Source organism: Gasterosteus aculeatus, chromosome 14 (assembly GCF_964276395.1).
Source record: "Gasterosteus aculeatus chromosome 14, fGasAcu3.hap1.1, whole genome shotgun sequence".
NCBI lineage: Eukaryota > Metazoa > Chordata > Actinopteri > Perciformes > Gasterosteidae > Gasterosteus > Gasterosteus aculeatus.
This window is the reverse complement of record NC_135702.1, coordinates 9,077,349-9,357,939: the sequence shown is the minus strand read 5'-3', so window position 1 is coordinate 9,357,939 and position 280,591 is coordinate 9,077,349. Positions and strand designations below refer to the sequence as shown.

Here is a 280,591-nt window from a genome sequence, read left to right as displayed (position 1 = left end):
AGTTTCTTTGGTGTTGTAACAACAAAGAAAGCAGCACATAGTCTCCAGTCACAGCAGCAACAACAAACACATGTCTGCACTGCAAAAATAGACAATGGTACTGAAGCCTGTCAAGAACTGAACAATGAGAACCGTAAGGTGTTGTAAACAAAAAATGTAGAAACAGTCTGAGTTGTAAGCTCTGCTCATCCCAGCGTGTTGCACGATGGAATCAGAAGAAAACCATTAGGGAGGTGCAGACGAAACGTCACCATCGGAGAGCTCACCCGATAATGTCCCATGCAAAAAACTTCTTATGACGACTCCGGCGTCAAAACAAACGGTAAACCGCTGATCCATTTCAAGTCAAGTCATCATAGATATTCCCAATTTGCTCAAAGTCTCCCAAGACAACTGGATGATGGAGGAAAAAATACAATGAATTGAGCCATATTGACAGTGGAATTTGACTTAATGCTCCAAAGACTGTGGAACCATGGGGAGGGTAGAGCAGAAGAAAAAAGGGTACGCTGTTAAAACCACGCTGGTCATTGAAGGCAAATTCAACATAGTCGATAGATTTCAGTGGCGAATTTGGACGTTCTACTGAAACAAGTCAGTGGGTTTAATGGAGAAGACAGCCTGTCAGGTTCCATGAGATGAGACTGTCATAAAAAGAGTAAATTGAAGAGAAAATTGACAATCCAGGACTGGAATTGACAACGGCAATTAAAGATGACAGAATTTTAAATACAGAGCTTAAAATGGCTCTAATAAAATCGGCGTCTGGAAATAGTTTTTACCTCAGTTCGGCATTCAACTCATCATAAAGTCGACTGATATTAATCAGAGCAAACCTATTGGCACCAAATCCTGTACACAAAACCTTGCGTGGAATGACAGCTGGGGCATTCCCAAAGCGTGATGATAAGCAGCCCCCAGTTCCTTCTTACACAGTCTTGGGTATATTGAATCAGTCTACAATGAAGATCTGTAGTAGAAATAAAAAAACTCTGACTGACTCTGACTGCAGTTGTGCTCATTAACAGAGCCCGGTCCCCCACTGACTGACTCTGACATTCCACCGGTCACTTTCTTCACACTGCACACGTCACTTTCACTTGTCACTTTCTGTTCGCTGGTGCACTTTATTTTTAATTTTTAAATACTTTTTAACTTTAGTTTTTAAACTAACCCATAGCATTATATTTCATTCCTCTTGCACTATATTGTCTTGTCGTCTATTGTCGTATTGTCTGCTGTTACGCGCCAACCGCCAAGTCAAATTCCTTGTATGTCTGACATATTATAGCAATAAATGTTTCCTGATTTCTGAAAAAATACAAGAATAAATGATTCAAAGTGAAACCAGAACTTTCAAACATTTTCAATGTCCATAAGGAGCGGCAGCAAACTATTTGGTCTCATAACATGATGTGATGTGAAGACAGTGGCTGATGTCTCAGATCCACCCAGTTGTCCCTTCCGTCCCCCACAGTCTCCGGCCTGAGACGGGGATCCTCCCCTCTCTGTCTCTCTGTCTCTCTGCCGGTGGGAGTGGCTTCTCCGCTCCCTCTAACGACTCCTGGCTTCCTGTTTGCTGCCAAGCTGTTTCCCCTGCCCCACATCAGCAATGCAGCGTCAACATCCATCAGCTTCAGCATTAGTCTCACGTTTCAAACGGCTCCTTTTTTCACTCGTGCCGAAAGTATCACCTGCCTTCGTGCTTGCCGGGCCTACTTGCCCACTTCCCTGTGCAACCTCAGCCGCATCTGACCTGCTGGGCCAGACCCGGATTCCTCTTTTCATTTGTGCTCTTCAATAAATCTGTTCAACTTCCCCTGTCTCCTTTGTGTTCCGTGCTTGAGTCCAGGGTGCGAAAGAAGGAGTGGGTCGAGTCCTACGGGCACCCTGGGCTGCTGATCATTAACAAACTGGACAGGACACGTCACACTGACGCCCTCTACAGGAAAGGATACAGCCAGCTGTTCCTCCTCAGGAGGAGGAGGGAGTGAAGCGTGTGCAAGAAACTGGTCAAGGCGTTCAACCCGTCTGGTGTAATAGCAGGGCCTTCGTTTTTTGCAACAGGACTCGAGGTGCCAACAAACTCAAGGGGGTTGTGGGGAAAGGCCGCTCTGTCTGGGGCGTTAGTGGGTGAGGAGAGGGTGAGGGTCAAACTCTTCGAGCTTCAGTCACTGGCTGATTTGTGAACACTGACATCAGACCAAAGTCTGTCATCAATGCCAACATTGTCTTAATCTGTTTCTCTGTTGCACAATTTCACACATCCACGTGCATACTGGTACGTGTGGTCAATAAATGCCACATACCACATGCGTTTTATTCTCCACAACTTAGCTGCATGGATGACTCACTAGTGTGCATGCTCACCCTTGTGTAACCCTCCGTTTCTTTTCATGCTTCCTCTTTTACAGGCGCACACTTGGGCACATTTCTCCGACTTTCTGATGTGATCTGTTGGCAGAGTTGCCAACAAGACGGCGTTTTTAGTCTGTCAGCATCCCCATTATGTTTCCACCAGCGGCAACCAAAACGGCCATCAATGCTGACTGAGCAGAGCGGAGTGTCTGCTCATCTGTTCTGATCAGGTGAGTGGAGGAATCTTGGGCTTCACTTTCACCCCAATCAATTTAGTCTGACATTCTAAAACTTGTTGTTTTCATTTATTCTTGTGTGTTCTCTCAATGGCAAGAAGTGCAAATTGTCAAAGCTGACAGCATACTAGTCGGCTATGGGTGGATACGTTCGGGGTAAATTAGTGTGCCCATAGCAGCTGAGCAACTGCCAGTGAGGCAAACAGTGCCACCACTACGATAAATTGTTCACCACATCCTGTTTGCATATAGTTTTGGAGGCTCACTTAAAAAGGGATGATGTAAAAGTAACCCATCATATCTGGAGGCTGCCAGTCTTAATCTCTCCTCTCCGCTTGCAGGTATTATTATGCTGTTCATGGGAACTTTAACAGGGTGTATGTTGTTTTTTTGTATTGAATGCAAATGTCTACTTTTACGTTCCCAAATTTGTTTTCTTCTTTTTTTCTGTCTTGAGCGCAAAATGTTTCTGAAGATTTCACAGGGAAAATGGGTTGTGCAGCTTTTTGCAGTATCTGTAGCAACTACAAAAAGAGCGATGGAATTTTTATTCCATACGTTTTTTAGCATTATTGCCAAACAATGTTTCTGATTACATTATTTCCATAGACATTACAGAAAATGTTTCCGATGTAACAGCATGAAGTGTTTGCACAGGAGTGCTAGCTGATTGAATGGATTTTGGCTGGAGAACTTTAACTTTTTCCCAATGCACTTTCCCTTCCTTATAGAAAAAGAGAACTGACACACATGTTGGTCTTCAGTCATGCTTATTCAGAGGAATACTACCATGATCTCTTATTTGAAACATCTAACGGTGAGTGCTCATTACAATCATTATTTATGTCAGTCAATTCCAGTCGGAGAGACTGGAAGGAAACGTGTGGCTTGTGCAAAAAAGTTTTTTCTCTCTTTATTGACTGCCACACCCTGCCAATCTCCCGTTTAGATGGTAGCTTATTTTTCCTGGGTACATGTCACAGCCAGGTCATGCAAGTGTGCAAGTGTTCAGTTACTGGCTGTGCGCTGAAGTAACCGTTAGTAGATTTTGATTGAAAACCTAATGTAGTACTTAATTAAATGCAATGTTTTCCTGACACTGGAGTTACTTTTCATGTATTCATTGACTCTACTACGTCCATCTATTTCAGTAATGAACTTAAAGATCATATTCAGTATGCACAGGAGAGCCGCATTCACATCATACAGCAGGTTCACACATTTACTGGTCATTTTTAAGATTCAGATAAATTAATGAATATGTTTAAAATAATTTTTACTCATCGAAAAATACTCAATTCAAAGTCTTTCTTGAATATGCTGTGTTTGTTAGCACAAACACAGTAGATTATGTTTGATTGGGGCTTGGACAAAAAATAATCTTCAATTTTGTAAAGATGTGTTAAGTTGAGAATTGGTCATTGGTTTCTATATCCATCCATCCATCCATTGTCAAACCGCTTATCCTGCACTCAGGGTCGCGGGGGGGCTGGAGTCCATCCAAGCCAACTTCGGGCGATAGACGGGGTACATCCTGGATTGGTCGCCAGCCAATCGCAGGGCAACACAGAGACACACAACCATTCACACTCACATTCACACATCTACGGGCAATTTAGAGTCACCAATTGACCTGATCCCCAGAGCATGTCTTTAGACTGTGGGAGGAAGCCGGAGAACCCGGAGAGAACCCACGCAGACACGGGGAGAACTTGCAGACTCCACACAGAAAGGCCACTGGGCGGAATCGAACCCAGGACCTTCTTGCTGTGAGGCAACGGTGCTAACCACCACGCCACCGTGCCGCCTTTGGTTTCTATATATGCTAAATAAAAAATTTTTGGGTGCAATTTATATTCGTTATTACTGTAGAAATGGGTGAATAAATGCATGTATAGGTTGTCGGTACTTTAACCCCAACACGACCTGGGCATTTTTAAAAAGTGAGCGTTGCATTGAGGTTTTTTGTTTTTGGAATAAAAATGGACTAATTTGTTTTAAGACGCAATTGATACTGGAGTCATTTTGGGTGAATCGAAATTTCAAAAACATGGCAACAAATAATTGATATGTGATGGTATGTGATGTGTAATGAACAAACTTAAACCTGAAGAAACATCTGGTTTAACAAAAATGTTAAGCATAAACCCCATTGCTCATTTATGATCATATTTCCTGATTCCTTTTGTGACAGGAGTGTGTAAGAGGAGTGTGCAGAAGGATCGTACTCCGCTCAATGAAGATGCGCCTCCTCCTCTCCTTCCTCTGTGTTTTATCGCTGTGTCTTTTCAATGGATGGCCGATGGGATTCCGGGCACCGAAAGCCATAACTCCAACCACCTTCCATGACCGGCGAAACATCACCATCCTGCTGTGGTACTGGCCCTTCAGAAGGCCATTCAGCCTGAGGGGTGACGTGTGCTGGGACCTCTACGGCATCTTTGGCTGTAGACTGGTGGACCAGCGCTCCTTCTTCCCCTCAGCCGATGTGGTTGTGTTCCACACCAAAGAGCTGGTAATGGGACACCAGAAGCTGCCCCTTAACCTCACACGGCCACAGGGCCAGAGGTGGGCCTGGATGTCCCTGGAAGCCCCTGTCCACAACGGAAACTTGTGCCGGTATGACAACGTCTTTAACATGACCATCACCTACAGGAGAGACGCTGATGTCACAATACCCTATGGCGAGCTGCTGCCGAAGGACGCGGGAGGACATCTGGTTGAAGAAGTCCCTCTGAATAAGAGCTTCCTGGTCTGTTGGGTGGTCAGCAACTATAAGAGCCATCACAGGAGAAGCAAAGTGTACAAAGAGCTCAAGGCCACAGTTCCCGTAAAGGTTTACGGCCGCTGGGCAAAGAGACCCCTCCCCTCTAACGCCCTCTTACCTGCAATATCTCGCTGCTACTTTTATTTGGCGATGGAAAACTCTGTCGCCAAAGATTATGTCACAGAGAAGCTGTGGAGGAACGGGCTCCAAGGCGGGGCTGTGCCTGTCGTCCTGGGACCGCCAGTAGACAGCTACAAAGCTGTGGCTCCACCTAATTCTTTCATCCATGTTGATGACTTTGCATCAGTAAAAGACTTGGGGAAGTATCTACAAGGGCTTGCAGAGGACAAGAAGCGCTACAATGAATTTTTTACCTGGAAACAACACTGGAAAGTGAAGCTTTACACAGACTGGAGGGAGAGACTGTGCAAGATCTGCTCACAGGACAACAGTTTACCTCAGCAGAAGGTTTACTCTAACCTAGAGGCCTGGGTCAATGCTAATAACAATCAAGCGTGCACAAATGTGACGACCTCCTAGACCAAAAAGCGTCCTTGAGAATTAGAAAACCTCAAAAGACACTGGAAACACGTAATGTATGCACACATGCTTTATCCGTTCATCAAAGAGCATTGATTAAAAAAATCGCACCATAGTAGGGCCTACTGATATACCCAGAACTATTTAACAAGCCACAGACCTCGCTAAGAAAAGTTTGGGAAGTTAAAGTACTGTTTTCCCAGACTTTCAATTCAACCCAACAGAGCAGACACTTTATGGTCATCGATATGAACAGACCCATACTGCTCCAGGAAGGCACCATGTTACAGGATATCAAAAACGTTTTGATGTTTGTCATTTCACATTTACACTGTAATAAATTATTTGACAATGTCCCATTGTCCCATATCTTTAGCCAAGAAAGTGAAAAATTACCGGAAACGCCACATACTAAAGTGATTCTCAATTGCTGTGGGTAATTATTTCTGACTCTTCCGTATCTGGTTAAGTTGGACTTGAGGTTAATTAAACTGCAAGGGCACAATAAAAAAAATAAAAAGAGTTGGATATGAAAAACTTTACTAACATGAAAAGAAAAAAAAGCATATGACCTTTATACATATCAAGACAGACGATCATGGTTTTTGACTAGTTGCATAGATTTATGGTTAGTGTTTTGAAGACATTGTAGCTATCAACTATAATAAATCCACTTAATCGGTTTGAAAAAAAAAAAATGTTGAGTATTTAGGATATTCACAAATGGAAAAAATGAAGCACTTTAGGTTACTGTTAATTTTTGCAAATAAAATCAGTTCATAGGAGTGAATAAATGACATTTAATGTCTTGACTAAAAATATCTGAAGAGAAATACTCCATTAAGCAAAACTTGTCACAAGTATTGAGTGTTATTCAACATTTTGTAAACATAAAAACCCTTTAAAACATATTGAAATACAATTTGAAAAAATTGATCCAGGTCACATTAGTCAATAATTTGCGATAATTCACCTGAGACATTGGGAAAATATTGATTGTGTGCAAATGGCAGATAGCAGCTCAGACACGTGAGTAACAAGTCATTATTTGGCGTCACATCACTCACCCGTCCCCCACACACACATAAAAAAATGTTTGCTAAAAGACAATAATAATCAACAACCGTAGCACAAAAATCTGTGTTCAGCATACAAGGCATATTAGTTTATAAAAAAAAAGAAAGAAAAAAGATTCAACAATACAAAAGAAACGTTGTGCAAAACCACAATGAGGCAGATCAGACAAATACTGCAGCTGGTCTATTCATATGAAATAGATGAAAGTATTGCACAAACATTGACAAACTGTCAAGATTTTGATTTAAAATTCCAAACTTGTAATGATTTCATTATCGGCACCACAGAAAATCCTGGGCAGGTTTTGGCAAAAGTGGAGGGATTACCATGGCTCTTTAACCCAACAACTGGACCACTTATTTAAACAAGTTAACATCGGCACCAAATCTCCCTTTGACATTGTTCTAACCTTGTAATGATTAAAGCCTATTTAGAATAACTTACTACGTATTAGCCAATTAAAAGCAAAAAGGGCATGTTCGGTTTTAACTCTCGGTTTGAAGGGAAATCCAGCCATTTGAAGAGGATGTTGCCACACGGCGGGATCAAGGAACCACTCCCATCTCCCCGCTGCAGTCGGTAGACGAGCCTCCCCACTTGGAATGTTTCTATCTCACCATCAACCGATGTAATCTGCAACTGGGTTTAGAGACGCTTCTTCGGCTCAAATGGAGGTCGGACAGAGAGGCATGGGAAGGCTATCTGTGGCTCCGGTCTACCTGCGCACCCGTTTATCCAGTCAGGTGACCAACTAGTCCGGGGTGCAGGGCTTGTTTCAGCAGGTCGGGCCGATGGAGCTGCGGCATGTACAGTGTAGGAGGAGGGGCACCGTGGTAGCTGGACGCCGGGTAGCCCTGATTGGGAATCGGGGAGTTGACCATGTTCAGTGGGGAAGAACTCTGCTCGTAGTACTGCCCGTCGCACTCCTCGTCTAGTGGCAAGGCCAGGCGCTTTCCTTTCTGTCGTCGGTTACAAAACCACACGCGTACAACCTGGAAGGAATGACATTTGTCTTTTAAAAACGTGACCAATTGGACGTGTTCTTTTTAAGAAGATGAAAAGAGGGAAATGGGATGTAGTTTAGGGTTTGTACTTACATCTCTCTCTAGACCCAGGTCATCTGAGATGTGCGTGATCTCTTGGGTGTTGGGCTTGGGGCACTTGATGAAGTAAGACTCCAGGGCAGAGCGCACGGCTCCCTCCAGACTGGTCCTTCTCTTCCGCTTTCTGGTATCAACAAATACCCTCTCAATCTTGTACATCTGAGGATTAGAAAGCACTTGGCTCATGTCACACATTAAAAAAAGGTTATAGAAAGTTGTGCGCTCACAAAACTGATTGGCCACTGGGTGGCGTATTACACTTCAGAAGAGTGAAAGGGTCTTAATCCTGGTCAACTTTCTGCTGGCCAGGCCTGAAAAGACCCATGATCCAATGGGCCTTGGCGATCTTCTGTTGTCTTGCAAACGAGTCAGCAGATGTTAGAGAAGCAGACTTACATCCTGGGGATTGTCCGAGGTCTCGGCCTCGTTGAGCCATCTCTGAAGAAGGGGCTTCAGCTTGCACATGTTCTTAAAGCTCAGCTGCAGGGCCTCGAAGCGGCAAATGGTCGTCTGGCTGAACATCTTACCTACGTGAACATACACCACATGATAATTAATCAAGAGTCATTGACTTCGGTTTCCCACACATGCAGATTAGTTGCTCCTTTCGTTAATGCTGTTGGATCTAGGAACTACACCTTTAACAAGAAATTCAGCAGGTTTAAAAATGGACTCCCATGCAGCATTATTATTTGAGTAGCTCCGAGATGACCCTTGAAGACATGCCATGACAAATTCTCAACGTCGGGGTGTCCGATACTGGTTATTTAATTCTTGCAGCAATTTGAACAATTCTTACTTTAAAACTAGAGGGGAAAAATAGCATGATACAGACATCTCTGTATATCTCCCTATGGTAAACAAACCTACCATAGAGGTTTCCCAGGGCAAGGCCAACATCAGCTTGGGTGAAACCCAAGGTAATGCGTTTGTGTTTCAGCTCTTTGGCAAACTGCTCCAGCTCTTCTGTGGAAAGATTCTCCTGAACGGGAAAAATTAAAAGACAAACAGCAATATGGTATAAGTCGGCACTGTGGGGACGTTAGTAGTTTGGTAATCAGAGGACCGATCAAACGGCTGTTCTTACCTCCTCCGAGTCGCTGCACCCGCCGCTGGAGGAACCGCTGCTCCGCGTGGAAGAGGCCGGGTTCTGCGCCTGCGGCCCGGCGGCAGCCTGGGTGGTGTTCACGCTGAAAAACGCGTTCCCTGGAAGCCCGTTGCTAGGGGGAGATGGGGACATCGACGGCGACGATGCAGAGGATGTTGAGGGGTTTTGATTACTGCTACTGGGTGGTGTCATGTGGCTGATCCCGGGCCAGAAGGACGAGTTCCAGGCCGGAGAGTAGAAGACCCCATGGGCCATGGCGGCGGACGCTGGCGCAGTTGGATACTGTTGAACCTTTATCTCCGTTGAGTAGTCATTGCTGGTGTCCTTTTCGGTCTTAATTTCGTGCAGTTTGATTTGCTCCCGCGTCTCGGCCTGCGGGGGGCTCAGGTTTGTAGGCTGGCTGGCTCCCGTTGCGCCGGGTACCTGGCCGGTGTACTCGGGCGCAGCGAATGGATACCAATGCTTGGGTTGCCCAAACTCTCCCGTTTGAAGATCGGATCCCCGGTAGTCACTGGTGACCGGCGGGAACGCGAAAAGGGTCTGCCCGGACCCCGGTGTGATGCCACCATAAGCGGCTTTGTTGTAGAAAAGGCCCGGGTCCGGCAGGACGCCGTGGGGCAGCTGGAATGACGCGGGGCTGCCCGAACACTCGTGACCCAGAACCTGGTTGCAAGGGTTGGTGCGGCTGAAGTCATACGGCCTGACTTGGCACTCCGGACTCTGCGATCTTTCAGACATCTCCCAAAATGCGTGAGAACCGGTCATAAAGCGAGCGTCCCAAATTGGATCTTTGGGGGAAAAGGAAAAAAAGTTTGCGCCGACTAAACTCTGTCCATTCGTTCGTTTTTGTTTTTCCCCACGCGCACACGCACCAAAAGACGGAGGATAAAAGAAGGAGCTCTCCGACAAAATCTCGTCCACAACACCTCACCGAGAAAAGTCCGTTTTGGGGGGCGGTGGGGCGATTATGCAAAAATGTAGACCTGCGCTGTTGCCGTTTTGGTGCAACATAACCACCTAACACGCCTACGACCTACACCATGAAGTTCTGCCTTCTACGCCGTCACCAGTCACCCCACCTTTCAGGCTCCAGCGCTCCTCTGCGGCCTCGACCCCACACGTTCGGCTAATCGCAGCTGCCGGTGTTGGAAATCGCCGTAACTCTTCGCCCATTGGCCGAGCGAGACAATCGCGCACAGCTGATGGTGAATTTGTGAATGACCTTGATTCGTCCTGGAGTAGTGGGCGTGGTTTCACGGACGTTTGACTCAATTTGGCTGCAGAACAACCGCCCGTTCCGCTTTTAAAGCGGTTTTTAAACATATCTTAGCATGATACAAACCATATCAACGATTCAATCGTGTTAAGTCAACTTTTTAAAAAAATGCATATTTACATTGCTAAATAGGCACGAGCCACTGCTCCTGTAAATACATATTGTAACACTATAACGTCCTCAGCTCATGCATGAATTATATTGCTGGGTTTGTTTAAGGTATTCTCCATTAAGGACACGGCTTTGATATTACAATCCTGGGCATTTAGGCCAGGGTTTATTTTAATCAGTATCCTTTCAACTAAGTTAGATAACTCATTTCAATATGGGATAAATACAAGTGTATACAGTTGATGGGGCCAAGTGTACCTGGTAAAGATATGAGACAAACTAATGAATGTTTGGGGCAACTTCTAACGATGGAAAAACAATTAGAGCTACGGGGAATCTAAGTGTTTGGAAAGCATGAGATAAGCGAGGAGGATTGCATGATGGGCCACATTACGCCTTTGTGCCATTTATTTTAAAATAGGTTAGACTGGTATGTCGCTGTACTGCTTTGTCCTGAATAATAATTTGTCTGCAGTATGCATCTAAATAAATTGTTCACGGAGAAATCAGGGGCCACTTTTAAAACGGCATTCCTCGCCGAGCTCCGAATGAAAGAAACCAGAGAACTACATCGTAAAACCTCCAGTCTCATTCAGGTGAACTTCTCCCATTCAGCCTTGATCGATGGTCGTTCAAAAGCCTGGATGGCCGCATCACGGGTACAGATGCGCTCCCCCAGCGCGAGTCGTTGGCTGCAGATTGCGGCAGGAAGACACGCTGCGGGGAGGGAGGGGTGGGGGTGCCATTGTACGACCTGGCCCCGGGGCACCCCGTGGATTTCAGATCCCGAGTTGCGATGGTCGACCATTAGCTCCTTTTCAAATTGGAACAATAAGTCTCAACCCTTTGATTCAACAAGATTCCGCCCCACACCCACCTCCTCCTCCCGTCTCCCCCCCACCCACCCCCACCCACCCCCGTGCTGTGAAACAAACACCAGGCTGGGGTTTCACCCCGGTCTGCGGGTCCGAGCGTCATTGGGGCCACACACTATCCACTGGCTCCCCGTCCGATGCCCCCCAAAGGTCCAAAACTGGTCCGAGGTCCAGGGTTCTGTGTGCGGATGCAGTGATCAAGCGGTGTCATTCCACCTTCAGACAAATGAGTTCATCCAGGATGTTTTTTGTATTTATTGAAATTGGCCCCCCGAAATTGAAACCTCACTGGTGAGACATGTGAAGTACAATTACTGTATTTGTACTGTTTTTTTTTTATTAAAGATGGATTATTTCACAACAAATGGTGGAATGGAGTAACACCACAAAAATACAACAGAAATTTTGTTACACCTCCCATGCGTCGCCACGGTTTGCAACCAGAATTTATTGGATATTGAATAAATAATATATCTTCTTCTGAGTTTCATAAATTAACTCACGCCATAATGCGGTTACATCACCCTCCCTGCCCCCCCAGATACAAAAAAAAAAGTTACGTAGGCCCGGGACCAGGCATCCTGAGGGGGAATAGCTTAAAAGACATCAAACCCTAACTACACAAGCATTGTTCTGGGCCATGGACTTGGGTGAATAATTGTCATGCAAAAGACAGACAGCAAGAGAGAGAGATAGCAGACTTTAGCAGGGCTTCAGAGAGAAAGGCACAGCAGAGCACAGAGCTCTCAGGGTGTCCAAAGGAGGGAGGGGAGGGGAGCTAGTGTTGAATAGCTCGGTACAGTGAGGAGGAGATGTGTGAGGGGAGTCTCTGGGTATTTAGTTGACCCCCCCTGCCCCCAATGTCTCAGATCTTGTCTTTAGTTCTTTTTTAAGTGGCCTCTTCAAGACACCTACAGGAGATCTGCTCGCAGGGCAAGTCCGGTCAAACAGAGAAAGGAGAGCCGGTTTCAGATAAAAGAAAGGCTGCCGATGCAGCGGCAGTGTGAATGTGTTGCTCACCTCAGCTAGTCACACCGTTGGAGACCAACGTAACCAAGCCAACCCCAAAGAATCAGATCGTCTACTACTCTTTAGTTTATTTATCTTCAATTGGTCTCCTTGCCACCTTCACTGTAGGCCACATTAAAGGAAAAAGAAGGTGTGTGTGATATCCAACTCAGAAGTGCCGCTGTGTATGATTGACTGACAGGTTTTATATTAGATTGTTTTGCTGCGTTGCAGCTTTTTGTTTTACTTTTATTGGCATGTAGTCTTTCATTTTAGGATGTATGTTTGTCTTATATCAACACATCCTCACATGTCATCTTAAGAGATGATTGTTTTATTTGGAGACTGATGGTGTTACTAGATAAGCACTTCTGAGAAGCTGTTAATAATACTGTTGTCTTCTTTGAAAGTCTTACAAACTAAAAAAGGGTCTAAATACATTTTGCAATCCAGAGAACGAAAAGGCATTTTAAAGCTTATCATGATAATGATGTATTTTAACAAAATTAATATGGACATAGAAGCCGGTCTCATTAAGTTACTGATTTATAAAACTAATTTGACTGGAATTGAAATATTGCTCATACCTCAAACAACAATGATGGCTTTTTAATTTTCCTCGGCCCTGCCGTTGATACCCACCTTTACAGACCCTCCATCCCACCCACGGTTTTCATCCGAGGGCCAATGGCTGCCGCCCTTCCACTGTCTCCTCCACAAAGGGCTTTTAACGGCCCTTAGCATGCGGCTCAATGGAACCTGAGCAATCCCCGCCCCTCCCCACCACAGACATACGACCCCATACACAAAACCCACACGGAGGTACATGCATGATTTCTCTCTGAACCAACCCCGTAACACACACACACACTGGGTGTAGTTGTTAGGGTGCGGACAGTAACTCAACAGAAATGTGTCACACTGCGAGGTGAGATGTGTCGTGTGGTAGGAAAGTTCATCTGAACAGGAAACGCAGAGCTCACTGCAGTTTGACTTGCTGACTCAGACGGGCTGAATGTAAATGTTGTGCCAGCTGAAACCCCACTTCGGTATGAAGAACTGCACACTAATACGGGGTAGAGGGTTTGTCATATTAAAAAAAAAAAAAAGAGAGTAATTTGTTTTCTGTGGTGGTCAAAGGAGTGCTTATAGTTTGCATGGTCCACATTTTGTAGTATTTGCTGCAGTGGGGGACTCAGCATGCTCTGGTTCATCACTCGACCTCAAAGGCCTCAATGTTTCGGCCTTGTCTCAACCTCAACATCCCTCCCTCGCGTTCTTGACTACAACACTGCTTCCACCATCACACACTGATACGGATAAGCTTGTTTACGCTCCTCGTTGAAATTATATGTTCATATTGTGTACTGAGGGCTTACAGTTTTTTATGGCAGCACCATTGATTCAAGTAAAACATTAAAAAAAATGTCTTGTGCATCATTTTATACCCCCAAATTCAATCGGAAATATTTGGCATCTTTGAAAGGTTTGGGATCCTAACAAGTTTAAGATGATTTAATTGCGGGTTTGAACAATGTCTAACATGATTCTTTTTTTATTGAATGCTCTTGAAAACGATAACATAGATCATTTCAACATAATTTCTAACATCACATCTTTGTATTTCTGTCAACCTCGGAAAATGACGGTTGAGAACCAGCATCTCCTTCCCTCTGTGCATGTGGTTCTTGTTACTATCACAAATAAAGCAATTAGTTGTGATTGCTTTTTATTTATATATATTTTATTTTTTGGGGGGTGTATACCAAGCAAAGGAAACAAAGTAATTTCCACATGTGGTAAAAATTTTAATTCCAATCCTTGGTCTGCATGTACAAATATCTATAAAAGTGAACACATTCACTCTTTGTATGTACATTTTGCAGCAAGAAGTTAACCTGGGCCCGACGAGAAGATAGCGAGGAAAGAGCGACAATACAACAGAGTGATATTTACCACCTACGCATCCATCAGTATAGTCCGTCACCAAAACTTCATTCAAGTGCTCCGAAGTCGCTTTTACTGTACGTTCCTCCTTCAGCAACAAGATGCATACATACAGGAGGCCGAATAGTTCAGCAAAGCATTAATCAAACACAGTAAGTCAAACCATGCAAACAGACGTCATCAAGTACTTCATTTTCATATATATATATATATATTTATATTCTATAATCTTAAAATCTTTATGTGCAGCCTTTATGACAATGAATAAAATCGGCAACACCAACAGTAACAACCTTGTGTTGTGTTAGGGAGTTTTTACAGAGGTATCGCAGAGATTTGATCTGTCAGGAATGTGGTTTAGACGGTAGCTATGCATGACAAAACAAGGAGAGGGCACCTGTTTTTCTGCTTATGTATGTGTGTGTGTGTGTGTGTGTGTGTGTCTGTCTCGGTGTGTTGTAGACGTCTGCTGTTGGATCACATTCTTTGGAAATAGCTGCAGAAATGAAGGAAAGTAACAAACGGTGGAGGGAAAAATCTCAACTCAGAGACGAAATCCGGGACGACTCTGATAACATTGGGTCAGAAATAAATTAACAAGGAGCCCAACATACATCTGTAGTGATAAATGCCATTATGGGGGCAGATATAGTAGAGGGGCAACAAGAAAACAATCTTCTTTATTTTATTTTTTTTATCACCTCTGCCAGTATCCTCCATTTCTATTTGCATGCAATGTGAGATCAAGTGGTTTCCTCCAGAGAAGTGGCTTGTATACCTGTGTGTAAATATGTGTGTGAGAGGTGTTCAAGAATTCCCCTGATAATGCAAAGTGGAGTCGTCAAACAGCGGGTTCTTCACTTCCATCTCTCCGGTCTGTAAAAGGGAGGAGAGAAAATCCACTTTGAGTCACATACAATCATGGGAGCTGATTATTCTGAGCTTAAGTGCATCTGCGTGTTCCCCACCGGCGCGAGTCCGGGACACTCGTACACCGTGAAGTCTCCGCCCACTTCCTCCTCGTCGGACGTGACCTCGGAGTCGAGGACCTTCTGCTCGGGTTTGTTACTGAAGGAGGGAAAGAAGAGACGCTGGCGTTGAGGCAAGCGAGGTCGGAGGAAGTGGTTGAACATTTTCACTCTGCATTTAGGACATGAGAGGCGGGGAAAAGTGGAAAGGGAGGGTCTGTCGGCGAAAAAAAAAACAACTTACTTTCCCATCGAGAGCATCTGCTGTTTTTGATGTTGGTAGTGATACATTTGAGCGCTTTGAGCCAAAGTGTTGTCCCCCACCTGAGGAGACGACAGAAGGAGGAAACGTGGATGACACTTCTGTGCACGGTCACATGTTGTGGTTACTACATAAGAAGAAGCGAGAGTTGTAACCAAAGCAAGCTCGAACAATTGGGTGAGGGAAAGGCGGCGCGCTTACAGATGGCGCGTTGGCTGCGGTAGCGGGTACGCCGGCCCCTTTGAAAGCAGGGTAGTCCACCTTCTGAGCCAAACGGGAGTTTCTCTGCAACCTGTGCGTGGGGGGCGAGGTGGGATCATGAATCAAAATCGTGAGTCGAAATAACCGACATCAAGTGGATTTGACTGAGAAATTCATTCAACCTGAGATTACTCGACAGCAGAGAGATCAACTCCAGCTTTCCGTTACGTTACTTTCGAATTCAGGTCTTCTGTACTTACTTGACGTAACAGACAGTTGCCAGGATCACGGCCGCAGTGCCGACCACCACGCACAGCGAAATCACAACTGCAGGTTTTCACGGAACACAGAGGGAAACAAAAAGGGAGCAGTGATGGAGGGGCCTCCTTTTTCTTGTATGTGATAAATATAATCATTTCTTAGCCCATTTGCTCATTACAGTTGGACGTAAAAGCAATAAACACACTGGGATGAATAGAAGTTAAAGTGGAACATCGGGCTTTCAGACTCACCGACGATGATGTTGTCACTTTTGGATGTCGGCACAGCTATGGGTCCAATTCGGCCCAGAACGCCAGGGGCCCCGGGCCGGGGGGCTGGCGTGTTGGGAGGGCCGGAGACGGCGGGGGCTGAAGTGGTGGTGTTGAGGGTCTCAGTCAAGAGACGTGCCTGGTTTGTCTGTTTGGGTTCGGAGGCACCCGTCTCGCTTTTATCTGCAGCTGCCGCGGCCACTGGAGACGGTAGAGAAAACACAAGCGAGAATTAAGGGGCAACCTGAGGGGAAATGTCAATATCTGATGCAGGTGAACGTCAAGTAAAGGACACGTGGGGATGATGTTACATCCTCTTTATTTTAAAGAAAACGTACTAGAAGAACCTAAAAGTATATCCTACACATCTGAAAGCAAAACCGTCTTACCAGGGTGTTTGGTTCGCTTTGGTGGTTTGATCTCTGTCACTTCCTGTTTTTCAATGACGGAGTGAATGTAATCGATCTCTTCATCCACGTCCGGGTAGAACGCCACTTTACCTGCAGACAGGATTTAAAGTTAAGTATTTAACTTCAACGTGAATCAACTCAGTGAATCAACAAAATGAATTAAATGAGAATGATTTGTCTCAGCGGTGTATCTCAAAATATGTGCTTTTTCCATCGCAGCCAATCACACGACTAACTATTAGGCATGAGAAAGGGGAGGCCGAGGGCCCGTGCGCATGCTCAGGCCACACATCCATGCGGTTTCCAGGACCTCGCCTCTGAAGTGACGAACAGGGAGTGTGCCCATGTGGGTTGTTTGTTTGTGGACTGATAAAAAAAGAAAAAAGGAGACAATACTAAACTGTTGTTAACAGCCCTTGAGGCCAGACAGTGAGCCGCATTCCTGCAGTACGGCCGAGGTGTCCAGGGCGACCGGGGCCGACGGGGTGTGTGTGTGTGTGTGTGTGTGTGTGTGTGTGTGGCCGGGGGGAGGAAGCACCGCAGGGGGGCCACGAGCACTCAGCCAAACTTTGTCCTCACCGGCTCTCAGTTGCTACATTCACAATAGATCCCGTCGCTCACTGCTAATGGTGGCGATCAAAGTGCCATTTCCCTTCGTAAAAAAAAAAAAAAGGGGGTTACTCTGCAATATATCAAATACCAAAAATCAGAGGCATTTGCCAGCAAAGCTGCAGAGTCAGAAATCCACGTGAAAAGGAGGGAAACGGAAATAATGGCGCGAAAAAAAAAAGGAGAAGTTGCTTGCATCACTTGCTGAAGAGGATGAGCCGGCCGGCATCGTTTGCCTCTAACAGTTGTTTTGATTTACGTTGAAACCAGTACAGACAAATAAATGATCAACTCAAGATAAATATACCTAAAAACAAAACTGCCGTGGTCCATTTAAACGCCACCTTTACTACATTAATGATTACGTAGCCACTTGGGCTCCAGAAGGCCGGCCATCTGGCTCCGCTAGTATGTATGATATGACATGCCAGCACTTTCACTGTCTGCTTTGTTATTTTCTTACCCCCCTCCACTAATGGCCATTTAGTGCACTCCATGGCAGGTGTCAGTGGAGGAGGGACGCACCATCTGCACTTTGCAGGTGGTTGAGAGCTCCAACTGTGCAGGATAACATTTTAGAGATAAAAAAACGTGTGGTGTGGATTTCTTTTACATGTGCAGCGAGATGGTTACAAACGGATGAGTAGTATTTAGTATTTTGAAAATACTCGTTCAAAGTTGATAATTTGTCTGCATGTGTGTGGTTTGTCACACACTGACTAAGCACGCACCGACCTCTTTGTGTAAGAGTTTTGTCGCCGGCTTGATAATGACCCATAACCTCTGGAGAGGCACCCGGGGGGCTGTCGGGTACAACAAACAAACAATAAACAGCTCAACAGGGATTGAGGATCGCACACATCTGTCCTGTTCTATTTTCCCTTTTAAAAAGCAGTCACCTTTCCTCCACCCCCAAACCACACACACATGAACACACACACACACACACACACACTTCCTGCCGCCTTGTCCTCGTTCAAAATCTCGAAATCAGACGGATTTCTCAGATCCTGACACTTTTGGTCGGTATTTGTGTGTTTGATCTACACAAGCTTCACAAAGACTTCAACAAAAGTACATTTTAAAATCTGGATTGCAAGTTGTGAGTGTCCCAGTCACAATGAGCAGGTCCCTCTGTCCAAAGATAATTGATTTATAATCAGTGTCCTGCTGCCTTCTAGTGGTGCATTTAATGTATGACATGCACACGAGGAAGAGACGCAGCCAGAGACTTCAGGTCTGATTTAAAGCTCCTGAATACAGTTCAAACAGAAACTCGTACTAAAGAGTTAGTGCTTTGGATGAGGGAGCGGCGCACAGTTAAAAAGTAATTTTGCCCATGAAATCTGAAGCAGTCGCCTCCTTCCACCTGCTATAAAAATGTCTCAGATCACTGCAGAGCTATTTTGGTGAGAAGAGGAACTCTGCTACATGTTCTTCAGTATACAGTCCTGCCTGTCTCTCATGAATCGGTGGAAAAAACATTTCTCTCTTTTTTGTTTACTTTTTCTGTTCTGTCAGAACTCTAGTTGGCCAATATCAGCTCGTAAACATGCCGTGACCTCTTACTCTCAACAATACGTTAAAAAAAACCAAGGGACAATGTTGAAAATATGAAATACATTTATTCATTCATATAGAATATTTTTCAAGTAATCGGAAAAAATGAGGAAAGAAGCGTTTCCCGCATGTTTTTTTGGAGACTATGGTGGGTGGACCTGCGATCCTGTAGGGGGGGCACCCTGAAAAAAAAAGTTCAATGCATCTATCTAGTGCACTTTGACAGGAAGATTAAGACCTATGAAGAAGTTACTGCACTACATCTGCAAAGAGAGAGTCCGCCAGTACATCACATGAGAAGTGTAATATAATATATATATATATATATATATATAAATATATATAATATTGGGTTTATTATGAAACCAGCCTGATTCAAAGTATACTACGGCGAGCCGCCAGTCTAGTTAATTCATGGAAAATTGAGAAGTGTTAGCAAGAACATACTACATTTCAACATGTTAGTATGACGTCAAAACGTGTGACTGGTTACAATCCCCAAAAATGTCACGTTGAAGTGATACTGTACTATATAAAACAATCATTTCACAGGTTAGAAGCAGTGTGGGTTGCTACCAATTCCCTCGATCACTCAAGTGTAAATGTTTATTCCATTTTTAACATCGGTTACAACTGCAGTTTGGCTCTCCATCAGTTTAGTGATCTAACTTCTCGTTACTAAAGTGATGCAGGATATTCATGCTCTTTGTAACTCAGCCCCTAAAGTAGTTGTTTGAATGCCTTTATTTTTACAGGTTTGTGAATTGCTCTATTGTATATTATATAAAGTAAATAAATAGAAATATGCATGCACAAAAAGAGACAGCCCTGCCTTTGGTACATACACAATTTAATTGCACGTGAAGAAAAGAAAACAATCTGCACACTTTGTGCGGCTGCTGAACAAAGGACACGGCTTCCACGCTGCATGTTTACCAATGGCAGCTCACGCCTTCATGTCAAATACACACAGGTCCTACTTTCAATAAAAAGTGCTACCGGCGCCTCAACCATCTCAATCCCCTGTGCTCATTCAACCTCCGAGTTCTTTTATAACATGTTGACCTTTTAGACCGCATACAAACCAAACTGACAAAAGGGTACAAGGCGACAGACATTAAACCAGAAGCACTGAAATAGACATTTTTAATATAAGATATAAGACATGTAATTGGAGAGGAAGCCTTAGTTTACTTTATTCTGAAAGATGTGTTGTTACTGCAATGACTGCAAAGGGCTTAAAGGGAGAAAAGCACCACAACGTTATTATTATCCTACCATTTCTTTAACAATCAATCAATTGGTTGATTTAATTCAAATATCAAAGAAAGATAAATGCCGAGAAAAGGCCAATGCATATTTGTGAAGATCATGACGTCAAAGGGCATATATGTAATGTCTGGTGACTTGACCACGTAAAAATGTCTAATGGACAAAAAATGTCCATCGAGACCCCGTACGACCGATCCAGCCGCGGCCTCCAGCTTCTACAGCCAGAAAGAGGACAAGCAGGAGGAAAGTGACCAGGTCCTAATAAGAGAGACACCACTGTGGTTCCCGCCCTCTTGTCCGTACGTCAGATGATGTATTCCTGCGTGGCTCTCGAGACACGTTGCTTTAAGAAAAAAAGTGCTCTGTGATATTACTGAGATTATTCTGTCGAACAGTAGAAACGCTGAAAAGGTTGCAAGGCCAGTGAGTCAGCTTGATGACACAATGTGTTTTTCTACATCAAAGCTGTAAATCGAATTAGAACAAATGGGCCCATTTTCTGACGCAACTCCTGAGGTGTGATTTGCAGTGTGTGACGCCGGCAAACAAACCTGCACATTCTGTCGGGTTTTATAGTGAAATGAGTGATTTCTCACTACGTACACAGTAGTGTGGAGTGGGCCTCCCGTGCGCCTCGCTGTGTTCTGTGGTCTTTCAGGGGTTTTATGTAACCACCAGGGAGCTTAGCCGAGGCTTATGATGTGCTGGATTCACCACGCAAACAAAAGCATCACACATGAGTCACAATTCAAAGTCAAAGTAACGGATCAGGTTTTATCATCGTAAAAAACAACAACTAGTGACTTCTGCATGACGGGACATTTCTCCCCGATGCTCATCTCCCTCTCGTGTTTGCTTCCCGCTCTGATGCCGCCGCCAATAATTTGAGCCAAGTCTGTATCCTCTCCTGACGCAGACCCATCTAAATTATTAATCCTGCAGAGAACACACACACACACACTCACATGCCCTCCAACAGACAGAAATGAGCAGTCACACACACACACACACTTCTGCTGGGGCACACAAGATGTTTCAATTTCCCTCTAATTTCTGCTGCGCCATTGTGAGCCAGCAGGGCGACGTCGGGCCACGGAGAAAACGGAAAATGAGATTTACTTCACTTCGCAGCTCGGGCGCTTTCGGTGAATGAAATTTCATTCAGTGATGGAGATGAAGGGCAGGAGAGAGCGAGAGAGACAGCGAGGGGGGAATGTCGTCTAAGTGATTAAAGCCGGCGCGGGGGCGATGCTGACGTGTGTGTGTGTGTGTTGCAGATGCAGCAGGGACCGGGGCAGATTAAAAACCACAGAGGATTAGACCGCACCATAGCTGCCAGAGATACAGATGGAGGGAGAGCGAGGACCTGGATACGAGGGAATTAGACCAGAGAGGAGCAAATTAGAGAAGATGCATGAGCTGTGTGAAAGGAGTAGACGTGGGGGAGGGTGTCCTCTCTGACTGTCAGTTTGACATATTTAACCCGAGCAAACCTGTGTGTGTGTGTGTGTGTGTGTGTGAGTGAAATGTTGAGAGTATATTTCCTACCATGCTGATGGTGCCTCTTCCTCACCACACAGCGACCTTCCTTGTTCTCCTCCAATGGCGAGAGGCAGGGGCCACATCGGGAGGAGCCAGGCCTGCAGAAGTGGCGTCCCTCTTTAGCACAATCTATATGGAGAGGGCACTTACTGCCAGCTGGTGGGTGGGGGGAGAGAACAGAACACTTTCATCAGTATCACAACAACCAAAATGTGATACAGGAAATTGTGCTTTTAATGAGGCAGTTAAGTAGAATTCTTTGTGTGCTACAAAAAGACTCAATAAGAGCAGCATCAAACAGACGCTCTCGTTAGTGAATGTGTCTTCTGCTCCATTGCGAGATGAAACATCTGCCCTCAAATAGAGCCTCTACTTATGTCAGATTTGTATTACAGCATTAACCAGAGTTTTTGGAAATCTTTCAGCAAGGGAAAGGTTTGCCAGATTGGACAACAGCGTTTTCACAGTAAGAAATGTACATTTATAATTTCCTGCATTACGTAACGCGCAGACTCCACCCGATTGATTGACGAGCGGAGTCAGGTTAAACCAAAGCAAAGAGCGCCAGAGAGCTGCACTCCCAAGGATCACAATCCGATTAGACAAACAGACAACGCACAAACACACACACACACACACACACACAAACAGCTCGGGATGCACACTCAGGGAGAAGTGGGTCGCTGATCCACGGCTGGGGGGGGATCGGTAGCAGAGGGCAGGAGGAGCACCGGGGTGCAGAGCGGATAATGAGCCCCGGCAGAGCGGCCGAGAGGCCCGACGGCGCGTTGTGCGTTTGTACTGACGCGACAGACGGGAGGCCGCGTGTGGAGGAAAGACGCTATTCTGGGAGTGGGGGGATAATGGGTCTCATAAGGTCAGGGCTGTTGGAGTCTGAAGAGGTGACGGAACAGTTTAAAAAAAAAAAAAAAAATTAAAAAAAGGAGGAGTTTGGCCTGTTCGTTCACCTCTTCGTAAACGGGATCATCACCACCTGTGCAATGAGGCTTTGGTGAATCAGTTCAGTGTACATATTGGTTTCGTCTTTCTGCACCAGATTTGTTTCCCCCCCACTTGCTACATAAGAGAATGACAACACATGCCAGGAAATGGCCGATGGGAATATCTCAATGACCTCCATGGCAACACGGCCCGCGACATCAGGGAAGGCGCGATTCGGATGCAGACGGGGATGGCAGCAGAGAAGAAGAGCAGATAGACTTGCTTTTTGCATTTTTCTACACATAAATATACTTAGACATGCATTCATCCATCCATCAATACATTCATCTAACGAATGTCTTTGTCTGAATTAAAACAGATCCTTGGTATTCCCAGGTTTAACCGTTACTGCGATTTGCAAACGTTCCTTGCAGCAGCTTGACGGCGCACTGAAAAGGGAAAGCGTACGAACTAAAAAAATAAATAACATCTCGAATGAGCCAATCCGTTTAAAATAACCTCCCGAGAACGACCTCACATCACAGACCGAGAGCGACACAAACCCGAGGACACACACACATTGAACGCTCGGCCTGCACACCGCAACAACACCAAGGGGGGTGGGGGGGTGGGGGGGGGGTTGAGGCACGCGCGCACACGCGTCCGCGTCTCCTCGTGGTTTGACCTCGGGGAGTGACGCACGTGGAATAGGAGACGCTTTGTCTTTGCCTTCGTGTCAAAAGACACGGGAAGGAGCAGGAGGACGAGGACGCTTGTGTAACATCTGGAGCCGACGGCTTCTCTCGCTGCCACGGAGGCATCAGGCCCCCCGGGGGGACACTTCCAGCTCGGCCACTTCTGTGCGTATTCAAGGCCCCACCCGCACGTCCCCGGGGGGGGGGCCAACGTACGCCGCGTCCTAGTGAGTGTGACGATGTCACGTGCCGAGCCGCCTCATCGCTCCCTCCACTAATTGTCCCCCCCGGCTTCTCTTTTTACATGTCACGTGGCTTCCTTTTAATTTCCCTCCAGGTATCCGTTTCATGTGTTCTTAGTGATTTTTGTTACAAACCCTCATGTCCTAGAAGACATTAATGTCACCGGAAAATAGATCTTCGTCGCGGGCCGATGGGAGGCTTGGTCTTAATCTGTCAAAATATCAATAAATCCGGTTTTTCTTCCACTTTCTGTAAGCTACCGTTGACACAAACTCAAGCAAACTCTGATTTGTTCTAAAGATGCCACCCAACAACCTTTTCATTCACTGAATCACTCCGGCGACGGAGCGCCATGCTGTTGTTTCCTGAAACATGTTGCCCACCCATCACGTCTCCCTCCCTCTCATCCTCCTCCGCACAGCCTCGCCCCAAATTATTCCACCGGCTATCATTCTTTAATATGATTTTACGACCCTTTGATCCGACCGTCTTGAGGATCAAGGGCCGCCCCCCCGGATCAGGTGCGGATGGAGGGACTCGCGTCAGAGATCAAGCAGCTCATCCCCGTGTAAAGCTGCGTGACCTCGCCGCAATGTGAGGAAGAAACAGCGCGGAACACATGTGTCACACACAGGTGGCCTGGAAAGTGTCTGCAGTGAAGCCACAGACACACAAACACCTCGGTATCACAGGCGAGCTGCGGCGTTGTGGCGACAACGTCAAGAGACAAGGATCGCACTTCACGTACGGCCAAACCATTCGCTGCGTATCATCGTGCACAAAAAAAAGACTATTTATAAATCAGAGGAAGAGGAAACGGGCATTAAATCCCTGTGTTGTGAAAGCGAGAAGGAAACGTCGTTATTACAATGAAGCATCTCGGCACCCGTCGACAGAACTTCATCCGTTATTCATCACGGCGGATGTTAAGGTGGCGGAACCCACAGCAGTCACATGAGTGCAGATAATTATTCCGCACACACACACACACACGCACGCACGCAGCCGCCATGCGTACACAAAGCACACACAAAAACAGACTCTCTGCGTGTTTCATTAGGAATGTGTGAGGCTTGGTAACAGTGAGGAAAGAGGGGGAGAAAAAAAACAAGCCAGTGGGAAGAGAAGGAGACAGCCGTCCCTCGGCAACAGTTGCATGAAAACATTTTGTTCTAACTTCAGTCCGTTATATGAAATGTCCCCTCAAGCAAAGAACCAAATAGACGTTAGTGGAGTTACATCAATGCAATTGATGGTGCTGTTAGTAGTTCTATAAGTACGCCTGCCTCCTTTTGTGTGCATCTAGGTAAAGATGTTGTTTTGAGGACTAAATGTCAACAAATATGGATCGAAGCAGAAAATATGTTAGATACATGTTGTGAATTTGGGAAATTATACTTCCATTTTCGTTACAATACAAAATCAAGCCTACGCTGCCTAATATTTCTATTAATTATTGATTATAATTAAAATAGTGCAGCCAAATTTAATCTGAAACTGCAGAAATGTTCATAGAAATAATAAATAATAAATATTAGATGCAAAAAGGCCTCTGGCAAAATTGTAAATGATTATTCAGTTTCAAACTAGAACTCGCACAAGTGGATGCAATTATTATTATTACCAAAGCATGAATGCATCATGGCTCTGTATTTGAAACACAACTGGATCTGTAAAGAGGCTCGTCATGGTAATCATATGACAAAGCAGCTCATGCATCTGCATGCAGCAGCATAACAAAAGGAAACACGCAAGTGAATGTCAAGCCGAGCCTCCCGCTCGGCGCTGTCGCTCATTAGAAAGCTCATCAGGGAGGCCGATAAATACAAAACAGGAGACGGACGGCGAGCTGGAGATGGAAAAGATGCGTTAGCTCGTTCGGCATCGGTAAAGACAGGGGAGGTAACTCGGGGACGCAGGAAGTTTCATTTGGAGCAAATGAAAAGTGACTTTCTTCACCATCTGCTGCTGCAGGCTGAGAGGCAAACAGAGGCCTGCCAACACACACACACACACACACACACACACACACACAAAGATACACACTCACGACACCATCAACGTGTGCTCCTTCAAGCTGTCCTACAGCCACAATACAACAACATATCACACAACCATGTGTATGCGTGTGTGACTGTGAGGGCGCTTTAGAGAGGGAAAAGGGGAAATGGGTCGGCAGGGAGGGTCATAAACTCCCATTGTGTGCTTATCCTGACCTGATAGCAGACAGGATGCAAGACAAACACTCCAAATCAAGTGGAAACATTTAGGAGCTCCTGCGTGGAGCTCCTCACCGGATGTATTACCACGCCGTTTATTTCCACATGGATAAAAGGTGTGTGCGCGTGCTCAAGTGTGGCTTTTTGTTTTGTGTAAATATGCTGCTGTGCTCACTCCAAAAAAATGACGGAAGCCAACATTTGCCCAGCAGATTGTTTTCGAGCGTTTTGTTTTAATAGGCGTCAGTCGGGACAAGGGCTGTTTGTCAGGATTAGGCAATATGACAATATGCTCTGTAAAATGGGAAACAATACAAAATTGTCGTACTGTGATATTCTGCCATACTGATTATACAGCGTTAGATCTTTCTTGGCGCTTTGCTGAACGCCATCTACCGCCTTCATAGGGTGGAAATATGCCATTTGTTGGTTATTGCTCGGTCAGCTGCATAAAAACGCTGCGACATCTTCACTTCTCAGAAAACTGCGTCAGAAAGCCGAGAGCCAACTCCGAATGACTTGATGCGTGGAAACTGTTTGCCTTATCAGTTTCGGTGCGAGCGTAGGTGTTGTGTTCCCACAGTAATCGGGTTCAGTGGCTCCTGCATGTCACATTTCTTCGTCACGCTCCGTGTAAAATGGGGCATGACTAAGCACCTGTCCAACACGCAGACGCGTCGCAGTGCCGGGGGAAGAGGTCAGGAGGTGAAAAGGAAATGAATGAAAACTGAAGAATTCCAGATTGTAGAAGGCGGAAAAAGATCATTTCTCTCTTGCCTTATCTGCTCGCCCTCCTCCTCCCGTTTGTCATTTTTCTTTTGTGTTGCAGCGACTAATGTCACGCCGCACAATGACGTGTCCAAATCATGACACACCAGACAACTACTGTGTCATTAACGTTAGCGTGGGGAAGAGAAGGCCCCCCTCTCCACCCCCACCGAGCAGAACAAACGCTTAATGGAATTAGACAACAGCAGCATGTTGGTCAAAGCGTCCTACATGACTCGTTTGTTGTTTTCCCCTCGCGGTCATCGTGTTTGTTTGGCTGTGGGTGGTCCAGTCGTTTCAACAATAATCAGATTGACTAACGCAAAAGAAAAAAGCCCAAATCAATCAGGACCAAATGGCTCGCAATTGACTTAAGTTTAGTTCTTCGGTGGCAAACCTGTTGCCTTCTTTTAACGGGAGGGTTTCTGGGTATCAGAAAGAGATCGAGGCTGCATTTCGTGGTGAGGATGTGGGTGCACCCGCACAGGAAAAAGCAGCTGACATAGTAAATGATCTCATTTTCTGACTAAATCGGAAAAATCTAATCAAGGTTGATCGCAGGCGTGGGTCGAAGGAAAGACACATCGGCCCCAGCGACAATTAAGGCTGCGGGAGGTCGTGAGGCTAAATGAGAACGGAGCGTTTTGTTCCAGGCGACTCGCGCCGGCTGCGGCGGTATCACATGTCCTGGAGCGCTCTGTAAGTTGATTAATCGTGACCCTCTCATTTCCCGGGAGGGGCCTGGTCAGCCGGCCGAGTGAAGGTCGGTTGGAGATAGAAGGAAAGTCGGGGACCAGAGGAGGAGAGCGGGGGGGGTTGAAGCAGGGAAGCCTCGGTCGACCGCTTGCACTTTACAGACAGTCGAGATAACAAAAGACCACAATTGGGAAGATCGATCGTGTCGTTTTTTGACAATTGCACTACGATGGTTACCAGCGTACAATCGCAGGGCCGCTCATCCGTCCTCTCGCTGAAGGTTGCTGCTAATGTCACATCCCCTCACAGGCCACAAACCACAGCCATTAGAAAGCACCTTCTGACTTTAAACGGCTTCTGAAATCTTCCCGAAATGACTTCCACGAGGCTTCAAGCATAGATGCCGTCTGACAAATACAAATTGTGGCGTAGAAGTTTCCTGGTGTTTGTGGCGCTCTGTGATCGCTTGTCACTTCCCTTGACTTTTCAACGCTCTCAATCCCTTTCCTACAGAGTCAGCAGATGACTAATTATGCTGCAGGGAAACAAAAAGGTGATTGAAAAACCCTGCGGCTACCGGCTCGGTGTGTGAGACACGGAAGATATTAATCGTTAAAGATTAATCCGGGTGGAAGGAAAGGCCAGAGGCAGCGGGTCTCTGAATAATCATCACGCCAGCTCGATGCGCCCTCGGTGAATGACAACCCCGGCATTTAGACGTGGCAGCGCAACAATGATCGGGATGAATTGGAATATTGAGAGCCGACGGAACGCTAACATGAGAGCAGCAGGAACATTCACGAGTGAAAAGGGGAATACTCTGCTGTTATAATGGCAGACAGTGAGCCTGGATTACACAACAGATTCTGTACGTTAGGGAAAAGGATTGTGTATCCTGACAAGCAGACTGGACACAATTTATGTAATCAACTGGGTTTATGGAGATTTTGGACAACTTCAATCCCAAGAACCCAATGTTCCGCGTGAAAAGCTTTGCTTTAAACATGACGATGTGTCGATGTTTGCTGAATCAACCTGATTAATATGCATTTCATGCTGTTGTCACACCATCCAGCAAAATCACCCTGAAACCCGAGTGCCCGTTCAAACCGAATGGCTCCGCAGAACCCTTCAATATATTCAACCATATGTAAAGCACCGCTTACTTAAAAAATGCCTGCAGAGTACATAAGACTTTAATAGAAAAAAAGCACGTGCAGCTGCATTGTGCAACGTGCCGGAGTGAAAAAATGTGTTTTCTCAACTCAACAAAGTCAAGCAATAGGCCAAAATACTGACACCAACGCCTAATATACTGGTTTGTTCTTTGTTAAACAAGAGATTGGGGAGAACATTGTCTGTCTCCATCTCACAAAACAGTATTTTATTTTTACACTGGAAAACTTCTCAATGTCACCAAACTATCTCCCCCTCCAAAGATTTGTTTTTCAGCACTGGCGAGGAGAAATTATGATATTTGAAATGGTTCGATTTCAATGAAATGCATAGTTGTTGTTTTTTTTAAATCGACAGGCTTCAATTATTTACTCAGCAGAAGAAAAACAACACTGACACTGCAACACCTCCTCTGTGTCGTGCACGAAAACTACACTCCCCTGTGGCATCACGCACTGCCTTCTGTTGGCTGGAGTGGACCCCCGCGGCTCCATGGATTCATGTGTTTGGTGGGAAATAAAGTGCATGAATTCACACAAGTCTGTGACCAGATCAAGTGTGTGTGTCCTCTGATAAAGGATAAAGATTACATGTGAAAACCCAGCTGTCGGTTCTCCCAAATGGTTTCTGTGTTAACAGCTCAGAGGCGGATTATCCCCCCCAGCAGTCGTCACTGTGTGGGAGACCCATTACACACAGACACACAACTCCCTCAAATAAGTCTCCAATATCTAAATTGGTGTTCAAACCAGTTTCTGGATTAACCAGTTACTCAAAGTATTAACAGGTTGTCGTGCATGTTGCACACATTTGCTCCCCGTTTTTTCTGATGTTAAGCAAATTGTTGTTGTTTTTTTGTGGCTGTTGCTCGGATTAAATAAAACAGCAGGCTTTTGGTTTTTAAAGTGCATTTAGGTAGATGTGTTATACATTAATGAGCTAATCAAAGCAATACAATACAATAAAGAATGAAAACAGCAGCTCCACGTCACAGAAAAACAATATTCTATTTCCCACACGTTGTATTCAATGTATTATTGAATGGAAGCTACTTATTTACGTCCTGGCTGGATTCATTTAATATCAACAAAATATGTGAGCACACAAGGAAACGCATTGAGTAACATAACAAGGAAGGGAATTGTGTGTTTTTTCTCACCCATGTCCTTTCTTTGTGCTCATACAGGTGACGTTTGGTGTACATCTAAGATGTGCTGTCTAACGTCCATCTAAACGGAACCACTTCAACGGTTAAAGATGGAAAAACAGGTAAAGAACCACGTGTTTTCTCTCAAATAAATAAATAATTATTTTTTTTAAAGGACCTTCGTTTGACAGGTTGATTGTGTGTCGCGGGCCTCGCGTGGGAGCCGCGTGTCCGTGCGTATTTACCGGGAGGGCTGCCGCGGACGGCGACGCCACTGAGGAGGACCGCGGCGAGCAGCAGCAGCAGCGAGGCCCGGCGCAGGCGCCCGTTCTGCGGGCTGGAGAGCAGCGGAGGCGGCGGCATCCTTGGGGTCTTCTAGGTGACGGCGAACCGCTGACGGCGACGGCGTTTCTTGTCATTCCCCCATCGCTCCTGTCTTCTGTTTGTATGTTCTTTGCGGGGTTTTTTTGCCTTGGTCTTGCTTGCTTTTTTTTTGTGTGCAAAGTAGACCACACACCGCGACTGGCAACGGGAGAATGAACGCGACGCAGTCTGTGACACACTGCGCACTGTAATCCGCGGCAGTGCTAAAGATAGCGGAGCTTCAAGCAGCAGGAGGAGGAGGAGGGGAGCTCGTATCTGCGTGCGTGTGTTTGACGTGTTGCCTTCAAGGTCTCCTAGTAAACTCCAACATAAAAACACATGTTTGGCCTAACGGAGGAAGACTTGTGTTTTACAGGTTATTATTAACATTGTATTGTTATTCTGACAATCCTCTAACAACCCGGTCAATTCCATTACCTTCTTTCTACTCACAACATGACATTTCCGTGAAAACGGAATAGCAATCAATGTAATCATGGACAATATTATATTGATTATTGATTTTGAACTTCAGCCTTTGACATATTTACCTTATTATTTGTTTCTGATAGCGTGAAGACATATACAAATAATAGACAAAATGCTACTGCAAATGCTCACGATCAAAATACTACTGTTTCCCACAGCACCTGAAGGCAGCAAGTTACTGAGCAAATACGTGTAGGAAGGTACGTTAGACCGGTTATTATATATTTGGTTACATAGTTTACACACCGATAGATTTTGCTGATAAAAAGGGATAATCTTATTTACATGCTGTTGACTATACACGTTATCAACCAATTTTTTATTTAATTCTATTAAACAATGTATTATTTAACAACAAATATTTGCTAATAATAACCTGATGAAGATATTGGCTTCCGGAAGTGGTTTGTTGATTTATGACTATATATTTGTTTATCTCAAACAGTTAACTGCCAGCTAGTGATAGTTTGTTTGCATCGTGCTGAAATATCTCAACAATGGTTGAAAATCAGTGACTAGGGCATAAAAGGAATATATCAATGTATCAACACTGAATATTAATATTAATAATAAATGAATAGTGTAAACTCAGAACTGTTTGTATAGTTCCTTGATCCAAAATGTGCAAATCATTGGTCCCTGTCAGCTCACCATTGTCATTGTCAATGACGTCAATTTAAACGTCATAGCGTCTCGTGATTGAGCTGTTCCGAGGTTCTGTTCTGTTTGTCACAAGAGCTTTCAAAATCTCATCTTCTCCTGACAAAACAAAAGGGAAAGAAGATACACATCCCAAGTATTTACCTATACAGAACCTGCTAGCTCAAGCACAGGGGCATTTGGTTTTTTGGAATGTAATGTAAAAAAGCTGAACTGAATGACATATTTCCTAAGAAAATGGCATTCAGTTATATAGTAGGACCTTTTTCTCGATATATTCAAGATAGATTTTTTGGATAGAGGAAATCTACAATGCAGGAAAACATAAGTAAAAACCTGGATAGATGTGATATCAGATGTATTGACAGGTCTGCACTGGCTCAGTTGGAAAATAGAGAAGATGTGAAACGGAAACTGGAGCCACCTCATGCATTATTTTTGGCACTTTCCTCCAGCCACTGACTTACAGAAAAACCTACAGCTGAAAATTAAATAGCATGGCAAACTAGATATTGTTTAAAAAAAAAAAAGAAACCCATAATTATTTTCTCTGCAGCAACTGGAACAGTCCTGAGGCATGATGGCTTAACAGAACAAGAAGAGAAAATGCTGGATTAAGACATAGAATGAACTCAGCAGCATCAAAAACATAAAAGAACATACACTGGCATAAAAAGGTGTTTTCCCCACATAAACATAAGCTTCACATATACTTTCCACAGAAAATAATTAGTGACAAAGTGAGAATGAAGGGAATATGAGCTGATAAGAGCTCTGCATATTATGCAATGGATATATGAAGTAATTCCTAATAATATATGGTTCAGTTTGTGTCGAGTGAGACAACTGATGCCATCATGCTCTGAAAACAATGCACAGGATTAAAAAAAGGCCTTTCCAGTTTGACTGTTGCCATTTCAGTTAATGAAAAAAAAAAACATTGTTAGCACTCCAGTAATCTCAACGGATGACTCACTAAATACTAGAATGTCGTTTTTTGGTTTTCAAACGATCCTTGCAGAGTCCATATAGGTGGCTACAAACATTGCGTCAGTGCACAATGTAAAACAGTTGATGAATCACTTATTGCATAAACACACAAACTGACAGACGATCATCGTACCCGTGACTCAAAGTGCAAAGCAGTCTGGGACTGCAGACCAACCAGTGACGCTGCATCCGTAACTAAAGCCTTGCATGACGACTTCACGTGCAATTTCTTTACAATGGTTTAAGATGGCGTGATATATTACATTTGAGGAATGAATAAAAAGTGTTTTACCGTCTGAAAAATGCAGACTTGATTTCCTAAAATCCACGATTGGTTGATGACTTTTGGGGGAAAAAAATAGAGAAAAGGAAAGGTTTTATCAGCAATGTGTACACACACACACTGCAGAACAACCCCTAACATTTCATCAAAGGGGTCATTCTAGCAGACTGCATTCACTCTTGAATTTCCCTGAACATGTTTACTCCTACAGAAGAAAAGAAACGTTCCAAATTGGCCCCCAGCTAATCTCCATCTTCTAACATTATATTATCGAGAGGCTACAATGGCCAACGCAACCTACTGGCCAGGCAACATTCTAAAAACATACTGCCTTGCATAAAAACCTAGCAGACTACATGTTTGCCTCTTTTTATGTCCTCCTCTAATGTGAGCTCTTATTTTTTTATTCTAGTCTGTGATCTGTTCTCGTCATCACAAACACTCGTTTGTGCCGAGCGATACTTCAGGCTGGGTGGGGGCGCCACCAGCCAAGCCATCTCACCCTACAGCTTTTGGCCTTTAACTACCTAGTTTAGTCTCTTGACGTGCCTTGTTGCCGTAATGTCAGTAAAAGCATCATCATCACGGTACGGCATTCACGGTCCAGTAAATGCAGTTTCATCTTTAGCTCAAGTCAAGAAGTGAATGTGGCCATCACGCTGCTCTCCTCTCCTCTGTCGGGTGTAAACATGCAGGCGGGGTCAGGTAGGGCTCCACGTAGGCAGTGATGGGCTCTGAGGTGCACGCCGTTAGGAAAACTGATGACAAATCAGTGTCAGGGAATCGTGAGCGCGTCGGGGTGAGCGGTGGTCAAGGGCTCGCGTCTGGTCCACGGTCAGAGTTTGCCGATTGAGAGGAATCTGCTGAACACTGTTTAGATTGGTCCGACGCCTTTGAGCCGAACTGGCCCTGCTGTGGTTTTTGGGGACCTCCCGGCTCTTCTTCTTCCTCCTCCTCCTCCTTCAGAAACAGCTCCTGGTTTTCCAAGACAAACTCCAAGGTGGGCCCTCTGGCCGGTCCGTCCTCCAGCTCTCCCTCCTCTGCCAGACGGAGTTTGATATTCATGCCGACGGGTTTTTCTGTCTTATCTGGACAAAACAGAGAGGAATTACAATATATTAAAACATTGCCTTATCCTTCGGCCCTCCTCCTCCTGCTGCTGATGCCGCCACTCACCGTGCCCCAGCTGCCTCTCCTTGGGCAGCAACAGCACGTCCACGTTGTGATGTTCCTCCAGAGCCGCCGTGAGCACGGCGCCCTCGCGGCTGAACAGGAAGACTAAAGGCAGGGTGATGTCTTCAGTGGAGTCGCCATCTCCGACCATCTGGAAGAGGGGAGTATCCTGGCTGTTACTTCCCTCGCGGTGATCTGAGAAAGAGAATGATTTAGTTTCCGGCCTTCATTCTCTCATATAAATATTGAGCTTTAAGGTGGATTTAAAAGGGGAAAAAGTGGGTTTTCAGTCCCTCTTCCCATCTTCACCTATGAAGATGACTCCTATGGCCCCTGCTTGCTGCAGCCAACGGGCCTTTACAACAAACATGCATTCACCGCGCAGCGCCAGAGCGATATGCCCCTTGAGGTCCACTGCACCGTCTATTGGCTCACACGCAGTGTAGGGAGACGCCTTCACAATGCTGCCCTTCACCTGCGGAACAAGTGAGAGTCAATCATAACATTCTTATATTTAGTCATTTTATTTTCTATAAAAGCTACAGGACTTGTTGGGAGCTCGGATGTTATGGTCACATTGGAGGCTCACCCCGTGCTCCTGCTTGGTGAGGTCCAACCCAAACTTGGCAGGTCCCGCTGTGAGGACGGTCCTCCCCAGGAACGGGGGGGATATGAGCTGAACAACATGAGGCATCACTTCATCCTCCTCCGCGGTGTGGCTCACCTCCGCCACGAGCTTTACCCGGTACACTCCTTTATGCTCCTTCAAGTCATGTTTAAAAAAACAACTTAAAATTCAATCTCTTCCCATGAAGTGAAGTGACATGTTTGAGTTAAGAAAAGGAAGTTCTGTGACAATGTAATGGTGTAGCTAGTGCAATATTTATAATGGAAAACCTGCAGAAATTAGGAAAACGGTATAGTATGAATGTGTGATTGAATATCCCCCCACTGTGGACACATTAGATACTTAGGTAAACACGAGGCGTAGCAGAGGATTTCTAATAAGATGATGAACTAATGTATTAAACAAGTTGATTAAAGCAGTTTACAACCTTTGTACATCCATGATGCTTAACGTTGTCTTATTTGCATATAATAAAAAAGAAGACTTCAAAAGCTGTTTGTTTTAAAGTGTCAAAAAAGGGACAACATGTTCTGTTTTCGGAGGTAGTTGGGTCAATGTTGTGCCCGAGTACCAAACCAGTAACTTGCCTCAAGTTTTGGAGGCCTGGACAGGCAGAACATAATGTCATGAGGTGGGTACAAAGGAAGTAAAATACCTTCAGACTTCCGCTGTGTCCTGCAAAAACCTCATTCAGCGGGGTGAGGGAGATACCCATGCTTTTCAAGAACTCCACAGGCTCCATCCCGTTATCGTGGAGCGGCAGTTCAATTTCCCTGTAAAGCACAAACACGCTAAAGTTAAAGCTCAAAAGTAATCAAGGCTGGAGATCCCCTAGAGACCACTCCCACCCTTAACTTGACCTTCTCTTTGGTCTCAACCCCACTTGTAAAGTTTAATGACTACTGTACATGTTGACGAGTGATGTGATGTAATTGCATTGCCTAAATCTATCCACAGACAGACGGAAGTAGAAGCACCCAGGAAGTCCCCTAAGTGGTTTCTGCCACCGTGGGTGTCTAGTACCACATTTTACAACGATGACACAAGTGGAGAAAAATAGAGTTTGTACTTATTTTTAGCCAATAATTAGTAACCGCCTGTTTCAAGAAATGTAAAAGTGTAAAAATGTAAGTTATTTATGTATACATCATTTTCTTTGTTTTTAGAGAAAACATTTAAAGTGTGTTGCAACCACAGACCTTACCTCGGGCTTCAAACCCGAAACCCATTCACAGGAAACCAAAAACAGAAGTGCAACCGTGCTCACTCGTTTCGGGGCGTTAAAAGTCTTCCGTGCAGCACTCTGTAGCGGCTGTTTATCAACACACCTGACAGGTAAGGGGTGGAAGGCTCGTCCCACCCCGGTGAGGTACTTGTAGCTGTCCCGTATGGTTTTGGCGAACGAGGGGTTGTTGGGAAACAACGTCTCCATGCTTGGGCAGGTGTGTGTGAACAGATCTTCTTCTTTAGAAACAGGAACAGTCTCCTGAAGCACATAAAAAAAAAATTCAAAACAGTTATACATACAACGCTTTCAGCTCACATAGTGAAATGTAAATGCACATTACTAAAAAAAGGGGAAAGGACAATATGCCATGTGATGCAACAACAAACAGTACAAACGACAGCGGTAGATGCTGAAATATTCATACTGATGAACTTGTGTCGTCAACTACGCAGTCATTTTGTAAACAGTTTAAAAAATGCAGATTAAAAATGACAAAGTAATGTTCACCAACATGTTGGTGATAAAGTGAGAACTCTCACCGTATTGTTGCCCCAACAGGGCGGCTGGGTGGTGGAGAGCGACACGGGGAGGAGGTGAGCCTCCGTTGTGAAGATGTAGTCGTCGATGTCGATGGGCAGCTGACTCTTATCCGTAAACAGCAGGTACAGGTATTTGAACATCTCAGCCAGAAAGAAGGAGTCCATCCTACACACACACACACACACACACACGCACACACACACACACACACATACACGTTGATAAGAGATATTTGGAGTCTCCTCCACAGTTATTTCATCACCAGAAAGGTTTTGCCATCCCACACGTTCTGAGGCGTCTTATCCAGATGAAACATGACAGTGTAGAAACGCGTGTAACAGCATTTGTGTACCTGTCTTCATGCGTCCCGGTGCGGACATCTTGCACAGCGGCAAACCCGCAAGGCACCCTGGCGTAAGCGTTGAGCTTTTCCACAATGGACTGTCCCACTCTGAGGTAGTAAGGGTCGCCGGTGGCCTGCAGAAGTCAAAATAGAATCTCGGCCACACGCCTAACAAAAATGCTTGTGTGTATTTAGTACAAGAGTGGAGTAGTTTCATCATTAGCCTACTTACTAAAGACTAACTCTTCTAATTATGAGTAATAGCATGCTGGAATAGTACTACAGGTTAAACAGTATATGCGTTTGTCTATCTGCACTGTTCCGTCACCTTGTAGAGGTAGTAGGTGCTTTCTGCAAACTCTGGTCTCAGCAGGTGTTGGCCCCAGTGAACTCTGAACTCTGTGGTGAAAGCCTGTGAGCAGATTAAGCAAAGACAGCAATAGACATTAGGGCCACCGGCTTCTTCGGGTCTACTGGGTGATTCGACGATGGAAATTCAGTGATAGAAACTAATCGTTAAACTAAACTATTTGAAGTGGTTATATATATGCTTGTATTACGAGTGTTGCAGACAGTGTTGTGATAAGAAAGAAATCTTCAAGACGCTTTCATCATCCCAATGAGCTATTTTTATTTGTCCTATTTAACTTGATGGATCTGGTAGACAGGCGGTAGCAGACATTTTCACTCGATTACTATTTGGAGCTTTCATTTGAATTTCCAGAAAACCAACAGTAATGTAATGAGTACTTTTATTGTAATACGCTGTGATGTAAACAGAGACATATGACTGTATGAAACCTCACCCACCTCAAAGGAGTGTTGGACTTGGTATATCTGGCCTTCACATGCCTACTGTGCGTCATTAAATAAACAGAAATGGCAATGATTTCTTTTTTTACCTCTGGAAGGAACTTGTGCTGTTTGGTGACTTGATAAAGCATTTCATGAGTCTCAATCGCTGGCTTTAGGTCTCCCCTCAAAACCTGCACGAACAATAAAGATCACTCGACTCCTTTCTGCAGTGTGTGATGGGAGCAAACGTGATTAATCGAGGATCCCTGACCTGTAAGCCAGGGAAGAATGCCAGGAGAGAGTCCATCCAGCTGCGCACGCTCACAGTGGGGTTGTGCATGTGTACATTGAGCAGCAGGGGAGGCTGACTGATGTACTTCATAATGGCACTGTAGTGCTGTTGAAGACAAAGGTATGGCATCATGTTGTATATTAGCAAACAATTCATAATCACAATATGAACAAACGGGCCAATTATGTTGCAGCAGCGGGACAAAAAAGCAGGTGCCAGACCCTTGGATATGGATTTCTATGCAGGGTGATGGAGGACTTACAATGTTGAACCTGTCCAGAAAAACATCATCTCCTAGAAGAATGTAGGCTTTCATCAGATATTCATAATATGAGTCGATACCAGCACCAACGCCACTCTCTGCAAACACAGAAGTGTGAAGGTTAGTAGAACACAGTAACCCAGTACTGTAGATGTCATTATGAATGATAAGCGTTCTTTATGTGGTGCATCGTGTTTTAAGCTCATCATTATCCCAAAGTGTTTCTTCACCTCTCCGGACCCATTCTTCATTATGGATATTGATGACGGTCCCCACCAAGTCACTTCCCTTCTGTCTCCTCTGCCAAAGGACATCCAGAGCCTTCCTCGCATGCTCCTATAACACAATAACGGTTATTATATTCTTCAGCTGTTCCTGGTAAAGCAATTCTTACAGGAATCCGTTATGACCAAATATCATTTCTAATAAAACGACTGCACTCATAGCGCAGTCATTTCCCAATAAGGCCTTATTGCAAAGAAATAAAGAAGAAAACGAACAAAGCCTTATCTCTAGAGAGGCGTAAGAATAGAATACCTCAAAAATAGAATCTCCCGAAAGTCGGCTGAGAGCAGCAAACTCCAGGATCATTGTTCCAGCGCACGCTGTGCAGGTGTCCGATTCTGTGCCTGTGCGTGAAAGTGGGTTTAGGACTCCGTACCGCAGATTCACCTGGAAGACCAAAAAAAAAAGAAACATTCATCTCGGCTACTTCAGGTTCTTAAAACAAACTCAGCTCAAATGATTTATTTTCATTTAGTGAAATATTATTCATCATTTCCTTTGTGGTGCACTGACTGAGAGGAACTGTTCTCTAACAATGCAGTGAGTTCAAACCCAAGGCCATCCCTGATAAGATTTGTCAGTAGACTCTCTGGTACTTTTCCACATTACACATCTAAAATAAGCCATGTGGTACTTAGCAATCGCATGAGAAATACCTTAGGGTAGGGAAGGCCACTTGTGGTGTTAAAGGCAGGCAGTAATCGATGGCCCAGCTCTTTGGCCATGTGCAGGAGCTCATCACGATACCACTGCATCCTCCCCCCGCGCTGCCGTAGCAGGTCGGCCATCACATGGGCTCCCAAAAGCCCTCTGGGAAGAATGAGAGACGGGAGAAAGGGAATATTTTCTTAAATAGAAAGGTCAAGATGGAAAAATTGTAATACCGATCACCATTAACAATACGTTGTGGTCATATGGAATAATTCTGCATTTAGTAGTTATTTATTCAGAGGTTTAGAGATGAATCTGAAAAACAGCATAAAGGTTTAAATACACGGTGCAAAAGTAAATAAATCACAGATATATTTCATACCCTAAAACTCGGATGTTGGTCTCAAACACGGACACCACAACATCGTTGTCAAGGCGTACATCTGTCATGGCCTTCCTCACTGCGTCCTCAAACTCATCAAGCTTGTTTAACACCTGCTCACACACACACACACACACACACAGATACGGACAAATAAATTTACAGTCAAAAGAAGGGAGAAAACAAACAAACACAAGTGTGACAAAATAGACCCATTAAGGAAACCTCAACAATATGCTTTTATTCCTGTAAGGAGAGGAAGAACTCACCACCAGGGTATCAAGGGTGTCAATCAGCGTGAGGGAAAACCTACAGAAAAAATGTCCGACACGTTACGAGGAGAGCCTCTGGCCCCGAACGGTGGAGCCGATCACCCACTTCTCCACTGGCCCAGTTTCATATGAATGACCCACATACTATTACAGGTCTGTTACGTATGCAGTAAACTGATATTATGTGACATTGCATGGTGCATAAATGGATTTATTCTACTGCAAGTCTGTGATTTAGTGGCTTCTTGGTGAATTAAGCAACTGTGGCGCGGCTCTAAGACCAAGACTCAAAGCACTCTCATTCGATTTTTGAAAGTATGCGTTTAACTTTCTTTCATTGGCTTGTTTGTTGTGTTGTGTGAGGAATTTAGCTGAACTTACTTCCCCAAGGAGTCATCTATGTCTCCTCTATTGGGCTCCTGGCCACGGACTCTCCCCCTGCAGCTCAGAGGCATGAGCTCATCTGCTGGATAGGCATATTTCTGCGACGCAAACAGAAAAGGTGTAATTAAAGGAGGCGTGACATTGTTTTTAAAGCTATGAGTCATTTTACAATTACTATTTTTTTAAATGTAGATCCAAGTGAACACCCTACCATGTAACTGCCGTAAGCGTGGTCAAACATTTCAATAATCTGGTCCCTGCAAAACAAGAAAAGGAAAAATATAGATCAATCAAAAGTGAAAATGGCAAATATACTTTACTTTTACGACATTGTAAATACATCCAGTAATTCACAAACACAGTTAAACAGCGTTATACTTCTCTGTCTGTAGATATTTGTTACCTGATAACAGTCTTCTCCTCTGGCGTCATGCTCTGGCTCTCTTGACATCTCGCCCAGCCAAGAAGACTGGTGATCAGTAAGGTACTCAGCAACATCCCATGGATGTGTGGATCAGATCCCAACACAGTTTATTCCCCTTCTTAACCTAAGCTTTAAATACGGACAACCAAACTCCTGTCCTTTGTCCAACGCCTGCACAAAGTCAAACAGTCCAGCAGTCACAGCTGTCCTCCTTCAATGCCCCGATCATCCTGATCCAGATATGAGTCGGCTGCAGAGTAGTGGTGGACAGACGTTACCCTGCTCCCAGCCCCATTTCCAGAGGTCCACTTTAGTTGTCCTGTGGCTGATCCAGTATTGTTACTCGCACCACATGCCCATAGTTCACTTACATCCACCGTATCCGTGTAAACAATAGAAGCAGCGAGCTGCAGCTGAACCTCGATGAACAATAGCGGTTGAGGCTACCCTGATTAGAAGAACAAACCCCGACCACGAAACGCTGGCTAATAAGAGAAATATTAGAAAATATATTTACGTAGCTTGAAATCTGAAGAAAGTGTAGCTAAAGACAGCTAGCTATAATGGTGCTAGGAGGATCCATGTTGCTAACGCTAGCCAGCTAACGTCATAACAAGTTGCTAGTTCGCCGTTAGCAATAGTCAGATAGCAAAACAGCTCAAATGCTAAATACAGAAATTTAGTAAAAAATAATTTTGTCTGAAAATATATAGTTGACTTGAACTTTAAATTGAGTTACTTGGTAGATGACACGTCGTCAACTTTCACTACCGTCGTACATAAACCAGACGTAGAAACCGGAGCGAGCTGTCAAATAACTGTCAAGCTGTTTAGCTAACCGGCTGAGCTGTGGATGAGGGTTTACTTTCCCCTGAGCTCAACGTTAAAGGAAGGCTTGATTCGCACGTAACGTTAACTGAAGTAAACGTGACTCCCCCCACAAGCAAGTGATTCAGGTCGTTGACCATATTACTTCATCTTATGCTTAGGGTTTCAGTTGTACAGGTAATGCGCATCGGGCTATCGTCCATGCAGGAAGGACGATCCCCTGTCAGGCATCGCTTAGGGCACAATAACAAAATAGCCACGTGACAGACTCACTCGTAAAGTGGGTGGAGTCAAGGGGCGTATTTCGTCTAAATCATAAATTAACTTATAGTTAGTGTAGCAGGATGACTGCTTTTCCAGTGGCTCCGCCCACTCGCAGTATTGTCCCCCTTTAATTTATTATATAAGGAGAGACCTGTAGATCTGCTCGCAGACGCTCGGCACTCTCTGCAGGGTTGTGCAAATTGTTCCACCGTGCAGGTACGTTGCAGTCTATTGCGCGTCGGCGATCTAGTCGGCACCGTAATAAACTTGCGTTTATGTGCAGGCGCTGGCAGGTCGGACTGCGTGTTTGCTCGTTCTGTCCCGGAGCTATGCCACGCTGAGGTCCCGACTGTCCTGACCCGTTTTGGACTGCTGCTGCTTTGTGTGGGGATAAAACCCACACTTTTTACGGACATTGCCTGCTGCTGCGTTCGGGTGTGGAAATCCCGTTGTCCGCATTTTTATGCCTATTGTATTATGTTTTCATGTTTTAGCTGCCTGAAATAGGAGGTGGATGGCAAGGGAGATTTTTCTTTATTATTTTTGTAGCTATTTTTGATTATTTGATGGTTTAGTTCTTTGAGTTCAAACTGTAACCTGTTTTGATATTTTCCTTTCTTTTTGATTTGTATTGGATCTCTATTGTTGTTGAATTTATTTTCAGTCTCCCATTAACTGTCCATCTTTGTGATTCCAGGTGCTGAGGGCCTCACTGGTGATCCTGTTTGGTGATGGTGTCCCTTCGTGTGTAGTGTCTTATTCACTCCCCTCCTTTGTTTTGCTTTGCCCTTGTGTGTTTGGAGTGTTAATTTTGGATTGTGGTGCTCCCATTTTAAGTTTATACTCCCACCCCTCACTCACCTTGAGCACAAATGCCCCAGCCCTGGAATACATGATAATTTATACAAATAGGATAACTTTTTTTTAGATTTGAATTGTGCCCAATAAACTGTTGTATATGCTTTTGGAAACACGTCTCTCGCCTGCTCAGTGTAACGAACTTGTGTTGTCCTTTTGTTTAGATTTAGTAATTTACCTTATTCATAGATTTCTTTCTTTTCCCTGGGTGATTTCTCCCAGGGTGGCGTTGCTGGTTTCCTTTAGTTTCTTTCTTCTTCCCCTAGTTAAAAACATAGATTATTGGGGTAGTTCCTACCCCACCTCACGCTTGCCACAAACTTGGCGTTGCTGGCAGGACTTATACTGAAAAAAAAAAAAAAGGCAGAGACGTGTGTTCCTTTGTTTTTTGTTGTTTGTTTTTTTGTTTTTCTGAATAAGACAAAGCAGCAGCAGTCCCCTGGCAACCATGGAGGAAGAAATGCAAGAGTTGCGAGCTCTGGTTGCGCAGTTAAAGGCTGACAATGAGAGGTTGCGTCAAGCTTCGTTGGTGCCGCCCTCTAGTGCTACACCTTCAACCTCCTCAGTACTGCCGACTGCCCTTACTTCTGCCAGTGCCCCTGCAGCCGAGAGGTTAGTGTTCGTGCCCCGAGACAGAAAGTGCCCTATGTTTAGAGGAAGGTCAGGGATAGCTCTGAGCGAGTGGCTTGAAGAGCTACAGTCGTGTATGCGGGCTCGTCATTTAGCCCCAGCTGATCAGGCCTACTTTCTGTATGACCATTTAGAGGGAGAAGCACGGGAGGAAATTAAATACCGCCCCAGCACAGAGCGCGGGGATCCAGCTAGACTAATCACTATATTACAAGAACTCTATGGCTGTTCTGAGTCGTATGTGGCCTTGCAGGAAGCATTCTTCTCTCGTAAGCAACATGAAGGGGAAACGCTACTCGAATTTTCGCTCGCTCTCATGAGCCTTATGGAAAGGGTGAAGCAGCGTGCACCGCCTGGAATGCTTAATACAGATAGTCTGTTGCGGGATCAGTTTGTTGAGCAGGTCTTAGACAGCACCCTGAGGCGAGAGCTTAAACAGTTTGTTCGTCATCAACCTGCAGCTACCTTGCTCGACGTCAGAGGGGAAGCCATTAGGTGGGAGCGTGAAGGTCTGCCCAGCACCTTCAGAGGCCGCAGTAACTCCGTCCCTTCCATCAGTGGCATTCAGTATGGAGTTCAGGGTGCTCATTCTGTTGTATGTGTCCCTCCGTCCTCAGAAATGGTAGAGTTGAAGGAAATGTTGGGGCTGCAACAAGAGCAGCTCAACCATTTAACCCAGACCCTCGCTCATATGCAGCGCCCTCATGCTGGTAGTCATACAGCGCATCGTGGGCCCAGAGTGTGTCATCGCTGTCAGAGACCAGGCCATTTTGCGAGAGACTGTGACGGTGTGCGCAATTCCCGCCCCCAGTTTTCTTCACCAGATTCCAGGCCGTCTGCTAGGCAGGCAGAACCCAGCACGGCTCCGGAAAACTAGCACCCACCAAACTGCAGAGCCACAGTTTAGGTGGGGCCCCTCATGGCTCACGCCCTGTGTCTGGTGGGCTAGCTCAAGGCCCCAGACTGGTGTCGTCCTGTCCCTATTTAGAGGTTCTCATGGGAGGAGTCAAGGTGCCATGTTTGATTGACACCGGCTCTATGGTTTCTACTGTTACAGAAAGCTTCTTTCAAAAACATTTTGAACCTTGGGGTCAGGAGCGGCTCAAAGCCTGTAGCTGGTTACAGCTAAGGGCAGCTAATGGTTTGAGCACCCCATACCTGGGTTATTTGGAACTCGATGTTGAGTTGTGCGGTAAACTAGTTTCACTGTGTGGTATCTTGGTGGTAAAAGACCCCCCTGGTAATGCTTCTCTTCAGGCCCCTGGTGTGTTGGGAATGAACGTGATCCAGAAATGTTATCAAGAGCTCTTTGTGCAGCACGGTTTGTCCCTGTTTAATCTGCCCTCTGTCACGCAGGCCCCACAACCTGTCACGCAGGCATTACAGGAGTACCATCAGGTGACCACGCAGACCTCCCAGGAGCTGTCTGGGAAGGCAAAGGTCAGAGGTAGGCGTGCCTGTCGTATTGCAGGTGGTGTGATGCAGATAGTCGCAGCTACTTGCTCAGGGCAGGGTACCGATAGCACAGTGTTGTTTGAGCCCCTTGACTCCGGTTTACCTGCAGGTTTGTTGGCTTCTCCATCTGTGGTGAGGGTAGTTAGAGGTACAGCATACATACCCATTGTAAACGTTGGCTCTATAGAAGTACTGCTGTACCCACGCACTGTTCTTGGCACTTTACAAAAAGTGAGTGTTGTCAGCCTCCCTGCAGGAATCGCAGAGGTCCCATCCACTGTAGCCATTGTAGCTTCTCACACCGCCTTACCTACCGTGCCAGACCAGATTGAGGGTTTAGATCTGTCTTCTCTTTCCCCTGAAGAGCAAGGTCAGGTGAGGTCTCTCCTTAGAAAGTACAGTCCTATTTTCTCTACTCATGACGGTGATTTAGGCTGCACTAACCTCATCTCTCATGACATTCCTCTGTTAGACGAGACCCCAGTCACGCAACGCTACAGGCGTGTATCCCCTTCTGATTATGAGGCTGTCAAAGACCACATTAATCAGCTTCTTTCTGCTCAGGTAATTAGAGAGAGTTGTAGCCCCTATGCCTCCCCCATTGTGCTTGTAAAGAAGAAGGATGGGAGCCTGCGTATGTGTGTCGATTACCGGCAACTAAATGCCAAGACCAGGAAAGATGCGTTCCCGCTGCCACGCATTGAAGAATCATTGGATGCCTTGACGGGTGCACGCTGGTTCTCTACCATGGACCTGGCCAGTGGGTACAACCAGGTTGAGGTCACGGAGAAGGACCGACCGAAGACGGCGTTTTGTACACCATTCGGCCTGTTTGAGTGGAACCGTATGCCATTCGGACTCTGTAATGCACCTGGCACTTTTCAAAGATTAATGCAGAGGATCTTTGGCGATGAACAAGGTCTGTCTCTGCTTTTATACCTAGATGACATTGTTGTTTTCTCTTCTACTGTAGAGCAGCATCTTCAGCGACTTGACGTGGTACTAGCCCGTCTGAAACAGGAGAGACTCAAGGCCAAGCTCTCCAAATGCACCTTTTTTCAGCCAGAGGTGCGGTATCTCGGCCACATTATATCGGCCAACGGTGTCGCCACGGACCCATCCAAAATAGAGGCCGTGGCAAAGTGGCAGCCTCCCCAGACGGTCTCTGAGCTTCGGTCTTTCCTGGGTTTCGCAAGCTACTATCGCCGCTTCGTGGAGGGCTTTGCAACGCTGGCAGCCCCCCTCCACCGACTGATTGCTGAGCTTGGAGGCACAAAGTCTAGACGGGTCCAGCGGTCCCCACAGCTGAGCCCTGAGCACTGGAAAGAGGAGCTTAAAGACTGTTTTGAGACACTTAAGACCAAGCTCACTAATGCCCCTGTGCTTGCTTACGCAGACTTTTCACTGCCCTTCATCCTCGAGGTTGACGCCAGTTATGGTGGGTTGGGTGCAGTGTTATCACAAGAGCAAAACGGCAAGGTGAGGCCCATAGCTTATGCCAGCCGCGGACTGAAGCCCACCGAGCGTAATATGGCAAACTATAGTTCCATGAAGCTGGAGTTTTTAGCCCTAAAGTGGGCTATGACCGAAAAGTTCCGAGAGTATCTGTTGGGCCACCGCTGCATAGTCTACACGGACAATAATCCACTCAGTCATTTGGCGACTGCTAAGCTTGGCGCCACGGAACAGCGCTGGGCAGCTCAGTTGGCCTCTTTCGACTTCGAGATCAAGTACCGTTCCGGCAGAAGCAACCGAAATGCGGATGCTTTGTCCCGTCAGCATCCGCCTGGCCCATTAGATATGACGGCCATGCTCCCTGGCACACCACTCCCGGAACCACTCCAGCAGGTCCTAAAAGTGAATAAAACGGTCGTGACACAAGCAACTGTGACTGTTTTACCTGAGAGAACCCCTGACGACATCCACAACCTGCAGCAGGCTGATTCGGTCATTCGGGAAGTCCAGAGGTACTGGGAGGAAGGACGGCGTCCCAGTTACGCAGAGCGACAAGAGCTCTCACCTCCCGCATTGATCCTGCTGCGTCAATGGGGCCGGCTGGTTAAGCGGGGCGACATCCTGTATCGGCAGACCTTGCGCCCTGATGGAGCTGAGCCCATCCTCCAGCTGCTCCTGCCTGCAGTTTTAGTTCCTGAAGTGTTGACACAGGTTCACCAAGAACATGGCCATCAGGGTGTGGAACGGACCCTCGCTCTTCTACGATCCAGGTGTTATTGGCCGGGTATGTCAACAAAGGTCGCACAGTGGTGCCAAGCTTGTGAGCGGTGTCAAGTTGCCAAGGACCGTCAGCCTGCTGCCAGGAATCCCATGGGACACCTTTTTGCAGCAAGACCAAATGAGATCCTCGCCATTGATTACACCCTGCTGGAGCCCGCTCAAAATGGCATGGAAAATGTCTTGGTGATGACAGACATCTTCAGTAAATATACGCTCGCCATCCCCACCCGTGATCAACATGCTTCTACTGTAGCCCATGTTTTGGTGGTGGAGTGGTTTTCGAAGTTTGGGGTTCCTGCAAGGATACATTCGGATCAGGGACGCAACTTCGAGAGTGCACTTATCCAGCAACTTTGCAGTCTTTATGGCATCCAAAAATCTCGCACCACTCCATATCACCCAGCTGGCAATGGTCAGTGTGAAAGATTTAATCGAACTCTCCATAACCTCCTCCGCACACTGCCTCCATCCCGAAAAAGAGACTGGACCTCTTGCCTCCCACAAGTCCTTTATTCTTACAACACCACTCCCCATCAAACCACTGGCGAATCACCATTCTTTTTAATGTTTGGTCAGGAGCCCAGACTCCCCATCGATTTCCTGTTGGCCAGAGTCCAGGACCCTGTCAGTGGAGGTGTTCATGAATGGATCCAAGAGCATCAGGCCCGGTTGCAGATTGCGTTTGATGGTGCAAGAGAATGCATGAAGACTGCAGCGGAGCGCAGAAAGACGGCGCATGATCAGCACCTCAGAGGTGAACCACTGAAAGAAGGTCAGTCAGTCTTCCTGCGCGACTTGAGTACCAGGGGGCGTCACCGGATGAAAGACCGCTGGAGCTCGACAGTGTATTCAGTCCTCAAAGCACCAAAGGAAGGAGGCGCTGTCTACACAATAGCCCCAAAGGATGATCTGTCTAAAGTAAAGCATGTTCACCGTACCTTGTTGAAGGCGGTGGTTGGAGCAGAGCCCCCTGACCATGCGGTGGCCAGTCATGCACCGCCCCCTGACAGCCCAGTCTCTGAGTCCTCCTGTGATGGTGACTTGTTGTTCCTGGTCCCTAGGACTGCTCCCCTCCCCACCTTTCCAGCCACTCGGGCACGGGCCGAGACTGAAACCGCTCCTCAACAACTACACCATCGACCTAACATGGATCCCACTGTGCCAGGTCCATCAGTGCCCCCTGTTCTGAATCCAGACCTGCCATCTGCATCCCCAGTTGCTCCGTTCACCAGCTCCTCTGACCCCATTAACTTGCCACCCCGGAGGTCAACGCGGTCAACTGCTGGCCACCATCCTAATGTCCACCGCATTCCAAGGCCAGTGGGGGACTTGGCATCGGGGGCTGCAATTTCCGAACGCCCCGTATCACACTTAGTTACTGCACTCTTTAGACCCTGGAGTTAAGCACGCATTTAGTTTATCGTCGGGACGGCGATACAAAGAGTGGGGGTAGATTGTAGCAGGATGACTGCTTTTCCAGTGGCTCCGCCCACTCGCAGTATTGTCCCCCTTTAATTTATTATATAAGGAGAGACCTGTAGATCTGCTCGCTCTCTGACAGCTGATACGCACCTCCCCCTTCCGGGTTTACCTGGCTGCAGGTTCGGCAGACGCTCGGCACTCTCTGCAGGGTTGTGCAAATTGTTCCACCGTGCAGGTACGTTGCAGTCTATTGCGCGTCGGCGATCTAGTCGGCACCGTAATAAACTTGCGTTTATGTGCAGGCGCTGGCAGGTCGGACTGCGTGTTTGCTCGTTCTGTCCCGGAGCTATGCCACGCTGAGGTCCCGACTGTCCTGACCCGTTTTGGACTGCTGCTGCTTTGTGTGGGGATAAAACCCACACTTTTTACGGACATTGCCTGCTGCTGCGTTCGGGTGTGGAAATCCCGTTGTCCGCATTTTTATGCCTATTGTATTATGTTTTCATGTTTTAGCTGCCTGAAATAGGAGGTGGATGGCAAGGGAGATTTTTCTTTATTATTTTTGTAGCTATTTTTGATTATTTGATGGTTTAGTTCTTTGAGTTCAAACTGTAACCTGTTTTGATATTTTCCTTTCTTTTTGATTTGTATTGGATCTCTATTGTTGTTGAATTTATTTTCAGTCTCCCATTAACTGTCCATCTTTGTGATTCCAGGTGCTGAGGGCCTCACTGGTGATCCTGTTTGGTGATGGTGTCCCTTCGTGTGTAGTGTCTTATTCACTCCCCTCCTTTGTTTTGCTTTGCCCTTGTGTGTTTGGAGTGTTAATTTTGGATTGTGGTGCTCCCATTTTAAGTTTATACTCCCACCCCTCACTCACCTTGAGCACAAATGCCCCAGCCCTGGAATACATGATAATTTATACAAATAGGATAACTTTTTTTTAGATTTGAATTGTGCCCAATAAACTGTTGTATATGCTTTTGGAAACACGTCTCTCGCCTGCTCAGTGTAACGAACTTGTGTTGTCCTTTTGTTTAGATTTAGTAATTTACCTTATTCATAGATTTCTTTCTTTTCCCTGGGTGATTTCTCCCAGGGTGGCGTTGCTGGTTTCCTTTAGTTTCTTTCTTCTTCCCCTAGTTAAAAACATAGATTATTGGGGTAGTTCCTACCCCACCTCACGCTTGCCACATTAGTATATATTTTAGTCGTGTGCCTCGATGACCATGTCATTTTTTACCTAATGTTCGAATTCAAGAATATCACCTGATGAATTTTGTTGTGGAATATTTCAATAAAACTAGTTTGGAAAAAGAGAATAATTCGTTTCTAGATTTAATAAAAACTTGATGAATGAGCAAAGTTGTAAAAGTCAATTTATTGCTTGCAAGCAGGAGGTCAAATACACTCGCACGTATTACAGTGCTCTGTGGAGAAGGCGTCTCCGAGCAGTCAAAACGCCGAGCTTGTATACACACATAATAAGGTCATCCTCAGTGGCAGGAGGCCCGCAGCGGCGCCGAATCCTAAACCACTAGCCCATATAGGGAGATGGCAGATATAAAACTTGCGAACCAGGTGAGATATGAAACTAGGTTATGAAACTTGCATCAATACATATTGAGCCAGGTTATGACCCTTACAAAGCAGGTGAGACCCCTCGAGTGAAAGTTGAAGATGGGGTAACAGTTTCCTTTTTCCGAGCCTTTGTGTGAAAGCTCTTCAGATACAGCTGCGAGTGAAAACTTCACACCTTTCTGCTTTTCACATGTTGAACTTCAATACAGACACTTATCACTTGTTTAGCATGAGACTATGTTATAACATATTTTACAATTTGCGTACATTAGCGTACACAAACCTTAACGAGTTGAACAGTATATAGGCAAAACCGTCTCAGGCAACTTCATCTGTAATACCTACAAGTTACCACACGATGTCAGTTGTGATAACTGAAATGAAAACTGTAGTTACTTGTAGAACAACTTGCAGTTACTTTGATAATGTTACAAAGCGTTTGGTTGATTGGAAACTTTTTTTTAAATTCTATCTCAACTTGCGTTCCTCTTTTCTGACTCATGTCCTTGCCCCAACCTTAAGAGCAAACGCGACTTTGGACCCACTGTGGTTAATTACTCGTCGGGTCACTACTGTAATATAATGGCTTCCGCAGATTGTCTTCAGCAGCTAGGATGCATATTTGTTCGTGAGGGTGCGCTGATTGTTGTGCAAACAGGGTTGAGTTAATGCGATGAGGCACACATTCCGGCCTCCTGTGTCCGTGTAATACAATCAACCGGATTCAAACACACTGCTCCACAAATACATCAAATCTAAAAAATAAAAAAAACATGTTGATTACTGATATGGACAGTTTAATGTTAATATAAGTAAACGTTTCAGGGCTTAATTTTTATTCATTTTATAGAAATCAAAGTGAGAAAATGGTGTGGCATGCTAGTCAATTTTGCCCAAATTAAATTCCTGCAACATAAAATTCTTCTCAAAAAGATATCTTGTGTACATGCTTGCATGCATGCTTGACAATGTCATATGCATGCTCCTAATGAGATGATGGATGATGTCTTGTGATGTCCTCCCAGGTCATTCTAAGGGCATCAGTGAGCTCCTGTGAAGTCTGAGGAGCAACATGCTGGCATCCGATGGACAGAAACATAATGTCCCAGAGGCGTTCTATCAGGTTTAGGTCAGGTGATCATAAGGGCCATTCAATGGAATCAATTCCTTCATCCTCCAGGTACTGCCTCCGTACTGTTGCCACATGAGGCCAGGCATTGTTGTGCCTCAGGAGGAACCCGGAACCTGCTGCACCAGCGTAGGTTCTGACTATGGGTTTCCTCCCGATATCCAGTGGCAGTCAGACTATCGTTCTCTAGCCTGTAGAGGTCTGTGCGTCCCTCCATGGATATGCCTCCCCAGACCATCACTGAGCCGCCACCTGACGGGTCATGCTGATTGATGTTGCAGTCAGCAGAAGGATGGAGCTCACGTCACGTCCTGAGGACTAACTCATGACGTCTGTTTCTGATTGTTTGGGCAGAGACATTCACACCAGTGATGGAGGTCATTCTGTAGGGCTCGGGCAGTGCTCAACCTGTTCCTCCCCGCACAAAGCAGCAGATATCGGTGCTGCCGATGGGTTGAGGACCCTCCATGGCCCTATCAGGCTCTCCTGTCACTTGGAACCTCCTCTATGTTCTGGAGATTGTGCTGGGAAACGCGTCACATCTCCTTGCAACAGCATGCGTGGGTGTGCAATCCTGGAGGGGTTGGAAAATCTGTGCAACTTTTTTAAAAAATTGCCTCATGCTCCCAGTAGTGCTAATTACTGGAAAACTAGTAAACGAGATCAAAAGGGAGAAACTTGTGGGTCGTCTCATTGTTGCCGCTCTAGTGCAGCTGATTCATCAATTCCATCACCACCAACGCAGCTGAAACAGATCAACAACCCCCTCTGTTATTAGTGCAATTGAATCCATGGCGCACCCTGATAAAAGATTGTCCCTTTATTTGTATTTCTTTGAGCAGTGTAGTTGGTGCTGTGTGTCAGCGAGGAGGAGTTTGCCTCAGTGATTCTACTTCCTCTCGCCACTAATGGGCGTTGCCTGTTCCGCTTCGGGAGAAAGGTGTGGCGAGTTCTGGATACTGTGAAACTCCTCGTGACATCAAGCTTTTTCTCCTTCTGAGGTAAGCGGAAAAATACCTTTTTATCTGTGTGGATGTTCACGTTTTGTCGTGATTTACTCCTCGAGAAAATGCAGCGGTCGGCATCATAACGACATCATGACATCATTCATTTGGTGAAGTTCTAGTTACACGTGACCGCTTAGTCAACCTGAACGCATCAGACATTTAAAAGCCTAGTTGAGTTGGGTCCGTGCACCTTTTTAACAATTTTTACTGTTTAAACGACAGTTGGAAAATATCCTCCCTTTTTTTTTTTGTTCAACAGCAAAACCGGAAGTACATTTTCACATTAAAAGTCAACGCAGTATAACGTTGTCTGCTAGTTCGTCTATGAAGGAAGCATAATTCATGGTAACTTAAGAAACGTTAATTATTGAATACAAATAATCATCCAGACTGGGACCAATAGGCAACATGGGGTTTTCAACATGTCTACCAGTAGAATACTGTATTTAAACCATAGATTTAATTCAGTTGAACAGTTTGGTGTTAGATGTATTTAGTGCTGTTTATTTCATTTGATGTGTATGGTTCCATAGTATACATCATTTTACTTGTATTTAAACCAAACATACCCTAAAGAAACCGGCAGTATTTGTGGATCACAATGTAATGCATGACAATTCTATATTAAATGGATACTTTTTCTTCGTAAACATTAAGAACAATTAACCTACATCATTATTTGTCACACATTCCTGAGCTGAAGATCAAATACTGTGTTCCAAAGAAAATTACTTCAGCTTCTGGAATGCAAATCTAGAACCATTTTATTTGTAAGAGTAAACCATGTTCTTTCCTTCTATTGAGTTTTGGTCTCAGATCTCGATCTTTACAGGAAAACAAACATACATTTTGTCGTATTTGCGCAACGAAAACGGACGCCCATTTCCGTTCTCTCGTTTTTGGTTCAAAACGCTTCTTTTTAATCTCCCTAGTTAAAGACCTCAACCACCACAATGTCTGTTTGGGTGAGTACTTGTACTTAAAGATCAGAATTTTTAGGCCGACAATGCCGTTGATAACTAAGGCCCCTTCTTTGTGTTGTAGGATGACTTGGACCTGCTCTTAGACTCCCCCTCCTCACTGACCGTCACAGTAAGTCCAACACACTCTCGCCTTCTAGTTCTCAAGATTGTGTTGATGATCATGCTTACAGGAAAATGCGATTGCTTGGATGGATAGTGACAAATCCGTTAGGAACGCTTAACCCATAAAACACAAAACGATTAATACACCTTACGTTTTGAAACGTGCAGACGTGGTCGTTGTGTGTGAGCTTTTTGGTGCCTTTCTGTTCCTTAGTCCAACACCAAAGGGACCATGAAGGACAAGGCCAACTTCAAGGTGGAAGAGGATGTGTCTGCACTAAGGAAAGCCATAGAGGGCCTCGGTAAGTTAACGATTCACCAATATCTGACCTCTACTATATCAGACCGACATGCAAAGCACTTCACTCGTATTCGACAGAATGTGCTACTTCATCTGCTGGAGGAACAAGTATAGATGTTTGCATACGGTGGTAGAGGTGAGCCCGTTTGCTCTGTCTCTTCTCTTTAGGCACGACAGAAAAGACACTGGTCGAGGTGTTGACCCAAAGGAGTAACGCTCAGCGTCAGCTTATTGCTCAGGCCTATGAGAAGGCCACAGGCCGGGTAAATTACTAGACTTTTAAATACTAGTTCTGAGTGTTTCAACCACATGCACAAAAGAAATGCGTGTCGTCAACCCTCCTCCATCAGAAACTAGTCGCTGACCTGAAGGGCGACACCCACGGTGACTTTGAGGACGTGTTGGTTGCCTTGGTAACCCCTCCCGGCGCCTACGACTCCCAGGAAGTCATCCGAGCCATCAAGGTGAGGCTGCGTCGGATTGACTCCATGGGGTATTAGCCACTAATAAGTAAAGCTATTTCCAAGGGAGCAAATGGTGTACATTGGAACTACGAGCTTAGTGCAACCGGACTTCATTCGTTACAGATTTGCTTGGATTCATAACATTTTTCCTCCACTCTTGTACAGGGAGCGGGAACTACCGAGAGCACGCTGACGGAAATCTTTGCCTCGAGATCCAACGGCCAGATCAAAGCCTTATCTGACGCATACCTGGCAGGTGAGCGTCTTCAGCACAAAGTGTTTGGAATTTCAGATTAGAGCGTGACTGATTTATTGCGTGAAAACGTTGGCAATTGGTCTTCATACGGTTTTGAAATGGTTTGTATTGTGGTTTCATTCAAGAAACTGGAAAATCGGTGGTTCATGATCTTCAGTCGGAGGTATCTGGCGATTACGGCAAAGCGCTGCTCATCTTGGCCGAGGTACCGCACGTTGCATTTGAATAATGAACCCATTCTCAACAAATCTGAATCAGGCTTAAAGCATTGCATTTATTGCAGCTAGACGGGTGTGAACCTTTCTATCCAATCTGTACAAATATGCAATGACAAGTAGTCTACTTACAGCCTGAGGAAAATCTAAGGTTTCATATATTCTGTTGGTCACAGGGGAAAAGAGACGAGAGCACCAATGTGGATGCTGCCAAAGCTAAAGCCGACGCTAAGGTACGTCCACCGCTCACTCACCACTGTTCTGTGGATGTAATGAAATGTGTCCCCTCAGAGCCGTTTAGTTACTCAGATGGATCTTCTGTTATTTTGACATGCTTAGCTTGGATTTGCAATTTCCTCAATGTGAAGTAAACACTAATTTATGCACTTTTCCTTCACCAAGCTGCATGCATGGTCTAAAGATGTATGTGTTTTCACTCCCCATCCCACCCAGGCGCTGTATGAAGCGGGGGAGAAGAAGTGGGGAACCGACGAGGCAAAGTTTATTGACATCTTGTGCCACAGGAGCGTTCCGCAGCTTCGTCAGAGTGGGTTCACCTCGTTTGTTTCCGTGGATGCTTGTGAAACCAAACTGCGAGGTTCCACAACGGTGGCTTAAGCTAAACGCTAACCTCAGCAGGTCACAGTGCCAATTGCCAGATATGTTGCTGATATACACAATGTACAACTGAGCCTGGTGTATTTTGGTCATAAACAAAAGTAAGATTAGAATTGATGGCACAGGAAAGGGTAGCGCACAAACACACAGCGATGCATTCAACGCTTTTCTAGAGTTCACTGCCACATTTGTGTTTTTGAGCCGGCATCTGATCACCAACGGTTGCATTCTCCTCCCCGCTGTGTTTCAGCTCTGGTAGAGTACAAGACTATTAGTAAGAAGACTCTTCAGGAGAGCATTGAGGGTGAGATGTCTGGAGCGCTGGAGGATCTGCTGGTGGCTGTTGGTGAGAATAAAGCTGCATGTTGTCGGCCCCGTTTGAAAACTTCTTTCATAACTTTTTTTTTTTTTTTTTTTTTTAATTTGGTCTAGTTAAGTGTGTGAAGAATGTTCCTGCCTACCTGGCTGAGCGGATTTTCAAAAGCATGAAGGTAAACGACACGTCCGTCTGTGTCATGAACCCGACAAAGCCACACATTGTTTCGTGGCATCCCGTCCTTTAAAAAAAAAAAAGGCCCACCAGACATTTACATTTGTCACTAGTGGCGCGGAAAGGAATGTTAAGCCCACGTTTAACTGCGGCCTCTTTGGCTACACGTGGACCATTGGTTACACTGTCAGCAGGCACTAAAGCACAAGACTCAAAACATGTGACACCACAGAATTAAACGCATGGGAGTGTTTATTTATCTGCACCTTTTGTACACAAACGTTCTCCCTTTTTGTGCAGGGTGCGGGGACCGACGAGTCCACTCTGACCAGGATACTGGTGAGTCGCTCAGAGATCGACCTGCTGGACATCAGGGCGGAATATAAGAAGCTGTTTGGATTCACGCTCTACTCCCAGCTAGAGGTCAGCGAACGCGCCCAGAGAAGCATGTGCACCGCGACAGAAATGTGCAGCTAGGTTTAATGTCACTGTCTGGTTTGGAGAAAGTTAACCTCCATTTTCCGTTTTTTCTTTGTGAAGGGTGAAGTGTCGGGCAGCTACGGGGAAGTCCTCAAGCGTCTCTGTGGCCAAGACGGCTAACGGAGTCCAACTCCAGTGAAGAATTGAAGCAAAGCTTCCTAACGGCACACGTAGTTTAGAACTAACCTTCTAGGAATGCTTCAGAATGCGGTAATGTTCCACCTGACTGCGCTGGGCAGACGGATTAACATTTAAGTGCACATCCAGATGTGGTTGAGTGTCTTATTTGAGGTTATAAACTGACAACTGTAAAATCCACATTTATATTCAAGCAGTAACACCAACAGCAGGATTTCATGTTAAATAAAAATAATGTATTCTATTTGTTTGTGGAATGAGGAATTCAAAACATGTTTATATAATAAAAACGTTTTATTTCAGTGTTTTGTTTATGTTGCTGTAACCGACTCCCACACAGGTCATCAGGACCTTCTCCCCTCCTTTCCTTTCATCTTCTGAAGGCTTCTGAACGTCGAGCTTAAACATGATCTGGAAGAAATCTCTAATGTGTCTGAGGAACTCGATCCTGAGAGAAGAGGGAGTCAGGGAGGGAAAAGAAAATAGTTTCGATTAAGAAGTTGGAGCGGTCAACAAATGTTACACAACAGCATTCTACTCCATGCCGTCCTCCGAATGACGTCAAAGGACCCCGGTCCTCATCTCTGGTGACTGTTGGATTAGTTGGTGTCCAACTGAACACTTATAACATCAGCATTACCTGAGTGATGAGAGCAGCGCATTGCGATGGCACTGCCAATCTTCAGTTATCATAGTACTGTACTCGAGACAGACACAGCACCGGTACCATGATAACTGAAAATGGACAGTTCATAGTTCTCTCCAGGTTTGAGATGACAAACAGTTGCATTTAAAAAAAAACAAAAAAACATTCTGCTTTAACTGTATTGTATGAGCGCACACACTGAACTGACATTGACCCTGTGAGTACACAGCTGCTCCGGTCCCATGATAGTGCAAGCATGTAAGATATTTGAAAACCAGGTGACCCAAAGTCTGTCGACTTTAACGGAGGCTTGTTAGGTTTCTACCCGTTGCAAATCAACATTCTTTTTTTTTTTTAATCGCCCATTTCTTTTGACTAATTGGGCTGAAATAACACTTGTATTGTGGACTGCAGAGCCCAAAGAAAAGGACTTCTGGGAGAAAAGGACTTTCAATTCAGGTACAAATTTGTTAAAGGCTTCAGCCAAACGGTATTTTTCAGGGAAAATCCTTAAACAAACACTAATGCAACAAAGCGCACACAGCAGCGCATCTCCTCTGCTGTTTATTTGACCGGCATCGGATGCTCTACTGTGACACCAGAACTTTGGAATACACTCACTTGCCAAGACTGGACAAGTAGAAGAATAACAAAGTGCACCTGCGTGGTGACTTATAAACGGGGCAGGGCGGCGTGATGAGCGCTTACGTGTACGGGGAGAGGGGTCCCAGCAGGACCTTCGACACGTCCTGTTGGCCGAGGGTCATCAACAGCAGCGCCAGGCTCTGATTGGACGAGTCCACGCAGCCGCCCTAAAAACACAGAGCAGCGGGGCGGTTTGTTTTCAGCAACAAAAACACAGTTTGGGGCGGAAACGTTTTAAAAACGAACTCCGCAACCCCCCTGGACCAGGAATTGATTATCTCAGGTCCAACGCTGATAGTCATCTGCGCTTGCACAATATAGTCAGAATCCAAAGCATGTTTTTCACCTCTACGACACAATTTGGAACATAATGAAATGTAGTATATTTACGTACGCTAGTGTGTCAAAATTATTTAGTACCACAGTCATTTTCTCAGTTCAGATTTCAATATCATGAAGTACAAATCATAAAAAAAAAAAACTGAAAACGCAACAATAATGACCTATTTAATGTTATTAGTTCTACATGTTTTTCTTTCATAACACTGGATTGTCCTGACCGTGAGCTCTTTCCCTCCTCCGCAGTCCCCCAGTTAGTAAACAAAATATGTTTCATGCACTGCGCGTGTGCACGTGGCAGCAGGGATTTGATTCAATAAGATGATCATATCAGAGGCCGCGGGCAAAACTGTGGTGACATTGTTTTTAATTCTCTTTGGTGCCAATGAGGCAGATTTTGCCCACTGCTTTCCACTGATGAGTGAATGGGATCCAAACGAGCTGTAAGAAGCATTTCAAACCAACAGAAAGAGCTTCACAGCGGCTTGATGGGTCTTCCACATTCTGACATGGGTTGACCATGTAATTCACAAAGAGAATCGGCTTAATTGCTATTAGAACTATGTTTTCTACGTATCCTTCCAACTGTCTAGATACATGAAGGAATTTGTCATATTTCTACACCCAAGACTAACAGCAGTGTTCATTGAGCACAAGAAACAGTATCTACTTGAACGTGTGGAAATGTTAAAGAAATGTTGAAGTTGGACAAAACCCCAAAGTGGAGCGCACATTTAGTCGACTATTGTCAAAGGGACCGAGCCACCGTACCTGTTTGAGCCGTTGTTCTGTGCTGCGGAAAGTCAAACACTCATAGATTCCCTGAAAAGTTTCTGTTTTTGTTCCTTTTAAAATGAGCAACTTCTATCCAGTAGAAGACAAAAAAAAAAAAGAACTAAACTGCATGAACCCGACAGCTAGATTCAGTACGAATGTTTTTCAGACCAAAACACCCGACAGTTAAAGTCTCCAGAGAGGCCAGCGGCCACCAAGCGGGCGGGCGGGAGCCCTCGTGGAAAAGTCCCTTGAATCCCCTCTAGAGGACAGACAGGAAGAGACGAGGCTGCAGACGCTCAAGTGTCATCACAGCGTTAACCTGTGAAACACGATACTATCCAAGGGGATAAAAACATTTTACACACTTCTCACATTGTATATGCGCTGAGCATAACGAGAACAATACAAGTAAAAACTCTTAAAGATAGCTTAAATTTACAATAATAAAAAATAAACGTGGAGCTCTTACATCAGCTCCTGTCCCGTGTTGATGTGGCTTCCAAAAACAAAATGTCCATCGGGTAGCTTTGGTTTACTACAAGAAGACGGTACTGATTAACCGTTAAACAAACAAGTCGCACGATACAGTGCGCACATGCCCTTTAATGCGAATCCTGCTCATTTATTTTCCTCCCTCAAGTTTTCAAAAGTTAACTATGCCAGCACAAGAGTCACACTGCGGCGCGTTAAAAGCCCCAGTTGAATACAAACCGGTCCATGAGCAGCCGTCTGAGCCGGACTCCACCAACGTCGACTGTGCCAGAGTGGAGCGTCAGCTTCCCGACGCATCCAACAATATTCCCGTTTCAGCGTTAATCAGCTGTGGCCTGACCAGCTAACTGGACTCACATGGCTTCCTGCGAGGGGGCCGAGCGCAAGAGCCGCGTGGAAAACCCGACTCACACACACACACACACACACACACTCACTGGATCCAATTGTACAAATTCGGATGAATTTGTACAAGAATGACTCGACTGTGTGAAGTTATGTTTGCTCCTGCTGTGTATATTTTTTAAGATGCAAGTCTTACAGCTGTTAGCGTAAGTCACATTTGGGGACACGCGGCTCAGGAAGAGATATGGACATAAAATGGGACTTTTTCTGGGACATTAAACTTGTTTTCTGTCCCTAAATCATTTTAATAGACAATCACTTTTCACCCGAAACACTCCGACCTTTGACCTCTGCAAAAATATCTGACTTCAATTGATGTTTCAAATGTTGGTAACTCATATTGGCATTTCTCCTCAAACAGACACTTTTGTGTCATGTCTTTTTCTTTTTTTAATAGTCAACTTGTAGGTTGTTGTTGTTTGCTGCTGGCAGCTTCCAGCTGAGCAAATCATTATGCCAAAAATGTGTAAATGTGGCATTCTACAAAAGATTGCACGTCCTGACAGCACAAGCAACCTCGTCTTAGTCGAGGCAAATACTTTTCCAATAGAGAACCATATGGCCATGGTGGCTTTATTAAACAGGCCATATTGTGGAATAAACCCAACATTTAATTTGAAAGGAAATGCCATTTAGTTTAGATTTGTATTATTGCGGTTATGCCCATAAACAGTATCTCAGTTAGAATGACAGACTGGAGTCATTACTGGAGAATGCAGGCAAACAATGGCAAAGTGTCAGTATCGCATGCTCGGAGTCTAATGTGTCCTGACTGTGTCTGTCAGGTATTCCCCAAGAATTTGGATTCATCCGGTGACCACAGTGACAACACGGCTGCTGTGTGCAGGGCTGGTGAGGAACTTATTTACATGAGTGAGTTCAACTTAAGCAGAGAATCATCAGAGTACAACCTGCCAGCGTACAAGAAGCAACGGATTAAATTCCGCTGTGAAATCCGTGTACTACATGGAAGTAGGAGAAGAAGAAGATACATCCCCGTAACAAAACATCCAATAACTAGAAAAAGACACGTGGCATTTTTCCAGGTTTCAGTGAGTCCACTAAACCTCTAATTCAACTCAACTTTCCTTCCGGACCAAAACAAAAACATCGAAACAACTGAAATCTGCATCTGTGCTTGAAAGGACGCCACCAACGTGCACGGGACGTCCTGTATGCTTCGTCGGCGGTACTTACCCGATACACCTCCTCCAAAAGCAGCATGGCACAGTTCCTGCCAAGGTCCTCTGGCAGCGAGGGGTCTCCCTGCCCCTGCGGCGTCGACGACATCTCAGCGCTGAGGAAGGAGCCGTTGAGCGTCTCAGCTACCAGAGTCAGACCGAAACCTGGAGACCTGCAGGCACCCGACATCCATCACTCTCTGTCCATCTCTGGACACATGACACTTTAAACCCTTAGTGTCGAGGACACTCACTTGCCGGAGTGGGCTCCTTTCATGTGGTCTGTGTGGATGTAGATGTCTGGAATGAACTGGTTTAAAACGCCTCTGGCCGACTCCACCAGCCTGTTGGCCATCTGGGGAGAAACTCGAACTGAATATCTGGATTCAGGATGTCAAGGACTTCAACAACACGTATGACACAAACGTGAGAAACAACATTTAGTTTCTGGCGTTCTCAATAAGACACAGCGATTAGTTATTTAGCAACTCAAATGTGAGGATTTGCAGCTTTTATCCGTTTGAGATCAACTTTTTCTTTTAGAGGAAACATCTGACGCGATCACATCGGACTTAAGGATATTAAACATGGGAACATTTTTACGTGTCATTATTTCTTTGTTTAGACAACAAAACAGAACCGAAAAGGCTTTTCAACCGACAGTTTGTACCACATTAATTATTAGAGGATGAAAAAGGATACGCCACTCCTCTGATCCTCTTGATCTTCCCCGGGTCGGTCAGCTGCACAGGCTTGATGGTCCTGCGGACCGGACAGGAGAAAAACACTTCTCCTCCCCCGCCGGGCGCCATGCCCCTCTTCACCACCTGAGGGAGCAGCAACGGAAGAGACACGGGACGGAGCGACGGTGACGTTGCAGCACTGCATTTGAAGCTTTTCGCCATGCTCATGAACGGGCCGCCTCTGTGTCCTCACCTTCAGGTCAAAGCCCTCTCCGTCGATGCCGAACTTCTTCATCAGAGGGAGGGCCGTGGACTTCAGCATGTCGACCTGCAGGAGAAACAGTGTTAGCGTGCTTCTGTAGGCACGGGCAGCGCTCGTACAGTTGTTTTCCCAGGACGTCGCCTCTCTCCAAAATCACAATGGTTTCAATTTAAAACACTTTCTCTAGTCAGCGCACAAACGAGTGTGTGATTCAATAACCTGACTACGCCCCTGACCGTAGACATCAGTGTTACAGCCTGTACAGGCACAGAAAGTGTTGATCTGAGAGGACATAATTGCATTAAAGCATGTGTGCACTAGAGTACAGTGTGTATTTTTCTCTGCAGACGCATGCTTAAGTTTCCTCCCGCTGATTTGAGTCCATAACAAATCAGAGCCAAATTGCTAAGTCAAAATGAACAGTTGGGACGGCTCAGTTGCATTTATGTGTGCCGTGTCCTCACCGTTGGGTCAATGGGGTCGTTGGTGACGCCCCTCAGCGTGGCCTTCAGAGGGGTCTTCATGAACGGAGCCAGCATGAGCAGGGCCTCCAGATAGTAGCCCACCGAGCGCTGCGTGTTGCAGTCGTGCTCCACAGAGCCGCCGTTCAGCAAGCCGGGCTGGTAGAACAGCACGGTACCTTGTGGGGACGTGGAGAGACAGGGGGGTGAGTCCATAGGGTGGTGCTGAGCATTACTACACCCGTGCCACCGGCAAAAGGGTTAATGAGATGAAAAATATGAAAAAAACACTAAACAACATCTGCTACAATCCGGTTATTTACATCGAAGGTGTCAGTTTGCTGGTTTTGAGCAACAATCCTCTGCAAGTAGATTGTATTATCCTGATGATGAGACTCACCTGTTTGGTTAATCTCTATTCTGGAGCCATTTGTCACTTTGTCTAACAGCCTTATGAAGCTGGCCTCAAAATCTGGAAGAGAGCAGCACAAACATGCATTCAGTTAGGTCAAACCAAACATTTACCACAGCTGAATCTGGGGACAAAAGTAATGTTACGTTGAAGCAAAGTCTACCAAGCGTTTGCAAATCAACAGGTCGGCTGGAACAAGTGATGGAGCACAAGTATGAAACACACGTGGATTCAAACAGGAGGATGAAGTCCTGTGGGAACGTCTGATGATCCTCACTCACACAACTACGCTAAAACGAGTCCCTCGTCATAAAGACAGGAGACGTAACTTTGCACTGCGATGTAAGACATCACTCATCTCGCATTTTACACACTGTCGTCCTATCGTTCGCCCACGTGACCGGCCGGTGATTAAAAGAAACACTCCCAACTGCGTAACAGCTAGCACGTTAGCTGCCGCGCTAACTGCGACGCCACACGCGGGGCGAAGCCGCGACTCACCGCGGACTCCCGGGCTGTCGTCTTTGGAGCGAATGTTCCGTATCCTCACGCGCTTCCCGCTGAGCGAGGACAACACCAGCCGCTGCCTGAAGAAATTGCAGCCGTCGTACTCGAGCCCCTGGCTGGCCATGTTATTGTTTCTGTCTGGCTGCGAGTGGGGAATCCACGTGTGTTTGCCTTGGGAAGAAGCTCAGAGGGCGGGGAGGGTACGGAGAAGGGCGAGGGACAAAAAGGGAGTCTTGCGCTCAGGTGGTGCGGTCGCTGCGTCTGGCCACCGGGTGGCGCTAAAAACACGTTCATTGATACGCGTGACGAGAGTTTTGCCTTTTAAAGGCACACGGCGTGATCAAAACGTAAACAAATGGGGGGCACGATCAATAATATCGCTATCATTGTTGAAAAATACAGACAGTAGATACAACTGTTATCTAACTATTTAAACATGATTCTAATCTGTAACGGTAATGTCTGCAAACAGTGGTCTCTTTGAAACTCCCTCTCTTTTGTTTTTAGGGGCTGAATGGAGCGAACAGACTGGTTGTTGTTGCCAATGTGCACGTCCGTCCACGCAGGGTTTTAAGGCTCTGAAAGGGATTAATCTCCGTAACCTTGCCGAGCAGCTTTCCCCACCCTGCGGATCAGTTACATAACCGCGTTACAGCCCATTCCTGCAATAAATAAACGGCATCTTTGCTGGGGGGGAGTTTGTGAACACGCCTGATAAAGAAAGCTCCTATCGGGTCGTGACGTCAGAGGAGCAGATCCTCACGTGGTCCCGCTGCCACCGAGCAGAAGACACTTCTCGTGTTCTTCCTCCTCCTCCTCTTCCTCGTCTTTCTGCAGGGGGGGGAAACAATCCGAAGCTGGAAAAAAAAGGCGCAGCCACTTTCGGTTGCGCATTTTGGAAAAGCGGGTCTCGCGGGGCCCCGTTTCCCGGTGGAGCATCCGGGGAGGTTTTTGTTAATGGGAAGAATCCGTCTTTTTCTTTGCTAAGTTCTCCGCCTGCGACGCACACTCAACCCAGAGATGGTGCTTCAAAGGGTCTTTCGTGCTGTCATCATGGGACCTCCGGGGTCCGGGAAGGGAACCATGTCCGCACGCATATCCAAAACTTTTGGACTGAAACACATTTCTAGTGGGGACATTTTGAGAGCCAACATCAAAGACCAAACCGGTAAGATAGCGCACCGCGTCCGGCACGTACCGGTGTCCATGTGCTTTAAAACGCGAATCTGCAACTTCAGACGTAAAAATGCACGTCAGAAATGTTATTCTACGTCATTGTCATCTAGGTACCGTTAGAAATAATGTATTATAATGCTTTATAATACATTAAATGTTTCCTGATTCCTTTAACAAAGCAAATACAGATTATTACACACAAACCACACATGCATGTGCATCCATATGTATATTGTGCAAGATAACAGTTTATTTCTTTTCTGACTGATAATTAACCAGTTTGATCTCTTGTCTTGCTGTGAACCTGTGAGCTCATCATCCGAGGTCAAACTAACTCGCAGGGTTTACACGGGTTGCTCTTTCCTGTTTGTACCGAAAACACTTCCCCTGGCTGACACGCTCCTCGAGGCCCGGGCTCCTCTGCATAACCTTGGATGAGGATAAAGACAGGAGTAAAGATAAGGAAGTGTGCACCTTCAGTCGCTGCAGAGGAAGGAGCGAGGTTTTACGGCTTAGGATCAAAGTCCACTGCAGAAGTTGCTAGTTGACTTCCCCCACACACGTCTTTCGAAACTGTCCTTGTGGCTGAACCGGTGGCCTTCCACCTCCCTCGGGGGAAGAAATGCCTGTTTGGGTGTGTGCACTGCAAAGGAAGACCCTCGCGGCGTTCTAAACACACTGCTACCTGCGTGGGTAGCACAGTCCTCCTTAAAACAACGCGCCTGCGTACTCGACACTTTGTTCTGGGTTCCATCTTCATGTACGTTTGATTAACAAAGAAGAAGAACATCCACTCATTCTGCAGTCTGTGCTCGTCACACACGTGACGTGTTATAACATTGTTACATTCTGGTTATTGCCTGCATGTATTTGATGTATTGTTGTTAAATCATAGTAGTATATTAGCACATTCAGGTCATTTCTAAAATTGTCTTCACCTGGATTTATGCACGAATGTCTATTACCCATCATCCTGTTAAAAATGTTCTGCTAAGTAGCTTTATGGCAGAAAAGAATGTTTTCTTGTGCAGTTTGACGGCGTGATGATTAGTGCACCAGTTAATACACGTTCATGTCATCCAGCATGACATATTGTATGTTTGTAAAACCTTTAGTTCTTTATTTGTGATGTTAACTGCTTTACAACCCAGAACGTGTGGAAGAAAGGAATTTCAGTCAATGCTTTTGGCGGGAGATAAAGTCCATATTCAATAATGTGGCGTGTGTCGCATTGCCGATAGAAGGAAGTCAAAGACTTTTGTAAGAGGCAGCGTCTTCTATCTCTGTTCCCCTGTGTGTGCGCGTGTGTCAGAACTCGGCCTGTTGATGAAGTCCTCCATCGATCGGGGTCAGCTGGTACCCGATGACGTCATGTCCCGTCTCATGCTGAGTGACCTGAGGGCCTTGGACCACAGCAGCTGGCTGATTGACGGTACGATCGCTCACATCTGCCGGGCGCCAATTGATAACGAAGCTGTAGCGTCGCCATTGTTTGTTATCCGATGGATTTGTTGATCTTTTTTAAAGTTCAATTTTGATATAGTTAACCATTACGTTCCTTTTCTAACTTTTGCCTTGCTTTACCCTGTCCGTCCCTACCAGGCTTCCCGCGCACGGTGTCCCAGGCAGAAGCTCTGGACGACGCCTTCACTGTGGACACGGTTATCAACCTCAATGTCCCGTTCCAGACCATCAAACAGAGGCTGTCCTCACGCTGGACTCACCTCTCCAGCGGCAGAGTCTACAACGTCGACTTCAACCCCCCTAAAGTCCCTGTAAATACGTCCTCTCACACCGGTTGCTTCTTCAGCTACCTCACTGTCCCTGCAGACAGCAGCACTGCGTCCTCGTGCATGTCGCTTGGAGCTCAGGTTTCTCATTGGTTTCAGAAGATTCCTCTCAGGCAAAACAATTCCATTTTTTTGTGCATTTTGCATCCAGTTTCCATGACGACAACCAGAGCTTTCGGATGAAGTCGACTACTTCATGCTAAACAACGGGCGTTCAGATGTTGCCAAGTCCTTTAGTTATCAGACTATCCCCTTTTACATATTCTTTTAACATTTACATTCATTATAAAATGATCTCTGTTAACTGGCTCAAATAATGACGCATCACGCTTATGACACAGACGCACACAGTACAGTACGGTACCATTTCCCCAAACTGTTGACTGGTACTGCATAACATGCAGGCAGAGATAAGCTCGACAAAGCCCTCCGCCCTCTTCTGTGTAACGGGTGGATGATTCCGAGCTGGCGTGCTCGTGGTCACGTGTTCTCACTGCGTTGGGGTTTTTCAGCAGGTTCCTGCTACATTTCCCGCACAGTCTGCAGGAGCGACACATTTATGGTTAATCATTGGCCTCAGTCGCCTCTCCAACCAGTCCGGTTTGAGAGAGAACGAGGTGACAGAAACAGACGTAGACAAGTACTTAAAAAATACCAGTTTTTCTTCTTCTTCCTTCTACCGGTTATTTGAGAAGCTGTCACTTCAACAGGGAACACGCCTCCACCAGAGAGCAGGACTAAACAATTGAGCTGAGCTCCTGTTGTGCGAGCTCTCTTAGTAAAAAGAAGACGCCGTCGTGATCCTGAAACTCCTGAAATATTAAATGAAACCGTATGACTTCTGCTGGAAAATACACCAGTCAACCCGCAGATGACTTCTTTCATTATTCAGCTTGGCTTTTATCCGCTTTGTCGTCGTCGACCGGTTTGCGTTCTCGTCCCTGAGGCCGTGTCCAACTTGTTGTGGTTTTGAACTAATACCGTCCGCATTAACGGGAGCTCACGTGTTCTCTCCAGGGTTTGGACGATGTGACGGGCGAGACTCTGGTCCAACGGGAGGACGACACACCAGAGACGGTCACGCGGAGACTGAAGGCCTATCAAAACCAGACGGAGCCCGTCTTAGAGTTCTACAGGTAGCACACCTCCACCTGCCACCGTCTGTGTCGACCAGTAGTTTGTAGCAGCAGACGCAGAAATGAAAAAGCAGCAGACGTTGGAAGGCGTCACGTCGTAATAACTCACTGACTGTTACTACTCATTGATGCCTTAATGCTTCAAGTAAGAGGCCAAAGGCCTGTGAACCTTGACCCCAGGCCGTATCTTATCTTCCCTACACAGTCCTCATAGTAACTTACATGATTGAATAATTGCTATAGAGCCAAGAGGACACGCTAATAAGGCCTCAGACCCGGCCTGTACATTCACATCCTCTCTGGAATAATGTCAAAGCTCAGCTGGTGTCCCACTTATTCTAAATACAACATCTGTGAGGCCGTAACTCATTAGGAGAAGAACAGGCTTGTAGCCCACGTGACAAACTAGCGTTCACACTTCTCTGCACATTAAAGGCCGGCAGTCGCTCACGTTCACGTTTTCCTAGTCGCTGTGTGATATTTGAACACTTCAGACAGCGTAAAGTAAAACCGGATCTTCTCATTCCCTCCAGGAGCAAAGGCGTACTAGAGATCTTCTCCGGGACAGAAACCAACAAGATCTGGCCGCACGTGGAGGCTTTCCTCCGCAGAAAAGTCTCCCCCGTCGAGCAGACCGCTGCATAGGGAGCCGGAAGGGAAAGGAGGGGGGGGGGGGGGGGGGGGTCCCATCGAGAGCCACTTTCTGCGACACAAGAGGAGAGCCCCTCGGTGAGGAGAGCCGTCGGTGAGGCGATGCGCGACGACCAAGCCGGAGGCACGTCGAGCGTAAACGTTGGTCGGAGGAGAAGCCGCCGCTGGCGTTAGTGTGGGAGATACTCAGGTGTGCCTACGAGCTTTCACACATTAACTCGCTAAGAGTTTATTTAAAAAAAAAAAAAAAGTGCCTTAAAGCCAGGATGCTTCACCGAATCAAATATCAAGATATCTAACAGTAGAATATTGAATTCTTAATGTTTAGGTTTTGTAGCTGCAATCATGATTTATTTTTTAATACGAGACAGAATATACGAAAGGGAATCGATCCAAGTTGTACAAATTACTGGAAATTCACTTTTGCACTTTTAAGGGCTTTTAACTGCTTCCGAAAAGGGTCACCGATAGCTCAGTGAATGTAGTTTGTAGATTCTTTCCATGAATGTGGACCAGATTGAATAATGTATGAACCACACTTAATTTAAATAGTTTTACATTTTTTTAATCAAACCATCATTCTTTTAATCACGTTCTTACTCGCATTGCCTCTGAAATGCAGTTTCCATTTCAACCAGTCGCTCCTTGTGATTACAATGTAATATAAATGTATGATATTTAATTAATGCCACTTGACCATTTAAAACTTTATTGAAAGAAAAGTGTACGAACTCATAACATTCTAAGCACATTTGGTACGAGGTTGTCTTTTTGTTTGAAGCATCACAAAGTTGATCTGCCCTTCTGTGTCTTTGCACTCGAGTCTTAAGAATGTTTCACTGGGTTTAAAGCAACAGAAATGCCTTTTACATGTAATCTAATGACTCCTGAATTGTACTGTGCAAACGTCTGATACTAAATGATATTATTGTACACCAGAATAACACAAGTCATTTCCCAGTCATTGATTTAATTGGACTAATTTGGATACTTGTGTCCTAAAACAGACAGTTGAAAGAATCCTTCTCCACTGATTGCTTTTATAACATGTGATAAAGAGAATCATGAACAATCTTTTCGGATTCTTTTTCTTTTGTTGGTGCAAACAACATTACCAAACAATGCAAACTGGCAGCAGACGGTTTGTTGGGGATTTTGGTGCATTATTGCTTTCTTATGAAGACCTGACTGTCTTTAACGGCCGGCGATGAGGAGCAGACTAACCAACTCACTTCTTTCTAAACCTGATTACTTGTAAATCGAGCTACTGCAGAGGAATTGGGCCAAACTCAGAAATTACTTGATGCCTGAACAATTATGAGCTAAAACTTTCCCAATCACAGCAAATATTGTATCTGTTTATCATGTAAATCGTCACTGTGTTGATGGATTTATAAACATCTCAGGCTCCTTAAATGATATATGCCAGAGGAACCATGTTGTGCAGTCGTGACTGCGGGTTTATAAACTGTAGCAGTTGAGTTGACATCAAGACAAACATTTAGCACTTGTTTTATATTTGAGTTGTTAAACAGCAGCACAAGAAGACAAATCCTACTATGAACGACAAGTGGATTGTTTTCCTAAAGCTCAAAGCTTCGTGACGGACATTCCTACAGTAAGTCTCTCAATCTTCACTCACACGTTGCGTGATTATTTAGGAATTTGAGACACCAGACACAGGTTTAGTATAACAGCCCCAAGCCAGACACGTAGTTTGCATAGTGGATTAGTAACTTTGGACAGAAAGAAAGAAAGAGAAAAAAAAAAACAAAAAAAAAAAGTACATTTCAAAGCACAACAGCACATTGCTTTACTGCGTACACTACTTTGGTTTATGTTTACACACTTCAGGATGCTGCCGGACACGAGCGCTGTGAAATACAGAATAGTGAATCGGGTGCGCTGCAGCACACAGATGCTCAGTGAAGTCCACACATGCATTGTACTTTAATGCATCACATGGTTAATTTAATCCCTCGGTCTGTAGTAAAATAAAACTGCTCAGGCAGATTTTCACTGATTTGGCCTCTGGGGGGGAAGAGAGAAGGAAAAAAAAAATGTAAAAAAAAGAGAAAAAAAAGACGTCAGCTAACAACGGCCTACAAAAAGGTAAAAGAAAAAAGGGCCTAAAATTCCAAACACACGCTCATCTAAAGCCTGCTTTAAAGTTTGGAAGCCGACAAGAATAAAATGGTGTCAAAATACGGCAGCGGTGAGAACTGTTTAAAATCCTCTGGACCTCGGCAGAGAAATATAAAGTGCAGGACACATTCAGATGCAGAGACTTCCTTTCTGCAGACTAACATACATCACAGATTTCTTCGTGGCAGGGCCGGCTCTACCGCCCCCCCCCCCCCCCCCCATCCCCATCATCATCCCTCCATAGCGGTGCTTTTCACCTCCTTCACAATGAGGAACTTCCACCAGCACGACACAGACTTCCGTCCCGCGCGGCTCTTCTGTGATCCTGTGAGCAAACCGCCCTCACCGCCGGCGTGCGCCGGTCGAGACGAGGCTCTGACCGTGCGAGAGCCCAGACGGGTGACTCACAGGGGGAGGAGCATCAGTCAGTGGATGAATATTCGGCAGCTAAACGAAAACAATCGACACCATCTCGAGATCGAGTTTGTCCCTCTAAAAAAACGCAGCTTGGCCTCACCGCGCGATGAAAGCTGAGACGCCGCGTTGTCTCGCACACTGAGGAAGGCGTGCGCTCATTATTGGTTGCGGCTTTCTTGGTAAGCCGCTTCGGTAAACGGGCAACCGACTTCTGTCACAGAGGAGAATGTGAGCTGATGCAGCAGAGAGAACCACAAAAACCAGCCGCACAAGCTCGACAGATTCTACAGTGATGAGAAAAGCTTTGTGTGCACTGGATCAGTTTGGAACGGTGAAGACAGTAAATACAATTCTGGATTTAAGCTGAATGGCAGATTTGAAAAAGGAGGATGTTGGATTACTCGGCGCTTTAATGGCTCTATTAATCCGCTCCAGGCAACACAGGGAGTACTTTGCTTCAGATGGAAGTTTATCACGTCCTCCGAAGTCGGTTCTGCAAACTGTCTTCTACTCAAAAGCTGTTTTGGAAGCATCTCTGCCTCGTGTAGACAGCTCTGATCCAGCTACCAAACACCTCACTATGTATCGCCTCCTCATAATGAGCCTTCCACTCAGTACATGCGGATCACATGGGAGTCTGACCCAGAGCTCCAAAAGCTTAACGAAAACTAAATAAATTAAACTGGAACTGTGTTTGTACAAGTTCAGACATTACTTCACTAAACACAAAGACACTGCGCTTTGCTCAGTCGCATGCAGCTGACCGGTAAGCTCTTAGTAAATGAATAAAAAGAGATATGAGGTCGTGTATGTTTTTAACGTGTTTGTGTTATTGTGTATGTTTTCAACCGGCGGGTCTGAAACTCTCCGGTAAGGTAACCGAGGTTCCTCTTTCATTCCAGACTCCGCAATCCTTTCTTTTCCTCTCATGATTGAAACTCAATTGTTTTTACAGACCACCTGTATTATACCGAGACTCCAGAGCAACGGATCTGTCAGTTTCGCTTCTCACAATTCGTTTAAGCAGCTAAAAATAAAAAAATAAACGCTCCTCGGACATCAGACTCCGTCAGCCATTCAATTTGGTAGCAAACTGTCCAAAGACTTTTTTTGTGTAATATTCTTTGTGTTGTCGGTTATCATTTTAAATTAGTCTCTTCTTTCTTTAAAAGCAGGGTGGCTTTCTGCACATCTGTTCAGCTGCTGTGAAGAGACCAAGTGGCAGAGAAATGCAGGAAAATAATGTTTGCTGATGGAAAACATTTGTCAAAGACTGATCCCGTCTCATTAGATTCCTGCTTTTGCGCTGCTCCTTTCAGCCGCGTCCGCCGAGTAAAAAGGGCTTAAAACTCGGGGTGTTCCTAAATGGGAAGGTGGTGGTGGAGGGAAAGCTGGGTCTGGATCCCACAACCACTAGGTGGTCTCCATCATGAGTATATCGTCTGTAGCATCGTCCTTTGTCCACCTTCCTGTATTTGTCCACATTCCAGCCTCTAAACGGAGCTTCACAGGATATTCTGCCACCTAGTGGAGGGAGAAGATCAGAGAGCTTTCATAGCAGAGGAACGTCATGCACATTTAAATGTAGGTTTAAAATCAGGCTGCAGAGAGGCGGGCAGGCGGGGGGCAATCTACTATTGTTAAAGGATTCTGATAGTTATGTAACTACTTTCTGCCTTTTGAACATTTAAAGCCCAAACAGTGAACTGAAACTAGACATCTGGTCATGAACTCAAGAAACAACACCTGCCTTTCTTTGCAAGAACACATGTGTCATGTGTGAATTCTCGTCCAAATCACCCCTCAGAAACTATGAGCTCGGAAGGAGACGATACGGGTCGCTACGAGAATAAAGAACAGCCAAAATTCAAAAGCAGAAGAGACAGGATTTGCTTTCAACAGGCCCGGTCACATTCCTGGGTGGCCATCTTTTCCCTCTGGGAGGAGGATGATTAGTAGAGGTTTGGCAGCTAGTCAGGATTTGGGGCCAACAGAGGGGAGGAGGCCTCATTCTCGTTTCCACAACCATAAAAGGCTTCAAGCAACTAAAGGTCAAGTTTAGTACAAAAGCATGTGAAGTCTTTCTCGTCTATTATTGGAGAGGTGTAACGTTTCCTTTATGAATGGTGGAGTGTGTGAAGCACACTGATGATCCCACTGATGATCTAGCAAACAGAACCATGATCTAATAATGCTAATACTTAACGGTCGGGGAGTTTCTGAGTTACCCGAGCTGCTGACGTGATGATTAGTGGGAGGAGACCAAGACGGAGCGTAGAGGTCAGCACTTTATTGTTTGGATTGGAAAACGTATATGCAATTATGCGCATAACATGATTGAAACAAAAACAGAAAAAGCTATCTTAATACTATATCAACCCAAGAAATTAAACAATAATATTTAAGAATAACTAAATAGTAGCTCCCACGCACAGCTTATGAAAACTATCCCCCGTGTAACAGTCTCAAGATTACACTGCAGTGGAATTGATGATGGCCACCAAGATGAATTGATCTGATATTTTCCTGTGCGCTACAGTCAGGTTCTTAAAGTTTTAACTTGGGACGCCTAATGACACTACCAAGGAGCACATCCGACTGAGTCCAGTAGAACTAAAAACCAAAAACGAAAGTCCGCTTGGCGTCAGCGATCACCAGCGACATCAGCTCAGGGTCCTGGTTGCGGCTATAACCAACTTTCCCCAGCGGCTGCATGTGTATTTCATGTGAAACTATTTCATTCAAGAAATATATGAATAAGAAAAAAAATGATTGAGCCGTTGCACTAACGTGCAGCTCAATGGGGCCACCTGACAGCCGCGTGGAGTCACTGCAACCGCCTATGAAAGAGGGGGAGCACTTACTGGAGGCAAAGAGTCCGAGGCTCCTTTGGGGCCGAGCTTGTAGTTTGTGCCGGTGTGCTGCTGTTCCCCATGGTTGGTCGTATCACCTCTAGACTTGAGTGCGTATTCCTTCACTCGATGTTTGAAGGCCTCGAGCTCTGCATGGAAGACTTCCAAGTAGACATCTTGACCTTCCTACGAAGCAACCAAGGTGACACTGTGTACGTCACCTTCAACATATTGAGAGCAATAGAGACACTGGGGGGTGAAGTACAGTCACAGTAATAATTGGATGCTTTTGTCTTACTTTGGCTTTGTGGAAGAACTGTCTGAAGCAGCCTCGAGGATCCTGCTGAGAGTTGGACGCCATCTCCAGGATGAACTGCATGACTACAGCTTGGTGCGCCACCTGCTCCATCAGTGCTTGTTTCTACAGGACAGAAACGCATTTCTAAAGTCGGGTATCACGTCACTCGGCATCCGTAATTAGTGAATTCTGACAGCTAAGCAGAATGTGATGTGAGCTTACAGACACTTTTGAGTGTTTTATTGTGGCAACGTTTTGGAGGCATCCTACCCATAATGTCAGATTTCTAAAAGACAGATTAGCACTGACAGCACTATTCTGTATCTATAACACGTTCATATCATGTGACACTTCATATTGTTTGAATTTGCATTAGTTTAAAATGAATACCCACGTTTGGGACTTTCAAAGCAGGGAGGATATTTCTTTATTTGGAAGGGTAATACTCTGTTGGCAGAAGGGAGTTTATACTTTAACAAGCAAACAGCTGTATTTTGATGTTAGCAGGTGACAGTTCATAGTAGAAGGCTTGCGGCTCCATGTTTACGTGACCAGCTGAGAGGAACTGCACAGAACGAGTTGATCTTAACGGTGTAACATGCCACCTATTATGGCTGTGGGTGGCTCTTATGACTTTTTGGCTCTTATGACTTTTGTTTTCTTGACAGTTTCTGTAAAAGAAACTGTCAAGAGTTCTCGCCCTCAGAGGCATTAAGCACATCAGACTGACTAAACATATTGTAGATGAATTGTTCCGATAGTAAAACAAACCCCAGCCTGATCTTTCAGCGACTTACTTCTTCTTGCTGCAGCCTCATGCACCACAGAATTAAATAGTTGGCCGTTTCATCACATATGAGCTGAGGCATGTCTGCAAGGAACCGCTGGCTGTCGTCCCATCTCCGCAACATACCTGTGGAACGGATGAAAAACAGGTTGACATTCTCTCAAGACATAAACAATAACCTGGATTTTGCATGTTTATATAAAATCAACAACATTAGTTTAGTGGTGTTGAATTCATCAAATTGGCATCAGAAAAATACATATGTGAGATTTCAGTAAAGCTGGAAAAGAAATTCCACCTTAATCTGCAACAATCTTTAAGAAAGGTGTTGAGCAACCAAGTGAAACAAACATATGAAACCAAATAGTCTTAACATTAGCCTGAGGGCTTACCAAAATGCCTGAGCTCTTGGTCAAACTTTTGGATAAACGTCATGCTCTTGTCCTGATCCCTTTCCACCGTTTCATTTGGGGAATTGATGATACTCTGGAAGAGAGAGAAGACATCGATTGATAACGTTGATAACGTTATTAAATGAAAAGTACACAGTAGGTAGACACAGTTGAGTAAGAACAAATGATTCAGTGAGCACAACACTTCTCATGTCAGCTCCAAGATGCATAAACAGATCACTTAAATGTGAAAAAAAGCCCAACTGTTTCCTCACCTTATCAAACACATCCCAACTTCTGACAGCTCCGAGCACAGGACCGCGGTTGGGCCCCTGGCATCCCAGCATGCTCTCCTTGCGGCGCCACTCCTCCTCGTTGTGCGTGAGCTCCGTGGGGCAAGCCAGAGTCCGAGCGCGTTCCTGCTCCAGGGACTCAGAGCTGTGGACGCCCAGCGAGCAAAGCTGATCCTGGGCCTCCGCCAGTCTCCAGCTGGAGACGATGGACGCTTTTACACAGCGGTGCTGGCTCTGGCAAAGTGTCGCCGTGGCGCAGTCACAAAAGTGCGATGACGGTGACTGAGGAGAGGAAAGTGGAAGAACAACAGAAAAGATTAGGACTTTGAGAGTAAATGAATATGCGGTCAGGGACTCAAGTAAGTGGCTCGGCTTAGAGATGTAACACTCTCACTATGACTCACACACTCAAAATAAAGCCATGTGTCTTAGAAGCCAAGCAGCTGTATTTAGCACAGGGTGGGGCGAGGGGGGTAAAAATAAAAGATAACGGCCATCATCATCCATTCATCAACAGACACAGCCGTCAGTTAGTGTCCCACAATAGCAACGACTGGGGAGAGGAGAATGACACAGCAAATAACACGCGTGTAGCGGACATGAGGGGACAGTGGGGGTTTGCATTAAGGGTCAGTATTCCCTTCAACAGGCAGCCTGGGCACTGAGGTCGGGCATCGCCACAGTTATTGGCAGTTTAATGTGATCATTTAGCCGGACAATGCAACAGCAAAAGGTAGAAACAGACGCAGGCATCTCACACGGTTGAAAAACAGACGCGAGGCCGTAAGGTGCTTAACGTTACAGCCAAGCGATCGAGGTAAACATGAAGTCACTCCCCGATCCCCCGAGCAGGGTTAGCTTGCTAGTTAGCGTGCTTTAAATAACGTTACGTTAACGTCCCCAACGACCTGACCCCCAGCACAAACTAAGCTAACTAATTACCTGTCGGGGAGGATAAACACCACCCAACGCCTCCCCCGAAGAAGCTGTGTCGATGTTCGACTCTTCATCGCGGTAAGCTGGGGCTCCGTCACCCAGCCACTCCATCGCTGCTAACCAGCTAGCTAACGGGCTAGCTCTGCTCGGGCTCCAGCTAGCTTAATGCTAGCCGTGTTGGAGGCAGCTCAATGGTGCTGCCTGAGGTCACCGGTCTGACAAAGTTATGTGTGGCTCCAAATACCAGACCGGAGGGGTCAGCAGAGCACCGCAGAGCCGGCGGGGGAACGTGGTGCACCGAGTTTAGGTTCTGTTAGCTGCATTGCTAGCTACACCAACAGCTAACACTGAGTGCCCCAAGTTACCCGGCTGCGTGTTTTAAGAGGCGTATGACACGCTGATCACGTGATAAACAACTTGGTCCACGTGACACGAACTCGCCTATTTCAGCATCAAAAACAACTTAATTGCTCTGTTTTGCCGTTTTCTTTTACCTCGACAATTAATGGTATATATTTATAGACATAAAATAAAAAGTGTCTTAAAACTCCAATCAGCCTCTTCACTTGTATTAATTCAATAAGTCACAGAGTGATGAAAACCATCCTCAACAATACAAATGTATCACATGAAGGTAAATGTTAGGAGAGAAGCACAAATTAAGTACACGTAGCATACAAGGTACACACACTTATCAGTATTCTGTAAATACAGCGAACTCTTTTATTTCATATGACCACTGAAGAAGACAAGTGCTTAGTTTTAACCTTCTATAAGACCAAACTTTTAAAAGTAATATAATCAGCCATATTACAGGCAGCATGGTCTGCTCTGTATTTTTTACTTAGGCTTAAACTAGTTATTATAAGAGGTATAAAGTCATCCTTATTGACACATTAACATGTAAAGGTGTTTTTGTTTTTTTATATTTTACTCTGTGCATTCATTAAGACTGTAAAACACAAGACACATGAGACAAGTACGGAGAAGTGACAGCAGGTCTGCGTTAAGAGGAGACGTCCAGGTGCAGGTGGACACCTGGTAGGTGTGACGTGAGGCCTCAGAGGCCTTGAAGGGGACTTTCCCCCTCTGTGCCTCTGTGGGGACATTCCTGAATCTGCCGACTCTCTGGGACAATAAGAAGGACAGTTTGAGGGGAGAACAGAGTTGGTGAAAATGTGTTGGAGTGACCGGAGACGGAGACGCTGTAGATTAAGATCTGACTCAGGCGCAGATATGATTAGTGACGATTGAAAAGTTCTCTGAGGTTTTGAAAAATGTTAAGGACAGACATTATGAGACATGGACACATCTAACAGCTTAGGGACCAATGGGTGTCTATCAGGGAGCAGGACGTACATGTTCAACTAGAAGACGATACCTGTTCAATCCACCGGGGGGCGACACGTGATTATACTTCTAACTGCTGTCAATCAACCAGGTTCTCTTTACTTGCACTACTGCAGTAGTTCCCACACTGTTTCTGTCAGAGCCCCTTTGAGGATACAGACCCACTGTAACATTGATTGAAACATAAAAGAAGAACAGTCGTTAAAATGATGAAAAGGGGTTAAACCATTTACTGCTTTTTAAACCATCAGCATTAAACACCACCATAAGAGCTTTTTACCTTTTTGCATGTGGGTCCATTAAACTATTATAATTTACATAAAAAAATAAATGTGCGTAGTCGTACTGTCAAGATCACATCCACACATAAAGATTCCTTTTAACTTTACAATTTAAAAGTCCTATTAATTTACTGAAGAAGGTCTATGTTGTTATTATTAACAATACATTCACATCCATTGCAGGTCACAGACAAGTTACAGACAGGGACACTGCAGACAGTCCTAATGGTCGTCAAGCACTTGCCCTTTTGCCCGGAATGAGAAAAGTGCCCTTTCTGCTGGTGCCTCATTTTTTCTTCATTCATCAACATTTAAGAACAAAAATGATTCTCTCTCCCATCAATTCCCTGCCAACTCGGACGTTTCCTAAAAAATAAACAAACAAAAAAAATTTAGTGTAAAGCTGCTTATGCTTCAATTGTAAACAGTGAAGCAAACAGTAAACATCTTCCAAGAGATGCACCAAGGAGGATGCTCCCGTGAAGCTCCTTTAATTTATTCAGACCAGAGTTTTGATAAGTATTGAGTTAGAATATATTTTGATTATTTAACATATTATTTTGTTATACAATATGGCCTTGTTTTGCATGTTTTTGCCTGATATTCATTTATTTATTCAATTTGATAATTTGAGTTACAAGAGAATCAAACAAAAAAAATGAATAAGCTGGAAAATAATGTGTTTCTTTCTTTCTTCATTATTATTATTATTATTATATACATAAATAATTTGGATGAGTGGGGATGGGGGGGTGGTTTTGGTTTTAGCACCTGCCCCCCAAAATGTCTGTCCACGTGCCTGCAGACAACAGTTCATTAACTCATAAGAGAAGCCTGTGGACGCATTTAAGTGAATGTAGTTTTGAATGTTGAAATTGAAGCTCAGAACAGCGCTTAACGTATTTTAACATTTAACGTTTTTCTAACCGTTACTTGTTTTTACTGCTCCCCAAATGAGGAAGTGGACTACTTTCACACCTCAGCGGAAGCACAGTTTTGGGTGCCATTGGGGCTTCAACCAAACCGCACAATGTGTGGTTCGGTCTAAAGTTTTGTGAGTGCGCTCATTCCCGAAGGAGGAAACACTTCCACACGCTTCACGAGTGGAAACAAAGACCAGGAAGGATCCTCGTCCGGGAATTTAATTCTTAACTCTGTAAATGGATTGGAATGAAACTGACTGACTGAGGAGTTTACTTGTTGAAGAGCTTCAGTTCACATCACTCAAGACGTCCATGGTAAAGAGAGAATGACTTAATGTTGGTGTTTATTATGTGATGATTCGTGGATTATTAAGGATATTTACGGTTGATCTCTTTTTTGTTGATTAAATAGAATTAAACTGTAAAAACATGCAATTTATTGTTTACAGGTCAAAATATAACCTGATCCATCGAAAAATAAAACAGCTGTATTATTTAGTTAATATTCATCTTAATAATCATTTTGTTAATATTCATCTTAATATTCTCAACGCGCACCTTTGCGCAATCAGACTTTGATGAGCGCTCCCGTTTACTCCATGAGGGTTTAGTTTAGTTTATTATGAGATCGATGAGTGTTTGAGGCTCTCAGGCAGACATCTTAGGCCTTTATGAAGCTTTTCTGTATGTGAATTACGCACAGTGCGTTCGTCTGCACGATAGGGCTGTCCGGGGACGGGGTTCACCGGGTTCAGGCAAACTAGAGTCCGTCTGCACGGGGTCTCATAATTACACTCTAAATAAAACGCATCATAAATGATCGTAGTTCACATGGTCCAATACTCAAGACATTTGCCTCAATCGGCTGTCTTGCATTCAGTTGCTCATCTACTACCTGACAGGAGAAAAAACTCCCCAAAAACCCTGTTTGGGAGAAATCCATAAATCCATGAATAATTCCGTCCCCAGGTTTTAACATTACATCGTGACAGGATGTTAATGTGTACAGTGTTTATATGATTTACATGACTATAAATTATGTTTGATTCTTATTGCATTCACTTCATCTAACATGCTAATGTAATAACTAATATCCTACATCACACAAACTACAATTCTAGACTAAACATTTCTACTTGTACTATAATTTCTATCACTTTGTGTGCACTACACAATCTAGAGTTAATATTACCTACTTTAATCAGTTGTATCAGTAATCAGTTGTATAAAGTTTTACCTCTTTTCTTTTAGTGTATCTTAGTTGTAAAACGCAGGTACGCTTTACTTTAAACATGTGGTGAAATCGACCCAAACAAACATTGTGCAAATACATTTATTGAGCCGATTCTATAGTTTTTTTTATAGTGTGACAATTTTTTTTAAGTAAAGCTTAGCTTCCCTGAATAAGTAATGGCTATGAGTGAAACATCTTCAGGAAAACCAGCTTTACTTTGTGGTTGTAGTTCTCAGGGAGGTCGTCATTAGCATCAACGCTTTGTGTGTTTGTAACAAGCCGATGAGAAACACAAAAGAGCATCACGATGTAAAGACACACTGTAGATTGTTGATGTGATATTTGAGCCTCTTCTCCTCTGTCTCCTCTCAAAGGGAGGAGATGATCTGCAGGATCCTGGTGATCTTCATCCTGACCTCCTGTTTCTGTGGTGAGTTCAGTTTGTGTTTGTGAAGCATCAGCACACACTCCTCAGAAACATCTGGAGATGGAGTCTAAAGGCTCCATGTTGAAGCTGTCAGTTTGTCACCTCCTCCTCTCCTTCTCTGTCTCCTCAGCAGGGTCATTTGTAGTGAATGTGACACAGAGCTGGTATCATGCAGAGGAGAACCACAACATCTCACTGGAATGGATGTTCCCCACCAGCACGGACCACTCCCCCAACTCCCTTTATATCTCCTGTGAGATGATAAATCCTGATGGACCCGCAGGCCTGTTTCATCTATATGAAGGTGTCGAGGTCCCAGAGTTTCAGGATAAACGCTTTGCAGGACGAGTCCAGTGGGACAAAGACGTCCTCATAGAAGGACGACTCAGACTTCACATCTCCAGACTCCAGACTAATGACGCGGGGCTGTACTCATGTTCTGTGTTCACAAGTTATGGGAGGAACTATAAGGAATGTCTACTCAATGTCACTGGTAGGTTCATTAAGTTAAACTTACTCAACATGTTTCAGCAGCTTTATTCAGATGAATAAACCTTTTTCTTTACATTAATAAAACAGATTTGTTGGGTCTCTTTGCAGCAGTGAAGAATCGGCCGGAACCTGAGACAACGAGTGATACGAGTCTGAGAGGAGATCCTCGAGGAAGGATCGGCCTCTGCTGTGCACTGGGACCAGCAGCTCTACTGGTTGTTTATTCATTTTCTCTCTGCATTGCCAAAAATATTAGTGATCAGCAGAACAAACAATACATCAGAACCACAATTGAAGTTATTGATCCTTTAAGCGTTTGCACAAAAACAGTCTGATGTTTTCTGACTGAAGTCCAGCTGAGACACATCTGGATCTTTGGATGTCTCCTGTGTGTCTCACGGATCAACAGCAGCATAAAGGTATCCGTGGACCTCTACAGAGACAATTGTGACTCAAGGAGCCCAGCTGGTGAACACTGTGTATTAGTTTAGTTTCATCAGGACCAAACTGATTCACCTTCTGGTACTTCTGACATCAGCTTATCAATGTAAGTCAATGGTGACATGAAGTGTCACGGCGACGGTGGGTGGAAAGTCCAATCAGAGGATCAACGGTCTGGTCCCAGGCCCTGCTTACCAGTGTGTTAATGTGCCCTTGGGCAAGACTCTTAACTCCAGCATTGCTCCTTTCTCTGTGACCACATCGAGTGAATACACTGGGTTGTTGGTTCTAATCCTGGCTGCTTTATTATGACTTTCTACTTATAGCACTTTTACAGTTTAGCTTTCCTGAAGAATTTATATTTTCCTCATTGTTGTTGTTCTGGTTCTGTAAGTCACTTTACTCTTACTGTGTGTTTTTTAACCCATGGAGACAATCCATGATTAATTTCTCGCAGCTGAGGCCAATTGCCTTCACCTGGCACCGTTCCTGAGCCACTCCCCCTTTCTTTCCCCTCTGCAGCTGAGCCAAAACTATGCTAGCCACCAGTCTGCTAACTACATCCTTTACGGAGTCTCACATTTTAGGTTTCATAGCACAATACCGCTATTATTAAAACAAAGATCAAATCAATTCAAAGATTATAAGGCTACATTTTTATTTGCACTTTATTTAATTTGAAACGTATTATTTTGAATGTATGTATTTTATTGACCAATGCTATTTTCTCTGTATATGCTGCCCTTAGGGTCCATTTTTAAAAAACACATCTCTTTCCATTGTTTTGCTGATGATGTACAAATTTACTTGCCTGTAAAAAACAATAAGAAGGACACTATCAAGCCGCTTTTAAACTGCTTGAGTGATCTCAAAGTATGGATGGATCCGAATTTTCTGTCTTAATGACAATAAGACCCAGGTTGTTGTGTTTGGACGTGCTGAACATCTCAGTGCCTGTGTAGATACTCTCAGTATTTTAGGCTCCCAAATTCGTCCATACCAGAAATCTGGGAGTGATTTTTGATCGTGCTTTTAAACTTGACAGATTAGTTCTGTTGTCAAAACTAGCTTCGTCCAGCTGAGACTCCTGGCTAAAGTCAAGGCCTACCTGCTACGCAAAGACTTTGAGAGAGTCATACATGCATTAATTCCGTCCCGCTTAGACTACTGCAACTCACTGTATGTTGTGTTGGATCAGTCATCCCTTCGCTTGCAGTTAGTCCAGAACGCAGCAGCTCGTCTTTTGACCAGGACTAAAAAACACGACCACATTACATCGGCTTTGGCCACCCTCCACTGGCTTCCTGTTTGTTTCAGGATTGAATTTAACATTGTGCTCTGTCTGTGTTTTATTGTATCGCTGCTTTTCGAGCTTGTTAAGCACTTTGGTCAACAGAGGTTGTTTTTAAATGTGCTATATAAATACAACTTGAACTTGAACTTGCCCCTTTTCAAATTATTATTATATTAACGTTATCTCTTCCATGAATTGTTAGGTAGGGTTTTTTATGCAGGTTTACACACAGATAAGAAACATCGAAAATAAATGTCCTTTTTATTTAGTCATTGAATGCAAATCCAACCTAGAATGATATCAATTAGTTAATCAGTGGTGTGGAGACTGTTTACGCTCTCCTGTGAACAAACAATGAGAACATGTTAAGGACAGACATTACAGACATGATGGGACACATCTAACAGCTTAGGGACCAATGGGTGTCTATCAGGGAGCAGGACGTAGATGTTCAACAAGACGATACCTGTTCAATCCACCGGGGGGCGACACGTGATTATGCTTCTAACTGCTGTCAACCAACCAGGTTCTCTTTACTTGCACTACTGCAGTAGTTCCCACACTGTTTCTGTCAGAGCCCCTTTGAGGATACAGACCCACTGTAACATTGATTGAAACATAAAAGAAAAAGTCGTTTAAATGCTGAAAAGGGGTTAAACAATTCAGTGTTTTTTAAACCATCAGCATTAAACACCAGAGCTTTTTGCCTTTTTGCATATGGGTCCATTAAACTATTACAATTTACATTAAATAAATAAATGTGCGTCCACTGTCAAGATCACATCCACACACAAAGATTCCTTTTACCTTTACAATTTAAAAGTCCTATTCCTTTACTGAAGAATGTATATGGTGTTATTATTAACAATACATTCACATCCATTGCAGGTCGCAGACAAGTTACAGACAGGGACACTGCAGACAGTCCTCTAATGGTCCTCAAGCACCTGCCCTTTTGCCCCTTCTGCAGGTTTCTCATTTTTTCTTCATTCATCAACATTTAAGAACAAAAATTATTTTCTCATCAATTTCCTGCAAATGTGTTTATGTACCAGACGGGGCATTTGTTTGTATGTTTTTGCCTGATATTCATTCAATTTGATAATTTGAGTTAGTTTGTTAACAAAAATAAATATATAAGCTGAAAAATATTGTGTTTATTTATTATTATTATATACATAAATAATTTGGATGAGTGGGGTTTGGTTTTGGTTTTAGCACCTGCCCCCCAAAATGTCTGCCTGCAGACAACAGTTCATTAACTCATATATATGGCCCCCTTGCGTGTCCCTTGCGTAAAGTCTATGATAAATAAATAAATAAATAGACGTGACTCTCTGGGGAGGTATTCCAGAAAGCGGGTTATGTGAAAACTCAGAGTAAGTTAACCCTAAGATCAGGGAAACTCTGAGTTATCCGTTCCAGATAGAGAGGTAACTGAAACTCAATAGAGAGGTAACTGAGTCAATCACCGTGGTAACAGACTCTGTGAACATAACCTGCTCGCTGGCAGGTTTACTATGAGAAACACAGTTTCTACCAGTCTCCCCCCCCCCCACATAAAGAAAGCTGGTAGACATGGATTGCCCATTCCTACCAAATCCAATTGACATCGAAGACGTCATGATTCGAAATGCTTTACGTCGCGAGAGACTCTTCCGACCCAGATTAGACGTTTTATCATTTCCAGAGGAATTTCTGTTGGAACGCTACAGCTTTTCCTCACAAGGTGTCATTTATCTCACTAACATTCTCCGGCCGTATATCACCAACCTCACACCGCGGACGTGCACTCACATTAGAGCAAATCTTGTGCATCGCATGTTTTTTTGCAAATGGTAGTTTTCTTTACAACATCGGGGATGTGATCAGTTTGTAGAGCTGTGAGGAAAGTTCCCCTCGCGCTGAAGCGCCGGTTACTCGTGATGGTGGTGTTTCCCGGACACAAACCTCTTACAACCATCAAAGAGGAATTCTACAGGATTGCAGGTGACTGATGTAGAAATCATATATTATATATTTTTTAATTTTGATGTACATTCTGCTGCGACCTCAGAAGCTTGATTAGCTGTGATTTTGCAGGGCTTCCAAATGTGATAGGATGCATAGATGGGACACATATTTCTATTACTGCGCCTGCACTCGATGAGGGGGACTATGAATAGAAAATCCTTTCACACAAAAGCAAAGTATGAAGAACAAAATTAATATTTCAAATAAAAATCATTATTTCTATTGTCAATATTGTGACTATATTTTCAATTCATTTTTCCAACTCATTTGATAAATAAAAGTGACTTTTCATGGAAAACACAAAATTGTCTGGGTGACCCCAAACTTTTGAACGGTAGTGTATATTTTAGTTTTATTTTTTTTAAAGAAGTGTATACTTGCATCTGATGTAGTAACTTGTGTCCTGGGGGGTGACAGGTTCAGAGCTTCCCCCAGGGATACCTTCAGCCACCGGGCGACCACTGTTTAGGCTGAGGGCCAGCTCCTCAGCCTCTGTCAGAGGTGGTGGAGGTGGCCCTCCACCTGTTTTTCGGGCCTCTGCCTTCTTTCTGTTGGCCGAGCAGAACTCAATGTTTCTTTGTTTTTTTAATTAGTATTTTAATGAATGTTGGTGTAGGCTACAGCGTCATATTTTAAATGACTTTGATAGGAGACACTTACAATTTTTTATTTTATACCTAAGTGGGGTATTAAGTGAAAACAGTTTAAAAGCAACATTTTATTAGGGGTTTAATTTACTATTTCAAGTAGCCACTGAATTAATATTTACTTTGTTTAATAGCCTAAGTCAATTTAAAAAATGAATTAAAATTAAAGTGAGGTGCAATCATAGCCTAGCAATATATGCCATACCTTTTTGAATTATGTTTTTATATTTCATTTTTAGCTGCTTCCAGGTCCTTTTTTCCCCTGTTGGATTGCACCTAAATGAAAATCAGATTACATTCCTACTTATATTCATAACTATAGGCTGCGACGATCTTACGGTTAAATGGTATGTCAATGGAATAGTACATTCAAACGCGTTGACTCGGGCAGCGATTTTTCCCCACGCAGTCTCTCTCTCCTTCGCTGCTGCAGCTGTATTACATTTGCGGCGAAATATATGCTCATACTCGCCGTAGGCCTGCAGAAGGACCTCCAACTCCATCGCAGTGAAATAGCTTGCTCTTTTATTTACTGTTGTCATGGTGACTCGTGCTATCGGAGCTCCATTGATGATGGCTTTTGATAATCGTCATGCACGCGCTTAACTCAAGGTGAACATACTCCGAGTCGATTGAACTAACGCAGATCAGCTCTTCTGGAACCGGATACTCAGAGTTTCCCGTCTACTCGGAGTTCAGGGATAGACTCAGAGTTTGTTAAACCTCCTTTGTGGAATACCCCCTAGGTCGTCTTCAACAAAAACACGTTACTCCGCCTGTTGTTCTGGCGGTGAATTGCTCTGCAACACACGCGGAAGCATGAATTGAAACGAGTGCGTCGACGCAACGACGCAGACGCATGCGCCGGCCTTTACACGTGGAAACAGATCGAGGATCCTCGTCCGGGAGTGTTTAATTCTTAACTCTAAATGGATTAAAATGAAACTCGCTGACTGAGGAGTTTACTTGTTGAAGAGCTTCAGTTCTCACTCAAGACGTCCATGGTAAAGAGAGAATGACTTATGATTATATTTACATTTATTATGAGAGGATTCGTGGATCACCAAATAAATTTGCGGGTAATCTTTTTTTGTTAATTAAATATAATTCAACTGTAAAAATATGCAATTTATTCTTTACAGTCAGAATATAATCTGATCCACTATAACCTAAAGCAGCTGTATTATTTAGTAAAGAGTAATTTTGTGTGTGTTCCCTGTGTGATATTAATTATAAATGTTGGTAGATGTTCACATCGTGCTTCTTTGAGGACAATAAGAAGATGTTGTGTTGTAAGAAACACGAGGTCTGAACAGCCAGAGACTATTTATTACATTAAGTACACAAATGAATTCTCTCCACAAGTGAGTCTCAATAAAAGAGAAAGAAGCGTTAATTTAAGATAAACATTTTAAAAAGAAAATAGAACATGCGTGACTAACTACCATCCGGGAGGTCAGTGTAAAATAGTAAACACCTAATAGTCACACAAATCAGCAGAATTCCACCTCAAACGAATCAGAGCAAATAAAATGTCTAAAACTCACACAAAACAAAAGCACAATAAGATGGCTGCTCCATATTTTACAGCAGGAAGCGTGTTACGCACGTACAGCACCCCGTGAGGGGAGGGGAACGTACACCGCGCTGCCAAGAACCCCAGAAGGCCAGAGACCGGGTGTGGGCGCAAGTAATCACACCAACACCGATGGGTTTGGTTTAAACAGGCTAGCACGTGCCAGTTTAATAATAATAATAAATAACAATAATAAATAACAATAATAATAATAATAATAATAATAATAATAATAATAATAAACAATAGAGGGAAATGGGAGGACGGCTGAGCTGATCCAAAACAAAGAAATTAGCAAAACCCCCACCCCTTACCTGTCCCAACGTCCTACACAAAACACCTATTTACTCTGGCGCTCGAGCAAGGCGCCCTAACCAAAAATACAGGGGGTGGATCGCTCAGATCTAACCTGGTGTGTATAACAGGAGATATCCCTACGGGTGATGTATGCCCAGGGCGTCTTTCCTAACACTCCCAAGTGCTTTCCGTTCTCCCTGGGAAGGACACACGAAATACAAATGATTAACACTTTCAATAATCCAAAACACTCCACCATGTACAACCAATTTCACAAGAGCACCCCAAACACAACCTTACACCCTGCCTGAGAGATCTGGACTGAACAACCAGAAACACATAAATACAGCTGATGGGACGAAATGTCTTCTAATTGAAGACAATTAGCTCCACCTGAGGAGGGTTAACACACACAGCAGAGACATGTACACACACACACACACACACACACACACACACACACACACACACACAGAACACAGACAAGACCGGGGGTCGTAACAAAGCGCCACACGAGAATCAAACATAAAGGCCCAACTGACTTAATAAAAACACTAAGATAAGATAATAAAAAAACAGTGGGTGTCTAATGTGTTTAAAACAAAAACACATTTATATTCAAAGAAAACATTTACAAAATATTTCATGCATTCAAGCAGAACGTCTGTTCGGCTTCATCATGATCCCTTCCCCCAGTTCACTGTAAACAAATTTTGGAAGGTAATTATTACCCATGCAAATCGTTTACATTTTATTGTTGTATTAGTCAGCAAACAAAATGTTTCAACAGTCACAACTGCAGCCTAATAAAATATTTTGAAGTAAAGCTTACCGTCCCTGAATAAGTAATTGTTAATAAGTCATGTTGTTCAATTTTTAATAACAATTATTGGGTATTAAGTGCTTACAATCTAAAGTATATTTTATGTGGCAAGCCCATGCGTGGGTTTCCACGTCACTGCTCACGAACACAAGCCGGCCTCTGCGTAGTTCAACAGTTTATTCAGAGTAAATTGATCGTGTAGGAGGATAAGCTCAACACCACGTCACCGTGTCCAAGTCGTTCTCGTAGTCTTCTTCTACCACGTGGTACACAAACGGGTCCTCTTCCAACGCAGTTCGGTACATGGGAGAGGTTAATCCAGTTAATCTTACACTCTTCTTTTTTTCTTCTCTCTCTACTACGTCTCACTTGGTCTTGCTTTACTTTAAATGTGGTGAAATCTCCCCAAACAAACATTGCAAAGCAAATTGTTACCTCAGTTATTGAGTAGATTCTATAGGTTGTTTTTTACAGTGATGGAACAGGTGATTGGACTAACTGTCAATGCCAAGCCTGATAAATGTATTAGTTAAATGGTTAACTAATGATATTCAGTATTAAAGTCATGTTATAATATAATGATGAATCCACACTGTGACTTAAAACCCGTTGATTTTGTGTTGTTTGGAAGTCTGGAATTTAACTGCAGTTTATTCTTATGAGAGACTATGAGTGAAACATCTTCAGGGAAACCAGCTTTACTTTGTGGTTGTAGTTCTCAGGGAGGTCGTCATTAGCATCAACGCTTTGTGTGTTTGTAACAAGCTGATGAGAAACACAAAAGAGCATCACAATGTAAAGACACACTGTAGATTGTTGATGTGATATTTGAGCCTCTTCTCCTCTGTCTCCTCTCACAGGGAGGAGATGATCTGCAGGATCCTGGTGATCTTCATCCTGACCTCCTGTGTCTGTGGTGAGTTCAGTCTGTGTTTGTGAAGCATCAGCACACACTCCTCAGAAACATCTGGAGATGGAGTCTAAAGGCTCCATGTTGAAGCTGTCAGGTTGTCACCTCCTCCTCTCCTTCTCTGTCTCCTCAGGGTCATTTGTAGTGAATGTGACACAGAGCTGGTATCATGCAGAGGAGAACCACAACATCTCACTGGAATGGATGTTCCCCACCAGCACGGACCACTCCCCCAACTCCCTGTATATCGGCTGTGAGATGTTAAATTCTGATAGACCTTCAGTCCTGTTTCATCTATATGAAGGTGTCGAAGTTCCAGAGTTGCAGGATGGACGCTTTGCAGGACGAGTCCAGTGGGACAAAGACGTCCTCAGAGAAGGACGACTCAGACTTCACATCTCCAGACTCCAGACTAATGACTCGGGGCTGTATTGGTGTGAAGTGGACACAAGTTATGGGAGGAACTATAAGGAATGTCACCTCAATGTCACTGGTAGGTTCATTAAGTTAAACTTACTAACACGTTTAATTCAGAAGCTTCATTCAGATAAATAAACATGTTTCTTTACATTAATAAAACAGATTTGTTGGGTCTCTTTGCAGCAGTGAAGGATCGGCTCAAACATGAGACAACGAGTGATACGAGTCTGAGAGGAGATCCTCGAGGAAGGATCGGCCTCTGTGCGCTGGGACCAGCAGCTCTACTTGCTTCCTTTTTTTGTATCTGCATCGCAAAAAAGTGTTTGAACAGAAAGAGTCAGAGGAGTTCTGACTGAAGTCCACCTGGGACGTAGGATCTAGAGGCGGAATGGCCGGCTGGGATTCTCTGGGTTGGACGACGTTTCGTCCCTCACCTGTCCAACAACCGCTTCTACTTCCTGGACGATTTCCCTGAAGAAGATTTGTAGAAGAATCCGTTGATGTAGATTTGAACAGAGTATAAATTGGTGAAGGGTTCAGGTGGCTTTAAAACAAATAACTGCCTTTACAAAATGTTGGTAGCCGCGAGCCGTTGTGCATCGTCAAGAGGCCTCAGTCTAAAGAACGGTACAATACTTCAAATCTTGCGGGTAAGTAAAAATTCTGAGAAAGGCTCTTAGATTTAGAATGTTTGAAGTCTCTACACACTTAAATGTATAATCAGCTTTCTGGTGTTAAAACCTGTAGAGCAGCGATTCCCAAAATTTTCCATTTTTAAAAGTTTGAAATTAATATAAAAATATTTATGATGCGGCACATTAGTTATGTGAAACATTAGTTGATGAAGCACAAACAATTTAAACGGACAGATTAATAAAACATTAAGGCTCTCGCTCGAAACGGCTGCTCTTGTCCGCCTGTCGTTGTTCAACAAACGGGCGCCACTTTGTGGTATTAAAGTAAATATACCGCATTTTCCGCACTCCAAGGCGCACTTAAAAGGCTTTAATTTTCACAAAAAACGACAGGGCCTTATAATCCGGAGCGGTTTATATATATGGATCAATTGGTTAATCGGTTGATCCATACTGGTTGTACACGGCGCTCTGCCAAACAGGCCAAAGCTCGTCTACGACGGCGAGACGCTGAGCGGCGCTCAAGCGCGTGAGATATGGAGCTGCTTTCAGGGCGCGTCGGAGAAACAAAGCTGTCGTTCTCGCCGAGCACTTCATGAGATTAAAGAGCGAGAGACGGTGTCCTTTTCTCTACAGTAGCTGAACCATCTTAACGGGGAAAATAAGTTATTCTAAAAGCAGCCGAAGATTTAAGGCGTGGATGGCGAGGGGGGCGGCGGGAGCGGACGCACCTCGCGACATCGATCGGACCCTGAAAGCACCGTCTCCACCTTACTGTCAAAAAGAACAGCGAGCGAGTAGAAAACTCCTTCGAGCGCGAGCAGAGATTCTCCTCGCGAGCAACGAAGTTCACGTTTCGGAAGCGAGCAAATACCTCGCGGAGACGAACCTTTGCTCGCGGATGTTTGATTTTGGTTAAATTTTTAAAGTCATTTAATCATTATGTTTTGATCAGAGTTGTGATTAAAGGTTTGGGTGGGCCGCGAAAGATTTTCAGATTTCAAACGGGGCCGTTTGGGAACCGCTGCTTTAGAGGTTTAGCTGTTAATTATAGATAAAGCTGTTATTATCTAAATATTGATATTGGCTACAAATATGTTGTGCTAAAAGGCAGCTATTTACTTAAAAGGCAGCTATTTATATTATATTATAAATAAATATATTATTGTATTATAAAAGCAATAAGGTACTTGAGGCTTCAATAAAGTAACAGTTTGAGGGTTGCCGGCACCAACAACACCCCCGAACTGTTCCATTATTGGACAACCTCTCGTACCTTATTGCTTCATTATCATACGTGTCGATGAAATCCAGCGTTCTGATTGGTTGAGAGCGAGTCAAACGTGATGTTGCTGTTTTTCTGTTGCATTTTGTTACAGTCACACGTACAGGGACTATTTTCTCAGGCTACTGAAATGTGAAACAACGTTTGGTGGCTACAAGGCAGCTAATTACTTACTATCAACAATGTCGCCGGCAACCGTATTACAAGCGTGGGGCCTAACAACACACTTAAGTGTAACGTTATTGAGGATAAAGAACCTCATCGCTTAAACGTCACGGCCTCCTGACCCGGACAGTTTTTAGCCAACCATCCAGTAAAACTAGATAAGAATGATTGTGTTATCTTTTCAGGTTACTTAATGGTGGTAAAGTAAGCGTTAGGTCTTTAGCTTTCAAGCCAAATGCTAATTTAATTCTGAGAATCTAAATTGTCTTAACCAGAGTCGGTAAAAGGACGCTGGTATTGCCCAAACCCGGGCAGACGTCCATCGTCATAGTAAAGCATACATTTTTGATTTACTTCCGTTATATAAGCAGACCCACAAGCAACTACAGAATTGTCAAAAGTTGTAATTTCAATTAAATGCTTATTTTAAACGCGACACCCAGGGACTGATGTCGTTGTGTTTCTTCTACATAAATGTGGACGGTTTGTCAGATGTTCTGTGCCCTGCTCACCAAATAGGTTCATCCTGCTTAGTTTCCTGTTGGCAGGTGTGAACTTGTGGGTGAAAACAAGCTGAAAGCTTTAATGTTTACATGTTCATGCATGTAGCAGTTTGTGAAGGGGAGAAGTCCTTTAAAAATACTGTTTGGATATATACAATATTTATAATACTATATATATATATATATATATATATATATATATATATATATATATATATATATATATATATATATATATATATATATACAATGTAGTGCATACATCCAATACATGCAAATCCTCTCCCATGAGTGAAGGGTTTGATACACCTGATCACAGACCCTCCTCTGTCTTTTGATCCCCTGTTGCTCTCTGAAATGTGTAGACTTGTAGTAACACATCCACCTCAACAGAAATGTCTTCCTTGAGGTATTTTGAGGAATTTAAACATGAGGGGAGTCTTTTCACTCCAACACCACCTTAGTAAAAAGAACAAAGCAAGCTAAAAAAAAAAAGCTTAATGCTTTTGTAATGGAAAGTAAAAACGGTCCTTTATAAACTGCATGTTAACATGAATGTACTTGTTAAAGGAATATAAGGTTATAAAAGAGGTTTCTAAATGCCTCAAAATGAGGGCATTTCCTTACTGCAACTTTCTTGTATTCGTTTATCTGCAGTAATATGGAGCTAAATTTGTTCAAGTTTCAAAACTTTTTTCACTTTTATATTCTATTTCAGACATTTGGCTTTAGTCTGTCTCTTGAGGCCTCCTTTTAACACCTTCCTCTCCTTTCTCTTAAGGCAAGTCAAGGCATTTTTATTTGTGTAGCACATTTCAACAATAAAAGTTTTTCATAAAACCATTAAAACATCAAATATAAAACAGGGAGATTTAAAAAAAAGTTTAAAACACTAATATTACATATTAGATGATATTATGCATGCTATGTTACGTTTGCATTAAGGAGCTTTAGACAAAAGGTTTAATCATTGTGATAACAATCAGGGACAGTAAGGGGAGAGAGACGGATTTCAGGTTCGGTTCTTTTGACCTTTCACCTCCTGCCCGGGAAAAAAGAAAAGCGACCCGAGCCTCGTTCTGCTAGTAGACCCCACGTAGCATTCTTTTTATGTTTTATTTGAATTCAAATGTCTTTGAGTACTATGAAAATGTATAATACAAGTATTATTATTTTTAATTCAGTGCACATTCACCATTAATTAATATTAATAACTCCTTACCAAAAGCTAGAATTATTAATTACTCAGGAAAGGTGGGTAAAAGCCAACCAACAAAAACACGGAAGTGAATTGGTCGCATGCTGGTGGATCGAAGCTCAGCAGCCACCGACAACGAACAGTGCTAAACATATTTCAACATTTAACCGTTACTTCCCCTTCTTTACTGATGCCCAAGAGGAAGTTGGCTGTACTTTCACAACTCAGCGGAAACACAGTTTAGGGCATAGGGGAGAGCAGGGTAATGTGAGATACTTTTTACATTTGCTTCCCTCTAGGCGAGCTAAAATGATATATCAGTAAAATGTACACATTTCACATTAATTCAGGCTGTTTCCTAGTAATGGAAATGATCAGAACGTCTTCAGGACAAAGGGCAGTAAAAACAGCTTAGGGGAAGACCAGAGAAATCAAGGGGGTGAAGCGAACCAGCTCGGGGTAAACTGATCTACTTCCAAACTACCATAAGAACACTTGTTGTAATAGTTAAAATCCTGACAGCCAGATTGACAACCAGACTTTCCAAAACTAATATCGGACTAGTAACAGAATCGTGGGGATTAGTAATTTAAGCACATTTATTTAAACACTTGAAAGTAACTCCGAACAAAATCATATACAACAAAATATGTTTTAATTAACATTCAAATGACAGATAGAACCAGTTAGATTAGAACACATGGGACCATAATCAGATGTGGTAGGATTTCGCGAGGAGACGCATATCCAGGTTGGCTGAGAACACGTAGCACATCTTGAGTCAGCTGGCGAGGAACATGCATGTGGACCACGTGGATGGATTAGCATCAGTGGGGGGGGATCATCTGCAGGGCGTGGACAATCCGGATCATCTGAGGTGGACGGACCAGTGGACGCAGGACTCAGGATTTGGCTGCTCTGACACCATGGATGGTGCAAACGCTTCCTCAGGAAAAATATCTCGGTTACATGGGAAAATCCCAGTGGCCTTGAATCCAGAGGTGATATTACGTGGTGTACTGCTGACAAGAAGGCCTCGTTCACAAGTCCTGCAATATGGAGACTGTTTTGCCAGGGTTAGACGTTAGACCCATGGGTCTAACCCCAGGGTTAGGGTTAGACCCATCAAGAGCTCGGCTGTGTAGGGTCTTGACAAGCCCCGCCCCTCCCTCCTCCTCCTCCTCCTCCTCCTCCTCCTCCTCCTCCTCCTCGGGCTCCTCCTCGTGCTCGTGCTGAGCGCCAAACGTCTGCAGCATCAGACAAACAAGTGATGACGCTGTTTGTGCAAATCCCCGGAGTTTGGTCATAAATTGACCGTCACTAGCGCCGCTAGCTGTTTACTGAGAGGGAGAGAGATACAGACGGATAATATAAAACATTTTTGTGAAAAACCGTACTTACCAGCACCAACTTGTCCTTCATGGAATGGGTGGAATGGGGGCTTGAAATCATAATGGTCACATGACTCGCATGGGTCTCACATTACACCGCCCATTACACCGCCCTAAACAACACAATGAACCATTAGACACGTGGAAACAATAGACCGAGAAGGATCCTCGTCCGGGAGTGTTATTTTATTCTTAACTCTGTAAATGGATTAAAATGAAACTCGCTGACTGAGGAGTTTACTTCACGATCACTCAAGACGTCCATGGTAAAGAGAGAATGACTTATGATTATATTAACATTTATTATGAGAGGATTCGTGGATCACCAAATATATTTGCGGGTAATCTTTGTTAATTAAATATAATTCAACTGTAAAAATATGCAATTTATTCTTTACTGTCAGAATATAACCTGATCCACTATAACCCAAAACAGCTGTATTATTTAGTATTTTAGTAAAGATTCATTTTGTGTGTGTTCCCTGTGGGATATTAGTTATAAATGTTGGTAGATGTTCACATCGTGCTTCATTGAGGACAATAAGAAGATGTTGTGTTGTAAGAAACACGAGGTTTGTTTGAAGAGTTTTTAAGGTTCGGTTGGAAGGGACAGAAATTATGACCAACCGGCAACTTTGCGCACTCACAGACTTTGAGGAGCGCTCCCGTTTACTCCGTGAGGGTTTAGTTCTGTTGCATCGTCAAATGGATGAGTGTTTGAGGCTCTCAGGCAGACATCAAGAATTAAAGATGGGGGGAAAAAAACATAAAATCAGAGCAAATAAAATGTCTAAAACTCACACGATACAAAAGCACAAGCAAGATGGCTGCTCCATATCTTACAGCAGGAAGCGCCACAAGAGAATCAAACAGAAAGGCCCAACTGACTTATTAAAAACATTACCATACAATAGGTAAGAGTGTGGTGAATGTGACTGCATAATTCACCTTTGTTCTTGTTTTGTTGTACACGTAACTGCGGCTGTTCCGGGATCTTTAAACGTTTTGTTATTTATGACGTAGAGACCCTTGCTTGTGAGGTTACAGGGCTGCGGCATCTTGTGAGTTTGTTGTGGTAAAAATAAACGAGACACACGCTAGTTTTCTCAACTCGCAGAATTGCCTTTTATTCCAAATGCAACTTCCACAAGAGGAAAGAAACAGTGGGTGTCTAATGTGTTTAAAACAAAAACACATTTATATTCAAAGAAAACATTTACAAAAAAACAAATGTAGAATTTGTCAACAGTAACAATTGCAGCCTAATAAAATAGTAAATAAGTAAAACTTCCCTTCCCTGAATAAGTAATTGTTAATAATGTTCAATTTTAATAACAACTACTAGGTATTAAGTGCTTATATTGTGTATATATTATGTGGCAAGCCCATGCGTGGGTTTCCACGTCACTGCTCAAGAACACAAGCCGGCCTCTGCGTAGTTCAACAGTTTATTCAGAGTAAATTGATCGTGTAGGAGGATAAGCTCAACACCACGTCACCGTGTCCAAGTCGTTCTCGTAGTCTTCTTCTACCACGTGGTACACAAACGGGTCCTCTTCCAAAGCAGTTCGGTACATGGGAGAGGTTAATCCAGTTAATCTTACACTCTTCTTTTTTTCTTCTCTCTCTACTACGTCTCACTTGGTCTTGCTTTACTTTAAATGTGGTGAAATCTCCCCAAACAAACATTGCAAAGCAAATTGTTACCTCACAGTTATTGAGTAGATTCTATAGGTTGTTTTTTACAGTGATGGAACAGGTGATTGGACTAACTGTCAATGCCAAGCTGATAAATGTATTAGTTAAATGTGGTTAACTAATGATATTCAGTATTAAAGTCATGTTATAATATAATGATGAATCCACACTGTGACTTAAAACCCGTTGATTTTGTGTTGTTTGGAAGTCTGGAATTTAACTGCAGTTTATTCTTATGAGAGACTATGAGTGAAACATCTTCAGGGAAACCAGCTTTACTTTGTGGTTGTAGTTCTCAGGGAGGTCGTCATTAGCATCAACGCTTTGTGTGTTTGTAACAAGCTGATGAGAAACACAAAGAGCATCACGATGTAGAGACACACTGTAGATTGTTGATGTGATATTTGAGCCTCTTCTCCTCTGTCTCCTCTCAAAGGGAGGAGATGATCTGCAGGATCCTGGTGATCTTCATCCTGACCTCCTGTTTCTGTGGTGAGTTCAGTTTGTGTTTGTGAAGCATCAGCACACACTCCTCAGAAACATCTGGAGATGGAGTCGAAGGGCTCCATGAAGCTTTGTCACCTCCTCCTCTCCTTCTGTCTCCTCACCAGGGTCATTTGTAGTGAATGTGACACAGAGCTGGTATCATGCAGAGGAGAACCACAACATCTCACTGGAATGGATGTTCCCCACCAGCACGGACCACTCCCCCAACTCCCTTTATATCGGCTGTGAGATGTTAAATTCTGATAGACCTTCAGTCCTGTTTCATCTATATGAAGGTGTCGAGGTCTCAGAGGATCGAGATGAACGCTTTGCAGGACGAGTCCAGTGGGACAAAGACGTCCTCAGAGAAGGACGACTCAGACTTCACATCTCCAGACTCCAGACTAATGACTCGGGGCTGTACTGGTGTGACGTGGACACAAGTTATGGGAGGAACTATAAGGAATGTCACCTCAATGTCACTGGTAGGTTCATTAAGTTAAACTTACTAACGCGTTTAATTCAGCAGCTTTATTCAGATGAACAAACCTTTTTCTTTACATTAATAAAACAGATTTGTTGGGTCTCTTTGCAGCAGTGAAGGATCGGCCCGAACATGAGACAACGAGTGATACGAGTCTGAGAGGAGATCCTCGAGGAAGGATCGGCCTCTTCTGTGCACTGGGACCAGCAGCTCTACTTGTTTCCTTTTTTTGCCTGTGCATTGCCAAAAAGATTTATGATCAGCAGAACAAACGATACATCAGAACCACAATTGAAGTCTTTGATCCTTTAATTGTTTGCACAGTAACAGTCTGATGTGTTCTGACTGAAGTCCAGCTGAGACACATCTGGATCCTCGGATGTCTCATGTGTGTCTCATGGATCAACAGCAGCATGAAGGTCTCAGCTACTTGTTTCCTTCTCTTGTCTCTGCATTGCAAAAAAAAGATTCCTTCAAGTGTTTGCACAGAAAGAGTCGTAGGATCCAGGGGCGGAATGGCCGTCTGGGATACTCGTGGTTGAACGACGTGGTTTTGGCTCTCCTGCTGAAATTTTGGGCCCTGTAGTATTCTATGCTTCACAGAACAGTTATATTTAGTTATTTATTTATTTATATTTTAAATCTTAAGGAATTACTGACGGAGATTTCTTGCGATCTGTATTCATGTTTTCTAATCTCTTCCGTCACTCTAGCATTATCATATGAAAAAAACGTATCATTACGTATTATTTATATCTTCTCCCACAATTTATCCAGCGTTCTGATTGGTTGATAGTGAGTTACGGGGATGTGCATTATTTAGCGATAATGTACAGTTGCTGTTCACATTGACCCGAGCGATATCACTCCGCACTCGAAGTAACTATGGGGCGCCGTTTGTAAAATGCCGCACGTTCTAAAATCCTGCGCAGTTTTGCTACATTTAGCATATGAACAAATAAGCACGACAATATTCACATGTCACTTTTTCAAACATTTAGAGAGAAATTCATGTACATTCATGCAATAACTTTTCCAAGGACAATGTTTGGCAGTAACAAAGTTGTTAAATAATATATTTTAATATATTATTTCTATATATTATATAGACCCCACATAGCATTCTTTTTATGTTTTATTTGAATTAAAATTGCCTTTGAGTACTATGAAAAGGGCTATACAAGTATTATTATTTTCAATACAGTGCACATTCACCATTAATTAATTAACTAATATGAATAACTCCTTACCAAAAGCTAGAATTATTAATTACTCAGGAAAGGTGGGTAAAAACCATCAAACGAAAACACTGTTTTCTTGTTTTTCGTTTGAAACCAAAACTGGTAAAACATTAGTGAGCGGCCGTTTACTCGTTTAGAACCAAAACACGAGACGAGCAACTTTTACTTCCGTTAATCACTTTTGGTGTTTTGCCCATAAAACGAAAACACAAAGCGTAGCCACTAAAGCGTAAGTACGTAGATTTTCACAGTAAGAGTAATGGAACGTTTCAATGCTTTGATTCATTCATTCTGGTTCTGATTTGTCACACTTCCACCCTAAATTGAACGGTTAGGCCCAACAGGTCAAAGGAACCAGATGATGAGAAATAATGTTGTTCAAATGCTGTGGTCTAAGGAAAATGAAAAATTGTATGACATTCAGACATTTTGACTGGAATATTTTACATTTTTTCTCACTAGACAACCAGCATAAAGAGATTATTTCATTGCTTCCATGTGACCTTTAATGTGACCCCCAGAGTGACCTCTGGAGCTGTGGACGGATGCACATCGTCAGACTAGAATTGGGTTGGGAACCATTGCAACAGACTACCTGCTCTTTAGCATGTTGGACACACCAGCATGACACTGTTACAGAAAATGCATTTCACGCCAAATAACACTGATCTGCTGAAGCCTGTTTTGGGAGGAGGTTGTTTTAAAACTGTGATTGTGATCTGAGAGAATAAACATGTGCCTCAAAATGTAGGTAGAAGAAAGATATATTTGGACAGGTTGTCCCCAGTGACAGAGAGACACATTTTACTTGAAATAAAATATTTGTATACTCTAGTTGTACATCGAAGTCATTTCTTCTATCATCACCCAAGTCAAAGGTCACATTTACATTGAGTACACTGTGATGTCCTTGATAAAAGGTTTAGGAGCCCGGGGCGAAAAACCACAGCGCTGCACTGCCACCTACTGGGCGTCGATAGCACCACATATAAAATAAATGTTCATTTCAAATGTGACCATACATTTGGTGTGCGTCACAATAACTGGCTATTTACTATCAAAATAGTAACAATTCTGACGGCGATAAAACAAGTAGTTTTCTTTAGGAACACGGCCTTTGCCAACATTAGATCTGCTGGTTCACGCGTTCAGTCCAGCTTTTCCCGCCGGCGGAACGACTTGCTTCACACAGATCAATGCGCAGCAGCCCATCCGCGTCGACCTGCTCTCACATTATTGTAAGAGTGCGCTCATTCACAAAGGAGGAAACACTTTAGGAGGCTTTAGACGTGGAAACAAAGACCGAAAAGGTTCCTCGTCCGGGAGTGTTATTTTATTCTTAACTAGATGGATTAGAATGAAACTCACTGACTGAGGAGTTTATTATGTTTCAGTTCTCATCACTCAAGACGTCCAACTTAAGGTGAGAATGACTTAATGTTAGTGTTATAATTATATTAACATTTATTATGTGAGGATTCATGGATTACACAAGATATTTACGGTTAATATTCTTTTTGTTAATTAAATGGAATAAAACTTTAAAAAGATGCAATTTATTGTTTACAGGTCAAGGTCGAGGTCCCAGAGTTTCAGGATGAACGCTTTGCAGGACGAGTCCAGTGGGACAAAGACGTCCTCAGAGAAGGACGACTCAGACTTCACATCTCCAGACTCCAGACTAATGACTCAGGGCTGTACTGGTGTGACGTGGACACAAGTTATGGGAAGAACTATAAGGAATGTCACCTCAATGTCACTGGTAGGTTCATTAAGTTAAACTTACTAACATGTTTAATTCAGCAGCTTTATTCAAATGAATAAACATTTTTCTTTACATTAATAAAACAGATTTGTTGGGTCTCTTTGCAGCAGTGAAGGATCGGCCCGAACATGAGACAACGAGTGATACGAGTCTGAAAGGAGATCGAGGAAGGAACGGTCTCTACTGTGCACTGGGACCAGCAGCTCTACTTGCTTCCTTTTTTTGCCTCTGCGTCGCAAAAAAGATTTATGATCAGCAGAACAAACGATACATCAGAACCACAATTCAAGTTATTGATCCTTTAAGTCAGTGGTTCTCAAAAAATGAAATGTTTAGGCCCAACCGCCCCAAAAAAACGTAAGAAAATGGTCCATGCTGAATTTCTATTGAAATAACGACAGGCTTCAATCTGACCATGGTTTAAAAAAGACAGTTTACCTAAAACACAAACAGGACAGTGTTTGTCTTTTTTAAACTTTTTCTTTTTTTTTAACTGATAACTTAAAGAGCCAAGTTCAATTAACACAAACACATCTCAAAGAAGTCAACACAAAGCATTACTGTAAGTTTAAGTGTTAACTTGAACAGTTAATTTCAAATCTAAAACTTGTCAGAGCTCTTTGAGTTAAAGACAAGAAGAAAGTGGACATAACTAAACGGGGCGGTGATGTTTTACAGTGCGGTTCGATCTGTGTTCTCGGTGTCCTTGCGCTCCAGTGCCTCACAGCAGCACACTGCTAAGGCTGCCTAAAATGCAGAGAATCATTTCCCCATGTGGGATTAATAAAGGATTATAAATAAAATTATAATTTTTTTAAAAACACATTTCCCCCAGCCCCTCGCACCTGCGCCCCACAGTTTGAGAACCACTGCATTAAGTGTTTGCACAGTAACAGTCTGAGGTGTTCTGACTGAAGTCCAGCTGAGACACATCTGGATCTTTGGATGTTTCATGTGTGTCTCATGGATCAACAGCACCATGAAGGTCTCAGTGGACGTCTACAGAGACAATTGTGACAAATTGACCAGGTAGCACTACATTATCACTTATGATTAAGTGCTTGCTTGTAGCACTTTTTACAGATTAGATTTCTTGAAGAATGTGTACTTTCCTGATTGTTGTTGTTCTGGTTCTGTTCCCTCTTGATTGAATTAGCTTACTGTAAGTCACTTTGGATCAAATCATTGGCTGGGTGATAAATGTAAAGCACTTTGACGGGTCTAAGCCTAGAAAAGCGATTTAGTCCATTTACCATTTAGAGTGTTTATGTCCATTAACCTTATTGTATTTGTACAAAAGAAATGTGATAAATGCCTTTAACGTGTAACCAAAATTGTGTATTTCATGTACGTTCTGTGTTGGAATGGAGTCCTGGTATATATATATTTATAGACATGATAAAAAGTGTCTTAAAAACCCCAATCAGCCTCTTCATTTGTTGTATTAATTCAATAAGTCAGTGAGTGATCAAAACCATCCTCAAAATTACAAATGTATCACATGAAGGTAAATGTTAAGCGAGAGGCACAGATTAAATACACATAGCATACAAAGTACACACACTTCTAATCATTCTGCAGTGAACACCCTTTTATTTCATAATCTGATCACTGAGACAAGTACGGAGAAGTGGCAGCAGGTCTGCGTTAAGAGGAGACGTCCAGGTGCAGGTGGACACCTGGTAGGTGTGATGTGAGGCCTCAGAGGCCTTGAAGGGGACTTTCCCCCTCTGTGCCTCTGTGGGGACATTCCTGAATCTGCCGACTCTCTGGGACAATAAGAAGGACAGTTTGAGAGGAGAACAGAGTTGGTGAAAATGTGTTGGAGTGACTGGAGACGCTGTAGATTAAGATCTGACTCAGGAGCAGTCGTGATTAGTGACGATTGAAAAGTTCTCTGCGGTGGAGAAAAATGACCTCTAGCCTCTAGCTCTAACAAATTTACCTCCATATTACTGCAGATAAATGAATAAAAGAAAGTTGCAGTAAGGAAATGTCCTCATTTTGAGGCATTTAGAAACCTATTTAATAACCTTATATCCCTTTAACAAGTACATTTATGTTAACATGCAGTTTATAAAGGACCGCTTTTTTTTGTCTTCTCTAGTAACAGTTTTTATGGCTTGTGAGACGACACCTGAGAGGAAGTGATGTGTTTACAATATGTGAGACATCAGTGGTCATGAAGTTTGAAAAAGCGTGTGGAAGAATACCTGTCATGTAGCCTGTAATTGTGTCCTGATGTTTAAACAGATATTACTCTGAGATGAGGGACACAACATATTCTGTGTTTGTGGAGGAACTCACTGCTTGACTAAATGTATAAATGTTATCAGTGAAAAAGGAAGTGAATTGGTTGCATGCGCTGGTGGATTGAAGCTCAACAGCCATCAACACCGAACAGTGATAAACGTATTTCAACATTAAACAGGAAGTTTCTCTAACAGTTACTTCCCTATTCTTACTGTTAACCAAGAGGAAGTGGGCTGTACTTTTACAACTTAGCGCAACCACAGTGTTTTGGCGGTAAAGGCTTTTATATATGTATATATATGGTATAGGGAGTAGGGGAGAGCGGGGTAATGTGAGATACTTTTTACACTTGCTTCCCTCTAGGCGAGCTAACATGATATATCAGTAAAACGTACACATTTCCCATTAATTCAGGCTGTTTCCTAGTAATGGAAATTATCAGAATGTCCTCAGGACAAAGGGCAGTAGAAATATGAAAGTTTTTTTTTTTTTAAGTGGTCATTAAAATTTCAAAAATTAAAAAATCCTGACAGCCAGATTGACAACCAGACTTTCCAAAACTAATATCGGACTAGTAACAGAATCATGGGGATTGGTAATTTAAGCACATTTATTTAAACACTTGAAAGTAACTCCGAACAAAATCATATACAACAAAATATAATTCCAAATGTTTTAATTAACATTCAAATGACAGATAGAACCAGTTAGATTAGAACACATGGGACCATAACCAGATGTGCTGGATTTCCCGAGGAGACGCATAACCAGGTTGGCTGAGAACACGTAGCACGTAGCAAGTGGACGGACCAGTGGACGCAGGCCGCAGCTCAGGATTTGGCCGCTCTGACACCATGGATGGTGCAAACGCTTCCTCAGGAAAAATATCTCGGTCATATGGGAAAATCCCAGTGGCCTTGAATCCAGAGGTGATATTACGTGGTGTACTGCTGACAAGAAGGCCTCGTTCACAAGTCCTGCAATATGGAGACTGTTTTGCCAGGGTTAGACGTCACCCATCAAGAGCTCGGCTGTGTAGGGTCTTAACAAGCCCCGCCCCTCCCTCTTCCTCCTCCTCCTCGTGCTCGTGCTGCGCGCCAATCAGCTGCAGCCTCAGACAAACAGGTGATGACGCTGTTTGTGCAAATCCCCGGAGTTTGCCGATAATTTAACCGTCACTAGCGCCGCTGAAAACATTACGTCGCAAATCCGGGATTTCAAAGGCTTGTCCAGCTGTTTACTGAGAGGAAGAGAGTTACAGACGAAGAATATAAAACATTTTTGTTAAAGAACAGGCTTACCAGCACCAACGTGTCCTTCATGGAAAGGGTGGAATGGGGGCTTGAAATCATAATGGTCGCATGACTCATGGGTCTCACATTACACCGCCCATTACACCGCCCTAAACTACACAATGAACCACTAGACACGTGGAAACAAGAAGAACCCTCGTCCGGGAGTGTTATTTTATTCTTAACTCTGTAAATGGATTAAAATGAAACTCTGACTGAGTTTACTTGTTGAAGAGCTTCGGTTCTCATCACTCAAGACGTCCATGGTAAAGAGAGAATGACTTATGATTATATTTACATTTATTATGAGAGGATTCGTGGATTACCAAATATATTTTCGGGTAATCTTTTTTTGTTAATTAATTATAATTCAACTGTAAAAAAATGCAATTTATTCTCAGTCAGAATATAACTTGATCCAATATAACCTAAAACAGCTGTATTATTTAGTAAAGATTCATTTTGTGTGTGTTCCCTGTGTGATATTAATTATGAATGTTGGTAGATGTTCACATCGTGCTTCTTTGAGGACAATACGAAGATGTTGTGTTGTAAGAAACATGAGGTCTGTTTGAAGAGTGTTTAAGGTTCGGTTGGAAGAACCGTCCGAAGGGACAGAAATTATGACCAACCGGCAACTTTGCGCACTCAGACTTTGAGGAGCGCTCCCGTTTACTCCGTGAGGGTTTAGTTCTGTTGCATCGTCAAATCGATGAGTGTTTGAGGCTCTCAGGCAGACATCAAGAATTAAAGATGGGGGGAAAAAAACATAAAATCAGACGATATTTATTCATGTAAAAGAGGAAGAATAAACAACCAGAGACTATTTATTGCATTAAGTACACAAATGAATTCTCTCCACAAGTGAGTCTCAATAAAAGAGAAAGAAGCGTTAATTTAAGATATAAACATTTAAAAAAGAAAATAGAACATGTGTGACTAACTGTACCATCCGGGAGGTCAGTGTAAAATAGTAAACAGCAAATAGTCACAAAAATCAGCAGAATTCCACCTCAAACGAATCAGAGCAAATAAAATGTCTAAAACTCACACAATACAAAAGCACAAGCAAGATGGCTGCTCCTTATGTTACAGCAGGAAGCGCCACAAGAGAATCAGACATAGAAAGGCCCAACTGACTTAATAAAAACACTAATAGGTAAGAGGAAAGAAACAGTGGGTGTCTAATGTGTTTAAAACAAAAACATATTTATATTCAAAGAAAACATTTACAAAACATTTCATGCATTCAAGCAGAACGTCTGTCCGGCTTCATCATGATCCCTTCCTCCAGTTCACTGTAAACGAATTTTGGAAGGTAATTATTACCCATGCAAATCGTTTACATTTTACTGTTGTAGTCAGCAAACCAAATTTTTCAATTTTTCAATTCCAACAATTATTGGATATTAAGTGCTTACAATCTAAAGTATATTTTATGTGGCAAGCCCATGCGTGGGTTTCCACGTCACTGCTCACGAACACAAGCCGGCCTCTGCGTAGTTCAACAGTTTATTCAGAGTAAATTGATCGTGTAGGAGGATAAGCTCAACACCACGTCACCGTGTCCAAGTCGTTCTCGTAGTCTTCTTCTACCAGGTGGTACACAAACGGGTCCTCTTCCAAAGCAGTTCGGTACACAGGAGAGGTTAATCCAGTTAATCTTACACTCTTCTTTTTTTCTTCTCTCTCTACTACGTCTCACTTGGTCTTGCTTTACTTTAAATGTGGTGAAATCTCCCCAAACAAACATTGCAAAGCAAATTGTTACCTCACAGTTATTGAGTAGATTCTATAGGTTGTTTTTTACAGTGATGGAACAGGTGATTGGACTAACTGTCAATGCCAAGCTGATAAATGTATTAGTTAAATGTGGTTAACTAATGATATTCAGTATTAAAGTCATGTTATAATATAATGATGAATCCACACTGTGACTTAAAACCCGTTGATTTTGTGTTGTTTGGAAGTCTGGAATTTAACTGCAGTTTAAACTTATGAGAGACTATGAGTGAAACATCTTCAGGGAAACCAGCTTTACTTTGTGGTTGTAGTTCTCAGGGAGGTCGTCATTAGCATCAACGCTTTGTGTGTTTGTAACAAGCTGATGAGAAACACAAAGAGCATCACAATGTAAAGACACACTGTAGATTGTTGATGTGATATTTGAGCCTCTTCTCCTCTGTCTCCTCTCACAGGGAGGAGATGATCTGCAGGATCCTGGTGATCTTCATCCTGACCTCCTGTGTCTGTGGTGAGTTCAGTTTGTGTTTGTGAAGCATCAGCACACACTCCTCAGAAACATCTGGAGATGGAGTCTAAAGGCTCCATGTTGAAGCTGTCAGTTTGTCGCCTCCTCCTCTCCTTCTCTGTCTCCTCAGGGTCATTTGTAGTGAATGTGACACAGAGCTGGTATCATGCAGAGGAGAACCACAACATCTCACTGGAATGGATGTTCCCCACTAGCACGGACCACTCCCCCAACTCCCTGTATATCGGCTGTGAGATGTTAAATCCTGATAGACCTTCAGTCCTGTTTCATCTATATGAAGGTGTCGAAGTTCCAGAGTTGCAGGATGGACGCTTTGCAGGACGAGTCCAGTGGGACAAAGACGTCCTCAGAGAAGGACGACTCAGGTTTCACATCTCCAGACTCCAGACTAATGACTCGGGGCTGTATTGGTGTGAAGTGGACACAAGTTATGGGAAGAACTATAAGCAATGTCACCTCAATGTCACTGGTAGGTTCATTAAGTTAAACTTACTAACACGTTTAATTCAGCAGCTTTATTCAGATGAATAAACCTTTTTCTTTACATTAATAAAACAGATTTGTTGGGTCTCTTTGCAGCAGTGAAGGATCGGCCGGAACCTGAGACAACGAGTGATACGAGTCTGAGAGGAGATCATCGAGGAAGGATCGGCCTCTTCTGTGCGCTGGGACCAGCAGCTCTACTTGCTTCCTTTTTTTGTCTCTGCATCGCAAAAAAGTGTTTGAACAGAAAGAGTCAGAGGAGTTCTGACTGAAGTCCACCTGGGACGTAGGATCTAGAGGCGGAATGGCCGTCTGGGATACTCTGGGTTGGACGACGTTTCGTCTCTCAGCTGTCCAACAACCGCTTCTACTTCCTGGATGATTTCCCTGAAGAAGATTCGTAGAAGAATCCGTTGATGTAGATTTGAACAGAGTATAAAATGGCGAAGGGTTCAGGTGGCTTTAAAACAAATAACTGCCTTTACGAAATGTTGGTAGCCGCGAGCCGTTGTGCATCGTCAAGAGGCCTCAGTCTAAAGAACGGTACAATACTTCAAATCTTGCGGGTAAGTAAAAATTCTGAGAAAGGCTCTTAGATTTAGAATGTTTGAAGTCTCTACACACTTAAATGTATAATCAGCTTTCTGGTGTTAAAACCTGTAGAGCAGCGATTCCCAAAATTTTCCATTTTTAAAAGTTTGAAATTAATATAAAAATATTTATGATGCGGCACATTAGTTATGTGAAACATTAGTTGATGAAGCACAAACAATTTAAACGGACAGATTAATAAAACATTAAGGCTCTCGCTCGAAACGGCTGCTCTTGTCCGCCTGTCGTTGTTCAACAAACGGGCGCCACTTTGTGGTATTAAAGTAAATATACCGCATTTTCCGCACTCCAAGGCGCACTTAAAAGGCTTTAATTTTCACAAAAAACGACAGGGCCTTATAATCCGGAGCGGTTTATATATATGGATCAATTGATTAATCGGTTGATCCATACTGGTTGTACACGGCGCTCTGCCAAACAGGCCAAAGCTCGTCTACGACGGCGAGACGCTGAGCGGCGCTCAAGCGCGTGAGATATGGAGCTGCTTTCAGGGCGCGTCGGAGAAACAAAGCTGTCGTTCTCGCCGAGCACTTCATGAGATTAAAGAGCGAGAGACGGTGTCCTTTTCTCTACAGTAGCTGAACCATCTTAACGGGGAACATGAGTTATTCTAAAAGCAGCCGAAGACTTAAGGCGTGGATGGCGAGGGGGGCGGCGGGAGCGGACGCACCTCGCGACATCGATCGGACCCTGAAAGCACCGTCTCCACCTTACTGTCAAAAAGAACAGCGAGCGAGTAGAAAACTCCTTCGAGCGCGAGCAGAGATTCTCCTCGCGAGCAACGAAGTTCACGTTTCGCAAGCGAGCAAATACCTCGCGGAGACGAACCTTTGCTCGCGGATGTTTGATTTTGGTTAAATTTTTAAAGTCATTTAATCATTATGTTTTGATCAGAGTTGTGATTAAAGGTTTGGGTGGGCCGCGAAAGATTTTCTGATTTCAAACGGGGCCGTTTGGGAACCGCTGCTTTAGAGGTTTAGCTGTTAATTATAGATAAAGCTGTTATTATCTAAATATTGATATTGGCTACAAATATGTTGTGCTAAAAGGCAGCTATTTACTTAAAAGGCAGCTATTTATATTATATTATAAATAAATATATTATTGTATTATAAAAGCAATAAGGTACTTGAGGCTTCAATAAAGTAACAGTTTGAGGGTTGCCGGCACTAACAACACCCCCGAACTGTTCCATTATTGGACAACCTCTCGTACCTTATTGCTTCATTATCATACGTGTCGATGAAATCCAGCGTTCTGATTGGTTGAGAGCGAGTCAAACGTGATGTTGCTGTTTTTCTGTTGCATTTTGTTACAGTCACACGTACAGGGACTATTTTCTCAGGCTACTGAAATGTGAAACAACGTTTGGTGGCTACAAGGCAGCTAATTACTTACTATCAACAATGTTGCTGGCAACCGTATTACAAGCGTGGGGCCTAACAACACACTTAAGTGTAACGTTATTGAGGATAAAGAACCTCATCGCTTAAACGTCACGGCCTCCTGACCCGGACAGTTTTTAGCCAACCATCCAGTAAAACTAGATAAGAATGATTGTGTTATGTTTTCATGTTACTTAATGGTGGTAAAGTAAGCGTTAGGTCTTTAGCTTTCAAGCCAAATGCTAATTTAATTCAGAGAATCTAAATTGTCTTAACCAGAGTCGGTAAAAGGACGCTGGTATTGCCCAAATCCGGGCGGGCGTCCATCGTCATAGCAAAGCATACATTTTTGCAAAGATTGAACATTGGTCAAAGAGTCGCCAAAATGATCATGTTATCCGGAAACCGAATTCTGGCCTTTTTACAATAAGACATCCTGCTTCAACACCTCCAAAAAGCGCAATAAAAGCTCTTTCATCATCGCCGACCGTCGCCCGAGTAAGTCCTCCAGTAGTTAGACATGTAAATGTTTATTTATTCATGAGATTTGACACGTAGATTCGTTTTTAAACTTTTGTTTACCTTGCACTAAATTGTAAACTTGTATTTGTTTAATTACGAGCAAGTGAAAGAGGATTGACACATTTCAAATAAGAAAGCATTAGATTTGCATCCGTTTTTATCTCAAGCTGTTTTTAGATGTGTATTATCATTTGGATTTACTTCCGTTATCAAAGCAGACCCACAAGCAGCTACAGAATTGTCAAAAGTTGTAATTTCAATTAAATGCTTATTTTAAACACGACACCAGGGACTGATGTTGTTGTGTTTCTTCTACATAAATGTGGACGGTTTGTCAGATGTTCTGTCCCCTGCTCACCAAATAGGTCCATCCTGCTTAATTTACTGTTGGCAGGTGTGAACTTGTGGGTGAAAACGAGCTGAAAGCTTTAATGTTTACATGTTCATGCATGTAGCAGTTTGTGAAGAGGAGAAGTCCTTTAAAAATACTGTTTGGATATATACAATATTTATAATACTATATATATATATATACAATGTATTGCATACATCCAATACATGAAAATCCTCTCCCATGAGTGAAGGGTTTGATACACCTGATCACAGACCCTCCTCTGTCTTTCGATCCCACGTTGCTCTCTGAAATGTGTAGACTTGTAGTAACACATCCACCTCAACAGAAATGTCTTCCTTGAGGTATTTTGAGGAATTTAAACATGCAAAGACTTCCCTGTCTTTGCACTCCCACAACACCTTTAATAAAAAGAACAAAGCAAGCTCAAAGAAAGCTCACTGCCTTTGTAATGGAAAGTAAAAACGGTCCTTTATAAACATGTTAACATGTACTTGTTAAAGGAATATAAGGTTATACAAGAGGTTTCTAAATGCCTCAAAATCAGGGCATTTTCTTACTGCAACTTTCTTTTATTCATTTATTTGCAGTAATATGGAGCAAAACTTTTTTTTTCACTTTAACATCCTATTTCAGACTTTTGGCTTTAAAATGTCTCTTGAGGCATCCTTTTAAAACCTTCCTCGCCTTTTATCTTAAGGCAAGACAGGTGTTGCATGCGCTGGTGGATTGAAGCTCAACAGCCATCAACACCGAACAGTGATAAACGTATCTCAACATTAAACAGGTTTCTCTTCCGTGTTCTTACTGTTACTCAGGATTTGGCCGCTCTGACACCATGGATGGTGCAAACGCTTCCTCAGGAAAAATATCTCGGTCATATGGGAAAATCCCAGTGGCCTTGAATCCAGAGGTGATATTACGTGGTGTACTGCTGACAAGAAGGCCTCGTTCACAAGTCCTGCAATCTGGTAGATGGAGACTGTTTGCCAGGGTTAGACGTCACCATCAAGAGCTCGGCTGTGTAGGGTCTTGGCAAGCCCCGCCCCTCCCTCCTCCTCCTCCTCCTCCTCCTCGTGCTCGTGCTGCGCGCCAATCAGCTGCAGCATCAGACAAACAGGTGATGACGGTTACGTGCAAATCCCCGGAGTCTGGCGATAAATGAACCGTCACAAGCGCCGCTGAAAACATTACGTCGCAAATCAGGGATTTCAAAGGCTTGTCCAGCTGTTTACTGAGAGGAAGAGAGTTACAGACGAAGAATATAAAACATTTTTGTTAAAGAACAGGCTTACCAGCACCAACGTGTCCTTCATGGAAAGGGTGGAATGGGGGCTTGAAATCATAATGGTCGCATGACTCATGGGTCTCACATTACACCGCCCATTACACCGCCCTAAACCCCACAATGAACCATTAGACACGTGGAAACAAAGACTGAGAAGGATCCTCGTCCGGGAGTGTTATTTTATTCTTAACTCTGTAAATGGATTAAAATGAAACTCTGACTGAGGAGTTTACTTGTTGAAGAGCTTCAGTTCTCATCACTCAAGACGTCCATGGTAAAGAGAGAATGACTTATGATTATATTTACATTTATTATGAGAGGATTCGTGGATCACCAAATAAATTTGCAGGTAATTTTTTTTTGTTAATTAAATATAATTCAACTGTAAAAAAATGCAATTTATTCTTTACAGTCAGACTATAACCTGATCCAATATAACCTAAAACAGCTGTATTATTTAGTAAAGATTCATTTTGTGTGTGTTCCCTGTGTGATATTAATTATAAATGTTGGTAGATGTTCACATCGTGCTTCTTTGAGGACAATAAGAAGCTGGTATCATGCAGAGGAGAACCACAACATCTCACTGGAATGGATGTTCCCCACCAGCACGGACCACTCCCCCAACTCCCTTTATATCACCTGTCAGATGTTAAATTCTGATAGACCTTCAGTCCTGTTTCATCTATATGAAGGTGTCGAGGTCCCAAAGGATCGAGATGAACGCTTTGCAGGACGAGTCCAGTGGGACAAAGACGTCCTCAGAGAAGGACGACTCAGGTTTCACATCTCCAGACTCCAGACTAATGACTCGGGGCTGTACTGGTGTGAAGTGGACACAAGTTATGGGAGGAACTATAAGGAATGTCACCTCAATGTCACTGGTAGGTTCATTAAGTTAAACTTACTAACACGTTTAATTCAGCAGCTTTATTCAGATAAATAAACATTTTTCTTTACATTAATAAAACAGATTTGTTGGGTCTCTTTGCAGCAGTGAAGGATCGGCCCGAACATGAGACAACGAGTGATACGAGTCTGAGAGGAGATCATCGAGGAAGGATCGGTCTCTGTGCACTGGGACCAGCAGCAGCAGCTCTACTTGCTTCCTTATTTTGTCTCTGCATCGCAAAAAAAGATTCCTCCAAGTGTTTGAACAGAAAGAGTAATGTAGAATCCGTTGATGTAGATTTGAACAGAGTATAAATTGGTGAAGGGTTCAGGTGGCTTTAAAACAAATAACTGCCTTTACAAAATGTTGGTAGCCGCGAGCCGTTGTGCATCGTCAAGAGGCCTCAGTCTAAAGAACGGTACAATACTTCAAATCTTGCGGGTAAGTAAAAATTCTGAGAAAGGCTCTTAGATTTAGAATGTTTGAAGTCTCTACACACTTAAATGTATAATCAGCTTTCTGGTGTTAAAACCTGTAGAGCAGCGATTCCCAAAATTTTCAATTTTTAAAAGTTTGAAACTAATATAAAAATATTTATGATGCGGCACATTAGTTATGTGAAACATTAGTTGATGAAGCACAAACAATTTAAACGGACAGATTAATAAAACATTAAGGCTCTCGCTCGAAACGGCTGCTCTTGTCCGCCTGTCGTTGTTCAACAAACGGGCGCCACTTTGTGGTATTAAAGTAAATATACCGCATTTTCCGCACTCCAAGGCGCACTTAAAAGGCGCACTTAAAAGGCTTTAATTTTCACAAAAAACGACAGGGCCTTATAATCCGGAGCGGTTTATATATATGGATCAATTGATTAATCGGTTGATCCATACTGGTTGTACACGGCGCTCTGCCAAACAGGCCAAAGCTCGTCTACGACGGCGAGACGCTGAGCGGCGCTCAAGCGCGTGAGATATGGAGCTGCTTTCAGGGCGCGTCGGAGAAACAAAGCTGTCGTTCTCGCCGAGCACTTCATGAGATTAAAGAGCGAGAGACGGTGTCCTTTTCTCTACAGTAGCTGAACCATCTTAACGGGGAAAATAAGTTATTCTAAAAGCAGCCGAAGATTTAAGGCGTGGATGGCGAGGGGGGCGGCGGGAGCGGACGCACCTCGCGACATCGATCGGACCCTGAAAGCACCGTCTCCACCTTACTGTCAAAAAGAACAGCGAGCGAGTAGAAAACTCCTTCGAGCGCGAGCAGAGATTCTCCTCGCGAGCAACGAAGTTCACGTTTCGCAAGCGAGCAAATACCTCGCGGAGACGAACCTTTGCTCGCGGATGTTTGATTTTGGTTAAATTCTTAAAGTCATTTAATCATTATGTTTTGATCAGAGTTGTGATTAAAGGTTTGGGTGGGCCGCGAAAGAGTTTCAGATTTCAAAATGGGCTTAGCTGTTAATTATAGATAAAGCTGCAAATATGGCTACAAATATGTTGTGCTAAAAGGCAGCTATTTACTTAAAAGGCAGCTATTTATATTATATCATGAATAAATATATTATTGTATTATAAAAGCAATAAGGTACTTGAGGCTTCAATAAAGTAACAGTTTGAGGGTTGCCGGCACTAACAACACCCCCGAACTGTTCCATTATTGGACAATGAAGTAGAACCTCTCCCTTATTGCTTCATTATCATACGTGTCGATGAAATCCAGCGTTCTGATTGGTTGAGAGCGAGTCAAACGTGATGTTGCTGTTTTTCGTTGCATTTTGTTACAGTCACACGTACGGGGACTATTTTCTCAGGCTACTGAAATGTGAAACAACGTTTGGTGGCTACAAGGCAGCTAATTACTTACTATCAACAATGTTGCTGGCAACCGTATTACAAGCGTGGGGCCTAACAACACACTTAAGTGTAACGTTATTGAGGATAAAGAACCTCATCGCTTAAACGTCACGGCCTCCTAACCCGGAAAGCATACAGTTTTAGCCAACCATCCAGTAAAACTAGAGATAAGATGATTGTGTTATCTTTTCAGGTTACTTAATGGTGGTAAAGTAAGCGTTAGGTCTTTAGCTTTCAAGCCAAATGCTAATTTAATTCTGAGAATCTAAATTGTCTTAACCAGAGTCGGTAAAAGGACGCTGGTATTGCCCAAACCCGGGCAGACGTCCATCGTCATAGTAAAGCATACATTTTTGATTTACTTCCGTTATATAAGCAGACCCACAAGCAACTACAGAATTGTCAAAAGTTGTAATTTCAATTAAATGCTTATTTTAAACGCGACACCCAGGGACTGATGTCGTTGTGTTTCTTCTACATAAATGTGGACGGTTTGTCAGATGTTCTGTCCCCTGCTCACCAAATAGGTTCATCCTGCTTAATTTCCTGTTGGCAGGTGTGAACTTGTGGGTGAAAACGAGCTGAAAGCTTTAATGTTTACATGTTCATGCATGTAGCAGTTTGTGAAGGGGAGAAGTCCTTTAAAAATACTGTTTGGATATATACAATATTTATAATACTATATATATATATATATATATATATATATATATATATATATACAATGTAGTGCATACATCCAATACATGCAAATCCTCTCCCATGAGTGAAGGGTTTGATACACCTGATCACAGACCCTCCTCTGTCTTTCGATCCCACGTTGCTCTCTGAAATGTGTAGACTTGTAGTAACACATCCACCTCAACAGAAATGTCTTCCTTGAGGTATTTTGAGGAATTTAAACATGCAAAGACTCCCCGTCTTCGCACTCCCACAACACCTTTAAAAAAAAGAACAAAGCAAGCTCAAAGAAAGCTCACTGCCTTTGTAATGGAAAGTAAAAACGGTCCTTTATAAACATGTTAACATGTATGTACTTGTTAAAGGAATATAAGGTTATACAAGAGGTTTCTAAATGCCTCAAAATCAGGGCATTTCCTTACTGCAACTTCCTTTTATTCATTTATTTGCAGTAATCTGGAGCAAAACTTTTTTTTTTTCACTTTCACATCCTATTTCAGACTTTTGGCTTTAAAATATCTCTTGAGGCATCCTTTTAAAACCTTCCTCGCCTTTATCTTAAGGCAAGTTAGGGCATTTTTATTTGTGTAGCACATTTCAACAATAAAAGTTTTTCATAAAACCATTAAAACATCAAACATAAAGCAGGGAGATTTAAAAACACTAATATTACACATTAGCTGATATTATGCATGCTATTTTACGTTTGAATGAAGGAGCTTTAGACCAACGTTTTATTCATTGAATGTATTGTGATAACGATCAGGGACAGTCAGGAGGGAGACGGAGTTCAGGTTTGGTTCTTTTGACCTTTCACCTCCTGCCCGGGAAAAAAGAAAAGAGACCTGAGCCTCGTTCTGCTAGTAGACCCCACGTAGCATTCTTTTTATGTTTTTTTTGAGTACTATGAAAAGGGCTTTACAAGTATTATTATTATTTTTAATACAGTGCACATTCACCATTAATTAATAAATGAATATATAGAACAGCAGCTTCAGCAGTAATACCAGAATTCCAGTATGAGTGTGGGAAAAGAGTCAGTGATGACTTATCAGTGTTTACATGCGAGATGATGGCCATAGTTTTTGCACTACAGTGGGTAGAGGACGTCAGGCCTGAGAGAGAGTATAGCAGCAGACTCGTGCAGTGCTGACGAGTCTGAAGTTTTGCCACTCCAGAAGCAGACAAGATTTAATGGATAAAGCAGCAAAAAGGGCGCTGAAGAGTGGGAGAAATATAGTCAATATCAGTGTTGAGCAAGTTACTGAAAATTAGTAATTAGTTAGTTACTAGTTACTTATTTTAAAGGTAATTTAATTACTTTACCAGTTACTGTATATCAAACGTAATTAGTTACCAGGGAAAGTAACTTTTAAGTTACTTTTATGTCTGCTTTTTTAATGTAATGAACAGTACTGAACAGTCAAACACAATAAACATATTTTTTAGACCTATTTATTGTAATCAACAGGGCAACAGGCTTTCAAACCAAGCAGTAGTACCAAAGTCCCTTTTAACAATCAATTTATTCAGCTCTGCCTGGCTTATCGGCTGCACTGCAGTCCGTGTAAAGTCTAGCCTTGGTTGTTCAGCATCCGTAGGGCTGGGCTCTTTCACTACTAACTTTGTCGAAGCGTGTTGTTTCAACAGGTGCTTCATAAGATTGGAATTGCTACTCTTAGATGTGGATAGGGTCTTTGCACCTGCACATAATTTACAACTCACCACTACATTTTTGTCTTTACTTTCGACGAGCGAAAAGTAATGTCCATACTTCCAGGAGAGAAAGCTCATTCTATCCGCACTGTCGGCCATGATGTGGTCTAATGCTCATTGAGTGATTCGATTGGTGTATCATTGCGCCACCAACGTCCTGCGATGTCCCTGAAGCCTACCTATCAACAGCATGAAACGGCAAATAATCAAACTAGTGCATGAAGCTGTTGTAGCCTCCAGACTATTTTATTCATGTCGGTCAGTAGTCGGGGGCGCGCCAAATCAGACCGTCGCGCTGCCGGTCTTTTTTCTTTTTTTATACATTTGAATATTAATTTTCACATTCGAATTGTTGTTCTATGTTCAAATATATATTCGAATATAGAATATTTGTTGACAGCCCTAATGCATTCAAGGATTACGTCTACCTGACGGGTTTGATCAGGATCTCTTCCCCCAGTTGGAACAGGTGATCGGACAAATTGTCCGTCGCCCTTCAGGCCTGATAGATGCATTAGTGAAATGTCATTAACTAATTATATTAAGTATTAAAGTCATGTTGTTAGACAGGTATAATGAAGCAGAGCTTATCAAAGGTGGTTTCAGCTGCTCTCGGGTGCCTGAATCACCAGGATGAAATGCACAGGTGAGCTTCCACCCAGAAGCCCCTTAAAATATCACCAAAGCAGTTTTGGGAAAAAAAGGACAACGCTCTTTAAAATGACCTCATTTTAGGAGGAAAAACCTTAAAAAACATTCAAAACAGAGAGTGAGACGTATTACATAAATACTCAGTGTTGTCTGTGATGACATCAGGTCCACCTCTGAAGCAGTGCATCCACATTGTGACTTAACACCTGTTGATTTCATGTTGTTTGGAAGTCTGAAATTTAACTGCAGTTTATACTTATTTTATTTGACTGCGTGAAACATCTTCAGGAAACCAGCTTTACATTGTGGTTGTAGTTCCTAGGGAGGTCGTCATTAGCATCAAAGCTTTGTGTGTTTGCAACAACCATGATGAGAAACACACAAGAGCACCATGATGTAAAGACACACTGTATATTGTTGATGTGATGATGATGTGATATTTAGATAGATTAGATTAGATTCAACTTTATTGTCATTGCACAGGGTAAAAGTACTGAGGCAACGAAATGCAGTTTAACATCCAACCAGAAGTGCAAAATAGCAAAAAGTGCAGAGTATGTGCATATGTAAAGTGTAATATACAAATAGATATGTACAGTAAGAAATAGTTATGCAATATGTACAGTAAGAAATAGTTGTGCAATATGAACAGTAAGAAATGGATATGCAATAACAGTGCAAATGTTCAGTGGCTGGAGGAGGGTGTGGCAGTCAAGCCAGGGTGGAGGGGGGGAGTACAGTCACTGAGGGAGATGTGTGTGGGGGTGGGGGGCAGAGTTCAATAGAGTGACAGCCGCAGGGATGAAGCTGTTCCTGAACCTGCTGGTCCGGGAACGGAGCACCCTGTAGCGCCTCCCAGAGGGGAGGAGGGCAAACAGTCTGTGGCCGGGGTGAGAGCTGTCCTTTTCGATGCTGCGTGCCCTCCGCAGACATCTCTTGCTCTGGACAGCCTCAATGGTGGGGAGTGAGGAACCGGTGATTTGAGCCTCTTCTCCTGTCTCCTCTCACAGGGAGGAGATGATCTGCAGGATCCTGGTGATCTTCATCCTGACCTCCTGTGTCTGTGGTGAGTTCACTTTTGTGTTTGTGAAGCGTCAGCACACACTCCTCAGAAACATCTGGAGATGGAGTCTAAAGGCTCCATGTTGAAGCTGTCAGTTTGTCACCTCCTCCTCTCCTTCTCTGTCTCCTCACCAGGGTCATTTGTAGTGAATGTGACACAGAGCGGGTATCATGCAGAGGAGAACCACAACATCTCACTGGAATGGATGTTCCCCACCAGCACGGACCACTCCCCCAACTCCCTTCATATCACCTGTGAGATGTTAAATTATGATAGACCTTCAGTCCTGTTTCATCTAAATGAAGGTGTCGAGGTCCCAAAGGATCGAGATGAACGCTTTGCAGGACGAGTCCAGTGGGACAAAGACGTCCTCAGAGAAGGACGACTCAGGTTTCACATCTCCAGACTCCAGAGTAATGACTCGGGGCTGTACTCATGTTCTGTGTTTTCAAGTTATGGGAAGAACTATAAGGAATGTCACCTCAATGTCACTGGTAGGTTCATTAAGTTAAACTTACTAACACGTTTAATTCAGCAGCTTTATTCAGATAAATAAACCTTTTTCTTTACATTGATTAAACCGATTTGTTGGGTCTCTTTGCAGCAGTGAAGGATCGGCCCGAACCTGATACGAGTCTGAGAGGAGATCATCTGAGAAGGATCGGCCTCTACTGCGCACTGGGACTAGCCACAGCAGCTCTACTTGTCATTTATTTTTATTTTTATTCTCTGCGTTGCCAAAAAGATTAATGACTCAGGAAGCCCAGCTGGTGAACGCTGTGAATTAGTTTAGTTTCATCAGGACCAAACTGATTCACCTTCTGGTACTTCTGACATCAGAATGTGAATGTAAGTCGGTTTCATCCCAGGCCCTGCTGACCTGCGTCTTAATGTGCCCTTAACTCAGCATTGCTCCTGTTTCTGTGACCACAGAGAGTGAATATTAGTTACTGACGGACATGAAGCTTTATCAGTGTGAAAGTGGGTCAATGAGGACATGACTTAAACGCACCTCTACGTCCTACTGGACTAAGTAGCACTTTATTATCACTTGTGATGGCGTTTACTACTTATAGCACTTTTTACAGATTGTATTTCTTGAACAATTTGTACTTTCCTCATTATTGGTGCTCTGGTTCTGTTCCCTCTTGATTGAATGAACTTACTGTAAGTCACTTTGGATAAAATCGTCAGCTAAATGATAACTGCAAAGCACTTTGAGGAGTCAGGAGACTAGTAAGGCGGTTTACAAGTACCCTTTACATTTACCATTTATACATTTACCATTTACTAACTGTATAAAAAAATCTAAACTTTTGAAAATTCTGTAGCTGCTTGTGGGTCTGCTTTGATAACGGAAGTTAGTGGATGTGGTTTTATTAAGGCGGGACAACTTTATGGTCATTTATAGTGAGACTTGAACATATCCATCCATCCATTGTCAAACCGCTTATCCTGCACACAGGGTCGCGGGGGGGCTGGAGTCCATCCCAGCCAACTTCGGGCGATAGACAGGGTACATCCTGGATTGGTCGCCAGCCAATCGCAGGGCTACACAGAGACATACAACCATTCACACTCACATTCACACATCTACGGGCAATTTAGAGTCCCCAATTAACCTGATCCCCAGAGCATGTCTTTGGACTGTGGGAGGAAGCCGGAGAACCCGGAGAGAACCCACACAGACACAGGGAGAACATGCAGACATTTATGTCTGCATTTATGTTCAAGTTTCACTTGAACATAAATGAATATAATTCAAAAAGATAACACACATCAAAAAATAGCTTGAAATGAAAATCTGCAATAAAAGTATTTTTCTTTGGAACACAGCCAAAGAGTTTAGTTTAACCAATTCAGGATTTAAGTGTGACAGATGAAGACTTAGAGGTAATAATTAACCTACATCATTATTTTTTTAATTGTCATGTAGTGCATTGTGATCAACAAATAATCCCTCTTCATTAGAGATGTTTGTTTCTTAAATATATAACAAGATGTATACAACAATGGTTGCAAATGAACCTTAATCATATGAAATAAACAGCATTAAATACATCTGTGCCGTCTTTGATTTAAAACAAATGAGAAAACGGTATTTGTTTTATGGTTTTTAAGGTAAAACAGACTATTAAAAGGTACACGGACCGTACTGTTAGATGGGTTGAATTAACATGTCTTTGAAAATATACAGGAATGTGGAAAATCATCTGCCAACAAAAGCTCTAAAACCAAAGTAAGGCTTTATGGACCTGGATACATTCCATGAATAATGGGAGGCTGTGATACTTGATGCTAGACAGAATATTTATTTTGTATTCAACAAAACTGACTGAGCTGACAGGCTGGATACAAAAAAAACATTAATATAACATCTGCAAATTGACAATTAAAAAGAGGTGTAAAGGGCAACTTGTGAGTAAAAACGTGACAGAAATAAAGACAACCACACTGGCAGAATGAGGAAGTATGTAGTAGCATTTATTAAAGGTTTAATTACTGTACATGACAAGAACATGAAAAAAGCCCTACAGTCAATCTACAAAACCAACACGCCCGCCGCCTGTCGTGCAGGTTCACATTTCTGTGTAATGTAGCCATCTTTACAGTACATATTAATGAAGTATGTCCGTCACGACCTCTGATGAACATTCACACCAGTGATGTCACACCTAGAATAAAACAGAAGAGGTCAACATGATGAACACTAAAATCACGTCACCATCATTGTTGTTTTAAATGTATGTTTAAGGAGTTGATGTCGCTCCTCACGAGAAGTTGACAATCTCAACCATTAACATGTAAAAACTGTAAAAGTCCCCGATCATGTGTACAACCACATAGAGTTAAAGAAGATTATTCTCTAATGGAGAGTAGTATTATGTGGCTGACGGCATCCTCCTCGACGGACACTCACCCCGGGAGAACTTGCACTGCTTGAGCGCCTCGTTGAAGCCCTCACATAAAGTCAGGTCCGTCTGGTTGGTGGCACAGTCTAGGAACTGTTTGACCTCATAGTGACACGGGCCTGGCTGGCCCGGGGCCGACCGGAGGGGCTCCTGGGATTGGACAAGCAGAGAAAGAACTTACATTGCGTCGCAACTGTGGAGCTGCTGCTGCATATAAGGGTCTTCAAATATTCATTACGCGCGTGTCCAAAGTTAACCCCAAACTAAACATCTAAAAAAAAAATCAAATGTTTTGTGCAAGACCTTCCAATAAGGAGAGAGCGGACGTGTTCAAGTGCAGCTCGGTTCAGTTATCCAGCCGTCTTAAACCTGCCTGCTTGTGCTCCACCTCTTACCTGATACGTGGGCTTTGCCGGCTCCGCGTTGCTGCTTCCACCACCGGATCCCGAAAGGGCGCTGACCAGGAGGTGGCCCGCAGCCGAGCCCGCTGCCACCCCGGCAGCTGTGGTCGCCATCTGGGCCATCAGGCCCGGACCCTGGGCCGGAGCCGGAGCCATCGCAGCAGGAGGTGGATGAGCGGGGGCCGGGGCATGGGAAATAGCCGGGCTACAAATGCATCAATTTATTATGCGTTTGACATTCTCAACAGGTTATTGGGAAACATTTATGTCCATTGAAATGCAGCGGAGTCAAAGTTTCAAACTTAGGCATAAATTATGCTTTTATACACACCACTACAATGGTGGAAATAAGGCAAATGTCTATAACATGGGCACCTGACATTTAACTGATAAACTAGTGTCATTTGGTCTCAGGGAGTTAAAAGTCACATTTCTGTTCCATTAAACACCCCAAACTGTCAAGTGTTTGGCCATTACGTCATCTCCATACATATCTGAGTGAGTTATGACACTTTAAAATCGAGTAACTAGCCGGACATCAAACTGTTTAGGCCACGCTGTCGATTTGGTATCTGCAGTAACTGAACACCACACAAAGAGTCCGTTTTTGCAACTATTCTAGACGCATATGTCTTACCTGGCTGGAGCGGCGTGGTGGCTACGGCTTCCTCGGGCCATCTCTCTGAGGTCAACTCAAACTTTAGTGACGACCTGGACTGAAGAACAGGATCTGCCCTTCGTCGCTTCTAGAAAACGTGCCTTTTCGTAACGGACTGCTGCTCCGGGTCAGCTGACAGCAGCTGCGCGCGTGCACGACACGCGCCGCTGACCTTGTGCGGTTTCGCTCAAGGGTTCGACGCCGCCGGCTGCGTGCACACGCGTCGTTAGGGCTTAAAACACGGATTCCCACAATGCATTTGCTTCCGCTGTGTGTTGAGCACCGCAGCCGTCGTGGACACACCTCCACCTGCTGGACTGGAGGGCGCGTGGCGCATGTTTGGGATCCGGGGGGGTCGACGCCCTTTTTTAAATGCACTCCTTTTGGAGAAAAAAAAGGTCATTGAATCTATTGAAGCTAAACATGTTGGAATGTAAATGAGCACATTAATTTAAGTATGCTTCTGTCTACCAGTGGTTGCTTGATTATTTCTATTTTACGCCACTTTGTACTGCACTACATCTCATTAGGATTATTTATAGCAAATACGAATGAACTAATAAAGTATTATTATACAAAAAAATCTCAAATTAAAATGAATTATATTGCACATTCTCTTTTAGAAAAACACAAAAGACTATTTTATTTTATTTTCCATCATTTCAAGTAATCTCGTGTTTGTCTGTCATCATCTATATGCCTATAGTTGCATTCTGTGGAAATTGCCGGGAGGGGGCGATATTGCTCCATAAGACGAAGTATTTCACACAGTAGCAATCAAAAGGCCTGCGACACACGTTTACTCAGTAACAGAAACAAGCAGAAGGTCACACAACAGCACCATCCTCATTCCTGTTCCTCATCAGCTCTTCTGCTTTCAATTTAACTCATTCCTTAATGCTTTAATGTTTTTATTTGTTTTGAAAGAAAACTAGTCATTCAGTGCAGCAAAAAAATTACACCCAAATATGTTCTCTCTCTCTGGTTTTCTCTCTCTCTCTCTCTCTCTCTCTCTGTTTTTCTCTCTCTCTCTCTCTCTCTCTTTCTCTTGAAGGAGCCGGTCTTCCTGCTTTGAGTTCCCAGAGTTCCCGGCTGCTGGCAGCAGAATGCTGGGAATATCCGGAGAGGAAGTGGAAGTGACATCACAGCGTTGACCTTCCGTACCAAGCCATATCACCTGGCGCTGGCTGTAGGAGAGCTACCAAACACAATCACATACACGCACGCACACGCACACACTAACACACACACACACACACACACACACGCACGCACACACACAGGAACAACAATAGGCAGAAACACATACTTCTCTCTTTCTCAGCACAAACACATTCACAAACAGTATTGACACACTTCAATTTTCTCTCTAGGAGAAGAGAAAGGGCGAGAGAGGAGAAATTCCCACGAAGAAAGAGAGGAAGCGATAATAAAAGTGCAGAGGCCGCTGCATATAGCGCCTGGGTTGACCACGCGCTTGAAAATCCCCACCACGCTCCAGACGGTTCCTCCTCATCAGCTCCGTCTGACTTTCTACTTATTTACCAGCTTCTGCTGGACGAATGTTGACCAGCACTTCAAAGTGTGTATTCAGCCGACCCCACGGTGCTGCAATGTTCTATCTGGATGAATGTTTTGCACCAAGTACATTTACTGAAGCTTTGGTACAGTTCGAAGGCCCAGTTTGTCACATGTCAGAGTTGTCAGCAGTTCCCCCCCCCAAAGGGATTTCCACCCTTAACTTCTTCATTTGAATAAATGCTTGAGTCAAGTCATCCCTCATTCTACATTAAAAGCAAAGGCCATAAAAAGCTATTTTTGTCCAACCACGGGAATCATCCCACGGATGCTTCATGGTATCATCTGTCCGGCCTACAAGCAGAGAGGAACCAGACACGCCGAACAACGTAAAACACGCAGGTTGCACACAGATGGGAAATTAGGGACCAGAGTGGCGACATTTGCTGAGTTTAGAGGGCGTCTCAGAGGTTATATTCTTCAGGAGCAAAGGCTGGAAAACACATAAATAAAACCCGTGCACAAAACATACACACACATGCACACCGCAGGTACTATGCAGGGGGACCATGGTGGACAGAAAAAGACAGGGAAGTCTTCATGGGAGGTGTGGACAAAAGAAGAGAGATGGGGGGAGGAGGATGGGGGGAGTAAATAGATGCCAGGAAAGAAAGGGAGAAAGAAAGAACATGCAGAAGCCAAATCAGGCAGAGCGGGGGGGGGGGGGGGGGGAGTAGTGATGGGGGGGAAGAGGGAGGATGGGAGGATGGGAGGGAATGGGAGAGACAGCGTGTGTGTGGTGGCGACGTCATTATGCATGATGACAAAAGAAGAAGGGATTCTCTGGTCAGCTGCTGCTGCTGCCACTGTCTATTGTCCTGTCGACGGAGGACCCCCCTCCACACACACACACACACACACACACTTTACTCTCTCCCTGTCTCTCCTCTTGTGTCGGACATCACTTTCTTTCCTTCTTCAAGTTCAACTCTGATTACACGGCCGACCAACTGGCCGCCCCCGACATTTAAAGATCCCGCTCGCCCCCCTCCCCTGAAGCCCAGCTGTGTCATCTGGGTGTTTTTCAGTAAGTCTGAGATCCAACAGATGTTCCAAAATGCCAAATCCAGAAACATTCCTCAAAGTTTATGCGTGGAAAGAAAAAACGAAAACGATAAGAAGTAAGATTGCTCCGTTGAAAAGTAATCAAGTGAAAGTAGGTTTTAAAGTCTATATCATATAGAATGTATCCTGTTCGCCTCAGACTACATCCACATTCTACCATCTCTTGGCCTGCAGTGCTGCTGTGCTTTCTCATAAAGGAACTATTTGGGAAACAAGATGCATATACAATTTAAATGGCATATTCTTGTTACAAGATGCAAATAATAAGGAATTATTAAAAACAAGGTCATAAATCACACCAAACCTAAAGGCCTAATGGTAATGTTGGATATTAATGCAATTCTCACGATTAGTAAAAGAGTTACGAGACAACTTACACGAGCCTTTACCAGCCCCTTTACTACCTGCAAGTCATCTGTTTTAATAAATGCAATATTGTTCATCTATAAAACATAAATCAGTGATTCATTTTCTACTAATGAAGCTGTGCTTTGAAACGTACAAACCCTTTGCAATCAATGTCTTACTTGTAAGTAGCGGTCATGCAAACTTTACTTTAGCAAATGCAGCTTCTGATTTACAAACGTTCTTCATTTTTTAAAATAGAAGTCCATGAAAAAGCTTCTCAATTAAACGAACAAGAGTGCTTGTAATTAGTGGTTTTCCACCCACGGAGACATTTCATTGTAATAAAGAGGGATGTTTTATGAGAAGAAGCAATAAATTCAGCCAATAAATAGAAGCGGGTGTGAATGAGGCTCCTTTCTTCCCTTTGTGAGGGAGGCGTGTATGTATTCGCCTCACGTAGTCGCCAAAGGTGCCGAGCTCTGCATTATCATCTATCCACCTCGCGCTCTGCACCGCTCCTCATGTAGAGTAAGAATATTAAAGTGTGTTTGTGTTCATGTGAAGTCAGTGTGAGTTCATAGACGCTTACAGGTCCTTTTATGTGTGTGTGTGTCTGTGTGTGTGTGTGTCTTCGTTTCTGCTTTCAAATCAATCCGCAGCAAATGACCCTTGACCAACTGACCTCAAGAATATTCAATCGTCCACTGTCTCCGCACAGTGTGTGACTCTCTGGTCCATTCTGCTCTGATTGACCTCTCACTGACACACGCACACATACACACTCGCCGACAGACACAATAGGAGACCCGGCACATTCCTTTCCCCAGGTGGCATGAAGGACACAGCCGGATCAATGGCCTAATGGGCTCCAAACCAATGGCCGACGATCATTAACCCCCGGCGAGTGTCCCCAGCCAGACTATTGTGCGACCACTGTGTGTGCGTATGCAGACTATTGTGCGAAGGGGTTTTTTCTGCCGTGTGTAGCTGGTTAACTGCTGGATGAGGGGTCTAAGTTAGGGCATTAGATGGTGACGACATGTGTTGTATTGACCTGAAAAAACGGAGCTGGACATTAACATGCGCTGAACAAGGTGTCCCACAAAGAATCGATGGACAGACAGTGATGGATTTTAACACAGTGGATTTACCGAAGTCGTCCTGTGCAATTTGGAGGCAATCGTAGTTTATTTCAGTACTTATAACATATCTTGTTACTTTATACTTAAAATATTGTTGTATTTAATTTATTTAACAGCAAACTATTTCTCAAGTTTCACCACGTTAAAAATAATAATGTACGAATCTCTAATGATAATCCAGTGATACAAAAGTATAACACTCGTTTTTGATGCTCTTACTTAACTAATATTTTGAATACAGGGCTGTTACTTAAATTTGATTTTTTAATGTTATGGTGTCATTACTTTTAACTTTAAATACTACCACCTCAAAGCCATTTATCGCTCACACATATTGGCTATTTGCAATTTACACGCCGTTTCTGCATCACAGTCACACTGAATAAGACAATCATCACAAGTTTATTTCAAACCCCGAATCCCCTCCCCTCTCTTTATCACTTTACCCCAAACAGCTCTCAGCGTTAACAGAAGCTCCGTCCCTCTTTCTCCTCCAGGCCTCCACTCCAATCCCACTGTCGATGCAGCACCGTGTGTGTGTGTTTATATGTGTGTGTGTGTGTGTGCGTGTGGAGGGCTGGTGGTGGGAGGACAATGGGCAGAAAGGGGGCTGGCTGAATGGGACCATTGAGTCTGCTCAGCCAAACAGAAAAGCATCTTCCATCTCACTTCAGAACCCACAGTTTCACTCTGTACAACCGGGCCTTTATCCTCCGTAATTACTCCCTGACACACATGTGTACGCACATGCCTGCACACACACACACACACACATATGCATGTATGCATATTTATGAATATATAAATGACTGATTGTGGGCGCGGATCACAAAAATAACAACACAGGCCGGCTGACTTTTGACAGTCTAAAATTGTGTTGTGGTAGTTTAGTTATTGAGCGTTTACAACTCAATATTTTATCACAATAACCTGAACCTTATTTCTAATATCCAGAATGTTTTGATGTTGTAACAAATGACATAGCTGCTGTGTTCATATGTACGGGATGACTCAACGGAGAACGGCAAGTATTAGGTAAATCATATTCTAGAGAAGCACAAAGGGAGTTTGTCCTTTGTCATAAAGATATTGGAACAATGGTAAATACACATTTATCATTGACATTATTTCTGTGTCATCATTATTTTTGTGAGTTCTTTTCTGTCTTATTGGCTGAAGAAGGCTGGAATATGTTGCCTGTTTCTTCTCAGTGACCCTCTACTTTCCTCCTTCAGGCTCACCTGTCCTTGACCTGAATGTACGAGGAGGAGTACGCGCTCCTCCAGCTAGACGGGAACCACCCAGGACATATGGATTGATTCCCAACCCCACCCAAGCCTCATTTTCCTCCCTCTTACGGACCGAAATAGCTGCAACAGATGTGTCACAATATGTATTAACAACCTAATTCACTGTAAGCCCTCTAACAAGAGGTATTATCGTAAACGGCCTGTCAGACAAAGCTGTGGGGCCCTGACTGAGAACATGCTGTCACAGAGCGCAGTATCACCGACGGCTTTTTGTCAGTGTTTCACTGGGCCATTTAAACTCCACGAGCTCGTTAGCCTAGATCCTCCCTGCGGCCAGCCGGCTCATTGTACGTCCAGCACACTGAATCATTGTGTAGGAGGATAATCCATACAGGGTAACTGGTACACCCGATCAGGCAACACATGACGGCAGCAGGATTCGGATGAGGGCGGACGGGTCGGTCGATCCGTCTGCGTACCTGCTTGTGGAGTACGTGTAGAACATTTTTAAACACCACAAATGAATGAATGAATGAATGAATCTATATATGGATCCATTCCTTCACACACAAGCGTTCAGTCATTTGTCTCCCACCTGGCTTGCAGCAGGTCTGTGTGCTGGAATGGCATCTCTGTCTCTCTCACAAACACACACACAGATAAACAAAGGGTGCAGGGGATGTGGTGTTGGAGTTGTGTGCGTCAGGGATGGGGGGCCGGCTGGGTTGGGTGGGGTGGGAGCGGGGAAGGGAGGGGAGGGGAGGGGGAAGCTCCATATGGGCACCCCACCCCTTGTATCCCCTCTCTCCCTCCCTCCCCCTGCAAACAGGCAGATGTCAAATGGGACGTGCCTCCCTGGCGGGGCACAGGGTCACACTGCACAGGGGTAAATAACAGAACAGGAGGGACAGAGAGAGAGAGAGAGAGAGAGAGAGAGAGCGCAATGTCTTCTTGCCAACACGCCCCCAATCCACCCTTCCCAAAACCCTCCACAAGAGATGTGTACAAATGCTATGAGAGAAAAGCTGCTGACACAAACATGCCAACACACGGCCATAACCATTGAATTCCAACATGTAGAACAATTCAAACTTATTAAACGTGACTTTTAATAAAATTCAATTCAGTCAAAATTTATGTTGATTTTCATGCAGAAAAAAGGAAATCAAAAGAATTTAACCTGAGCCAAGAATATAAAAAACGTGTGGAAAAAAAAGGGGTTTTGCAACATTCCTGCTCTTTGATTATGTTTGAAGGTTTATTCAGTTCAATGGTACATTTTCGATTGTATTTCGATTGTATCGATGTATTTTGATTGCACCTTTTTTTCTTTAGTCCATCGATGGACAATCTAGTTTAAGCCATTACAAAATATTTGAAACACCTAAAAATATATTAGAAACCATGTTGTTCTAACTAACATCCTCCAAAGTGACAAGTTGAATCAAAACCTCAATTTATTAAGTTTGCACTTTATGCAGGGCCATTTAGCTTGATGTAAAATAAATCAGTAACTTACTACTTAAGTGCTTAATACCACACAGTGACTGATGGATGTGTGTGTGTGTGTCTCTGTGTAGAATGTGTGTCTGTGTCCACTATTTGAGTGTGAAGGGAGATGCAACTTGACTCAAGGACAGGTGTCGGTTGTGTGTGTGCGTGTGTGTCAGTGTGTGGAGGTATGGGCTGCAGTCCTAAACAAAGCAGGGGAATGGACACGCACACGCACACACACACACACACACACACACACACACACACACACACACACACACACACACACACACACAGGCTGCTCTCTGTGTCTTCAGCACTGAATGGTTACGCCCGCAGGGCAGGAGTAAGGTTACTTTACATACTGCACTTACAGCTCCCTTTACCACTGGGGTATAAAATGGATTTAAATGAGAAAGAGGGGAACAGAGGGGTGGAAGGAGGAGGGGGGGGAGAAGGGTGAGAGGGGGGAGGAGGGCCAGGGATTCCCTTTGTGTAACAGGAGGCGAGCTGCAGCTCTGGCATGGCCATGGAGATGGAGGAGCAGGGTCACTCTCCCTGCTCTCCCCTCCCTCTGTCCATGTGCTATAGGCTGGCTGCACTGTCTCCCCCCCCTCCTCCCCTCCATCCATCCCTTCCTCCCTATTAGCATAGCAGCTGCCTGATACAGGGCGTAGGGTGGGGAATGGCCAGGTTGCTGTGTGCATATGTGTGTGTGAGGGTGTTTGTCGGAGGGAGGGGTGTTGCGGGGGGGCTGGGTGGGGGGTGTGATGAGGGGGTCCAGTCAATGGCGGTCCGTCTGGCTTGTGAATAGCAGCTAAAGCAGGCCCCCGCAAGCTAGACAAAGGAGCCAGGAGGGAGGGGATGGGGTCGGGGTGAATGAGGGAGAGATGGGGGGGGAGGAGGGAGGAGGTGGAAGAATGAGGCAGTGAATGGAGCGCCTTGTCACTGGCACTGTGGAGAGAAGCACGGAGGGAACTGGAAGAATGAAAGAAAAGTTCAAAAAGGAGCGGAGGGCAAGGAAAAGACCGGCCCGACCACCTGTCTCTCTCTCTCCCTCTTTATTTCTTTTACTCCCCTCCTTACACACAGGCAGACTTTGGGGAGGGAGTGTTCACTGGTGTTGTTTAGCAACAGACGTGTTTTGGGGGAGAAATTGTTGCATCAGCAGGATTTCAAGCTCACTGTCGTCCACCAGCATAAGAGTCTGTGCAGGTTTTCAGATCGTTGAGCTCAAATCTGTTCAATGCACTTTCCAAAAGGAGGATCCCACAGATGCAATGACACAGTGAGGTTTGATTATAGACACCTAGTAGTTTCTGCTGGATCCAAATAAACCATCTCCTGTCGCATCTTTCAGTCAAAAAAAGTCAAGCTCACTGTTTGTCACTCGTGAGTAACCTTTTGTAAAGAAATGGAACATTGAATACGTTGTGTTCAGTCTTTTTAGCTCTTAGACTACCGAGTGGCTAATGTCCGTGTTTGCTGGATGGTAACTTGCAGCAAACAGTGGCAAAATGCTGACACGGCACTGGGCACTCAAGGGGGCACCGGAGGACGGGTGCTACGCTGGCGCGACAATGCTGCGGGTTGGGAGGTGTCATCAGCTGTAGCTGACCTATGAGAGCAGTAGAGAACGGCGGCATCGAGCGAAACATCGGGCCACACTCACAAGCACCAGGGGGAAGGCCCAAAAAATCAAATGACCGCCACCCAACTCGTTTTAACACGTTTTACCTCATTGACTGTGTTTTCAGTGCTTGTCATCCAACTTGGCAGCTTTAAACAACGTACGCAACGTATCTAGCACCAAATTGTACATAGACTCAGTTAGCGACTGATGAACACAGTGGAGCATTTGGCCACTTAAGAACCAGTATTGATTTGGCAAATTACAGAAACTACCACACTCAATCATTTAAACGCCGGCTTTAGATGCTAAATTTAACTGAACTCATGACTGAATGCCCGGTCAAATTACAAATGAATGTGTAGAAATCAAAAGATAAATATCTTATCGTTCGAGTAAAGTAGTCGATCGCTTGCAGAATCTGAGATCCGAATTGTATGAACTAGGCCCGGGGCAGACAGATGTGCACTTCCCTGAACAGCTGTGAAGTACGAGCCAGGCCTGCTACACCTCTGTGCTTCAGTTAATTACTTATCATGAACACATTTAAAAGACCTTCACACACAAACTGTTTTTTTCAGTTGCTCTGTCTGATCAAACCTCTGGTGAGGCGGAAGCTGGGTGGAGCCATGATGGGAAATTACTCACATCATCAAACTTTGCACACCAGCACAGATGTTAAGAGCTAAACATGGACCTTAACAGAGGCAACAAAACGAAGATCCTGGAAAGACTGTTAACCGTTTTTCCACGTTCCTCTTTACGTGAACCGCAGGTTTCTGCAGCAAGCGTTCAGATGTGTCCTCGTGGTGAAATGTAAAACGTATTCAAACTGTTCAAACAAGCCGTTTGCATTACATCATCACCCAATCAGAGTGCAATCATGTCAATCCTGGGGCCCTTTGAGGAAGTCGTACAGTTTTAAAACGAGGAATGAAATGTTGCAAAACCAATTAAATTGTGTTTTACATAAATCACCAGATTTTCAGTTCATCTTGCATCCTACAGATCAAGTGTAACCCTTTAAATGAGGGGTGTTAGCATGGATATGAATATTTTATGAGATGCAGAACAATAGCCTTTTGAATGTAGATGAAAGATTATCACACAGACGCACTTGTTTGCAGCTGCTAGAACATCAACGCACTAACAACATTTTACTTGATTTATGTGTGAACAAGCACAGACAAAGAACAGTGATTCCCATGCTGCTTCCCTTTAGTATTTTGGACTTAAAGTAATTCCCTCAATCAATTCCTCATCTGATTTTTTTTTACTGTCTTCTCAGCAAAATTCCTCCCAAAAGTCCTTGCGTCGTCTGGAGGCGGGCTGCTCCGTGCGCTGGCCCGACCAAGACAAGCGAGGGAAGCCAAGGCACATGAAGAACCTATTAGGGGTCCTAGCAGTCAACAGCAAACCTGGGAGGCCAGCCAGCTCGGTGTGTGAACAATAGGGAACCCGGCTCAACAAAAACATCCTGCAGAAGTGAGAGACTCGGGGGGGGGGGGGGGGGGGGGGGTAGCGAGATAGCCGTTCGCCCGCCGCCGCGCCATCAAAACACGGAGGAGCCTGGTGTTCACGGGAGCTCAATGCATCCAGTTGGGTCTCGGTGTGGCCAGCGCAGAACATCTGAGGTCAAAGACGGTTCCGCTGCAGCTCGGAAAGCAAGTTTATCAACTGCTTCAACGATAAGACATTTATTTCACTTTGAGTTTAACTTCAGGATCACACCGGAAGGAAATCTGTCAAAGAAAAGCATTCCTTCAATTACGTTAAAATGCAACCTTTCTTACTCAAACGGTTACAACTAACTGCCGGTCGCCACCCAGCAAACATTACAACACAAACAGGTCCAACATGCAGGAAGACGTATTGTAGTGTTGCTTTTCCCACGACCCTCCCACAGCAGCGTAACGTCTGTTGTAAATCAGTCTGACTCAATGAAAGGTTACTCATGAGCTAAACGCAATCACCAGTATGTGATTTCATAAATGCTAAACCTACAGTGAAGGAGAATTCATTTAAAGGGTTCCCTTAAAAACACACAGACCAGCAGTGTCTCTTAACATGTTTGGGGGGCAAATTAATCTGTGTGTTACCATTTTTTAACTCCAGGCCTACATGAGGTGAGATGGTTCAACAGTTTAACCCACCAATTATCAGGGGCTCTTTCATGCACCATCACAGGAAGCGTTGAATGTACATATTTCACACACGCACAACAAAAAAAAATCACAAAAAAGTACCAAGGGACGTTTTCTTCCCCTCCTCAAAGATAATTTGGGGGAACGGGCATAAAAGCAGGTTTTTGAGCCGCGAGCCGGATCGCCGCTCGGCCGTGATCGAGAGGGAGCACAAGAGGACTGTTTGTGTCTGACATTTTTTGAGTGTGTGAGTGTAACATAAAACTAGCTCTGCCACAACACACACAGGGGAGGGGACCCTTCTTTAAACTGAGCCTACCCACAATGCACTGGGCTCTTTTATCCCGGCAGTGAAAGGATGAGGCCAGATGAATGACAAAAGGAGAGAATGGGGATCTGGGTTGGGCCCGGCTCGGAGGAGGAGAGAGGGGAGAAAAGGGGGAGAGGAGGGTAGGGGTGTGTTTTCGAAACCAGCATTTTCTATGAAAAATGCAGGAGGGAGGAGGAGGAGGAGGAAGAGGACTGAGTCAGAGGAAACATAGCTTTTTGCTTGAGCGCTGACAAAGAAATGTATGCATACACAGATTTTTGAGTTTAATGATTTCTTTACTGGCTTGTACACAAACGTACAAAAATAATACAGCACTCATCTCCACATGACATCACGTCATCATCACAGTGTTACAAATGTTCAAAAATAAAAGTATACAAACAAAATGAAACATGATGGAACATCTGCATCACTCATGAAAAATCTGCCGTTTCCTCTTGCTTGAAATGAAGCAAGACCAGAAACACCACTTGGTCCAAAGAAGTCAGCATTAAAAAACAACAAAAAAAAAACAACCTCTCACTCATTTACACCAATCCGGAGGCTGGCTCCTTACGTCATAAATGTTATGACCCTGGTAAGCCAAACAACCACACAACCGTGCAATTTTTAACCATGTTACAATGATCTTACCATCAAATGTATTATTCCCCTTTCAAAAAAACAGGAAGACAGCACTTCAAAAAAGAAAGTGCCCCCAGTCATCTATATCAGCATCGATATATATATATATATATATATATCCATATGTATATATACATACACCCAATCACAGAGATACACGCATCTTTGCTTTAAAAAAAAAAACATCACGTTTTTTCCACAAAGTAACACACACATTAGGACTTTATCACCCGGAGCATATATTTATACAATAGTATTTTGTTGTGTTGGTTTTTTTCTATTCAGAAAAAAAATAAAATGTTGACACACAAAAGTCAACTTTTCAACAACAGTCATCAGTGCAATATTCAAAGAAAAAAAAAAAGAAAAAAAGAAAACACATCAAGTTTAAGACAAGTGATGCATAATTAATTTGTTGCCTGATACCAATCTATACCTTGATATGGTGGATCTATTGCTTCAGATTACTTGTGGTTGTTCCGGAAGAAGTTCTTAGTCTGGGTGACTGTTTTACTGACAGCGACACAAGGCCCCCAAGAGAAGCTCAGAATCACACAAACACACTGCAATTAAACAAAAAACCTCTTTCAACAGCTTCTCATGTGGTGAACCAGTGCTGCTGTGAAGCTTCTATGCAACTGTTGGCCATTTGAGTAGTAGGCTTTAAAAAAAACAAAATAAAAAACATCAACAAACCAAAACATACAAGCAGCATTGATACAAATGTTAGGGTGCCATGACTTTCAAAATTCAGCAGGCAAGTTTATGAAACCGTTTTATTATTCCTCTTCTAATCTGTGACGGCCTGCTATAGTCATGTGTTGTTGCTATTTGAAGTCTTCATCGTCCAACAGTATCAGGCTCCTGCTCAGTAGTAGTAACTATTCCAAAGCCTTGGCTCCTGCAGTTACCCCGTACAAACACTAGGGGCGCACAAGGCTCCGCGTTTTTGTGCAATAAAACTCCCTGCATTTAAAAGTCACGCGATACGTGTTTTTTTTGTATGACTGGAATAAAATATCCTAGAAAACAAAAAAAAACAGGCTGTTGAAGACAGAGATAGAGAGGAAAGTGGAGGTTTGTATGGAAAACAATGGCAGTGTGTGTGTGTGCGTGTGTGTGCGTGTGTTAGAGAGAAACAGAGAGCCACAGCCTCCCATGCAGAGGCAAAACGATGCATTGCTCGACAGAATTGGTTTGGTTGTAGTGTAAAAAAAAAAGAAAAAAAAAAAAAAAAAAGAAGAGAAAAAACTGGCCCGACCGAGGTTGCATGATGAGTACTGAAGTCCATCGGTCTGGTAGGCCACAAAATAAAATAAAAAAAACATACTGGCATGCGGATGATCACAGACAAATTGTGAATCTCCTCAGACTCCAAACAACGTGGCAGAGCGGTGAGAGAGCGGAACAACTTGAGAATACTTTATAGTCGAGGTAGCTGGCAAAAGGCAACCAAACAAAGTCCTTTTAACGGGAGACAAAGTCCTCTTGGGTCAACAGGCTTCAACAGAAGGGGTTTCTGGAGAGGGGGGGGGGGGGGGGGGGGGGGGGGGGGCTGGCAGGTCTACCTCCGCACGGGACAGTTTATTTATACCTCGAGTCTGAAGCAGCTTGAGTCACCCTAAATATTCATATATGATTTTAAGAAGAACCATAACATGTTCAAAAACGCATCTTCTCAATGTACCTTCATAAATAAAAAATAAAATAAAAAAAGAAGCACAGCCTGCTTTCACAGGGATGACTAGGATGTTAATAAAATACTGAAAGGAGATTATAAAGTGAATTCCAAATACGACTTTTTTTTTGATACAAAGCGAAAGCAGCGGTTTTTTTTTTTTTTTTTTTTTACACAATGACCATCGGCCACGGTGGTCGCAACTGGCCCGACAAGTTGGACGCCAGCATGGCAAGATCTGCACGAGCGCATCCTGCTGCCGCCGCTCCTCTCTCTCTCTCTCTCTTGAAAACACAAACAAAGTAAAGCTATTGTGTACAGTACATCACAACAATGATGGAGCCGCTTGTTGTTACACATGTGGAAGCGCGTTGGTTAGCCATAATGCCGCTCTTTGAGTTAAAAAAATAAAATAAAATAAAAAAACAGACTAAAACCTCTGGTAGCCAACAGAGGGCAACACTTCTTCTCTGTCTTGTTCGCGTGTCTTCCCTTTCAGATATTCCAGCATGCAGCCATTTAGCAATCAAGTGCCGTGTTTTCATATAAAATAACTTAAAACAACGAGGAGCAACACCCCCGACCACCCCCTCCTCCACCCGCCACCCTCCACCCTGCACCCCCTCCAGGAGGAAACCGTTCAACTGTAGCTGGAGCTCATGGGTGGAGAGAGAAACTGGGCCATCTGCACTTCTGGAGTCCAAACACACACGCATGTGACGATACACAGACACCGGCTTCTTTTTATATTGGACGACGGGATCTAATAAACACATTCAAGAGGAAAGCTTTAGTACCAACGAACTCACCGAAACCCGGCGTTTCTTTTGTTTAAAGAGCCGCGTTGAAGCGCCGTGTACGAGCCATGCGATACTTTACCCAGGCGTGCAGAGAGGACCCCGTTTGGTTTTCAATGAGGGAAGACTATTCTGCTGTCTATTTAAACATACACATATATATATGTATACATACACATATATGTATAATTTGGCACAACTATGTCGACGATGGCAGTTTGTTTTTTTTAGCCTGGCTTCCCCTTGTGTTGCAGCTTAAATTTCCACTTGTTGTTGTTTTTATTTTCTTTCTTTTTTCTTAATTTTTTTTTAACCTTCTCCTTTTTATTACCTGACAGCAGAGACAGATCACCGGGCGCCAGATGAGTACTTGGCCTTGGTGATGAGGTATAGCACAATGTCTTGGTGGCCACCGAAAGCGGCGATGTGCAGCGCGCTCCAACCTTCCCTGTTGGCCAGTCGGATGTCCGCGCCGAACTTCACCAGCAGCTTGACCAGCTCCAGGTTGCCGTCGATGACCGACTGGTGCAGCGCCGTCTGTCCCTCCGGCCCGAAGGAGTTGACGTTGAACTCGCAGTTTGTCATGTTCTGCAGCAACGAGTGCAGCTCCTTGGTGTTGCCCTTCTTCACCGCCTCCTGGAAGACCCGCTGCGGCGCGGAGCACGTCGACACCTCCGCCTGGCTCATGGTCGCAGCGCGCTGGAGGGTGCGGGACCAGTAATCCTGCCCGGGCTCTAAAGCCGATAACACGCGTCTTCCCCCTGTTGAGCGTCTCTGGTCTGGTGACAATGCCACAGTTACACTGGATTATAACCAGCTATTAAGGCACTTGTTTAAGTACTGTATATATCCCAAAAAGGACAAAGGAGAGGAGATAACACACTTGGTGTGCAAAAAAAAAGTTAATATTTGAGGGATCCTAAAATCCCTAAAACATTAAAAAAGGGTGTTCTCCAGCGATCCAGGGGTCTCTGGAAGTAGTTCCCCCCACGTAGCAGCAGCAGGTAGCCCGAAGCACAGGATGGAGAGGAGAGACACCTCCGACTTCACGCGTGGAAACGGGAAGAATGAACACTATTTCCACAGGACAGCCGCCGCAGGTTTTCCTTGAACGGTCCGACCCGATTCCCGGCTGATGCACGTCCCGGCTATGCGTCGCTGCTCATGAGGGCCAGGGCGTCTGGGAAAGACAACAACAACAACAGAAAGAAGGACAAGAGAAGTCCACATGAATCCACGACTGCGAGAGAGAGAGAGAGAGAGAGAGACCCCACATTCCGCCACATCCAAAAGACGGAGACCTCCAGGCGCACACGTTTACGCACAGCCGCACCGCTCCGCCTGCTGAACTCGCCTGGAAGTTCAATCCGCTGCGCATTGGTGACTTACCTGTGACAGAAGGACGGGTCCGTGGCGACGAAAAAAAAAGCGATACAAATCCACACCGTGTGGCCCCCCCGGTCGTGTGTCCTCCGCGCGGTCCGTGTGAGTCTCTGCCCCGCGCCTCGCTCTGGGAGAATATTTCACGCGTCCTTTATTTGCATGACAATGCCATCCCGAAGAAACAACTGTGGAGGAATGGGCGGAAACCCGGGGAGGTTATAGGCTGCCGGCTCGGCTCGGGGGGCGGGATCTGTCCCATGTGGATCCGCGCGGAGGGAGGCGTGGTCTTCCGAGGCGGGAGCTCCAGAAGCCACGGCGAGCTCCGTGTATGCGAGCTCCTGAAGAAGAAGAGGAGCCCAGGAAGAGGACCGTGGGCCGGGGGCCCACTGGATTTAACCACCGCAGAAACCAATAAGCAGCCTCACATTAAGCCGCGATGTCAATGGTGACTTGAGGGCGTCGGACAGGTTTTTTTTATACATGCAAAGAAAATAAAAAGTCTAATGAAACAAAGTTTAATGTCCGTTTTTGATTTGGGCCAAACCAATGTGGAATTCATCTGTAGGCTACACGTTTAAAAAAAAGGTAAAACATGAATATTAGTGCAATGGTTTATTGTTTATTTATTATTTGTTTTATGTAGGGGGTAACTGGACCCACGGGGTCAGAAGAGGTGCTGATAAGGACACACCAGGAGAGGGTGGGGTTCACATGGGTGCCGCTGTTCGGCGGCCCTACTTTCTCCGTGCGGACGGTCGGTGGACGTCGCCGCGAGTTTGTGAGAATATTGCGAAATACAAAAGAAGCGCAACGCCTCGACGCCGTTTCAAATCGAGAGGCCACCGGTTTTATTCCCTCTCACACTCGTGTAAATGCACTTTTTAACAGCGGCCGGCTGAAGTATTAGTAGTTCATCTGAACCTCCGGAGGGTGATTGCCTCCGTGCCAAATGGCAACGACAGTAAAGTTCAAACCCCAGACGAGCCTCTGGCTCGTAAGGCTCCATCTCAAAAACACCCCGCGAGGAGGAGATTACAGGTCGCTGTTTGAATCATAAAACTGCGGATATATTCCAGTTGTTTTAGACTGTGGGACTTCGAATAACAAAAGCCCCGCGCTACTTCCTTTTTGCAAGTGAAAAGAAGTGACGCTGTGTGCGGATTGACACGCCACTCAGCCCCCCTCTCCTCCCCCTCTCTCCCCCTCCTCCTCCCCCCCCCGATCACCGTGGGAACTGTGTGTGTGCGTGTGTGTGTGTGTGTGCGTGTGAGAAAAACCGGGTGAAGGTGGTGATAGATATTGATAGATAGACACGAGGTTTGACAGAATGAATGCATGTGAAAGCGACAACGCTGGAGGGAGAAAATGAGAGAGAGACGCAGAGAGAGATGCGTGAAAACCACACCAGGTAGACAGCCTCCGCCTATCCGCCCCCCCGGCGTCCCACGCTGCATCCCCTCCGCGGAACCGCTTTCCGCTCTGATTGGTCCGGTGGCTTCCACGCCGGCCTCGCTTTCCCACACTCCGAAGCGCACATCTGAGGCGCACACGTGGCGCACGTCTGTGGCCGCATCTGCGCTCTACGCGTCAGCGGAAAGAGAAGGTCGCAATCTGCTCCATTTAATCTGCCAAACAAACAAGCTGTCAACTACCGCATGACCGAGGACATGATTTACATTCCGCAAACCTCCTTTGGAGGGCATCGTCATGGCCATGTGTGTTGGTTTTACACTTTGATTGACAGGTGTCCGTTAAATTCGCAAGATACCTGAAACCATTAGGTCAACTAAACAGTCAACAGACCTGTAGCTGCATGTTATTTGTCCCAATCGAATCGGTGTTTAATTCTAACTGGATGGATCGGGTCCAATATTTTCAAACACAAAAGCTCGGTTCCATTTTTTAGGTTTGGCAGTTGCATGATGGAGGGCAGCGCGCGGGCTGCAGCTGAACCCTTCCAAGCAGATTTAGGATTTTGGGTGATATAAATAATTGACCCTTCAACATGAAATAAAAAGTGACTGTTACTGTAATAGTATGTTGTTGTTGGCATGGATGGAATTTAAACCCACGCCTGCCAGCCAATAAAAAACAAGTAGGCCGGATTGGAATTCAGATGTTTTTTCTTTGGTATTTTAATGATGAACAACTGTGAATCATCTGTTTTTGACACTTTTTAAGTGACTGTTTGCTGACCCACAGCTGCACCAAAACAAAGGAGCTGGCTGACTCATTCCAATATAAATATGCAGAATATAAATGATACATGTGTCTCACATGACACAGCATTGACATGCAGCCCCACATCTGTATGTTAGGAATGTGCGTATACTGCTCCATTCTTCAGATCTTTAGGATATGTTTTTATCAGGATTCTGTTTTACGGAAGGGTCTGCACCCTTCAGTAAAACACACACGCACATTTTGCGAAAAATCAGGAACATCTGTCTGCTGTCACATCTTTTGGCTGCATTGCGCCTGGACACTTGGAAAACATTTGCACAGACCACAAGAGCCAAAAGTTTCTCTCCCAAACTCTGCGGCTGTCCTCTGCGCCCTCCCCACCCCTTCGCTCCCGGGGTCTTTGTTGGTAATGTGCGCGTCAGAAGAAGCCAAACCCGATGCAAGCGTGTGGCTTTTGTACATCGAGTAGTGATGCACACTCAAAACAAGTATTTTACGTGTCTTATTTTTCTCAATTGGGCTAAAATGCCGTTAAAAATGTCCAACGGGGCACCCAACGCGTGCGTCAAAGCGCAACCCAATCATGGCAAGGATCAGCAGAAAGCGATCTCCAAAAAGTATTTCGGGCGACCTTCGGTGAGGACAGTCCGGTTCTCCACAAACTGGTCACGCGAAGATAACCCAAGCAACATCGCCACCCTGCTTCTATTTATGCAGCCATATCTCTGTTCCTGTGTGTCGATAAACAAGACCGCGTTTTGTTCGTTCTTTTTTTTCATTTCAGCGACATGGAGAGAACCCAGAGCCCTTCACTGTGTGCGGCTCGTCTTTGTAAACGGACCGATCGGGGACAGCCAGGGGCCAGACCAGACGGGAGGAGCCACACGTCCCGTCCCGGGACTGTGGTGCGCGCGCATGTCACCGAGGAACTTACATTCTTACTTAAATTAAAAAAAACTTAAGTCTTTTTAATATACATGTATATTAAATGCCAGATTTCCAATGATACATCTATGGCAATATAATTAGTTTTTACATCATCATGGTTATAGACAGAGAGAGAAAGAGAGGGGAGCGGGGGGGGGGGAGCGGGGGGGTGGAGGGGGGCGTTTCACCGGGAAGGAGGGTCTTCTGAATCCAATTCATTCCGGGCACCACGTGTCCTCAGAGCGTGGGAAAGAGGCGAGCTTTTCTTCCCAGCAAAGAAAGAGCAGGGATCAAATAACACGGTGCTGCAGCAGAAAGCTCGCTCTCTGCGCGGAGACAGGGGCTGCGACCACCCGGACAAGGACGGCAGAGGACACACAGACAGCGGCTTATTTGCGAGCGAGGCTGTCCGCTGCGTCCGCAGCAATAACGACACTTCGGGGTAGATTCATGTTGCCGCGGTTATGGTCACCGTCTGCTTGAAACAAGGCAATATGCCAAGACGGATTTTGTTCTGGATGCAAGAGGCATATATACTCTATATATACTGAAACAACAGCATTAGTTATGAGGTGCAACGCGCGTTCTGCTGAGAGACATTTATTTTATTACAGGCTAACATCTGGCTGGCCTCCACTACAGATGGGTCTCATTATCAGTCATGCATCTGCTTTATCAACCTTCTTTTCCACAACTGAAATTGAGATAAAATCAAAGGCCACTTGCACAAAGAAGTGAATACATCACTGAATGAAATGGAAATTCATTTAACCTGAGTGTCGTCAAAGGCCTTTGGTGTCCTGTTGGAAATAGAACTCAATGTATATAAATGTATATAATATCTTAAAAGCATTTACAGTTAACAACTAACTAGCAAACCTCATCGCACGATGCTCTGCTTGAGAATCTGTAGGTCACGTCTCAGACGGACCGCAATCTTCAAGATCTCCTCAACCCAACAGTTTCCCCTTGTCACCGCGCCGTGTGAGAAGCAGCTTCAGATGTGCTCACGCTGCACCCACAACAACGGGCTGTGAACTTCACACGCTGAGCCATGGACACCTAACGTGTTGAACTTCGTTCTTCAGAAGTTACAATACTCACAAAGTCCTTTGAAATAACGACAATATTAACCAGAGACTGCAACAAAAAAACCACAAAGCCTTCATTTTGGTGGTGCGGATTTGCTACATGGTGTCCCATTACTCACATGTCAAGGTCCCAACGTGATCTTCACACAAGAGGCAATTGTACTTCTTCCAAAATAATGAAGTTAGAGAACACCTCACTCCAAAAGTAACGTCTATATTTCCACAACATGCTTTAATCAAGACTTTGGCAGCAGCCGAGTTCCCTGTAAACTGACAGCTTGTGAAGTTAAGAGACTCAACAATTTAAAGCTGTAACCACATTAAAGTATTTACATCTGTAAATTCCATAGTTATTCGTGGCCATAAGGGAACCGTTTGCATGTTCTGGAGCTGCTCTCACTTCAAACATTCTGAGGAAATGTTCATCATCGTTCAGGGTCACTGAATCATGCCGAGGTTCCCGATGGAGCCGCTGACATTCAAACACACCGAGGACACATTTTCCTCATTGATCCACAGAACGACATCGGAAGGCAGGACGGCGCTTTGATGCCTGTTAAGTGATCAATTAGTTAAAGTGGATGTACGGCGGTGGTTTTTGTTGTTGTTGATTGTTGTATAGATTTGAACTCGGCTTCCCAAAAGAGGGTTAACAAAATGCCTGGCGTGCACGACAACACCTCAAGATTTAAATGCATTATTTCCCACATAAGAGCTTTTTTAGGCAATCTTGAGAGCTGGAAAGTCAAGTATGAGACAATATGGAGGGATTCTGTGTGTGTGTGTGTGTGCGTGTTGCGTTACTCTGGGACCCGTCTGCTCTTCAGCCTCGGGGCACCAAACCCCCACACTGTTAGTGTTACACCTGACAGACATCAGTGAAGCTTGGAGGATCTGTTGATCATCAGGCCGTCTAGTCTTAATCCTTCACCATCTGTCCCCTGCATTTGGAAACACGTCATAAAATACCAGTGCGGTGACGGCAACAACGGGGGACTTCTCACAGATTGATACATGAACTTGAATTCTTTTTATTCACGCATATTCAGCTTTCAACAAAATATTAAAAAAAGATAGATGTAAATCCCACAGTAAAGGCGGTAGAACTTAGCCCTGTGATCCGTTAACAGCAACTTTTAAATGCAAACAATAAAATAAGGGAACAAACTTTATAATTTGATGGTAATTCTAGTTCCTTGTCGAGAGAAACAATTATTTAGGAACAATTAAAAGGATCTCAATACGATCCAAACCATAAATCCCTGTGAATGTGGTCGAACAGAGAACACGACCAACAACAAAAATGACCACGTCAGAAATTGATCACAGCGTCATCCGTCTTTTGATCACTGTGCTTAAAACTTTCACAAACGCAAAAGGCGTAAAGCCGCTGAGACTATACGTGTCTGGTTTTTTGGGGGTATGATACATTTTAAAACCAGATGGCGAACAGGAAATCCAATTATTTCCAAAGGAGCTGAAGTCGGTGTCTCTCTTGCAGATGAAGTCATTCTTAATGCCTCTTTTCTCGTTACTCTCCTATCAAGTCCATTAGAAAAAAGAAAAAAGAAATGTCTATAATTGGATTCCACGCTATTCTTGTGGGTGCATTCGAGCGACAGGTGAAGCGCAGCGGCTCTGCAGATGTCAATCCTGCTGCGCAGCCGCAGCGGGTTTGGTGTCCTCGTCTGCAATGTGCAAGACGTCCTGAAACATGGAGAGGACGCGGCCAAAGTGAGAGCCTTCCCAGAACACCTTGCCACATCGGGTGCAGACGTAGAAGAGTGGTATCCTCGGCAGGACGGCGGGGGGCACGGCGTGGAGCTGTATGGGCGCCCCCCCGGGAAAGGTCAGGGTGTCTGGGTCCAGCCCCGAAAGGGGGGCCCACTGACACTGAACATACCTGGGGAATTCAGGGGTCACACCTGGGGTCAGAATGTCACCAAGCGTCTCCTCTTCCCGTTGTTGTTGTTGTTGTTGTTGTATTGTGTGGTTGCCCTGCAGAAATCCTAGAAACAGAATACAGGCTCTTTCAAAGCTACATAAAACAGAAGGAGAGGGGTAAAAAGTCCAGATGAATGCATCCCGATATGTTTTGTCATCATAACAAACCCTTCTGCTGAAGCATCCTGGCCATGTCCTTTCTGGGTACCGCTGCGTACTCATCGCTGTTACACGTCTGGACAAACGGATGAAAGCAGTGATTAGAGGCGGAGCTCAAAGACTCAAAGACTTTTCACTCATCCGAAAATGTCTTGAAGACAAAAACTCCTCACAGTGAACGAAGAGCCTGTTCACTGCCGGTGTTTTTGGCAGCAGCAGCAACAACCGTTCAACTAGTAAAAGAAAAAAACACGGCCTTTCCAAGAAGGAATCTTCCGTGAAATAAAAAATAATTTAAAAAAGTGTAAAATGAAATGTGTACCATCTCTCTTCTGCACACCTGAGACAGTGCTGCAGGAAGTGGCCATTTATTTAAAATGAATTATTAATTAAATAAATAAATTATGGTTATACAATATTAATTATTATACTTTAATTAATTCATTAAAGTATTATCTAAAGAGATGCTGGAGGTCAGAGACAGTGTGACCAGATTTTTTTTTTTCAAGTAGCCCAACACAGAAAACGTTAACATTTTAAGTTGTGCATTTTTCGGCCAATGAGTTCCACATCTGTTCCTCTCCACACAGACTGCACACCTGAGGATCGTAATAGTGCGGACATGTGCATCGTCGACCCATTCGCACACACACATTTTCTGTGCGCGTGTGTGGACAGCGTCTACGCCTCAGTGACATTCACACGTCTATGCTGTCCAGGCTCCGTGGTGAGAGGTCTCCCCGGTGGGACATTAGTGACCTCTTGTTTGCCGGCCCCCAACTTGTGTTCTCTCACACACACACACACACACACACACACACACACACACACACACACACACACACACACACACACACACACACACACACACACACACACACACACACACACACACACACACACGTCTGTGAGCCATCCTGACAGCATGTCAGTGTTAAAAGCCTTGTCAACACACCTGAGCTCCACCCAGCAAACAACATTCCACTTAGAGGTGGGTTGTAAGTCAAACCTCACTCCAAAACCTCACAAAGCCCAAATCCTCAACTGGCTCACTGGAAGCCCATTCCCTCCCTCCCTCCCTCCCCCTCTTTATCCGGGGGAAAACTTAAAATGACGACTGCAGATGCATTTGCTTGCCTGCACACACAACCCAACGCTGTTGCGTTGTCCCGTCCTGTGTGTGCACACGCCGAGGGGTGTTTGCCTCTGTGGTGACGGAGGTCGGGACAGGAGAGAGCCGGCTAGACGGTGGAGGTGTGGGAATAGCAGAGGTGTCGTCTCCTGTCTGCCTGTGGGAATGAAGCTCATCCCTCCGTTGGTGCACTCTGTGTTTTCCTCGTTTGTACTTTGCCTTACGCATACAAAACACACAAACTTCACAAATTCGCACAGGCCGAAGCCACAGTGTGCGCATCGACCGCACGTATGCACTGGTACGCAGCGCGCACACACACACACACACACGCTCACACGTAGAAGTGTGGCGACAGCCAGGAGAACAGAACCAGCTATTTGCTCAGCTCAAAGTTTCCCAGAGCGGAGCAAGACAGGACCTGCTCTGAACTCCAGGCTAAGCCGCGGACCGGCAGGCACACACGCAACGGCACCGCGCACACAAGCAACCCGGCGTGCAAGCGATCCGCCGCAGGATCAATCACAACACTGCTGGTTGGAAATGGAGAGATTCAGCAGAGATCGCTTTTTCCCCCCGCTTTTTGGAGAAAGTGACATGGTGCGACGTAAGGCTGCACATCAGTGAAAATAGCACACATGATAGTAACACATCTGCATTCAGGGTTCTCATGGAAACGGACGTGATAAAACGAGGCCAGTCACGGTGGTGAGGTTTTAAGGAGCCTTAAATTTCAAATAAAAACAGATGTTATTTCATTTCTGATTCAAAACCACGTTGAACCAGTTGATTTCTGAATTGTTTTTAGGTTAGTTTTGGGCTTAAGAGATACGTTTTTTCCACCGTAATGCTTAACCACCGGGTTTTTATCCGCTCATCCAGGTGTCGCAGAGAGCTGAAGGAGAACGAGCGTGTGCAGGTGCCTCTTCTGCTCCCCCCCCCCCCCGCCCGCATGTTTAGCGACACAGAAACAATCAGACCGACAGCGACGTCAGAACCAATCGCAACACCAAGAAGCACGACATGTGGCTCCGGTCACCACAGTCTGGCCTTTTAAAGAAGTTGTGTTTGCAGAACTGATGCGTGCCACGGGATCCACAACTGTCGTGTTGTTGACTGTGTTTTAAATAACGCGTCTTTTTTCTCTCTAACCGCATCTCGAGAGCCTCTCCCGACCAGCACTGGATGTACCGGCCGAGCCGCACGGTATTTTGCTACAAGCGATTGTTCTCGCGAAGTCTTTCCATTGGTTAACGTCGTGGCCGCCGGCCATCGAAAGGACACCAAAAGTGAAACAAATCAAAGCGTTTATCAAACTGCTTTCAATCATACTCTGAATAGTTTAAGGGAGTTGCTACACTGCTACATTTTGTTACTGTGTAAGTCTTTTGTTCTCCCTGTTTTTCGGGGGAACCTCCGGCATTCTCACACTCTGTGTGGCCGCGCCGCAGAAAGAATGCTCCTTGTCGTGACAACAAAAGGGGCTATCTAAAGTGTGATGCTGTGTTTCAAAGGATGGGAGGTGGAAAAAGAGCAGAAAGGGGGGGCGGGGGGGGTAGTAGTGGAGAGGAGGTAGGAGAGAGAGGGAGGGGGAAGAAGGAGGCAGAGGAGGGAGGGGGGGATTCTTTCCTAACATTCTCAAACACACACACACACACACACACACGGCAGCTCCCATGGGAAAAAATCCTCGACCAATCTCAAAAGGCGGTGCTTTTAGGGCTGATGTAGGTCACATGGTCAGAGCAGCCAATTGGGCACAAGTGATTTGATTCAAATTGTGGTAAGTCAGGTAAAAGGCAGCGTGGGAACTAGAGAGAGAGGGGAGGAAGAACTGCACCATCATTTCCCTTTGAAAAAAAAAGAAAAACACTTCATTCCACTGGTCATGGTTGCTGTGGTCTGAGAAACGTACACAGCATGAGAAAGACAACAGCAGCGATTGTTTGCTCCCGTCGTCGCCCGTCCCCGGACATCCTGCCAGATTTAGTTCCACGTCATTCCGTTATGACATTTGCTGCAACTGTGAAATGATGTAGTCCCATTGTGGGACGACGCGGCGATCCGGAAAAAGCAGCCTCACGCTTAATAAATGATGAGTAAGGAGAAGCTGACTGGCTGAAAGCGTTGACTTTTTCCCTCCGCTTTCCCAACGCGGTGCCACGGTCAGGCTAAGTGACTTGGACACCTTTCAAAAGCAATCGACACCCACAGGTTTAAACTGTGGAAAAGTGACCTGTTTATAATTGTCTTTTGCTGGGCAGGAGAATGTGTGCAGGGAGTGGAAACATCTTGCTTCATTTAACACTCGTTCACTGAAAGCGCTGACGTCATGTCGGTGTCAATCATTAAATCAAGTGATTTCTGAATAACAGTCTGCAATGCAGCAGCGGTCACCAAAGAGGGGGCAGAGTCATGAAACTCTCTTTACTGAGAACATCTCCTTGGCTGACCTTCGTTTGTAAAAGAGGTTCAGTAGCTGCAACATCCTACTAGAGGTTGAAACTATCATCTTGTGGCCCTAATGGGAACAATGCAAACAAAACAGTGTTTTATTATTCCTTAAATTTGTTTAAAGACACAACCACATCTAGAAATGCATTCGAACTGGCGTGCGGTTATATAACTGCAAACTACCCTTCTCATGTTAAAAAAAAGATATTTTAGTGAATTCAAATGGGCTTCCGATGAGCTATTGTTAATCCACGCATACTCAAAATGTGGGTAAATAAACGAATGTGATAAACATTGTGTAGGACAGTGGGACGGGATTCCATTAAAAACACTGGCAATATATATTTCATTAAGAAACATATCAACGAGAAAGAACAAAGTTTATTGCATTTTTACTTATTTATTTTTCCTGTATATACTGTATTCAAATACCTGGTGCAGGGTCACCATTTGAGCAGCAGCATGCGGGAAATACTGCAGTGACCCACTAAATGCATGTACTTTCCCACAGTACCCTGAGGGCATCTGGCCAGTGTCTGAGGTTATTACCAGCTCCGCTAACTAACCACTACCACCTGACAGCAACCTGAACTTGGACCACAGCAGAGCCTGTCGGGGCCTGACAACACACACACACACACACACACCCACACACACACACACACACACACCTTCCTGTGACTCACTTCACTCAGCATGCAGAAGGTGCAAGATAAATTCACATGCAACTCTCTCACACTGACTCACGTTGCACCCACACGTCTCACCTGCAAGGTATATTGTGTCTTCCCAGATCTTCCCAGGGTTTCATCCCGTTGTGTTGAATGAACTATGACAGCGAAAGCCGGCTTGTTTTTTGTGCGTAAAAAGCTTTGCATGAAAAAACAAAAAAAGGAAATTGGCATGCATGTGGACAATGTTAAAAATCCAGAGGACTTCATGTCACCCGAGACAGATGTGTTATAGTTGTTCCATGTCAAGTTGCTTTATTATTTCAACACTACCTAATTGACCCTTGTCCTCCACTCTTATTTTTCTTCAAGGGTTGAAGAGGTGCGACCCCGTCCGCACAGCTCCCCAACATCCGTAATCGATCTCCTGATCTTTCTCTTTGGACAAGCCTTCTCACTTAAATAACCACCTCCGAACTACTTGTATAAACAGTAAGACATCATTGAACTGTTGTAAAATGTCTTTTTTTTTTTTTTTTTTCTTTTCTTTCTATTATTTCTTTTGAATGATTCTTTTAATGATAAGAAAATATTCTTGTGGTAAAATGGATCTATTGGTTATTTCATACCTCCCATAGCATTGAAATGATACATCAGGAGTTGACAGGTCGTCAGTAGCAACATTTCTCCGCCCTTCACAACATGGAGAGAAACGCTGCTCGGTTGGTCCCTCGGGCAGTCTCGCGCTCCCTCATTCCCTCTTTTTGTTCCTTTCCTCCTGTCAACTTTCTTTTCCCACTTTTGACCGTTTTCTCACCCCTTCACTCCGGCCTCAGCAATTTTGCCCCTTAGTTCCCTCTTCATCAGCGCTCACTAAGCGGGCGATGAAGAAGATAACAGTCTGGAGTCTAGCAGATAACAGTCTCTCTCTCTCTCTCAACCCCCCCCGCCAGTGTTCCCTTCAATCTCAGTCTCTCTAGTCGTCTCTCACCTCTGACCCCCTTCTTTCTCTCCATCTCCAGAGTACTTTTTTTCCCTGCTCTCTTCAGACGGCGGATAGTTGAGGCCGGTCTGAGCCAAACAGCCGGGGAGATCAACGTACTGAAAAGGTCCGTTGACAATGCTGCTCGCTGGGCAGCGGGTTTTGAAGAGGGATAAAAACGGCTCATCTCGGAAACATAAAAAGATGGATTAAGCAACCGGCCAGCCTCCATTGAGATGTTGCTTTTTTTTGGGGGGGGGGATTATGAGTTGAAATTAAAAACAGCCGGACTAAACATTGTATTTTGGAGTCAGGTGGCAAATGACATTCAACACACGCCCTAATGTGATTTTTAATTTTAGTGGTTAATTCCTGTGTTTGGTTGAGCTGAAAACTAAGAAAAAAACTAAAAAAGAAAAATCGCTCAGGGTCCAATAATTGTTTTGACAGAAAACCGTTTCAGGCATTTATTAAGCAAAACGTAGACGCTTGTCCAGTAGCAACAAATTGTGTCGATTATCTCTTTTTGTTCCTCCTTTAAGAAATTAGAAACATTTGTCTGTTCAATACAAGGTGTCAATGCAAATCTTAATTTTGTAGATATATAATGACTATTCAGGAAAGTAAACAGCCGCTATATTGATTGTGACCACAATAGTTAGTTGCAGCCATAATTACATGGAACTTGTGAAGGATCCCCGATCTCTAGAAAGTCCCACAGATTTATAGAAACTTAAATGCCTAAACCTCCATCTTCATAAGGTGCCTTTTGCCGACCATCTCCTCCATTTGTCTAGACACCAAGTCACAGAAGCCAGAGAAACACTTCTCACACTCTGGGCGTTTAGCCAAAGAAGTCATGAATAATCCTGCGTGTAGATTCGTACATGAAGCTAAACATCTCTCGGAGCTCCTTTTAAAAGAGAGAGAAAACTTTACATTTGGACACAACTGCTGAGTTTTTGTGCTGCCTTTCAGTGCGGTGAAGACTGCCAGTTCGCTTGAAAAATAAAGAATCCATACAACTGCCTTTGGGGCACCCACTCAACCCGCCATCATTACGACATCCAGGGCTTTTCCTCGACATGCGCTAACAGTTCTCTAACTGTCACTACACCCACTCACAGCAAACTGAAATTCCACCCACTCAACCTGAATGCATCGACCCGAACTACATCTGCACGCGCACACACGCAGGGATCCGTCACGGGAGAGCCACCGGCAGATTCCTTGCCCAACGTTTATTGCTGGTGGCAAATACCTCCTCCCCCCCCCCCCCCCCCCCCTTCCCCTTTCTCTCATCCCTGCCTGATGAATGACATCGTAATGCAGAGCGTTTCATCTGCGATAAACATCGGCGGCGGCGGTGACGGTCGCGGCCGCTTATCCCTCCTGAGGAGCTGCGAGCGGACGACAGAGACAGCGTGGGATGTTACCCACACATCATCTCACATACCGTGTGACCTGCTGATTGCAGTGTTCTTCACCAATGGTCAGATTCACAAAGGCGGGGGCAGGTTTATTTTCTGCACGTCTTTCGTCCATCAAAGCGCTCTGGCAGGATCCCGGCGACACAAACATGGCCTCTCACTTTGTTTGCACTCTGAGGAGTAAGTGGGCCGAAGTTGATCCTTTTCTGTGGGTAACAAGTGGGATCATCTTGTACATTTCAAGATCTCAGATAGAGGAACTGCTCCCTCAGCAGTGTGCGGCATTTAAAGATCCTCCATCCGTCACGACCGCGTGGGCCTATGCGACAAACTCTCCCTGTCCTTGAAACACGTGAACCCATGTGGGTTTGACAGATTTACGATGGACACTTGGCAGAGAGGGATCGAAGGGAGGCCGTTCACACTCGAACTGGAGTTACAATGTCCCCGTGCAGTGAGCCCGAGTCATCCTCCGTCTTTCTCCAAATTCGTAGTTTTAAATAAGCAAAACATTGCCAACCGGAGTACTTGGCACAGCTCAAGAACCGAGGAGGTTACTAACGACAAGTATTTGTTCCTGACAACTAACTCACGCCGTAAATGGGTTCAAAAACAAAACAAATCTTTTGTACACACACAAAAAAAAAAAAGGACTGTGGTCTTTAAGCCAAGTGCGATTTTACGGGGCCACAAATGACCAACTGGTCCAGGAGACAATGGAAGGAGATGCTGACGTAAGATAGGAGCATCATTACCGCTTCAAACCGCTGCTGAGCCTTTGGACCGACAGACCGACACACCCACCGGGCCCACGTCTGTCTCAGTCACCGCAGATACTTTCAGGACACGAGCACACAACTCCCAGTGGAAAGGCTATGGGAGGGCAAGATAACGGCACATAAAAGCGCCAAAGGGGCTCGGGGTTAAGTGGTAATAATGATGCAGCATCAGTGTGTGCTTTTTCAAACTCACATCAAAGAGTCTCTGGGAGCCTTGTTCACGTCAACAGGAGACACGGGAGAGAAACGCAGAGAGGTAGAGGGGGAGGCTTAGAACATTTTAAAAAAGAAGAAGAGGGGGGTAAAAAGGAAGCAGTACATGATAGCGAACAAAGCCTGAGGGGAAAGAGAGGGCCGAGGCGGAGGAGGGTGAAGGACGGCTGAGGAGAAGTGGGTCGGAGGTGAGAGGTTGGGGTATTAGGGCAGAGGAGGGGAGGCAACAAGGTAAAACCAAAAAGGAAGGGGTGACAGAGAGAGAGAGTTCCTGTGTCGTACACCCTCTTTAATTCCACCCCCTCCTCCCTCCACCACTGCTGCTCTCTCTCCGCGACCGGTCCCAGCGAATTCCCCAGGGCCAGGGGCAGTCCCCTTTCAGTCTCCAGTGACACAGTAATTAGAAGTGTGGGAACTGAATCCGTCCCTCTTTCTGAGCCCCGAACTCCCACCAGCACCCCTCCCTCGCTCCCTCCTTTTGCTGGTCCTAACCTCCCCGACCCCCCTCCCCCTCCCAACACACACACACACTTTACCAGGTCCTGGCTCCTACCCTACCGTCAACCTCCTTTGCCACCTCTCTGAGCGCTCACTCAGGAAGTAGCATCTACCCTCAGAGAGAAGTCTCACATCAGGGCAGGAAGACATTATGTTCACATCCCGGGTTCATATTGACCCCATATCAGTCTGCGTCGGCCACGTACAGTATGACGGACGCCCTTAAAATACACGCAACGCGTTTTGAATTGACAGCTTTAAAAGGTAATTGAAGATATGAATATCACCAAGTGGATTAAATACAAATTGTGAATCTAATGCGATCCCATAAGCTTAATCCTCACGGGCCACCTGTGACGTTCATGGGAGCTACACATCAGACACACTCACACTCTCAACCCCATACACTTCATTCACCCCCCCGTCCAATTCACCCCCAACTCACTCACCCCCCGCCTTCCCTCGAGCCACAGAGTCCCCTATCTCTTCGAACAGAGCAACGCTGTCTCTCCCGCTGCCTGTCAAGCCCACCACCCCAACCCCCCATTCGCTATCTCCGCGGCGATAACCATGGGAACAGCAGCACTGTGGGAACGGGCCAGCAATTGACCAAAATAGACAGCAGGAAAATGGAGGGAAAGAAAGAAAGAAAGGGCTCGCTGCATCCAAGGAGGCCTTCTGTGTGTGTCCGTGTGTGTGCGTGCGTGTGCGTAGGAGGTCCATGGGATCAGCCAGACAGACAGGTACTCAGGCACTCCAGTCACCTCTGGTTTCCATCGGCAACAAAAAGGGGGTCGCTGGGTGGTTTGAGTTGCAACAGTAATTGATCAACGGATATGTCGATTTAATTTGAGTTGGTGGGACGCGGCGAGCGCTTTCCTTCTCACACGTGCATACACTTTTAACGGCCCCAAATGCTGCGTGTCCCACGCAAAAAGGCTACACCCATAACCACAACACACACCCTGACAACACACTAATATTACACACCCAGTAACAACCGCACAGGCACGCAGCACTACGAGCGGACATGTGTAAACGAAAGCAGTCAGTCGGAAGGTTTACATGAGTGAGGAATGACATGACTGGAATGATTGGCATTTGAACAATACAACAATGAGCAAATAGTACTTTCAACAAATACCAAACCAGAGGTTTGTGCGCTTAAATCAATGATGCATGTCGGAATGTCATATTCACTGTTTTAGTATTATCATCTCATAGACCTCCCTGAGCCCCTTGTCGTAGGAACGCATGAAAGGATATCAGATATGATTCCCACACATAATAACATCCGAGCTAAGAATAAACACGCCACAGGATTTATATATATATATTTTTAAAGACCATGACTGATGTCAAAGCTGCTTATGCTCGTTCGGCGTGTTTGTATTGATGCACTGGCAATGCTGCACACAAGAATACATGCATGAAGACTAACTTCTCAGACTTCACGTCGTTAGATAAATGCTGGGCTGCAGTTCCTGTGAGAAACATGAGACTCTGGGTTTCCTACGCCTGAAAGGGGCGGAGCAGGAAATGGGGAAAAGACGCACGTTGCGCATCATCATTTTCTTATTTTGGTACCTACTGTGGGTCTAATTTTCCATCCCATTTATATCCTGCATGTGTTTCCCAGTAGCTTACTTTGTAGGGAGACACTTTTGTGAGATGAGAGCAGGCTATGGGGGGGTGGGGGATCAGTAAAAGGAACATTAATTATAATTTGCTTAAAATTGTTATTTTCAAATGAACTATCCTTATCAACTACTTTTGCACAAGGATCGATAGAAGTCCTATACAGAATCCGGTGTGTATTGAATGCATGCCAGTTTTCCAGGATTTGAAGACATTTGGGGCTTAGCACTGACCTCGGTCTCCCCCTGAACTTTCTCTCATAAACCAGCTCGATTTGCATATTGTTATGCTTTTTTAAGCACAGCAGCATCGGTTTCACATTTAACTAAAATATGCCATTGTGAATGAATTTAAATGTGAATTGGCACGTGGCCAGTTGAGCCAAGGCATCCAGTATTATTTTTTTCAGTCCTTCTCCTGCTTTCCCTCCCTTGTTTTCATCATATTTATCTCCTCTCTCCTCCAATTTCTATCAATCCACCTATCCATCCACACCGCCTTCCCCAGGTCAAGCAGCTTGACCTCTCCGGCCGTCCACCTCTTTGCGCTCTAGGATGGGGGGGGGGGAATGGGGGTTTGCTGCCCCCCCCCCCCCCCCCCCACCCCACCCCCCACCCCATCCTAGAGAGCATTCCTACGCTGCATGGACCTTTCCTTTGACTGAGGAGAAGAGAAGAAAAGTGAGTGTGTGTGTGCTTAACCGACGTCAAACCTCCTGATAGCATCGCATCACCAGAACTGCGGGAAGACTTAGTTCTAAAAGTTGGAAAGCCGAGCTTGGTGCACATTCCCGAGACCTACACGTGCAAGCAGCACAGCGAGACGTGAGAGCAGGCCAGACATTTAAAGAATGTTCCCAGAATGTACAGACCTACACCCAGAACATAAACTGTGTGGAGTCACAGCGCCGACGGAAAAGCAGTTCCACACATCAGAGAAACGGCAACATGTCCCAGGAGCATCAACACACGCATGTGCACACGCACACACAGTACAGTGGTGAGTTCAGAAACCACAGACGATGAGGGGGGGGGGGGGGGGGGGGTTACCATCTATTATCTCTGTCTCCATGAGGTTTAAATTTAATTGTTTACACAACTCATTCTCGGAAACTGCGCACACGCACGCACACATACACACAAATAAACTTGGCCCACAAAGGGTGCAGGGTTATTGCTGTGAAGCCGAGTGGGTCAGAGGTTCCCACCTTTCTGCTTTTCTATCTATTTTCTAGCATAAAAACCCATTCCCTTGATACTAGAAGATAAAACACAAACAGCAGTTGCTTTTCAGAGAGCGTACGTTGCACTCGCCAGGGTTTCAAACATTGACTTTACTTACTGCACAAGTATACGCGGCTCCCCGTCTTTAACGACCATGCGTGTTCGCTCTGCTCCGTAGACGTTATGAAATGGTCGGTATTTATCTTTATATTATTATTAACACCTCTGCGCCAATTTCTCCAAAACTGTTGCATTGACTCTTGGTATGTTAGTTAATGATGTTCTCAACAGTATTGGAGAACCACTTCTACAACGTGAGGAGGCCTGTAGGAATATCCTTTACCGTAAAGTTAGAACCCAGCTGGGTCGCCATGGACACCGCGCCGCGGGCTGGGTGTGCCCGCTTCGGGCTGCACAGGCACCATCACAACGCCCCAAAACTCTATAAACACGAGACAGGAAGACTCGTACACAACCACCGAATTTCAATATCCCTACAAGTGCAACTCTGAGCGCACACACGCAACAGACCACACACATTCATCCCAAGCAGAGGTAGCTAAAAGGATGCGGCGAATAACCGAACATTAACAAAACACAGCAGGGAAGGAGAACACGACTTCCTAGAACCCCTTCGTGCTGTAGGGGGATGATGTTATCATAAGCGCAAACCCGTGCTCACATATCTTTTTTCCTAAACATGTGAGAAAACGCCATCAGAACGTCAACCGCACTCTTTTAGCTTTGAATGCTAGAGCTGGCCGCTGCGCTGCAGCATTCTCACACGGTCAAACCAAAGTGAAATCCTGTCTTCAAAATTTGGAAGAATGTCAACAAAAGGGTAATAAGCAGTCTTGAATCAATCAGCAAACAAGAATGGCTCCATGTTAGCTTGTAAAGTCGTTTGCCTCCAGACAAACTGATGCAACCCTCAGATTCTTGGCTCAAACCTACAATCAAGTTATTCTCTCCCTCCTTGAAGTTATAGCAGAGAGACGGTAAAAAAAGAGGAGAAGAAAATTGGCTTTCCGCCAAAAGCGCTCATTTATAAGATCACATTCGAGCAAGCACGGTCGCCTCCGAAGCACGACTGCATGTGGAGGAGCTACCCGAGCCACTAAAGTGGGCCCGTGTGCCACAGGGTTGTGAAAATAACGACCCTGAACCCCTCGGCTATTTCTCACTGGCAGGTATTAGCGCGGCTGACAGGAGTCCTTCATCATCCGAGCTGTGTGCGGCGCGGGCAGAATGCCTTCGGAGGGGTTTGCTGCGTTTCGCCCAGCGTGTTGAGTGTGGGAGAATGATCTATGATTCACTAAGCGGCACAGACCGAAGATCACATTTCACTATCGCAAGGGAAACCATTACACCGTGACCACGGACACAAAGACAACCGCACCAGCGGTATCTGGGAAGAGCACGACAACATTTCTGAAGCTAGTTCTCACCCAGGTTTTTCGTTACGGTTTAATTGTGTAGGGCGAGACAACGTGGTTGCATTGGTACGGGCGCTTTAGAGTGCTGATTGCCCACAATTATTTTTAAATGTCCGACCTACTTTTGCTCTCAGCATTCACCAATTATGTTTTCTTTCAGACAAAAATCCCCTTATTTGCCAAGAACTCAACACAGTGAACAATAACGCATATTTAATAGCTCCATATCGGTTTCTGTGTGGCGCTCTGGTTGTTTGCTGACCCCGAGCTTTTGTTATTACACCGCAAAGAATTCAGCCTCCCAAAGGAGACTATTTAGGAGCAGGGGGCAAATCGCTCGGACCAGCACAGTCCAGCTGCACGGCTACTGTACAGAAACTTCCTTTTTTTCCTCCGGGTATGTTTGAGAGGAAGGCATCAGTAAGTGGTTCCCTCTCCCTGAGCGGCAGGGGAAAGTAGACCCTCTCGAGTGCCTCTCGGCTTCCCTCACCTCCCCCATGAGCCAATAACGCAGTCAGACAGACACACACACACACACACACATGCGCTCTCTCCCACACGCACACATTCATGCTTGCGCGTGCACACACATACACACACAGTGTGGTTTCTCCTCTGGAGGGGAACATAAACAGGGCTGTCTGTCTGCGAGCGGAGAGCTAGTTCTCATGACATCACCACCCAGCAGGAATGCTGTGCTCTGCCCCGTCAAAACCCCTCCACCGGCAACTAGCGCGTGCACGCACGCACATACGCGCGCGCACATTTGCAAAAACACATGTTGGAACGATTTATGAGCGTACATATTTTCATAGGGAAATGTACCACATACACAACAAACTGCAAACAGCATTTAGAGTTCATTTTCCTGTTTCTTTGTGACTGTTTTTCCATGGTCCTCCTCCGCCTCTCCTGCCTTGTCTTTATCACCACGTTACGCTTATTCTTCAGGTCATTTCTCATCCTCTCTGCAGCTGTGTCGCCGGTGCCGTCCACAGAGTCGGACAACGTGTAGACCACAGAAACGGAGCACAAGCAGGAGAGGAAAAATGAGAAACACTCGAGCGTAACCGACTGAAAATAGTGCAGAAAGCTAAATATTGCTGTGTGTGTTTTTGTTTGTGCGTGTGTGTGGGTGTGGGGGACATGGGAAATTACGCACTACCTCATTGTATTGGTGTTTGGAGGAAAAGCCCTATTGAGGCTCTCCCTCCTTCCTTCTCACCTCTCTTCCTCTCTCCCCAACTCTCTCCTACCGTTTCCATCCCTCCATCCCTCACCCTTCTACTCCGAGCCATCTCCTCCCCATCTCCCCGTTCTATGTTTTTCTATTCCACCTTCTTGCTTCTCTCTCGTCAGCCCGACCTGTGCCTGCAATGTATTCTCTCAATTTCTCTCTTTTCTTTTTCCTCCTTTCTGTTCCTCTCAAAATCATGAGGAAAGCAGGGGCAGGAAGCAGCTTGGCTCTCAGACAATGGAACACATCAAAAAGCAGCACCAGCCTCACCAACTTCTCACACACACACACACACACACACACACACACACACACACACACACACACACACACACAAGACAAACAGGACATTCCAGCTGCCGGCTGCACCGGATTCCTCGCCTTGGCTAATCTGAAACGGAGGAGAGTGAGACTGGGAGTGGAGCGGAGCGAGGAGGCAGGGTGAGAACGGCAGAGAGGGAGAGAGGGGGAGAGAGAGAGAGACAGGAGAAACAGATACCGGGAGCGAGCCGTGTTGGGGTGCAGAAAAGGGGAAATTGGAAAGGAGGGGGTTGAGGGGGGGGGTCAGAGAAGGTATAGCAGGATTGAAAATGGATACGTGAATAGTCATTGTAAATCAGTCAATTTTGAATTCGGTATGTGTCACTTTAAAATCGGCTAAGAACGTATATGCTTTTGCATACAAATGGCAATTGTGTATCATGACGGTTTATTCTATTCTTTTGTTATTATATCATATTAATATGGATACATAAAATCTGATACTCGCACATGGTGATTGTGTGCTTACTTTAGAAATCAACCAGGCACATGAATGCTGTGTTTATACCAAACAAAAAGGTAAAGAAACCAAACATGGGGAGGAAGGATGTGGTGCAATAAAGTAGAGAGGTGAATATGACACAAGGAGAGAGAGAAATACAACAGCCACTTCGATAGATCACCACTTCAATTGGAATAAGCCCATTTACAGAATATTCAAATGGGGACAAACTATGTCTATATGATTGCCGGCCACATATGCTACCTACTTATCTAATCGACAGAAATGCAAACGGAAGTGGACCTTTCCAAAGGTCACCTGTATTTTGTGATGGGCTCGACGGGTGTAGAGAATAAGCCATCACAGGGTGCGACTTCTTAGATGTCTCATTAAATATCATAATATCTTAAAAGATAACAACAAGCCATCTCCAACATCTTCCCCCGCCCCTCTGAGTGCCAAGAGGAACCTCAGATGTGCCTCAGTAACAAATTCACACACACATGCATGCAGATACGTATCACGCATGCACCCGCATACACAGGTGTCACTGCGTTGCTATGCTAGCCTGGGGCCAACTCGGCTGTGGGAAAAAAAACAAGCAGGCGTGACTTTTTAAAAGAATAGATGCTTTGTGAGTGACGGCTCATCATCCGCCTTTTCTGTCCGTGTGCATGTGGATCTGCTATTGTGTCTGCCCGGATATGCATGCGTGTCAATGTCAATGTCTGATTGACACGGAAGACGGAGCCTACGGTGCAGCCATCCAAACTAAATACCCTTTCCCCGTTTTTGATGCTTCGTTCACCTGTGAGGCAGGAGTGGACCCCAAAATTCATGGTGGCACAGGGGAGTAATTTAAATACTAATGGTCATTTTAAAGTTTTCCTTTAATACATACACAGGACTTCATTCATTGCCACTGTTCCCCTTTCATTGAATTAGCATTTCCAATAAAGTACACAAGAATACTTGTGTACTCATATTTCTGATAAACAATGACATCAAGAGTCAACCCCTCAATCCACAGAAAAAGAAACACTCCTGAGCGGCAAAGCGAAAGCTTAACATCTGCGCCCGGGTCTTATGATTATTAACAAAGTAACAACAGTCAGAGTGGCCTGATTTAGATCCCCTACAGACAAAAAGAAGTACAGACTGAGAGAAAAGGGTGATGGACATTCAGGCTGCTCATCAGTCGCTCAGACCTGCGCCCACCTGTGTGTGTGTGTGTGTGTGTGTGTGTGTGCCAGAAAGTAGTGTTTGTTGGGTCGACCGGTGTTCTGTGTGTTGAGGCCTTTAGTACTTTCGTATGTGTGCAACAGGAGACATGAAGCCCTCGCCACACACAGCGGGAAATATTTGGGATGGTTTCCCTCGGAATGTCTTGGCGTGCCTATGGAATGCCCCCCTCTCCCCCTCCCTCCCCTCGCGTCTCGGAAGAGGGAAGGGAGAGTGGGGAAAAACGACGGGACACCCGAAACCTATTTGGCCACCAGGAGAAAAGCGAGACGGCACACAAATGCAAACAAAGCCACAGAGCTGAAGTGCACTTATAAACACACACGCACACACACACACAACATTTGAAAAGGTTTATAAATCTGTGCGTCAGGGTTTCACGGCTCGTACGAGACGCCGTGCATATTGCGGTTATTTGCAAGCGATAAAGAAAACGTGCATCCAAAAGTAACTGCCGAGAATCAAGGTGTGAACATACAGCCCATCAAAAAAAGGGATCTTCGGTTCTCTGCTGCAGATTGTCGCACAGGCACGGCCTGATACCTGCGAACTTACGAACCCTATTTGCCGAACACGCACAACCGCACTCAGTGGTGGGGAACTTTAAACGTGTCTCAACCTCTCGCATTCCTCCGGTTTCTCAGCTCCCTTTGTAGATCAAAGGACGGACGACAAGTCTTTCTATCGCCTCGCCCTCCTTCAGCCCCTCCTCTTCCTCCAGCGCCACCTTTCTCAGTCACTCTCTCTTCCCCTTACTCTTCTTCACTCAACAGACACCTGCACACACGCACGCCGCATGCAGATTAACCTCACACAATCTCCCCCATATAACATCATCAGTGAAAAAATGGAGAACCCTTTTTTAGGTCAGATTTTTCTTTCTGGAAGGAGCGAGCCGTCCCGTCTCTGTTGGGTCACACAGCACCACCTCTCGCTATTTTCTCGTTAAAATGACCTGTGAAGAAAACTTCACGAAGATTGATTTACTCAAATTGAGACATAAGACAATTTCCTTTGTTTTTGTTTATTACATAACCGCTCATAAAACTTTGTAAAGCATCGCGCATACTTCTGACTCACTTGCCCGACCCGATGAACTGTACACAGAGCCATGCCTAACCCGGACTAACCGTCTCCTCCTTATTTGCTTGACTGCCGTTCTGTTTCCACGTCAAGTCTTTTTACCTCGCGGCCATCACTTCTGGTCTCACTTCTCTCTCTCTCTCCCTCCCTCGCACCCCCACCTCTGCCACCCCTCCTTCTCGTGGTGTGACGGTTCCTGTTGCTCTTGTTTTCACTTCCCCAGCAGTCTGGTGCGTGGGAACAAGCGGTTCTGCTGCAAGGGTGTCTACGACTGACTAAGTGTGTGTGTGCATCTGTGACCGAGTCAGTGTGCTCTCAACTGTTGTGTGTGTGTGTAAAAGGTACACAGGTGACTGTGTGTGTTTATGATGGTGTTTGTAAGTTTGGGTTTTGAGTATTTATGTTTCGCTTGTTTCACGTCTATCTCTTTGAACATCTCTGCTATCTCAACATGTCTATAAAAGACCAGTATGAGACATCTGATGGAGCTGCCAGCACGGAAGCCAAACGGTCGGTGTGTGTGTGTGTGTTCATAAAATATGATCAAATCAAAACGTTATAAATGCAGCTACAGACCATAACATTTAAAAGCACAACTCTCAAATATCTGGAGTCTGGTACTCGGCCCACACCGGCGTTAAACAGAGTGCACATAAATCCTTAAAAACAGCATCAATAAAGATTTAATGATTGCATCATAAAAGCGGTAGTGCTTCTTTATTTTTAACACCTGATTGATGCGAGCATGCAGACAAGGACGCATATTTCTAGGCCTCTAAAATCTCCACTGCGCCTATTGATACGCAGTAACACTATCATCCCTTTCCCTGCACAATCTTTACAGGCACGTACACAAATCTGTGGTTAATCTCCTCTTCCCTGCCTTTTATTTTCCCTAAACTCCTCTTCCCTCATGACATTGATCAGTGGTGTATGTGCATGAGGGAGAAACGGAGAGACAAAGGGAGAGAAACTAACCCATCCATTGCTAATCAGGGAGCTTTACAATCAGACAACAAAAGGGGTTAACTTCGCCTGGGTGGGCCACGGAGAAGCCCTGAGGGGGGGAACCCTCCCTCTAACCCCCACACACAGATACAATCAAACTTCATGTCATTATGAACTCCGTCTTCAAGGTGCTTGAACACACTCATCTGTTGTTGGTCATTCTATTTTTAGAGAATCTTCAAAAATCCAAGTTCCACAACATGATCGAGGATCAATTGAAAGGGTCAAACGGTAGCTCTTCCTTAAGTTACCCGTTGCTTATTCTGCAGCATAAGTCATGAGCGGATCAACGACGTAAAATATCACCAACATGCTGCAACAAAAGGTTTGTCAGGTTTGCAGTGTAAACTGTTGGGAAAGATCTGATGCAGAGCTGTTCCTGGTAGTGTGCAACAGGGAACATTTGGCCTTTCCGTAGCCATACATCAAAGGGACTTTGCCTTGGGGGGGGGGGGGGGCGTGAGAGTGATCAATAAATGGGAAAGGCCTTTTGGCCACGGTGTGGTTGCGTCATCGCGAGACTGGAGGAAGCATCAAGAAAGGTCCAGTTTTTCAGTCAAATGCACCCAGTGGTGTATCAGTGGTGACACATTTAGAGCCCCCCAACACACACACAGGGAGCAGTAAGAACACCCAAGTTTATAAAATGTGCTGCGAAGATACCCCCCACCAGTCACAACCGCCACAGACACACAAACAAAAACACAAACACACATGTTTCCCAAGACAGCCACCCAGGGAGATATCTACAGGTCAGGTAAAGTCAATTGGACAACAGGCTGACTAACAAACTCCAGGCCCCATAAACATCACCAAATAGGAATTTGAAAACGGCAGCATACTGCACCTCTACGTGTATCTGTATGCAAGTGAAAATGTTTCTGTAAATGAGGAAAGAAGAATAGTGTTTAAATCCAGGTTGATCCTCCAGGTTCAACTCTTCCTCCCGGTTCCCTAATGGTTACGTCGTGTTTTTTGCCCACTCATTCTTAGAATATTCTCATCCATCCACCCATGTATCCCTCATTTTCCACAGCTTGCCCAGGTCAAGGTTGTAGTGGCAGCAGGCCGAACGACACAACCCTGATGTCTTCTTCCTCGGCCGCATCCTCCAGCTCCGCCTGGGATAGCGTGAGGCATTCTAAGGCCATACGGGACACGCAATCCCACTCAGCGTTTCCTGGGCTAGCGCCATGGTCTGAAACGAATATCTCACGGTCTCAGTTGGTCACCTTAAGCAAGGACGGCAAAGCAGTTCAACTTCAAGCTTCTTTCTCCTCCTCTCAGCAAAGGTGAGCCCGTTTAGGACGAACATCCACCCTAGTTCCCCTTCTCGTATATTAGTTTCTTCCCTTTTTTGCTCAGTATTACACAAAACACCACAACTGCTACAATCTCGTTTGTTCTCAGAAACAGGGAACTTAAAAAGCTGAGCAGGGTTTTAGAACCACAGAAATATTGTTTGGTGTTCATATTGCCTGTAATTGACAAAGGAACCCCCTATTCATAGGAAGCCGTCGTTTATTAAAGCATCAGCAGAATGCTTAAAACAGAAACAAAGCCTGTGTATTTAACGGGAAATTTAAATGCATGTGCAGTTTTGTCTTTGGCAAGTAATACTTAAAGCGGATTGTAAAAAAACACATGTTTCTCACCTGGCAGCGGCTGAATATGTCGCTGGGAGTGAGCTGGACGTTGAAGTGCCTGAGGACTCGCACGGCCTGGTCCCTGGCCTTTTCTGAGCAGTCCAGGGACAGACAGCGGCCCTCGCCCACCTGGGACCGCAACTGTGCGGGCGGACGGAGGCGACGCGTTACGGCAAAGCAAACGGGGAACTCGCAGCGCACGTAGATTTGAGATTGTTTGTGACACGACATCAGTCGGGACTTACGCTTTGGAACGGTTGTCCACATGTGAGAATGAAGCGGCCTTCAGCCTGTGCTAGCTGTCACACAAAAAATACACATTAAACACAATACTTGTATTATTGTTGATCAGAAATACGTCTATGTGGTTTCAGTTCTTCATGCAAGTGTCGATTGTGCATAACGTAGTGGTGGCAAACTAACCTTTGCGGCCACTCTGTGATCATCGGTGTTCTCCAATATGATCACGTCAACGCCTAAACAGCGCAGGCACCTCCCGAGTCCCTGCAGCATGTTGTCACACACCACCCGCAATTGCTGCGGGGGTCGAGGGGGGGTGTCTTCGGAGGGCTTCTCGCCACACAGGAGGCCCTTCTCTGTGTTGGAGCTCCGGGGACTGACCCTTTGAGCCCCCTGACATTCCTAAATGGACAAGAGACAATAATGGGATACTTAACTGATCCCCAAAGGGGATTTTCTTTTCACTTGCACCACAGTGCAGGGAGGTCAAAGCACAGGGGGAGCCATACAACTGCACCCCTGGAGCTGATAGAAGCTGCTGAAGTGTCGCGGTCAAACACGCATTGTCCCTCCCTGCAGGTCGGATGCTCAAATCCAAGTACTTCAGTTTATTCTGTATTTGATCGTGTCACATGAAAGCTCAGAGCTCTTGGAATTGTTAAATGAAATCCCACCATGTTGTGTTATTAAAAGGTCACCGACGTGTGTAAAAGTAAAAAACACATCAGAAATAATTCTGCTGTCCAAATGCTTAAAGGAGATGTACGCAAAAGTACTCAACTTTGGCATATAAATGGGAAAATATCACCCCCACTGTCCACTTTAATTTGCAGTTGAGTAACTTCTAGTGGAAATGCCATTCTGTGGAAAAAAAGCCCTTCTGCAGTTACATGTTGTTTTTTTCCCTCCTCAATTTCTTGTTGTGTTTATAGAATATTTCCAGCAATGTGTACATACATATTAAAAGGACCACAACATAACATTTCACTTTAAATTCAGGGTCAAGAATTGGTCAAGTAGTTTCAGGAATCTGGCTTCCACAATCTCATTAATACTTGACACACTTGATTTCTGTATCGAAATATTGGCCTCCTTGAACAGTATCTTACACTTCCAAGGCATTTGGTACGAATAAAACCTCATAAAAAATCACTATCAATTACACGCAATTTATAGCACAGTACTAATTGACTCCTGACCTCTTTCTCTGTGGCCCGTTTCGCCTTCTGCTTCTTGTCTCCATTCTTCCCTGATTGGCTGGATGACATGCTGCGCAGGTCAGCTGGTAGCCCAAAGTAAGCTGGGTTGCTGGAGAGAGCCGAGTACACATCCAGCAAACAGCAGGCATCTGCCACTGGAAGGAGTTTAAGAAACAAGCAAAATAGAGGGGAAAAAGGGACTGAATTTATCGGTGTAGCAGTTTGTCCATGAATGACAAAATAATCAGTGAAGCTCTATAATGAAAAGAACTGTGACCATCTGCCTCGCTGTCATTGTCTGTGTGTGCATGCATAATACCGTACCTGCATATCTAATTTGGCTGATGCGCAGTGGCCGTTTCTCCCAGTTGGACATCTGCTCTGTCTTGTCTAGGGGCCTTCCCAGAACCTGTTGAACCAGCAAGCTGAGGCCTTTCTCTGCCTGCTGTTTTTTTCCTACCGCCACCTCTTTAGGTCCTTTTTGAGTCCTGTTGACCTTCTGACGCTGGATCTGCACAAGACATTAAAGTGAGAGTTAACTGTAGAAGATTCCTTTATATATATGTCAGAAGACCAGTTTCCATGGTTGCAATTGCAGCAACTCTATTCTCTACTAATTTTTGATAATGTAAAGGCAATACATTTTTGAGCTTTGAAAAGGTCCTGCCCATTTTATCTCCTGACGCATTACCCTGTTTATACCAGACATTCCTTGTGATGCTCAAAAACCTTTCACGGATTCCTCACGTCCTGCAGCATGCACCCAGATGGTGATGCAACTACACCCATGTTGTCATTTCTACATCCCTGTCCACCAGAGACTACGAGCAAAAACCACATTTATTTATTTAGTGTACCTGAATTATGACCATGCAATGGAACACAGACAAAAATGTTTCAATCCTCAGGTCCATAACCCTGGAGTTACAGTGGATGGGAATTTTACTGCAGCCCTGTGTTCCGAATGAACCTTATGATATGGAAGGAAATTCGCCAAGCTAGTTTTCTGGCACTTCATTTTAATTATTTGTGGCACTAATCTTACGAAACAAGCCCAGATGAATTAAGCTGAAGATTACACTCCCAATTAAAGAAGGATGACGTGATGGGACGGTTACCTTTTGGTGCACATTAAGAAGATCAAGCATCGCCTCTATCTGCAATGGCTCGTCTAAAAGCTGGTGCCAGGTGGCGATGAGACACCTGACATCCCCTGACATGCCATAGCCTGAGAGGGAAGAAGAGGTGAACTGTAGGAGACCAAAGTGTAAACAGAAATACTTTTAGGTGTTTAATTTAACATATTTTGTCTCATCTTACCCAGTTTAAGGATGCTTCTTTCGGAGAACAAGCTTCTGATGAAAATAATGGTATCTGGGTGTTGACAGAATCCATTTGCACAAAGGTCCAATAAGAAAACTTGGCCTAGAACGGCGAGCTGTATCAGGGCGACCTGCTGAGTTGAGATACAGCCAAATGTGGGCTGCCACTCCATGTCCACTCCTACGATACCACCTTCCTTAAAAAAGGGCAAGAATAGATAAGACAGCAGCAAATAATACAATTTTTTATTTTCTTCAATTTGCCCTCCATTGGATCCATACATTTTCACTGCTGGTTGAAAACAAGTTATGAAAACAAAACCGTTTTGGAAATCAAGTATTTGGTTCTCTGTACCTTTAGCACAATGTTTCGACATCTCCGCAGGGCCTCCGGCGAGTCGACAAAGTGCACATTTTCTTTGGTCAGTGGCACCTGGTAGAATGTCTTGCAGTGAGACCGAGAGGGTGTCCAAGCCTCAGCTTTTGCCGAATCCCTAAAACCTACCTGTCTGAGCAGGGGCGACACGTGCGCATTCAAAAAAGGCAAACGGCGGGAAGAAAAAAATAAAGACAATAAGCGACATCATGGAGATAAAAAGAAAGATAAGAGGGTGACATGAATTGGGCAAACAAACAAGAGGATGGGGCAAACAAAACCTGTGCTCCAGATTACGCGTCAAGGATAAACACTCGGGGATTGATGCATAGTAGGAACGGTTCATGCACAATCATAATCAACTCACTGCAGATCAGACGGTAGACTCTGCTGCGTATCCCACACGCCGAAGGGGAGCCGGTTCCTGGGGACGTTGTATCTCAGCGACCACTGAGAGGCTTTGCTAAGACAACCACAGTATTTCACCAACAACTCCACCAGGTGGATCTGCAGCTCAGAGTCATCTGCCACGACGTACTACGAATACATTATGCACGTACATAAAACACATGTTCAATTAAAGAGATCACGTACAACAAAATATTTGCTATACACAAAGATATGGTACAATACACTACAGTAAATCACATAACTACCTGCACGTGGTCACTCCAGTTCTCATCGGTCATGGTTTTCTAACAGGAAAATTGAGCAAACACAAATAAATTATGAGTACACGATAGGTATCATTTCTTAACTATATACCCGGGTAATGTGACTCAAATATCTTTTGATATTGTGACATTATTGAGATAAATAAACATATTTATAAATAAACATAATGGGTAAAATTGTACTTGATCTACACGTTTGACTTAATTCATCAAATAATAGAATAGACATGTAGGTGTAGTATAAAACAGGAAGCAATACTGAACTGCATCCATTATAAAGAAAAGGTATGTGAAAGAATTATGGACACAAGACAACAATAGACATCTGTCTGCGTCAGCCTCAATTATTCTTTAATGAAATATAAAGCTTGGTTAACCACTTGCCTCCACAAACCTCTTGTACATGAGGAAACGTAAAGAGTCCAATCTCCTCTTGTGCAGAGCATTGGGACACAGACCTGAGACAAAGAAAAAAGATCCAGATCTTTCCTTCGCTCACCAAGCAACCAATGCACTCGAGCTCAGTCACACACACACACCTTGGTCAATGTGGAATTTCTCCACCAGTCTGAAGACGTGTTTGGTGAGAATTTTGGGCTGGATCAGGCTCATACACTGTTTGGTCACAGAGAGGTGAGGGAACTGCCTGTGGAACACACACACACACACACACACACACACGAGTTCATTCAGCGGGCTCACAGGTACTTACATGTACGCTGCAGCTTCCCGCACGTTCCAACTACATGATCCATACTTGCTTATCTCTTCCTCCCTGAAGTTGGGGTGGCACCACGAGTCCAGCAGTAAGACCAGCTGTTGTTCTAGATGGTCGTGACCTGTGACGAAGGACTCTGCCATGGCCAACTTATTTTGCAGGATCAGCGGTACACACATCTGCAGAAGAAGATGGAAAATGAGGGTTTGGAAAATAGGTGAGCAATTTTAAAGATTCTATTTTTGAAAAGTATTGTTCTTAATTTACTGCTGAGGTTGCACAGACAGTGTTTGGTCTCACCTCCTCCATATTCAGCTCTTTCTGCAACTTCAGCTTTATGCTGAGCGCTGCCGCCTGTGAAAATAAAATCACTGCAGTGTCAAATGTGTTTTGCCCATAATCTTTCTGGCATGTAAATAATATTCATGTATAAGAGACTCACCTCTTTATAGCAGTGAAGAGCATGCAACTTCATAATGCTAAATAGGAGAATGGCTGGATCCAGGGAATTGAGTTGGTAGATGTTAATTAGATTGTCCACAAAGTTGGCCTGCGTATCTCTGATTAAGCTCAGAGCTCGCTGCTGAAGTTCCAGTGCCTGCTGCTGTAAGAGTGAGCTCAGAGTGACCTGAAAAAAAAAATTATAAAAGTATTTATAAGCAATATAAAAAATAAAAAAAAATTAGCTTTCAGTATAATCAGACATTATAGTTTTATACTACACCTATATGTCAATAGACAATAGAAAAAAACAGCCTTGGACGTAAAGCAATATTTGTTGCCGACACAGAATTTGGAAACAAGTCACTCATGAGATAACTCAGCAACTATTGGAGCTAAAATTGCTTTTGGAGGGTGCATGTGCTGCAGGATTCTCTTTTTAGATGCAAGGCGACCCCGTAAAGATGGCCTCACTCACTTCACAGCGGAAGTGCTAAACAGTGCAAAAGTGGAGGTCGGACACCGATGGAACTTGAGCTTGAAAAGCCTTGCTTGATGAATCTTGTTTACCTGAGGATGTTCCTTCCCCCATGTCAGGAATTCCATGAGGATGTGATGGGTTAGGGTGTGGCTCCGACCCTTCTGTTTCCCTGGACAGCCCTCCAGGATTGTTAGCAAACCCTCCAGAGGCTCAGACAGCTTTGAAAATCCCTGGATGGCTGCCAAATGTAGCTGTGCGGGGGAGAAAGTGTGTGTGTGAATGGGTGTGTGTGTGAGTGAATGGAGGAGGGTGGGGGGGAATAGAGTAAATTAAAGCAAAAATTGAGGAAAAAGGTAAATCAAACAGGCTAATGTTTGTTTTAATCTGAACCCTATGTGCATCATTCGTATCAGAGTCAAACAGTATTCATTGACAATTACACACAACCGTATTATTGTCTCCTTCATTCCCGTGCAAGTTTGCCACCATTGAAACAAATAGAATGTGTGTGTAAATTGGGATATTTGAGTTTTTAAAGAAGTACTGAATGTAGAAAAGGTTTTATGCATATCACTAGCACACGGGTCAAGGTTGTTGGTAAAATGAATCAACGAATGAGGAAATTGTCACAATGACTAATTCACTTATCTGGCAAAGACAAACAGCTAAGTTCCCTCTCTGCGGCCAGCAGACACACCGGGATTGTGAAGAATGCGAACCCTGGCTTTAGAAACTTCCCTCACAAGAATATAATATCTGTGTGAGAATGCCTCGCGCCCCGTCTTAATTCGCAAAACAGATGTCATCCACTCAATATCCTCCTCACACAGATCTCAAGTTCATTCGGTGCAACGCAAATTCCTTCCTCCTACTGACAGGCACTCTGGTTTCCTCATTAACACACACACACACACACACACACGTGCAAGTCTAGATCTCTCTCTCTACCTTTTTCCTCCTTTACACCTCTAACTCACTCTCTCTCGTTACCTCGGCTAACACACACTGAAAGGGAACTTTACCGTCTGCAGGTCTTTCCTGTTCCACAGCTCGAAGAGTTGGTCTCTCAGCACGACGGGGTCAAGACCTGGGGAGATCACACACACACACACACGAGATGGAGTTTCACTCTGATCTCTGACCTCCATCCCCCTGACAAGGAATCACACCTATGAGGCTTTAAAGTATTTTTTCGCCATACAAGCCTTTTGTCTTAAAATAAATAGTTTTGACTTTATAAAATTACATTATGTCCAGTTGTCAAAGTCACTAGTTAATTTATTGCAGATGCAATGCAAACTGGAACCTCCAATGACAAGATATTAGTATTTTCCCCAGTTAACACAATTAACTGCTTGGACAATTGTTGATTATCAACTTATTCGTTCAATGTTGCCAGCTAGAATAGCTATTAACTCGCATACGGTCATTTTAATAAGACGTTGTCTTGAAATAACTTGTTTTGTGTCCATGCTGAATCTTAGCTTACAGGTAATGTGATACACTGGAAATAATGTCATTTATAAAACGGGCATAGCCGAGTCATGTCAATGCCAAATATTATTTCTTTAACAGGCACAGCAGAGCAGCCATAACATCGGATTAACAGCTGAGGCCGGTTGGACAGTAAAGGAACCTGGCATTAGCTCTGCATTCCAGCTGAAATACTCCAGAGAAGACTCTCGGGGCAAATTTTTTGGAAAACCATATGGAGGTGAAAGAGCCGAGAAACAAGAGGAGATGTAAGCATGCAGGCACGTTTTCTATCTGTCTGCCTGCGCGCGTGTGTTCCACTTAAGACTTCCCAAAAGCTACAGGCTTTCTCTATCGTTCATGCTGTGTGGGCTTTACCATACCTGCCCCCCCTCCCCGTCCCTCTCCTCCTCGCCCCCTCCCTCCCTCCCTCTTCCCTGGGCTAGTTTTCCTGTTCTCCTCTCCCTCCCTGCAGCAGCCTCTCTCGATTTTGTCTCGGATTTCCCCAGGAAAGGGCTATGCGGTGGTCACGGTGTAAAAAATACAACCTTCCTGATGCCTGGCCTGGGAAAGCAGTGCGAAGGACCTCTCCCTCTTTCTGTTGGCCTCGTTCTTTGGAGCTCCGCTCCCGGCCCGACGCTCTAAAACATTCACTTTACCTGTCTGAGAACATGGTTTTCAACATTCGTCTTCCAGCTGCACCATCTCAACTTTTTTTCAGTCCCAATGCTTCTCTTTCAATTTGCTAATTGTATTTCACTCCAATGCTCATCATTTATCACTTGTTTCTAAATCTTCTTTCTTCTTAGATTGGCCAGTCTTTGGATCTCATTTAAAAAAATTTAAGTGACATGACAAATGAGACCTTCTTTGCTAAAAACACAACTATAAATACTTGCGTGTTTTGCCACATCAAACAAATTAGTTTGTCTGACAGCAGCAGCAAAGAAAAAGCCAAAAGCACAGTAGACTGGATATATATATATATATATATATAACAATGCAACGGTCCAGAATTTGAATAGCTACGGAGTTTCCTTTGCTTTTTTTCCCGTGGTTCTGTGATTATAAACCCCACTGAAGTCCATTCATACAACAGACGAACACGCATACGTGCACAAGGAATCACACAACCAGGACAACCCACTTCAGTCTGACTGCTTGTGTGAGGAGAGGTGAGGAGAGGAGGGGAATGTGGAGCATGCAGCTTCCTTTGAGCTTTGGCTGGTGGATGAATGACAGAATTGGAGACTCCCCATTCATTGCAACATAATAACCTCCATCACCACCATACAAACACATGGACACGCATACAGGACACGCACTCATTCACCTTAGTGGGGAGAGGGGGGGGGGGGGGGGGGGGGTTCCTCTTCATTTTTTGGCACAAGATCATTGGAGATATGAGAAATGTTTTTAACCAACTGGATTTTAAGGTAACACTATCTTAAACTCCCATCCTTACAAAACAATCAAAATTGCACTTCAATTTCAGTAAAATTAGACAGAAACTACATCCAGTTAAGGGTCTGACTGCCTGTTGCCAGGCAGCTGCCAAAACAAAGGAAACACAAAGATCAAGTGTCTAAATGGGACATTTGGTGTCACTACAGCCACCAGAACAGCTTCAGTGTGACTTGGCAGAGGTTTTGCATATGGCTTAACTCCCCTGGAAGGATGCCACAACATTCTTTCAAAGTACTTCTCTCTTTTTGTATTTTGTAGTAGGAGCCGGGGAAAAAAACCCTTTCAACAGGTGCTATGGCAGAATCTTGAAATTGTAGAGAGTACAACCACTCGCGGAATTTGATGCTTGTTAAGGCGGCGTTTGCATTTTAATTACCTCTTGAATAGACTGAAACGTCTACAAATGTGGCCTGGCACATACCTACAGACTTTACAGAGAAGAAAACGAGTAATGATGCTGATTTCATTGTGCACCCTTCACCCGGCCCCGTGTTCAACCAACTAATGCCGCAAAGAGACGCTTGCAACACATGTACGTGTTCTACACTACAATAGACAATAACCTTAGAAAACCTTCCGCTTAGTTGATAATTATTTGGAATTTTAAATTGACATTTGTTCCACAGTTAAATAAATGTTACATATTATTATTAAATTAGAAAAGAAATTATCCAAAGGAATGTTAATTTTTCAAAAAATTGTGTGACTGCAAAATTTAATAAAAATGTTTCAACAAAAGTCATTCTACACTCTAAATCCTCTAAATCCAACCCTCACGTGTGTCGTTTCTATACTAAATATTGCGAGAACTTTGCGTAGTAAAACTGTGATACATACCCGCCGTCTCTGGAGTCTTACGGTCCATTTCTGCCCACAGGAGGGTTTGCTGCTGTCGATCTATTGACAGAAGCCACACAGAACAACACACAATTGCTCAAATATATTACTGAAAGACACTTGTATTAGCAAAATATGTACTTATGTACCACACAGTAAATCAGCTGCCCTGAGCTGGTCAGCAAAAGATACATCTAATGATTATTAACCGGTTTTATTATCACTAATATACACAGAAAAAGAGAAAGAGAAAGATACCAGCTGGCTATGAGGCTGGATTTCAGGCCTGAGGTGTGGTTGTGTCTGAATGCCTTGTCCTGATCTAGATCCCCCCTTCTCTCCCCCTCTACCTCCCTTTTTAAAATGTTTTTTATGATACACCAAATGATGGAGGTTTTTTTTACACTTATGTGTCAGACAATGGGAGACATTTGAAAATACTCAAACCAGCCCTTAAGGCAGAAAGCACTAAAAAATATAAATAATGTAGCTAACAATACTGTGATGTAAAGTTGGTCAATAAGATAGTGCCATGTTTTCTTTGTCTTTACACTATTACTTTGTTTGACAGCGGCATATTGGAGGCCGGAGCACAGCCATGTTACCCTGCTAGCAGCTCTTTCACTGAGGGGGGAACGAAACCGACATTTATTCGTGTGTCGTCTTCTACCCCCACCTGGTGGTGACAGAACACACCTTACTTCCGGAGAGCTTGCTTTAACGCTACGTGTTAGCAAACATTAGCTGGTCTGACACAAACAAACATAAAGCTGACCGTGTAATGGCGCACGGTGCGGGTTTCTTCGCCCCCCTCCGGCCGCCCGGGATGCGGGAGCGAGTTAACAGGCGGAACAATGGCGGCGGGTTAGTTGCGCCGGGGAACGTTAGGTCGTGACTAGCTCGAGCCCCATTGCTCGCTTGTCATCTCCCTCTCAAAAATACACAGTCGACTTTATTTTTTCGTGGTTTTGTTGACAAGTGGAAAGATGACTGCAAATGTAACGTCGCGCTACGGGTGCGAATGGACTCACCATGTGCCACTTTCTTCCCACTGACCAGTTTATCACCAGGTAGACTTTAGCTACGTTACCTTAAATCAGTGGAGTTTGTAGGAACAATAGTGGGTCGATTGAGGCGATTCTTCTTTGCCCTGAGTTTAGGCTCCTAGGAAGATATTGGTTTCACTTTGAATACAAGCTCTATTTATTTTCAGGGATTTACGGACCATAACGCTTTAAACGTGACTTACTCAGACATCAAACATCGATGCCTATAATGTGAGATATTTTGTTGGGTGGAGTTTATCGGAATGAATAAACGCAATGTAGGGGGAATGTGCCTGTCACTCCTCGCTGAGGGAATAATGTAAACTCCGTTCATCCTCGCTGCTGTTTGGTTTCCAGGCTGTCATGCAGGACGGAAGTGCAATACTGCCGACTTCTGGACAATAAATGCGCAGCACTCCAGTTCTCTCTCCTGTTTCAGCGGATTTTGTTTATTTTCTCCACATAACCCAGATAGAATAACTCTTAGCTAAAACCTAACTTTGACTTTCCTTGTAAAAAACAACAACAATGTTGAACAAAGATAAAACTATACTTCCGGCGGTCCCTTTTCATTCATATTAGTCTGGAACAGCAAAAAAAAAGAAAAGTAACGTTTTAATTAAAGTCATACAGACAAACATTCCCAGTGTCAGAGAAGTGTTATAACTCGTCCTATTAGATCATTAACTCTTGATCTCATCCTCAATGTTGAAATATGGAAAAAAAACTAATTTAGCACATAATATGCATCAGCTAACTTACAGCCCATCTTGTTTAGTTTATCAAGATAGTATTTTTTTATTACTAGCTTTTATAAATTATTATTATTTTTCATAAACATCTGTAATATATTTAATGACCATGCATTCATCTTTGCTAAAAACCTGTAGTGTGTAATGGTTGTCCAATACTGCTTGTAAATGTGATTATACCATTTATATATTGAGAGATGAGCTGAAAAGGGAGTCTATCCAGGTAACAAACAAGAAACACCAGCCAAACAGTTAGGATTGGTTTTATTGTTGATCTCTTGCAATAAAACTTCACCCATTCTGTCATCTATGATAAGCTCAGATGAGCAACCCAGTCACCTCATCTCACTCAGTTTGCCCTCAGGAGTTCTCCCTCTGAAAATGAGCAAAAATACACAATGTTTTCTCCAGTGCTATTGTTATATTATATTTGGTATAATAATTTTTTATGGGCCCTACGTTTTTCTTCATCAACTCACCATCATTCACTGCCCCGCAGTACTCGCGGCACTCAGATTTGCTGTAGAACTTGTTGGCGTTGCCCTGGCAGAAGCCTGCTTTGTAGGGAACGCACAGACCAACACTGGAGTCAAATGCCCAGATGGGGGGCTGTCCTGTGCAGGGTTGGGGCGCCATCGGCAGACGGCACACAGCTGGGGAGACACAACATATTTTCATGAATTCAAAGAGTTTCATTTTCTCTTTTCACAGCAAACACATGAGACAGAAAAAACGCTGAAATTACATTTATACATTAATAATTCTATCATTTTCCCACATGGAAAACAAATGTGTCCGTTGTTTGTTTTGCTTTCCATTCCTTTTCTCACCCTCAGTGCGACACCTCTGCAGACACTCCCTCTCGTTTTCAAAGTTGTTCTGGTTGCCCAAACAGCCTCCGTACTTGAAGAGCTCACAGCTCATTGCGGAGGAGTTGTAGTAGTAACGCTGGAGCAGCCCGAAACAAGGTCCTGTATCCGGTGCTGCTTTACAGGACTCTAGGAGGGAGGGAGATATATCACCATGGAGGAAACCCATTAGTAGTCGCAGGGTCAAAATCAGCATCTTACATTCAAGGCACATACATTTTCATGAATGTGCCATCCAGACGTATCTGGTTATCTAACCCAGCGAGCCGATCCCTTACCGGATCCATTGAAAAGAGGTTCATCATCACCAGAACTCTCAAGGTCTGCTGTTTCCAAAGAAGGCACCAGGTTTCTCTTCATCCGCTGCATCACAGACATACTCAGTTAGGGGTACAGAGACACCGTAACCCCAAATATTTAGATTAAATGTCTTTCAAAGCCGTCGCCGTGTGAAAGCTATCCCTCAATCCCAGTTTGCTCTGAATTCTTTATATTGGATTGAGTACCTGAGGCTCAGGCGGAGTCGACGGCTCTGCCACCAACTCTCCAGGAACGCAGTCCCCTGTGAAGATTTGAATTGAAAAAATATCATAACTATGCATTTTATTGCCAAACAACGAACTGTTTTTGAAGTGTTATTCTATATTCTGACTATGTTCGAACAGTGATGGCAAAATCTCCCGCCAGATACTTATTCAATAAACTAATCATCATTAGACCTCTGAAGTAGAGAATGTGTGTGATAATCTGTAGTACCTTTATCCTGCTTAATGACAACAGTGTCCTCACTCATTCCCTGTTCGCTGACCAGTGTTTTGAAGTCATCCAGCACAGTGTCTCTCACAGCAAGTGTCCGACCTGAAGAGGACAGAATAATTCAGCTGAAGCAGAAACGAAAACTTTAACATCATGTTATTGGCTTCATTAAAATGTATTCATGTCCAAGAATAAGGCCTTTCTTAATAGACATGAGGCTGGAAATCCTGGGACATAAAATGTTAGTCCACTCACTGTAAAGCTTCACTGAGGTGCTGTTGTCGCCCGATATTTTCTGCTTGCTCATTATCAATATTGCGTACTCATCGTAGTTGGTGTGAACCACATAAGCGTCCACGTCCGCCTCCCACTCTGCAGAAAAGACGTAATAACTGTAAATAGTCTATGGACAAAATGAAGTGGAGGGAAAGCTGTGTCACTGCAGGAAGAGAGGGAGACGTACTTGAAAGATGGTAAACGAATCGTCCTGGCGTGGTGGTCAACTCATAGTCCACATGGATCTCGTAACATGTTCCGTGTCTGAGCACATGAACAAAATAAGATACTGTGATAACATACTGGATATCTATAAAACAAAATAGACAATGTCACTTTTCAATTTGACCGGCGTGGGAAGAAGCACTTTGAGTTCAGTAAAAGTAGCAAAACCACAATCTGGAAAATTACGAGAGCTCTGCGTTCAAAATGTAGTGAAAAGGTACCAAGTGTAAAAGTCCTCAGTTGAAAGAGATTTATTGATTGTTTAAAACAGCTCAAACAGTGTTAAAGGGATAATTTATTGAATTAACTAAAGCAAATCAGAATTCTTAAATTTACATACTTTTTCTGGTTATTGAAAAAACGTTTTTTGATTTATTAAAATCTTTTAACTGTTCTTTTGGTGTGTAATGGTGTTTAAATACAAACCTCTGCATGCGTCGAGTCATCTTCAGTTTGCCTTCAGTGGTGCCAATCTGCAAAACCAGTTTACCGATGGCTGCATCTCCCGTTTTGTGCTTATGGGGATTGGTACTTGCAACAGCGACATCGTGCCACGTCCCCAAAAACTGTCAGAAACGGGTAACATAACGCGTTGACGTTTAAATGGTACGGCACACATATGGACTATAAAGAAAATTGGGGACTGTTTATTCAGTGTGCCAGATAAAAAACACTATGGACATCAAGCTCATGCAAATACGTCTCACAATCATACTAAGCTTCCGCACACAACATGTTACTTTAGACAGATGATGCAATACTTTCTCAAATGTGCTTTATGAACCAACCCAAACTTCTTCTTTTTCAACATTTCGCACTCAAACAGATTGAATTAGGTTTCATGTTTCATTCTTAACTCATGTAATTATTATAAAAGCTTAAAATGTGTCTTTGCGCTCTGCTGAGTGGGGTGAATGTCATGTTGGTTGATGGGTCAAATAACAGACGGCTATCAGGAGATTGCGGCTTATGTAATGTTTGCGCTTTTGTTGCAGTTTTGTTTTGTTTCAATTTCGTAGTAATTTTAAACTAAATCATGTTTTTATTCTCACTCAACCGAAATAAGTAACATTTGTTAAATTTTTATTTTAATTGACATTAACAATCTGTTTTAAACTTACTGTAATCCAGGAGAAAAATAAATCTATGTATACATAATATTGTAGGACACAGGGTTGGCCTGATGGATTATGAAATATTTAAACTAATATTCAGTAAAGGTTAGTAATCCAACAGACAGAAATGGGTGGAAAAGAGGCCATATAAGTACTTTTACTTCGTCAGACTCAAAGTAGGAATTGAAAATTAACACAGGCACGTTTGCAGAACTCACCCTGGCCAGATCAAAGTTCTCCTGCGTGGGGTAGACAGGATCTGGGAGAACAGGGACCCCCTGTAGGGTCGAGGACCACCCCACGACCAGGAAGTAAACCATAAACACAGCTTTCTGCATTCTGTCCATCTGTCCACTCGTCTTTGGAAGGACTGATGTCTGAGGCACCAAATCTCAGGGAAAGTGCCACCTCCTCACTGTTCCTTACCGCTGTCAGCTCATCAAACGGGGACAGGGCATTGACCGATGTTGTGTGCACTCACTCCCACAGACAAGCAGAAAACAAACAAGCAAAAGAGCAAAGTTCTGCCCTCTGCTTCTGACCCTGTGCTCGGACAAACCACTGACCAAGTATACATTGGACTGCAGAGTATTTGCAAGATCATCAAATCAATACATGCTACATGCTACATCTACATCGGAGACACTACTGAGCAACGTGATATTGTTGTGTGTGTTATATAGTATATGTGCATGGTTGTATGCTATCAGTAAATCATATGTATGTTTTACAGGGATGTGGTGATACCCGCTAGACGCAGTATCTCTCTTGCTGGGCCTCAGTTACTGCTTTCACCCAAAGGGTCTCTGACCATTTTTCATTAAAAGGACCTGTAGATTCTAAGCCAGCGCTTTAAGCCACTGAGGCATTTGGTCCGGAAACCCTAATTGATGCGCCGCTGTTGAACCATGACGGATGAATGAGAGTCCTGTAGCCTCTGTGTTGTTGAAAACGAGTCCATTTATTTGCCAACTTTACTCCTGTCACACGTTTACCATAGCGTTACATGACACTACCCAGCGTGCGTTCAAAAACTGTTTTTCCTATCCCGGCTGCAAACACCTCCCGAGCCCCCAAAGGTTCCTACCCTATATAGGATGACCCGCCCACCAATCAGATCCTGACACAAATCATAATGACTCTTACGGGACCCACAACAGAGTTCCCTCCATAAATCATTAAAACAAAGACTAACAAAGACGAGCGAGAGAAAGAGTATACTGTTTTATTCATTATAGGAAGACTGCACTGACATTTGTATCTAATGAGGAAAGTGTGATGTCACAACATAATAGTGTGGTTTGTGATGATGATGGTGATGGTGATGATGATCCTTGTCCTCTTCCATTAATCCCCAATCGTTTATCCTTTAACAGTAAACAATCATTTATAATTATGCTAAAACTGTACAGAAATACAACATCTATCGTGGTTGTTTTACATCACAGCTGTTAGGATTCTATATTTAAAAGGCTTGTTGAATATGACTGCTGTATTTTTTTGCCAATATTGCTCTCCCCTCCTTTCCTGTCATCTCTCTATTTTACAAACGAAGACAAAAAATATAGAAAGAAATAATTTAATTGATGAATTATTTACAACTCTCTTCCAAAGGAATGTGTGAAAACATTGGAATTATACCTGTATCAGTATTTAAATAATGTTACCTTTAAAAGATACATAACATATTAAAACCAATAATATTACAGCAGAAAACGAATGTATATATTTAGCTCTGTCTGCACAGTTGGTGTAGTTCGTACTGTCAGCGCCGACTCAGACGCCACCATTTTGAGAGCCGTTGAGAGGTAATTAAAATGCACCCACCTCGTATAATTTACCTCTAAACATTAAGTAGCTTGTCCTCACCTGGTCAAACATTCCAATGGTCCTCCACATGTGCAGGAAACTCAAGTGGTGCCGTATTTATTTACCTCCTCCTGGGAAGAAAAAGACGGATGCTAAACATGGTGTACACGCACAACCAGTGACTGATTCATACAAACACCGGTCTGTGGTTTCAGCATGCAAATGTCCTCTCAGCTCATTACTGTGTGAAGGACTAGATGTTGACGTTGAGCTGTGACGGCCGTGTGCCCGCTCACCTGGAACACACACACCTGGAAAGAGAGCGGTTTCTGTCATTCATGACGACAACATTTGTCTTTGTGTTTCAAAAAAGTCCCACACTGGTGAATGCAATTCATTTCTAGACCTGGTGCCGTCAGTAGTGTGTCACCTTTGTTCCGATTCATGATGATGGCGACATCGCTCACACCGTGTTGTCTGACCAGCGCTTTGAAGTCACCCAGCACAGCGGCCCCAACACTCATTCTTCGACCTGAGGGAGGTGAAATTACCGTAACACAGACTGATCAGTATACTTGATTAAAATCAATTTCTACATTGACATATGGATCGCTGCAACTGTCACCCACTGTAAAGCTTGAATGTGGTTGTTTTATTTCCCGATGGTTGCTCTATGCTTAGCAGACGAATCACTGCATACTCGTCATGTTTGTAATGAACCACGAAGGAATCAACATCTGCCCTGAACCCTGCACAAAGAAAAGCGTCCACAACACCACGTTTAACTCTGCCATGTTAATATGTTATGAAAGGAATGGGCAGAATATTATACAATTAGGAGAGGAGCCTGAGAAACATACTGGCAACATGATGGAAGAATCGCCCCGTAGTGTTGGTCAAACGGTAATCAGTGGACGTCTGGTGACACGAGCCATTCCTACATGCGTGCAAACACGGCACATGGTCACACTGAATGATAACGCCTTTGAACCACTACAATGCATGCAAGTCTGACCTGAAACCAGTGGCTGTCATTGTGAAGTTGCCATCAGAGGCCCCATGTTGCAGCTCCAGGGCAACAATGATGGGGTTTCTCCTCTTACGCTGCATGTAGTGAGGACAAGTAGAAACTACTGCCACCTCATTCCACCTCCCCATGAACTGCAGGAGACACAGACATATTGTCTCCACTGCAAGCCATTGATCAAGTCAAAAATAAGCAATATGAAACCATACATTCTGCATTTTAGTCTTTTTTTTTTTTACCTGATCCAGATCAAAGTTCTCCTTTGTGGGGATAAAAGGTTCCAGGAGCACAGGGACCGTCTGGACCATCCAGACCGAGCTGAGGACCAGCAGAGACGCCACACACACAACTCTTCCCATTGTGTCAGTCCCTCTGGAGCAGACTGACTCATTGATTGTTCGTGTTTTTTAAATCCCCTCCCAAAAAAACACACAAAAAAAAAAAAATACAAGAGCAAAGATTGGATTATCTTCTAATCCCGTCATCGCGTCTCTTTACTCCGAGTGTTTGCCATCCATATAAATGAGCAATGAATCATTGGACTTTGGAATTTGAAGCTATAACAAACAAAACGACCGATCAATACGTGTCAGAAATGAACCGCTACTAATTACTAGGAAGGCGGCCAGATATTTGTCTGCCAGTTTCCAGAATCAATTATTTCCTGATTTCTCATAGTATTATAATCACATGTGATGTGTGATATATTAGGTGACATAGCCTTAATAATAAAACCGTAGTTCTCTGCAAAAAGCCCGGTGCAGTCAGGTGCAATCTGAACACCTCTGGTGTTCAAACTGTTGATTGAACACGCGTTCACATACATACACACACATAAACAAGCAAACACCCAGTCTGGAGATTAATATGGTTTATTTGACTACGTCCGCTCAGATTACATTCAGAATATTAAACAAACAAAAAAAGGTTGGTGATTAGGGATTTTGTTAATTAAATAGCCTGGAGATAAATATTGTTTATTAAAGTAACAGTGTGAAAATGTACGCCACCAGATAAGAGAGAATGACAAGTGCATTTCATCACCGATATTTGCTATTCATCATCCTTGTTAGCGGAGAGAGATCTCGGGAGTAATACATTCTACAGAGTATATTCTAGTAAAAAGTGAACCGGCAGACAAAGAGCAGCAGGTCAGGATACTCATGCCGCCGTCATCTCAGGTACATCCGGGAACCTGCAGGGAGACACACAGACTCAGTTACGCCGAAGATGTGAAGTCACTCACATGCTTGGAAGTTAAAGACACAAACACTCACCTAACGCCCAGATCTTGATGGTGGGCAATTTTCTGTTGGCCAGAAAACATAAAGGAGAATTCAGCGTCGCTGCGCTCTACCCGTTATCTGTGTGTGTGCACTGCCATGTGCTCCGCATACTGTACCTGCCGGCGGTGGAGTCAGAATTGAGTCTCTGGGGAAACCTCGGGACACGGCGAAGGCCTTGAACTTCATTATCGTATCATTCCGGACTGTTTGCGAGCGACCTGGAAACAAGAACAAGCACACGCGTAGTGAGTGTCGCCTCTGTTTTCTAACGTGCTTGGATATGATGTAAACACGAGTCTCACCGTAAAGCGCCACCTGCGTGTACTCTCTGTTAAAAACCTTGTGTTTGAGAACCACGGCGTAATCAGTGTAGTTTGTGTCCACCACTGTGATGTCCTTCACCATGTTATGGCCTGACAGAAAACACAACACACAAGTGAAGGACAAAGGCTTCCATGTCTTTCGGTATTAAATAGTAACTAAACCAGAAAAATATGACGATTAATGCAAATCCATGTGAGTGACCCTGTAACTTTTTAGAATATATTATAAAATCTGTAAAGTAGAATAACCTTTAGGGTGAAAAAAATCAACCATATTAAAACATTCATCTGCATGCTTTTGTAGTTGTTTGCTCAATACTGTCGCAGATCCAGAATTCAATGATGTCCTGCTATTTGCAGGAACTCGCTGCAAATAGAGTACCACGAAAATATTTACATTGTAATTGAGTAAAGTCACAGAGGTTACTGAAAATGGGTTCCTCTCTCGTCAGGGCGATGAGTTAAAATTAGAAAAGAGGAGACTCACGTGTGCTGAAGTACGTGAACTGTCCAGGTACGCTGGTCTTCTCATAGTTGTACACTTTCCTCTGACAACCTAAAGGTCTGAAGCACAGAGGGGAAACACGGCCTTTGTCATTTCCTAAACCACTTCCCAGTTTCCTCTCTTCTTTGACCAACGCATGCACTTCTGCGGCCACACAAACACGTACATCTGCACCACACGTCACAGGCACGCAGACTCACGTGGCGTCCCACATGGTGAGGTTGACGTTGCCGTTTGGCATGGCGGTAATGACGCCCATGGAGGCCTTCACGTTGTCTCTGAAGGGGGTAAAACTGGCAGAGTCATAGGCCAGGCCCACACGGTACCATCTCCCTGCAAACTAAACACACGCAAAGACTTAAGGTTAGAAAACACCAACGCAACACTTGTTGTGCACATTCCCCCCCCCCCCCATTTTAAACACATCCCAGTAAAAAAAGCCAAACCAAATGTTTTTCAGTCAGTCAGTTTCTTAAAATGAGCAGAGCCCCCCTCAGCCCCTCCCTCTTGTTTGTGGCTCTCGGCCCAAAGGCCAGTGCTTCCTACTGAGGCCATTCCGGGTTAGGAGGTGAACAGCGCTTAGGGACTAGTGAGTGTTTAAAGAAGCAGTATGTCGGATTGACTCCCACTGAAATACAGTGCCCTGGTTTAGCAAATTGAAATGATGAATGATCAGGTTTTAACATTTAATAGACTCGATGGAATAAACTATATAAGGCTTTGCGGGCAATACTCGTTGGTAGGATTAATTAAATAATGCTTTGGGGATTTTTTTAATGCAATTTGTTGCAAAAAATAAAAAGTAAGTCTTTTTTTTAACGCATACATGCATTTTCTGTCTGAAACAAGTGAGCTTCATTTGCAACAGCATTTCCTCACTTATTTAGACCCCGTAAAAAATGGACCTTTGGGGAGACTACAGAGGTTGCATTCTCCTGGAAGTGATTAAGAATTTTCCCCATTTGCTGCAGGCATTTTCCCTTCTAGGCTGTATAGCTAAACAATAGACAAAAGAGATCATGCCGACACATGAACCGCCACCAGAATGGCAAGCAACTGATAAATATGGAACCCCAGGGATATTTAGAATACTTCAGAGTTAAATCCAGTACCAAATCAGCCACAGGAAACAAAATAGGACATTTGTCTCTCTCACACACACACAGACACACACAGACACACACACAGACACACACAGACACACACACACACACACACACACACACACACACACACAGTGTTCCATTACTGATGGAGTCTGTGAATAACGAACAAACGTCAAACTGATTCAAACACATTAAAGACCCCTAAAAAAAGCTTGTATACGTGTGTGTGTGTGTGTCAGTCTCACCATCCGCAGGTTGAAATCTCTCTGAGGCTTCACGTCTGCGTCCACCACCATCCCGAACAACATCACTATGACAACAGCCAGCACAGTGGTCCTCATGGCTGCGAGGAGAACGGAAGCGGCGAAGTGGATTCGGGCTGAATGGCGGAGAGAGGGTATCTGACCCGAGCCTTGCGAGAACTGTCGGCAGTCAAAACGGACGACACAGACTGGCAGAGCCTGTGGCAATGTTTGTTTTTCTCTCAATCCACCCACCTGGTTGTCAGCCAATCACTGCTGGAGATCAGGGAACAGTGGCCAAAGTGTTGAGGATGTGTGGTTCAAAAACAACCCCGACTTCCCTTCCCCAGAGGCCTGGTGACGCCTGTGGCGTCTCTGAACCAGCTGAAGCTCATGCGCTGCACTCACGAGCACAGACACACACCGGCTTCACATGACACCGTCCCGCACGGATAAAAGAAAGAGGAAACGCTCTGTATTTCAATCCCTGACACTGTTGGAACACAGTCTTAGCAATGAAGCACTTTAAAATACGGTAAAGGTTCCGCATTCAGAAGTATGAACAACAAGGGTATCAACAGCAATGGCTCCTGGCAGTGCTGCATTTCTGCATGTAAAATGCAGCCTGTCAAAAATAATCTAGGCGAGTAAAAGGAACAATGTGTCTCTTTTCCTTTTGAAAAGTGGCATAAAATTGACTTAAGCCGGCGACAGCACCTTTCAAGGAGGATACGGTCTTAACTCTTGGCCTAAATGGAAAACTATAGTATGAAATGCTACTTATGTAGCATCAATGATAAATGAAACAACAGGACATTTAATAACACTTCTCAAAATTCAAGGTAAAGCAAAATAATAAAAAACTAAAGTATTTCAGCTTGAGTAGTTTGACATTACTAAAATATATTCTCTAAATATCAAAAGATCAAACAAGCTGTGCAGGCCTTTCCTTGTTTTACAAGATATTGAGGTCGTATCTGATGCCTCCTTTTTTTCTAATTTGAGTAGAAATTCTGAAAAATGCAAGAATTTTCATAATGCCGTTTAAATTACAAAGACCATGGACTGAATTACTTTTCGTACTTCTGGTTATACACTTGTATGAATCTAATTATATTGTTATGAATCTATAATAAGAAAAAAACTTGACATGTTGACATGACAACAATCAAGAGCGCGAGTGAACAATTTAAATAGTTTTTATTAATAATGATTTCCCATTTGCAGCACTGCTCTTATCTCATTTTCTTGAAATGCATGGTGCATACAGCAAGTTCAGTGGACAAGAGGACATCAATGTACTGTGTTTGGCGCGCACGCACACACACACACAGCACACCTCACACACCTCCCCTACACACTCTGCACAGCGAGAGCCGCCGCTTGTGCAATGAGACAAAAACAAAAGAAAAGGAAAGGGCGACATGGGGGGGGGAAATAAACGAAGAAAAAGTGCAAAAAGCAGTGTGAGAAAATGTTGATCAGAGGCATGAGGGACAGCGAGACCTGAGGCACAGCCAGGGTTTCTGGATCACGAACACCATGGCCCCCCCAAATAAATGCATTTGGTAGCAGGGTTTACAAGGACAGAGATGTTCTCTCGAACTTTTCAGATAAAAGGACATGGCGCCCCCTTCTGGTCAAACATAAACCTCAACAAACCCCGTCCCACAACACCGCCACTCTCATGAGGCCTGCAGCTGACTCGTCTGGTTTGTAATGGACTTTCAAAATAACATCTATAAGCCAGGAAATGGAAATTTGATCAGTCTATCATTGCACCAATTGGATCCAGAAAAAGTTGCTCCCTGGCTGTTTTGCGTTCATAAAAAAAGTTGAAAAACTCAACTGCCATTCGATTGTCTTACACTCATGCATGGATCCTGTTTTTATACACACACACACACCAAATCACATGATTTCACGCCAAGAAAACAAAATCAAATACATATAGCAGTGAAACAATCAAGTATAATGAACAGTTCCTTCAAAAAATAAATAATTTAAACCTATTTCAAACAAGAACATGGAAACATCTCATTCAGTGCTCTGCTGTGGGCCTGTTCAGGGCGGACCCCCCCCCTCAGCCACAAGCTTCATAACAGCCAAACGGTGCAACCTTTACTTGACAACATCATCAGAATCATTGGTCACTCATTCGCTTTTTCAGACATTCATCAGCACATTTCACACTCACCATTAGATGACAAATAAAAGTGAAACAGTGACTCATTTAACCCCAGAGGAGGCAGAGACGAATCCACAGACTACGCACAACACGCATCGGCAAAAAATATTTCAGAACAGCGTTGGGGAGTGTAGTTGGAGCTTTGTGTGACGAGACCTCTTGAACCTCAATCAGAACACTATATGAGCTCCGAACAGGAAAGATGTTTTCACCGTTGTCGGAATATTAGTAGGCAGAACCCCGGCTGCGAGGGTTAGGACGGCACAGAGGGGGAGGAAGGTCAAGATGAATTGAAAGGATCGGGCTGATTGGAAGACAGATGATGACTGCGTAAAAGGAAAATTAGCAAATGGAGACTTGGGTGAACAACATCTGTAAGACGACCAAAAAACAAAAAAAACAGGACCAGAAAAAGACCAGAGGAGACAGACAAGACGCTGCGACAGCTGCCTCGCAAAACACGGACTCTCGCCCCAAAGAAAACATCAACACAACCTCTTCCTGCAGCTGGCAGGACGGAGGCGCTGGTCGGCGGGCTGCCACGGACCCTTCAGAATAAAACGTACATCAGCTGCCATACTTTGGGCTAGTTTTGCGAGGCTGCAGCAAAAAAAGGACATTTAGAGCTTGGGTGGGACAGAGGGCGGAGGAAACGGGTCTAACGGCGGGAAGCACACCGTGTGTGTGGGGGCCGGGCCTGTGGATCTGGGAGGTGAACTCACAGTAAGGCACAGTGCTCTGCTTGTAATGGTTGATGATGCGCATTCACGCTACCGCAACTACGGATGACAGCGACCGCAAACAATTGACAAACGGACGATTTACAAAGCACGTGTTCTCTTGTTGTTCTGCTCTTCCGTTTCCACGGCGATGACAACGTCCTTCCACGACGGGCTTGAATCTTTGGATCTCTCAGCGCTCTTGAATCTGGCGGTACATCCCCCTCCTCCGGAGTATCGCTGAAAACACGAGACCTCGTTGATCAGACGTTTTGGTGCTTCTTCTTTAGTCAAGTCTTCTTCATATGTTTTTCAGGAAGAACGTACACACATACACACACACACTGTATGATGAGACTACCTTGGAGGACAAAACCTGCACAATACAGCCACACAAACGCACTGCATGTCAGCTCAGTATTAAATCCCCGTTCATGGAAACAGCCCAATGTGTTTGGCCCATGGTTGATTCAGTCAGATCACTTGACTTTGTGTTCCAGCAGCTGATAGAAAATTCTGCAACTTTGCATTTTTGAGGACTCCGACAGTTAAAGCACAGGTTTTTGGATACAAGCAAAAAAAAAAAAAAGGGAAAGCTTTCACAAAAACATCAAATAATAAAAATGTCATATCATCTTAAATACGCAAAAGTAAACACTACAACTTAAATATTTTTGGTGTGACGTAGACATATTTAAATACAGGTCTTTGTTTTATATCAGCTGTCATGTGGTGCGGCTGATTATTGCACTGCGCACGCTGGAGCCCCGTTTCACTTCAGCAGATCTTTCAGCTTTAACCACTGGTCTAATTTAACGTCTGCAACAAAGGCTTCCCTCACTCCGACATGCTGTTCCCTTTAAAAAACAACAACAACAACAACAACCACCTTGGTATACTGCTTATTTTCATCTCAAGCTCTGTGGAACATGGGGGAGGGATTTAATTTAAGACAATGATACCAAATAAGTGCCAGAAACGTTATAAAGTTAACCTCGAAAAAGCTGACGCTGTCATGCAGGCTTGTCGCGGCTGATTGTGCAGGGGAAGTCCAGTCTTTAGCGAAACAATATTACAGATTAGAGAGAAAGTCCAAGTCCTCATAGGTTCCTCCATTGTCCAACACAAACACTTTTTGTACAGTTTCCATTTGACTTCTTAACATCATGTGGATAATTCAAGTCTGTGGATATCTGTAGTTTATAGTTGACAAGGCAACTGCTTCACAAATCCCCCCCTCGGGTGTCCCTCGGGTGGACCGGGATGGACGGGCGCGGCTTCTCGGGCCCCGTGTGGCTGTGAACGGTGGTTTCAAGCTATCAAATACCAGGTTTGTGCCTCTCTCCGTGCTTGCTGACGTAGCGAGAGGAGTTGCTGGGGACGGATGGGGTGGTGGTGTGTGTGTGTGTGTGTGTGTGTGTGGAGTGCACAAGACTGCTTTTAGGGATTTTAAAAGTGTTTTGCGGAATACAACGTGTGTAGGTGTAAATGGGCCTCTGAGTATGCATGGCTAGGACTTTACATGTGATCGATTATGGGGGGACATGGTCCTGCTTTCGACATCTCGGTCTTCTCTTCTGCATCAGTGGGAGCGTCCATGTGTGCACGTGGAGATGAAGTGGTCGGCCCGCCCATCACAATTTGTGTTTTCCTGATAATATGGAGTGGTAAAGCTCCTCGTTCAGCTGCGCGTAAGACCCTGTTCTGGAATCCATGAAGTAAAGTCTGTCCGTCACACTGCAGGGGTCAAAGCCGTCGCGCCGCAGGTCCGTCTTCTGAAACTTGAACGTTCCTGAGAAAGAGACAAGTCTTTTTAGGCATTTCATTTTGCTAATTGAGCTGACATTAAACCGTCTACCACAGGGCCTGTGTCCAGTTGCCTCCAAGTAGCTTTACAGCAGACAGCCTCGATGACTCAGTATGGGGTCATGCATCTCCTGGTTGAAAACTAGAAACAGACGCTACGTGGACACGGGCCCCCCGGATGACTTTACTTCACTATTTTAAGCCTTGAAATCTTGGTTTCAGCTTCTTACCGCATTTTAAATGCGGTGTTTACAAAATTGTAACCAACAATTTGACTCTATATCAAACTTTTAAAAGTTCTATAAAACTAAGACCCATCACAGGTCAGCGAAGAAGGTTAGAGGTCTGATTCATAGCCCTTCAAAACGGTTGGCATTTATTATAAAAAATCAGCAAAAGGAAAATTCTACCTGTCTTGTTGACCTCCGCAAGGAACCTAAGGAAAACCGGTCTGGCATAAGGAGGGAGAGCCTTCTCCATGTCCTTCACGAACTTCACCAGGTCAGTGGAGTGAGTCGGATCAGCGATGGCGGCCATTCCGGCCTTTCCTTCTGCTCCTGCGCACATAGAAATGGAACATGTCAGAGAAGTTATCCATTGGTCAGATAAAATATATCGAATATCTCTTGGTTGTGTTGTGGCATTTGTTGTCTGCAATGATCTGTTTGACGTGCATCTCCTGGTATTCCACACCCATCATGCCACACTAGCTTTGGGGGATCAAGTTTTCTAATGATATGTTGTAATTAATCTAGTCAGAGTGGTGGGATTCCCTTCAAACAGATACTACGCCTGTTATTACTATAGTACTATAATTTACCTGGTACTTCCACTCCATAGACAACTACATCTTTCATGTCTAAAAGCCGGCTGAGCGTCCCCTCCACCTCGGTCGTTGAGACGTTCTCTCCCTTCCACCGGAAAGTGTCTCCTGTACGGTCCTTGAAGAACATGTGGCCGCAATCGTCCATGATCAACACATCACCTGGTGAGAGAACGGGGGAGGGGGGGGGCATAGATCATATTCAGCGGTCGGGCATGGAGTACAATGAATGACTCAATACTGTACGTATACGTGAGTGTTTCTAACCAGAGAGATAGGCACTGTCTCCCTTCTTGAAAACACTCTGAGCAACCTTCTTGCTGGTCGCCGATTGGTTGACGTAGCCGTCAAACCTCCGAAGAGGATCATTCTGAATGATCCTGCCAACCAGCTGCCCGGGTTCACCTAGAAGGAAAAGGGAGAGGGAGAGAACATGAACGTATGAAGGTATAACTGCCTAATCGTGTGATTTCGCACACATTAAGTGGATTGTTTCAGAAAGAACTAAATGTCTGACTGCTAACCCTAAAACTATAAACACAACACAAGGCAATCACTGTAAGTTTGTTGAGGCCTTGTTGTGTACTTATTTACCTTTGAGCTGTGCGTTCAACCCACTTCCTCAGCCAGTAACTTTGAATGTCAACATTTCCATAAAAACAACTGCTGTGTGCGTTGTGATGGACGTGTAATCATACGGAGTCTTCAGTCGAGTCACACAACCACAGTGTGTACGTACTTTTAAGTTTACCGAGTGTAAAGATGGCGTTTGAAAGGTGCTTAGATCAAACCCACCAGGTTTGCAGGGAATGCAGACGCCATCCGGGCCCCTAATGAGCTCCATGGTCTCCTCGTCAACCCTCACCAGCCGGATGGGGTAGATGAACGGCAGGATCTGACTGTTGAAGCCGCATGCGCCAACCTAGAGCACCAACACAACATTGTTCACGAGGTTAACGGCTCCCGAGGGGCGTGTTGCCTTGAAACGTGAAAACAGCATTTTGAGTGAGCGGTGGAAAACGCAAAGAAACTCCAGACAGAAAAACAAAAGAATTACCCAGAGGTAGTGTCAGAGGTTCAATTCCCCACCTTGTTACCGAAGTTGCCCAGGCTGCAGTTGCACTCTGTGGCTCCGTAGAACTCTGCGATCTGCGGGATGTTGAAGCGGGTCATGAACTCCTCCCATATGGACTGCCGCAGGCCGTTGCCCAGTGCCATGCGCACTCGGTGCTGCTTCTCGGTGTCCCGGACCGGCTGGTTCAGCAGGTAACGGCAGATCTCCCCGATGTACTGCACAATCTGGACGAGAATGGAGCACAGCGGCGGTGGGAAAGAAATTGTTAAGCGATGAGACTGAACACATAAAAAGACTCAGCATTGATTCAATAGCAAGTTTACAATAGTGAGATAAAAGAATCAGAGATTAACTGCGAGAGGAATGTGAAACCTTGAGATTATTTCAAAAGGAAACACGTCTTCGGACCGAGATCGTGTTGTTCTACTCAGCTCCGGATGATGATGATGATGATGATCGTTACTCACAGTGCAGTTGTATTTGGCACAGTCGTCCCAGAAACGCGAGGCAGAGAACTTCTTTCTGATGACTACGCTCATGCCGTGGATTAAGCACTGGCCCACTCCCACAATGTTACCTGCGGTAACAAAATAAGGAAACATTGTCACGATCATAACACGTTTGGCTCAAGATGAGAACCTAAAAATACACAACATGCAACTTGTAGAAGAAGTCAACTGTGACAGAAAAGACACTCACTTAAAAACATAAGTCAACACTACTTTGCTGCTAATTTTAGCTTCATCCACTATCTTTGGCCTGATGCAGCTTGAAGCCAAATTAACCATGACGAACATTATAAGGAACTCCGCCGATGCAACAAAATGAGAAGCGGAGTAAAGTTCTTGATGATTTAAAATGATAAAATATCAACTCTAATCCCCCACATGGATGGTTTACCTGCAGAGTGGTAGAGCGGAAGGCAATCATACAGCACGTCATCTGAAGTCATCTTAAAGCCATAATATACCAAGGCTGCCATGCGGTAGTACCTGAAAACCGGGAGTGGGTCAAAAACAATTCAGAACAAAACCAACAGGTTTTATATAGTTCTCTTCCATTCTCTTGTGACAGTGTTCATTCTACACTTGAAAGCGACATGGATCAACAAAGAAAGCAGCTGCAGAATTCCTGTGTGTCTGTAAGTACGCCGCACGGCGCCGTCATACCTGCTGTGCACGACAATAGCAGCTTTCGGCATCCCAGTGGTTCCTGACGTGTAGATGTAGAACAGGCGATCTGGGGAGAAAAAAAAAAAAGAAAGCAGGGTGAGTGAGGAAACCAAAAATGTCAACGATTCCGGCGGCCGTGCACTCACACGTGTACAAATAAAAGCGCTGTGATGTTTAAACGCGTCACATTTTGAAGAATGTGCAGGAGTGCAAATGCTCGGCTTCGATCCTTAATTAGAGGCCTAATCGCAGTTTTGATTGAAAACTAATTTTGAAGAAGGGACATCACTGAAGGGTGGAAGTAGAACAGAGCAGAATCTATAATTAAGACGGCAGGATCCAGTTCAGACACACACTACTGCATCCAGATGGACACAAAGTGGATTTAGATTCAGTTGAGGGTTTCCCCGGAAACCACTTTCCTGCTCTCAAACCACAGAACAGATTAAGTACACCGGTGAGCCCAGAGATCTGGATTATGGTGGCTATGTGCAACCTTAAACCAGCTACAAACCCCTTCAAGAGAGTGTTTTGGCATTGGCATATCGGCTGAGCAGGTGCAAAGACTTGCCAAAGGTCACAGGTTTTATTTCCGCGGCGGTGTGCGGTTCAAGAGCAGAAGTGAGTGATCACGTTTCTTCTGGCTGGTTTGTACTCATGTGAGTAGGGTTTTTTTTTATGGTCTATATATTGCAAAGCCCTCAGGGCTAAATGTGTCACACAAACACACTTTCGATGATTTGACTGACATCATAGACTCTTAATTCATTCTCCTGTTATGACCCCGTTCGCGGTCTTACCAGTGAAGCAGCGCTGCGGCCGGCTGGGCAGGTGGGTCGGGGCGTTATCCAACAGAGGCTCCAGGCACTCGGTCCCCCGCGGCACTCGCATGGGGTCAAAGTCTCCCAAACAGAACATCTGCACGGCTTTCCCCATCAAGCCGTGGACCTCCGACACGGCTACGAGTGGGAAAACACGTGAACGGAAGGTTCGTTACATTTCACCATCACGAATTACAGGAGGCCGTCGCATTTAAGCACCGCGGCAGACAAAAGGACAAAGGAGGCTGAGGGCCGAGTGATCGGGAACCGGATATGTTGACGTAACTAAATAAAAAAGGTGAGCGAGAGAGACAACAGGTGCAGAACGACCAAAAGGCGCGAGTGTATCAATACGTTAGAAGGGAGCAGAAGATTTCAAACAGCTCTCCTACGTTCCCCAGTAAAAAAGAGAACGTGCGTTGATTTAAAAGCCTGACGTCGTGCTGACTCGGTATTAAATGCTGCTTGCTCGACTTTGCTCATCTCGGTAGCAAAGAGGCTGCATTTCCAATTACTTAAAAAGGTATAACGCACATGACGAGCTCTCGATCCAACGAAAACACTGATCCGTCAAACCTGGGATGAAAAGATGAAGAAGCTCATTATAGCTGATCAGATAAGGGCTTTTCAGATTGAGTAGGGACCCAAAAAAGGCTGATGAGATTGAAAAGGAGCGCTAATTCAACTAAGCTGTAGCAATTTCATGTCCGAGCAACACAATTAATACACCACAGGTTAGTGTATTAGAACATTTAATTAGTTCTATTTGTACATTTAAAAACAAACAAATACACACACCTAATTAAATGTATGAGCTTTACTACTGATCCCCCCCCCCTCCCACATGGGATTAACCTATCAACAGAGTTTGGCAAGGAGTTTATTTTTCAGGAGAGTCATTAAATAAGAATCCTATTACTCCGCTCTTCTAATACCAGAATCTCCTAGTCGCTTGTACTGCTCTCAAAATGCATTTCATCCGGTTTCAATTGATCCCAAACCATAACTAATCATTCTATAAAGAAAGTCCTGCCGCTAGTGCGTCAATCCTTCGCTCACCTTAGGAGCTCAGACGTCAAATAGGTTGCTTTATGAAACTGAATGCTATACTACTCAAATGATGTACACGCTGTATTATACATTAAGCTTAACATTGAATTGATACTCGAATTCGAATCCACTTTATTTAATAATTCACCACTACTCTTCCCTGACAAATTTATTCCTTGAACCCGGCGGATGGATCATGGAGATAATTCCCAAACTCCCTCCTTCCGTTCCCTCAGCCATCTACAGCTCCACTGGCTGATATCGAAGAGGCGCGTTCCCTGAAGCCCATCTATCTTTTATGACCTCTTGTGCTGCCTCTCTGCACCACTCACCTCTCTCGTCACAAAGGAAAACACAACAGCACTCATCAGCAGAAATCAGTGCTGTACAGATTGCGAAGCCCTCTGGGATAATCTTCACATTTTTTGGTCTATAAACCTGACACATTTACAACCATAACAAACAAACTCTGCCCACATTGGCCTCAGATGTTTGTCTAATCTTGATCGCCGGATATCTCCCTCCTCAAATCCTCCCGGCGCCTACCTTCATTCAGCTCGGAGCCAAACACCACAGCCTTGGCGTCGGAGATGGTGACGCAGTGGACCAAGGCCTCCAGCCTCAAATTGAAGTTGATGAGAGCCGCCTCGACTCCGATTTTGGCCATGCCGAGCCAGAGGCCCACGTACTGGGATCTGTTCTCCATGAAGAGAGCCACAACGTCGCCATCCTGGGGAAGGAGGAAGAAAGGCAAAAAGGGGGCGGGGCTTGAATGGCCGAATGTCACCCACTGAAGTTCATTTTTATAAACGTGTGTCCAAAGGGTTCATGGAAGACGCGCCCCCCCCCCCCCCCCCCACTCCACTCCATCAGGAATATGTTGTACCTTGAAGCCCCTTTCCAGCAGCAGGTTGGCCACTCTGTTGGAGTACTCATCCAGCTGTCGGAAGGTCCACGTCTCCCCGGTCCCCTCGAAGATCAGTGCCGTCTTGTCCCCGTGGCGGGCCACCGTTTCAGCAAAGATCTTGGGAATGGTGTTCTTCTCTTTGAGGTGGCGTCTGACATTCATCTTCACCCGCAACAGCACGTATGCCGCACTAAAAGGAGAAGAATGAAATATTAGGGCAACTCAGTAAGAGTTATAGAAACTCTTTCAGGCATGAATCTGTGACAATGTTAGGATTGTTGTAGCAGTCGAGTCCTCCGCACAGTAAGGGAGAGAATTGAAAAGGCGAGAAATTGAAGAAGAAACTTTGGATGATGCAAAAGTGCTGGTTATGTCCGTAAAAAGGGGTTGAAATTGATCATCAACACCTGTAGTTGACCAAGTAAGGTCATCAGTGCGGTGCAGCAATAACAAGAGGCATAAAACGGAAATAAATGGGTACGTCCCGGGGCAAAGTCCACCTTTCAGTGGAAGGATGTCACTTGATCATTTACATCTATTGTGCAAAGGCGAGATAATGGGCACAATCCAGAGCACTGTATCACTACACAAACATCACACGAACCTGCAGTGCAAAGTCACCTCACACGTGCACTGTGGTCTGGATGACATTTCATTTTTAAATCATTACATGGGATATTGTCTTCATGACAGTCCAGATAACCATTATCGGTTATTGCACGGTTGTTTCAGTCATTAGAACACTCAGCAGTTTGGAGTAATTCTCATCCGCCTCTACTGTTTTCTATCGTTGGCAAAGGGACCTTTGGAACAATCTTTAATGAATGTCTCATACTGAAACTGCACCATAATGAAGAAAAAGAGGTTTTACGCCTACACTAAACCACCAAGTGAGGATCACCGCTAGTTGAATAGTGGAGGTTGGTTTAGCTAACAAAGGCATTAAAGGTGTGAACCAGACTGATTCTTACAGTTGAAATTCCTACGCCATGTCACACATTACAAGATAGCAATGAGTCACCGGGGGAAAGGTTATGCTTTCACAGTCATACATGGTACGATTTTAACCTCCAGCCATTATCAATATATGGACAAATAATGACAACGCTATCAGAACTGCACTTATGTGAGTATGGGGTATTTGAAAGTGAGCTTGCACAGAAATAGGCAGCTGAAGGTGTAAGGGAGGATAGATAGCGGTTATGATGACAATCCACCCGCATGCCTTTAACACAGAGCCCTGGAGTCTGTGCTTTAAAACTCTGGTAGGAAATGAGAGAGCAGAGGACATTTTTTTGTACACAACGGGTCACAGAAGCTCTGATTACTTCTGGTTTGGTCACTCGGGCTTATGTGTCACAGAGAGGTCATAAACCCTTTTACAGTTTCCTGTTTTACTCAAACTGCAGCAAGGAAAGAAAAAAAAAAAAAAAAAAGGAAGTTAATCACAAACCAAGTACCGTGGTAACCCCGAAATGTAAACATTGTCTCTCGGTAAGACGGTTGAGATCTGCCCTCTCATTCTACTGTCCTTTTGTGTAATTCAGGCTAACTGCCATGTCAAGTTTTGCGACTTGCACAAAAGGGGCATTCAGCTGGTTGCTAATACCGGTTTTAAAAGCAGCCCTGCCTAGGGAGAGCCGTAACTTCTTCCAAGCTGGTTTACAAACATGTACGGCTACATTTTATGCCAAGTTACACATGTGAAGGCACTTAACTTTTAAACGCTCAAAGAAATCACGTCCTCTCACCCAACTGATGCATTACTGCTACATCCTTATAATACATGACACCGAACCTTTGAAATAATCCATTCTCATTTAAGTGTGTGCGTGTGAGAAATTTGAACTTGCGCAACCATAATGAATGAACAGTGTAGGAATAACAACACATTCTATAAAGAAGCTGATTAGCCTCGTTGTTTTTAACACTTGACTGAGACCATCATCGGACTCCACCTGGATCACATAACAATAAACAATAAACTACTTCTAATGCACCAAGACGCTAAGCTGGTTTAAAAATACCAAACGAATACGAAAAGTAAAGCAATGATTTGAAATGCCTCAAAGGAAAGCGTTCAAATGATATGATGTACAGGAACCGTGCCAACACACACACACAAAATCCCAGTGCTTACTGCAAGTCTCTGCCAACTGTCTTGGCGAAAATCTTCAGGAAGCTCCATCCTCCGGTTCCCAGGTAGAAGATGAGGATGGCCGGCAGAACCTGGAACCAAGGCAGGCCCACCAGCAGCCTCAACACAAACAGCAGGGCCGTGGAACACGCTAGACGCATCATCCTGAAAGAACGCACAATCACGCATGAACATAAACGAACAGATAACGGCGACTACTCACAAACAGTTCGGACCAGACATCAGTTCAGCGGGAGAAAGGTTGAGGTAAACAACGAAAACAAATGTTAACCACTTTAAGGATGTAATCTACGGTACTTGTTTGGTAAACTGACTCTGGTACAATAAACTGAGTGTAAAAAGTTTAACGAATTGTATTTAGTCTCAGAATTAAAACAGAGAAAATCCTCGGGATTTCTTTTCTCTCGCAGTTGAGTAAACACACGAGGCGAGGGAGACCTTGGGGGAAGCGAGAAGTCAAAGCAAAGTGTTTTTAGCGACAGCACCTGATCGCTCAGACGATGCTAAACGATGCGTTCAGGTACAACACACAGCAGCCTGTGTGGAAGACAGATGAATCAAAAATAAAAACTTGCAGGACTGGAATTTCACAACATGCGAGCATTTTGAAGGACATCCGTTTTGCGGCAGAAGGCCGTTAGCGTTTTTTTTTTCTTTTTTCCCCCCCTCGAGCCAAGATGCTGACTGGATGTTCCCCCGCACGAGGCTGCAGTGATGATGGTGGCCCCTCGCGTCCCACGGATCGACGCGGTTGGGGCTAATTGTAACAGGGGGATGTGGGAGGGGGGTCGAGAGGTGAAACCACAATACCAACCGCGAGCGCTGCACCAAAAACGGAAACGAGAAGCTTCATCGCTCGCTGCCGCTGCACCCGGAAATCCACGAGACAGCGCGTAGCATCACATTGCGCCAGTGGACGCGCCTCGCCGTAACCCGCGCGCCATGTGCGAGGGGGCCCGCGTCCACGCGGCACAGGACGGCGGCCGTCGGGCTATAACCCTGACGGTAAAGGGAGGAGGGGGGTGTCGCGGTAAACAGGCGCGCCTGGGGGAGCAGGATGCGCACCGGATCGCGCGCATCGGTTGTTATCCGGGGCGGCGGACGGGCAGTGCGAGAGCAGCCTCCCCCCCACCTCCCTTTACAGGAGATGCTGAATATGCAAGTCCACGTTCACGTTAAAATGACTGCGCGTGGACCGAGGGCTGACCCCCCTCCCCAAGTGCCGCGCCACCTCTCCGAGTCCCCGTCAGTGGGTCGATCGCCCACAAGGTTGACAGAGGACATTAGTCCCAGCCGGGCTGTCTCTCTGTCTCCCTCCTAGCATGCAGGGCCAGCCGTGAAGCCGAACATCGTTGTTTTTTTCTTTCCATTATTCTTTTTTTGTGGGGGGGTTACATACGCACCTGGTTACCGCCGTCACAGCATGAAGGTGCGCGGAAATCCAAGACGTGAAACCCGCGTATTGTGTCGCGACGCCGCGTCCCTGATCGGCTTACAGGCCCGTCTTCTTCTGCCCGACAGCGGCTCACAGGAACGCACGCAGAGACGGACACACGCACACACGCACCGGGATCCCCTCCTGCTGCTGCTGCTGTAACACCGCGATGAGCTGTGGGTCCGCGCGCCTCGACTTTGACCCCGCGATCATCATCCGTTCATCGCCGTTCAATTATCGATATCATATCTGGGATCGTTCGCAGGCAATAAGCTCGCTAGCAACCGCAATTCAAATGACCTTATAATTTTCTTAGCTTACGCCCGCCCCCCGGCCGTCAGCGTCCCAACCCGGCGTGTCAGAAACGAGCGCTGACGGACAGGCATCTGGGCCAATCGCGGAGGGCGATTCTTTCTACGTCCCATCCCGCAGGGGGGCGGAGTTTGCGGCTGCTGCCGGAGAGGGGAAACGCGGCGCGGCCCCGTTTTCACTCCGCGAGATGCGTTTCAAACCCGGTAGTGACGAGGATGCGGATCCGTGGGGCTCAGAGGGACGCGCGTTCAGCGCGCATCGGTCAACTGTGATGCAACGAGCTAAAAGTGAGCCTGGTCCATTGTTGTAGCTGGACAGGGATGTCCCACTTGAACCTGCAGGCATTCTCTTGCAATTGCAAGCCTTCAGTTGTCTCTGCAAAAGAATACATGTGAACATACAGTGGGCGTGGCTTACATTTAATTTAAATACAATTTTGACATGTGTTGTATCTGGGACAACATGCAAAAAAAAGTGATTTTTGATAACGTCTGAAGGCAAGACAAGTTTTATGATAGCAACGGGACATATCATGAAACAGTGATTATCAGGGAAGATTGCAGAACTTTTCCACAATAATAAGGAGATAAGGAGAAGTCAAGGCTTTAAATGTATTACTTGGGTTTAACTGATAAACAATCACACTGTATATCTACCACCTTGACCCCAGTATGTCAGCCGGTAAATGCGTGTTAGGGGATCAAAAAAAATAAATCTGGATAAGAATAAATTGGATGGCCTTTGACCTGCAAATGAGATAAAAAGAGCAGGCCTACTTTTTCCACCTTTCACCCCGTCAATTCAACATGAAGGAACAGACGACCATTGACCAGAAAACACACAGCCAAGAGGAGCATCATCAGGGTCCTACTATCAGTCCCAGGGGACACACTGTCTGAGAACCACTGAGACCTGATAGCGATCAGTGGTTCTCAGACCGATAAAAGGCACGCCCAGTGAATTATGCTGCCAGCCTGGGGTTTAACAACTATACTGAACATTTCTGGGCAAGCAAAACAGCATCATGGAGTTGTTGTTTTTTTAAATAAGGAAAACAAATGCACAGTCCTTAGTTTTTAGTTTAACCTCAGATAGTTCTGTGGAGACTGACATGAAACTGAAAACAAACGTGATAGTTGCTGAATATCAGAAAACCTTAAATCTATCGACTTCAATATTTCCCTTCCATGCATTCACTTAATGGTCGGTAGAATGAATGTTTAATATTGTCCATTTATTGCAAAACCGTCAAGAGTTTATAACCCAAATGACCATTTGATTCCACAAAATGAATGCCGAAACTATGAGGAGTCCAACTTCATTTCCATAGTGGACATGGAAGTGACGAAAAAGTGTCTCTGGTAGTATAATTATTTATTACATGTTGTGGTCAGCTTACAAAGCATAATGCATCAGGAGCTGGTGCGTTTATTTTGGACCTTAAGTTAACACTCCAGCGTTCCCTCTTTTTGGTAAAAACAAAATTAAGCGATAAACACTCATTTAACCATCATCCAAACCGTTTTGACTCAAATGTCAAAAGGGGATGAAAAATCCTTAAATATCCCGCCTGCATGCAGGGCCACCTGAGTCCCTGAGAGAGCAGTTTGAGGTCAGCAAAGTTCCTCCAAGCCACATTTTTAGACAAGATCAATCTTCCCCATTTTAAGCTTCTCTGGTGTTTCCTCTTCGAGCCTCGTTCGCCTTGTTCTGAGAATCCGTTGTCGCCACTGCGACTTCATAGCTTGTTTTTTTTTTCTTCAGTCATCCAGTTCCAGACCAAAGTGGCTGTAGAGATCTCGTGTGGTGGTCCCCCTCACAGCAGCTGCAAGATGTAGCAGAGCAAGGGTCAGGCCTTGATGGTAATAAGCAATAGCTCAGCCTGAAAGGGATGCAAGCGTTTGCCTTTTGTTTGATGCAAATTGTATTCACTTGGTGGGTGTGCACTCGCAGTGCTGATGAAATAAGGGGGTTTGAAGGCTGAGAGCTACAGAGAGGATCATTGTTTGCCGTTTTGTCAATTACACCCAAGGCTTCCCTGTGTTAAAATAGTCACGTGTTTTTGTTCAAGTTACTTTTTTGTGCGTTTTTTCCAGGGGCATTTCATAAGATTTCCTTTTTAAAAGTACTGTTGCCAAATAAGTTCACTTCAGACAGTGGAATCGTATTAGGAAAACTTGCATAGCTGGGGCAACTCCTGGATTTAATAAAAAGCTCTAAACATGTGAAACGTGTACATCATTCAGATTGGTAGGGAGATTTGACAATGGCTCAGTTGTCTTTGGAGGGTGCTGCCTCCACTCTCACGCCTCCCAGCATAACCACATATAACAGCAAGTGTTTAGTGTAGACGCTCTGTGGAAGAGTGTGAGAGAGAGAGAGAGAGAGAGAGAGAGAGCTGAATGGGGAGATCGAGGATGATAGAAGTGTTTGTATTTGACAGTTTGCGAGTGTATGCATGCGTCTGGGTGTCAGACAGAGATTGTAATTGTGTGTGTGTTATGTGAAAGACTGCCATTGTGACGTAGTGGAAACGCCACCTCCATTCACGAAGGTCATTATCAGACTCCTCTGTAACTGTACTGACCAAGAATTTAAAAGTGATAGCGAGCGTTAAACTCACAACATAGATTTAAAACAGACAAGTGAAGAAATGGGAACTAGGGGTCATTAAAGCATTCAAGCAATAGATGACTGGTGTTGTTCCTGTGTCTACATTCCACAAAGTTCAGCCGACTAAATAAAGATGTTCTGATTTCATTTGATGGCACACAAACAATCATGTGCGTGTAAAAGTCGGCTACAGGTCATGTTTGTTATGAATCACGCACAGACCATAGTGTGACTCACGGACGAGAGCATAATGTGTGAACTCTATACTCCTTCCCACGGTTGATTAACATACACAAATATATTTTTAAAAGACACAAACTTATACTCATTGTCCCCTATTTCCTTATACTTTTGTGTGCCCACAGACATATTTACAGTATCACAGGGATTCAGACACAAGTTGTAGAGAGAACATGAAGCGTCAATGCAACTTTCCAATCTCTGTGATTCCAGTAAAGTGATGATTCAAAATTGCATGAAAAAGATGTATGTATAGAAAAAGAACGACACCAGAGCCCATCAATATTGGCCAACATATCACTGGACACAAAACATGAAAGAACTCTCAATGACACTTTACAGTGTTGAACTAATGAAATTACGGTATCACAGGCAGACCAACGGAACATCAACAGAATCGGTGAAGTGGGATTTGATTCCATCCGAAATCAAAACAGGCTTCGGCTTTCCACGAAGGCCTCAAAGGGAAACAGAGCAGCGCCTCTGTTGCCCTCTGGTGGCCGGCTGTGCAACAACACGACAACACTTTCGCACAAGGAGCAATACCTGATCAGATAAGAACGTACTCACATGTTCCTTTGAGGACGTCCACTTAAATAACTTGAATGTATATTTAAAAAGACACAAATTTGGGCACGGCTGTTTATTGAGTTTTAGGAGTACACTTCCATTAATTGTCTCTGAAGTTACACTTAAGCAAATACCACGAGGTAGTAGACTGTGACAACGACGACAGTATATCACATGTGGTAAACATTATGGGTCTTTGTTCAGTATTTACCTCCATCTCAGTAGCTTAACTAGTTAAGTAGTAAGGATGCGATGAAACTGTAGCATAGTTTGTATTCTTGTCCAAACCAAACCAGAAAACAGACATTTTGTCTAGTCTGTTTACATTGCCAGCATATTAGTTGCTCAATTACTACTCAAATTATACCCTCTTATACACTCCTCAGCTCAGGGAGGGAAAGCTCATAATGGGGTTGAATGAATCAAGCCATAAAAGGATCAGCAGGAAAGTTAATTCCACAAGTTACCCATAAGTATATTATTTATAATCACTTTTCATTTTGTGAATTTCTGACTGGTTTCATTCTTTGTCTCCAAGTGTAATGTATCTGACCTGCATAATATAATTTAACCAAGTTGAAATGTTACTTTGGCCTGGTACATTTGACCATTATGCCCTTTTATATGCTACTAAAACTAATGAACTATGAATCTTACCAATACGGCCCAGGAGTGACTGTCCAATGTCTTTGATGTCATTGTATTCATGCAGCATATCGATATGATGCTCCAGCTCCTCTACTCTGCATCCTCTGGAGAGACACAAACACAACAGGTCTCAAAAAAACATGCAAATACTCATGCACAAAAGTCAAGCAAATTAGAAGAACAAACGAAAAACATATCGAATCAACCAAAGACAAAAAGCACACAGCTGTACTCACTCAGCCTCCAACTGGGCGATCTCAGCGTTCAGCTGCTCTCTCCTCCTCTCCAGCTCGGCTAGCTCCTCTGCGGGGCTAACGTTAGCACTCTCCCTCACCGTGAGCTGTCAGGTGCAAAACAGACGAGCGTGATGCCGGAGTGGACGTGTGTGTCTCACACATAGAGAGGGGGCTTACTTACAGGGGATTTGAAGTTGGAGTGAACCCTCTTAAACTTTGAGGAGGGAGTTCTAGGGAGATGAAGACGTAATCAGCGGCGCCTTGAAATAATGTTGTGTCCGTTACTCTCAGCTAACGTTAGCTAGCGGTAACGTTATCTTACCTTTTCAGTGCTGCTTTCTCCGGCGTCGAAACTGCGCACTCGTTGTGACAACCGTGGACTTCGGGAGACTGCTCGGTGCTCATACTGTCTTAAATGTAAAATGAAGTGCGGTGACTAGGAGGAGCAGAAAAGTGGTGACCGAAAAAAGAAGGAAGTTTTGCAATTCGCGGCTGGTGGTAAACAGACTCGTGATTGGTTGTTGAAACAGTGAGGCGGGACCTACATAAAGCCAGCGCTCTCGCGAGAGTTTGGGAGACTTTGTGATGTTTGCGTATAATACCGTCATAAATACTTGTTCGATCCTTCTGACGCTTCTCAAACTGTCAATCACTATCTTTGTCTATGAACATTGTATTTTGCATATATTGTAACCAGCAAGGAGGTTAAATTCAAAAGGACTATAAGACGTGTTGCAGTTGTAGATGCTGACCTTGTGTCATCTATCTAAGTCAGTAAGTGAGGAAAAGTGGGCTAAATCCCAGTATTGTTAACAATCATAGCCTCAATAACTTAAAATAACACATCGGCTCAGGGAAATCATATAATATTGTAAAAATGAATGAAGTCTACAAATGCACTGGTACTCTTACACGGTGTAAGGTTACAGCTTAGGCATGTAGAGCTAGGAGATACCACCAAGGAACTTTGATGACAAAATTACTCATATCTTAAACTAATTGGTGACCATTTCAATGAGTTTCCATAAGTATGGAATGTCCGGTCCGGGAGCTAAATTTAAGAGGGGTTGTCTGTTTATTACAACCAGAAACCGGAGTAAACCATGCCACTATGCTCATTAAACCACCAGATGGCGACCAAGAACAATTTAAATGGGATCTCATATTTCTATCTTACTGTCAATATCGACCATAACATACATATTCCCCCCTTAGAGACGGTGTAGCATATAATCATATGAGCATCAAAACAGCTTCTGTGAACCGCTCACCAGGAAAAGGGTTCCTCAGACGGATTCAAAGCTCGCGGTGGTCCAAATATAAATCGGTGGTGGATTAAAAAAAGCAAAAGGTCACGTTCAATCCACAAACACAGATGCTCACGGACACACATTTTTTTCCATCATATATTGGGGCCATTACGGTTCACAGTCAAGCACCAAAGGAAATGAACAGAGTAACATATTTAGCTTTTCAAACACACAGTGAGCTACACGCGGCCAAATGTGTAACCAGGAGAGTTTTTGTTGTGAGTGTGGAAGACATAAAACTGAGTCCAATCTGTTATGTGTCCTCTGGATTCATTGCTTATTCATTAGTTGTTATACAAAGACAGAGAGGGTCTGCAATGAAAAATTCAGACAGGAGGTATGGCCTTTTCTTCTTCTTTTAGAAGTCACAAGATCACACACACTGGGCGTTAATGGCTGCTGCATGCAGTCCTGTGTGTGTGTGTGACACAGAGGGGTTGTGGGGGGAGGATTTATGGAGGATGTCCGTTTCTCACACACGTGTGAGTGTGGTGCATAAATGGCTCCTTTTTACGTCCCAGGGTTTTGTTGATTACGGACACTATGACAGTTTTTGTGGAATCAAATGTTACATCTGAGGTTATTGTTAATGTGAGCAAGGGTCTGTTTGTGATGCTGATTGTACACAAGTCTTTAGTCTGAGGAAATTGCTCTTTCCTAATGTGCTCCCAACCTCTCAAAGGCATCGTTAGTTTAATGTCCAACTGTCTGGTGTAAAAAGGGACCTGTTTTGTGTTTAGAGCAGCTCAGTCTTGATTGAATTCAAGTTTGTATTCAGATCCTTTTTTTTCAATCTTAATTTTAGGTCTATATTCCATTTCTATCTATTTTCCATCTTTTTCTGATCAAGTACAACCATCGAGGAAGCCTGGCGGATGTGATCGGCTTGTCTGTGAAATAGTGAGTGGAGGTTTATCTATGATTTTATGTCGCCAAAGTGAATTATTAACTTTGAATAAAGTAACATTTTTTCTTTTGTGTTTTTAATCCAAAATCCACAGAAATAATCAATAAAAGTAGCTTACAACCACAGTTTTGCGTTTGAATGCCTCAAAACGTCAGGAAAATGGATTCATATTTCTTAATACGATAAAAGTTTTATATAAGGCTATCATAATGAAAGCACAATTCTACAGGAGGGCAGGAGATGTAGAAAAGGAAGAAAGCAGGGAGATGAGCAGGTATCGGGACAATTTGTTCAGGAGGGGATCAAGGACCGGGAATCAGAGAAGGGAACAGAACAAGAGATTGAAAAGGAGGAGAAGGAGTGAGAGGCTTTGGCTTGCAAACTTGGTTGGAACGTTTCATACCGTGTCCATAATTCATAGAGGGGCAGCCACTCTTCATACTGCATCTAAATTCCACTGCTGGGGAATTGTGACCAGGAGCCATAAAATAGACAGACACGCACACCTACACACACACACACACACACACACACACACACACACACACACACACACACACACACACACTCTCTTAGAATGAAGTATTATAGAGTTAGAGAGAGAGAGTGCCCAGGGAACAGACAAGGTGAGAGATAGTGAGCACACTGCTGCAAGAAGAGAGGCAGATGAGAGGGAGGATTCAAAGCATGTCATAAAGCATCGATACACCTCTGAAGGCCCGGCGATACAAGCTCTGCTTACACCGGAGGCGATCGAGCCTTTAAATAATTCACAGAGCTTACACAAGCGCCCATTTGCACCAATACGGTACAAACGTTTATGCAAACAAATACGGACGTGTAGATGAATGGATAAAATACACACCTCCACATACAGATGCTCCGCACCGGTATACAAAATCATCAAACGCCTTCTGGAGGGTTGGCCGGAGTGAAGTTAGAGGGAAAGATGGGTGTTGATGTCGTCTCCTCATACGCTCCCGGAGCCTCGGTGAAGGATCCTTTGATAGAAAGCGGCCCGATTGATCGTTAGGCCGTCTAAGCGACGAGGCAGACTTTTGCTGAGCTGGACGGCGTCCGGCGTGATGGACCTCGCAGTGACCCGCCAACCTCTCTTTCACAACAACATCTCAATCAAAACAGTATTGATTCCCACATCAGGCGCTTGTGATAGAACGTTGCGGATGCCTTTACTCTTGACAGAGCTATGAATAAAAGCGGTTGTCTCTGACTCAGAATAGAGTACATGCTAAACGCGCTGCAGCACCAACACTGACATGTGATGTTATCGGACAAGTGGGGTCATCGCATGTAAATTATGGTGAGTGTAAACAAATGCATTTGCATGTTTCCTTGCGCGTGGAATGCCGGTGTGACAGTAATGCGCTATTACGATGCCATTCATGTAGAGATGAATGAGAGGCCGAACGTAGCCGCATCAAAGGCAATCCATCATAATCTGAGAGGGTCGTGTTAATGTCATCACAAAATGGCTATTGGTGCCAGGAAGGCCTCGGTTTGAGATCAGCTCCCGTACGCCTCCATCTGTCTGTGTGCTCGCTGGCGTGTGCTATTTCTCATTCATCTGCTCTGACTCATCCTTCTAATAACCACCTAGATTTCCTCTCTGAAATAGTTTGCAGTGGTTTTCCTATTGTATGATTAGTCTGCCTGCATCTCTGACTCACTCTGTTTGTTGTCAGAGAAAAGCTTCCCCCAGTTTTGTCTTCTAGCTGGATGACTGCGCATGGTCTCCTGGTCTGTGGCAGGTTGCTTTCTCATCGCACATAGAAGTCATTTTTGTTTCTTAGTCCTCTCATTCAAATATGTTGGAGTGTGTTGTGTGTTGGAGGTTTGTCAGGTACTTTTTTGTATGTTGCAGTAGGTCTAATGTTTGACATTAGTCATAAAATAAAACAGACTTCTTTCTGAAACATAATCACAGCTGTATGCTTTCGAAGAATTACCTTTTGGCTGCCGCTGGGCACTAACAGTAATTTTCCACCATGCGTTTTAGTGAAGAGCAAATGCTGGCTTATTAGCAAAATTAAGCTGCTTTTCAATAAAGGATAGACCATTTTTAGTTTATGGTGCATTATTGTCCTATGGTACTTTCTAAACATAAATCTGCTATTAAAATTCCTATTTTGAATCTATATTATACTTTTTTGAGAGTAATGATACCTTCTTAACTTATTCCCCTTGTATTGTAATATCTTGTTGTATACTTGTATTCTATGCATTTCTGTCAAAATATATTTTTCCATTGTTTTGGTAAGTAAACCTAATGGTCTAAATCCCACTTTCATTCCTGTGGTATATACAAAAAAAACATGTTTTTTATTGCAGGTTCTGCTTTTTTTGAGAGGTGCTAGCTGATATTTCACCTTGTGTTCAGCATCTCACTCTATGAGGTAATCCAAGGCGATGCACCATGCGTTTGGTTGCGTCCACTTTACAGTATTTGTCAGCCTGTAGAAATAATATACATCCAATACCTCTAACGGTGTTTCCTTAAAAAACCATATGAGCCACAAGACAATTGTAATAATCATTTAGTTTGGGTGAAATTAACAACAAAAACAAAACATAGCAGAAGGATTTTCACACCATTTTATTAGCAACAATGTGTCTGTTAGTCATATATTAGAAACAAGGACAGAAACATTTCTGCTGTACTGTACTTAGTCTGAAAAAACAGCTGGATCATAAAATAAAGCAAGAAATTTAAATAGGACAGCAACACTGCATTTCAGTATACACTTGCAATAATATGAATCACTATAATAATAAATTTCTCTCAGAATTCTTTATGGCACAACATTTCCTGTGCAACTATCCCCTCTGTTTAAAGGTAAAAGCAAAGCATTGCGGACTATGTGTGTGTGTGTGAGTGTGTGTGTGTGTGTGTGTGAGAGTTACTCGTGGTGTGGTTACATAAATCTGTTCATAGTCTCATCGTGGGGACGAAATTCACCTCCGCGTAATGTAAATTATTACATTACAGGATGAAGACCGGACGTTGAAGGTAAGGGTCACGTTAAGGTTAGGGTTGGTTGTTAGGGTTCGGGTAAGAGTGGTATCGTTAGGGTAACTTTCAAGAGTGTTAAGTGGAACATAAAATTGTGTGTGTGTGTGTGCACGCTTATGTATGTCATAGTGTATTTGCAGTAAAGCACATGTCACAAGAGGAAAAACTTTTAAAAAATCACTCACTGTTTCACCCTTTTGGAATATAAATGAGCAAGAGAGAGACAGAAGTAGAGAAAGAGCAAGAGAGGGGGAGAAGGAGGAGATACGAGAGAGAATCAAATCAGCTTCAAGCCGCTCACACAACCACAAGCATTTCTTCATGAAATCCAGCATTGATTCATTTCATTCATGAAATGTTCATCCTGTGTCCAAAGAAATCCGCCACTGCTCTTCCCCCCCGTCAGGCCGGTTTAGTCCGGTGCAGAAAACCCAAAACAATCCAGAGTAAGAACTCTTTAAACACCTCAGAGGAGGAAATGTTCCTCAATCCAAGAAGTCGGGTGAGAGAGAGAGAGAGAGAGAGAGAGAGAGAGACTGTGTATGCTATGGCCTGTTAAATATCTATACATGTGCGCTTAAAGGTGAATTGTAACCCATGTATCCACGTGTCATCAAATCAGATGACTGCAGTGAAGGGACCACACCTTTAAACCTCAGTAAAGAACTTATCGATTATCTCACTGTGAAGTTGATGATGTGTTACTCCTCGGACTACAAATCCAACCCCTTCCCAAACATGTTCAAAATGCTATTGCAACCCACCGCTGGGTTCGTATACGTGTAGGGGTGACAGGCTGTTTAATTGTATGGAATAAGAGTCATGGTATAACTCATCGAGTTACACACACACACACACACACACACGCACACACGTGCACACACACACACACACACACACACACATGCATGCAAGCACAGTCACATGAATGCGAGGACCCCCCCCTCCCCCCTTTTGGCACCTTGTCCGCTGCCTTCGAGAACACACAGGCCGGTCTCTGCTGAAGTGGATACTGTACGTACACTTTGCGCGGTCAACAGGCGCTCAGAAAAAAACTGCCTCCCGTCAAACTGCGGGAAGGATGTGGACAACAAGCAGGGATTTTCCATCTTCCGCGAGCCCTTTATGTCATAATATATCACGGCCTAAGTTAAGTCGATCTGTAATGCCAGTGGGCGGCAGCTAAAACATGGCGTCGCTTTCCTGCACTGGTGGTAGTGATCGCTGTAATCTGTGGATGGAGGAACAGACCGATCATCCCATCATAGGAGACAGAAACACTGGACTTCTGGGATCATATTAGCAGCTATGGCAGAGAGGAAATCCCCGCCGATTATGTCATTTCGACATGGCAGGAATCTGTGTATCTTTCAGGCCACGAGTACAAGAGTCCACAGGAAGTAGGGACACACAAACATCATCAAAGCGTGAAACAAATCCCATTCTTAGTGTTACAAAAGAGCTATTGAACAATACAAAATAATGTAATCAAGAGGTTCACGTCATTGTTGAACTTAATACTTTTGACTTAACACATTTGAACTACTTTAAACTCTATAGTGGCCCAAGTGTACGTCCTGGACCTGAGCGTAGAATCTGTAGATCCCGTCCCGAGAGCCATCTGATTCCTCCCTTCAACAAGAGGTGACCAGTGGAACGGAAACAGGCCGGCTCAGAGCATACTGGACTGGACTAAACTGGTGAGACGGAAACCCAGTTTCAAAGCGGCCATCGCGGTTCATCTAAGCTCGGATGAGTTTGCACCAAACTCGCCCGGGCTAAACATCAGTGCTGATGCTGCAGCTGCGGGTGAACATGTCCCTCATGGTGACCGACCGGCCGAGGTTTGGTTTACGGTAGTTTGAAATGTTCACAGGCACCGGTAAGTCCAGATCCTGCTGCTGCACGCTGCGGTAGCTGATCCGCTCACCTCCGTTCCTCAAGCCATCTGGTTGATGGTGGATCTGCGGCTGAGCGGGGGGCTGGAGGTAGAAAGGCAGGTCATAGTGCGTACAGGACGGACAGAAGGTCTGCGAGCGCGTCAGTTTCCTGGCCAGCGGAGGCGTGGAGAACAGCGCGGGGTCATTGGGGATGGAGGAGGCGGCGGCCGTCGCCGCCACAATGTTGTGGTTGGAGTGGACCGGTGGTAGGCGGGACGTTACGGCAAAGTCTGGCTCCTCCTCCTCCGACTCGGACTCTTCCTTCTTGCAGCAATAATACTGGCGGTGGGAGAGAGATGAAGCAGAGCAGAGATGAGGTGAAAGAAAGGAGGGGGAGAAAAGGGAAATATTAAAAATGATCTAATCTGTGAAGGAAAGAAGAGGGGAGTTAATTGGACGCATAACAGAATTTGAATGAACAATAAAGAGAAAGATAAGAGAAATGAAGTGGCATTCATCACACTGAAATGTCAGCATGGCCAAACACAGCACAGCAGACCCTTTGGCAAATTAGCTTACACGCAGTATTGGTCAAATAAAGTCATTGCCAGCGTCTTTATTCTAACAATTATGTGGTACTGTTATTTTGCATATTGAGTGGGAGAAAATGTCAAACAACACGCAATATAACATGCATGTAGTCTAAATTGATGTATCCTCACATTTATCAACCAAGTAAGATTTGTCTGGTTTGCACACTGAATGCGTCTTTGGAGAAAATCACAATCGAACCCCCCTTCTGCCTATTTCCCGAAACCCACATGATCTTGTATAGGTGGTTATATGCGTTGCCTCAGTAATGCTGCATGTGTCCTACAGTAGCATTCCAGAAAGGTTTTGGTCTCAGATTATTGATTTTTATCGTGCCAAATACTCAACAATCATAGTTAAAAAAGATATTCTCCACTTTTCAGTTTGGAGTTTCTATTTCTGAGCAACAAACTATTTCCTGGCCTCCTGCCAACTTTTGTGCATCATATTTTTGCAGTAAAAAATATAACAATATAACAATCCCTAGTTGATGATTAAGGTGGTAAATGTCTGTGGCCCGTTCTCGAATTGTTTGCCATTTGTAGCCATTATTTGAATATTAATTAACTAATTGTAAAACAATTATATGATTCTCATGTCTCTTGATCATAGAAAAATTCTTCCAATAAGAAACGGACTAAAATATAATCAGTAGGTTCAAATGTAACCATATTTTTGCATTTTATGTTGCTAATATTGTATTGAATTTTAATGGGATGGGCAGTTGAAAGTCCAGGCATCGTATTGAACAGTGGATTTGTCAAGTGTAGCAGTGAGTATAGAGTATAATAAAAAACAAATCCACATGCCACAATCCACAAACTTGGTGTTATTGGTGGGATGGTTCAACCAAACTATTAAGTTAAGCCTTAATACGCATTCCTGTTTATTAAGCATTATGCATTCTATAGATGCCACAGCGCCTGTCCAAGACCAGTGATACGAAAAGGAAGTGTGCAACACAACTCATGTGAGACAAAGCATTAGAAAATATTGATGTTAGTGCAATCTTGGATTTGATTCCACGTGGGAGTTTTTTCTTCATTAATGTTACTACAGTATGAGGAAACCTTTACCTGGTCATGAAATCTTCAATATAATACTGATCCGTCTATGCGACTTACATAAGTAAATAAGCCCCTGCTGGGAGTCAACACCGACATCACGCTGTTGCCTTCTAAACGGAAGGGAGGTGCGAGAGAACCGCAATCAGGACTGCAGGGAGGAGACCGTCAGACCCTGCTGCAGTAAAATGAAAGTTTTTTTTTAAAGGGGTTCTGGTGCTTCAAAAACACTCTGAATCTAGCAAAACAAAAAAGGGAAGTTCTTCATAGTAGCTTTAAGTATAGGCTTTAGCCGTATGAAATAGAGCAGGCCATGTAGGTCGTTGGGACGGTCCGACCACCACTTTGTTCCAGGCTCTCAGGAACCAGGGGACAGATCATTGTAGCTATAACTCATAGCTTTTTACTTCTATGTTGGTGTGTTTGTTTGGAGTCTTAAAAACAATCGAAAAAGTATGGGTTGTTCTTCTACATTTTAATGCTTGTGCAGATCCTAAAACATCCTGAAAAATTGGACATATATATTATATATATATATATATATATATATTATCCATGGTAGCTGAAAATTAACAGAATTGAGCAGCTCGGGACTAATAACGCAGTGCTATGCTCTAGGACATCCCTTACTTGCAGCTCTGCAGACGTTCACAGGAAAAACAGTCTGTGGCCTCACCTGCAGCCTACAGTAGCACAGTACTGCGATGATAAGGAGTAATATAACCGTAGCTAGAATTCCACCAGTGATGACCACTGTCCCGGCTGTCATTCGAATAGCTCTCCATCAACAGCCTGCAGAGAGCAAGAGAAAGGAAAGGAGAGGAAAAGAGGAGAGGAGAGTGTTAAAGGAATGACACAAGAGAAAATGCACACAATTAATCAACACAGAGGCTTCATTAAGTAGATTATAACTGTGTCTCAGCGGTGCTTATTGAATTATCCAGCAGTTAGGGGAGACGTAATAATATCACCCTGCAAAGGATGCTCATAACTTTGACGGGATCTCAGGCTGGACTGTAGAAAAATGTGAGATTGAGAGGGAAACCGGTGCATGAGCAGAGGTAGAGAGGAATATGATGAAGAGTAGATATGAAAAGGAGGGAAAAAGAGATGGAGGTGATTAAGATGGTGTGAGAGATAGATGGGCAGAGGTGAGATAAAAACAGTGGGCGGATGGAAAGGAAGGAGAGTGGAAAAGATGAAGAATAGTAATAATATCAATCACAAAGAATGGCGGTTTCACAGTTAGTGAAGTATGTGGTGAAATAATCGGCCCCTTCTGTGTTTCCCAAGTTACAATGAAACAGCATTGCTTACTTAATTAGATACATCTCTTGATGAAACAGGGATACTTTAAAAGTCCAGAATGAGGGAATATCAGATTAAGGAGAGAAAAACTATTTACATCAGAATCAACAATTATCAGATAGAAGAAGCAGAAAGCAGCAGTTGTTCCGTTTAATGCACTGTGCAAACTGGACAGAGAGGAATATCATGACCTTCATTGCATCAATCGGTGGGAAACATCCAACCGGACTGCTGGGAGTGAACTTTGAACTCTGACCTTAAACCAAAGGTCACAACAAAGACAAATTAAGACGTTGACCTGAGCGCTTCAAGCTCATATTCACTAATCTCTTCAAAATTACATGTCCAGACCTACATTTACTGTTGTGTATTATTTATTGTTTTTTATGTGATTATGTTGTTGTTTTTTGTTACTGCAAAGATTACATGTTTCGTTTGTATTCACATTTTTGTACGCAGATGGAAACGACAAGGGAGGATTGCTACAGACGTCAGAAGAACATTCGAGCTTGATTGACTGGAGACGAACTGACCCCATTCTCACATTATTAAATCAACGTTATCCGTTAATTACTTCTTTTCAGTCCCTATCTGGATTACAGGCTGAAGTCTGGGGCCTAAATTATTTTAATATTCGTTGTGTCATCCAATTTGTCAAAGTAAGTATTTCTTTCGGCACATCCCTTCACCGTAAATTATTTGAGGCTGTCATAACATACAAACACATTACTACAGCTAGAAGAATTATAACACATTATGATCCCTGCACAAAGAGTGATTGGAAATTATGAAGAAGTATGATTTAGAGATTATTATTACAGGAACAACCTCAGGATTGCATTTCATTCATCTTATTTGAATTTTTTACTAAATATTGCACACTCCAACGAACCAATTACAGGTATAATAGTGTTTTTTAAGTAAACAATGTTAAGGTTAAGAGTTGAGGTCTGTGAACCATATTGCTTGATTAAATTGGACAGAAATTAAATAAGTTACCAATTAAACATTTGACAAAAGCAGTAAATAGAATTTTCCTGAAATCCATTCAGAAGTTTAGTTTTCTCCTATCGCATTACTTAACATGGTTAGTGTTACTGTCACCAATTTCGGCAGACAATTAGAAAACAAACAAGAGACATAAATAGGTTGTCGTTCGGCGCACAGGTTGAGTAACATTCTTACATATTTTGGGAAAACCCCGCGGACCCTTGACAGACGTGGGTAGAGACTCTTTTTCTCTTCATTACATCCACAATCTGGAGGTGCCATTGGCCCACGCATCACACTGCGCTGTGGGTAATTGCCCAAAACCTAAAATAGGACACAACAAATGGCCCCGTGTGGTCAAGATGTCGCTCAACTGGGACCGTGGACGAACCCTAAAATGGAGATTGTGTAAAAAAAAGTCCTTTGAATCATTCTGAGGTAAACAAACAGTCGTACTATGTCCCACCGAGCTCGCAATTTACACCAAGTTTGACCTCCTTGAGGTTGTAGTGGTCTCCATCCGCCTACTCTACTCTACTGTAGTGTGTATCATTCACTAAGTGACAGCTGACCTCCTCAACCAGTAACACCTCTAAACCATGTTGGATTCCTCTGTGGCAAACGTGTCCCAACCGTCTCAGTGCTCATTTCGACATGTTTCTCCGGAGACGCTCTATGAAGTTAGAATGGATCAGACTGTCTGTGCGGCAGCTATCTGCTCCACAAACACACAACGCAGCCGCTCCTCCCTCCGGCTGGAACACAGCTGGACTCTAATCCAATCTGCCCGCCGTCCGAATCAATACACCAGCGTCACTGCTTCTCAGTTGGGAGGACGAGGGAAATGTGGTGACTCGGGGATGGTCTCTGGTGTCGGGGGAAATGAAGAAGGTGGAGTTTGAGCGCTTGTCTGACCCTTAGGGTGAAGCACTGGGTCATGGACGTAATCCGCCCCTTTTACAGCAGCCACATTGGCGTGTCCAAGCGGGGTAAACACGGGTGTAATTCATCAAACTGATGATGGTCCAGTTTAGTGGCACAGAAATTCCAATGATTCAGCACGCGCATTATCAGGGCCCATTAAGTTGCCGGGGCACAGCTTAATGGAAACGGGCCGTGCTGTATTGTGATCAATTACACCAGTGTTTACCCTGCAATCGCATGTAAAATGTCTGCTTCAAAAAGAGCCTCTATCCTGCAATCCATTATCATGTAATTGCTCAGTTAGAGCTGTCTTTAATGTCAATAATGGATTGAAACTAATTACTCCTTTGTATGAATAACAAGGAATCAAAAATAGATCATACCAATCAACTATTTTTTATACTTAAGCTAGTCGACCAACTCTGCAATTCCCCTCATTTGAATGGTTTTGGTTTGCTCTCACTGCTTCTATCAGAGTTGAGACAAGATATGAAATGATATTTGGGATAAAAAAAAACTCATAGCTTAAAATGTAACGGCCCCTTTGTGCATACAGATACCGAGGCCCTTTTTCACACATATTGAACACAAACAATGAAGAATTGCTTTATTTCAAAAATGTAAATGATCATTCATGAACATTTAAACCTGTCCATGTTATAAGCAATATTTCCTGTGGTGGTATTATAATTAGAAAATTGGTGCTACAAAGTACTAGTGACAAATAAGTGCACACAAATGAGTGCACCCACATAAATAGCATATCCAAAACACACACACACACAGAATTACATTATGCAGGGATAAAACACAAACAGTAACAGAAGAAGAATATTGAGCTTGTATGGAGTGTCTCTGCATTACAAAAAAAACTACTCAAAACTTGGCAAGCCTGCAGACACAAGCAGTGACACATGAAAAGTCATTAGTCATGACACAAAGAGTGTCTTAAACATCCTCCAGTGTGTACACACACACACACACACACACACACACACACACTCAGAGTACATGCAGCATTCGTTGCTGTACAGGGAAGGCAGACAGTGTTTATCTCTTAGGACCCTCTTAATCCGCACAGTGTGAGGGATGTGTTGCAGCGAAGCGGTGAACAGTGTTAATTATTTAACCACACACACACACACTTCAAACTTCATTGAAAAAGAGCCTCGGAGAAATGCAAACATGTCTGCTCAGCTTCTTTTGCTGGTGTTTGTTCACGGGAATGACAAGAGGTTAGGAAGTAGAAGAGGAAAAGCAGTGGGCGCACGCACACACTCACACAAACACACACTAACACTCACAGGCAATAATTTCAGTACTAGCTAACATGCTCAGACAGCGGGCTTCGGAATGAATGGCCACGCTTTGATGAAACATGGCAGGGATCACAGCAGAGGTCTTGCTGGGAATAATGGCTGTTGACAGGCTTTCGGCAGGATGGAGGAGAAGCGCGTAGTAGGTGGTGGATCCGAGTCACACAACAAGGAACAATAACGCGTCACCACAACAATGGGGTAAGCCTCATTACCGCTGTGGCTTTCAAAGAGGGAATTTCGCACATACATCTGCCGCCACATCCAAAGACGCAGTGAATTCACGCATGCATGGGCCCACGGAGGTAAGGACACACCCCCCCCCCAAAAACCGTATCTGTTTTTAAACGTTTTTTCAGGGACGGCGTCCAGCTGCTGTTGCTGAGGTTTGTGTGCAAGTTATTCGATAACAGAGCTCCAATCTGATAATACTAAGAAAGACACAATGAAACCTTCTTCGGGCAAAATCAGTTTAATTACAGCGCTTTGTCCTCGTTTGGCCCACCCTCTAAAGGACTGCAATCAGAGAACTCAACTAGTGTTCGCCAAAAATAATGAATAACTTACAAGTCTCCCGCTACATCGATCTCATCAGAGGAAATTAAAAAATGTTTCAGGTATTCAGATATCCATTATGCAACATTCATCACATCTATTATCACTTACATGTTGATGAGTAATGCACCATCATGAGGATAATGGAGTGCCACTGTGATCCACTTTGTACACTTCATTAATGTTCCTTTTGAGCACAAGCCACCCTGCTGTGATACGCCGATGATACAGACGTGCAGCTTTAAAGGAAGAATTAAACTTTCTGGGCTCGTTCACTTTCCTGCTTCGAGTTCAATGAGATCATCGGCACCACTGCAGGGTTTGTGAGTTGGAAGCGTGGAACTACTATAAAGCAGGGGTGCGGTTAGCTTAGCTTAGCATAAAGGCTGGAAGCAACTGGGACCAGCTTGTCCAACTCTCACCAAAGTTCACAAATACGCATAGCGTAGTGTATTTCTGAGAAATGTTAATACTTTTTAGTAAAAAAAATTGATACGCGCGTAGATCAGAGGATCAGTTTTTTCAACATCTTTTATTCAAAATAAAGGAAATTGAATAGATTCTAATCCAGTTGATTTGCCCGCCAAAATATTCTGAATACATACATAGAAAATAATTTAGAATACAAATTTGACCAAAGCTTATGTGCAAGTGCAAAAGTTCCCAAGGAGGGAGAAGACAAGTTCACTACATGTCAACATGAAAGTAGAAATTAAGTCAATAAAAATGACTTTTACAACAGATGCTGCAACATTGATTTAACTAGATGTCCATTAAGACTTAATGCAAGTAGTGATGTAAACTCTGAAAAGCTTACAAATTCCTCCTTCATCCTTGCCATAATATTATCCTCTGTGGCTGCATCGACCCCCCTTCATTCTCCCCTCAGGCTCAGTCTCACTGTGTTCCAGGATAACATTTCACCAGGCAGACCAAAAAATCATTTTGTTTCTTAGTGTCCCTGCGCTCGACTGCTACCTCATTCTTCCGCTGAAAGGCAAGGACGAGCTCGACCTTAAATCTGACCTTGAATCGGGTTCCAGGGAAAGCCCAAAGTCTATAGGACATAATGTGAGAACATGAGGTTGTAGAATGAAGAAATCTCTTAGCCGTGTTGTGTAGCAATGATTAAAAATAAGGAGTAGTTCTTTCTCTTTCATTACCCGGAAAACGGGTCTGTAATTATGGCCCCTTTGTGGATGATACATCATACAAACGACTCTCGGCTAGTATGAATATGAAACCACGAGGACATTGGAAAGCAAAGAAACGCTGACCTGGGGCTCTCTCCATTTAATTACACACCTCACTAAATGTCCCTCATCCATCCAAATGACCTTGTTCTGTTGCTCCGCAGTTCAAACGGCGTGCTGATGTAACTTTAAACGTGATATTCATGCTCTGCATGACTGACGTAGCACATCCTTCCTTGTCCGAAACTATTTTTACCTTTTTTTTTTATAGTTGCCCCAATCCATTAATAGAAATATTTGATAGTCACAACAATATGACACAATCAAAAGGTAGAAAATTAAGCCTTTCCAAAGGAGAATGACATGTGCAGAGTCTGAAAAGAAATGCCACTTTCTGATTAAACATCTGAAGTTAACAATGCATTCAAAACAAAACGTAAAACAAACCCTGCAGGTCACAGTGTCATGTAATCTCCCTCTTAACTATAAATCTCAGCATGCATAATCGGCACGGGGTCTGTTATAACTGTCTTCTGCCGGCAACTCACCGCTTGGAACAGAAACGTAATGGAGGATGGATTGTTAACTAGTATTGGCTCCTGGACAAAGGTTATGAGGAAGCTTCTGCTTTGTAGCATCAGTTATCATATAGAGGCTCTCGTGAGGCTAGTGTAAAAGAAGAGATCATGGGCGTGTGACCAAAATATGACCAAAAAACATAAATTCCGTCTGCCGGGAAAACCTGATTTTTGGGAAAAATTGTCTTGTCCCCTGAATAGTTGAAGAAAATGAGCTTTCACTTTCAAATAACCTCAAAATAATTGCATATAATCACATTCAATCAATCTGCCATTGCACTTCCTGCTCCTCCCCTCTGCCATGCCGTGTTCTACCCTCTGCTGTGCAAATAATACCAATAGTCTGTATGTGGCAGGCTATAATCTTGGCACCAGCACGGAGCCGAATTTGGCTCAGAGACATAACAGTTCTTTGAACTTTACAGTTGATGGATTGAAAACCGGTTCTTAGGCTCTTAAAAAGTTAGGCTCAAAACTGAGGGATGCCAGCAATGAAAAGGTGTCTCTCAAGGGGGGGCTGTTCAAGGGCTTTACAAATAATTGACAGTTACGCAATGTACCTTAATATTTAGCAAATTTCAATCACTTAAAACAATAATCCTACTTAAGAGAGGACAAAGATGAGACGTACATGCCTGTCTATAGGGGACAGTGTCACTGCCTCTGCTGCTACCTTGAGAATCACACTGAGTCGGACACCTCAGAAACTGCAGCCAGGTCAGCTACGGAGGCTCATGGATGGATAAATGTCAGCTCGGTGCTTCAAGGGCATTAGACATGGTAATGAAGCAACACCCTGCATGATAACAGACCAACTCGAGAATGCAGATAGAAAGTGTGCAGATCTCTCAATATGTCCATATAAGTCATTGTCCACATATTTGTTCGTCTGCGTGTGTGTGTGTGGGTGTTATCTCAGGTGAGCAGAGAAGTCACACACACGCGCGCACACGTATTTCAAGCAACTTGACTCCAATAGCGTGGAATACAATTGCTGTTTCCGCTTAGTGCCACAAAAATAGAAGCTATAAGAGCAGAGCTACAACTCGACAGCACGTTTCAAGGAAATATATTTTCCACAGAAAATAAACATGCGTTTATAACGAGATGTCAGTCTGTCTACTGCAAACTAGGCAAACTCTCAATAAAAAGATTAACAATAATGCAAAACAAATCTCCGCACAGCCTTGGCAACACATCATTTTGTATTCTATTCTAAGTCGCGCCTGTCTACTCCTGGTTCATAAGTTCAGTATCAAGTGTGCTCCTGAGGAATCACAGCGACGGAGGAGACAGTTTGTTGTGACACTCAGAGCTCCGTTAGGTCTTTGTGGGGGGAAAAACGCTAATCACGACCCCGTGCTGAGTCTGCCCCTGTGACTGGTGAATACGTTATAGGCAAATCACTCAAAAGTCTAATGATAAGCAGGGACACACGCGGCATGCACGCGCTCTCTCTTTCTATCGCTCCCTCACACACACACACACACACACACACACACACACACACACACACACACACACACACACACACACACACACACACACACACACTCTATGGTCTGCTCAGGGGAATGCAGTGTCCTGAAATAAATTAAATTCCTTTTCCTCTTTCTGAATTAGATAAGACACCGTTAAATTAAATTTGCTCTCTGACACTTGACAATGAGATTATTCTAATTTTAGAATTTTTTTCCTGACTTCGCCGTGGTCCACATCATTTTAGCTGTAGGTGGTTTGCTTTGTTAGTTTGGGCCTAATGGTGACAACGTGTGTTTTTTTTTAATCGCTCTCAGATGAGCCGCCAAATTGACCCACGTGGCATAATAGGCGTGACGCGTAAAGCCAGTAAACGTGCAAAAAATACCTGTTTGGAGACATCTGCCGAGTAAGCTTAAACAATGCATTTCAAAACACAGGTTCTGTTTGGCTTCTTAGCTTAAGTGCTAAGCTGCAGCTTTACTTTGGGCTCGTCTCTCTTTCTCTTTACAGTAGATCACATTAAAAACCCGAGAAACACTTTTTCCAAGTTTGTAGCCAGTCGGCTCAGAAAAGACGACCTCCTTGGCCCCCTGCCAGTGACACGCTTCACTTTTTGACATCTCCCCCCCCCCCCGCTGCAACGATCCGTTGCCTCTGTGTCAGTCTCCTCTTTTTGCTTTTATCTTTCCTTGTGCATTGCCTCCAATTTTCTTTGCCGTCTTTGTCTCCCTCCCCGTTCTTCGCCCCTCTTACGCTCTGCCTGTCCAGCTGATGCGCAGCGCCTCGGGGAGCACGAGCAGGCCTCCGTTTCAAACACCACTCTGAACGGCAGTGCCACTCACCAGCCGAGGCGGCGCCTCTGACTCGCGGATCCCGGTGTGCCTCACTTTGCATCCATTTAAAGCGGAGTGTGTCAGGCCAGCGATGGTATTTACAAGTAGTAGCAATACTCACAGGAGTCCCAGGTGACTTGGACTTTACTACATAGTTGAAGTGCCGATGAAATCCTCCCACAGCTGTGGCACACTGCCGAATGCAATGTGGGAAATGATACCCACAGATAATAACGGGCACATACATACATTGTATCACACACAACATTTGTTGTTTGTTTTAATTGAATCACTAAAAAGGTTGGGTAGGTGAGGCTTTCATCCGACCAAGGCCTCTGGTGGCAGTGCATGTCACAACTAATGTCTTTGAGAACAAAGACGGTCAAAATCATACAGTTTTATTGCCAGCAGTGACTGTTGATTTCTTCTGACCGTTCGGCGGACTTCAAAATGTAAAAACCTCTGTCAGAGAAAAACAGAGAGAGAAATACTAAAACCTCAAATGGATGATATTTCCAATATTGTGCTTGACTGACAAATATATGACCCTTTGCATGTGTGCTTTTAAAGGTCTAAAGGTCCAGACAGGAGAAGGAGTGGACATGCAGGTCAACATTGGGGATGTAAGTAAGATGGTAGAAAGAAGGCCCAGATGGAGAGGGAGAGAGACACAGAGAGAGAGAGAGAGAGAGAGAGAGAGAGAGAGAGAGAGAATGAGGGGGAGCGATAATAGGATTTAACAGGAAGAAATGGTTGACTATGGAAATATTTAGAAAGCTCATAGCTGATAGACTGCTAGAGAGTAACGGTCAGCGCTCAAGAGGCAGTGTGTTTGAATGTAGGAACGGGCCTTCAGTTACTATGGCGACAGGGCTATTACAGACTGACATTTAACCATCGCCTTCTCTGTGTCTTGAGTGGGTGGTTTACGCTTATAACTTCCAGCCTCGTGTACTGGGAGGAACTTTTCCCCGCTTACTCACTCTATGCTAATCTCTGAGCTAGTCAGCCAAGATGCAGAGATGCAAAATTAGATGCAGCACATCGGAATGAGAGGAATTCATGAATGAGAATGTTTCCTCTCATGTGCATTTCTGGTGCGATCAACGCTTAAGGCAGAGTACGTCACGACCTTGCTGAACTCGCTTGTTCTTGATTTATTTTTTACTATCCAAAGGGACCACTTTGACGTTTCTTAGTCCCCGATCTAACATTAACTTTGCTGTTACCATTATGATTGCGTGGGTTAAAGTTAAAAGGTAATAAGAAGGCCCCTGGGCGAGTTGGTTGTACTACACCAACACGCCCTGCATTCATAGACATACATCATGTGACCAGTGATGTAATCTTAGATCAAGATGTTGTAATCTTAAGGGAATGATGGACGCAACTATAGAAATAAGGCCCATCTTGGAAAAAGAAAACATGCTTTTCGTGCAATTGTTGCAAGTCACAGACACACAATGACGCGGCGGCCAGGGATGACGTACAACAAGTGAAGGACACGCAGCTTCGCCTCCACCCTCTTCCTGTTAGTCTTCCCCACCTCCCTCATTTCCCTTCTACTATTTGCAATGAGCTTCAGGTTTTTTTTTCTACCATCACTCATCGGGATGAGGGCAGCCGACCAGCGGCCTGCGAGTGTGTGTGTGCGCGTTGGTTCCGTTGTCTGCGTGGGCAACCGTCTGTGCGCGAGCGTTGTAAGTGTGTGAACATGTCAGGGTCTAGCTGCGAGGGAGGGGGGGGGGGGTAGGGGGGGAGGGGCGGCGTGAGGTGCTGCTGAGATGGGAGGGAAGGAGAGACGGGTGGAGGAAGGGAGAAAACGGGTGGTGACTGCTTAACGTGATCATTGAGCAGCCATGTTCCTCCCCCCCCCCCCCAGTCTCAATCCGTCCGCTGTGCTTCTCCCATCTCCTCTCCATCTCCATCATGACTCCCCTTCCCGGCTTGTGCATTTTAAAGGTAATTAAGCTGATATGTGAGCAGTGAGCACATTTTAAATGTCCACAAAAAAAAAGAATGGGATATGCTGCCTCTATAATTGCATTCGCTGTTAGGTGGTGGTGTTTAAACCTCCTCCTCCTCTTTCCCTTCCCTCCCTCCCTATTTTACATGCCTCCATCTCCCTACACCCTTCTTCATCTTTTTTCATCACCCATCCGTCTTTGAAATGTTCTTTCTTCCGTCCTACTCATCTGCTTGTCCTTCAACTCTCTCTCCCTCCCTCTGTCTCTCACCCTCCCTCCCGCTGTAATGACTGAGAGGCTGCAGACCAGCAGCAGCAAGCAGACACGAAACACACACAGTCACTCAGCGCTCCGAGGGGCACTTGAGTGTGTGTGTCTGTGTGTGTCTGTGTGTGTGTGTGTGTGTGTGTGTGCGTGTAGTTTGGGGGTGTGGAGCATGGCTGGTCTCCCGGGGGGCCAAGGTTGTTTCGAGGGTCACAGAGGAAGTCGCTATGGGAACAACAAGTCCTGCCTTGTGTTTCATTGTTGTAGGCACCGTAAAATATATGTTTTTGCGTGTTATTAATTTCCTTTGACGTCCACAACATGAATTAAGTCCCAGAAGTTATTCCCTACACAAGCTGTAAGTCATACTGTCTTAAACTATATAGTAAGCTATGGTATGTGTTTAAAATGGTTATTGTAAAACATAGGCAACGAACTGAACGTGAAAATAACAGCACCGACGTTGCCACATAATTCATTGTAGCAACAGCAGAGAACTCGCTGGTATCAATCAGAGTAAGTGTGGAACCTTCAGGCGTCTTCGCCCCCGGGAAATTAAAGGAAAGACCTACATCAACCATGGAATGGCTCAACGAGCCTCCAGAGTCCTGCTGTACCGGAGGGATGAACGACATTCTGCAAAAAGACACATCCTCCACTTGGTGTTTTGAAGGCGGGGGGGCATTGACATGCCTTCAGTGACCCTTCGTGGGCGCATCTGCATCGCTCATTTACTCGTGTTTCCTCTTGAATTTGTCGCACAACCTGTGTGTAAGGAAAATTATTTGGGGGTCTGACATCTAAATCACAGCTGCTGATACACACGAACAGTACAGAATAATGGATGTATTTCCTTTGGAGGCTAAAGTGCGCAATTGAGCCTGAGCGGGGGTCGAACTTTGCACGGAAATGACAAAACAGGGTCCCGCTCCCTTCACAGATCGGGATGTTGCTTGACTTTGGTGGGAAAATTAGGATCTCATAAGAACGAGAATCCGCTAAATAAATTGGTATCACTTTACTTTCCAATCGCGGCAGTGTGACATATTGCGTTGAGCAAAACACGTCTCAGCAAATGATCCCTGAGATTCTCACGCTCCATCCCTTTAATATAACATAACAAATGACAAATTCGAACCGTATAACAAATTCACAATTACGCTTATGACTCGCAACTACAGAGTTCAGGAGTTATCATCAGGTGGATTGTGCAAAAAGTCCAATTTGCTGGTCCCCCTGTTTTCCACCCTCTGTATACGTAAGAAGCAATGTACTCTTTCAAGCAACTTGATGCGCACATCTTAGCTTAACTTCTACATCCACCAAGTGACAACAGTGTTTTGAAAACACCCAGCGGGTGGTGGTTTGCCTCCTGAAATATTTGTGTAGTTTCAACCACATCCAAGGGGGATGCTTTCCCCGTGCTGCATGCTTAATGCTGCTGGAGATGCATTTCCACTCTGCCTAAAAATATCTGGGGCGAACGGCTTGGACGTGACCGTGGCCAACAGTTGGTGACAGAAGCTGTGGCTCACGAGCCACGCTGTTTTGTCAGCATGTGGCGAGCCGGTCGAGCCAGCGAGTCTGTCATACAAAGCTCTGAACCTCTCCTTTTATCCTCTTCTTCTCATCTCAACTCCCTGTTTGTAGAGCCGTATCCATTACCGCATCACGGTTCGGTTAACGCTTCTACAAACACACTGTGCACAATAATGTTGAGTTTATGGAGGGATGTGATGAATGATAAATGGTCTGCGTGAAATAATTCAGAAAACAAGTGTGGTTCTCTCCATGGTGCTGAAACTCATGTGCTTCAGTCAGCCTATCCATCTATCCGTTTATCCATCTATCCATCCGTGTATCCATCTATCCGTTTATCCATCTATCTAACAAGAATAAGAGTCAATTTCTCAATTGCATGCATGACTCAACAAGCAGATGTATCCGTAACACCCATCTAAAAGACCCAGGGAAGGGCAAGTGAACGTATCTGCAGGCGCAATGTTATTTATTAGAGTGTGAGGACTCTTACCTCCAGAGATAAGAGGAATTCACCGGGTCACATTTAGGGTGGCGGCGGCTCCTTGGAGCTCAGGTTCCGAGCTCTGCTGGTTGTACTTTGTTGTCAACCTCAGTCACTTAATAATGAGGGCAACAGCACACACAAAAAAGCCCCAAATGTCAGCAAAGTAATCAGCCAAACACTGATGTGTGACAGCTATCGAAGTAATGGAGCTGACTTAAGTAGAAATAACCCAGGCTGGGCCTGATCCGCTTTAGTTGTTGTAAAAAAAAACAGTATAAATAAAAATAAAAAAAGACCAAACGTAATACACGTCCGTTGCGAAATGTTCCTTATTCTCTGCTGCCAGACTACTTTTCCGGGCACATCCTTGGCGTGCAAAACGTTTTCCTGTCCAATTCCAGACTCGAAAGAAAGACTAAAAAACACCCCAGAGACCAGAAGGAAAAAAAAAACCCAATCTCCGTGGAAACGACGTGGGAGCGACGCGCAGTTCCATCCACCGCTCGTCTGGAGTTGTTCGAGCAGCAGAGACTACAGCGCACCCGACAAAATAAATCACTCCTACGCAAACATCATCATCACCACCATCGGCAGCATGTGTGTCGGAGGAGGAGACCGGAGGACAAATCTCGACATCTCCATTTAAAAAAAACAAAACAAAAAAAACAACTGCCACCGTCCGACTGGGGGGTCGAGGTCAGCTGTTCGCTTTGCACCGTCGCTCCGGGTTCCTCCGACTCGACGCGTCGACTTTTGTTTCTCCTTCTCCTTTCAATTCTTGCTATCAAAATGTATTCGTCTTATCTCCTGCCTCCCGCCGGGGTGTTTCGCTCTTTGCGCCTCATGTTTGGCGAACAGCAACGCGCGCCCAGTCGCTGCGGGGCCACGACGTGTCTGCAGCTTTTGCTGGTCCTGCTAGAATAAAGGCTGTATATATTTGATGCACGAGGTTTTTTTTGTGTTGGGTGGGCGCGTGAGGGGGAGGTAGGGAGAGGGGGGGTTATTTGCCGGTTTCCGCAGAGCGTGCACGTGCGGCGCCCCGCGACGACGTGTTCTCGTGCGTTTTGAATGGAGACGCGGCTCCCGGTGCCTGCAGCGACGCGGCGAGGCAACGCGACCCGGAGAGATGGCGCGTTAGTCACGGGCTCAGAGCGGCTGTAGGTGGTGGAGGAGAGGGGGGAGGGGGGCTTAAAGGGATTGAGTGATGCTGTATTTTTAGATCGGGGATGTGCCTGTGACATTTACACATCGCCATCGAAACAATTAGAAACCATAAAGGTCGCCATCAAGATAAACAGCCGAAGAAATAAAGAGATACGTGCAGCGGGGATGGAGCGGAGAGAGCAAGTGCACCTTTAGTCCTCTAACAAAAGTCTGCAAATGTACAAACAGGAGACCCTCACGCAGCCACTGGAGATTAAATGTGACAAATCAGTACGTCCTCCTTGCCATATATACTGTATCTTTGACAAGCAACTCTATAAAGTCCAAAGTGGAAAAGCAAACAGTCCCTCTGTCTTGAACAAAACGTTTATGAAATTAGCAGCAGACATAATGAATGCAAACTGTTACTACTTTTGTCCTCTCTCTCTCTCCCTCTCTCTCTTTTTTCACCCATTTTCAACTTTTCGCTCATCATCATCATCATCGCTCATCATCTCTTCTTATTACTCAATCCACCACTACAACGACTCGCCCATTCAGATCAGAAGAAGGGGCAGTTCGAGGCAGCGTTAAGAGTAGCAGAGTGAGTTTTCATTGCATTCATTATTCAAACACCCAGAAGTGGAGATTAGTGCACTTTGAGAGTGGGCTGCTGTAAAATATTTATATCAGTAGAGAATGAGATGGTTAGATTTGTCATGTTGATGTCAACTCTGCTTTTATCCATTCTGTGTGTGTGTGTGTGTGTGTGTGTGTGTGTGTGTGTGTGTGTGTGTGTGTGTGTGTGTGTGTACATTCACATGCTGGGGGAGGGAAGCTCATATGCTGAGATAAGTCAACAGCAACATTTGAATTAAGCTTTGATTTTTGGTTTATTTTCAGAACGTGAACAGTGACGTCAAATAATATCATCCACCTTAACAAGCTGCTTTAACAAACAGGAAAACTGGCCATCTGTCGTGGGCCCCGTGAACACTACGGGTGTCCCATAATATGGTATATTGCTGTGTGACGTGCTGACTTTATCAATCTACTTTTTGTGGTTCTATTAAACTACAATGTTACATGAATCTCACAACCCAGCCTTGAGCAAAGTTGCAAGGAGCAAAATACAAAATAAAGTTGTGCTTTGATGCATTACTGCAAAACGGTAACTGTGGTAGGTCTCTGCATGTTTGACCATTTAATGAAGGTGATGGGTTTATTACAGAATTACAGAATGTTCTTAAATCCACTCTCCTGATTATTGAGGCTGTTTTTGTGAAACGTGTAACTCTGGTGTCCTTTCGTCACTTGGTTAGAGCAACACAATATCTGATGCAGTTTATGAACAGGTTGCACGTATTCCAGTATTATATTGTGTAGCATTATGAGTGTCTAAATGCATGTTAACCATTTATTCATAACAAAAAACTTGAAAACTATGTTCATAAGCTGAAGCTCAGTTGTGGCATTGACTTCATCCACAGTACGTGTTTGTTTTTGTGTTTGACCATGCATCAGATTATCCTAAACAGAAAGCAAAGCACGATGGGAAACTTTAGAGAGCAATATCTGGATTTTTCTGGGAAGGATAATGTCAGATAGACCCTCAGGCATTTTGCGAAAAACCCACAAAAACCAAGGACACGATTACACAAAGAATCATTATTCTCTCCTAAAATCTGTTCTCCCCATCCCCCATTCCATCCTCCTCTGTCTCTGTCGTTGCCTCTGGATGACAGCTGACTTAACGGCGTTCACGTCTGCTGACGCATCAGTAGCGGAGACAGTGAGATAAGTGTGCATCTAAGAGAAATGACTTGGCAGGAAGAGAGCGACAGAGAGTGATCAGCAGTAGCAGAGAGACAGAGAGCGAGTGAGAAGGTGCCGTGGTGTAAAAGACGGAACGAAACAGAAAGGCACACAGAGAAAAGGATTAATAAGCCTAAAGTGAAGGCCAGAGACACACATCTGGCCTCGGGGAGTAACAGCCTTTATCACATTAACCAGTCTGTGCCTCTGCGTTCTGTTCTCTCCGCTTACCGCTCGGATCCAAACCTTTTCCTTTACGGAAAATGCATTTAAACGTTTGACGTCAAGTACGCCGTGTACTTGTATGTCCCGCACTCGCCCTACAGCACACTTGAGGACGAGCTTTCCCTGGAAAACAAGGTAGCGTGTCCTGCCAACCGTCCATCCATCCACCCTGGACTTGTCCAAATCCATTTGACTGAAAAGAATGAAAGCACCGCGCTGTAAAGAAGAGCTTCACTGCCCTCTCTGGTTAGGAGCCTGTTTCACTTGGGTGTGGCCAGCATGGCCCTTTCTAACCTCTGTAACCACAACAACATGCATGTCCCTGGGGGGACACCTGTACATACCTGCAACCACATGCTGTCTCTGTCTTCATTTTAACCTCTTCTTAAAACCTTTCATAACCATTTAAAGCTGGTTTTAGAACAAAATGTATTTGTGTTTTTATAACTTGTGTATTTTGCGTGACTTTATTAAAATCCATTTCCTTATTTTGAACTGTACTTGTTTCCGATATTCTGCTGTTTGTTCGACTGTGTGTTTGTTTTGCCCTAAATCCGGATTTTGTGCAAAGTCAAGCTCCCCCGTTTGAAATCTTTGACATGCTGCAATGTTTTTCTGATGTGTGTAGAATGTGGGCACAGGCCAAACAGCACAAGCACACACACTTTTCTACAGGGGCTTTACTAACCTTTCAAAACCAACCGTGAATGTGTCTCCCGTGTGTTTGTCACCCAAAATTGACACTTTGATTAGGTCTTCTGCTGCTTGAGGCGGTGGCTTGAGGAAAGAGCCCAATGCAGCGATGCCTTGTTGTCACCCCTGCAAGTGTTTGCTGCCCGTGGAATCTAAATCGAATAGTCAAATAGTCAACAGGCAACGCAAGAGTTTATGAAAAAATGGTGTAGTTTTTCATAAAATGCACAAGTAAATGAATTATACATGCAAATAAAATGAAGACAGAGATGGAGCGAGCAATAAAGTTGAGTTAGTTGAAGCAGATTGTTGTTGATAATGTCCATGGTTGAATTAGGATCAATTAGGGGCGGGCAGATGTGCAGAATCATGGTTGACCCCGGGGGCTCAAAGGAGACAATCCAATTTTCCTCAACAAATGTAATACCATTAGAATGGATAAAAACAGACAACTCACGAGGGAGGAGTGTCTTAAAAAGCAGGGAGAGGGACGAGACAGAGAGAGACAGAGCAGTTGTTCAGAAGGAGGAGACAATACCAGGCAAGACTGGAAAGATTAGTGAAACTCAAACCAAAGTCAAATCTGACAGCAAACGAGTGCCCGTGAGGATAGAAAACATGTCAAGAAAAGAGTAACCCACCTCACGTCACCACTGCAAGGGAGACACCAGCCAACGGTGGCCATAAAGGGGACCACAGCTGAAAAGACAAAACAAAACCAGCGAGTGTTTGAGAGTTAAACCTCTTACAGAACTACAGCGCCGCAGACTTTGAGAGACAAAAATCCATCTGCTCCGGCGGCGATTGAGAGCCGTCATTTAGGGCTATGAGAATCTGCAACAAGAACCTCCGCCTCCAGGACGTCACCATCATGTACTTCACAGCCCTGGCTGCTCTGATGGTCATCCTGGTGGCTTCGTACCAGGCGCCCTCCAACGCCATCGAAGTGTCCGGCCTCAAGTCAAACCCCTCCAGCGCTCCACCGCGGCTGCCCATGCCCTTCCGCGTGCCCCTGGACCCGCACGGGGATCTCCAGCTGGCCTGGAACATCAGCTACGCCGACCAGGAGGTCTACATGGAGCTGAGGGTGGCGGACCTCCAACACGGCGTGGTTCTGGGGATGTCCGACCGCGGGGAGCTGACCAACGCCGACCTGGTGGTGCTCTGGGACTCCGGGGCTAATAGCTACTTTGGGGTAAGCAGGGATGTATGTTAACTCTGTAATCTGTCTTCTAGGGTTAGGGTTAAATTTAGCATTTTAAATAATTTGGCGAGACAAATAAAAATAAAAATATATCCAGATTACCTGAAGTCTTTCCCCTAAAACTGGGGATATTAAGCAGTTTTCTACATAAGGTGTTTATTGTCATTTTTACTTTTTTTCACTCAAAAGTCAAATAGATAAATCCAGAAGGATTACATGGAAGTCCTTTAGGAATAGAAGTTCCCCTCATCTGTCTGTGGTCGCCGAGGCGTCACGTTGGTGTTTTTGCATGAGGAGCCGGCGGCTGGCGGCTCGCTTCATGATCCCATAGTCACTAAGGATGTTATCAACGCATGCTAATTGGAAACCAGTCAAACTGCACTAAAAGCTGAAGTTCTTTGGGGAATCATGAGCAGTTATTAGCATATCAAAATTGAATCCTGTAATGATTAAGATGTCTAAAATTTCTTTTTTTTGCCGCATAAAAGGCTTTACAATCTGACATTTTTGTCTGAAATTTCCAGATGAACTTTTCCAGAAAACAATTAATATTGCCATCAAAATCGAGTTCACAGCTTTTTAAGTAAAAATCTTCTTCCTTAATGACCGACTAATATATAACACATCAGTTACTCTCATTGAGCACAGTGAATCTCAGTTAGAACGTTAATGTACAAAATAAAAAATAACCGCAATATGAACAACAAAAAAAATGTATAAAGGGTTTGACATCGGTTTCCTGTATTAGCTCCTGCATATTTTCTGTTATTGTACTTGTTTTCAACCATCTATTAACAAGCATTATAGTGTTTAACATGAACTAACCAAGCAAATATTGTTCTTATATCTAATTCACATGTTAAAAAGGTTGGAAATCACCTTTGGGAAAGGTTGTCCTCAAGCCTATAGTACAGCAGGAGAGAGGATCAGAGTGACCAAACCTGTACATATGCCAATGTGAGGAGTGTTATAAGACAAACTTTCTTTTACCCAGCATGTTTTTTTAATTATCAAAAGAACGATATGACTCTGTGCACCAGTCATTCGCAGGTTTTAGCTTTATTGTGTAATAACACACGGAACAGACACTGCATACTGCCCACATTTCTTTTCAGATTTATATATAATTTATTCATTTTCGAAATCGTTGGCTTCAGAATCCTTTCGCGGTGTGTGTGGAACAGTTACATAAGAGGGGCTGAGCGGGAGACAGAAATACAGAGATCTTAGGTGCTATTCTGGACGGATATGTGTGTGAGAAACACACAAGTAGATAGACTGAGATGCTGCACGGCCTCCTGGCAGAGACGTGTATCCTATGGACAGGCTAGGAAAGGCTTATCAACACCTCTGTATCACTGATTACTCTGAAAAAATTGTTTTCGCTGGAGTTAAACTAGAAATTAACCATTAATTAACATTAAGAATGGCAACAGCCCTTCACTCTGGTTTAAAAAAAGAAGCTTTATTTTGTTTCTCAATACATCTTCCCAGGTAATAATTTCGTTTTCACTTAAATTCCACCACCGGTTATTTTTCTGCAATAAAGATAGCAGCCTCTTCTGTTTAGTTACGTCTCCCACCTGGTTGCAATTCAAACTGTCCCCTTTCACTTCTCTTTTATAATTCAACACGCTCCACACTACGTGTGTTTTCCTTCAGGATGCGTGGAGCGACAACGAGGGTCACGTTTCTCTGGACAGCCAACAGGACTACGAGTTGCTAGAAGCCAAACACAAAAGTGACGGATTCCACCTGCTTTTCAAGAGGCCGTTCAGTACCTGCGATCCCAGGGACTACCTGATAGAGGTGGGTGACACCTTTCCTTCTGTGCACATGACAGCGACCACGGGTCCGATGTTCACTAGTTAGAAGCATTTAGTTATGCCTCTGTCTCTCCTTTATATATATATTTTTTTTAAATCTTGTGTGCACATGTAAAATGATCCCATAAAAAAAAATGACATAGCTCTTACATATATTGCACGACCTCAAGCCAAATCCGTCAATCCCCAACCGAATGAACGCGACAGTAAACAGGTGGCAGTAACAGGACGGGAAGGTGGGAAAGATGCCGTTTGAGTGCGTAACATAAAGACATGGTGTACTTGCGCTGTATATGTTAGCATGGTTTCCACTGAAACATTCCTCAAAATGATTATAGTTTCTCTAAGTTAACAAACCCAACGGTCATCAACGTGACAAAGAAATGAAAAATCTGTTTGCCTTCTGAGTGTTCCCTTGAAAAACACAGCTGCTGTTTGTGCTCTCCTTTGCAGCCATCATACGGGCTTTATTTTCTGATTATTTTTGTTGTTTTTTTGGCAAGGAGGGAACTGTGCACATCATTTATGGATTCCTGGACAAACCACTTGCCTCACTGGATCAGCTGAACTTGTCCCGGATCCACACAGGCGTTCAGAGGGTGCTGATGCTGCGGCCCGACACGCCGTCGCCCGCCCTGCCTCCGGATGTGCAGACGCTCGACGTAGTGGCGCCGAACGTCGTCATCCCGAATCAGGAGACCACCTACTGGTGCTTCATACAGGCGCTGCCTGAAAACATGCCAAAGAACCACATCGTCATGGTAGCTGATAAACGCCTCGCAAAATAGAAAACACTTCATTTTACACAGTAAAGGGGTTATTTTGGATGAAGAATGGACAGAAACATAAATCTAAGAATATGTACTAACACAACAAACACATCCGTATGATATTCTCTCAGAAATGTTAAGAACCTGATAATAAAAACGTACGGTATCATAAGAAATAGAAGCAGTTTCACAGTATGTCGCAAAAAACAACATGACGTGTATCATACATTTTTTTCTTGTATTGTAGATTCTCACTTTTTCACTTCTCGTCTCTCGTCTCTCTCTCTCTCTCTCCGTGTTCCCGTCAGTATGAGTCAGTGATAACTCCAGGTAACGAGGCCATCGTGCATCACATGGAAGTGTTTGAATGTTCTCCGGATGTCCGCGACGTTCCAGAGTACAGCGGCTCCTGTGATGACAAGATGAAGCCGGGCAAGCTCAACTTCTGCCGACACGTGCTCGCCGCCTGGGCCATGGGTGCTGAGGTATGGCGGGAAACGGACACCCACACACATCTCCTACATCACTTACTCCTGTCCTCAAGGGCAACCTTACACCGATTACATTCACGCCATGTTCCCTACTAAATTGCTACAAAACGTGTTCCCGCCACTTATCCGATTCTAACTTTTCTGATGAGAATAAAGTCAGAATCTAAAACCACTCCTCAAAGATGCAACAATCCACCCACGTGACACTGTTAGATAAAGAAGAACGAGTTTTCTCATTTGGTGTCTAATTGAAAAAGTGTCGGAAAGAATGTGGTTTCTGGTCCCCGGATCCACTACAATACACAAACAATAACTCCTATGCTATTAATGTCCAAGCCTAGAACAAGAAAACCTGGTAAAAATCCCACACACAGCACGAGTCTATTAAGAGCTCGGAGACAGTCTGTATGTGGGAAGTAAACTAGCATCCGAATATTCCCAGACTGGTTTAAACGGACACTCGACGACAAATTTAAAGAAATCGGTCATTTAGAAACAGGTAGAAGAGGTCAGATCATGGCTGAAGTTTGGCAAGTTGACCAGCTGGTTGGTCATCATTAACTACCACTGAAGACAGGAGGTCGTGTCCTGTTCTCCTCCTGTGCAGGAGGAACACGCCTCTGTTCTTAAGCCGTGTCAGTCGGTCATTCATCAGGCATTAAATCTCCCCGCTTGTGTTCCGCCGCTTCTAACCAGACGGCTGACCGAGCGAGCGGCCCGCCGGTCACATAAAGCAGAGGGGACAGGAAGCGGTGAGCACATCACCGCGTTCCTCCGCTCCGCTCCCCCCTTCGGAATGGATTATCTGCCGGACGAACAAAAAAAAAAAAACAGCAAGATGCCTTCTGTGAGCCGCGAAGACGAGATTAGGTGGGAAATATTCAGGCCTCTTTCATCACCTCTTAATGTTGTTGTTTCATCCTCCCTGGCACCGCATCAGAAGGGGAACACGTGGCCTCGCGGGGAGAACAAACGGGAGGGAAACGGGACGTTTTGAAAGAGAAGGGAAACAACGGTATGAGAACACTGTCAGAAAAGAAGAAAAAAAAACTCTGGAGAAAAAGAAATGCGTGTGCCCTGCTGATGTTACCGCCACGACGTGAGACGTGATCAAATGAAACATTTCTCTCTTTCATTGCAAACTGCGTCTGCCAGCAGAAGCGGCTTAAGGTGGCCGGAAACAGGTGAGGGCAGGGATGTAAATGACACAAGTAGAATCCCATTTCCTTGATAAATGCATTAATGTTATGAACTATCAGGCAAGCAGTGGCTCAAAAAATATATTTTTTTCACAATAAGCAGAACATTTCAGACTCCACAGAGAAAAGAGGATGAAACACAAACTGTACCTCACAAGTCCAGCGTCTCAGTGGGCGCATCCTTATGAGAATACAGATAATGAATAAACGTGTTTTGAGCCTACTCCTAAATCCCTAAACAAGGCTGTCAAAAGAAAACATTTATTCAGACTTTGTGTCAATAATCACTTTCAAATCTCTTTCTTCCTCACAATCTGTCGCTGTTAGTATGTTAGAATCTGTGGGTGTTTGGGAGTTTGTCAGTGGCCATGCCATTATTTTCATCACCAAACATATGAAGAGAAAAGCAACAGGGGGGCCGTGGAGGCCTCTATGATCTCTGCAGTGAGGGCAAAACACACACAGTTAATTGGCCCATGTTTCATAGGAATATACATCTGGGTGACCATCAAAAAGGAATGAGCGAGGATGCTAAAGAAAAGTGGGTTTAATAGAGGAGGCGGGAGGGTTAGGGATAAAAATATGGTATATGAAATACCGTCTCTGTCCAATTTTATTCTAATATAACATGTTTGCACAGCAGTAAATAAAAACAATCCACAAGTTATTGTGAAGATGTAAAATGCGAAATAGATAATACAGGAAAAACAGATATGCACTTGCATTGTGACGCTGTCATACTCATCAGCTGTCGTGCACGTGAAGACGTGTCGTTGCTATGACTTCAAAGTGGTTGTGTGAATAATGAATGAATGTTTGCGTGTGTCTGTGTGTTTGCAGGCTTTTTACTACCCTCCGGATGCAGGGATGCCTATGGGTGGACCAGGTTCCTCAAGGTTCCTTCGTCTGGAGGTCCATTACCACAACCCTCTCCTTATTTCTGGTACATACAGCACATTTGCCACACGCATTCTCGCTTTCCTTCTCTTTTACAAACACACACCCTCCACACACAGCGCATGTTCGTACATCATAAACAAAGTATTTCTTGGATGTTGTAACCTTCCATATCTTTCTTTGTGCAGGCCGTCGGGACTCTTCGGGGATACGGTTGCATCACAGCCCGAGTCTGCGGCGGTACGATGCAGGGATCATGGAGCTGGGCCTGGTTTATACTCCCATCATGGCTATCCCACCCAAACAACACACCTTCTACCTCAGTGGATATTGCACCTCCAAGTGTACACAGACTGTATGTATGCAGAAAACTGGGAAAATATTCCAGCTGGCATGCCACATATTTTCCCAGGTTTTGGTCCCTAAAGCAGAAAAATATTGGCTGGTGCTTGACCTTAAAATGTCTGTTTCTTTGTCCATCTGTTCGTCCGTCTAGGCTCTTCCTCCAGGAGGAATCCACGTATTTGCATCCCAGCTGCACACGCACCTGGCGGGGCGAGGGGTGAGGACAGTGTTGGTGAGGGGGGGCAAAGAGCTGGAGGTGATACAGGAGGACCAGCACTTCAGCACGCACTACCAGGTGAAGCCGAGGAACGCGGGGCAGAGACCCACCATTGTCTGTTCACTTCACACCACACTGCACCGTAAGCCAGCAGGCACAATCAATACCAATGTGCGATTTACCGGTATTATACAGAAAGTTTTATAGTTTTAAATCAGTCACAATCATAACAGGACAGCGGCATGGAAATAATGAATAAAAGTTCAACTTGACATCGGAACTGACAAACAACAACATTGACATTGTTTGGAGACAGACATCTGTTGTGTTTTTTTATTGCACAATATCCCAGGGCAGGTAGACGAGAGTACACACACACACACACACACACAACAGACACAGGGCAGAGAAGGACATCGGCTAGGTTGCCTGATAAAATCTCCAGCTGCTGTTGACGTTAGAATAATGAGAATGAATAAAGAAAGAAAGAATAATCAGAATGTACACGTGTGGCAGTTGTTGTTTCATATCCTGCAGCCTCATTATAGACATGTGAAGACTCTATAAAGCCATTTGCAGCAAAGCAAACAGAACTCTCCGAACACACAATCACGGCTAATAACTGTGAAAGCCGCCTCAAAGGAAATCATCAAAAGAAACCGAATGTTTCATTTTGCTGTATAAATATATGAATAAATCACTAAGTGTCCAATTATGCCCCAAATTAAGGTGGTGAAGCAAAATGTATTCTAGAAAGGAATTTTAAAAGCAATTCCATTAGGATTGGAAAAAACTACGACAATGTGCTGTTTTATTTAATGCACTGTGATCATTGGCATTATTCTAATCACATCAGCCTTAATTTGAGGTTTACTGCTCAAAAACCAGAATCCCCAAATTGAAGTTTCATTTTAATGCTGTGTGTTTGTTTTCGCTTTCTTACAGACAATCAGAGTTCTTAAGAAAATGGCAAATATTTTACCTGTAAGTATAAAGTTAACCCTTCACCTGCATTTCAGGGAAGCAGTGACTGTTGTATGTTTTAGTATTCAGCAAGCGCTGCCGACTGCGTCGGAATGGTAGTGCCCCAGATGTAGATTTTTTCCTCCCCCTGCATTTAAAGTATTGAATCAGAATACCGCTCCGCTGTATAAGGTGTTTAACTGGAGTGGAAATAGGGACAGTCTGTGAAATTGGTGCTGTGATAGAAAGTCCTCAGGAGACGGAGAAGACAAAACCGCTGCAGCTGAGCCCCGAAAAGCAAAAAAAACAAAACCTCTGTGCTCTGGCTCTCTTAAATGACGTTCTGAGTAGCCTTAAATCACCCTCTATGGTCTTTGTCCTACAGGGCGATGTCCTCATAACAAAGTGTACTTACAACACAGAAGACAGGAGCACGCCTACAGTGGTAAATTCACCTTGATCAGCAACAGAACACTTGCGCATTCTTCGCCTTCGTTAATATTTCTTCCATCCCACGTATGCTCTTTGCACCGTGTATCTACACCTTCCTCGACCTCAATCCAAATCTCTTGTGTCCTAAAAGGGAGGTTTTGGCATCATGGAGGAAATGTGTGTTAACTACATTCACTACTACCCTCGAACTAAGCTGGAGCTGTGCAAGAGCCACGTCGAACCAGAATACCTGCAGAAGTACTTTAGCTTTATTAACAGGTAGCACCTCTCTCTCAAAAATATTTTGCTTGCTGCCCTTCATTTCTCCATTGCACCTCCATCTGTCCAAGACCTTTTTGGTTTCAGCATCCCCCCCCACTGCCCTTCACTCCCGAACACACCAAAGATGTGATTACTTCTTCTAATCTAAAAAAACCAAAACACATGCTTTGTCCTTCAAAGTGAAACAGGGTTCTTCTCAATCCCCCCCGCCTCCGAGTTTCATCGACTTTTCCTTAAACCCGTCTCCTGCTCTTCCCTCCAGGTTCCACGGAAACGACCGGTGTGTGTGCGGCGAGGTCGGCGTGACGGAGCAGTATTCTCAGCTGCAGTGGGACGCGTTCGCCGGAGAAGTGCTGGACTCCCTTTATAACACGGCCCCCTTCTCCATGCACTGCAACCAGTCGAGTGCGCGTCTCTTTCCTGTGAGCCCCTGATCACAAACGCTACGATCCACTGCCAAGCCACCGCCAAGCCACCGCCAAGCCACCGCCAAGCCAGTCAAGCCACCGCCAAGCCACCAATTAAACACTTAGACAGAATAGTCTGAACTTGCAACACACAAAGTTGTCAGGAGTATTCCCTTGAATGTATTTAATTCATTTCAAGAACAAAAGAGACACGTAATCCAATAATGGTGCCACCACTGGAAGGCAGTTGAAAGACTACAACTGCTTTCAAGATGGTTTGGGTGAAGCCATTATGCTTAAATAATCTCAAAGTAATTGAGCAGCGACAGTCAGGATATAGTCAGGCTGTCGGTTTTGTGGCGTTTGTACTCCATATGTAAAAAAGGGCTCATCCCCTCAGTCTCCTGCGTCCAGAGACCGAGGGGGCAAAAGCAGAACATTTGGGATTGCTTAGTTATTGCACTCGTTTAAATATAGCTGTAGACACACATGCACACGGACTTTAACGGTTTTACCGCCCCTCCGATCACTTTACAGCATCCAACCACCCACTGCTTGGAGGAAATAATACTAACAATGCACCCGTTTTCACCTTCACTCAATGAGACGATTAGCAACGACATCGACGAAGCAATTGACACATAAAGTGGCAAAACACTGAACTGAGATTGCTAATTTCACACAGAAACACAGTTTAACTGGAAAATACACTCACAGAGAAATGGGCTGCAGTGTATTGTTCAAAAACAACTATGGAGTTATTTAATTAAAACCTACGGTTTAACATGAATCAAACCAATAATCACAATGTTATTTCTGCAGGGAGAGTGGGACATGCAGCCCGTGCCGCTGGTTACATCCATCCTTGAAAAACCCAGCTACCCCTGTGAGGGAGGAGCACATCCCACCAGCGGACCCCTCACACCCGGCGCCTGAGTGGACGAGGGGGGCATCGGGGCCCTCGGCCGCAGACGTTAAGGAAGCTTAACATGTCAGTTTGCAGAATCGAGCGCTGCTGCAGCTTCCTTTGGGGATCAAATCGAGTCCTCTTTTGGGGGGTTTTCCAACAACTGCTGCAGTTCTGTGCTTATAGCCTCCGTCCATGTTATTGTCAGTAAACAGAAATGAATGAGAATTCTATTTGTCTAGTTTCAAAGCACGGCACATGGAGTGGAGAGTGGGGATTTGACAAAAAAATAAAAGTCAACTTCTACTGTGGTTTAACTTTATTACTCTTTTACATTTATTAGAAAGGAATAAAATTACTTCCATTTTCATTCATCCCGTTTGCGGTTTAACATTTTTATTTTCACTCTTTTAATCTTAATGCCACTGCGGGTCCTTGAATTGTTATTGTGTGTTAAATAATAAATGTCACACAGAATAACACAAATTCATTTATATGCATAATAATCAGGCATGACACTACATTTACTATTATAATGGTCTTTTTTGTTATTTGCACTGGTCAAATAATTTACTTAAGACATTTCACATTTATGGATAAACTGACTGCTTTCCATAAGAACGATTTCAGCAATATTCATATCACACCATGAAACACATTCTGTAAACTAAATACATACTGTGTAAGAGGACCCGAAGTAATGTTTTATTAGTCAGTTTCACATTTACCAACGACATTTTCTTATTAACCGAAGACACTACAGAGAGCGACCACTGCAGTGATTAATGGCCTTCTGGGCCGAATCCATGAATCATTCCACATTAGTAAACACAGCGAGTAATAGCAGCCCTACATACAAACGCCTCCTTCAACACAGACCTTTTCTTGGCTGCTGTTCACAGTGATGAACTTTGGGTTCTATTGGGCCGAACGTACCTGGCCAGCAAACATATGAATAGTTTAAAGTCCGATGTTTGTTTGACCCATCCAACCTCCACCCGCCCTGAACAAGCCCCAGTATTCAACCAGCTGGGAGACACCGGTTGGTGTAATCTAACCGCAAAAACGACAAGAAATGTGAGCTCTTAAGAATGCCTGAATTGGCAGACCAGTTTTAACGAATACGCTTGCATCTGTTAAAAAAGGGAAAAACTAGAACGGACTGCAGCAGACGTTTGATGCCGCAGAGCGCAACGGGGAACAAGAAGGTTCCATCTGTAACAGCTTCTTACTAAAAACCCCTTTCTTTCCCCAGCAGTGTTTTGTTCCCGGCTGGAACTCGATGCCTCAGGGTGCTTTTCTTCTCCATTTCCCTCCAACTCTGATTAACACTCCTTATTATCAGGACATGATAAATAGTCACAGTTTTTTTTTGTTTTTTTAAATCAAACTGCTTTAAAAAGGTAGTATAACGCTGAAGCATAGCTGTATCCTTAATATGATTATGTACGGCCTCATAGGTTGGATTTAAGACGAAGTATTAAAGCACTGCATCATAATACAATATAGTGCGAGAACATGATTACAACGATGATCTACAATTATCCTGCAGCCCAAAAAAAAGGGATCCTGGAGCTCTTTCACAAACACGGGTGAAAAATTATAGTAATGATAACAACACATCATTCATACTAGAATCAAATAAGCACCCTTTATATTGAGTTACAGATTTTAGACAGTCTCTTCTCAGGCCAACTTTTATATTAAATGACAGACAAAATCTTCCAGTCCAGCACGTTAAGACTAAATCAGCTCCAAATACCACAGCGTCTGTCAGGCTCGTGCTCTGAACGCATGGTGTCCTCTTCAGTTTTCGCGTGCGTGGTGCCTCTTACGCATAGATGCCCTTGATGCGTTTATTCTCTGGGTCAAATGGAGATTTGAGGTGGGCTTTGGCCTTGTACGTCACTCCCATCCTCTCCAGTGTAAACTCCCCCTTCTTTATGAAATCGGCGCTCACCTGTCAAGGAGAGGAAGAGATGGATCAGAGGATGAACACGTTTTTGGGAGATGAGGAAACAAAAGGAGATTAAAACGTAGAGTGAAAACGAGCTGACCAATTAATCCACGCGCTTTGTGAAAATAAGTAACTCCAGAACGGACGATTTCACGGCGTTCGTATCCGACAGAAGAGAGCGGCGGTTATGAAAACGCTGAATTCGATCCGTTCGGTCGCGAGACGATGTCGGCGCCCTCGGACCCCATAGAGCTCATTTTCACTGACTGACTTCCTCCCTGCAGCTCTGCCACTGATCCGTCATTCACGCACAAACCCAGAGCTCAGATTTTACTGCCTCCACGTCCAAGGAAGTAAATCCTACAACGGCTCTTTGACTCAACTTAATTAACGAGCTTGCCCAACAGTATTTGATGGTGTGGTGCACACACGCTTAACAGTACATCCACTCATTTCCCATTGACTGCATCCCCCTCGTCAAACCACACACGCACAAACAGTCCTCGCAGTCTGACCGCCAACGCTGCAATTTATTTCTATCCGTTTGAGAGAGACGCTTCTCCCACACACCCTTACTTCTTCAGAAGCCGGTGTGATTGAAGTGGATGCGTTGTGTCATACGGAGTGACAGGAGACAAGATCCCTTAGACCTGTCCGTCTGCGTTTGTGTGTTGTCTGCGTGTGTGTGTATGTGTGTGTATGCAAAGACTTAAGCGCTCAACAAGGCCACGGGTCAATCAGCTTTGTTTTGTATTGCTGGTCCCGACTCACACACACGCACGCACATCCACACACCAGGGCACACATGCTATCGCACACACGTGCATGCGTGTGTGTTTCTACTGAGCATATAGTCACAGGTGTAAAGTAAGTAGTGGCACATGGCCGACAGCCTGAGGCGTCGATGGCGCCTAAAGGGAATAAAAGGAACCTAATGCACCTTCCAGCTCACATTCTTGATGGAAAGAAACAAAACAAAACACTGAGTAATTGATTTGTCTACATAACACATTAAACTGATCAATTATTTGTTACTAAACTCAAAAAATAGAAAGATATTTGTGATATTAGAATTAAGAATTAATTGTTATCTTTATTCCCCTTTTCTAATAAACACCCAGTGGGATTATCTCATTATTCTGGAAAACATTTTTTTAATTTATTAAGAGATGGGCAGGATAGAGACAAAATGAAGAGAAAGATTATTCAGCAGAGGAGCACAAAAGAGGCTAAAGACAGGGCTACATTGTGGAGGTATACACATGTGTACGTGTTATGTGTTTAAGGCTCTTACCACTCCTCCATCAGGGTTGCGGATGTATCCGTATCCGATCGTTTTGTCGACAAAGAAGCCGTAGTCGGAACGCCGCAGGTGACCAACAGGAGTGCCGTTTCGGAAAATGGCCTCCAGACCGAACATTGGTACTTTCCTGGGGGAGAAAAAGAGAAGGGAGTCCTCCCGCGTTCATGATCCTGTTACACAATATATCTGCACGTCTTAATCAGCATTACGTTTTCTCAATGCACATTTGGTAAATTCATCAACATTAAGAATTCTGCTAAGTAAGACCACCGTATACATATTTACATTATGGTTCTACACAATCAATTTGTGCAACATCGCTAAATGGCTCCACTACACAATTTTTTTCATGTCATAAAATCATTAAATGTTCTTTCCTTTCCCTTTCTGCCTGGCATGTAATCACAAGCTTTACTGACTCATCAATGGTGAAGCACACGATGCGCCTCCTCAGCCCCTCCTGCTTCTGCCTCTCCAGCCGCTCACGGCCCTGGAACGGCACGGAGCTCTTCAGTTTGCAGGTGAAGCCCAGCCCCGACTCCAAGGGAGTGTCATCCGGACGGAGGTCGGCGTGCCAATGTCGGTACCCTGAGGAGCAGGGGAAGAGGATGACAGAAGCACCAAAAAGAAAGCTTTACACGAGCCGGATCCGGTTCGTAGGGCTCCGTTAGCTACAGCGCGCGTCACCTTTCTCTATGCTGAGTGAGTCGATGGCCCTGTAGCCCGAGTTGATGATGCCGTGCTTGGCGCCGGCAGCCATGACGGCGTGGTAGACGGCGAGGCAGGAGCCTTTGGGAATGTGCAGCTCCCAGCCGAGCTCTCCGACAAACGACAGACGCATAGCTCGCACCTGGACGGGAGAGAGCGGAGGATCAGCGCGACGGAGACCAGACATTTTGTTGTTCCCGAAACACAAACTAGCTCTGTGTGTTTTCTCCAACATATCTACACGAGTTAAATGAAAGACAGGCTCAATATGGCACACAGGAGGCTTGCGACTAAAACTACAGGGACTTGGATTATTATGTGTTTAATTAAAAAACGCCAGAATGATATGAGTGAACGCTAAAGAATGGAAGCGAGAGAGAAAAGAGGTAAAAAATCTCTCCAATAGTTTCCCCGGTGGGTGCTGTGAAAGCCAGGCCATCTGGTCAGCCAGGATCACCACGGGCCCCATATGTACATCATGAATGAAACTCTGGGGAGGACAGCAGGCCCGGGCTTACTCACAAACAAACGCGCGCACACACACACACACACACACACACACACACACACACACACACACACACACACACACACCGGCGACACACAGGCGACAGACTTAATGACAGAAACAAGTGCACATCTTATGCACACTGTCACTTATCAAATTCACCAGAGAAACATGAAACAGGGACACGCAGGGCACGAGAACAAAGATGCATGCAAACATGAATCCACATGACCCAACACACATCCGCACTTCAACTGGCGACTCGCAAAGAGAGAGAAGCTAATGAGCTACGAGGGGGGGCAGAGGGCGAGAGAGAGAGAGAGAGAGCGAGAGCCCTGTTCTCGCAGCAGTGCCGCCATTAAAATGTCACCACAGACGAGAACTGCAACCGGCTGGAAGACGGCACAAGCAAGGCGCACGTACGCGCGCGCACAAGCTCACACAAAACCCTTGGTGAGAAGACGCTGACTGTAATCACCGGAGCGTTGCATAATTTATGCGATAGCAACTGAGACAAGGGGCAAATGTGCGTGGACATATGTGTCGCTGCATGAGCGGGTACAACATGTCCTCTCTGACCACGGGCCAGGAACAGAGCGGAGGTCAAACTGAGGCTACGTCATTTTTTGGCTGTAAGCCACATGAAAAATGCAGCTGGGTTTAAAAAGGTATAGGATATATGGGATAAAGGGTGTATATATATTGTAGAAACGCGCAGTGTTCCTACCTGGTGCCCTGCTGCGCTGACAACCTTGTGTGTGGAGAAGGGGAAATCTTCATTGCTCAGGTCCGTGTCCAACACCTCTTGCAGCACCTCTCGGCTACACATCAAGAGAAAACACAGCGGTCATCAATCCGTCAATGCATTTGTCTTGTGCACTTTGTGTGATGAAAGACGAAAACCCAAATTGATCAACAACATCAAAAATGTTTTAAGAAAACACAGCTACAAAAACTACAAGCGCCCTTCTAATATTTGATGTAGAAACGTATCTCTCCTCCTCCCACAAACAAACATGTACACTAAAATCAATATTACATAAACATGACTCAACGGAAAAAGGGGACTAACTTTAGCTTATTTTGCTTCTCGTGTGTTGGTGAGTGGGCAGGTAGAGGCTTTTTCTGGGAGATATTTTTGCAGCAGTGTGAAAGGAAGCCAGGGTTGAAGATATTTAAGGATGGGGTTCAGCTAATGTTTTTCTCTCTGCTATACACGTCGGTGCATCGGTGTGTGGGTGTCAATCAATGTGGTCATAGCTGGATGTATGAGGCTAAAGTCACATGTGATGAAAACATGCATGCATACATACATACATGCATGCATGCATGCATCTGGCAGTTTGGTGAACCGGCTGACATTTTCTTCAGGCTGTCCTCCTTCAAGCAACGCTTTGTTCACTGAACTCCCATGACCCAGAGCGGGGCCAATTAGCTATAAATATATATATATATTCACTGAATTGCTCTGTTTGTGTGCATGTGCGTGCTGGGTTGGGGAAACGGAGTCTTTCAACCACCAATATGTGTCTCTGTGTTGCCTCTCCCCTGCAAACACACACGTTGCTCTCCTGCAGGATATCAGATTGTTTCCTATATCATAAATAAGGTTCAGAATTACAAAGCAAACAATCTGGCACAGTTTCACCCTTTGGATAATGCCGCCAAAGCTGCGTGAGCGTAAAATATCGGAGTCTCGCCACCCTCCCCGCCCCCGCACCGCGGAGAATTGGAGTGAGACGTCTCTGGGAGACAAAATTTCCATAAACGCTGCAATATTCCATCTCGCCAAACTTTGAAGAGATCAATTTGTTTCATAAGGAAACAAACCCAAGAAACAATATGAGTCGTTACGGCACTGTGCAGAGGGAAGCAATAAACATGCTAATCTCCTTTACATTATTGACGCTCACACAAGGAAACGTCCACCGATACAATAACCCTCAACCCTCGCAATCTCGCAATGAATTTCATAATCGATATCCTTAAATAATTAAACTCACCGGCCTCTTTATTAGTTACACCCGTTCAATTGCTTGTTGACACAAATCGCTAATCAGCCAATCACATGGCCGCATTTAGGCCATGCGAGGCCTGTAGACGGGGCCAAGACGACTGGCTGAAGCTCAAACCGAGCATCAGAATGGGGAAGAAAGGGGATTCAAGGGACTTTGAACGTGGCCTGGTTGTTGGTGCCAGACGGGCTGAGTGCGTCACTAACCGCCGACCTACTGGGATTATCACGCACAACCTTGTTGATGTGAGAGGTCAGAGGAGAACAGGCAGACCGGTTGGAGGTGATAAAAGGGCAACAGCGACTCAAATAACCTCTCGTTACAACCGAGGAACTCAGAAGACCACATATATATATATATATATATATATATATATATATATATTACATATACATAATACAATATATATTATATATACTTCTATCCCTGCAAGTGATGCACTGATTTCTGATTTGACGTAAGCAATAAAAGTGAGTGGAGGACCCTGAGAATAGGCGATTGAGCCGAGAGGGAAGGCCTGGGAAGAGTTAGAGTGAGCAGAATAACACACAAAGCCCTGAGGGTTCAGAGCTTGGAAACTTAAGACAGAAAATTTGAAAAAGCCTCACAGAGAGAAAATCGACACAGCAAACACAGAAAACAGAGTAGGGGGGGGGGGTGTAGTGGAGGAGAGAACGAGATGGAGAAGAGGTAAAAAGGTGGCGTGCCTTGCTCAAAGGGGGAAGAACAAAGGGCAAAATGTCAAACTTTGTATTTGTAGCACCATTCCCCTGCGCCATACACACTTCTCATGCATGTTGAAATCATTGGAGGATGGTTCTGATGGATGGGAGGCAAAACTTGGACTAATCTCTGGTGGGGACAAGTCCGCCTACAGGTGGGAGTCTGACCATCTGGTGTCGTGGTGCAGCCAGAACAACCTGGAGCTCAACGCTCTAAAGACAGTGGAGATGGTTGTGGATTTCCGGCGGAACAGAGCCCCAACCTCCCCCATCACCCTGTGTGACTCCCCCGTCACTATTGTGGATTCCTTCCGTTTCCTGGGCTCCATCATCACCCAGGACCTCAAGTGGGAGCTGAACATCAGCTCCATCACCAAGAAGGCTCAGCAGAGGCTGTTCTTCCTGAGGCAGCTGAAGAAACTCAACCTGCCAAAGACGATGATGGTCCACTTCTACACGGCCATCATGGAGTCCATCCTCTGCTCCTCCATCACCGTCTGGTACGCTGCAGCCACAGCCAAGGACAAGGGCAGGCTGCAGCGTGTCATCCGCTCTGCAGAGAGGGTGATCGGCTGCAATCTGCCGTCCCTGCAGGACTTGTTCGCTTCCAGGTCTCTGAAGCGAGCTAAAAAGATCGCGGCCGACCCCTCTCACCCCGGACATAAACTGTTTGTGCCCCTTCCATCTGGCAGGAGGCTGAGGTCCATCAGGACTAAGACCTCCCGCCACACGAACAGTTTCTTCCCGTCGGCAGTCGGGCTCATCAACAGAGCCCGGTCCCCCACTGACTGACTATAACACTCCACCGGTCACTCCCCTTCACACTGCACATGCCACTTTAACTGCAATTCATCACTTTGTCACTTGTCACTTTGTCTCTTGTCTGTTACTTGTTTGTTAGTGCACTTTATGCTTAATACTTCTCTTTTTAACTTTTTAATATTTAAAATTTGTTTAACTTTATTCCCTTGTTTTTTTACTAACCCATAGCCTTAGCCTTATTCTTACTAACCCATTGCATTAGCATGTCATTCCACTTTATTTTATTACCTGTGCACTGTTGTCTTGTCTGTCTACTGTCGCGCACTAACCGCCAAGACAAATTCCTTGTATGTTTGACATATTTTGGCCAATAAATGTTTCCTGGTTTCCTGGAATGCTGTGAAATGTTTAATTTAGTTTTTACTATGAGACGCTAGCAAAAAAAAACTACAGGTCGAATCATGTGGCATTCAGGGTCCCAACATGACTGAATCAAGTGGCTCTTCGTATGCTTTTCATAGGTCCCTCTATGACTAAGGTTCGATAGTAACAGGTCACGCCCTTGTACCTCACCCAAGGCGTAAACTGCTGTAATCCTCATCATTGTCACTTAAGCAGATGAAACATTGATTCTAATTTACTTTGCACGGTTTTACGGCATTGTGAAGAAGCCAACGGCCACATTAAACCGCAGAATTAGCCTCCAACCTTTCGGCTTCCGCCTCCTTTTTGCAATCAACCTCCGTCGCCGTGTTCTTTCACCTCTTATGCCTATGGCCAAGTCTTTAAAAGAGGCACTTAAACCCGCTGTGCCGTTATCGATCCAACAGCTCGTGCTTTCGGCTTCCCCACCTGTTGTCTGCCGGATGCGTATCACAACCCCTCTTTGGAGATACCTCCCTATTTTCTCCTCTCCTCCCTCCCTCACTCCTTTTGTCCTTTGTCTCAGCTGCATTTCCATCACACCACATTTGTCCCCCACCTCTTGGGTCCCTGGATGCTGATCATCCCCATGTCCTCGGAGTGGTCCGTCAGCTGGCAGTGGAAGCCTTGGTCCTGAAGAGTTGTTCTGATGTGGTTCCAGTTGTGTTCTGCCACACCGCCCCCGATGGCCAGGTAGTACGCGTCACCTGCAACGAGGGCGGGGCAACGAAAGGCGGGTTAGTAGGAGTATGACAGAAGCGTCGACAACGAACCATCGAGCAAATACTGACAGAAAACTGAAGTCGAATGAGAAATAACACGCCAAACACAATGATAGATGCATGAACATACAAGGGGAGAAGGAATGACGGCAGGTTGATAGATTGATAGACTGGGTGACAGGACATTAAAGGAGTAGAGTAAGAAATAGGAGAACACAATGACAGATCGGCAGATCAAATAAAAGTTAAAATGACAAAAACACAACAGGATGATGAGAGTGAGAACGACAGAGAGCGATCTGATATGAGGACAACACTCTTTCTCTCCGTTTCTCACCGTCGGACTGCGGTGCCAGCGGCAGGTTGGCAGCTCCGGCCTCCAGTCTGCTCACCGTCAGGTCAGCCTCCGTCCCTCCTTTCTTATTCAGCATGCAGGTGTACACAGTGGAGCCTGTGGAACACAGACGCGCTATTTATTCATGTCGCAAGACTTTACAGGCCAATGCGAATATCCTTTGAAACAACTCCGTCATTTTAAAATCAATTCAAGTTCACAACTTCCTGTTGAGGGAAAAACGATTATGAATCTCTGCCTCAGACGTGTGAACCTCGTCTAATTGTACGACAGTTACGACGGAAAAAAAAACTTAATCAAAGCTGAGAGCATCACTGAAAGTCGTCATCCTAATAATGTGCCAGTAATGAATTGTGTGTCTAAGTTAGAGGAGACAAAAAAAAGACAAACAGTCCCGTCATGCGTTGGCCAAAAGAGCCGACATGGACATGCTAATATGCGTCTGTCCCCGAGACCTCTCTCACTTAAAAGAAGGATTGTTACAGTTCCTTTTTGTCACTAGCACTAAACAAAGCGCTGTGTACATGTGTTACGTGTGACAGTGGATGTTCTCGGGGGAGATGCGGCGGCTGAGAAGTGAGAACTGGATGCACAAAAATGGAGAAGGTGATGGACAAAGAGGCAGAGAAAGCAAAGTCACAGTGTGTCAACAAAAGATGTCGAAAAAGCTTTTGAGCAACCACCTTCGTGGGTGGGGTGAGATCTGGTTGTCAGACTCAATGCAGGATAATAAACTGTAAGTAGATGTTAGTACAGAAATTACGTAGGCTGCAGCTGTGAAAGCTGAAAGTATAAATAGATGAAAGGTTTTTTGATTTGACTTATTGTGATGTAAATGTTGATTGCACAAGCTAATGGCGGTGGAATAATGACCCCTCCAGCGCGTTCTTTGGTTCCCCGATGAGCCTCAAAGGCAAAGTCTTGGTCGAAAGGAAATGCATCAACCAAAACAGAAAGACGGTAGTGTTTTTGTTTCCACCGCCAGCTATCAGACGGTTGAATGGATTCAACATATATCACACATACTAATGGGATTAGAGGATTGTGTGACCTTATTGATCATTGTGGTATTCACCGGTTTTAAAGCAGACACAGCTGTCAGTTTGTTGACCGTGAAAACACATATTTCAAGAGGCAATAAACTGACATATACGATAAAAATATTCTTTTTCGACCAATTATTAGCAGCATTAAACATTTTTGTGGAATGGTAGACGGTTGTGCTCACATTTTGGCATGTTGATAAGCCCCTCGATCATGTATCTGCTCTCTTCATTCTGCCAATCTTCCCTCCCATCTGTGCATGTGTGTGTGTGTGTGTGTGTGTGTGTGTGTGTGTGTGTCGTCTCGCTGCAGCAGACTGACCTGGCTTCTTGTTGACATCAGCTGTGAACAGCCAATCAGCCGCCTTCTTGGCATCTGGTCCGGTAAGATAGAACTTCCCAAAGTAGGACATGTCAAACACGGCCACACCGTGTCGACATGAGAGGCACTCGCTCTTAATCTGCAAAGAACGAAATGGAATTTGCAGTTTACTTCCACGATTGGACTGAATTACATTGTCCTACTAAACACCACATAAATGAACACACGCGTGCACACATACGGTATCTTACCACGTCGTGGTGTGGAGGGAAGTCAAACGTGTACTCTTTTCCCAGCAATTCGTTGTACTTGTAGTTCACATTCTTCTTAATGTCATAAGCCCCATAGTAATCGTAATCTTTAAGCTTTGCAAAAACAGAGAAAAACAAACATATGATAATAGTAATTATAATAATAATAATAACAATCATCATTGTCTCCATGTGCAGAGAAGGACAAAGCATTGGGCCGGATACTGTGTTAATGTCGCCCAAGACTGTCAGTCTTTTCTAATTGTGGAAATACAAATGCATCTCAGTGGTTTCACTTTCCAAGTGCCTTTTGTCAATATATACGGTCGTAAATAAATCCTTGGCGTGCACATGCTTCCATACTGTGTGTGTGTGTGTGTGTGTTTTCTCACAGGAGCGGCCCCGTCTTTGTTGAACCAGCCAGGTCGTTCCCAGCCGTGTCTCTCCTGGAACACGCAGCCCTGCTGCGTCAGCACCTAAAACAAGCGTCGCACACACAAACACAGGAGAACACAAGAGGTCAAACCGTCACCGAAAGGAAAAGAGCTGACAGGGTCTGCTATTTAGCGATTACTTCTCGCAATGTTGATGTTTTTTTTAATTAAAAGCCTGCATTCACAGAATCATGTAACGAAGTGTATGTCATTTTACCCTAAACGTCTACAGATTTAAACACATCGATAAAGTTGTACTGGTGAAACCAGTTTACACATGAACCAGATCACTATTCGCAGTTTCATCACAATAAGCCTTCTTTATTATTAAACCATGCTGGGCAACAAATGACCTTCATTTCGTTGAGATGGTCAAACACTATTTTAGCAAAAAAACGTTTATTACAGTTTAAAGCTCAATTTCTTGACCGGCGTAGAGAGATTTCCGTTAAAACGGGCCGTCGCCCACAGTTGGTAGGTATGTTCTGCTATGCTCACATCCTAGCAGGCAGCTAGCCGTCTCTTGCCAGAACTTCCCACACCGAGCTATATTTACTCCCCGCGCTGCCGAGGTGGAGAAAGCGCGCGAGCAGCAGTGTCAGCGACGGCCTGTTTGTGCTCTTAAATAATGTTGCATTGCCTCCCGAAGAGCAGACAGTCTCATTATTTGAGACACGAGGGCAGCTGGTGGAAAATCTGAAGTAACCCTTAGCCGTGATACATAGCGGGGCCCATTGACAACCGGAGCGGTAAACAAAAACGTTTCAAAAATAGTAATTAGACCCTTTTTCCGTGTGCATTCCTTTTTTTTTTTGATTTGTCGGTCGGCGGCTCTCTCAACAGTAGGCCAGTTGCTAGGTGATGGCACTCGGCGAGCGATTAGCAGGGGTCTGACGGGCATGCGGCCGAGGGCCTCGTCTCACAGGGACAGAGGTCTCCTTCAAGCTACCGTCTGTCCGTCTGAGAGCAATTATTCTTTAGGTGCCCTAAACCGTAGCTGCTTAGCATTAAATCATAATATCTCATCTTCCACTTGTTATGCAAATTAAAGTCTTCTGTGCCGGATATAAAAAAGCGTAATGTGACAGTTTAGGACTTTAGTCTTAATGGTACCGTGTTATGCAACAGGACGGATGACGTGCCACAGCTGCGCGCTCACACTATTGAGCCTTTGGGGTGTCAATCAGCTTATATGTTTCACAGTAGATAAAGGACTTAATTTCCGCTATCAAATTACGAGCCCTCTAAAGGGCACCAGGATTTGCTGATCAGCACGGGGGAAGTGATGCAGATAGCGGCATTTACTGCACTCAGCGTGTGGTCTTTAGAGAGAGACGATACGCTTCTTTGACGCTCATCAGACGTCACGAGTATGTTGCTGATATGCTAGTTTGATGACTAATATAATAAACGTTTGGGGATTTTTCTTTATATTGGTCACTTTTTAAAAAACTCTACTATATTCGTGTGGAATTTAGTAAATCAGATACAGAACGGAATCAAACGTTCACTACGGAGATGTGGGTCACTAACATCCCTTCACGTCTTTGCTTATTCAGTAAAACAACTTAAAAAAAGCCCTTTGGGAAATCTGATTAACTCTGCATGAAAGGTGTCAGGGAAGCTAAATAAAGCTGGAAGCAAACAGTAGGCATGATCTAACAAAATGCATTGAAAACATTGCTAACGCAATTTGTGTGACAGTAATCTGTTCTGAGTGAATGCCTGCACGGGCGGGCGGGGGGTCGAGGGGGGTCGGGTAGAAATGGCGACAGTTAAAAAGGTAAAGCAAGTCTAGAACCGAAAAACAAGGCTAAGTGGGTCATTGATGCATAAAATATGGCGCTGAGGCCCATTAGAAGTTTGTGCCGGCGCTGAGGAGAGAAAGGAAGCTGAAAGACATCCGAGACCAAGCTACCGAAGCCAAGTGTATCATTTATAGTCGAGTTGTCGAGGATCGCATTAATAAAAGTAACCCATGTGCCAGAGCATGAATCAGCCGTTTGTCTGCCGCTTTGAGCAGAGGAGACATTAGGAGAGAGCCGGGGGGAGACAGTCGCTGCTCCCACTGAGAGCACCGGGTCGCAGTTGACCGGGTCACAGCTTGACAGATGATATCTTTGCAAACACTTACGTCACCGGTGCTTTGGGACTCGCTTGGCAAAAGCATCCAATAAAAAAAAGACACACAAACGCACAACCACAAAAGCCACAACTGACATGAACACAATAATGATCGACCGCACACGTTCGCGCAGAACTTTGGGGGTTTTGTATGTTTGCCGTCTCAGTTATCCAATCAGATGCCTCGGCTCCAGAGGTTAAGAGGAAGGAACGGCAGCACCTCTTCTTCTTCTCCTCGCACACAAAAGGCGGATTGGAACGAGAACAAAGACAGTGACAAACGCAGGAAGACGGAGAGAGGAAACGGAGATTAAGTATGAATAGGAGAGAGGCAATTGTAGTGGGGAGGATGTCAGGAAGAGAGGAGACGAGAGACATGCGAGTGAAGGCCGTGGGTAGATGCGCGGGGAATGAAAACGGGAGGCAAGCGAAAGGCTTGAAAGAAGAAGTGAGTCACCAAAACCGCTAAAAATATAGGAAGCGAACAAAGATGACTGTTGGCGTTACGTGGCAGCCGAGTTGATCATGTGACTTTAAGTGGTACACCGGTTTCATCGCGTTCAGTAACCATGTGTGTAGGGGTCTAGAAAGTTACCCCCTTCCCCGCGGCTTAAGCCAAAAGGTGTCGGTCTAAATCCTTAGAAAGGGAGATACACAACGGTGTCGACACTTTCACAAAAAGTAGAAGAGCAGCTTAACGAACGGTGTCAACAGAGCCAAAGTTATGCTTAATATTATTAAGATTGAGGAAACATTGAAAGTAGAGGCTTTAAAAAGATAATTTATCTAATTTGACTACTCAGACTTAACTTCTTTAATATAAACATAATTCAGGATATTCAGATAAATATACAGGAACAACCTTTACTAAATGTGACAGGACAGACTGAATAGCCTGGAAATCAAGCGTTTGTGGAGTTACTGTGTGTGTTGTCGGTTGTCCAAGTACAACATGTTTAAAAATGTATGAATAGTTTATACTTCTCTTCATCCCCATTTCCTTTCATTATTAAAGGGTCGTTAGATGTAAAGAGGAGGGAAAAAAAAAAAACGGCAACCTATGGCGACTCATCAAAACCATCTACCTGATGAAAAGGGTCCTTCCTCATGTTTCGGCTGGCCAGCGGCTCATCAAAGGGAAAGACCACCGAGTAGTTTTTCGCGTACGACTCGTGGCTCCTCTCTCTGATCCAGCTCGCGTTGTCGGTCAGCGAGTTATGGAAACGCCTGAGACGGGAGCGAGAGAAAGAAATCATCAAAGAGGATCAACGCTCATTAAAAGCCCCGATCATTCCGACGTAATTATTCCGTCTCCGGGGATCACAGCCGCCGCTTCTAGTACTTTTAAGTTCCACCTCAGTGGGTTTGTAGACAGGTCGTGCTGTGCATTGATGTACCTGATGTCGTAACCATACATATCCTTCTCAGGGCGGCCATGTATGATCCAGTGAGCCAGCTCTCTGCCACAACCGCCTCCCAGCATCATGCCTGACCAAAAACACAAAACGCACACAGAAACTGTTGTTTGAAAAGCATCTCAAAATGTTAAACGAGGAAATCAAAGTCCACTCTGCAACATAATTAAGGCAAAAGGCCATATTCTGCTGATTCTATTCATCTTGCGTCTGAGTTTTGACTTGAATGAGATTGGGTTTGTGTTTAGGGCTGCAGCTAACAATTAATTCCTTATCCTTAAATCCATATTTGAATAATAATTTCGTCCCTGAAATCTCATTCAAAACAGACAAATCACCGGTTTAGGAAAATTAGTTTTCAGAGTGGAAAATATGAAAAGAAAACAACTCTTTTCCTCTCACTCCGATTGCTCGTCTGGAGGACGGAGTGCGTCTCATTATTTTGGAGCCTGGATATGTCGTATGACCCATTGAGGATTGTTTTGAACCCTGTTCCATCATTTGACCCTTGGTCCCGGCGGCCCAGGAAGCAATCTGCCCTCATCAGCTGAACCCAAGCGGCTGCAGCTCTGATTTCTTGTTTTTCAACCCGACCACCAAACACTGGAAATTCAATTCAATTTCATACATCCGCTCCCCAAAACCGCTGGGGTAATGAACTGCTCCTTATAACACCCCCCCCACCCCCCCTCTTGTGTTTCCCATAATTTGCATGCATTTTGTGCATGTTGTTCACGCGTGCATCAACACGCAGCAGCATGTTCATTGTGTCCTTGCGTCCCCCCCCCTTCTCCATCCCTCACAGCCTGCCCCCTCCCTTCATCCGTCATCGCTTCACTCATCCGCAGACACGGTGACTCTGGGCAACGCCCGGGTGGATGTTTGAGTGGCTGGATGACGTAGTTCTCCCGAGACTAAGTGGAGAGAACGAGCAGGGCGAGGTGGTCCTGATAAATGTCCCCCGAGATAACGAGTATCTGCGTGTGAACCCTCATGCTCGTGTTTCCTCTCCCCTTATCCTCCATCCTCTCTGCCGTGTCAACTTCTCCACTTCACCCCGATCGGAATCTCACACTGCTACCGTCTGCTCGTGGCGTGCGAACATTTGTTCCTGTATATGCCACTTTCGATCACTCACGGCTCCCGCTTCCCGTGTAGCGCTCGCAAATTATTTTTAAATAGTTCCCCAGCGTGTTCTGACATTTACAGTGATGCCGCTGGTCAATCAAAAATGCTTTAAAGGGGGAGAGAGTTATAGTTCAACCTTTTCTGCTTTAGTAGCCTTTGTGTGCAGGTTGTTTTGTAGGGGGAAATAAATCAATTGCACTTTTCACCCGACACAATGGTCAAAACATTCCCTGCATCACCTGAGGATGTCTGAGTTGATACCTCATTCTTACACCTGGTTAAATGTTCTTATCATCATTTGTTGGCGATAGCTTGTTGTATCCAATGATGCATATGTTGATGTCGATGTGTTTATTCTAAAAACTGCACAGCAATTATTAGATGATGCATATGATTTGAGGAACTTGATCGTGCTCACGAATGATCACCTGCGACACGGTGATGTGGTTAAGAGGTAGAGAATTTAAAAGATATTGAACAAATGCCCTCAAAAGCTCATCATGCTGATTTTTACTATAAGAGAGTAACTTTTAAGGTTGCTAGGTAACACATACAATTCAAGTAAGTGCAGCTAATGTTTGCTTGGAGACCAGACTGTAAAAAAGTAAAGAAAACAACAGAAGAGTCCAAAAGTCACTGCACACTCAGTGATGGATATTCTTAATGTGAATCAGTCAACTTTGACCCCGTGAATCCTGAATTACCCCACCTCTCCTGCCCTGAGCCAAATACGCTGTGTGAGTTCATCTGTGTGCAGGATTTTTTGTGTGATGGAGTGAAAATGACAGGGGACTTTTTCCGTGCCAGAGGGACAAAAAGGCAGTGTGTGACTAGCGAGACGGGTGTGAAAAGAGGACGGCATGAGCAAAATAGATTGTTGAGCTTCTGCTGTGATTAATACTCAAATGTTTTGCTTCGGTGCACGCAGACTGTGTTGAAGCGTGTGCGTGTGTGCGTGCGCGTGCGTGCGTGTCGGGCAAGTGAAAGCGGGCCTTGCTGTGCAAAATTGTTAATAACCAAATTACTGTTACCAGGTGTGATGTATCGTGAGCCCATTTCAATGAGCTTCCTACCAGCATGACGCATCGAAGCTAGAGGAGAGCAAAAATATCCACTTCCATTCAAATTGGATTGTTACATTGTTAACCGCATAATGTAGAAGCATGTAATTTATCTGGTCACTATATAATTGTGATAAATCGTCGTAAACTATGATGGACCAAAAAATGTCCAATACAATGTCAGGACAAGTCTTCAATTACTTGTTTCTGATCACATCTGAAATGCCAGGGCCGGCATTTATTTGGCTTTATATACAAACAATATGTGCAGCGTAAACCCATAAGCACTGCAGCTCCAGTAAATGAGACAATATGAATGAGGAATGAAAGCTACCAACAGCTCAGGAGCAGCAGTGTGTGAGCTTGTTAATCTGGCAATAGACAACGAGACGCTAACTCACCCACAAAACAGCACATGCACACAATGAGTCTTTGGGGCTTAAGTGGTTGGGAGAGAGGAGAGCCAGAGAGACTGAGCTCGGTCAGTAGTTTGCATCCAACGTGCAAAAACAACATGTCAGAAGCAGAAAACAAGAGGGACGAAACATGCGTGTGTGCGTGCGTGCATGTGTTGAAACGACTGTGTGCGTCCGTGATTAGAGCTCAACCTTCTCGTCTGGACCACTTTAGGGCTCGGCCCTGTGGCCCTCTGCAGAAGAGAAGCTTTCTCTCCACCGTCCGTTGATTACTTTACCCTTTACGCCCCCTCTCCCTGTTCTCAGATTGCTGAGACGCTCACATTCCTGCCCGTCTAACGTCAAAGGTGAGCCCATCTACGAGTGAAGTAATGGAGTGACTTGTTGTTGTGTGTGTTCTTTCTGGATAAAGTCCTCCATAATTCCTCCGCATGCAGGAGTGAGCACAGAGGTTGGCGGAGGCGGGGTCAGAGTATCAAACGGCTTGTATTCTTCCCGCTCGTGTTGCCGCGTATGGAGGACTGCTTAGAACCTCGGAGCTCATTTCATGAGGTCCTCAGGGAAAAAAAAATAATAAAAAAAACTCTTACAACTGTGAGCGATATGCACCATTCGTCTGGGACGTCGACGTCCTCCTCGTTCATCGCCCCCTCTCCTTTCTCGTCTTTCTGTAAAATTGTCCCTCCCCGGTTCTTTCTTCAATCTTTCCGTCTGTGCAGAACTTACCGGCGCTGTTGAAGCCGCAGCCCAGGAAGAAGCCTCTGACCTCTGGCGCCTCTCCCATCAGCGGCTTGTGATCCGCCGTGAAGGATTCTGGGAAGAGAAAGCAGAGCGACGAATGTAACAAACGCACGCTAACCACCGGGGTGACATTATCCTCCCATGCATTACTTATACGTCGTGTCATAGAGGACCATGTCGTCTTCACGCCTCACAAGGCTTCACTGTGCAATAAATGGTCGTCAGCCATTTGTTGATTGCTAATTTATGCCGCTCTTTTGGTTATCCCTGTTGTGAACTAAATCATTCATTAAACACAATTGTTTGTCTGAAAACAAGGCTGGTTGCTTGTTAAACCCCCGACACCGCGTAATATTATATTCACACTGGTTGAGCTTTAATGTGCAGAAGCGTGGGCCTCTTTGGATCCCAAACACGTCTATTGTGCAATGATATGATGTTCAGCTACATTCAACTTTGACCTTTCACCTTATCTGCTGAAATGTAAATGACCGTAATCCTAAATACAGTACCAGTCAAAACTTTGGACACACTTTCTCAAATGAGGGAAAAACTTGCTTGAAATGAAACTAAAGACGTAATGCCTTAATGTGACATTCACAGCTGGGAAGATAATCCGCAACAACTGATAAAAATCATAATTTTGATCCTCTCCCTCTGAGCTTCAGTCTTTCTTCTCTACATTTCATCCCTCCTTCTTTATATCTCTACTTATGCAGCTTCTTTCACCGGGAGAATCACTACTATCTCAAATGAAAATGGATCTATTACTGCTTTGCTGATTATTTCTGTCTTTCCCAAATTTCCTTCTCATTTCTCCGTTTTCCATCTTCCTCATTCACGTCATTCACGGGGGCTCAATGGTATTTTTGTGTAAATGCATGTTTTAGTTGTCAGCTGTTTCACTTATTACTCTACAAACAGCTGCCTCACACCTCGTTGATGAAAAATCCAGTTCAGGGCTGCAGACGTAATCAAACCACGTCCACAAACGTGACACACCGTCCGCCCCGTTCCGCATTTACGAGCTAATGTGATTGCGGAGTGTTTGCGCAACATATTCTACAAACTGATACATTTCAGTTTTTCGATTAGAACGTGTCTAATGTAAGAAGTGTGGTGACGGATGCTTGTTCCCTGCTGTACCGCATCATGTTATAAGCAATTTGCAAGAAGGGCTCGCAGGATTTTCAGACAAATGTAAACCTGTGTGCAACTGGTGTGTGCGAGTACCTGGTCCACAGACAGTGGACTTGATGCCAGTCTGCTCCAGACCAGGAACTCTGTTGACGGCGCCCTCGATGTGTTGCGTGAATACGTCCCAGTCGAGGTCAAACAGGCTGAAGGCAAAGTCATCCGACACCTTAGAAATAAAACACGTTGGCAAAAGGCAAGAGTGTGATTTCTCAGAAGCGGCTGCTGGTTTAGGGATTTAAAGGATAATTTAAGATTTTATACATTTTAATGCAAACCTATCCAGATTTTTAAAACTAGTTTCAGATATATTTTATACTGAAGTGAATAATGCAGCTTTCTGATGGTGCTCTGACAAAGAGCAGATCTTGCATAGTAAAGCAACGAATGAATGAACAAGGAAATGCAACTGTAAATTACATTTTATTTTTACGTATGGTGATTAAATTCTCTGGAGGATGACAACAAGCGACAGCTCTCACATTATTTATATTTTATTATACAAATCATAGCCCCTTTAAAAAAACAAAAAACACTCAGCTTTTTGTTCCATGAACAGTGAATCCATACGACTTGCGCGCTCAATGTAGTTTCACCACCTCAGAGTCAATAACAACAAGTCTGATCCTCATCACTGTCAAGGTCACCACATGTGACTCACAGCAGAATCCCTGAGCATCAACATCTTCACATCCCTCACAGTACCCGGTCCAGGTTTTTATTCGGTCCTCTATGGACCTCTGCAACTTCCTGTGTTCAGCCGAAAACTGAGCTTTCAGCTCTTACATCTCTCGCCGTTCAGTGCCTTAAAACGCTCCCCTCCTACGCCAATCTGACTGACTAAAGCTGCTCAAAGCGAAACCTCCAGCACCACAGCTTGTGCTCTCCGACACTGTACGAGTCTGACATTTGTCCTTATGTGCCGGTATCGAGCCGGTCGCCCCTCTGCTTGAACTTCTCCGTCTTGGCTCCTGAATGGTGCGACTTCAGAACAGCGGTCAGTCTCCTACTTTAACAGCGTTTTCCCCCCGAGTCCTGGCGGGCCGGATAACAGACTCATTGTACGGTCTAAAATGTTTGCGTGTTGTGGTTATTATTATTATCTGAGGAGCAGTGCTTCCCAAGCAAATCGACCCCGCTCGTCCTCACTCAGTAGGGAACAGAGAAACCTTTACCTACGCGTCCAGGACTGCGTTGCATTGGAGGAGCGCAGATTCAAAGGACAAATAATTGAATGAAGCGGGAACGCACAAGCGGGGAAATGTTTTCGGTTTGAGACGCCAGGAAAGAGAGTGCGAAGGTGCCCGACGCGGCCAGCCTGCGGCTCAACACGCCGCTCTTAAGAACCCAGTGCACATCCATTGAGACCAAGAACCCCCGTCGATTTAAAAGCTTTTATAAAGATCATTCTCCAAAGTCAGCCGGCCCTTTAACAGCGTCAGTCTGAACCTGAAAGGAAAACCGGCGCGATTACCTTTCGTACCAGCCGGAAAGAGTTGTTTGAATAATTTCCCCTCATCCTAACAGCCTTTTCTGTTTTAAAGAAATGATATACATATTTATATATTAGTTGCTATGGGGTTCATAAAATGACTGTGTTTATTGCTTTTGGAGAATATGCTATGCTCATCAATATTTATGTTATGGATGACAACAAATCACTCTTCAAATGCAAATTGAATACTGAGCCCTGCAGGAGGTATCTACCAAAAGACACTGAATCCATTAGGCCCTTCCATTAGCGTTGAAACATACTTATAAATCAATTTATATTTACATTCAGCATACCAACCTTGCTTCAATGCAACCTCCGCTATAGTGCTAACTGTACACTGCTTTTTGTGTCATCCCCCTTTTCTACAGCTATTTTTGTATTCTGATACCTCTGAACAGAAATCCCCCCTATAAAGCCCATATTTTAAACCACTGTGACATTTATCTTTGTGTACGAGTTAAACAGATATAACTGTGTTACATAATAACTGCTACTCAGATAATATTCAAGCTTACCTCGTCCCAGAAGACGGGGTTGTTTTCATAACCCCCAACAGACAGGGCATCACCTTGGAGGCGCAGGTACACTGATGCATCATGGTCCCTGACGTTTGGCATGTTCTGCAACAAACATTCAAAACAGGAATCAGTCCAAACTAATTGTGTTCCATTGACCAAAGAATTATCAGCGCGTCAATCCACATGCATGAGATAACTTTGATTGGCAGTTCGAACTGTTAAATTGACATCCATAAGACACAACGATAAGTTGATGGTACATAATTCTAACCAGATTTAAAAAAAAGAAAGCAACGCTGTTAAACTCACATTAAAAAGAGAATTTCCCAAAGCTAATTTCCCATGTGCGTTCCTATTCTTTACACAAATGACAACTTTCAGAAAAGAATATATAATATGGGACACAACAACCAGAAAAACAGCTCCAGCGGCATCCCATAACAAACCATAGAGCATCTTTATGTATGCTGTGGCCTCTCCTGACACACCATGAAATCTACTTTCCAAACGACAGCAGAGAGAAGCATTCATCCCCTTGAGTCTGATTAAATATTGTCAAAGTGTCTTACGAACAGTTAGACTTTTATGTGCGTCGTATCATCTACATTCATTCAGTCAGGGGTGCTTTTCATCCCAAATTCAATTGGCTCCATGGGCACGAAACCAAACTACCAGCGGCGCACAACGGCGGCCAAACTGCGGCCTTCCTCTCGCCTCCGTGCCGAGTACAGTCAAGCAGCGACTCAACGGGATCGACGCCGGACTTCAATACACTCGTCCCTTTGTGCGCTCAGAGAGGAAAAACACATTGTCACAAGTGGGCATTCTGAATTTGAAGCCACCGCAAGCCTCTGCGGGCGAAAAAGGCCTGTATTCACACATGCTGTGACCCGGCAGGTCGCTGACCCGGCAGGTCGCTGACCCCCCCGGTGGGAACAGATTTCCCGGGTGGCCTCCGACTGTCATTCTGCGTGTGCCGGGTGACGTTCGTGCACATGATGTGGCAGTAATTCTGGTTAAGCTGCTCTTCAAACACATGAATCCAGCCCCTAGAGGATGAGCACAGTCGCGCATGTGTACCACATGTAAAGTTTACACGTAGATCTGCATACAGAGCCGACCACAAGCACCTCCCAGATACACAAATCAACATTAGAACGATGCAAACAAATCAATGTCCCTTTCTCTCTTACACAAATGAGCACACGCAGGTCTGTCTGTAGTATCACAGTGCCCCCTGCAGGTCATTCAGAGATAATACAGACAGGGAGTTAATGAGCAGAAACCCAGAATCCAGGCTTCAGCAGCGGTTTGTATGAGTGAGGCACGAATACTGCATTATGAATGCATAATATAATGCAAGCTTTAAGCCGTATAATCCTAAATGTGATACCTCAGAATGACTTTCACACGGTAATAACGACATTGTGTTTAAAGGTGCTAAATTGAAATGCTGGTGTGAGAACCTCTCTGTCCCACCATTTGGGGGCGTCGGGTCGCTGCCAATTAGGCCGCGCGGTCGATATGTTGAGGAGGCAGGTGGTTAATGTTTGCAGGAGCCAACCGGACTGTGCAAAGACGCGTGATAACGTTTGATTACAAACGTTTCGGTTGTTCTACGTTAGGAAAAACGGATTAAGACAAAGAACGTGACCGTCTCCTGTTTACGTTGGAAAGTAATAAATTGCCAGCAATTGGCATCGTTGTCGATCGCAAACACAACAAGCGCAAATACGATGTTTGGAGCAACATAATTTAAAAGGACATCTCAAATACAGATTTGTACACCAGATAAATCTCCATTGGACTTTGTCTTTGTAGAAGCCCCAATAAACCAGATGGCAGACTAGTAACTAGTATAATCCGGGTCCACTTCTGTGATTGATTGATCACATTTTCTGTACAACATATCATGAAACCACAATGAGGTCGATGAGCTACAACACGTGCAGCATCCTACCTGTATGCCTTCAATCCTCTCTGTCACCACATAGGCATGATGCATCGCAACAAGAGGCACCTTGACACCAGCCATTTGCCCCAGCTTGGTAGCCCAGACACCTGCATGGAACACGAAGAGGCAAACATGAGAATGACACAAAAAACACTCGAAAATTGCACCAAATTGTTTATTTACTTTAAATTTAAAACCTCGTAGCAATCTCACGGAGACGCTAATAAAATAAACCCAAACTGTATTTAATCTGTGGTTTTGTTTGTTAGTCAGCTGATCTCGTCTGAATCCCACCTGCACAGTTCACCACGCAGGGCGTCTCAATGGTCCCGTGAGCGGTCTCCACTGCCTTCACCCTCCTCACACCAAAGTCATCTGCCCGCACTTGGATACCGGTCACGGGGCAGTTCTCAATCACCTGGTGAAAAGACGTATGTTAAAAAAAGTATATGCTTGAGTTATTGATTAATATTATGAGCTTTTTTTATCTGCAGAAAAGCAGGAATTCTTCAAAACCGTGCGAGTTAAAGAGTAAATCAAGATATTCATAAAAATAAAAAAAATCAAAGTCAAAATTTGCTTATCATTTCTAGCATCATCTTTAAAGCTATTTATAGTGGTCCATGCATTCGGTTATCCATTCTGGACGATTAACATAACGTGTCATGATAAAGCACACAAAACTGAAGCATCCACACCGTGGTGAAAGATCCTAATTATGATTTGGTGTAGTAGAATTGCGCAGTTAATGTATCGGTTAAATACTATTTGTTTACTAGACTGCACGTACATGTACATCCTCTGTATTATACGATACATTTAATAATACCTTTATTGAAAAGCACTCATAGGATGAACATACGTACTCCTCGCCACTGCATTTTGCACAAATTAAAGGCGAGCTAGAAAGGACTAAATGGGTCAGTCAAAAAGAAGTTCCAGAAGTCCAAACGAGAAAAGTTTCAAGGTATGAACTAGAAATTCCATGTTTTTCATTAATAGCGGGCTTGTTTTTTTTTGCAATATTTCTCAACTGAAAGAAACCAAAACTGAATGAGTCACTTTTGGGGCAAAACCGAGCTCAAGTTTATTAGAAGCGGTCTTGGTGTTTGCTAGCGAGGGGGCCAAGTTAATGCCATCAGTTCTGTCAGAATGGCACGGCCAGTAATTTATGGGATGAAATGTTGAATCATAGCAGCAGGACGGAATGATTGACGCTCACGAGAAACTACATCCAAAACAGTTTGACAAACGGGGAGGGTCACGCCACACGAGTGATGAACTCCATGGTTGGATTTTTATCTGACAAAGACAAGCTGGTAGGACATTAATGAGCAGGATTCTGAATTTAGTGAATATGATGATACTCGATATGTTAGCATTGATGCGAGAAACACACGCTTGCATCTCTGATGATCGAGTAGCAATAATAGCGCTTTCATGTGAAGGTTGGATTTTCCCCATCTCCTGTATTATAACTTTAATTTAGTTCCAAGGAACAGCCTAACTTTATCCTTTAACTCATCGTTTTTTTTCAGCCTGATGCCGTCTTCAAGCAGCGAGTATGCACGCTTTTCAATTGGTCAGCTGGCTTAACAGTCGGAATCTTTCATGTGGTAAAAGCCAGATTAAGATTCATTGAAACTGCACAGGAACCATCAAGTTTATCAGCAGGCGAGCGCGCTTACCTTGGCCCCCCTGGCAGCGGCAGCTCTGGTCAGGGTGGTGCAGGTGCCTGCTGGGTCCATGGTGCCGTCTTTTGGTACATACAGGGTTCCGTACAGATCATCAACGTTCATCAGAGGATAAAGGTCCTTGGTCTCCGCGGGGGACAGGACATGGGACTCTATACCGTAGACTTTACCCAGCTAGAAATTAGGGGAGATTTCAGGGTTTATTGGTTATATTCTCTGCTAAAATAATTGTTTTCCACTTATTTGATCATGTGCATCACCTTTATACTTCAAATGAGAACTTTGCACAACACTTCCTGAAGGAGGAGTTCGTTATCAGCCACCAGCAGTATATTATTAATTAGGATTTAACTGAGGATTGTTTTGAGCAGAATATTTTTACTGCTTCATGGCTAGATCAGGTTCACTCCGTGGGGGGATGGAGTCTCATGCGTACTTTGCACTTCAAACACACATACCCAAGGTACACAAAGCCTTTTTGCCAATCATGTATGTGTGTTGAGCAATTCAAGACCCAAATATTAAGTCTGCCATTTAAAGCCCAGAGGAACAGCTGAAAATATGTTTCAACTATTAAAAAAAAACAACTGCTAATTAACTGGGAGCCTGAGCTGTACACACTAATCAAGTTTATATCAGGTATTGCTATTTGGTAATTGTGACAACAGGGTTCATCACCTCAAATAACACAATTATTTATGAACCATTATTTGTTGGCAGCCCTCTAAATTACAGAAACAATTAACATTTTCTTTAGAAACGTGGGTAGAAAATGCCAATAAACGTCAAATTCCTTGCATGCACTTTAGCAGCCTGTTTACATATGCTGTCTACATACAGTTGGCAGTGATCATATGAATCTCCTACACACAAAATGATTTTGGAACCATGGATTAGTTTTGTGGAACATTACTGAGATTTACCGTTTTTTGCATATAGCATAAATGTATTGCAATTTTCAAAAAAAAAAAATTCTTATGCATTTCATGTTTTCTCTGTCTTCTACAGTCCTTTTAAATCAATGAATCAATCAATGAGTGAAATAATAAAATAGAGCTTTTATTTCTATGACTTTATTTCACTTCATGGAGCAGAAGATCAATGTTTTTTTATCACATAAAACAAACTTCGATCTTACCGACATGAGGCGCTTGTACTCGTCCAGCCTCTGCTTGTTGGAGGCGATGAAGAGTCCTCCGTTCTGGATCCAGCCTGTGTGGAGACCCGTCTCCTCCTCCAGGTCTTTGCTGATCACGTTCCTGGTGTGGGCCAAGAGCTCTACCTCAACATCACTGGGACGGAGCTGCCACAGAAGGCCTAGTGAACACACATACTTCATCATGACTTGAAGAACGGGATATGTAAAAAAAGGATACAGTTTGTGGTGCAGAGAACATTTAGGGTGTATGGTTTAATTCGATGCGGTTTGTTACCTGCAGTGTGCCAGGTGGTGCCAGCAGTCAGTCGGTCTCTCTCCAGCAGAACTACGTTGGTCATCCCCATCTTAGCCAGGTGGTAGATGGTCTGACAGCCCAGACTGCCTCCGCCGATCACCACTACATCCGCTGATCTGAGGCAGGCGGCAGGTAACCACAGGTGAGCTGCGGACATGGCTTTTACATTGGAATGAGGGCGACATTCATTTGAACCAAGTCAAAAACAAAAGGTCATTTTGGATAAACATACATAAAAGTAAAAGTTACACAAGAGGACACCAGACAGAAAGTGTCTTTTAAATAGGAAGTCCACACCCAATGGACAGTGTGGATTGTTTAGATTTTGTATTATTGAGTAAAAGATCGTAACTATTTATAAACCAAACAATGAAATGACAAGTTAAGGGATCCATAGATCACCTGCAGTCTGTTCTCATCATTGCAGAGGTCATCATGACCATTACTCCTCCATTATCAACCGATCCATAATGCATTGATCGTTGCACAAACCCTCAACTTTCCCCGCGATTTGTTTATTCTTAATGCAAACCGTAAGAATTCAAACAGAAGCTGGTCTCACAATACAAAAACTACTGGACGTTAACGGTCACTTTTGATACGGTTAACATCATCCATCCAGTAAGCCAACCTGGGTAGCGGTTTAGTGGGTCCAGAGGAGGCGTCATCCTTTTGTTGGAGCGTCTTCTCGTAGGGAACACTCTTTTCCTTAGTGGGCTCCGAGCTGTAGGACCGGGCGGTCGTCCGGCACAACGGAGAGAGAGGAGGCCGCACTGCCGACGCCACACGCCGGACTGCACGCCCAAGGAACGCCATGGCCCCTGAGATCAGCCACAGGACACAAATAAAGCAGGGCGATGCTGCAGGAACAAGTGGATTGTACTCATGCAGAGTACAGTTGTATGTGTAATACAACTTTCTTGAAGGTTATTTACAGAAAAAGCAAATCCAAACCAAAGATAACACACATTTACAGTCAATGCATATGCAAAGATAAGCCAAACTAAGTCTCAAAATAATTTGTGCATTATTTCATAACATTCACAATATGTTCAGTCAAACAGCAGAAAGAAATGTTATTTTTCCCTCATAGAGATCACGGTTCACTGCGTCGTACATTATTGAAAGAACACTGGGATGCAACTTTGTTGCAATACCGATCAGTAATGCAACAAATGCAACAAAGTTGCAGCTTTGTGGTTCGAACCACATTCGCGAGTCGGCCGTTTACGGAGACGTTTGGCGGAGTGACTGTGTAGCTCCTACTCTGCTTCAGCGGAGAAGCATATCATTGCTTTAGTTAACTGACACTGACGTTATGTCAAAAATAAACCCAACCGCCTGAGCAGATCCGAGCTGTAACGTGGCACAGGCGCTGCTGCTGCTGCGTGGAAAACAACCCGTGCGCCATGACGGAAACGGGCTCCATGTGCACTTACGCTCGGTTCCTCTTTCAACGATGGTCCCAGAAAACACACTCAGGGCGGGGGCGGGAAAAAAAAAAGTTTGCAAGATTTGAGTCACGAAGTAAAAATGGCCCAGTACTTGTGTGTGTGTGTGTGTGTGTGTGTGTGTACCGGAGACCAGCCGCGTGTCAAAGCGTGGCGGCGTGGGCTGCGATCCAGCAGCTGTCAAACCTGCACCTCGCACAGCACGAGTGGGCGTGGTCAAGTGGCAGCTAAAGGGGGCGTATCGACAGTTTGCAGCCCAATCACAGCTCCAAACCCGCCCCTTTCAATACAGACAGTCCGTATTTCTGCTCTGTCGTGAAATATATAATGTATATGTGCAAAGGTGTGTGCGTCTGGCACAACATTACAATCCTTGCAAAGCACTTTGTTGCTATTGTTGTCTAACCATATATAGCCTATATATATATATAGATATATAGATATATTTTTTTTCTATATATATATATATATATATATATATATATATATATATATATATATATACACACTCGTAGACGTGAAAGTTGTCTATATTGATTAATCACAAACTTTTTTTTTAAAGACATTTGTAGAGGGTTGAATCCGCTGTACGGTAAGGCCTTGAGACTCCCAGGTGAACATTGCAGTAGCTACTTAATTCTAATAAGGCTGTTGGCTCTGACCTGCTGTATGCAGTGTACACTACTAACAGCATTCTCCTAGTTATCTGGGAGGAAGTGTATGAGCACGTGCTTAGCTCTCTAAATGCAAATGGCCACTTTTGGATATTGGTTAGCTCACCAGGGAGCACACGCTGTTTTATTGATTGGGTAATTTAGTAGCAAAGCCAGTTATTGGGCTGTGTACATCCTGAGTAACTTATATTTACATGAGATGAGTAAACTCATTCACAGGAGAATGGCAAGAAGTCGATAAATCTGGAGTTTTATTTAGATTGATTTATAAAAACTGCGTGTAAGGGGACGTTAGGGCAGCAGCTGTTGCTCAGAGGCCTCGCGGTCCACAGACCAAACCAAGCAGAAGCACAACACACAATCTACAGGAAACATCATGAATGTAGAGTTTGTATGCGTGAGAAATGTAATAAACGGCCGTGGTAATCTTGCAGCAGGGGAATAAATGCTGATTATGTGGTTTGAAAATCAAAAAGACAACCCTGCTTCCCCCCAGCAGCACAACACCATGAAGCCGTGGGACTGCAGCTTTGAGCCGTATGCAATCCGCTGCCTGCCAAGCTGACCTCATGATTGCACAACTCCAAGCCAGCAGCCAATAAGGCGCTGAGTTTAGGTTCACTCATGTGCGAGGAGGTTCTCTCCTGTTCATACAGCCCGAAGCAGGAGAGCTTAAGAGCTGCAGCCGATCGCTCTGTGTGTGTGTGTGTGTGTGTGTCTCTGTGCGTGTGTGTGTGCGTGTGTGTCCTGGCTGTCTACACCAACATTTGACCTTTGTCGTATTTTTCCAAAACCCTTTCATGTAGCTGAATTACCATGTTTCCAAACTGGTCATTAGGGGGCATGACGAATACACACACACACACACCTTTACATCCACATACATGTACAGTGTGTGGTATGCTTATGCAAACAGCGCGCCTATCTTGTGAATGTTGCAACCTTTAGTTACTTTTCCTGCATTCGGATCTGTGGCACGGTGCTGCAGAAGGAAATAAGGTCAAGTAATCCAGATGATCCAACTCAAGGAAGTCGTAGCACAGCTGTATGCCTACGGCTAAACATGTGTGTTGGCATACAGCCGTTTGTGTGTGCAAAGTGTGTGTGTGTGTGTGTGTGTGTGTGTGTGTGTGTGTAGAAAAAAGCTCTTTAAATGAATTAAATGTTGAAATTATTTCTCGCTCTGACGATCTGTATGTTTCACTGATAGTTAAGAAGACTTCTACATGCTGAGTGACATCACGTAACATCACGATACAGCTGGATAAATATTATATGATAGGACTTGCTGCACCTTAACTTTAACAGAACAGACAGCGTTGCTCCTGAAATACTAACATGTTTGTTAAAAGGTATATGAATTAAATAAGTTATTTCACTATTATACAAGTTTATGAACAAAACAATCCATGCGGTCGCCCCCTTTTCAAATTTCCATTTGGGTCAATTCTTTGAGTTAACAAAAAGAAGAACGGAACCATCTTGTGGTGGATTTCTGTCAATGCAACACCTAAAAGGGCTTTTTATTCGATTGACCACGAACCTCTCTGTCAACAGAAAGTTTATTAACGGATACAAAACTCACAAGCACAATGACATGAGAAAAACTACTACAACAGTATCCTGTTGTAAAATGTCTGAATACAAATGTATTGCTCAAAGACACAAACACAGAGAGGCTTTTGTCAGAAAGGCAATTTGCTTTCTTTGCATCACGTCGTGTGACTCACCCGTCAACTTTATCAAGAAACACTCGACAAATAAATTAAGACATATGAAGTAAAAAAGATGACTTGTTTAGAATCATTTAAATCCATAAAGGGGATCAAAATAACACCATCAACATTTGAAGATTTAAGGTTCCCAGTGATGCTTCCAGAGTGAGCAAGGCTTTGTTTTACTACAGTTTACAGTTTCAATTGGGTTGCATTGCTTGGCAACAGTTTGGGTGTGACAATTATTAAACTGGGTCACTTTTGGAACGTTTACGTCGTGTAATGATAAGTAGGCATTTTACATTTGACTTTTCACTTTGAACATCATTTCAAACATAAGTACAATGCAGTTGGTTTGCGCAAGCTGATACCAGGAGTTCACATCTCAACGTTCGTGATTGGTTTACGCAAGTTTCCCAAATGTACTTACTGAAAGTATGTGGTAATTGGTGATCCCAGTATATTATAAACATGACACACACTGTACACGGACTAGTTGTGGAGTGTTATTATACTGACAATATATACTTTTAACTCGCACCCGAATCTGATCCTGTCGACTGTTTTCAAAGTTGGTGTGTGTACATTTTGTGGTTTTAGCTCAAGAATAATGGATTATATTATATATATTCTAGTCTATATGAATACCGTTTCGGTACTTCAAAAAAACATTTTTAAAGCCAGAAGGCAAACAAACAATAACAAACTGACCTAAAAATCTTCCTTTCCTTGGCTAAGTGTGAAAAACATAAAACACAGAGGAGAAGATAGTCTAATGAGTCGATGCCTTCTGATTCAAATACTTAATGTATGTCAAAACACTTTAAAAAACAAAAGCTGAATCTGTTCGAAGGTAAACTTCCATTTAGTTAGTTTCACTTACAAAACCCTTTCATAATATATTCTGGCGCCACTGAAACGGTCTCATATGGTCCCTGGAAACCAAAAGGCACATGAGCTTTAAAGCTCTGAAGACAATGGGAATATTGATTGGAGTCAGAATAGTTTTGGGCTGAATGCAAGTACGTATCTGGATGAAAAACAACATGAACAACCGGCAGACAGAGTTAACTGGGAAAAAAAAGAAATACTACCGATACCAACAGCAGACTTTGACTTGTGAACAGTGCAGCTACTGAAGCCTCAGTCAGCACACAAAAGTTACCTCTCTGCCGCCGATTTGAAATGCTGTCCAATTAACATTACAGGAATCCAATCATCACCAGTATTAAAAGACATTTCTTTACAAACAACCTCATTTAACACCGTCCCTGATGTTGTTTTCCCATCCAAAGCCATACTCTTGCTGTCAGTGTGCAGCGACTGAGAATAAAAGTCTGGGAAAAACACTCTCTCCTCGGCATCTGGCTCTCCGACCTTGAGGCCGTTTTGACCTTCGGGGCTCTCCAGAGTTGCGTCGGCTCCGGAGCCGCTAAAGTTCGTCCTTGTAGGTCGCTGACAGCACGTCTGCTGGCGGCGGGGCCCCTTTCAGGGTCTTGTGGGAGCCCCTCCAGTCGGTGCGCACGTTGTCGTCGTCCCACAGAGTGGACGTCTCGGTGTCGCTCACCCACTGGGCATCGCCGGCGTAGTGACACGGCTGGACCACAAGGGGGCGCGTGCTGAAGGCTTGTAAGTTTCTGTTGGGGAAATGGGACTTGTAGTCCTCACTGCGAACAGAGAACAGTGATGAAGATCATATAGATTGGATTTGTTTGAATATGAACTTTAATATATTACCGGCCTGCATAAGAAAAACAAAACCATCGGACTAAAAATATTTGGGTCTGGTTTCAATACGTTTTTATCTTCAATCAACATTGCTGTTATTTGTGGATTAATTTGGAATCCACTGATTTTTACAAGCGATGGAACCAGAGACTCCTGCTCGAGCTTCTCTCGGCGTGGAGGGCGACAGCAGCGCCGCTGTGTAGTGTGCGGCCGGTGTGCGTCCTTTGCCGACTAGTCAAGCATATCGAATTAGAAGCACAGAGGTGAGAGAGAGAATAGAGAAAGTGAGTTGGCTATAAGCCAGTTCTCCACACATGACGGAGCACACAGACACTGCCAAGCCTTGTGGTTTGCAGCCCCCCCCCCCCTCTTTCAGCCCCGAGGTGCATTTCTTCTGTAAGAGTCAGTGCCCCAATATGAGTCTCGGTTGGTCTGCTAGATCATGACTGTGGGATGATGAGAAAAGTCCTTTGAGGGAGATTGGGGTTAGAAACTGGGTCAGGGCTGCAGAAATGCTGAAAATGATTAGAAAAAAGAGAGATTCTTGAGGTGAAGTGTATATTATATAAAACTAAAGTGTTCTCAAGATGACACAATTACTGCAAGTCACTATTTATATTTTCAAACAATTAAGTCATGATGTCCATGCGGATATTCTAATGTTCGTAAGGTATGAGGTTTACCATGCTAGTGGTATTAGTTTAGGGTGTTAAGCATGCAAACACATTAATTGGCACTAAACACAAAGTACAGCCGAGGCTGATGATTGTGCTCAGTTACATTACAGGTCATTTAGCTGGCGCTTCTATCCAAAGCGACTTGCATTGCATTTTTAACTCATGTTTTTTTAAATTTTTGCCCGGGGAGCAATTAGTGGTTAGGCCTCTTTGCTCAGGGACACTTCGACAGGGGACATGGAGCAGACGGGGCTCAAACCGCCAACCTTGCGGTTCCCAGCGCACCCTCTCTACTCCATGCGCCACAGTCAAAGTTCTTTCTTCTGGAAAGTCAGTACTAGTTCTTGGCAATCGGTCCAATCGGTCGAGTTGTCAACACATTTAATTAAAAACAGAAATGTGAACCTCCTGGAAACAAAAGTCATTTGGATTCCTCCTCATAACTTCATTCATCCTGCTGAATTCACCGCCCAAAAAGCTGAGCACAAGTCTGCCACGGACACATCTGTTTATATAAACAGTTTCGATATTTGGTTCATACATACTTGGGATGTTTGTCATACATGATGGGGAGGAATTCATCGACAGGGAGCATCTTGGACAGCGGCTCGGCGTTGAGCAGTTTCTGGGCTCCCTGCAGGGAGACGGCGTAGGACAGAGTCCAATGCGAATAGCCGGCGACTGCCAGGTTGTGAATGTTCTCCACTGCCTCCTCATTTCCAGGATTCACCTGCTTCCTGCCAAAGTATCTGCAACAACGACAAGCCGACAAGAAAAAAAACTACGGCTATATATAGAGATCCAGAAACCTGCGGCGAGGCCGATGTTCTGTGTTGCCACATGTGCTGGAAATCATTTTGGAGGGTTGTCTTTTTTTTTGCAAGATTTGCTCTGCATCTGTTAACCATTTTCAGGACGTCACGCAAACACAGTATGAAGGAAGACGCTGGTACATTTCCAATCTTCCCACAGAGGGATTGTTTCAACGGGCCTTCGATCTGCGTCTGAAGTTTACTCTGATAATCTGAATTGAAAACATTGATTTCGATGTCTTGCAGAGACCTTAACCACAGAAACACGGAGACACAAATGAGGGATGTGACTGGTCGCTGCCTGAACAAGAAGAGGGAGAGTACAACGTGTCCATCTTACATGATGTCCCAGTCCAGCTCTGCCTGCTCCACCTCCTCCATCAGTGTGAGGACTCGTCGTTTGAAGTTGGCTTGGAAACGAACGTCGTCTTCAAAGACCAGCGCCTTGTCCATCTGCAGGTCCACCATCTGAGGAGAGAGGGACCAACAGATGCTCAAAACTAACGGAGAAACAAAGACCGGGCGGAGACGAAGACGGATGAGTCTCAAGTTATTAGCCAGTAGCAACAACATTTTAAGTCCATATTTTTTTATATATTTATACCTGAAAAAGTGCAGTGAATGCAATTTTTTGACCGCTTTGCATTTGATAATCAGATTGGATACAAAGTCCTGAGAGAAATCCTTCTATCCGATGCCAAGCTTAATCCTCTTAATGCCGTTATTTTACCTGTAATATTCTCACTGTCAGTCAAACCAATAAAGATGGGGTTTTTTCTCACCTCCTTCCAGATGAAGTAGTGGCTGAGGAAGCAGCCCACCTCTCCTTTAGTGAGGGTGCGTCCGGAGAACGGGTCATAGTACCCTGGCAGCAGGTCAACGCCCAGGAGCTTAATGTCACTGCTGTTCAGTGCACTGCGCGCGCGCACACACACACACACACACACACACAGGTGTTATCATATTTCCAAGGGGAAAGAGTAAAGGGAGGGACCGCAGATTAAGGGATGCATATCTTTCAGCTGTATTCGGTCGTACTCACTTCCCATCCACGGCGTCGACCACCTTGACGTCGACCTCAAGCTCGTTCAGAGAGAACAGCATCCGGTCCCTGCGGTCGGGACGCCGTCGCAGATTAATCAGATATATCTGGGCAGAGGAGGACAATAAGTTGTTTAACTCGTATTACTGAAATGTTTGTGATTAGACAAGTCCGTACTTTTTTTAAACTAAAATTCTTCTGATTTTTTTCAGGCTTCCCTTCAGTATTTTGTGGCCCATTGTGTGCGATCAAAACGTCACCATTTAGATAAATACCGATCAGGATTTAGTGCAATTATGTAACAATAAACCCCAATAATGTGACTTTGTGATAATCCTATTAGACTCAAACGCTGCGACGTTTGGTTAAAATGTACAGACGCAAAATGAATATTCAAACAGCAAAATTGAGCAGAAAAAGATAACGACACGTCTCTTACCTCATCAAAGCCCATGAGGTCTCTCTGTTTAGGGAACATATGGACGTATCTGGACGGGCGCATTGGAGGACCATCGACTGTTTAACGAAGAGGGTAAACGGTTGGTTTGATTTGCATTCCCAGTAGTCAGCATCCGTCGTTAACAATATCAAGAGCGAACGCAATCTGCTCTTACTCATGGACTCGAGTTGGACGTGGACAAAGTTGAGACGATCGTCTTCCACGGTCTGGTGAGGCTTGGCCGGGACGTTCAGGTAGCCGTAGCGCTCCTTGTTACACAGATACATCTGCACCTCTGATCGCCATCAAAGATGAATCATTAGATCATTTCATTGGCTCACGGGCCGGACATTCAATTCCCTCCCAAAAGACGGGAAGGAGCTCTGACCGACCTGCGGCGCGGCAGGAGAAGGCGAACACGATGATGTCGTCGTAGGGCCACGAGTAGTCCTTGTGAGGCGGGTAGAAGGCCAGTTTCTTCATGCCCTCCTTCCGTAAATCCAACAGCACGGTGGAGTGGATCATGGGCACGGGGAAGCAACCCAGCCTGTGGCGATGACGCGTTGGGAAATACTCTGCCGTTCGGCGGTAATAACCCTTGAGTGTGAGAGAGAGATGGTGTCAGAAAGTGAAGAAATGTGTCATTTTTGGATGCGGCCAATGTTCTCCAACCCAACGGATTGTCCCTTGTAAAAGAAGATGCATCACTATCAGCTCCACGCTCACCTGTGGAGTGATGCCGCACCAGTAGTTGGAGTACGCCCCCTGAGAGTCCAGCATGGGGGCGATGGCCGACTTGTTCTCTGCCATCATCAGGTTGAGGGTTTCGGGGTTGGTGAGGATGTTGTCTGCGTCGGCGTACTGAAACGAGGCGAGAGAGGGGGAGAATAGGAGAGTGACCGCAGTCGTTTCGTCTCCGCAACGAGACGAGCTCGTTCTTGGATGGAATAATAAGCAGCAGAGAGGGAACAAATGTGATCTTATCACGTACCAGGATGTAATCGGCCCACCGTTTCCTGGCGAAGTCGAGCGCCGCCTGCTTCAGCTTCATCACGTACTCGTATCTGCTGTTGGGCCAATGCTTGGGACCCGACTCTCCTGCGTAGGACCTAAACAAAGAGGCACATTAAGCACATTACAGCATATTGTTGCGCTGGCTTTCCATTCTCTCATGCCCAACGTAATTAGACTGAATGGTTTGAATATGTTAGAGCCACTGTACAACCAGCTTAAAAAACAGCTAGGCCGACAGTTAGGTAAGGAGATTAGCAGTCAAAACGTATGATTGGCATGCACAAACAATTTCCAGTAATGGCCTTTTCGACTCAGAGGCACGTCCACACGGTCGGGGCTTACGGAGAAGAAGAGGCGTGTTGCATCATTCCTTATTAATGCAAAGTGGAAAAGTGTGTTATCTTTATGCAAGCGGTTGCACCGCAGAGGTCATAAGAGACGAGTTCATGTCGCTTGGATCTACACAGGATCTGGAAGGCGTTCCCCAGATCCCTGCTGTGAATACGATACATGACAGTCGCACTTACGTGGGCTTCTCCATCGGTCTCCACTCGACATAATGGTAGAACGTCTGCATGACGGTGAGCCACTCCTTCAGCACGGCTGTGGTGTTGTCGGTGTTGTGATCCGTGGCCGCCCTGGAGAGCACAGGGGAAGCAGGTCGTAAGACTGGGGGCTGATGTTTAATGAGGGGGGGGGGGGGGGGGGAGTTTCCAACACATCGTCAAGGTGGATAAATAATAACTCTAGCTTATGTTTTTTTAAGCACATTCTTGATCAGGGGGGAGCAGCCCACGGTTACGATGTTATTGCATTTTGATATTCACATCAAATGTGCCTTCAAACTCTTTTTCTTCTAAGCTTCCAACTATTTCTAAGAAAGTTGGTTTCTTTGCAAAGCAGAGGCCGCCGCAACATCTCTGGGAAGGCGCAGGCCATTTGGTGCCTACATGTTAATTAATCTGATCGATGTTTGCGTCACTCCGACAAAGTATTATTACAACTTGTCAATTGATTTCTAGAAAACCTCCTTTATTACGGTCATTACTGATACGGTCACGGAAGCTTTGATTTGTATGAGGAATCCGGTCTACTTCAATACACAACTAGACAAAGTACACACAACACATTTATCGTTGACATATGGCCATAGAGTATCAGAGCCACTCTTATCAAATCCAGTTTTACTAAACACAACTGTAACTTGACAGAAGGGGAGTTAAATGAGACAAGGGGTCACTTTAAGACGCATAAAGTACACTGAAGTGTCCACAGAGGCGTACAGAGGATAATTCAGCTTGTGGTTTTTAAATCACTAACGTCAGTTATATTTGCATCACAATGAGTGCTGAGGAAAGGTTATCAGTTACAACGAGCTCCACAACGGAAGAACTAAACAAAAACGAAGGCGGTCCGCAGTGGGGAGCGAGTGCGCCGGAGTGGAAGGCGCACAGGGAACAGGGGAGGTATTTTTTTTGGGGGGGGGGTTCTGCTGCTGCTGCTTTCGCAAACTAATTTAAATGCCAATGACCTTTTGATCGGCTGCCACGGTGGGTTAAAGGAGGGAGAAGGGGGGACGGACGGGGGGGCAGTGCATGCAGGAGAACCCACCACACGGAGATGCGATCTTTGGGGTAGTTGAGTCTCTCCAGAGCACCGAGGTAGTACGGCAGCGAATGTGCGCTGTTCCTGGCTAAAATAACGACGACCACCGTGGGGGGCTGCATCCTCGACTCCTCCGGGTACATTTCCTCCGAAAAGTAGCCGTCGGCGAGGAAAACGAAGGCCCCCAAAGCTAAAAAGCGCAGTAACATGGTGGAAGCGGCTCCTCTGCGCGGCGCCGCCTGGACGCGTCAGCAGTCCAAGAAAGACTCGCCTCCCCCACCCTTTACTCCCCCCCCGGTTTATCCTACAAGGTTGCTCGCTTTTTCCGGGGACATGTCCAAACGGACCCGGAGAGAGCGCCGATGTTACAACTTCCGCCCCGAATCGGGGGCGCAGGAACAGCGTGGGAAGGTTCTCCGAACACGGGGGCGTGATTTGGCCACATTTCGGGGTTCCTTCGTAAATCTCCGGAGACGCGTCTGAGAGCTGGACGGTGACGCGCGGGAGTCAACGTCATTGTCCAAAATCACAGTTTGTCCTCGTAATTCACCCCCCCGCGTGCCGAATATCAAGGAAACCGGTTACAAAAACCGTTTTACGGGAAAAATGAAACATCGTTGCTTGTATCGTCAGCTGCGGCTCTTTTCTCGATGTTACACTGTTTGCGTAACGTGTCAACCGATACATGATGCACATATAAAAGGCACTTTACGTGTTCATAGCTTACACATTGGTAATGAGCGTTTATTTGCATGGGATATAAGTTGGCGAACATCACGTCAATAACTGTTTCTAGTGTGTTGATCATTGCTGCAGTTTCAGGGATCCACCAGCAGAGGGGGGAACTGAGCCAAATGAGCCCGCTGTTGAAGCCGTGTCAGACCGGTTTGTCTGGCTCATGGCGAACGGTAACTAGATTGTCTCAAATACTGCACATAAGTAAGTGTACGTGAGTATTTTTTTTTATATTGCAGTACGTGTATCTGGCAATGATAATTACTTGTATGTTTGCAACTTAAAACACACATGATCAATTTACATTATGTGATGCATTGTTGCAAATTAAAGTGCACCCTATGGTTGAATGCACTTATTGTACGTCGCTTTGGATAAAAGCGTCAGCTAAATGACATGTAATGTAATGTAATGCACAACATACATGCGGTATAAAGGAGTTTGAATGTGATGATATATTCATTTTACTGAAAATCCCAGTCTATTGAGCTGCTCCTAGAAGTTAAAGGTGCAGTGTGTACGATTTGGCCACATGCTCCAAAAAAAGAAGACAACTGGCTCCACACAACCTACAGCCACTCTTATTAAAACTAAACACTGAAACTCTGAGAGCGGTCTTAAAAAACAATGCAAGAAAAAACTGACAAAAACGCGTAAACGACAACAAAAGGGAGACTTCTTCGCTGAGAGGAGAGTGAGCGGCAGCTCCGGCAGCTCCGGCAGCTCCGGCAGCTCCGGCAGCTCCGGCAGCTCCGGCAGCTCCGGCAGCTCCGGCAGCTCCGGCAGCTGGACCTTTACAGCAGAAGCACAAATGACGCCAATACAAACCCCATCTATTGATCTATGCAACACAATACAACCCACTGTGATCCATTCACATTTGGGTTGATTGTTTGTTTTTTAACAAAAACTGGCCAGATCTTACACAAGTACTTTTCCATCACTCTAATCACACTTTTTTATGGCCTGTTGTGGGTCCAAAGCCACTATGAGATCTCAAAAAGACAATCCAAAAGTTGTTTATTTTCATATCTGCTGCTAAAAGAGGAGCTCATTGATTAGCTCACACAGCGGTTCTTAGCAACAACATTGGAACATTTCAGGTATCTCAAGAGTTCCTCTGAGATTTTGAACGCGACCTGTAAGTGTCATTGACAAAAGGGTCAGTTTCAAAAGGCACATTATGTTTACGCGTGTTGGATCGCTTACCGATTGGAACAAGGTCAACGGTAGAGGAACAGGACCGGTACGTGGATGTAGCTCCCATTACTCACTTCAATGAAGGTCAACAGATTATCTTTAATATTTCCCCTCTATAGGGTCATACCTGGTATGTGCTTGCATCTCCCGCACTGAAGGCAACAGGATTAGCTGCAGTGGAAAACCTTGAACCTCTTCAACGAACCCAGGTGGAGCATTTTGAGAAACTCCTTTGACAGTTGTGCTTGAGACTGTTTTCAAAAGAAATAAAGAAATACGTGGACCCAGTCCCATCGCAGGTGACATCCTGCATGTTTGAATCATCTTACTCTGAACTCTGCGCCACATCCCTCCTTTTAGCAGATGACACGTGTTGGGAGTTTGATAGATTACACTGTATCAATTTGAAAGATTACACCGTGTCACCAAACTAACAATCTGAATTATAGAAACAATGTCAAATCTGTCGTTCTCGAGTTGCTCACGAATACTAAGAGTATGCATCTGCGTGAGATAAATCTCATGTCAGAAGAAGAATGCTTGTGTGGGAGTACAGATCGGAGCAGCTTCAGGGAAACATAAAAACTGTTCATGTACAAAAATTATTTAAAAAATCCAAAAAGGATGAAAGATGACGCATTGACTGGGGTTTTTACAGTGGTATATATTTTTTTGATCATTGAGTATAGGGCTAAATCTGAAAATAAAATAGTATCCAAATGATAAAGCGCTAACCCCCAATTATCTCAACGTTTCTGAGCAAAAAGAGGGGGGAAAGCAGCAGGAGACAGAGAATGAGCATGTTGGAAAGAATGGTGGAGAAACGGGGAGAGGCAAAAGGACATAAATGTGCGAAAAAAATAATAATATATACCAAAGTGGTATATAATGAATTTTGACTCCTTCGGCCGGCTCTCTGAATAAACAAAAGGCAGTCATGGCTGACAATGGCAGGGTCGGGCTAACGGGGTCGTTTGTGTGGACAGGTCAGAGGGGTTGAGGGTCAAATCTCTCCTATTCATGACACCCCAAGTGTTTCCACACTCACACTCAAACACACGCACACATTCGCATGTCGGGGATACTTTCCCAGCGTCGGTCGCGGAGGCAGATCTGGGAAAGTTCAACCTTGGGTGCACTAACTTTTCACTGTGAGGTCAAGGGTGGCGTTGGCGTTTGTTTGTGTGTGTGTGTGTGTGCGTGTGTGTGACAGAGAGAAAAAGGGGAAATCTGCATTATTTGGACCAGATTGCAAAAAAGAGACTGGGAAAAAAAGAAGAGGTGGATAAAATGCAGATATTGAGGTTTGTACTCGTGTTAAATGGGGGCGTGAGCCCTGGGATTTCTTCCTCTTTCCCAATACAATAGATGTGAATAGAATTTGAAGTGTTTTAGGGGCAATTCACCACTCGTTCTGGATAACACAGAGCCCTTGCTGGCACAAAATAGTGAAAACCGGAAACCCAAATGTTCTCCCGATTGTCCTGAGTAGCATTGACAATCATTTCTGGAAAAAGATTGCTACTGTATTATTCCATTGCTGGAAACCCCATTAATAAAATGTCATTCACCCCCATTGTACCGGAGCAGCGGCAAAATCAAGCAAGATAAACAAAAGCTATCTGCATGACTCTACTGAGCATAATGTGTTTTTTGGAGCTGCTCATGCACGTGTGCCCACAAATGGAGATGCCACCCATCTCTCTTTCGGCCAGGCAGGAGGGGAGAGGATGAGTCGTGGCTGCACAGGTAAAGGGTGAGTCGGAGGGAAAGTGCTTCTGTCTTTGCGTGTCGGGACCAGCGGCAGCTGTATAGGCAGCAGAGAGTCGTGACATTCTCACAAGCTTCCGGGACCTTTATTCGATAGCGTTCTCACCGAGACGTCTCTGGGCTGGGCGGGTCGATACCTGTCACTCAGGGCCTCGGTGGCACACACCCTCTTACTGAGCAGCTACACGGAGGCCTCGCTCCGTCTGCGCTCCGCCTCCCACGTCAACGCGCGTGTCTCGGGACGGTCACGCGTTCTGTCTCAGCTCATGTCAAATTCAGTGTCTGCTGACGGACATTGATTTTGGTTATTGTTAGCAATCTATATATCTCACTCTGTTTACCTGTTTACAAGGATCTAAAACAGTGAGAAAACAGCAGATCTTCACAATAAATTAAATGATTGATTATCTGAATTTTTTATCAATATATGTTTTTTGTCAGTTTGTCTTGGAAATTACAACCAGTTTAGTCTTTCAGAGCTGATACTATGGGTATCCATAAAATAAAGTCTGTATTCCATTTGATGTATTTCACATTCAGCAACTATTTAGTTACATTGATGAAAAGAAAAAAGATATTTGTGATTTTGTTCATTTATTTTTGCAAGGAATTTCGTCCTTCAGCTGCAGATGTACTAAATTGTTTCTGGGACAATGTTTTCTGTCAGTCAGTGTGGTTTTGTGGGGTCCCTAATAAACCCAAACATTCTGAACCTCTTTTGTTTGATGCAAGCACTTAAACAGAATTGCTTCAATAAAAGAATGACCTGTGGACGGCAAGTCGGGTCTTTACACACCACGGCTTAGTCAGCACAAGGAACGTGATGTTCAGACTGAATGCTGTGGGGATCCCTTAAATAATGAAGTCATGAGGTCAGGTATCGCCTCCAATCTGTATGTATATATCACTATATCTTTGTCATCATTTCATTGATTTAAAAAAAAATAACACCTGCCAAAAATAAAATACCTGCCGAATGAACTGATTTTGCATTAGATGATGATGACAATGAAACGTCGTAGAAATAGAGGTTATGAACAAAAAAACTCTGGATTATTACCTGTTTGGATGTTTTCTTCAGCTCATCTTTTACTTTTACAAAGCTACATTTTTGAGGCAAATGAGAGCGATGGAGTTGCTGGGGCTTTAGGAATTTCAGCTTTTTCAACTTTTAAAAAGCTCACAGAAATGTCAGTATGGGAGGCAGGTTCCCTCGTGTATCGTAGCGACATACAAAAACAAAGCACTGGATACTTTGGAGCCCTGTGATCTCTGCAAAGCCGTGTTGACATTAGCGTGGACCTCTCTGCTTCTCATCTTCTCTGTTACTCCCTCAGTGACGTCGCCATCCAGGCCCTGTCCATCGCCTCGTTGCCAAGCAACAGCGCAGCCACTGTCAAAGAATTCTGGGGGATGTTTAGGCAGCGGCGTGCTTTGGGAAAGGGAGGAGTGGTGGTTGGGGGGGGCAGAGGAGGAGTGTGTACTGGTGGTAGTTCAGAGAAGCAGGACACTCAGTTGTGCATTTATTTTTTTTTTGAACTTTTTATTTATATTTTTTCACATGACAAAAACAAAAACATGGAACATTATCTGAGACTAGGGCTTGGAAAAAAAAAAAAAAAAAAAACATAATTATTATAAAGATATATACTGTGTACATACATGTATATCTTGCTGCATCTAATATGAATCCCTATATCTCAACAGACACAATACCACAATGTACAGCCATATCATTTATAAATTTAAATATTCTTTAACCATGTGCCATCTCCGGATAAAGAGGTCAGTTTTCAGTTGTAATGATGCAGTCATTTTTTCCATCAAATAAATCTGCTTCAGTCTCTGTTTCCATTCAGTAACGGTTGGTGATTTCACAGACCTCCAATTAACAGTAACGTTTTTTTGCGCAATTAACCGTAGTACACGTAAAATGTAT

The 280,591-nt window shown here is 44.3% G+C and overlaps 21 protein-coding genes and 2 long non-coding RNA genes across 59 annotated transcripts; 6 read left to right on the top strand and 17 right to left on the bottom strand.

The window, feature by feature from the left end:
- Positions 1 to 2,330: 2,330 nt before the first annotated feature.
- On the top strand, positions 2,331 to 6,599 carry fut7 (fucosyltransferase 7 (alpha (1,3) fucosyltransferase)). 2 transcript variants are annotated; one of them, XM_040198314.2, is made up of 3 exons: positions 2,331 to 2,588; positions 3,326 to 3,411; positions 4,789 to 6,599. In XM_040198314.2, the coding sequence occupies exons 2-3, from the start codon at positions 3,361 to 3,363 to the stop codon at positions 5,899 to 5,901; spliced, it is 1,164 nt and encodes a 387-aa protein (XP_040054248.2). In that variant the 5' UTR covers positions 2,331 to 2,588; positions 3,326 to 3,360; the 3' UTR covers positions 5,902 to 6,599. The 2 variants fall into 2 exon arrangements, with proteins under 2 accessions (XP_040054248.2, XP_040054249.2); XM_040198315.2 differs by lacking the exon at positions 2,331 to 2,588 and adding an exon at positions 2,601 to 2,935.
- Positions 6,425 to 10,525, bottom strand: pou5f3 (POU domain, class 5, transcription factor 3). Its single transcript, XM_040198313.2, has 5 exons — positions 9,169 to 10,525; positions 8,952 to 9,063; positions 8,478 to 8,608; positions 8,076 to 8,240; positions 6,425 to 7,970 (listed from the first exon to the last, which is right to left on the bottom strand). The coding sequence occupies exons 1-5, from the start codon at positions 9,952 to 9,954 to the stop codon at positions 7,710 to 7,712; spliced, it is 1,455 nt and encodes a 484-aa protein (XP_040054247.2). The 5' UTR covers positions 9,955 to 10,525; the 3' UTR covers positions 6,425 to 7,709.
- A 3,718-nt stretch (positions 10,526 to 14,243) lies between these two features.
- npdc1a (neural proliferation, differentiation and control, 1a) lies at positions 14,244 to 30,701 on the bottom strand. Its single transcript, XM_040197229.2, has 9 exons — positions 29,892 to 30,701; positions 21,767 to 21,916; positions 16,757 to 16,867; positions 16,350 to 16,568; positions 16,098 to 16,164; positions 15,838 to 15,928; positions 15,619 to 15,698; positions 15,375 to 15,474; positions 14,244 to 15,282 (listed from the first exon to the last, which is right to left on the bottom strand). The coding sequence occupies exons 1-9, from the start codon at positions 30,007 to 30,009 to the stop codon at positions 15,214 to 15,216; spliced, it is 1,005 nt and encodes a 334-aa protein (XP_040053163.2). The 5' UTR covers positions 30,010 to 30,701; the 3' UTR covers positions 14,244 to 15,213.
- Positions 29,663 to 31,732, top strand: LOC144388219 (uncharacterized). Its single transcript, XR_013452515.1, has 2 exons — positions 29,663 to 29,768; positions 29,838 to 31,732. It is a non-coding gene; the product is annotated as an uncharacterized LOC144388219 (long non-coding RNA).
- On the bottom strand, positions 31,500 to 41,142 carry LOC120831641 (ER degradation-enhancing alpha-mannosidase-like protein 3). Its single transcript, XM_040197228.2, has 20 exons — positions 40,070 to 41,142; positions 39,878 to 39,923; positions 39,664 to 39,764; positions 39,280 to 39,319; positions 39,011 to 39,123; positions 38,634 to 38,787; positions 38,230 to 38,364; positions 37,923 to 38,028; positions 37,693 to 37,790; positions 37,410 to 37,535; positions 37,246 to 37,329; positions 36,672 to 36,755; positions 36,353 to 36,477; positions 36,000 to 36,165; positions 35,561 to 35,718; positions 34,888 to 35,005; positions 34,194 to 34,367; positions 33,914 to 34,079; positions 33,608 to 33,799; positions 31,500 to 33,519 (listed from the first exon to the last, which is right to left on the bottom strand). Exons 1-20 carry the CDS (start codon positions 40,162 to 40,164, stop codon positions 33,242 to 33,244), a joined length of 2,559 nt encoding a protein of 852 aa, XP_040053162.2. The 5' UTR covers positions 40,165 to 41,142; the 3' UTR covers positions 31,500 to 33,241.
- A 10,056-nt stretch (positions 41,143 to 51,198) lies between these two features.
- Positions 51,199 to 55,848, top strand: anxa3b (annexin A3b). Of its 2 annotated transcripts, XM_040198446.2 has the most exons (14): positions 51,199 to 51,493; positions 52,432 to 52,464; positions 52,544 to 52,591; positions 52,799 to 52,886; positions 53,054 to 53,148; positions 53,236 to 53,349; positions 53,515 to 53,605; positions 53,731 to 53,810; positions 53,997 to 54,053; positions 54,274 to 54,367; positions 54,689 to 54,784; positions 54,871 to 54,929; positions 55,229 to 55,351; positions 55,469 to 55,848. In XM_040198446.2, the coding sequence occupies exons 2-14, from the start codon at positions 52,453 to 52,455 to the stop codon at positions 55,526 to 55,528; spliced, it is 1,017 nt and encodes a 338-aa protein (XP_040054380.2). In that variant the 5' UTR covers positions 51,199 to 51,493; positions 52,432 to 52,452; the 3' UTR covers positions 55,529 to 55,848. The 2 variants fall into 2 exon arrangements, with proteins under 2 accessions (XP_040054380.2, XP_077944046.1); XM_078087920.1 differs by lacking the exon at positions 52,432 to 52,464 and having other exon boundaries at positions 51,339 to 51,493.
- rcl1 (RNA terminal phosphate cyclase-like 1) lies at positions 55,822 to 62,872 on the bottom strand. The gene is made up of 9 exons (XM_040198429.2): positions 62,351 to 62,872; positions 61,838 to 61,909; positions 61,441 to 61,616; positions 60,968 to 61,042; positions 60,734 to 60,858; positions 60,286 to 60,411; positions 60,048 to 60,204; positions 56,901 to 57,004; positions 55,822 to 55,994 (listed from the first exon to the last, which is right to left on the bottom strand). The coding sequence occupies exons 1-9, from the start codon at positions 62,478 to 62,480 to the stop codon at positions 55,841 to 55,843; spliced, it is 1,119 nt and encodes a 372-aa protein (XP_040054363.2). The 5' UTR covers positions 62,481 to 62,872; the 3' UTR covers positions 55,822 to 55,840.
- Positions 62,873 to 63,290: 418 nt separating this feature from the next.
- Positions 63,291 to 68,183, top strand: ak3 (adenylate kinase 3). Of its 2 annotated transcripts, none has more exons than XM_040198459.2 (5): positions 63,291 to 63,524; positions 64,845 to 64,964; positions 65,135 to 65,307; positions 66,340 to 66,458; positions 66,992 to 68,183. In XM_040198459.2, the coding sequence occupies exons 1-5, from the start codon at positions 63,377 to 63,379 to the stop codon at positions 67,101 to 67,103; spliced, it is 672 nt and encodes a 223-aa protein (XP_040054393.1). In that variant the 5' UTR covers positions 63,291 to 63,376; the 3' UTR covers positions 67,104 to 68,183. The 2 variants fall into 2 exon arrangements, with proteins under 2 accessions (XP_040054393.1, XP_077944047.1); XM_078087921.1 differs by lacking the exon at positions 63,291 to 63,524 and adding an exon at positions 64,063 to 64,292.
- Positions 68,184 to 68,609: 426 nt separating this feature from the next.
- Positions 68,610 to 75,736, bottom strand: cdc37l1 (cell division cycle 37-like 1). Its single transcript, XM_040198444.2, has 7 exons — positions 75,236 to 75,736; positions 74,276 to 74,575; positions 74,001 to 74,094; positions 73,619 to 73,734; positions 72,822 to 72,944; positions 72,536 to 72,709; positions 68,610 to 71,195 (listed from the first exon to the last, which is right to left on the bottom strand). The coding sequence occupies exons 1-7, from the start codon at positions 75,338 to 75,340 to the stop codon at positions 71,085 to 71,087; spliced, it is 1,023 nt and encodes a 340-aa protein (XP_040054378.2). The 5' UTR covers positions 75,341 to 75,736; the 3' UTR covers positions 68,610 to 71,084.
- A 2,008-nt stretch (positions 75,737 to 77,744) lies between these two features.
- On the top strand, positions 77,745 to 118,584 carry LOC120813874 (uncharacterized). 22 transcript variants are annotated; one of them, XM_078087915.1, is made up of 7 exons: positions 77,745 to 78,098; positions 79,392 to 79,447; positions 79,578 to 79,937; positions 96,314 to 98,866; positions 104,952 to 105,007; positions 105,135 to 105,494; positions 110,662 to 112,856. In XM_078087915.1, exons 4-7 carry the CDS (start codon positions 98,829 to 98,831, stop codon positions 110,871 to 110,873), a joined length of 666 nt encoding a protein of 221 aa, XP_077944041.1. In that variant the 5' UTR covers positions 77,745 to 78,098; positions 79,392 to 79,447; positions 79,578 to 79,937; positions 96,314 to 98,828; the 3' UTR covers positions 110,874 to 112,856. The 22 variants fall into 22 exon arrangements, 5 of the variants coding, with proteins under 5 accessions (XP_077944041.1, XP_077944040.1, XP_077944039.1 ...); XM_078087914.1 differs by having other exon boundaries at positions 79,575 to 79,937; XM_078087913.1 differs by lacking the exons at positions 77,745 to 78,098; positions 79,392 to 79,447; positions 79,578 to 79,937 and adding exons at positions 93,480 to 93,875; positions 95,669 to 95,724; positions 95,844 to 96,203.
- LOC144388218 (uncharacterized) lies at positions 92,782 to 94,468 on the bottom strand. The gene is made up of 2 exons (XR_013452514.1): positions 94,182 to 94,468; positions 92,782 to 93,647 (listed from the first exon to the last, which is right to left on the bottom strand). It is a non-coding gene; the product is annotated as an uncharacterized LOC144388218 (long non-coding RNA).
- Positions 118,585 to 118,986: 402 nt separating the features above from the next.
- Positions 118,987 to 125,159, bottom strand: chchd10 (coiled-coil-helix-coiled-coil-helix domain containing 10). Its single transcript, XM_040198482.2, has 5 exons — positions 125,074 to 125,159; positions 120,474 to 120,874; positions 119,831 to 120,041; positions 119,444 to 119,585; positions 118,987 to 119,198 (listed from the first exon to the last, which is right to left on the bottom strand). The coding sequence occupies exons 2-5, from the start codon at positions 120,512 to 120,514 to the stop codon at positions 119,179 to 119,181; spliced, it is 414 nt and encodes a 137-aa protein (XP_040054416.2). The 5' UTR covers positions 120,515 to 120,874; positions 125,074 to 125,159; the 3' UTR covers positions 118,987 to 119,178.
- A 6,571-nt stretch (positions 125,160 to 131,730) lies between these two features.
- Positions 131,731 to 137,626, bottom strand: nrarpa (NOTCH regulated ankyrin repeat protein a). Its single transcript, XM_040198486.2, has 2 exons — positions 135,965 to 137,626; positions 131,731 to 135,755 (listed from the first exon to the last, which is right to left on the bottom strand). The coding sequence occupies exon 2, from the start codon at positions 135,260 to 135,262 to the stop codon at positions 134,924 to 134,926; it is 339 nt and encodes a 112-aa protein (XP_040054420.1). The 5' UTR covers positions 135,263 to 135,755; positions 135,965 to 137,626; the 3' UTR covers positions 131,731 to 134,923.
- A 3,541-nt stretch (positions 137,627 to 141,167) lies between these two features.
- On the bottom strand, positions 141,168 to 172,336 carry exd3 (exonuclease 3'-5' domain containing 3). 8 transcript variants are annotated; one of them, XM_040198352.2, is made up of 22 exons: positions 172,017 to 172,336; positions 170,927 to 170,986; positions 168,172 to 168,236; positions 167,239 to 167,400; positions 166,670 to 166,855; positions 166,528 to 166,581; positions 166,267 to 166,406; positions 166,049 to 166,155; positions 165,894 to 165,967; positions 165,492 to 165,530; positions 165,203 to 165,372; positions 164,815 to 164,968; positions 164,458 to 164,656; positions 164,256 to 164,365; positions 163,462 to 163,648; positions 163,138 to 163,292; positions 162,122 to 162,340; positions 161,944 to 161,997; positions 161,708 to 161,839; positions 142,273 to 142,339; positions 142,064 to 142,169; positions 141,168 to 141,867 (listed from the first exon to the last, which is right to left on the bottom strand). In XM_040198352.2, exons 2-22 carry the CDS (start codon positions 170,952 to 170,954, stop codon positions 141,525 to 141,527), a joined length of 2,751 nt encoding a protein of 916 aa, XP_040054286.2. In that variant the 5' UTR covers positions 170,955 to 170,986; positions 172,017 to 172,336; the 3' UTR covers positions 141,168 to 141,524. The 8 variants fall into 8 exon arrangements, with proteins under 8 accessions (XP_040054286.2, XP_040054287.2, XP_040054285.2 ...); XM_040198353.2 differs by having other exon boundaries at positions 171,702 to 172,116; XM_040198351.2 differs by having other exon boundaries at positions 171,958 to 172,116.
- A 635-nt stretch (positions 172,337 to 172,971) lies between these two features.
- Positions 172,972 to 176,628, bottom strand: LOC120832272 (protein AMBP). Its single transcript, XM_040198438.2, has 10 exons — positions 176,184 to 176,628; positions 175,277 to 175,416; positions 174,813 to 174,889; positions 174,605 to 174,721; positions 174,350 to 174,451; positions 174,100 to 174,155; positions 173,872 to 173,956; positions 173,555 to 173,722; positions 173,204 to 173,377; positions 172,972 to 173,099 (listed from the first exon to the last, which is right to left on the bottom strand). Exons 1-10 carry the CDS (start codon positions 176,310 to 176,312, stop codon positions 173,074 to 173,076), a joined length of 1,074 nt encoding a protein of 357 aa, XP_040054372.2. The 5' UTR covers positions 176,313 to 176,628; the 3' UTR covers positions 172,972 to 173,073.
- Positions 176,629 to 177,174: 546 nt separating this feature from the next.
- Positions 177,175 to 179,332, bottom strand: LOC120832285 (protein AMBP). 3 transcript variants are annotated; one of them, XM_078087911.1, is made up of 8 exons: positions 179,041 to 179,332; positions 178,790 to 178,935; positions 178,635 to 178,711; positions 178,404 to 178,523; positions 178,205 to 178,306; positions 178,017 to 178,085; positions 177,835 to 177,905; positions 177,175 to 177,332 (listed from the first exon to the last, which is right to left on the bottom strand). In XM_078087911.1, the coding sequence occupies exons 1-7, from the start codon at positions 179,158 to 179,160 to the stop codon at positions 177,892 to 177,894; spliced, it is 648 nt and encodes a 215-aa protein (XP_077944037.1). In that variant the 5' UTR covers positions 179,161 to 179,332; the 3' UTR covers positions 177,175 to 177,332; positions 177,835 to 177,891. The 3 variants fall into 3 exon arrangements, with proteins under 3 accessions (XP_077944037.1, XP_040054395.2, XP_077944036.1); XM_040198461.2 differs by having other exon boundaries at positions 178,071 to 178,085; XM_078087910.1 differs by having other exon boundaries at positions 177,835 to 178,085.
- Positions 179,333 to 179,657: 325 nt separating this feature from the next.
- On the bottom strand, positions 179,658 to 183,451 carry ptgdsa (prostaglandin D2 synthase a). The gene is made up of 7 exons (XM_040198465.2): positions 182,267 to 183,451; positions 181,116 to 181,255; positions 180,898 to 180,974; positions 180,390 to 180,500; positions 180,204 to 180,305; positions 180,079 to 180,110; positions 179,658 to 179,996 (listed from the first exon to the last, which is right to left on the bottom strand). The coding sequence occupies exons 1-6, from the start codon at positions 182,360 to 182,362 to the stop codon at positions 180,079 to 180,081; spliced, it is 558 nt and encodes a 185-aa protein (XP_040054399.2). The 5' UTR covers positions 182,363 to 183,451; the 3' UTR covers positions 179,658 to 179,996.
- Positions 183,447 to 197,094, bottom strand: slc27a4 (solute carrier family 27 member 4). 2 transcript variants are annotated; one of them, XM_040198390.2, is made up of 14 exons: positions 196,386 to 197,094; positions 194,965 to 195,126; positions 192,804 to 193,014; positions 192,464 to 192,647; positions 190,847 to 191,005; positions 190,044 to 190,113; positions 189,775 to 189,866; positions 189,342 to 189,451; positions 188,889 to 189,098; positions 188,595 to 188,721; positions 188,067 to 188,204; positions 187,797 to 187,961; positions 187,387 to 187,533; positions 183,447 to 186,962 (listed from the first exon to the last, which is right to left on the bottom strand). In XM_040198390.2, the coding sequence occupies exons 2-14, from the start codon at positions 195,123 to 195,125 to the stop codon at positions 186,805 to 186,807; spliced, it is 1,932 nt and encodes a 643-aa protein (XP_040054324.2). In that variant the 5' UTR covers position 195,126; positions 196,386 to 197,094; the 3' UTR covers positions 183,447 to 186,804. The 2 variants fall into 2 exon arrangements, with proteins under 2 accessions (XP_040054324.2, XP_040054325.2); XM_040198391.2 differs by lacking the exon at positions 196,386 to 197,094 and adding an exon at positions 195,797 to 195,820.
- A 992-nt stretch (positions 197,095 to 198,086) lies between these two features.
- On the bottom strand, positions 198,087 to 201,583 carry swi5 (SWI5 homologous recombination repair protein). Its single transcript, XM_040198484.2, has 5 exons — positions 201,359 to 201,583; positions 201,218 to 201,266; positions 201,037 to 201,140; positions 200,810 to 200,904; positions 198,087 to 198,554 (listed from the first exon to the last, which is right to left on the bottom strand). Exons 1-5 carry the CDS (start codon positions 201,439 to 201,441, stop codon positions 198,490 to 198,492), a joined length of 396 nt encoding a protein of 131 aa, XP_040054418.2. The 5' UTR covers positions 201,442 to 201,583; the 3' UTR covers positions 198,087 to 198,489.
- Positions 201,584 to 205,851: 4,268 nt separating this feature from the next.
- Positions 205,852 to 224,378, bottom strand: LOC120832292 (protein FAM163B). 2 transcript variants are annotated; one of them, XM_040198468.2, is made up of 3 exons: positions 223,262 to 224,378; positions 210,496 to 210,611; positions 205,852 to 208,503 (listed from the first exon to the last, which is right to left on the bottom strand). In XM_040198468.2, exons 2-3 carry the CDS (start codon positions 210,586 to 210,588, stop codon positions 208,063 to 208,065), a joined length of 534 nt encoding a protein of 177 aa, XP_040054402.2. In that variant the 5' UTR covers positions 210,589 to 210,611; positions 223,262 to 224,378; the 3' UTR covers positions 205,852 to 208,062. The 2 variants fall into 2 exon arrangements, with proteins under 2 accessions (XP_040054402.2, XP_077944031.1); XM_078087905.1 differs by lacking the exon at positions 223,262 to 224,378 and adding an exon at positions 212,313 to 212,443.
- Positions 224,379 to 227,579: 3,201 nt separating this feature from the next.
- dbh (dopamine beta-hydroxylase (dopamine beta-monooxygenase)) lies at positions 227,580 to 237,445 on the top strand. Its single transcript, XM_040198392.2, has 12 exons — positions 227,580 to 228,326; positions 229,998 to 230,144; positions 230,665 to 230,922; positions 231,240 to 231,416; positions 233,462 to 233,564; positions 233,707 to 233,873; positions 234,015 to 234,158; positions 235,026 to 235,064; positions 235,429 to 235,488; positions 235,627 to 235,754; positions 236,020 to 236,179; positions 236,987 to 237,445. The coding sequence occupies exons 1-12, from the start codon at positions 227,958 to 227,960 to the stop codon at positions 237,098 to 237,100; spliced, it is 1,866 nt and encodes a 621-aa protein (XP_040054326.2). The 5' UTR covers positions 227,580 to 227,957; the 3' UTR covers positions 237,101 to 237,445.
- Positions 237,376 to 265,450, bottom strand: sardh (sarcosine dehydrogenase). Of its 2 annotated transcripts, XM_040198349.2 has the most exons (23): positions 265,368 to 265,450; positions 265,230 to 265,267; positions 264,422 to 264,611; positions 263,770 to 263,906; positions 263,475 to 263,653; positions 262,331 to 262,510; positions 260,937 to 261,060; positions 260,649 to 260,749; positions 258,686 to 258,790; positions 256,715 to 256,844; positions 255,467 to 255,553; positions 252,118 to 252,208; positions 251,806 to 251,947; positions 248,555 to 248,638; positions 248,163 to 248,276; positions 247,912 to 248,050; positions 246,529 to 246,642; positions 246,029 to 246,176; positions 242,275 to 242,368; positions 241,019 to 241,181; positions 240,751 to 240,919; positions 240,323 to 240,458; positions 237,376 to 239,031 (listed from the first exon to the last, which is right to left on the bottom strand). In XM_040198349.2, the coding sequence occupies exons 3-23, from the start codon at positions 264,604 to 264,606 to the stop codon at positions 238,903 to 238,905; spliced, it is 2,751 nt and encodes a 916-aa protein (XP_040054283.1). In that variant the 5' UTR covers positions 264,607 to 264,611; positions 265,230 to 265,267; positions 265,368 to 265,450; the 3' UTR covers positions 237,376 to 238,902. The 2 variants fall into 2 exon arrangements, with proteins under 2 accessions (XP_040054283.1, XP_040054284.1); XM_040198350.2 differs by lacking the exon at positions 265,368 to 265,450 and having other exon boundaries at positions 263,770 to 263,937; positions 265,230 to 265,244.
- Positions 265,451 to 267,461: 2,011 nt separating this feature from the next.
- cercam (cerebral endothelial cell adhesion molecule) lies at positions 267,462 to 275,397 on the bottom strand. The gene is made up of 12 exons (XM_040198395.2): positions 274,954 to 275,397; positions 273,870 to 273,980; positions 273,320 to 273,437; positions 273,055 to 273,189; positions 272,721 to 272,925; positions 272,504 to 272,623; positions 272,329 to 272,405; positions 271,890 to 271,996; positions 271,630 to 271,762; positions 271,188 to 271,315; positions 270,581 to 270,784; positions 267,462 to 269,297 (listed from the first exon to the last, which is right to left on the bottom strand). The coding sequence occupies exons 1-12, from the start codon at positions 275,154 to 275,156 to the stop codon at positions 269,063 to 269,065; spliced, it is 1,776 nt and encodes a 591-aa protein (XP_040054329.1). The 5' UTR covers positions 275,157 to 275,397; the 3' UTR covers positions 267,462 to 269,062.
- Positions 275,398 to 280,591: the final 5,194 nt, after the last annotated feature.

Excerpts from the sequence above, each read along its gene's own strand:
- swi5 (XM_040198484.2), bottom strand. The coding sequence starts at position 201,441 with ATGAGCACCGAGCAGTCTCCCGAAGTCCACGGTTGTCACAACGAGTGC. Across the intron at positions 201,141-201,217 it reads ACTCCAACTTCAAATCCCCT|CTCACGGTGAGGGAGAGTGC; the intron begins GTAAGTAAGCCC and ends TGCACCTGACAG. Across the intron at positions 200,905-201,036 it reads ATCGCCCAGTTGGAGGCTGA|AGGATGCAGAGTAGAGGAGC; the intron begins GTGAGTACAGCT and ends GTGTCTCTCCAG.
- exd3 (XM_040198352.2), bottom strand. The coding sequence starts at position 170,954 with ATGGACCGTAAGACTCCAGAGACGGCGG. Across the intron at positions 165,968-166,048 it reads GAAATTCCACATTGACCAAG|GTCTGTGTCCCAATGCTCTG; the intron begins GTGTGTGTGTGT and ends TCTTTGTCTCAG. Across the intron at positions 163,649-164,255 it reads TTCTTAATGTGCACCAAAAG|ATCCAGCGTCAGAAGGTCAA; the intron begins GTAACCGTCCCA and ends TGTCTTGTGCAG.
- chchd10 (XM_040198482.2), bottom strand. The coding sequence starts at position 120,514 with ATGGCCCGAGGAAGCCGTAGCCACCACGCCGCTCCAGCCAG. Across the intron at positions 120,042-120,473 it reads CACCACGCCGCTCCAGCCAG|CCCGGCTATTTCCCATGCCC; the intron begins GTAAGACATATG and ends ATGCATTTGTAG. Across the intron at positions 119,199-119,443 it reads GCAGTGCAAGTTCTCCCGGG|GTGTGACATCACTGGTGTGA; the intron begins GTGAGTGTCCGT and ends GTTTTATTCTAG.
- ak3 (XM_040198459.2), top strand. The coding sequence starts at position 63,377 with ATGGTGCTTCAAAGGGTCTTTCGTGCTGTCATCATGGGACCTCCGGGG. Across the intron at positions 65,308-66,339 it reads TCAACCCCCCTAAAGTCCCT|GGTTTGGACGATGTGACGGG; the intron begins GTAAATACGTCC and ends TGTTCTCTCCAG. Across the intron at positions 66,459-66,991 it reads CCCGTCTTAGAGTTCTACAG|GAGCAAAGGCGTACTAGAGA; the intron begins GTAGCACACCTC and ends CATTCCCTCCAG.
- dbh (XM_040198392.2), top strand. The coding sequence starts at position 227,958 with ATGAGAATCTGCAACAAGAACCTCCGCCTCCAGGACGTCACCATCATG. Across the intron at positions 235,489-235,626 it reads ACAGGAGCACGCCTACAGTG|GGAGGTTTTGGCATCATGGA; the intron begins GTAAATTCACCT and ends GTGTCCTAAAAG. Across the intron at positions 236,180-236,986 it reads CGAGTGCGCGTCTCTTTCCT|GGAGAGTGGGACATGCAGCC; the intron begins GTGAGCCCCTGA and ends TTATTTCTGCAG.
- LOC120831641 (XM_040197228.2), bottom strand. The coding sequence starts at position 40,164 with ATGTTGCTGAGTACCTTACTGATCACCAGTCTTCTTGGCTGGGCGAGA. Across the intron at positions 36,756-37,245 it reads AGCACAAGTTCCTTCCAGAG|GCTTTCACCACAGAGTTCAG; the intron begins GTAAAAAAAGAA and ends ATCTGCTCACAG. Across the intron at positions 34,080-34,193 it reads TCACCAAGCAGGAGCACGGG|GTGAAGGGCAGCATTGTGAA; the intron begins GTGAGCCTCCAA and ends CTTGTTCCGCAG.
- sardh (XM_040198349.2), bottom strand. The coding sequence starts at position 264,606 with ATGGCGTTCCTTGGGCGTGCAGTCCGGCGTGTGGCGTCGGCAGTGCGG. Across the intron at positions 263,907-264,421 it reads CCCACTAAACCGCTACCCAG|ATCAGCGGATGTAGTGGTGA; the intron begins GTTGGCTTACTG and ends CGCCTGCCTCAG. Across the intron at positions 240,920-241,018 it reads CTCACTCAGCATAGAGAAAG|GGTACCGACATTGGCACGCC; the intron begins GTGACGCGCGCT and ends CCTGCTCCTCAG.
- ptgdsa (XM_040198465.2), bottom strand. The coding sequence starts at position 182,362 with ATGAGGACCACTGTGCTGGCTGTTGTCATAGTGATGTTGTTCGGGATG. Across the intron at positions 181,256-182,266 it reads GAGATTTCAACCTGCGGATG|TTTGCAGGGAGATGGTACCG; the intron begins GTGAGACTGACA and ends GCGTGTGTTTAG. Across the intron at positions 180,975-181,115 it reads CTCACCATGTGGGACGCCAC|ACCTTTAGGTTGTCAGAGGA; the intron begins GTGAGTCTGCGT and ends TCTGTGCTTCAG.
- LOC120832285 (XM_078087910.1), bottom strand. The coding sequence starts at position 179,160 with ATGGGAAGAGTTGTGTGTGTGGCGTCTCTGCTGGTCCTCAGCTCGGTC. Across the intron at positions 178,524-178,634 it reads ATTCTTCCATCATGTTGCCA|GGTTCAGGGCAGATGTTGAT; the intron begins GTATGTTTCTCA and ends TTCTTTGTGCAG. Across the intron at positions 178,086-178,204 it reads CATCATGAATCGGAACAAAG|GTGTGTGTGTTCCAGGTGAG; the intron begins GTGACACACTAC and ends CTCTCTTTCCAG.
- slc27a4 (XM_040198390.2), bottom strand. The coding sequence starts at position 195,125 with ATGATGCGTCTAGCGTGTTCCACGGCCCTGCTGTTTGTGTTGAGGCTG. Across the intron at positions 190,114-190,846 it reads GCCGCAGCGCTGCTTCACTG|ATCGCCTGTTCTACATCTAC; the intron begins GTAAGACCGCGA and ends TTTTCTCCCCAG. Across the intron at positions 189,867-190,043 it reads GCTATTGTCGTGCACAGCAG|GTACTACCGCATGGCAGCCT; the intron begins GTATGACGGCGC and ends CCCGGTTTTCAG.
- anxa3b (XM_040198446.2), top strand. Across the intron at positions 52,592-52,798 it reads CCTCCTCACTGACCGTCACA|TCCAACACCAAAGGGACCAT; the intron begins GTAAGTCCAACA and ends TCTGTTCCTTAG. Across the intron at positions 52,887-53,053 it reads GAAAGCCATAGAGGGCCTCG|GCACGACAGAAAAGACACTG; the intron begins GTAAGTTAACGA and ends TCTTCTCTTTAG.
- LOC120832292 (XM_040198468.2), bottom strand. The coding sequence starts at position 210,588 with ATGACAGCCGGGACAGTGGTCATCACTGGTGGAATTCTAGCTACGGTT. Across the intron at positions 208,504-210,495 it reads TGTGCTACTGTAGGCTGCAG|TATTATTGCTGCAAGAAGGA; the intron begins GTGAGGCCACAG and ends TCCCACCGCCAG.
- fut7 (XM_040198314.2), top strand. The coding sequence starts at position 3,361 with ATGCTTATTCAGAGGAATACTACCATGATCTCTTATTTGAAACATCTA. Across the intron at positions 3,412-4,788 it reads CTTATTTGAAACATCTAACG|GAGTGTGTAAGAGGAGTGTG; the intron begins GTGAGTGCTCAT and ends CTTTTGTGACAG.
- rcl1 (XM_040198429.2), bottom strand. The coding sequence starts at position 62,480 with ATGGCCAGCCAGGGGCTCGAGTACGACGGCTGCAATTTCTTCAGGCAG. Across the intron at positions 57,005-60,047 it reads TTTTGGAGGAGGTGTATCGG|GGCGGCTGCGTGGACTCGTC; the intron begins GTAAGTACCGCC and ends CTGTGTTTTTAG. Across the intron at positions 55,995-56,900 it reads GGACCCCTCTCCCCGTACAC|GATCGAGTTCCTCAGACACA; the intron begins GTAAGCGCTCAT and ends CTCTTCTCTCAG.
- LOC120813874 (XM_078087915.1), top strand. The coding sequence starts at position 98,829 with ATGTTTCAGTTCTCATCACTCAAGACGTCCAACTTAAG. Across the intron at positions 105,008-105,134 it reads CCTGACCTCCTGTGTCTGTG|GGTCATTTGTAGTGAATGTG; the intron begins GTGAGTTCAGTT and ends CTGTCTCCTCAG. Across the intron at positions 105,495-110,661 it reads ATGTCACCTCAATGTCACTG|CAGTGAAGGATCGGCCCGAA; the intron begins GTAGGTTCATTA and ends GTCTCTTTGCAG.
- cercam (XM_040198395.2), bottom strand. The coding sequence starts at position 275,156 with ATGTTACTGCGCTTTTTAGCTTTGGGGGCCTTCGTTTTCCTCGCCGAC. Across the intron at positions 272,406-272,503 it reads CGTCCAACTCGAGTCCATGA|TCGATGGTCCTCCAATGCGC; the intron begins GTAAGAGCAGAT and ends TTCGTTAAACAG. Across the intron at positions 270,785-271,187 it reads GAGCTGGACTGGGACATCAT|ATACTTTGGCAGGAAGCAGG; the intron begins GTAAGATGGACA and ends TCGTTGTTGCAG.
- nrarpa (XM_040198486.2), bottom strand. The coding sequence starts at position 135,262 with ATGAGCCAGGCGGAGGTGTCGACGTGCTCCGCGCCGCAGCGGGTCTTC.
- LOC120832272 (XM_040198438.2), bottom strand. The coding sequence starts at position 176,312 with ATGGACAGAATGCAGAAAGCTGTGTTTATGGTTTACTTCCTGGTCGTG. Across the intron at positions 173,957-174,099 it reads CGACTCCGCCTGAGCCTCAG|CGGATGAAGAGAAACCTGGT; the intron begins GTACTCAATCCA and ends TCTGTGATGCAG. Across the intron at positions 173,100-173,203 it reads CTGCGGGGCAGTGAATGATG|AGGGAGAACTCCTGAGGGCA; the intron begins GTGAGTTGATGA and ends GCTCATTTTCAG.
- pou5f3 (XM_040198313.2), bottom strand. The coding sequence starts at position 9,954 with ATGACCGGTTCTCACGCATTTTGGGAGATGTCTGAAAGATCGCAGAGT. Across the intron at positions 8,609-8,951 it reads TGCCCTGGGAAACCTCTATG|GTAAGATGTTCAGCCAGACG; the intron begins GTAGGTTTGTTT and ends ATGTTCACGTAG. Across the intron at positions 7,971-8,075 it reads ACCTGGGTCTAGAGAGAGAT|GTTGTACGCGTGTGGTTTTG; the intron begins GTAAGTACAAAC and ends CATTCCTTCCAG.
- npdc1a (XM_040197229.2), bottom strand. The coding sequence starts at position 30,009 with ATGCCGCCGCCTCCGCTGCTCTCCAGCCCGCAGAACGGGCGCCTGCGC. Across the intron at positions 16,868-21,766 it reads GAAGAGGCACCATCAGCATG|GTAAAGTGGCGTTCTACCCG; the intron begins GTAGGAAATATA and ends TCCTGTCTGCAG. Across the intron at positions 15,283-15,374 it reads AGTGTCCCGGACTCGCGCCG|ACCGGAGAGATGGAAGTGAA; the intron begins GTGGGGAACACG and ends TCCCTTTTACAG.
- cdc37l1 (XM_040198444.2), bottom strand. The coding sequence starts at position 75,340 with ATGGAGTGGCTGGGTGACGGAGCCCCAGCTTACCGCGATGAAGAGTCG. Across the intron at positions 74,095-74,275 it reads GTTGGGATGTGTTTGATAAG|AGTATCATCAATTCCCCAAA; the intron begins GTGAGGAAACAG and ends TCTCTCTTCCAG. Across the intron at positions 72,710-72,821 it reads AGTTCTTCCACAAAGCCAAA|GAAGGTCAAGATGTCTACTT; the intron begins GTAAGACAAAAG and ends GTTGCTTCGTAG.